At 61.6% G+C, this 279,265-nt stretch overlaps 4 protein-coding genes and 2 long non-coding RNA genes across 18 annotated transcripts; 3 read left to right on the forward strand and 3 right to left on the reverse strand.

Annotated features, from left to right (window-relative positions):
* The first annotated feature begins 21,127 nt into the window (after positions 1–21,127).
* PLCXD1 (phosphatidylinositol specific phospholipase C X domain containing 1) lies at positions 21,128–35,365 on the forward strand. Of its 2 annotated transcripts, none has more exons than XM_059157758.1 (7): positions 21,128–21,427; positions 22,169–22,312; positions 25,738–25,874; positions 29,061–29,189; positions 29,930–30,085; positions 30,496–30,719; positions 33,784–35,365. In XM_059157758.1, the coding sequence occupies exons 1-7, from the start codon at positions 21,184–21,186 to the stop codon at positions 34,091–34,093; spliced, it is 1,344 nt and encodes a 447-aa protein (XP_059013741.1). In that variant the 5' UTR covers positions 21,128–21,183; the 3' UTR covers positions 34,094–35,365. The 2 variants fall into 2 exon arrangements, with proteins under 2 accessions (XP_059013741.1, XP_059013742.1); XM_059157759.1 differs by having other exon boundaries at positions 21,184–21,427; positions 30,496–30,679.
* A 2,162-nt stretch (positions 35,366–37,527) lies between these two features.
* GTPBP6 (GTP binding protein 6 (putative)) lies at positions 37,528–49,497 on the reverse strand. 2 transcript variants are annotated; one of them, XM_059157757.1, is made up of 11 exons: positions 49,125–49,255; positions 46,180–46,406; positions 45,896–46,033; positions 45,231–45,301; positions 44,918–45,048; positions 44,475–44,545; positions 43,217–43,375; positions 41,089–41,297; positions 39,646–39,794; positions 39,014–39,166; positions 37,528–38,703 (listed from the first exon to the last, which is right to left on the reverse strand). In XM_059157757.1, exons 2-11 carry the CDS (start codon positions 46,373–46,375, stop codon positions 38,580–38,582), a joined length of 1,401 nt encoding a protein of 466 aa, XP_059013740.1. In that variant the 5' UTR covers positions 46,376–46,406; positions 49,125–49,255; the 3' UTR covers positions 37,528–38,579. The 2 variants fall into 2 exon arrangements, with proteins under 2 accessions (XP_059013740.1, XP_059013738.1); XM_059157755.1 differs by lacking the exon at positions 46,180–46,406 and having other exon boundaries at positions 49,125–49,497.
* Positions 49,498–52,047: 2,550 nt separating this feature from the next.
* LOC131821561 (cohesin subunit SA-2-like) lies at positions 52,048–101,193 on the forward strand. Of its 8 annotated transcripts, none has more exons than XM_059157746.1 (33): positions 52,051–52,571; positions 53,187–53,253; positions 60,541–60,666; positions 61,394–61,546; positions 62,311–62,410; positions 63,812–63,888; positions 66,964–67,035; positions 70,597–70,801; positions 72,476–72,627; positions 74,821–74,894; positions 75,044–75,167; positions 76,088–76,186; positions 78,353–78,432; positions 81,085–81,192; positions 82,044–82,155; positions 82,873–82,987; positions 85,153–85,256; positions 86,387–86,479; positions 86,644–86,694; positions 87,301–87,507; positions 88,354–88,430; positions 88,867–88,954; positions 90,606–90,686; positions 91,372–91,464; positions 92,502–92,664; positions 93,247–93,395; positions 94,907–95,008; positions 97,031–97,182; positions 97,652–97,789; positions 98,149–98,327; positions 98,398–98,503; positions 99,145–99,235; positions 99,978–101,193. In XM_059157746.1, exons 1-33 carry the CDS (start codon positions 52,102–52,104, stop codon positions 99,990–99,992), a joined length of 4,023 nt encoding a protein of 1,340 aa, XP_059013729.1. In that variant the 5' UTR covers positions 52,051–52,101; the 3' UTR covers positions 99,993–101,193. The 8 variants fall into 8 exon arrangements, 7 of the variants coding, with proteins under 7 accessions (XP_059013733.1, XP_059013732.1, XP_059013729.1 ...); XM_059157744.1 differs by having other exon boundaries at positions 52,052–52,571; positions 86,605–86,694; XM_059157745.1 differs by having other exon boundaries at positions 52,052–52,571; positions 62,314–62,410; positions 86,605–86,694.
* On the reverse strand, positions 87,814–91,160 carry LOC131821566 (uncharacterized). The gene is made up of 2 exons (XR_009349944.1): positions 90,636–91,160; positions 87,814–88,891 (listed from the first exon to the last, which is right to left on the reverse strand). It is a non-coding gene; the product is annotated as an uncharacterized LOC131821566 (long non-coding RNA).
* Positions 101,103–142,919, reverse strand: PPP2R3B (protein phosphatase 2 regulatory subunit B''beta). Of its 4 annotated transcripts, none has more exons than XM_059157751.1 (13): positions 142,576–142,919; positions 128,018–128,203; positions 114,778–114,881; positions 114,392–114,494; positions 113,722–113,796; positions 112,994–113,080; positions 112,030–112,186; positions 110,070–110,118; positions 109,294–109,383; positions 108,900–109,075; positions 105,370–105,488; positions 105,194–105,300; positions 101,103–101,870 (listed from the first exon to the last, which is right to left on the reverse strand). In XM_059157751.1, the coding sequence occupies exons 1-13, from the start codon at positions 142,915–142,917 to the stop codon at positions 101,720–101,722; spliced, it is 1,746 nt and encodes a 581-aa protein (XP_059013734.1). In that variant the 5' UTR covers positions 142,918–142,919; the 3' UTR covers positions 101,103–101,719. The 4 variants fall into 4 exon arrangements, with proteins under 4 accessions (XP_059013734.1, XP_059013735.1, XP_059013736.1 ...); XM_059157752.1 differs by lacking the exon at positions 142,576–142,919 and adding an exon at positions 137,963–138,579; XM_059157753.1 differs by lacking the exon at positions 128,018–128,203.
* Positions 142,920–148,081: 5,162 nt separating this feature from the next.
* Positions 148,082–150,296, forward strand: LOC131821773 (uncharacterized). Its single transcript, XR_009349977.1, has 3 exons — positions 148,082–149,421; positions 149,634–149,736; positions 150,170–150,296. It is a non-coding gene; the product is annotated as an uncharacterized LOC131821773 (long non-coding RNA).
* Positions 150,297–279,265: the final 128,969 nt, after the last annotated feature.

The raw sequence follows: 279,265 nt of genomic DNA on the forward strand, positions 1-279,265 counted from the left end.
ACCAGACTGCTGAAGGGTCAAGAGTGTGGGCAGGCTGTGCACCGACCTCCCGAGGTTCTGGGCATGTGGGGGAGGGAGCACGGGGTTGGAAGCATGGTGACAGTTTCCCTGTTGTCACCATTCGCCGGGGAAATCCAGACCCGGGAAGTTACAGTGATGGAGCCCGGCCGGGTCCTGGACTGTGCTAGAAGCAGAATTCTGAAGCTGATCAGGGTGGCCAAAGGGAGGGACAGGGCTTTCTCCCCGCCCACCCCAGGAAGCCCGCGGGCACCCAGGCAAGGAGCGTCTTCAGTATGATGTGGGGAACAGAGGCAGAAGAAAAAGTATTAAATTTCCTCACCCACTGGCAAGCCCTTGAGGCAGGCACAGTGACATTCCTGTAGGGACTCCACCGCCTGCACCAACAGGCTTTGCTAAGGGCCAGGGGCAATTGGAGCCTGACCAACCCCTTCCCCTAACTAGGATCCCGTAAGCCTACTTAGTACTTTTCTTAAAGATTTTATTTCTTTATTTGACAGACAGAGATCACAAGTAGGCAGAGGGGCAGGCAGAGAGAGAGGGGGAGGCAGGCTCCCCGCTGCTGGGCTCGATCCCAGGACCCTGAGATCACGACCTGAGCCGAAGGCAGAGGCTTTAACCCACTGAGCCGCCCAGGTGCCCCCTGTAGCCGACTTTAACAATTCCTTTGGAAACTTTCTCTCTAAACCCTCCAAGATGCTGACGTAGGGCCCACCGATTCACAGGAAAGGGTCTCACAAAAGGTTTTGTTACCGGTAACGAATAGCCTTTTCCCAGCAGCCGCCGCCCCTGGAGGCCCCGGACACCTTGCTTCCAAAATTCCTCAGAGACTACGCCATTCCTGACCGCTCCCCACCTGCAAGCATGTAACGGACCACTCACAGCCCCGGGGCCACAGCTCGTCCTGCCCACGGGTCCTGTCCCGTGCTTTAATAAGCCACCATTTCGCAACAAAAACGTCTCAAGAATTCCCTCTTGGTCGTCGGCTCCGGACCTCACCCCACGGAAGACTTCATCAGGCAGAACGCCGCGGCGCCCCTCTGTGAGCCGCCGACCGCTCACGGAGCCGCGTGGCGTCTTGCCCGCCGGAGCTCCCCCACCCAAGGGTCAGACGTCCCAGACGGGGTGCGGGAACCTGCAATAGGGCAACGAGCTCGCAGCCAAACCAAAGCCGGAAGGACACGCAGGGCCCAAGTGGACACCTTCAGCCCACCGGGGAGGGTGAGCTGGAAGCTTTGGATTTACCCCATCGGCCCTCCCTCTCCCACCCCAGGGCCTCACTCTCCTGCTTCCGCACCTGTCTCGGGGCGAGTTCCACACAAGGACGGGGGATTTCCATCCACTTCCTCCGCGGGCAACGCGCCCCGTGACTAGTGACAAGTTCCAACAAAGGCCACTCGGGCCCGGTGACCGGCACGGTGGCCGCTGACGCTCTCCCGCCAGCCCAGCCCTGCCGCTTGCGCCAGGGACGGAGCATCCGCTTCCGGAAGCCGACAGGTGTCCTTGCCTCGGAGATGGTTTCTATCGAGCCGTGTTGCAGGACAGCTGGGCCCCGTTCTCACAGGGGCCACCTGGGTGGGCCTGTTATCACCCATCCCAGGATCGTAGGGAAGAACCTGGGCCTTGCCGCTGCCCCGCAGGAACAAGTGTGGGGCATCGGGAGGGGTGAGGACGGACACCTGGCTGTGGCTCCGGTTCATTTTTAAAGTCATTCCAACACGCTGCGCCGTCACAGCAGCTTCCAGAAGAGCCTGTTCTCGCAGGAGGTAAGGGATAGGGCAGCTGGATGGTGGGTGAGGACAGAGGCCCGGGTGCCCCTGGGCGCAGCGGCCACAGCGGCAAGAGAGGCCCTTCCAGGAGGCAGCGCACGACGGTGTGCGTGTGGTGGAGGCAGGCCACGCTCTCTGCACCCACGGAGGTGGCGGACTCTGCCGGGAGCCCCTGGAGCCCTGCTGGGGCCCTGCTGGGGCCCTGCTGGGGCCCCTTGTGCCTTCCGGCATCTCAGCTGGGAGCTGCGCCCTCAAGGGGCTGAGGGGGCCCCAGGGAAGCTCCTGGGCATGGGGCTCACAGAGCCTGCACGGGGTCACCCCAGGAACAGGGCTGGAAAAGGCGTCCCACGGCAGGGAGGGCTTGGCAAAGTGAATCCTGAGTCAGGTTCTGTGAAGGGGTCGGGGCGAGGGCATGGGGAGCAGCGGGAGGAGCGGGCAGCCCCTCCAGCCAGATCCCAGTTCCCCCAGCGGGCGGCCCCCCCCCCCCAGCCCGGTCCCAGCCCCGCAAGGCTCTTCTGGGTGCGGTCTGCTGCGTTATCTCGCTTCTCCCGGGGTGTGCTGGGGGGCGGGGTGCTGAGGGCACGCGCTGCGAGTGTGACTCGCTGAGGACCGGACGGCGCTGGAAGGGGTGTGGAGCTCACGTTTTGGGACCCACAGCCCCACGCGTCCTGCCAACCTCGCCATGCGGTGCGCACGCAGCCCGGAGTTCCCCGCAGAGGTGGGGGATGGGCTCCCGCGCGAGCGGGCGGGTCACGCATGGGGGGCACCCCAGGGGGCCGTGGCCGTGTTTGCGGCCACATGGGACGTGGGACGCCACAGGCGGAAGCCTCGAGCGCTCACGGCCCCGCACCCCCAGGCCCCCCTCCCCCGCGTCTCGGCCCTTGGGAGCGGGGAGCACCAGGCCGGCCTCGGAGACTGTCCTGCTTCACAGGACACGTGTCCCACCAGACAGGGGCCGCGGCCAAGAAGAAATCCAGGGCGGGGAGGCTCCTGTGTGGGGAGAGGAGACGAGGAAGGTCGTGCGTGTGGACTTGTGGGCCCATTCTGGAAGGTTCTGTTGCTTCCAAGGCCGACTTTTCTCCCCGGTTCACCTGCTGGGCACTGGAGGGAGCGGCCGCCCAGGGTGTTCCTTTGGGGGGTCTCAGCCACCCCTCGGTGCACCCGCACGTGGCACCTGACAGAGACACGGTTCTGAAAGTGCTCGTGGCTCTAGAAGATTCCACGCTTGGAAACTGCGCCCAAGACTGGCTCTTTGAGGCCCCGGGGTTCCGTGGGTCCGCTGCGGGCCCAGCCCCAGAATCCAGCCGCTCCCGCAGACGCGCTTGCTACGGAGACTCTGACTCCTTCCCGGGAGTGGACAGGACAAGGTTGCAGCCACGGCCGGCCACCGGCTCTGGAAAGTTCCAGATGTGCTTACGGGGAGCCGAGACCTGGACAAGGGCTCAGCCCTCCGGACACTGGGAATGCTCCCGGACCAGCAAAGGCACGTAGGGGACGGGGAGGGAGGTGTGAGGTCCCCGAGGCCACCCCAGCTCCGGGGACTTGCTCAACAGTCGCAGGACTGGGGGTAGGGTGTGGAGCAGGGTCCAGCGACCACTCGGGCTACGCGAGCAGGCGGTCCAGGTTGGGGGCGTCGGGGGGAGTCCCGGTGCCGGTCCCTGGTGTTCCCTCGCGGAGTCCCGACAGCCTCGCACGCAGACAGGGCGATTCCCCAGCGAGGCGGGGTCAGTGCCCCTCCAGAGAAGCCGTTAGGGACCCCGTGCCTGTCTGGGGAACGGTCACGTGGGCTCCCTGCCTGCCCACCCAATCCAGGCCCCAGAAGGAAAGCAGGCCCACGGGTTCGCGCCAGCAGTGTGGACGCTGAGAGCCCCGGACGGCTGGGACGGCTCAGGGCGGGGGGCCGCAGGACCCGTAGCTGCGGGGTTAGGGTTAGGGTCGCACTGGGAGACGGGGTGGGGGGTGTCAGGGGCGGAGCCAGCGGGGGGGCGGCCGCGGAGCCAGGGGGAGGCGGGGTCGGCGTGGAGACCCGGGGGTGCCCCTGCAGGGAGGCGGACTCAGGCGGCTGCGGGGGGGGGGGGGGGAGGGGGCGGGGCCAGGAGTGGGCGTTTAGGGGCGGGGACTGCGCCGGTAGGCGGGGCCGGCCCGGCAGGGAGACCGGGAGGGGGAGGGGGAGGGGCAGGCGGCGGCTGGGGCGAGTGAGCGGGGGGCGGGGCCGGAGCGAGCGGGGACTGAGCAGGCGGGCGGGGCCACCCTGGTCCAAGAATCGGAGGGAGGCGGGGGAGGCGGGGCAGGGCCACAGTGGGGCGGCCGAGCTGGCTGTAAGCACGGAAGCGGGGTCAGGTCAGGGGGCTGGGTGGGGGCAGGATCGGAGAGGCGGGGTCTGGACAGTGCCCGCTGGAAATGGGGAGGTAGGGTCGCGGCCAGGGTCCTGGGGGGTCTGGGAGACTGATCAGGTCAGGACCAGAGTGATCCTGGTGAGCCTGGGTCAGAGCAGGAGCGGGGACAGTGCACGGAGACGGGGTCTGGGGTGGGGTCAGGTCCCGGGCACTCGGTAGGGGGTGCAGGCGGCGGGGGGGGGGGGGGGGGGGGTGGAGGGGCGGCGGTGAGGGGACGCGGTGGGGAGGCTGGGGGAGGGGTGAGCTGCTGGGGGAGGGTGAGCCCCAGGGAGGCGAGGGCTGGGACGTGGGTAAGGGGTACTGGGAGCTCCAAGTCTGGCTCTTTCTGGCGGGCTGAGTGCTGGCGCACCTGCCGTCTGTTCCCCGACGCGTGTCAGCCGCACTAGTGCGCACGTACACGCGCATCCAGGCTCAGACGCGTGGATACACGTTCGAATGCACGCACACCCCGGATGAGGTCACATGTGCGTACCCGCACCGGTGCCCGGTGCACACATGTACACGTGTGCACGCACATACGCACCTGCTCGCGCACACCCATCCGTCAGACACACACGCGTGTGCTCACCTAGCCGCACACGACACACGTGCACAGGAGGCTGGTAGACCCGTCACAGCTTCTCAGACATGTGCATCCACACTCACTCCCGGAGCAAACGCAGCTCCTCCTTTAGGGTTCCCGTCGGGGCGCCTGGGTGGCTCAGTGGGTTAAGCCGCTGCCTTCGGCTCAGGTCATGGTCTCAGGATCCTGGGATCGAGCCCCGCATCCGGCTCTCTGCTCAGCCGGGAGCCTGCTTCCTCCTCTCTCTCTGCCTGCCTCTCTGCACACTTGTGGTCTCTGTCTGTCAAATAAATAAATAAAATCTTTAAAAAAAAAAAAAAAAAAAAGGGGGGATTCCGGTCAGAAGTCCTCTTCCACAACGATCTTCTCAGGCCCACACATCCCAGGACGGGGTCACAGCACGTCCGCGTCATGACTCATTAGCTTGCCCCGTAGGTGCCCCTCGTCGGCCAGGAGGACACGAGCACGTGAAGCGGGTACCGTGGCCCCACGCGGTCCTGCAGCACCGTAACGAACACTTGTGATGTCAAGGGGCAGCTGCCGTGTTGGGCTGAACTCTGAGTCTCCTTTTTCAGGCTTAGACATCTTCCCAGGTCACATGGGGCTTCCTTCGGGGCTGCCCGTGACAGAAGACGGGACTTCCGTGGCTGTACGGACATAGCCCGGTGTGGAGGCTGAGCTGCTAACGTGGCCTCCGGACGACGGCACCGAAGGCTGGAGGTCTTTGCCTGCATCTCTCCTCTGCCTTCTGCAGCCAGCGGGCACGGGCTCCTCGCAGTCCCCACAGGGGCCCTGCAGCTCCAGGCGTCGCACACACAGTGGACGGTCCGTTCATTCTGCGTCCTCCTGACCATCGTAGTCCTTCCGGGGAAACCCTTCCTGCGGGGGTCCCAGCAGAGGGTCCCCACAACCTCCGGGCCAAGGTGCCAGCCAAGCCAAACTCACAGAGCCAGAGTCCCTAGACTCATAGAATCACCTCAGGCCGTGGCTCTCCACCTACCAGATCCTGTTCCTTCAAGCAGCCTGACGGAGATCCATTCCCGACCACACGATGCATCCACGGGACAACTCCGTGGCGGTCTGTGCGGTCGTGAAGCTGGACCATTATCAGCTCCGTCAATGTCATCGTCCCGGAAGGAAACCCTCACCTCCTTCCTCCAGCCCAGGACCACTCATGTCCCCAGTCTCTCTCCATTTCCCTGATCTGGACACGTCATGCACTGGGAGTCATAGGACCTAGGCCGTGCCCATCTCTTCTCTCACTCAGCGTCCGCTTTCAAGGCCCATCCCGCTTGTGGTCCCCGTCAGCGATACCTGGCGTTTCCCATGGGTCCCCGGTTTATTGTCCCATTATCCCCAGTTTTTATTCTAGCAGCGGGAGAGACGCAGTGTTTCCTGGTGGGTCTGTCAACAGATTCTCACCCCTTTATGCCAAGTGTTTGGCAGGGGCACCTGGCTGGCTCATACGGAACTGTCTTCAGTCCCGGTCGGGATCTCCACGTCCTGGGATCGAGGCCTGCATGAGGCTCCCAGCTCAGCGGGGCGTCTGCTTCTCCCTCTGCCACGCCACCTGCCTGTGCTCTGTCTCTCTCTCAAATAAATAAAATCTTCCAAAAAACGTTTTTGTGACACTCCCCTCACGTTCTGAAATCAGAGGCAGAGGGAACGGGGTTTCCGCACGTGTAGCTCACGTGTGACTGAATCTGTGTATCTGTTACGTAGCTGTACTTGCACTGTAACGGGGAATGAAAGGGAAATACGTTTTAATGAAACAACACGGAATTTAGTATGTCAGCGCTTGGCTTCAACATCACAAAACCTGTAAAAGTAATCAGATGCTTAAATTCAAATTTAAGAAAAGGGATAACATTCTCCTTGGTTCAACCTTTAAATTTAATATTTTTCAAACGAGGCGTTTCTGTCTGAAATTGCATCACTATGGTTACAGCAGTCCTGGTGCGTTTATTTTCAATTCAACGCTGAGCTACTCTGCCACTGAAGGTACGTTTTTCCGAAACGCTGAAACATTCTCGGTAAGATTCGGAATAAAAATGAGAACGATCTTTCTTAGAATCCCATTGTAGGTGTCTTCCTGCAAAATTCAGTCCGTCTTATGGTCATTCAGAGATCATCTGTGTTTATACGTAGATCAAAGTTAGACTGTTTGCTCAGAATTATGTGCTGGTCTCCCCGGCGAAAGGCGAGCAGGACACAGATCCCCGTCCCTCCCTGCGAGACGCCTGGCAGCTCAAGGCACCCCCGTGGAGCAGGCACAGAACACCCAACTTCTGTGTCGGCCAGAAATCTGCAATCCCACGTACGGAGGATGCAGCTGGGGCCGAAGGTCTCCAGACTGGGACTCACAAGTCGTCTCTCGAGGGTGCAGGAGAGGACAGTGGTTTGGAGGGAATCCCTGTGCAGGGCCCGTGAACCACGGGTGCTCCTGAAATTAGTCTGCCTGGGAGCCCATTTCTAGAGCAAACCCCTTATGCAGCCCCTTTTCCTATGGACACTAAACCCGCGAGATCCCATAAATGCACGATGTCTTATTCATCTAGGGCTGCCTTATCAAGGCGCCCCAGACTGAAGGGCGCAGATGGTAGGTGTTCCTCTTCCAGTCTGGAGGCTGGGAGTTGGAGATCCAGGCAGGGCTGAGGCTGGGAGTCGGAGATCCAGGCGGGGTCGAGGCAGGTTCCTCTGGAGACCTCGCTCCTGGGCCTGCAGACCGCATCTTCTCCTTGTGACCTCACGTGGTTGTCCCTCTGCATGGGTCTGTGTCCTCATCTCCTTCCAAGGACAGCAGTCGTGTGGGGTATGGCTACCCAACTGTCTACTGAAACTAAATTATCTCTTGAAAGACCGCATGTCCACATACGATCACTTTCTGGGGTCTGGGGTAAGGATTGGAAGGAGTGGACTTGAGGGGACACAACTCAGGCCCTAAGAAGAAGTTTGCTGCCTTCCGCAGCCTGGAGATGTTTCTGTTAAACGGGGAGCAGGGGCATGCATGGGGCATCATGAAGTGGCCCTAGGTGGGACCCAGGACAGAGGTCTATGCTCCTGTGAGGCCGAGCGAGAGTCCCTGTGTCCCAGCGGGAGCTGGTGAGGGCAGCGCATCCCCGGTGTCTCTGCGAAGTCCTGCGTCTTTACGTGGCAGGAAGGGAGTCTCGGTCCTGAAAGTCAGGACGGGCCAGGCAGCCCGTGGACCTCATGGGGAACGTGCTGGGACTCCATCCTGACCGACGGGCTTATGCAGAGCACAGCGTCTTGGGTTTACACCTGCCGTAAAGGCCAGTCCAGCTGTCCGGCTGGTCCTCGCAGAAGCTGTAAGTCTTGATGCCGTGTCTCCGAACACAGTGTCTGCCAGTTTTTCTGTAAATACGGTCCTGTTGGTGGTCGGCTCTGTTCCCCCCCTCACGCTCTCTTGGATTCAAGTCTGACTGTGACAAAGTCACTAAAGTTTATTTATGATCTTCTCATCAACGTATCCCAAACACCGAAAGCCCAAGTGTGGGACACACACAGGCAGGCATACGTCCTTAGAAGACGTGCGGGAATGTGTGTGGGCAGGAAGCAGAGGTGGAGCTGTCGGCTGGTGCGAGAGTGCGGGGCCGGAGAGACCCCGGGGAGGAAAGGTCCGTCCTTATCTGGATCCTGCTAAGAGTTTCAGCGTGCGCACACATTTCAGAACTTACCCAAACCTACGGTTTCCGTGCGCGTTTCATCGCATGTGAATCACGCCCTCGTGAAGCCAGGAGAACAACTCGCGTTCCGGGCCGTAGCACATCAGTGCACATTCCAGAATTATTTTGATGCGTCTTGTTTTTCAAGGAGCCAGTGTTGGTGTCCCTCGTGTCGTTTGGATCTCGGCGGGGTTGGGCCCGGGAGGCGTCCTTTAGCTTGGCTCTCTCGGTATTGTCAGAATGACGCAAACACACATTTCTCTTGCAGTGAAAGCTGATGACCCGACGGGGCTGGTTGGTGGGGCCGGGAGGGAGGGACGGACACACTAACAATACTGCGTAAGCAGTATGGTGGTTGGAGAGGTCATGGGAACCCTGGATTTTCTGCTCCATGTGTCCGTAAACCTGAAACTGCTCCTAGAAAGGAAGTGTAGTCATTATAAAACAAAAAGGTAAAGTAGAGGAAAAGGGAACGGAAGGATGGAGAACAGGGACGTGGAGACCCACAGGGTTAGGGTTAGTGGAGACCCACAGGGCTTTCGCAAGGCGGGGTTCCCTTCCGACAAAGTGGAGACCCTGCAGGGCTTTCGCAAGGCGGGGTTCCCTTCCGACAAAGTGGAGACCCTGCAGGGCTTTCGCAAGGCGGGGTTCCCTTCCGACAAAGTGGAGACCCTGCAGGGCTTTCGCAAGGCGGGGTTCCCTTCCGACAAAGTGGAGACCCTGCAGGGCTTTCGCAAGGCGGGGTTCCCTTCCGACAAAGTGGAGACCCTGCAGGGCTTTCGCAAGGCGGGGTTCCCTTCCGACAAAGTGGAGACCCTGCAGGGCTTTCGCAAGGCGGGGTTCCCTTCCGACAAAGTGGAGACCCTGCAGGGCTTTCGCAAGGCGGGGTTCCCTTCCGACGGACCCACTCAGACCGAGAGCACGGCAGCATCCTCAGAACGTGGGCGACTCTTGCAAATGTCACATTCTAGGGGGAAAGTAAGTCCCAGAAGATGACATGCAGCATAAAACTGTTTACCAGTTACAAAAAGTAAAAGTTAAACCACACGGCTTTTAGGTGTGGAAGTGAGTTTAATAGTGACTCTCCCCCCGCTTCCCCCACCAAGGACGTGCACCCTTCATCATCCCTGGAAGCTGTGCTCGGATCTTAGCTGGAAAATGGTCTCTGCAGACGTGATTCAGGGAAGGATCTGAGATGAGACCGTCCTGGATCAGAGTGGTCCTAAATCCAGTGACGGGTCCTTCACGAGAGACATGCGGAGCACGTGGCAGAAGAGGAAGAGCCCACGGGGTAATGAAGTCAGATGCGTGGAGCATGTACACACTGAGGGACAGATCCCCGGATCCCCAGGCTAAAGACCTGGGGATGGACGTGCCCCTGAAGCTCCTAGAAGAACCCATCCCTGCGGATACCCTCACATTATGCTTCTGGCCTCCACCATGTGCCGGAGTGAATTTTGAGGGCCCCAGCTTGGGGTAATTCGTAGAGCAGCCATGGGGAACCGACAGGCACATGCACCTAGGGCAGACGAGCCACCCCAGGCAGAAGGCAGGCAACCAACAGTGCTGGCCGGGGAGGGCGAGCAGGTGGTGGGACAGCAGGGCTGGAGGCCAGCGAGCTTTGTAGGGACGATGGTTCGCAGCGCTGATTAAGCTCTGACCGTCACACACGTGCAAGCATGACAGCACAGCCGGACGGAGCCCGAGTCGTGATCCGGGTGAGTGGCCGTCCCACTGTCCCCCTGTGGTCCTCCGCACAGGCAAAGAGCGTTGCCGTGAGCTCTCGGATATCTGAATGCACGATGTTATAAACTCACCTGAAATGGGAACATGCATTCAGCACACACAGGAACGATGAGAGAGGCTGCACACGGTGACCAGCAGTCTGCAGGCGTCTCCAGCGTCAGGACCCAACGGCCCAGGGGACTGGGTGTGATGAGAGGGTGGCTTGGGCCACAGCTGCCCAGGAAGCCTCTGTCCTTGTCCATGGCCAGCTCTCAGGGGGTCCCCCAAGACGGCCATCTGCGGGCTCAGACGGAGGCCAGCGCAAGTCCAGAAGCCTGGTGGTGCTCTGCGTGACGACCAAGCCCTGGATCCCCACAGATCGGTCGGGACGGGCAGCTGAGCTGCCCACTGATGGGGCAAAGGAGGGAGCCGGGGGGCCTGTCAGCATTGTCCAAGGGGACAGGGACCTCACGAGTCTTATGTGAGTCTCAGGAGGACAGCGGCTCACGGCAGGAAGCTGGGGTGAGTTCCCTGAGGATCCAGAACAAAGGACTACACCCCGTGGCTTACCCATCAGAAATGTCTTTATTGTCTGGGGGTTCTGGGGGCCAGAAGTCCCACATCATGGCTTCACAGGGCTTCACCCTCTCCGAAGGCTCTATGGAAGTGTTGGAGAGGAAAGGTTTTTCTTCTACCCTCTTATGTTCTGTCGGTGAGGCCTGTGAATTAAAGTAAAAAATGAGAGATTAAAAGGAAACAAACATCTTGTGTATGCATACGGACATGCAGAGGCCTCCAGAGACGAGAAGTGAGGCTCAAAGATGTCGTTACACTCAGGGGTTTACACCTCCTTCTAACGAAGAAGAGGGTTTGGGTTTCACGAACGGATGAATCGTGGGGACGTGACTAGAGACACAGTGAGGGAACTAATGGCCGATACAGGTTATGTTAGTCAGGTCCGTCTGTGCAGTGTCTTCTCAGTGCTGGTGGTCCCTATGCAGTGATAAGGGTCACTGCCCTTCTCCTGGCACAGGGCAGAAGAGGGGGAACCTTCACAAAGGGAAATTTGGGGTGGCAGCTTTTTGGGTCCTCTTCAAAGGATCAGTTCTAGGCATCTCTCCCGGCTTCTGGCAGTTGTGTGGCTTCTGAAAACTTCACAGCAACCTTCACAAGACGTTGTCCTGGATGCATGGGGGTCTGTGTTCAAATTCCCCTTCCTTATAGGGAAGCCGGTCCTGCTGGATTAGGGCCCAGCCTAATGGGCTCTATGCAGACCCCGTGACCTAGTGAGGTCATAGTCTGAGGTCCTCAGGTCTCCAACTCCAGCATTCTTTCAGCCTAGAATAAAGCCGCTTTCTGGAACGCGGAGGTCGGGGGGTTCAATGGATCACCGTGGTTTCCCAGGAGCGCAGGCTGGGGGACTTTCTGCCCTACGGGGGTTTTTATCGCTTTTCTCCAAAGCCTTCCATTCCCTCACCCTGTCACAGTCCCTGGGCTCTGCGTCTGGATCACAGGTTGTGTCAGAGAGATCCCAGGGGGACACCCCGAGCCCTGCAGACTGGGGTCGGATCCGGGGCTGACGATCTCTGCCCAGGAGCAGGAGTCCGCAGTGGAGGAATGGGGTGTGGGGTCCCGCTCTGCTCCCGCAGTTGTGTGAGCATGGGTGAGTGTGTGCGTGTGACGGAGAGACGGAGAGAGACACGGAGAGGGACAGACGTGGGGGCGGTGGTCCTCGTAGTGCGGAGACGGAGATGCGGCGTGGATGCGATGTGGAGCACACACCCATGGGACGCGGATGGGACACCTGGGGCCCGATGAGGCTGGCTCTGCACTGAGGAGGGCGGAGAGCCCCCAGGGCCTGTGACACGACCTGGACAGGCATCCAGGACAGTGACAACGTTGCTCTGCAGACTCTGGGAAATGTGCACAGACTGTCCCCCTACGTCCTCAAACTGGGATGAACTTTGTTTGTTTTCAAGCTGGTTTATCCATCTGAGAGAGGGAGCGAGTGAGAAAGCGCAGAGGCAGGGAGCAGAGAGCGAGACGCAGACCGTGCTGCGGACGGGGACTCGATCCCAGGACCCCGGGATCATGACCGCAGCCAGAGAGGGAGACGCAGACCGCGCTGCGGACGGGGACTCGATCCCAGGACCCCGGGATCATGACCGCAGCCAGAGAGGGAGACGCAGACCGCGCTGCGGACGGGGACTCGATCCCAGGACCCCGGGATCATGACCGCAGCCAGAGAGGGAGACGCAGACCGCGCTGCGGACGGGGACTCGATCCCAGGACCCCGGGATCATGACTGGAGCCAGAGGCAGATGCTCCCTGACGGAGCCCCCCACGCAACTCCCTTTCATTAATTTTTAAAAATCAATCAGTTAATTTATTTGAGAGAGAGAGGGAAAAACCTGTGATGACGTTTAAAATAATTCGATCTCTAGGACAATACGCCTGAGGCCACTTTGAGGCCCGGCAAAGTGATCTCTGCGCAGAGCCGGGGAGCCCACCAGTGGGCGCAGGGTGCTGACGACCTCAAGGACTGCCTGGAGCGGGAGGCTTCGTACCGTAGACACATGGCGGGCTGAGAGGGTTCCGGTGGGGGAGGGTTCCGGTGGGGGCAGTCATTGTGTCCTTGTGGAGAGGGGACTCGGGGACCCGAGGGGACGGGGACCGACCCCAACGTGCAGGGGAGAGACCGGGGACAGATCCTGGAGAGCAGTGGGGAAGGGGACAAATCCTGGAAAGGGCCTAGGGGACAGACCCTGCGGACAGGGGTTGGGGTGGGGGACACGACTAGTACAACACAGGGACACGACCTTGGAGAAGGGCAGAGTGGGGAGGGGACAGGGGACAACTCCTGAGTGCAAACGAAGCGGAATGCGGGACGGATTCCAGAGTCGGGGGCAGGGCACCGATGCTGGGGATGGCGGATGACACACAGGACACTGTGGACAGACTCGGGGGGGGGGGGGGGACAAACCCTGGACACGGGGGTAGGAGTGAGGCACAACAACGGGACAGACTCCAGAGCTCGGGGGACAAGACACAGAGAGGACAGACCCCCGGCGAACGGGGCAGAGGGCACAGATGGGGGTGCCGACACGGGACCACCCAGAGGACAGAGCCCTGCCGAGGAGGGGAGAGGACAGAGTCCCGAGGGGAGGGGACGGCAGGGGACGACACAGGGACAGACCCCTGGAGGGCAGTGAGGGAGAGGACAGAAGACACACCCCAGGGAAGGGGAGGGCACAGGAGGACTCGGGAGGGACAGGCCCCCCCAGAGCAGTGGGGAGAGGACAGGGCATCAGCGTCCGCGTGGGGAGGTCATGACCGAGGCCACACAGGAAGGAGATTCCTGGATCCCCCGCGGCCCTGCGAGGGCGGCCCCTGCGCTGTGGGGCTGACATCCCAGGACACAGCTTTGGAAGCTGCTACCCGAGGAATTCGGACAAGAGCGGACTCCCTGGAACGGCCGTAGAAGGAGCTGACAGCGTTCCCACGTCGGGCCCCTTGGATCTGCATCCCGTGTTCTGGGTAGAAAACGCGTGCGGGTCAGGAAAAGCCCCCGAAGAGGAAAGATCCCGGGGACCTGGTGCCACAGACGAGTCTTGTGTCCACGGCGATCGTTTTAACCCCGAGACCTGTTACCTGCTCCCTTACCCGCACGCGGGTCTATATCCCAGAGCAGCCGGGGTCCGGGCACTGGGGACAGAGGGTCACGGGGTGAAGGGGATGTCGCGGGGTGGGGTCCTGGGGAGACGTCACGGGATGGGGGTCGCAGGACTAAGGGTGCTGTCCCAGGGCGAGGTCAGAGGGTGGGGGTCACTGGGTGGGGGTCACAGTGCTGGGGGCTGAGGGTCACAGCGCTGAGGGTGATTTTACGGGCAGGGGTCACGGAGCCAAGGGTGATGTCACGGGATGTGGGTGATGTGATGCGGTCATGCTAGGGACTCAGCTGCCTTCAAACTGTGCCTCCGACCTGACAGAGCCCAGGTGCTGAGGGAAGGGGTGTTTGTGGGGGAGGGGTGACCCCACCTGACAGAGCCCAGGTGCTGAGGGAAGGGGTGTCTGTGATGGGGGGTGACCATGCACCCGTTCCGTGCCCCGGAGGTGTGGCGTGTCTCTCAGCTCTGCCTTCGAAAGGACCCCCAGGGGTCCCTCTCCTGTGCCCCTTCAGAGTTCCAAGCCCCTGTGCACGCATCCAAGCCAGGTGGGTTCCCTCCTGCCCAGACGCCAACTCTGTGCGGCCCCGAGCCCGAGGCTCCTGTCCCTGTCTCTGGTCTTTGCGTCCCACTCCTGCGGGGGGTGGCGAGCGAAGCCTGGGGCCCACGGGGGACCACGCTGCATCCTGCGGCACGGTGGGCGGTCGGGGTCCCGCCCGAGAACACTGGGACGCTGGGACACGGCGGCGGGTCCACGATGCAGGCTCAGGTGTGGCGGGATTCCTGGGACCCGTGAGCCGAAGTCCCAGGCGCCTGCCGTCTGCAGGACCGGGTGGACCGGAGGGTCTTCCTCGTCAGTCGCAGACACGCACGTACCGTGTGACGTCACGGATACCGGGAACCTGAGCAACAAGGCAGAGGCTCGCGGGCGAAACGGGACACATACCACGAGAGGCTCCTGAACTCGGGAGACACACTGAGGGCTCTGGAGGCGGGTGGACGCTGGGGGTGGACGCTGGGCGGGTGCGCTGTGCGGAGCGCTGTGGGTGCTGTGAGCCGGATGAATCCCCGCGTGTACCCCTGGAACAAGCGGTACATTATGTGTTAGAACAAACCGACAAGTCACATGAGCCCCTCCGCCGCTTTGTTCAAACGCGTCCTGAACGAGGCAAATTTCAAGGAAAATGAAAGTCAGGATTTCCTGAGGAGCAAACGCAGAGAGAAACGGGTTCACCTCAGAGCGGAGGTCCCAGAGGCCTGCGTGGCAGACAGCAGAAGGGGCCGGTCCCGTGTTCTTTATCCCTTCCGAGACGTGGACAGAGATGAAGGCTTCCCACGTCCATTTCCGAGGGGGACGGGGCCTGGGTGCAGGGACAGCCACAGTGGGGTTTGGACGAAGCCAGATGAAGCGACGTCCACAGTGGGGTTGGGGGCAGGAGCCAGCCCATGTGGACCCGCAGCTGTACCTGGTCAGTGTGTTCGAGGTGACCCTGTGTGAGGAGGACGCCATGTACGGTTGTCCAGAACCTGCCCCCCGGACACCCTGAGCCCGTCCGGTTCTGCCCGTGATTTCCCTGTCACAGGACCCGAGTGGAGTGTCAGTGCGTGGAACATCAACGGGACTCTCCAGGAGTCACGCCTCGGGGCTGGGCTGTAGCAGGGGTGAGGCCCTGAGCCCTGCAGGTTTCGGAGGAACCGGGAGGAGGTGGTGCCCCGTGAGGGGGCAGGCCCCGGGCCCCGGGCACACAGCAGGCGTCTAGCCCAGCAGGTCTGTGCGACAAGGGATGTGCTGTGAGCTCGCCATTGGAGAGGACAGGGGTGCGACCGGGAGTGAGCGTGTGTGCTTTGGGGAGAATGTTCTACAACCAGACAGGGGTGGTGCCCGGCATGGGGACTGTCCCCAAGGCTTGCCTTAAACACCCAACCAACCGCTACACAGAAGGACCCCACAGGAGGATTGTCTAGAAAGGCCACGCAGGGTCCTGGGCTCGGGAAACACCTGTGTCCCTTCCCGTCACGGGTGACATCGGGGACAAGTGGGTCTTCCCCCCAGACACGCTCACTGCCCTGGCGCAGGAGGCCTGCGGCGAGTGTGTGGACCCTGTGCCGGCTCCCAGAGGTGGGCATGAGACAGCAGTAGCTTCTGTCCCGAACAGGGTGTGAAGGTCCGCAAGGAGACCCCCCCATGGGGCGTGACGGGGTCAGCGGGACGAGACCCCCCTTATGGGGCGTCAGAGGGTCAGGGGGTCGAGACCTTGAGACCCTGTTAGGGATGAAGCCTTAGGGCTTCTGGCCTGAGTGCAGCCTGGAGGACTGCTTGGAGGAAGCAGCCAGGAGCAGGGCCTGGTGGACGGAGGTGGGGGGTGCAGGGGAGTCAGCTGTTTCCACAGGCCGCACTTGCTTGTTCCAGACACACCCACCCCTGGAGGCTGCGAGTGTGCCGTGGGTAGAGCCTAACCGGGTGTGGGCAGGTCCCTGAGGACTCTCCGGCCGGTCCAGCTCCAAGAGCCCTGGACTCTCCGGCCTGTCCAGCTCCAAGAGCCCTGGACTCTCCGGCCTGTCCAGCTCCAAGAGCCCTGGACTCTCCGGCCTGTCCAGCTCCAAGCGCCCCGCATCCCTCAGCTCACGGCCCTTCCTCCCGCCGCAGAGCCAGCGAGGCTGGGTGTCCTTGTCCACAGCGTCCCCCTGCTCCTCCTCCCCCCGTGTCCACGTCACAGCCCCTGGGACTGCACGCCCCCACCCCCACCCCGTGAGGCAGGCCAGTCCCTGCTTTAGCTCAGCCTCTGCAGCGACCTCCAAGCCAGCGCACTGAGGGGCCTGCCCTGCACAGGTTCCCGGGGAGCGGTCCCACCTGAGGCAGGACGGGCAGTTGAGGCCGAAGGGAGGGAGGGTCTGGTCCGCAGGCAGCCCAGGTGAGGTCACTGTCAAGGCCCCCTGAGCTCGGGAGCCCAGAGCCCCATTTGATGGGGTCTGTGAGGGGTCCTGGGCTGTGCAGGGGAGCCTGGGGGCCCAGGAGGGGGCTGAGGGCAGGGCACTGGGTCTCCACGGAGGGACGCAGGAGGAGCAGAGTCAGAGGAGGGGGAAGAGAGCAGGAGAGGGCGGAGGGGAGGGGGAGGGAGAAGCGGGAGAGAGAGCAGGGGAGAGGAGAGCAGGGCAGAGACGGGAGGGAGGGCAGGGGAGAGGAGAGCAGGGCAGAGACGGGAGGGAGGGCAGGGGAGAGGAGAGCAGGGCAGAGACGGGAGGGAGGGCAGGGGAGAGGAGAGCAGGGCAGAGACGGGAGGGAGGGCAGGGGAGAGGAGAGCAGGGCAGAGACGGGAGGGAGGGCAGGGGAGAGGAGAGAGGAGGCAGGGAACCCAAGCCAGTGGGCTGCGGCCGCCCAGGGCAATCCCCAGGACCCCTGGCCCCAGGCACAGGCTCCGGGTGGAAGAAGGCACCTCGGGGAGCTGCACCCACACCCTGGGCCGAGCCGGCCCCCTGAGCCCCGGGCCCCAGGGTTAGTCCTGTGCTCCGATGGGCCCCACGGTTAGTCCTGTGAGGATGGTCCCCAGGGTTAGTCCTGTGCTCCGATGGGCCCGTGTCCCCTCCAGTCCCAGCCAGTCTCCGGCAGACTTCCTGAGGCACATTTGCTCAGCAGACGGGCCTGGGGGAGGGGTGCGCAGACAGGAGTAGGGTGCCCTGTACTGGGCTCCCAGTCACCTAGGGTCAGCATCTGAATGGGCCGGTCTGCAGGTGTGCACGTGCCCTGAGTCCCCTGACCGGGGTCGGGACAAGGGCCATTCAGGCCAGATGGCCGGACACTTCAGTACAGGACAGGGTCACTTTGCCGGCCAGTGTGCTCAGAGATCAGAGGCGCCGGCATCCAGGGGTGTTAGGCAATCCGGGCTCTGATGAAAGTCTTGTTTGCTCTGGCCCCGGAGTCCAGACCACAGCCAGAGCACAGCCAGACTCTCAGGATGTCCTCCGTTCCCTATCCTGGCTGCTGACCACCCTGGTGCCTTGTCCCCTGACTGCTGTGTCCCCTGGTCACAGTCAGGGTCTTTCTGTCCCCATGCCCCATCCACTGACCCCAGAGTCACACTTGGAATGCCCTCAGAATGCCCTCCTGTCCTCTGTGAGGGTCTGGTCCCTGCAGCCTGGGGATGTGAAGACCGGTGGACCCTGGGGCAGTGCTGTCCACGTACAGGTCCTGCTCTGCACTTGATGGCCCCTGGTCTGCACTTGGGGGTGTCCTGTTCTGAACTTGGGGGGTCAATGCTCTGAACTTGGGGATCCCTAGTCTGGACTTGGGGTCCCTGGTCTGGACTTGGGGGATCCCTGCTCTGGACTGGGGGTCTCTGCTCTGGACTGGGGGTGTCCTGTTCTTGGGAACTTGGGGGATCAATGTTCTGAACTTGGGGATCCCTGGTCTGGACTTGGGGGATCCCTGCTCTAGATTTGGGGGTGTCCTGTTCTGAACTTGGGAGGTCAATGTTCTGAACTTGGGGATCCCTGGTCTGGACTTGGGGGATCCCTGCTCTAGATTTGGGGGTGTCCTGTTCTGAACTTGGGAGGTCAAAGTTCTGAACTTGGGGATCCCTGGTCTGGACTTGGGGGATCCCTGCTCTGGAATTGGGGGTCTCTGCTCTGGACTGGGGGTCTCTGCTCTGGACTGGGGGTGTCCTGTTCTTGGGAACTTGGGGGATCAATGTTCTGAACTTGGGGATTCCTGGTCTGGACTTGGGGTCCCTGGTCTGGACTTGGGGGATCCCTGCTCTAGATTTGGGGGTCTCTGCTCTGGACTGGGGGTGTCCTGTTCTGAACTTGGGAGGTCAATGCTCTGAACTTGGGGATCCCTGGTCTGGACTTGGGGGTGGTAGGCTGCTGTCCCTGCCTGCACCCCGCACTGCCCACGCACCACCCCCCCCCCCCCCCCCCCCCCCCCCCCCCCCCCCCCGCGCAGCAGGAACTGAGTGTCTGGCAGCTCCTCCTCCTCCTCCCCCCGGGGGCGGTGTTCAGGGCAGCCAATGACAGGCGGAGAGCGTTTTAGGAAGTGCTGGAGTGTCTGCGGCAAGAAGAGGGAGCCTCTGCCGGGAGCTCTGGGGGAGCGACTGCGGTGGCGGTGAGTGCCTCCTGGTTGAGCGCAGGGGTCCGCCGTGGGGACAGCAGGCTGACCGGTGGTCCCAGCCAGGGGCGCCGGTGGGGGGCCAGGGGACAGGGAGTCCGGACGGTCCTGCGCTGAAGCTGTTGCTTCCTCCCGACCCGGCTAGATGGGCAGCAGGACCCGCCACCAGAGTGTCCACTCCAGGCTTGGTGTCCCTGCCCGGCGGGTGGAGGGCGCCGGCTGGGGTCAGAGTGGAACCTGGACACCCCCACCCCGGCTGCGGCCCCAGGGTCCTGAGGGTGGCAGGTGCCCTGGGCACCGACCTAGCTGCCGGGCAGGGGAAGGACTTGTTGGCCCCGGGGGTCACAGCCAGGTCCTAGGTGCTGGGGCAGGACCTCCGGACAGGCAGATGAGAGAGGTCGGGCTGGAGAAGGAGCCTGGGGGAGCCTGGTGAGGAGGAGGAGGCCCAGGGAGTCAGGCGCTTTGTGTTCGTCTGTTTACTCACGGGAGAGCTATTTCCTGAGCCTCACCCTGTCACCTGTCACCGGCACCCGGAGAATGAGCTGGGCTGCCTCCCGGCACACTCCTAGGTGGGAGGCTCTGGTAACTCCCCCGGGGTCCTGGGCTCTGCAGACCCGCTCCCAGCCCCTCCCCCAGGGCTCGCGGAGGTGGTCCGGCTCTAGCTCATCCAGGGGGTGGTCCGGCTCTAGCTCATCGGGGGGGTGGTCCGGCTCTAGCTCATCGGGGTGGGGGGGTCCGGCTCTAGCTCATCCGGGGGGTGGTCCAGCTCTAGCTCATCCGGGGGGTGGTCCGGCTCTAGCTCATCCGGGGGGTGGTCCGGCTCTTGCTCATCCAGGGGGTGGTCCAGCAAGAGCTGGTGGTTGGCTCAGTGAGGACACCATGGGGTGCAGGTGCCTCGAGGACCTCTCCCAGGTGCGGGACGGCGGGACACTTCCTGTCTGCGTGGGAACCGCCTCTGCGCGGGGGACCGTGTGCCTTGTTCTGGAGTTTCTCTGTGGTACTCCTCGCTGGGGACAACCCTCATTTCCAAAGAGCACATTCTGGGGGGCGGGGGGGTGTTCTGTCCCCCTTCTGTCTGTCTGAAGGTCAGGGAGTCATTTTCCTTGGAGGCAAAATGATGAGTCCCTGGGAGATGCCAGGGTTCACCGGAGCCCCCCCTGTCCAGGGCCACGGGATGGGGCTGGGCTCCTGTCACCGCTTCAGGTGGGTTTGAGGAGGCCCCTGGGGCAGCAGCTGGGAGAGGCCAGGCCCCGGCCTCTGTTCTCCTAACAAGGATGCAGGCGCTGTGTGTCCCCATCCAGGCTGGCCACACACCCCAGTGAGGTTCGCCAACACACACTTACAGAATCCTGAGGATGGGGTTACACAATTCCTGATCCGCCTTCATTCCAGACACCTGTGTGGGTGCCGAGCAGGTGGTGGCCTATCCGTGCCTGGATGGCATGTCAAGGAATGGTTCCTGGGGGGGGGGGGGGTGTGTACGGCACAGCCCAGTCCCTGACCGCCTGGATGCCAGCTGCGTGAATGTCAGCCTCCCGCCCCAGTCTGGGGTCCCACACTCACTCCTGCAGGGACACTGTTGACACCAAGTGAGAGCTGAGAGAGTTCTGGGATAGGCCACAAGTGAAGATGGATGGCAGGGGAGCCAGTAGAGTATGTAAAAGACCCTCTTATGGACGAGGTAGAGGACCCGTCTTTGTTGCTGCCGAGGCAGAATGAGGCAGAACCAGCAGTGTTGGCTTTTGCTGTACTAGAGGCACTCTAGACCAGGAAGAAATTTTTCCTACACTCTTAGGTTCTGTGACTGAGACCTGCAAACTAAGATGGTGAAAGACGGGAGTGCCTAGCTGGCTCCGTGGGTGGAGCATGCCTCTCTTGAATTTAGGGTTGAGAGTTCGAGCCCCGTGTTGGGCATAGAGCTTGTCCAAAAAGTAAAATAAAATAAAATACAAAATAAAATGACAAAAGACAGATGGGCAGGAGAAAAGGTTGATTCTGTACATGTACAGAGGCCTTCACGGACAAGACGTAGATTCACGGAGAGAGACTTACGGGCTAACCTGCCATTTCAACAACGGGTGACACGTTCGGGGGGAGGCAACAAGCCAGAGGAAAAGGGGTCGGCATCATAGCGACAGTCAATTATGAGAAGGCACATGTTTGGGGGACACGACGGGGAGGTAAGTGTTCCTTACTGAGGCTTGTCATGCAGACCTTCCCGGAGAGAACATTCCTCCCTTTCCTGGCGCAGGGGCAGAGCAGGGATGGCTTCAGGAAAGAAGTTTATGCCGCGTTCAGGCAGAGAGGAGAAGGGCAGGGAGTTTTTCTTGTCTTGGCTTTTTCACAATCTCCTTCAGCTCAAAGTCGTCCTTATGGCAAAGCGGGTTATTTCTGGGAGGCCAGGTCTGACGCCCCCAACCCCGCTGTACCGGCAGAGCTCCGACAGTGGGAGACTTGGCCAGAGGAAGGGCCACATGCAGACCACAAGGAACTCGTCCCTCGCAGACGGTGGGTCGGGAATGCCCGCGTGGTGGCCAGCACGCTGCGTGGTCCCTGTGGGCCCGGGTCTCATGCCTCACGTGCCCCTGCTCTGAACCCAGCCCGTGACCCAGGGAGAGGACACGAGGGCTGCCACGTGGGAATCTGGTGGTGGGGACACAGCTCAGCCCAGGACAGGCTCCTGCAGGGAAACCAGTACATGTGACCTCAGGGCTTGGGGGCAAGGCTCTGTCCCCAAGGGTGGACCGTCTGTGTGGAGGTGGCAGGTCAGGAGGCCAGGCTATGGTGGATGGGCACATGTGGACCAGGGGCGAGGTCTTGCCCACCGGCCCACGGAGCACTGTGGACACGTCCTTGGGGCTCCCTTTCCTGTGCCGTTGCGAACCCACGCCCACCGACCTGCTGATGGTGCGCGGAGATCATACCCGTGTGTGCTGGGCACCAGCCTGCAGACGCTGGAAGGCAGTGGCGGGGCTGTAGGTTAAGGACCCGTGAGACCCCCTAGCATCCCCTAGCCCAGGGCGTCTCCCTGGTGCCTGCAAGGGAGTGCGCTGGCTTCCTTGCACCAGAGCCCAGCACCCCAGCAGAGGGGTGAGGGCGGGGGAGGTGGTGCTCACCTGGGCCCTCGGACGCCAGCAACCGCAGGATGGAAACTGCGTGGGCTCTGCAGGCTGCTGTGTGAGCCCCTTCCCAGTGCCTGGAGGTGGGTCCCCTCGGTTGACCTCTGCAAAATTTCATTTCCTTCCTCAGGTGGCACGGGGTGGACTCTGATGGGCGGACAGGTGAGCACTTCCGGCAGCTTCCGGAGCCTGCCGTGCACCACAAATGCGGACTGGATGTCGGCGCTGTGCCCGGTACTCTGGGACGTGCCCCTCCACCAGCTGTCCATCCCAGGTGAGGGCCTCCACGTTCCCAGCGGGGAAGCTGCCGCCACGGGATGGGGCTCGGGGGTGGGGAGACCGCAGCGAGCACGTACGCGGATGTACGCAGTATTGGCCGACACTGTGCTCATGCGGTGCACACACTCGCACACGGTACAGGTACAGGGGTGTGCGGGAACTTGCACACACATGCATACAAGACAGGCAGGTGTGCACATACGGTACAGGTAGAGATGTGTGCATGGACCTGCACACGCATGCACACAACACAGACAGCTGTGCACACACACACGGTACAGGTACAGATGTGTGCATGGACCTGCACACGCATGCACACAACACAGGCAGCTGTGCACACACACACGGTACAGGTACAGATGTGTGCATGGACCTGCACACGCATGCACACAACACAGACAGCCGTGCACACACACACGGTACAGGTACAGATGTGTGCATGGACCTGCACACACATGCACACAACACAGGCAGCCGTGCACACACACACAGTACAGGTAGAGATGTGTGCATGGACTCGCACGCGTGCACACGACACAGGCACAGACACATGCACACACGTACACAGACATGCCCTGCGTGTTTTCCTTCTCCTTCTTCTCTAACGCAGCCCAGCAGGCACGTGCGGACCCCGGGGGAGTGCGGCTCCGTCACCGCATAGGGATTCGGGGTAAAGCATCCCTGCCGGTCTGTCCCTCCGCGCAGCGAACCCGCTGGTTTCTCACAGATGCGCCCGCCACTCCCCATCCGCGCGCGCTGAGTGTCTCCTGCATTTGGAGCCTGGAGGGTCCCAAGTGCGTCCGACCCACAAAGAAATCACAGGGAGCACATTGGGGACCGTGTGATCCAATGACCCGGCGCCCCGAGTCAGGCCTGCTGGGTTCCGCCGGGCCCTTGGGGCTCTGGGGGCGGTGGGGGCCATGGCGGCAGCTCTGCCCTGAGGAGCGCGCGGGCCTTGCCAGTCTTCCCTGTTTGCAGAAAAGAAGCGTGGCGGATCCCACCGTGTGTGTCCACGGCCACGGCCACGCGGTAGCAGGAATTCCTCCCCCAAAAGCAGCGGATTTCTCAGCTGGGTGGGTTTCCGCAGTTTTTGATGTTTTTCTATAGTTTCATACGCACCTGTGGTTTTCTTTGGGAATTGTACAACTTCTTCTTTCTTTAAAGGATGTACTAATTTGAGAGAACGTGCCAGTGGGGGGTTGGGGAGAGGCAGAGGGAGAGAATCCCAACAGAGCTCAGAGCCCGTTGTGGGGCTCGATCTCAGGATCCCGAGATCATGATCTGAGCCCAAAAGGAAGGCTGATGCCTAACTGACGGACGCCCAGGTGCACCCCGGACTTTTATGACTTTTTGAGGAACACGCATACGCAGTGTATCTGGTTCGTGGGGATGGGGCAGAAGACAGTCTGCGCATTTCCCAGACGGCGGCCTGTGGTCCCGTCAGCGGGACTCCCACCGTCGCCAGAGTCCCTGGCTTGAAGGACTCACGGATGAGAAAGCCCCGGGGGTCCGGCTGCATCCCCGCACAAACCCAGTTGCAGGCAGTGGCCCGTGCCCCAGAAATTCATGTCCCGCCACGAGTCTTGGAATGGGGCCGTGTGTGCAAATGGGTCTTTGCCAGTATGACGAAGGGAGGGATGTGAGATGAGCTCATCCTGGGTCGGCCGGTCCTGAACGCAGCGACCGGGGTCCTCGTAAGACACAGACGAGGAGACGTAGCCACTGAGAAGCTAACCCTAACCCGGCCTCCCCACCATGCTGGAGGACAGCTGAGGCCCTGCGTGTACTTCCTGGTGACCCGAGTCACTGGGGTCTCCCCTCCCCCTGCTGGGGGGAGGGTTTCCTGGTGGGCGCGTGTTCTGTGGGTCCCAAGTGCTCTGCGTGCAGTTGAGATGGGGAGTGGGGGTAGGGGTCCTGGGGATCAGCAGGGAGTCATTCGGGAGGTGAGAAGTGACCAAGAGGTGCGCCGGTCCTGGGGTTCCATCCCCTGGGCGCCCCTCAGAACATGTGGCCTCTAGAGAAGGTGGGGGCCGAAGAGCTCCCTTAGCAGGCAGATGTAGGGGGGCCACAGCTGTGAGGGGCCGCGGACGGCGCAGTACTGCTGGGGAGGAGTCCTGGACCCGAAGGCACCACCAGTCCGGGTGACTGTGCGATGTCCACGGGCTCCTTGAACGAAGAACCACAACCTGGGTGGTTCCTCTTCACACACGGCTGTGACCTCACAGCTCTGGGGCCCAGAACTGGGCACGTTCTGACCTCTGAGTGCCTGTGGGGCCAGCTCCTTCTGGAGGCTCCTGGGAGACTCCGTTTCTCTGCTGTGTCTGGCTTCACGGGGCCCCTTCCACTACCTCGAAGCCCGCAACGTGCCTTCTGCTACCGTCTTTGGACTCTGACCCCACCTCCCTGTTATGAGGTCCCTCAAGGCAAGATCGGGCCAGCGGGTCATCCAAGATCTCCTGCTCGACCCTCGAACCTGGTCTGCTCATTGCCTTCTGCCGTGTGGGATGACACGTCCCCCTCCAGGGGCTTTGGGGGGAAACGCTTGGAGGATCACGTTCTGCTCACCGTGTGGGCATTTGGACAGACGCGTCTTGGGGATGTGTTTGGGATGTGAGTTAGCCTAGCTTGGGGACATCCCACCGTTTCCAGTCCTGTGTTCCTTGTAACTTTTCCACTGGGGATCGTGTCCATGTGTCCCCACAGAACTCTGTGCTTTCATTGTGCACGAAAATCTGCCAACATCCAGGGATACCGTGGGCAGGACTCAGGACACGGGAATCTGGCCTGATCTGCGCTGCTAGCCGCGTGCCGGCTGGACCCGTGCGTCCCCTGGTCAGGACGCCTCCTTACGGACACTGAAGCTGGTCTGATCACATCCATCTCTGAACACGGGACTGCGATCCGTTGTCGAGTGGGTCTCCAGCAGCGCGTCTGACCGGCTGTGCTGGGTTGATTTCTTTCCAGAGTTCGTTCCTAAATGACACACGTCCATTAGCACCTCGTAGAAAAAGTCCCCCGTTCTTATTCTGCTTTACAGAGGTTTCTGGGAAACCTTAAACTCTTTTTGGTGTGGACGCCTCCGGGAGCCAGGAGCCCATCCCGGGCTCTGTGGGGAGACGGCCCGCTTTGCACAGGGTTGTCCCCATGGTGATGTCTGGGGTGCCCCCACCAGGGAGGTGCCTGGGGGTCCCGGCGCCTGTCCTGTGCGTCCGTTTCCGCACCTCGGTTTCGTATCAGGACCCCTGCCCCTGGATCGAGGCCCCTCGATTCTGGATGACCCCCCACGCACTCTGTAGCCGTCTGGTGGGCGTGCGTCTTTGGCGACGACGACCGGTCACGCCTGACGCTGTGTTCCCCACGTGCCCTCGGAGCACACAGCCCAGGAGGCCGCCGTGCAACGTCCCCTGTGTCTGCTTGCAGGAAGCCACGACACCATGACCTACTGCCTGAACAAGACGTCGCCCATCTCCCAGACCCAGTCCCGGCTGCTGCAGCTGCTGGGCAAGGTCCTGCCCTGCGTCACCCGCCCCGTGGTGCTCCGGTGGTCCACCACCCAGGTACTGGTCAGCATGGGCTGACCCGCGTCCTCCCGGCAGCGAGGTGCCCTGACCCCTGTGAGAGGGGGAGTGCAGTGGAAATCGGACCCCGCACCCACCCTGCAGACAGGCACAGCCCGCAGGACCCCCACAGCCCAGTGGTCAAGACTGGGGGGGGTGTCTGCAGTTTGGGAGCTGGGCGGGGCGGGAGGCAGGCCGTCCCTGCGGAAGCTGGAGGCTGGCATCTTCTGCCTCCAGGTGACCTTGAAGAGCCCTCAGTCCTGGGAAACACCCCCGAGCTGTGCGGGGGGTCCCGGGGTCTCTTTGGAAATTTGCTCGCCTGTGAAAAGGATCACACAGAATGGCCACGACCAGTTTCTGTAGGGAATGCCCGGGGACAGACAGGAGGGGTGTGCGGGGACGGGCAGGGAGGGGTGTGCGGGGACGGGCAGGAGGGGTGTGCGGGGACAGGCAGGAGGGGTGTGCGGGGACGGGCAGGAGGGGTGTGCGGGGACGGGCAGGGAGGGGTGTGCGGGGACGGGCAGGGAGGGGTGTGCGGGGACGGGCAGGAGGGGTGTGCGGGGACGGGCAGGGAGGGGTGTGCGGGGACGGGCAGGAGGGGTGTGGGCAGGAGGGGTGTGCGGGGACAGGCAGAAGGGGTGTGCGGGGACGGGCAGGAGGGGTGTGCAGGGACGGGCAGGAGGGGTGTCCTGTCCTCGGTCAGCCCGTCCTCCTGACTTAGGGTTGGCTCCGCCCTCCCTGTCCAGCCTTTGTCTCCTAGGGGTCTCCTTGTGGGGGAGGGGATCAGAGGAAGGTCAGGGTGACCTGGGGTGTCCTCGTGGTGGGGGGGCGTGCTGGAGATCAGGGTGACCCAGTCTGTCCTCTTGGGGTACAGGCAGCGGGCTTTGGGGCTGACCCCAGCAGAGCCTTAGCCAGCAAGCGGGGGAGGGGTGCCGGCCGGACGGGGGTTAGGGGGCGCCCAGTGGGGACAGCAGAGCGCAGAGCGGGGCGCCCACCCGGAGAGCAGCTCATCCCTCGCTTCCACCTGGGGTGGGGCTCAGGGCTCTGTGCTTTCTGGTTCCAGGCTCTCCTGCTCCAGCCCCCCCCCCCCCCGCCCCCCAGGCTCTGACCTGTGCCACGGCTGGGCTCAGGGAACTTCACTCCCAAGGCAGTGTTAACCCTGCCCGCCTGTGGGTCTGGGTCTGGAATGCGGAGAAACCACATTCCTGATGGGTTATTCCGGTGCCTCCCCCATGCAGGTGACAGGCCTTCGCCCTGTGGGCAGGAGAGCGGGTTCACTGCAACCAGGGAGACCCTCTGGGGCCCAGGTCCCATGGTGCTGGGGGCCATGGCGCCAGGGTCCCTCAGTGCCAGGATCCCTTGGTGCCGGAGTTCCTCGGTCCTGGGGAGCAACTATGGGGTGGGCTATGAGGACATCTACGGTGTGCTGCGGGCCAGACGCTGTTGAAGGGCAGGATCCGTCAGGCCGTCCCATGCAGGACATAACCAGCCACGCTTGCCCACGGGCAGCAGACACGGGGGGGTCCGTAGACCCTGTCATGGTGCGTCCCCACGCTGGGACGTGTGCACCCAGTGGGTGGTTTGGCACAGAACATGCCATGACGATGGAGCGGAGTATCCTCGGGAAGACAGGAGGGGGGAGGGGGCATGACTTAGCTTCTGGGGCACAGACACGGAGGGACAAACAGGCAGGAGGGCTGCCCGGTGCTCCTGGGGCCTCTGTCCCCCCGTGGCTGCCCTCTGTCCCCCGTGGCTGCCCTCTGTCCCCCCGTGGCTGCCCTCTGTCCCCCGTGGCTGCCCTCTGTCCCCCCGTGGCTGCCCTCTGTCCCCCGTGGCTGCCCTCTGTCCCCCCGTGGCTGCCCTCTGTCCCCCGTGGCTGCCCTCTGTCCCCCCGTGGCTGCCCTCTGTCCCCCGTGGCTGCCCTCTGTCCCCCCGTGGCTGCCCTCTGTCCCCCGTGGCTGCCCTCTGTCCCCCCGTGGCTGCCCTCTGTCCCCCGTGGCTGCCCTCTGTCCCCCCGTGGCTGCCCTCTGTCCCCCGTGGCTGCCCTCTGTCCCCCCGTGGCTGCCCTCTGTCCCCCGTGGCTGCCCTCTGTCCCCCCGTGGCTGCCCTCTGTGCCCCGTGGCTGGCTGGTTGTGTCCCCCGACACATTGGGGGACACGTTGCTGTCCTCTCCAGAGTTTGCTGTTTCCCAACCATTACGACAAGGAGCCCCGAGTTACTGTCTCAAACTACAGCTCGAGTGCGTGAAGGGATACTTTGGGGAGACAACGGTCTGTCCTCAGTTCGCTGCAGCCAGCACGTCCCCTGAGAAGGCAGTGGATTACAGTCCTGGGCACAGCGGCTGGGAGACCCGGGGGTCACCGAGGGAGGACTGGCCCGTCCCCTGGGAGTCGCCGGCACGGCTGAATTCCCCTGCCCAGACTCTGGGCCTCCTGAGAACTCGGGGTCGCTGAGCAAGGCCCCACCCCAAGCGTCCCCCCAGGGTGCTTGCGCATGGAGGTGGCCCGCGGCTGCGGCGTGGGGTCCCACCTGGCTGGGTCCGACGTGCACACGGTCCTCTGTGTGGTCTCCCCAACCTCAGTTTCCCGATCTGTCAGCCGGGGGGACTAGCAGGAGGAATGCAAGTTCCCCGCAAGGCCACTCAGGGCGTAAATGTTATTTCCGTGGAAATTCGTGCCTTTTCCCATATGACGTTGCCAGGAAGGGAACAGCCTTTTCTTCCCTTGACCGTGTGCGGATTCCTTCTTGCCTCTCCTGGTGCTGTTGGTGGGGTGTGGGACCGTGGCCACTGTAGCGGATCCCCCCCGCCACGGTGCAGCCTGAGCCGCACCCCACCCTGAGCGACCAGATGGGGCTCACGGAACCAGCCCAGCGCTACTGAGGCCCGGAGAGGCTTCCTTCCTGACGACAGCCTGGGGAGGGAGGGAAGCAGGACCCTGCGGGACGTCTGGAAGCCAGCCTCCCTTCGTGGCTGTCGCTGGCCAGTGTCTCCAGGAAAGCGTGTTCCCGAAGGCAGGGCCCCGTGGCTTCCCAAGCCCCGGCAAGCACCAACACCTACTGACGGGATATCCTACGGCGTGGCTCGGGCCGGGCTGCTCCAACACGACTCTGAGCTCTCCATGCAGGCCGTGGGCCGAGGCAGGAACCACGCAGTCCCTGGCGGTGACCACGGCTGTTCGCCTGCAGGTGCTGGGTGTCACGGAGCAGCTGGACGCGGGCGTGCGGTACCTGGACCTGCGGATCGCACACATGCGGGACGGCTCGGAGAAGAACCTGCACTTTGTGCACATGGTGTACACAACGTCGCTGGTGGAGGTGCGGGGGTGCACCGGGTGTGCATGAGGACACTGGTAGACGTATGGGGGCTCGGTGGGGCGTACATGAGGCCGCTGGTGGAGGTATGCGGGCTCGGCGGGGACAGCTTCCGCCACGGAGCACACCCGTGACCCCGGCACACGGGAGAAAGCCGGCCTCCGGGACTCGTGGCCGGGCGCCTTTCTGAGCTTGTGCCCAGGCTCCTGGGTCCTCTAGTGCGTCTGGGAGTTTGCCAAAGTGGGGCCCCGTGTCCACCCACGTTTGGTTCGCGGTGTCTTCTACCTCCTCCAGCCGCAACCACATCTAAGTAGGACGTCTTGCCGTCGGGTGTCACCCCTGCTTGGGGCAGCCCGTCCCCCCCGCGCGGCAAGCCCCCCAGTGTGAGTGCGGTCAGGGGACACCGTCGGGAACCATGTTCCACGGGCCACTGGCTGGCCTCGGCAGGTCCCCAGCACTTGCAGACGTCACACCTCGGTGCCCCCCGAGTGAGCACACAGACACCAGTCACACACATGCACACGCGTGCACAAGCACACCCACGCGTGTACTTCTGCCCCAGAGCAGCGGGGCGGTGGCCCGGCTGTCGGCCGCACGTCTGCGTTCGTGCGGTACCCAGCCCCCTCGTCCACTGAGCTCTGTCCAGAGAAGCCCCTCTGGCCCACGGGAGCGTCCTCCAGGGTCCTCCAGCGCCCCGGCCCCTCTCGGTAGGGTGCGAACCAGCCGCTCTGTCCCCTGCGCAGGACACGCTCACGGAGATCTCCGAGTGGCTGGAGAGCCATCCCCGGGAGGTGGTCATCCTGGCCTGCAGGGACTTCGAGGGCATGACGGACGGCCTGCACGAGTACCTGGTCGCCTGCATCAGGAACATCTTTGGGGACATGCTGTGTCCGCGAGGGGTGAGGAGGGCCCCTGGGGCCGGGGTTGGGCCGGGATTGGAAGGGTGGGCTTATCCGCTGGTTCTGCTGTGCGTGGTCGGGGAGAAGTCTGCTGCGGCCTGAGGCTCCGGTCCTCGGGATGCCCTGAGAGGAGGACCCGCTCGTCCCGTGCAGAGTGCAGCTTGCCAGAGGCCCCTGCGCTGCCCGGGCACAGGAGGGCCACTTCCTTTGCACCTCAGGTACACTCAGCTCCGTGGATGCCCCAGCACCACTGTCTCAGACGCCCCGGTCCCCCAGCACCACTGGCTCTCTGACACCCCGGTTCCCAAAAACCACTGTCTCTCTGATGTCCCGGTCCCCCAGCGCCAGTCTCTCTGATGACTGGGTCCCCCACCATCAGCGTCTCTCAGCGCCATCCCCCTCCCCTCTAGGAGATGCCGACACTGAACCAGATGTGGTCACGCGGCCAGCAGGTCATTCTGTCCTACGAGGAGGACAGCGTTGTGAACCGGCACGCAGAGCTGTGGCCTGGGATCCCCTACTGGTGGGGCGACCAGGTGAAACCCCAGGAGCTCATCCGCTACCTGGAGCGCATGAAGAGCTGTGGCCGCCCGGGTGAGCACGTCCTGTCCACTCACGGGACCCCAGCCTGCAGGCAGGTCCCACACTGGCTTGCTTCTGGCTCTCAGCAAAGAAGTTTGGACGTCGTCTCTCTTGTGTGTGTGTGCATAACACGGATGCACGCGTGTGGGTGTGTGCACGCGTGTATAACTGTGTGCATGCACACGGAGGCGGATAATGGATAACACGGTACTCGTGCCTGTGACCGTGTGCACGCATGTGTGCGTGCACTTGTGTGTGCGCGTGGACACAGATGTGTGCGTAACGTGAATACGCCAAAGTGAGTGTGTGCACGTGTGCATGCGTACAGAGATGCAGACCCACATATCTGGGTCCGTGTGCATGTGTGCACCTGTGTGGGTGTGTGCAAAAGTGTGTGTGGGCGTGTGCATGTGTGTGGGCATCTGCAAATGTGCACGTACGCACACAGACCAGACATGAGCACAACATGCACACACAGGCATGTGGGCACACGACGTGTGTGTGCACATGGATGCACACGGATGCAGACACACACATAATACGGATGCACTGTGTGGGTGTGCACACCCGTCCGCACGCGTATGTGTGCAGATGGCGATGCGTGCACATGAATACACGTGTGGGTGTGCGCAGACGAGTGTGTGCACGTGGGAGTGGACAAGTGCACACACACAGATGTGCACACACTTCCTTGTGACGTGTGTGCACACGTGTGGTGTCCATGTCGAGGTGCGTGTCGTGTCCACAGGCTGCCGAGGGCTCCGCCGTGCTGCTGTGGCTCCAGCGTCCCGCAGCGCCGTGGGACCGACACGCACCGCGTGCGGCGTGCTGTGCTCACACACGGACGTGCTGTGCACGGTTGAGTGCGAAAGAGCCGGGACAGAGTGGCTGGCAGCTGCTGACCATCCGTGCAGCGAGCGCTTGCTGGGGGTACGGGCGTGGGCCGTGGACCCTTCCGCCGCCCTGCGTAGCGGGGATGTGGTTGCTTTATCTGAGGACGAGGCATGAGGAACGCCCACGACCCGCAGTGGCACGTCCGCCCTCTCTGCCTCCCCCTGCCTGAGCTGTCTGTCCGTCTCTGCGACTGCACCCCGTCCCCTATCTTTGCGCGGTTTCCCATCTCACTTGGGTCTGGTGCTTCCTTTGTACAATGGCTGCGTGGAGTCCCCTTCCCAGAGGGGACAGGGTTCTCCGCGGGGACCACCCCTGGGCGGCCAGCATGGCACGCCGCCCGTGCTGCTGGCGGAGGACCCCAGGCACCCACCCCTTGCACACTCCGTCCACCGTGCCCCATTGGGCGGCGGGTCCGAGGGCGCCTCTGGCTCAGACCGGGCCGGTGCAGGGCTCGTGTGCTCGTGTGAACTCCTTCTTGTGGCAATGCCCACAGGGCCATGTGTTTCCACTGGGCCCCGTGGTCTGAGGGCTTCGTGTGTCTGCTTCTGCCCAACACGCTGCAGCACGGCCCCGCTCCCTGCTGTGGCGGAGGCCCCTGGCCTGGGCGGCAGCCACTAGCTTGAAGAGAGGGACCTTTTCCTGATGGTGGAGACCACGGCTTTACTCTTTCCTAGCCGTGGTCAAGGGTGTGTGGCTGTGCCAGGGGAGACTCTGAGTGTCCCGGCCGTGTTGTTCCGTGTCCTGTTGCGCAGTAGTGGCCGGTGACGCAGTGCGGTTGTGGGTCCCGGTCGGCACAGCAGGGAGTGGGTCCCTGAGTCAACTCCATCGACGGCCGTGTTAGGAGCCGACAGAGCCACCAGTGCAGACAGACTCGCTGGGGCGACACGTGTGCCACGCCGTGCTGCGTGCTTCTGGCTCCGTGCGCCTCTCCACGGAAGGCCGCTCGTGTTACGCCCACACGTGGCACGGACCGCTGGCTTCCTGCTGTGCTCCGTGGCCCATTGTTATGGAGCAGACGCCGGCATGCGGTGCCCCTTTGACGCATGCCGTGGAGAAGGTTTGTGTGGTTCCAACGCCACAGGGGTGCGACTGGGGGCACCGTTATAGCCCCAAACCTGGCTGAGCCTCGGCTCCCACTGGGTACGAGTCCCACGGTGCTTAAAAAGCTCTGGGTGGATGAGCCCGGCATTCCTGGTACACGCATGGGTGTGCGGACGGTCCCTCCGCAGGCAGAACACGGATTCCGCACGGAGAGGACATGTGGTGCCGTGTGGACGGACCACGGAAGCACGGTGGTCAGGGAGGGAAGCCACGGCCACATCGGGGGTGCGTGGGCACAGAGAACTGGGCCTCCTTTGGGGGATGAGAATGCTCTGGAACGTGACGGCGGCGGCTGCACAGCCACGTGAACGTGCCACACGCTGCCGGATCATTCTGCTTCCAGCACCGAACGCGGCACCTTGTGACGTTCCCCTCCACGTTGAAGGAAAGTAGCTGGTGGGGGGCAGTGCGGGGGCGTCACACGACCACTGCTGAGAACCACAGTTGTCTTTGCCTCGGGGACGCGGAGCTGAGCTGCGGGGTCCTCCCCACGCCGACGTGAGAGGGAAGGTGTACAGGGCCTCTGCCGCGGCCCTCCGAGGACCTCCCACGCTCCTGCCACTCACGTGGTTCCGAGCCCATATGGGGCTCCAGCTCTCACGTGGCTCCAACTGTTCCCACGGCTTGAGGGCTCACGTGGCTTCGAGGGCTCTGAGATGTTACTCCATCCACCACACTGAGGTTGTCGGGACAAGGACGCCTTTGGGGACATTATTCGGTCCACCACGTGGGGGTCGGGACGTGGACGTCTCTGGGAGGTGCTTCCACCCACCACGTGGGGGTCGGGACGTGGACGTCTCTGGGAGGTGCTTCCACCCACCACGTGGGGGTCGGGACGTGGACGTCTCTGGGAGGTGCTTCCACCCACCACGTGGGGGTCGGGACGTGGACGTCTCTGGGAGGTGCTTCCACCCACCACGTGGGGGTCGGGACGTGGATGTCTCTGGGAGGTGCTTCCGCGCACTCTTGGGGGACAGGAGCACCGCACTGACACGGACACGTGTGTCCTTCTGCCGCTGGAACTCTCCAGCTCTGCTGAGGACCCGTGGCAGGGAACGGGCGCCGGCGGGGCGTGAGGCGGGCGTCCGCAGCCCCGCGAACCCCTCTCCTTTCTGTTTCAGGCGGGCTGTTCGTGGCGGGCATCAACCTGACGGAGAACCTGGCGTACGTCCTGGGGCACCCGACCGAGTCCCTCAGGAAGATGACGCTCCCCAGCCTGCCGTGCCTCCGTGCGTGGGTCCGGGAGCAGAGCCCGGGGCCGGGCGCTCAGTGCACCAACATCATCGCGGGCGACTTCATCGGGGCGGACGCGTTCGTGGGCGACGTCATAAGACTCAACGAGAAGCTGCTTCGATGCTGACCCCTTCCGCAGCTCCCGCGGACGGTGGGCGGGCAGCGTGGACCCGGGGCAGGCTCCCTGCCTCCCCCTGACGTCCGGGCGTCCCCGGGGGTGGCCCCGGGCTTCCCAGGTCTTTGGCGTTCCCTGGGCGGATTCAAGGAACCTGGTCACGGCTCACGGTGCCGTGTGCTCGCAATGGAGAGGACGGACGGAACCCGGGGTCTGCTCGAGGTGCAGCCCAGGCAGGGCCGTGGCCGCCGTGGGGCGTCCCTTCTCCTGGGGCCTCGAGGGCAGCAGGAGGACGTCCTCATGGCTTCCAGCAGCCGCGTGAGACCTCGTCACACCGTGTCTGTTGGGTAGGACTGAGTGCGCCGGAATCTCAGTGAGAAAACCACGGATACGGGGAAAAGCTCCTTCTCATTCTCGTGGCATCACGGCCTGTGTGTCTCCCCGAGGGCCGTGGGCCCTGGGGGCTGGTTTCACGTCGGCTCCCCTGATGGTCATGGAGGCCCGTGAGGGGCCGTCAGAGGGCGAGGGCTGCCGTGCACACACTCCCTGCCCCTTCCCAGACGGGGATGCGGGTGTGACCGGCAGGTGTGCCCAGGCCGGTGGCTGCCGTGGCGTCCTCGTCTTCGCAACCAGCCCCTGGAGCGGCCAGTCTGTGCTGCTCCGACCTCCTGCCGGCAGCCCCAGGCCCCTCGCGCTGCCCAGTGCGTCAGCCCCGCTGGGAGGCTGCCCTCCACCGTCTCCGAAGTTGAGCTTCCTGATCCCGTCTCTGGTTTGGGCGCCTGTCACCGTTCCGTGTCCCATAGCCACGCTGGGCATTTGTCACCGTTCCGTGTCCCAGAGCCACGCTGGGCATTTGTCACCGTTCCGTGTCCCAGAGCCACGCTGGGCATTTGTCACCGTTCCGTGTCCCAGAGCCACGCTGGGCATTTGTCACCGTTCCGTGTCCCAGAGCCACGCTGGGCATTTGTCACCGTTCCGTGTCCCAGAGCCACGCTGGGCATTTGTCACCGTTCCGTCTCCCCATCCCATGTTTTCTCAAGGTCCGTCTGTTCCCACCGCTCACGGAGACCAGGACGTTCCCTGGATTGTCTCATTCCTCTGTCCCGAGGCTCTGCGTTTGGGGGCCTTGTGGACGGCGGTGGGACAGCCCCTGCCCAGGCTGGCGGGTCCCCGCAGACGAACGGCGGACGTGGGAGAATGTGTCTTCCCCCAGAGAGAAGCGCCCCGTCCTCCATGGCTCACGCGTCGCTCCGATGGGGGAGCGCCCGGAGCTCACAGGCTGGACCGACTCGCTCGCTCCTTGGACGCAGGACAGGCTTCGCGTGCGTGAAATCCCAATAAAGCGAGTCAGAGGAGTCCTCTGCTTCCCCGTGCCCGTGCCGTTTCCGCGGCCGTCTGTGGAGCCTGCGACCCGCGATCCCTACAGAAGGGGTCTGCGCGCCTTCATTCAAACCCACGTTATTGGCTAAAACGCCGGCCACTGCTAGAGCGGTCAGGCAGCCCTCCCTGCGGGCTCCAGGACCCGCAACGAGCTCCGTCACAACGACGGGGTCGGCGGCATTGCCGGATCCCCAGAGGGGGACGTGTGGACGGGAGCTGAGTGGACGCGGCTGGGAACACGGTGCCGCAGCCCTGGCCCACCTTGCTCGCCAGACGCTCCGGCTCTGGGCACCGCCGTGGGGCGAGGCGGGCCTGATTTCCCTCCGTCCAGCGTCCCGGGACGGGGCCTGTCGCCGAGAGCCCACTGGTTCTCAGGCTGGACAGCCTGCCCCGTGCACTCTCCGGTCGTCCTTCCCAGGGCCTTGTGCCGGCGCCCGGGCTTCCCCAGCGACTCCAGGCAGCACTCGCCCTTCCCTTGGGACAGGGAGTACGTGGCTGACCTCCGAGAGGTACAGCCCCGGGGTTCGGGTGAGACCCATGCTCTCCCTCCACGGGCGGTCAGGCTGGTGCTAGGGGCTGTTTCCCGGGACTCAGGGCTCGAGCGTCATGACCCCAAAGGTTACAGAAGCCCGTCCTTCGCACGTGAGGTTTAGGCCGAGTCAAATTCTCAGCCAAATGGTGAATCCCAGTCGACGTGTCTTACTTCTCTTCCCTACGAACAGGGAGTTCCTGGAGTGTCGCGTTCTGGAACATTCCTCCTATGACGAAAGAGCCCAAGGCGTTCTGTCTTCTTAGGATTCCGTCTTCAACAAGACGCTTTAATCCGGGTCTGAATGTGTTCTCTTGAGGATCAAATCAGGCCTTTCCTGGGTCTGGCTCTATGTTTGGTGACGGAAGCCGCGATTTCCAGGCCGTGCCGGCAATCCAGAAGACTCTCGGGGAGCCCTGCAGGTTGCCCCCGACTCCACGGGCCGGACAGAACTCCGTGCTCTGGAGATCCCCCAACGGGGTCTCGCACCGTCTCTCTGTTCTCCCCCCAAACCTGTGGCCCTCCCTCCCAGACCCCAGAAGCCCCCAGACCCTCCCTTCCAGTCTCTCGGAGCCCCGACTCCCTCCCAGACTCCAGCAGACCCCCACACCCCCAGGCCCCGGAAGCCCCCTGACCCTTCCTTCCAGTCTCTCGGAGCCCTGACTCCCTCCCTTCCAGACCCTACAGCCCCCAACCCTCCCAAGCCCCTGGAAGCCCCCGACGCTCCCTCCCAGGCCCGTGAAGCCCCCTGACTCTCCTTCCCGGTGCCTCCCAGGCTCCCACCCCCTGGAGCCGCGGCCCCCCATGGCGCCCCCTTCACTAAGCATCCACAGTGGGCGTCATGACTCTGCGGTCTCTAGGCCTTGGGGTGGGGACACCAGGTGGGGGCGGGTATGCCAGGAGAGTGAGGGACAGAGGCCTGACCCCACGGGCACCCCTTCCTTCTGTCTCCTGCATAAGGAGGAATTGGGATGGAGCGGCCGGAGCCCAGGGGGGCCTGGAGGCACGTGGGTGCCCCCGACATAGTACCGGGCAGAATGCATGGCCGCGGGCGTTCGGGGTCGAGCGGGCACATTCCTAGGGGCACGTGGACTGGGCTGCGCCTTGGGAGCTGGGGTGGCCCGTGCCGGAGCTTCAGAGACCCCGTAGCACCCAACCCCCCAGGGGCTGAGCCGAGTAAACCAGAAAGCCGGGCGGGTCTCGATGGTCCACTGTCCTAGGGCAGCAGCTGTCCTGATGCCGCAAGCACACCTGGGCTGTCCTGCAGCCTGCCCCGGCCACGGGGCCAGTGAGGACCGTGCGCTGGCGTGCCTCTCCGTCCACCACCCTGCCCAGTGCTGGGGGACCTCGTGCTCCCCTAATCTGCCTCACCGGCCCCGACGATGGCCGTGCAGGACCCTCACACCACCCTGTCCGTGGACCGCACCACGGGACCTCATCTCAGCCGCACACTCAGCCCTCGGGGCCCCCCTGGGAAGACCGCGAGAGGCTGCCCCAGCCCACAGCCGGCACGCGGGGCACTGTCGTCCGGTCCTGCCTGCCCGTGCCGCAGGACCCCGCACGTGCGAGCGTCCCGGAGCCGCTGGACAGACGACCACACGTGCGGACTTCAGAGCACACCCATGTATTCTCCTAACGGTCCCGCAAGCCAGCACGTGGACCTGGGTCTCCCGGGGCCCACGTCAGGGGCTGGGGCCTGCGGGTGGGAACCCGGCTTCCACGGTCCTCGTGCTCCCTGCTGTCCCCGACTGCCAGCGTCCCCTCCGGCCTCCACGCCAGCACTGCGGCGATCCGCTTTCCCAACCGTTTTCTCATTTCACGCTGCCATGAGAAGAACGCTCCCCCGTCCGCAAGAAAGCCTCCCCCGCCCCACAGACCCGCAGGCAGGCTACAGGTGTTTTTTCCTTAATCCCGGAGTTCCGAAATCTGGAATCACTCCCACAGCACCGCTGTAAGGGTGAACACGCATCGAAGGGGGAAAGCAAGCATGACACCGTCCGGGGTAGCAACAGGGTGGCCACTCACGTCACCGTCCCCTCCGGAGAACAGGGAACAGCGCCGGGCTCAGGGCCCCCCTGCAATGTCCACGCAACGTCTCTAACAGCAGAGGGACCGGCATCCTGTCCTGTGTCCCGGGCGCTTTGGTGAAGGCAGCCCCAGGCCCTGACGGCCGTGGGAAAGCTGTGGTCCCTCCAGCCTTGCCCCGTCCCAGCCGGCTGCCGGCGAGCGCGGAGCACCCCCGTTTCGTGCTGATTCAAGGACGCGCCGTGTTTTCCCACGGCCTGTGCCGAGAGGCTTCCGTGCCTCCGGGAGACCGTCCGGACATCCAGGGCGCTCCGTGGGGAGCAGGAGGCCTGGCTGCTGAGTCTACGACACGCGGCGGACGGGGAAGCCGCCACCGGCCCCCTCTCGGCCGGCACGGGCGGGACGTCCTCCTGCAGGGTGGCCCCCGCTGGAAGCAGCAGGGAGCCCGTGTCCTGCGGCCAGAACCCTGCGGGAGGCACGTCCGCTCTCACGAGGCACGTGCGGTCCGCCAGCAGCGGAGCTGCTCAGTGGACCAGCAAGCTGACCTTCGACATCCGGCCGCCGGCCCTTCCTCCCGAAGCGGCCACGGAAGGGGCGGCAGGAGGCCCAGAGACGGCGGCGGACACGACGTCCATTCACTCGGGGAAGAGCTTCCTGAACTTGCCATAGGCGGACTTGCTGATGACGACGGTGACGTCGGCCACTCCGGCCTCGGGAATCACGTCCACGGCCTGCACGGTGGCCTCCTGATGCAGCCAGCTGCGGGCGTGCGTGAGGGCAGAGGGCGCGTGAGCGGAAGGGACTCCACCGAGAGAGTTCCGTCCCCGGGCCGCCCACAGCCTTGCCGCCCCCGCCCGTGGCCTGCCCGTGGCCTGCCCGTGGCCTGCGCACCGACAGCTGGCTGGCCCCGCATGTGGGCTGAGGAACCCAGCTTCGCAGTGGGCAACCTCAGAAACCACACGACTCCTCTGCGTGCTGGTGCTGGGCCCGTTCCGCCGCCTTTCCCGCACCTGCACCCCCTGCACAGCCACGGCCACGGCCCCTCCCCTGCCAGGCCAGCCCCACGCACCTCAGCTGTGCGCCCGCCAGCCGAACCCGCAGGGTGAGGACCTGTCTCCCCGTGGCTCTCAGGACGGCGTCCTCCAGCCGCGCCTTCAGCTCTGGGAGCCCGTGCCCCCACAGGGCGGACACGGCCACAGCCTGGGGTTCCACCGGGCTATACCTGGACGGGGACAGCCCAGATGCGGCTCAGCCTCAGAGAGACGGAGCAAGGGTCCCCCAGGGACGCCGGCCCCCCGAGCTCCCCCCGGGACCACGTCCGTGTGCATCAGGATGTCGGACGGGAACAGCACGGAAACCACGATAAGGGTGCCGGGAAATACGGGGTCCATGGGGTGAGAGGACTCAGAACAGAAGACCCCAAAATTTCCGGTCTGCCGGCCTGTGGCTGCTTGCGTGTGAAAGCCCTCACGGCAGGTGGGCGAAGGGTGCTCTGACCCCCTTGTCTTCCTGAGAGCAGGAGGGACGCGCCCCGGGAGGACGAACGCAGCCTGATCTCGTCAGTCATGGTGCGGCCACCGTCACACCAGTGCCCCGCCAGCACCCACCAGGCACGAGACTCCAGGGTCGTGGGGTCTTGGGCAGGAAGGGGTCATGGGGCCATGGAGCCTTGAGGCCGTGGGCAGGCAGGGGTGCACTCACCCGGGCACCAGGTCCGTCTTGTTATGAACTTCCAGCATGGAGTCCAGCAGGGGCGCGGGCAGGCGCAGGCCGCGCAGGCTGGACAGGACACTGGCTTTCTGCAGCTCCGTCTCAGGGTGGGTCACGTCCCTCACGTGGACGATCAGATCCTGAGAAGCAGACGAGCCATGCGGTGGGGACGGGCTGGCGGGACGGGGCACCGCACGCCCAGGCGGGAGCTCCCGGACACCACCGCTGGGCCGTGGTGCGGGGTCCCGCCCCGGACAGGCCGCTCGCCTGCACCCAGCCCAGGGCCCTGGGCGTTTGAGGCGCCTCAAACCGCACAGGGTCCCGCTCTACGGCTGCACGCTCACTGGGCAACTTCCAGACTCGCGCTTCCTTTGAACCTGGAAGAACCCTTTTTGCCTGACTTTAAACGGTGCACAGGCAGGGATCCGACTCGTTACTGGGAAAACGCACAGTGGGAAAGAGGAGGAATTGCTTGTAATTCTGCCCCGGGAAACCGAGGGACCGACCGCTTACGTTCTGCAGCGTTTGCTCCCAGGACTTCGGGGCACGTGAAATTAAGAAAAAGATAAGCGTTTTATCCCAGAAACGTTTGGTTCTGGAAAAGGCAAACAGGAAGGCAGGGACCCCCGCCGCCCATTCCCGGGAGCACAGGCCACGGACAAGGGGGACCCCGGCGTGCTCCTGTCTTTCCGGAGTCACGCATCTCTTCCTTCTGTCCTGGGACGCCAGGCTGGACACGTGGCACGTCCGTCTATCACCAATCCTGGCTCCTCTGAACCCTGCCCGCGTTCAGCACGTGTGGGCATTTTGGGGGACGCCCTCCAGTTGGTGTTTGGTTGTTTCCTCGTGCAGACACTAGGTTGGGGTTTTGGCGGACGCCCCAACAGCACGTGCCGTTGCATCCCATCACCCCGAAGCTGCCCACGAAGGCGGACCCGAGGGCCAAGGGGCCGGAGTCCCAGGTCTCCCTGCAGAGGGGCTCCACCTCCGTCCGGAATCCGTCTCGGAAGAGGTCCCTAGGAAGGCCTCGCTGTCAAGGGGGCGTGAGGCGCCAGTTTCCGGCCGGGGAGGGACGGTAGTCCCCGGGGCTGTCACATGTGAGACCTGGGCTCTGAGCTGTGCTGTGTGTGAGGGTGACCCAGGCCCTCGCGCCGCAACACGTATGACGGAATCTGGTCCCCACGTTGTGTCATGACTGAGAGGATCCGGACCCCAGGGCTGCGCTGTGACCGATGGGACCTGATCCCTGCCTCGTGTTGTGTGTGTCGGGCCCCGGGCCCCAGGGCCGTGTCCTGTTTGAGGGGACCCAGACCCCCTGTTGTGTCATGTTGGAGGGGACCCAGTCCCCGGGGTTGTGTCGTGTATGAGAGGACCTGGCCTCAGGTAACGCCGGTGTTTCAGGGAACCTGGCCCCTGGGATCGTCCCACACTCACTGAATGAGCCACGTCCTCCAGGGTGGCAGAGAAGGACTCGATGAGGCTGTGGGGCAGCTGGGAGAGGAAGCCGATGGTGTCCATGTAGATGACGGCCATGCGGGAGGGCAGCCAGCCGGCGTGAGCCGTGACGTCCAGTGTCGCAAACAGCTGATCCCGGGGCTGGACAGCGTCGTCGCCGGTCAGGGCCTTAATCAGCGTGGTTTTTCCTGGAAGGTGGGCCACAGGGGACACAGGCATGTCAGGCCCCCCCCACGGGCCCCACAGTCCACTGCTGTACCTCGGGCGGCTCCAAGTCGGACCCACATGCCCCTGGCCGAGGGGTGGCCACGGTGGGTGAGGTCTCTGAGGGCCTAGGTCTCATCTCTGCAGGACCCCTGGGTTGCCTCGTGGTTGAGAGGACGCTGCTTCCCGTCGTGCACGGGGGTCGGGGGTCCAGGGCCTGGGGCACGAGAGGCTACCTAGGGGATGGCACTGGGGTAGCCAGGGTGGGGATGTGTGAATGGGAGGGGGTGGGCGGGCACCCGGGCAGACGAGGGCATGCTGCAGACACGGGCGTCCTCTAGGTCCGTGCGCGATACAGGACTCGTGTTCACACAGACGAGGCAGGGGCCCCGTGTGCCGGAGACGCAGGGCTATGGGCATACGGAAGAGTGACGGCAGACCGAGGCGGGTGCAGGAGGAATGTGTGCGGTGTGAGAGCGCGGGAGTCTGTGTAGACAGGGTATGGTGAGGGGGCGGGTACACTGTGTGTGCGGGTAGGTGTCTGTGTAGATGGTACAGGTGTGTGTGCGCTGTGAGAGCGTGGGTGTCTGTGTAGACAGGGTGATGGTGAGGCGGCGGGTACACTGTGTGTGGGGGTGTGTGTCTGTGTAGACGGGGTGATGGTACGGGTGTGTGTGCGGTGTGAGAGCACGGGTGTCTGTGTACACGGGGTGATGTGGGGGGGCGGGTACACTGTGTGTGGGGGTGTGTGTCAGTGTCACGGGGTGACGGTACGGGAGTGTGTGCCGTGTGTCAGGGGCGGGTGTCTGTGTGACGGGGGATGGTGCCGATGGAGAGTGACGGTGTAGACCGTCGGGAGCTGCGCGTGTCTGACGGCCCCCAGGGGGTGCTCCCCTACAACCTTACCAACAGGAGAACCCGCGTCCAAACCCAGACCCTGCTCGGGGCCCACTGGTCCCAGACTAGCCCTCGGACACGGCCGGCGGCCGCTGGGGGGCCTGACCTGAAGGTGAAGCAGCAGGGGACCCGCCTGCCGCGGGGTGACCGGGCACTGTGGACGGACAGCAGGTGCCTGGTTATGGATGCCTCCTCTTGTCCCACGCGCCGGCCGAGCCTCAGGGACCCCACAGACCCCTGTGTAATGCCCGCCCCCCAGGACCGCAGAGAAGTCGCCTGCGTCCCGCACAGCAGTGAGCTGTGGTGCAGAGAGAGTCTCCGAAGCCTAGGTATCTCCCCGGTGTCCCGGCCCAGGTGTTGTGGGATGTTCCCTCTCTCCTCGGACGGGACCACCCGCTCCTTGAGGACGGGGCGGTGGCGTCACGGTGGTCTTCCGGCCACACACAGGGACCGGACCTTAGGGCAGCTCACGCTTGCGGGGCAAGTCTGGAGGGTGAGGAAGTGAGCCTCCGTGCTTGCCCTGTGTGGGAGGGTCCCCGTGAGCCCAGGGCCTCAGCACCAAGGAAACCCGAGGGCCGGCATCCTGTCTGCGGCCGCGCACAGCCCACACGTGAGCGGAACCTTGAGACGTGCCGTGGCGTCTCAGCGGTCGCAAGCCGGACGGTTCTCCTTCCTCTACGGGCAGGTCTACCGGGAATGAGCTTCAAAGCATCTCGGTTTCTTTCCTATCACTGAGTTTACAACGCCCCAGTAAGGGACAGGAGCCCTGACCACCGTCCGGCGCTCGAGAACCACACCCGTGACCTGACGGGGTGTGGGCCGTGGGCGCTGTGACCCCCCTGAGGACGGCAGCCCCGCTCTCCACCTGTGCTCCTGGGTCGGCCCTCTGAGGGCCACGGTCTTGGTGCATTTGCGACAGATTCTCCCCAAACACACGGGCCCAGCCAAGGGTACAGGGTGTGAGGGCAGCGCGGACCCTGCTTCTCGCGCCCGCAGGGGCTCTCACCGCAGTTGGTGTACCCCACCACGGCGATCACCGGGAACTCCTGCCGCCTCCGCCGCGTCCCCAGGAGCCGCCGTTTCTGCCTGAGTCTCTCCAGGGCCTTCCGGATCTTCATTTCCTTTTCCTTCAAGAGGCGCTGCTGCACCTGCACGAACAATTCTCCTGGAGACGCCCGAGAGCACGCGTCAGCCAGCGGAGGAGGCAGCGAAGACGCCTGAGCCAACAGCGCCACGGGGCTCCCTGAGCGGGATACGGACCGGGATCTTCTCACAGGGATCCCCCATCCTGCTCTACCTCGAGGCCACTGCCCCAACGCCTTCCCACCGGCAAGACGGCTTCATGCAGCAGAAGGTGGTCTTGCCGTGGCCTCCTGCCCCCTCACATCCGCCGCGGGCGGAAGGGCAGCCTTGCAAAGACAGCCCCATGAAAGCCACAGCCGACTTGAGACGTGCCCGTAGAGACACATCCACATCCTGACCCCCAGGACCTGTGAACGGGACCCTGTTTTAGAGTAGGGTCTGAGCACATACAACCAGTCGAGGATCTGAGATGGGCTCATCCTAGATGAGGGGCCCTAAATCAAAACATAAAGGTCCCCATGAAAGCTGGAAGGAGACAGAGAAGAGAAGCTACGTGAGGACGGAGTCCGAGGTGGGAGGGACGCGGTAAGCAGCCCAGGGACGCCTGGAGCCCCAGAAGCGGGAAGAGGCAGGAAGGACCAACTCCTAGAGCCTCGGGAGAGCACAGCCCTGCCCCGCCTGGATCTCAGCATCCCTGTCCTGCCTGGATCTCAGCATCCCTGTCCTGCCTGGATCTCAGCATCCTTGTTCTGCGTGGATCTCAGCATCCCTGTCCTGCCTGGATCTCGGCATCCCTGTCCTGCCTGGATCTCAGCATCCTAGTCCTGCCTGGATCTCGGTATCCCTGTCCTGCCTGGATCTCAGCATCCCTGTCCCGCCTGGATCTCGGCATCCCTGTCCCGTCTGGGTCTGAGTACCCGCTACACCCGGATCTCAGACTCTGCTCTCCGAAGCGAGGAAGATAGATTCTGAGGTTTTTAAGCCCCTGGTTCGTGGTCCTTTGTTCCAGCTGCCAGCAGAGACGGCCGGCATGTCTCAGTTTGCCCGAAGATGACACACAAGAGGCCCACAGGCCGCCCCTGCCCCACTGGATCCTCAGCAACGTTGTCCTCTTCACTAGGCGTGGCTGCTGGGACACCCCCCCCACCCCCAGCACCCTGTGACAAGACCCCACACGTTACCTGACCCCATGATAGAGCGCGAGCCCCATCCTTGCGCATCTGGGCGGGCAGTGCTGCTTTTCAGGCGGGACCTGCGTGGGAAGGGGCATCTCAGCAGACAGGAACGGAAACACATGCCCACCCAGGGCGAGCACGGCCGGTGCCAACACGGAGAAGTGAGGACGAGAAGTCTGGGTGCAGAGAACAGGGCGAGGTGGTCCTCCCCCTGCCCATCCCGTCACACCGTGGACGGAGGGCCCCACAGTGAGGTGATGGGCCGACCAGGGGGACGTGCCCTGGCCGACGTGCTGCTTGGGCACGGCAGCTGCCCAGCCGGCTGTCCGGGAGGGCGTGGCCGGCCCCGCACCCTGTCCTTGCCACGCTCCAGGGGGCGGTCGGGTCCCACACACAGCCGCCGGAAGAGGGTCTGGGGTACGCTGCGCCAGCCCGCGGAGGCCAGGGACCTGAGAAGGGGCAGCTCAGCCAGGGCCACCTGCAGACGCGCCTCCTTGGTCCGGGCGTTGCAGCGGAAAATGTGAAGCACCACCGTGAACCGGTCGAACACCGGCACGCCCCAGCGGGCCTCCAGCTCCTTCTGCAAAGGGGGGGAGGGAGGGAAGGCGTCCGTGGCGGCTCCTCGGGCGAAGGGGGCGGATGGGACGCTGGGTGCGGTCCGCCACCCTCCGCCGTCCTGCCCCAGGGGGACGCGGACCCAACACCCCAACGCGCTGACCCAACACGCGCCGGCCTGGGAAACACAGAGGGCCTCCCGCATACCTTGGTCGGCGTGGCCAGCCTCTCCACGTTCAGAAAGACCGCCGTGATTTCGGGCGACCCTCTGACTCTCTCTGGGGAGGAGAGAAGGCCCCGTCGGATGTCTGTGTGCCGTGCAGTCCTTCGTGGGACTGACCCGAGCTTTGGCCGGCCGGGTCCGCCAGACAGCCTCTAGTCTCTGGGCGTAGGTCAGCAAAGTCGGGTGTGCGGGACAGGGGTCAAGGGGAGGACGGGGCTCCATCTGCAGGGCTGTGGGTCTTGCAGACACACGGCCGGTGCACAAGCCCACGGGGACTGAACGGGTCTAAGACCTCGGGGTGACGGACGTGGCCGGTGCACAGCCCTCTGGGCCTATGTGCGGAGCGTGCTGATCTGTGCCGTGAGCTGGACGTCAGCGGGGGCTGCAGATCCTCGGGCGTCCGTGGAAACAGAGTTCACACCCAGCACGCTGTGTGGAGGGGCAGATAGACCAGGGGGCTTCGGGGCCGCTGTCCCCCTACTCTGAATGGCCCCAGTGGCACCACTGGGCACGGAGCAAGCCGTGAGAGAGGCACGCTGGGCTTCTCGGTGTCTGATCCAAGTTCCCAAGAGGACGCCTCTATAGGGCCCCGGTGAGAGCCCATCTGTCGCTCTGTTTCTCTCAGGAAGGCAGGAGCGCAGGGACCCACCTGTCAGGTGCTCCAGAGTCCCTTTGCCGAAGATGAGCTTTCCATCGGGTGTTTTGGTGGGCACCACCATCCTTTCCACCACCGACCAGCCGTCCAGGGTGTGGACCAGTGCTTCTGCTTCCGCCACCTGCCACTCAGCTTTCAGGAGACACAGGGCCAGAGTGAGGGACACGTCCCCATGGGCCCCGGGCCCCGTCCAGCCCTGCCTGGCCTGCCCCGGCCCATGTCCCTTGGCTGGGATGGCTTCGTGCAGCGTGCACAGAGGTGAGAAAGGACCCCCGTACCCATGTGTTCCACGACACAGCGATGCTGTTCCAGCCACAGACGGCGAGAAGCGGAGGATGAGGCCAGGGGAATGCAAGGACGGGTCCTCCTAACGCGGCAGCCGGGGACGTGGCAGCAAACGGGAGGCCTCCATGCTCTTCCGTGCCCCAGCACACAGCGTATCTTGCATGGAGCGCCCAAGGGCCCACGGAACATGTTGCATTCCCCATGGGGTGGGCTGTGAGCCCTGTGGGCAAGGAGTGGGTGTCCCCGAACCCCCTGCCAATGCTATACAGGAAAGATAGCAAGCAGCGCCCAGGACGGACAGGATGACGTATGGGGCCTTGGTGCCAGCCTGTGCAGGAGGGGGCCTGGGGAGAGTTCAGTGAGCATCTCAGATACGGGGTTAGGGTCCCAAGGAGGGGCTGGTCCCAGGAGCTGAGGGCATGGGGGACTGGGGCCTCAAGCCCGAGGCTCGTCCTGACAGCATTCCCAAGCAGGGAGGCAGTACAGGGCACCCCTGAGACGCCGCGTTCTCCCGACCGCCCCCAAGGCCACCCTGTGCCCCTCCCCACAGCACAATGTCCCAGAGGAGCAGTCCCTTCCGGACATGCACCCCGTGCTCATTGTACCCCCTCCAGTGACCGGGTGCTGAGGGCTCTGGGCCAATTTTAGGCCCCCGAATTGTTTGCAGAGCTCAGGCACAGGGAGGAAACTGAGCCCGGGGTGGGGGGTCCATGATGAAGCTGGGGGGATCCAAAGTCCTGCAGAAAAGCTGCACACTCTGCTTGGTGGGAGACGGGGTGCCCCAACCTCTGAGCTGAGGGGATGCACAGTCTCCTAAGCTCTGACTCCTGACGGGCATCGCGGGTCCTCTGCACCTCCTCCCCTCCGGTGCTCCAACCAAGGGCACGGGGCCACTCCCAGCGTCCCTTCTTATATGTCACACGCAGCCCATCAGCAAGCCCCCAGGCAGTTTCTTTCGCCACCTCCCTGGTGGGGCCCTGTCCCCTTGCTGCATCGCAGATCGGCTTCCAACAACCCTCTGCTGGGGTCGTGAGACTTCCAGGGATGCCCGCGGCCAGCATCTGGGCATGTGGTCTACTCGCCACGTGGAACTGCCCAAGCCCAGGACTGGGTGCCTGGTGGGAGTGAGCGGCCAGAGCAGTGTGTGCAGGCCAGAGTTCTGACGCAGGGCCTCAGGCACGACGGGGACTACGGACCGCGTCCCCTGCCCACACGGCCCTGGGAACGAGTTCTGCAATGCAGAAGCTGGGCAGGAATCCTGTGAGTCTGCCGCTCCCCCTGCTTGTGGGTTCTCTATTTCTGATTAATAAATAAGCCCACTTTGGAAAAAACCCACTACGATCCGGACCGCGGGCTCTAGCGGATTAAGCAGGAAGCACGCCAGACAGGCGGGCAGCGTAAGCAGAGAGACGGAAAGCCCAAGAAAGAACGGCACGCAAAGGCGAGCGGTCAGAATCGCTCCGACACAAGGAAGCATTCCTGTGACCGGCCTGTGAGCGGGCCGGGCTAGGCCGAGGCACGACCCCCCACCCCCGCCGCGGGCAGATGTGACGACTGTGACAGGTGCAACATGTGCCCTGGGAACGGCACCGAGAGCAGAAGAGTCAGGATGCGGCGGCGCGGCGGGGGGCGGTTTCACCCACCCGGAGCACCGGCCCTGGAACCCCGCCCCTGAGTCTCCACCCCTCCCGCCGCAGTCCCGCCTCTAATCCCGGGCCCCGCCCCCAGGACCCCTCCTCGAGCCACACCCTCGGAGCTCAGCCCCTCCTAGTCCCCGCCCCGACCAGCAGCACTCGAAGCCCCGCCCCCCGAAAGGCCCGCCTCTCAGCATCCCCGGCACCTTCCCAAGCGCCAGAACGCGAAGCCCCGCCCTGGCACGGCCCCCTGAGGACTCCGACCCGCCCCAAGGTCCCTCGACTACCCTCGGAGCGCCCCGCCAAGTCTCCGCCCCGAGCACCAGCACTCGAGGCCCCGCCCCCTCCGAATCTCCGCCCTCGGAAGCCCCACCTCTCAGTGTCTCCGGCCCCTTCCCCAGCGCCAGCACCCGGAGCCACGCCCCCTCCGAGTCTCCACCCCGAAAGCCCCGCTTCTCAGTGTCTCCGGCCCCTTCCCCAGCGCCAGCACTCGAAGCTCCGCCCCCTCCGAGTCTCCGCCCTCGGAAGCCCCGCCTCTCAGTGTCTCCGGCCCCTTTCCCAGCGCCAGCACTCGGAGCCCCGCCCCCTCCGAATCTCCACCCCGAAAGCTCCGCCTCTCAGTGTCTCCGGCTCCTTCCCCAGCGCCAGCACCCGGAGCCCCGCCCCCTCCGAGTCTCCACCCCGAAAGCCCCGCCTCTCAGTGTCTCCGGCCCCTTCCCCAGCGCCAGCACCCGGAGCCCCGCCCCCTCCGAGTCTCCACCCCGAAAGCTCCGCCTCTCAGTGTCTCCGGCTCCTTCCCCAGCGCCAGGACCCGGAGCCACGCCCCCTCCGAGTCTCCACCCCGAAAGCCCCGCCTCTCAGTGTCTCCGGCCCCTTCCCCAGCGCCAGCACCCGGAGCCCCGCCCCCTCCGAGTCTCCACCCCGAAAGCCCCGCCTCTCAGTGTCTCCGGCCCCTTCCCCAGCGCCAGCACTCGGAGCCCCGCCCCCTCCGAGTCTCCACCCCGAAAGCCCCGCCTCTTAGTGTCTCCGGCCCCTTCCCCAGCGCCAGCACCCGGAGCCACGCCCCCTCCGAGTCTCCACCCCGAAAGCCCCGCCTCTCAGTGTCTCCGGCTCCTTCCCCAGCGCCAGCACCCGGAGCCCCGCCCCTCCGAGTCTCCGCCCCCGGAAGTCCCGCCTCTCAGTGTCCCCGGCCCCTTCCCCAGCGCCAGCACTCGGAGCCCCGCCCCCTCCGATTCTCCGCCCCCGGAAACCCCGCCTTTCAGTGTCCCCGGCCCCGACCCCGGCCGCGGTACCGCCCGGGTCACCTCCGGTCCGCTGCTGCTTCCGCGGTCCCCGCTTGACCTCAGGGTGAATCAGACACACGCGCTGGGTCCCCGCCGGCAGCAAAGGGTCCCTCCTCAGTAGCTCCTCCTCCTCCTCTTCCTCCTCCGCATCCTCCAGTCCCTCCTCCTCTCCCGCTCGGCTGCTCGGGCCATCAGCCCGTGGGCCCCGTCCTCCACCTCCCGGGCCCTGGAGTCCCCCGGGGCCGAAGGCGGCGAGCGCGCGATGCGGGAACGCGGGCAGCGGCGGCGCAGCTCTCGGGGCCCCGCGGCCGCGAACCACGCGGGAGACCCAGGCCCCCGGGCGGACGGAGGCCCGCAGGGCCCACATTCCGCCTTTGGCCGCACGCAAAGAGGCGGGACCTCGGGGGGGTGGTGCCTCCGTGCGAGCTCCCCATTGGCCGCCGGGCGTCACGTGCCCGATGGGCGCACGCGGGCGCTGGGGGGCGGGACGCGGCCGGCCCCGACGAGCTTCGCTTCTGCGGGTCCTGCTCTCCGGAGACCCGGGACCAGGTAGCGCGGCCAGCGGGGCCGGGCGCCGGTATTGGGCCGGGGCGGCCGCTTCCCGCCACGCGTCCCCCTCTGCGGCCGAGTCTGGTCCTGGAAGTCCACTACCGTCCCCGGGGGTCAGAGCCCTCCCTGCGTGGGGGTCAGAGGCCTGCGTGGGCTTCCGAGGGCTGCCTCGGGGGTCAGAGCCCTGCGTGGGGGTCCGAGTGCTGCCCCGGGGGTCAGAGCCCTGCGTGGGGGTCCGAGTGCTGCCCGGGGGGTCAGAGCCCTTCATGGGGTCCAAGTGCTGCCCTGGGGGTCAGAACACTGTCGTGGGGGGTCCGAGTGCTGCCCCACGGGTCCCCTGCTGTGGGGCTGAGTGCTGCCCCGGGGATCAGAGCCCTGCGTGAGGGTCCGAGTGCTGCCCCGGGGGTCAGAGCCCTGCGTGGGGGTCCGAGTGCTGCCCGGGGGGTCAGAGCCCTTCATGGGGTCCAAGTGCTGCCCTGGGGGTCAGAACACTGTCGTGGGGGGTCCGAGTGCTGCCCCACAGGTCCCCTGCTGTGGGGCTGAGTGCTGCCCCGGGGGTCAGAGCCCTTCATGGGGTCCGAGTGCTGCCCCGGGGATCAGAGCCCTGCGTGAGGGTCCGAGTGCTGCCTCGGGGGTCAGAGCCCTGCATGGGGGTCCGAGTGCTGCCTCGGGGGTCAGAGCCCTGCTTGGGGGTCCAAGTGCTGCCTCGGGGGTCAGAACACTGTCGTGGGGGGTCCGAGTGCTGCCCTGGGGGTCAGAGCACTTCATGGGGTCCGAGTGCTGCCCCGGGGATCAAAGCCCTGTGTGGGGATCCGAGTGCTGCCTCGGGAGTCAAAGCCCTGCGTGGGGGTCCAAGTGCTGCCTCGGGGGTCAGAACACTGTCGTGGGGGGTCCGAGTGCTGCCCCGCGGGTCCCCTGCCGTGGGTCTGAGTGCTGCCCCAGAGGTCAGAGCCCTGCGTGGGGGCCGAATGCTGCCCCCGGGGTCAGAGCCCTGCGTGGGGGTCAAAGTGCTGCCCCAGGGATCAGAGCCTGCGTGGGGGTGCAAGTGCTGCCCCGGGAGTTGGGTCATGCTTGGGGGTCCTCGTGCTGGCCCGTGGGTCCTCTGCCGTTGGGTCCAAGTGCTGTCCCGGAGGTCAGAGCTCTGTGGGGGGAGTCCAAGTGCTAACCTGGGGGTTAGAACCCTGTCGTGGGGGTCCGAGTGCTGCGCGAGGGTCCCCTGCCGTGGGTGGTCCGACTGTTGCCCGGGGGTCAAAGCTCTGTGTGGAGGTCCGAGTGCTGCCGTGGGGGTCTGAGTGCTGCCCTGGGCGTCCCCTGCCGTAGGGGTCAGAGTGCTGCCCTGGGGGTCCTGAACCATGTCAGGGGGGTCCCCTGCATGGGGGGTTCCAAGTGCTGCCCCAGCGGTCCCAAACTTTACTTTGGGGTTCCCCTGCGTTGGCTGCAAGTGGTGTGCCAGGCTTCCCTGCTGTGGGGGTCCGAGGGCTGTCCTGGGGGGTCCCAAACCTTACCTTGGGTGTCCAAGTGCTCCCCCAGGGGTCGCGAACCCTGTGTGCTTCCGAGGGCTGCCCTGGGGTCCCATGCTGTGGGGTTCTGACTGCTGCCCCTGGGGCACAAGGTTGCCCTAATGGGTGCTCCTGGGGTCCCAAACTTTACCTTGGGGGTCTGAGTGCTGTCCCAGGGGTCTCAAATCCTGCGTGGGGGTCCGAGTGCTGCCCCGGGATCCTGAACCCTGAGTGGAGGTCTGAGGGCTGCCCCAGGGGTCTCGAACTTTACCTGAGGGGTTAAGTGCAGATCCCTCCAGGGGATCCTGCAGGTGCAGCCCTGGGGATCCCAGCCACTTCCTTGGGGGGCGTTGGAGCTGTTCTGAGGGGTCCTGAAGTCTGCAGTAGGGTATGGAGCCTGGCCGGGGAGTGGGGGGGGGGTTCCTGAACACGACTTGGAGGTTCCGAATTCCGCCGGGGGGGGGAGGGGGCGTCGTGAAGTCTGTGCTGGTTGTCCACGTGTGGCACAGGGGTTCGGGTTCTGGGGTTTGAATCAGCCATGGGGGGCCCGAACTCTGCCTTGGAGATTCTCGTCTGGCCCCAGGGGTTCCAAAGTCTGGGATAATAGCTCGGAGTGTGGGCCAGGGGCTCCAGACCCTGCCTTGTGGGGGAGGAGCAAGCGGAGCCCCAGGAGTCCTGAACCGTGCCGTAGGAGTCCTGCCCCATCCCTGGGGATCTGGGAGCCCGCCTTGGGGGTCGTAGGCAGGACTACGGAGTCTGGAAGTTTGCCTGGCAGGACGGAGTCGCTCAGTGCTTGAGGGGCACGGTCTCCGAGCGAGCCTTGGGCGTGGGATGCTGACTTTGGGCATTCCCGGTGCTGCCTGCTCAGGACTCAGGGTCGCTCGGGAAGCCCCGGGCCGGCGCTGGTTCCTGGATGCCGTCTCCTGGGCCTTGGGTTCAAAGTTGCCCTGATGAGTGCACAAGTGTGTGGCTCGTGGGCTGTGAGTGTGGGTCTTTGTTCCGTGCCCCCCACCCCTCCTCCGTCACACGGCTGGAGACCGCCAGGCCAGGGGATGTGCATGAGGGAGTCCACGGGGTCTTCTGTCCCCGGAGCCTGTCTTTGGAGGCTGGGGGGGTGGCGCCCCGTGCAGGAGGAGGCCGCAGGACCTCACTGGGCCGCCCGCCCGCGTGGTCCTTCTGCGCCACCTGGCGTCGGATGTGGGCAGGTCCACTCCCGCAAGCCCCCGTCCTCCGGAGCAGGAGCTGCCCAGCTCACATTCGCAGGGCTGTGTGGGGCTCTCGCGGCACCCGGCCCTCCCCGCGCTCCTCCGTCGGCCGGGATCCCCGCACGCACCGCACGCCCCCCGCCGAGCCTGCCTTCCCAGCGATTTCTGGGGGTGGGTGAGGGAGGGACGCGGCCAGGATTAGCGCCGACAATGAGGTAACGCATCTTTTTCACGGCTTCCCTGGGGTCGGTGTGTCTCATGGCTGCGGATGGGGTGCGGGGCTTCTTCCCGGCGAGCTGGGCGTCCCCTCCCCTTCCTGCCGAAGCAGAGCGCTCCCGGGACCGTCCCCGCGTCTCCTGTGTATTCTGCCCAGCGCAGAAACGGTGCCGGGTGGGGAGGGGTGCGGGGGCTGAGGAGCCCTGCGTGGAGGACGGCGGGCACGGCCCCTCGTGTTTTCGCTGGGCTTGGGACGTCTTCCCTCGTCGGCCCGGTTAAGTGTCCGTGGTCGGTAAGACACGTCACGGGCGGCGTGGGAGGCGTTTCCCGCCGGGGGACACCCCGAGCCTCGCACACTGACTTAGAGTCGGGGAGCGCCCGGGGTGGAGGGCAGACCCCCCCTTCGCAGAATCTCGTGCCTTCCCTGAGCCGAGCCACTCCCCGTCCCCGGGCATTGTCTGGGGCGCGTGGCTGCCTTCCTACCCGTGGCGTGGTGCCCGTCGTGCCTGGCGTCCCCGGGTGTGGAAGCGTGTGGATCGAAGAGCGATGGGGCGTCGGGGGCGGCTCGGAGACCCCCAGCTTCCCGCCGCGATCTGACTTGTCTTGTGTCTCAGCGGAAGGTCTGGCCGAGCGGAGGCGAAAGCCGTGTCGGGCGGCGGCGGCGGCCGCGACCGCGTGTCGGTAAGTGTCCTGCTTGGGGAGGTCCCGCACGGGTGGGGACTCGGGCCCGAGGTGTGGGGTCTCTCCAAGGGAGAAGCAGGCCTGTCCTCTTGTGGGCGAGAAGGTGGGGACAAGACCACGGAAGGAGGTGGGGGTCCCTGACCGTCGCACCGTCCGGCAGTCCCCGGGAAGACCCAGCTGTACGTTTGTCCAGTGTTCTCGTTGTCCGTAGTCTCTCCACCCGCCTGACCTCAGAGGGACGGGGAGGAACAGCAGCCCCGACGTCATCTGGGGGTCCACGGGCTCTGGGTATGGGCGGCGACTCCGCGTGGCCGCGGAATTTGTGACACGCTGCGCGTCCGTGCTATAGTCCGTGGGGGGGTGGGGACCGGGGCGGAGCCCACAGCCCCCTGGCCCCGAGGTCGGCGGCCATGGGGGTGGTGAGCGTCCGGGGCACTGCGGGGCGGGGCCTGCATCTTTGCCCAGAGCTGTGTCCCCAGGGCGAGGCGCGACGGATGCCCCTTGGCTGCTCCCAGGCATGGATCTCACTTCTCGGGCTGCTCTCAGTCCCGTTTCCCTTGATCTGCTGTGTCCCCCTCCACGGGGACGTTGAGCCCCGCGGACACTGTGCGATTGTCCCTGTGGTCGGGGAGATGACCGCGGACGCCGTCCCCGCAATCCCGCAGGCCTTGGTGATTCTGCCTCCCTCGTGGCGTGTCCTCACGGCCCCCACCGCCGATCTGCGCGGTCCCTGGACGTGACGCCATGTGCCGTTCCTGGCTTTCTGTACCGTGCCTGCTACACCACGGCGTCTCTGTTCATCTCCTTTCCGGGCCGGGATCTGTTCCCTCGGCGTAGCTACGTGTTTCACCTTCAGCCGTGGTAGCGTCTCCGTCGATCCCTCCTGTATTACGGAGCCGCTGTCCCACCTGGGGTCGACCCGGCTTGTCCGTCTGCCGTGGATGGCACCTTTGGGTAGTTTGTAGCGTCCGGTGTCCCTGACGGAGCAGCCAGGAACACCCGTGTCCAGAGCTCTGTGCGGAAACTTGCCTTGTTCCTCGTGGGCCGGCGCAGTTGCGGGTGCATGCGGACGTACGTTGCAGGAGACCACCACGCTGCAGGACACCGCCACGCTGCGGGAGACCGCCACGCTGGGGGAGACTGTCTCGCTGCAGGACACCTCCACGCTGCGGGACACCTCCACGCTGCAGGAGATCGCCACGCTGCGGGAGACCGCCACGCTGCAGGACACCGCCACGCTGCGGGAGACCGCCACGCTGCAGGACACCGCCACGCTGGGGGAGACTGTCTCGCTGCAGGACACCTCCACGCTGCGGGACACCGCCACGCTGCGGGACACCTCCACGCTGCAGGAGACCGCCACGCTGCGGGAGACCGCCACGCTGCGGGAGACCGCCACGCTGCAGGACACTGCCACGCTGGGGGAGACTGTCTCGCTGCGGGACACCACCACGCTGCAGGACACCGCCACGCTGGGGGAGACTGTCTCGCTGCAGGACACCTCCACGCTGCGGGACACCGCCACGCTGCGGGACACCTCCACGCTGCAGGAGACCGCCATGCTGCGGGAGACCGCCACGCTGCAGGACACCGCCACGCTGGGGGAGACTGTCTCGCTGCAGGACACCTCCACGCTGCGGGACACCGCCACGCTGCGGGACACCACCACGCTGCAGGAGACCGCCATACTGCCTTCCCCAGCGGTCAGCGCCCACATCGTGGGGGCCCGTACCAGAACTGCACCTGCCCCCGGCCGCCGTCAGCATGTTGGATCTTTGCTGATCTCACGGTGCTGGTTTCCGCCCGCATCTCCCTCAGGCCGGTGACCTGAGCCCCTTCCCGGGGCGGACGGTCCCAGCGCGCAGGTGTTCTGGGCAGGAGTCCTTCCTCTTTCGTGGGTCATTTTTGTTGGCTTCGTTGTTTTCTCGTCGCGTTTCCAGAGCCCTTTGTAGAACATCGGTAAAAGTCGTGGAACAGAGGACGTCCTCGGCGAGCATTTTCTACCAGACAGCGGCATGTCTGCTCATTCTGGTTTTCTTAAAAAGGTTCACTTATTTATTCGGGACCGAGAGAGCGCGCGAGAACAAGCAGGGGGACGGGCAGAGGGAGAAGCAGGCTCCCCGAGCGGACGGCCTGGCGCCGGGCTCGATCCCAGGACTCTGGCCTCGTGACCCGAGCCAAAGGCAGATGCTTCACCCGCCGAGCCAGCGAGGGCCCCTTCATTCTGTTAATAGTGTCTTTTATTTGTCGTTTTGGTTTTTGTTATTACTATTTTTTATTTCTTTAAAGATTTTCTTTATTTACAGAGAGAGACACAGCGGGAAAAGGAACAGAAGCAGGGGGAGTGGGAGGGGGAAGCAGGCTCCTGCTGAGCAGAGAGCCCGACGCGGGGCTCGATCCCAGGACCCTGGGACCGTGACCCGAGCCGAAGGCAGAGGCTTAACCCACTGAGCCCCCAGGCGCCCCGGGTTCGCTACTGTTTTTGAGCACATTATAGTCTATCCCTCAGGTTTGTTTTTATTTTATTTCGTTTTTTTCAAACTTTATTTATTTGACAGAGACACAGCAAGAGAGGGAGCACAAGCAGGCGGAGCGGGACACGGACAGGCAGGCCTCCCGCCTTTCAGGGAGCCCGACGCGGGACTCCAGCCCAGGACCCCGAGATCTCGACCCGAGCTGCGGGCAGACGCTTAACTCGACGGAGCCGCCCAGGCACCCCTGTTTGCACGTTTACGAAACGGCAGCTGGACCGTGTTTATGTGCTGCTGCTTCTGGGCTCTGTCCCGTTCCCCTGGTCTGTGGGACCGTGCTTTTGCCAGTAGAATGCAATCTCCGGGCCTGCAGCTTTGGACGCAGGTCTGGGGTTCGATTGTGTGGACGCTGCAGCCTCGGGGTCTTTGTACACGGCGTGGCCTGTCCCCGTTCATTCCTGCCCGTGCAAATGTTACAGCCAGCTTGCGCGTTCTAGAAAAGCGGTGCCGGGGAGGCCCTTGGGGTCTTGCCGACTCTGTAGGGGATGTGGGGCTGTGTTCCCGTCTCACCGCTCGGGCGTCTTCCTGTCCATGAACACGGGACGTTCCTGTCCATGAACACGGGACGCCTCCCAGGGACCTGTGTCGTCCTGAATTCTTCCCGCCGCGTGTCGTGCTTTTTGTCGCGTGCGTCTTCCACGGTCTGGGTCTAGCCAGTCCCTGCGTAGTTCACTGGGCGTGACGCCCCCGTCCGTGGGGACGCCTTTCCAGACCCTCACGACGCTGTGTGGACACGCCGCGGATTGCGGCGCGTTGACGTGGCCCCTGCCCCTTCACCTGTATCGCCCCCCCCCCCCCCGTCGTGGGTGTGTGTGTGTGTGTGCACGCGCGCGTGCGCGGCTAGACTTGTTCGGGTTCTACATCAAAACTACAGCATCTGCCAAGTAGTGTGGCTCTTTGCAGTCCCGTGTGGACGGTTTTCTCTTTCCGCCTTGCTCCGTCGGCCTGGCTCGTGTCCCTGCCTCCGGGGCCGCGTACCGTCGACGTGCACACGCCAACGTGCTTGCCTTGTCCGTCCTTGGAGAAGCCGCTTGCCGCCGCGCAGCCTGCAGCACGGGCTTCTCGTCGACGGCTTAGTCGCACGGACGGCTCTTCCTCTGCGCTGCTGCTTGCGTGTGCGAACCACGACAGGCCGTTGAATTCCGTCCGTCTTTCTGAACCCGTTGAGTTGGTCCGTGACATTTTCCCTTCGTGCTGTGGATGTGGTGCCTTCGCGGACCCGTTTTGTGTGCGGACGCGACTTTCCAGGCCAGAAGGACGTCCCGCTTGGCGTGGCGTGCCCTCGGCCCACGTGCCGCCGAGCGCCGTTGCCGGGTTCTGTTGCCGGTGTTGGCGCCCGTGTCCGTGAGGCATGTTGTCCGGAGGGTCCTGGCACGGTCTCTCTCTCTGGCTCTGGACCAGGGCATCGCTGGCTTCCTGGGATGAGTGGGAAGCGGTCCCTCCGCCCCAGTGTGTGGAAGAGTTGAGAAGCGTTGGGGTGAGTTCCCTGAAAGTGGGGTCGACACAATGGTCGGATTAAAATGGCAGAATTCCTCTGAGCGCCCGACGTTCAGGGCCTCTCCTGTCAGGGGCTTTGACTCCAGATCCAGTCTCCCCCGAGTTCCGGGCGTGTGCAGATGTCCGACTTGGGTCCGACTTCCTGTCGCCGGGGTTCGTGTTTCTGGAGAGGGATCGTTTCGGCCCGGCCGTCCCGTGTCTCCGTCTGCCGTTGGCCGCGGACTGTCTTCTAACGCTGCTTCTGGGGCATCCGGAGCAATGCCCCACTGTCCGTTCCCGGGTCCGTAGTCAGCGTCTTCCCTCTTGTGCGTGGTCCAGCGGAGCTCAAGCTTTCTGATTCTGTTACGTTTCAGAAGAGCCATCGGGGTTTCGTTGCTCGTCTCGGCTTCCTCTCCTCTGTCGTGTTCCTCTCAGTCCTGTTTCCTTCCGACGGCCGTGCCTCTGCCAGCTTTGGGTTCAGTCTGTCCTTCCTCTTGGTCCTCGAGGTGTGAGCTTGCTCTGGGGTCTGTCTTGGCTTCAGGTCAGCACTTACAGCTGCGCGTGTCCCAGGAGCACTGCTTCACTTGTACCCGTGTCGTGTTTCCTTTCTTATTTGTTCGTCGGTATTTGTTAATTGTCCGTGGGGCTTTTCTTTTCTGATCCGATAGTTCTTGTTGAAAAACATTGTACGTATTTATTGACTTATTTGAGGTGGGAGAGAGAGAAGGAGCAGGGGACGGGCCGAGGATGAAACAGACTCCCAGGAAGCAGCAGCCCAACGTGGGGCTCGACCCCACGACTCCGGGACCGTGACCTGAGCCGAAGGAGACTTAAGGGACTGAGCCGCCCAGGCGCCCGAGATCCAGTCATTCTTTCACGGGATGTGTTTGAACTTTCGCCGTTTTAGGACTTTTCCAGTGTTTGGTCTGTTGCCGATTGGGGACTTCCCAGCACCGCGGTCAGACGGGATCCCGTGAAATCTGTGCAGACGTGAGGGCTCGCGTGTCGTCCGTGCTGGGGAGCGTCCTGCGTGCTCAGGAGGGGAAGGCGGGTGCCGTGGCGGGCGGAGGCTTCCGTCACCGCGTCCTCGTGGGTTTGTCACGTCCTTTCTGTCCTCACGCGCCTCCTGTCTGGCTCCTCTGTCCCGTACGGAGCGTGGGGTATGGAAGTGCCGGCTGCCCTAGCCTGGCCCGCCGTCTCCCTTGCGTTCCGTGAACACGGTATAGCTCAGTGGTTCTGAACGTCTTGTTTGATTTTGTTTTTTTTTAGTTTTCAGTACGCAGACGCTGCCCGTTTTTTGTTGGATTGATAACTTTTTCATTTGTGAGGAGCCCTTGTGGTCGGTGCGGTTTAGGTGTTTCCTACTGTCCGTGTCCGGTTTCTCATCGCGTGTTTATAGAGATAGGATTGACTTGGTTACGCGGACCGGGTATTCGGTGGCCTGGCTTGTTCATTCACTAGAGTTTGAGGACATAGTTTGGTACGTCTTGTGGGATTTCCTGTGTAGCCGATGGCGTGGTTCTCCAACTGAGCTAACCTTATGCGCCCGTTCCCCCGGTGGTGACTTTCCTGTTCTTGTCCTGTTTGTCCCACAGAGCAGCGTCTCCAGAATGCTGCGGGATCGTAGTAGTCAGGCCTGCCCCGTTCTGGGCCCGTGCGAACGCAGGTGTGGGAGAAACACCCGCCCTGGGTACGGAAGGAGACTCTTGCCGGCGCGTCCTACCGCCTCGGGAGGTGCGGGCGCCCCACGGAGCGCGCGACGCCTGCGACCCCTGCTTGTCTCCTCAGCCCCCGAGAACGGGCTAAACTCTGAGACGGCGAAAGGCGCGTTCTGCAGCATCGTGTCGGCCAGGAAAGGGGGGCCGTGTAGATCCTGGCAGGTGAAGGAAAGACAAAACCAGTGCGTGCTGCGTCCCGGGGACGACAGGGACCAAGAGCCCAACTTGAGGCTTTCGTACTCGCAGTTGTCACGGACTCACGAAAGAGTCTGCGAGAACAGGACACGGCGAGCGCTTCCCTTTCAGGCCGACGCCTCCCGTCCGCGTCAGGCTGCGCGTGCGTTCTCTTGCTGTCTCTGTGAACGTGTACCTTTGCGATCCTGTCCTCCCGAAGACGCGGGAGAGCGCGTTCCTGAGGCAAGGTCTTTCCTGGCACACGTGTCCGTGTGCGGCTCCTCCGTGCGGGACCCGGTGGGTGTTGCCGTGGCGTTCTCGGTGGCCGTGAGCCAGCCTGGGCTAGCGAATTCTCGGTGATGAACATAGTGTCATGGAGGCCCACGGTGCAGGGGTGCGGTGCTGCGTGGGCACGGGTCCTGCACACCCGCCATGGCCCTCGAGGACGCACAGTGTCCGCACACCCTGGGTGGGTCACACTTGAGTGGACGGGAGGGAGCCTTGGGTCTGGGGGGTCGTGGCCCTGGTTCTCTCACGGCGTCCGTTGCTGGTCCTCCTGACGTGGCCGCGGCCCGCTAGGGAAGGTCGCGCTGTTCCTGGGCCAAGCGCTCTCGAGGGACCCTCAGGCTCCACCGTCTGTGTGTGTGGTCCCAGGTTCTGCCAGCCCCGGGTCTCACTGTCTCAGTGATCCTGGGTCCCGCCATCTTTGCACATGACTGCGGGTTCTCCCGTGGCCCCTTGTTCGGCTGTGTATACCTTTGACCCCTGGTTTGGGGCTACACTCCTTGTTCCCTGCGAGGCTGTGCTGGTTTCTGTCCTGCTTCTGATGAGCCCCAGGCACCGCCCGCCGCTAAGGACAGGGAGACCTGGTCACCTGTCCCGGGGGACTGACTTCCCCCAACCTTGCCGGTCACCGGCTTGAGCTCCCCATCTCCGTTCTGGGCTCTGATCGGTGGGGGCGGGTGATGGATCCCGCATAGCCCTGAGACACAGCCCTTGGGATGGGCTTCACAGCAGCTTTCTGTCCCCTGGACACTGGTGGTGCGTGGCCGTGGCTGCAGCACGTGGACTGGGTGTGTCAGGGTGGGGCGGGGACATGGTCAGGCACACGGACGGGGTCGCAGGTGCAGGGGAGGCCGGTGCGGCGTAGGAGCGCTGGGCTGAGGACCCGGCGGGCATCAGAAGGTCCTGCTGGGGTCTCTGTCCTGCGGCAGCAGTGCGTGTCGTGGGGTCCGTCCTCCACGCCTCGGGCCCTGGTGGTGACCGGCATTCGGAGCGGTCGCTTGCTGGCCGTGCTGCCTTCGTCCCGCGCTGCCGGGGTCCCGTCGTTCGTTCGGCCTCCGGCGGCCAGCGCTTCCGGCTCGTCACATCCCACTGTCTGATTGCAGGTGCAGGAAGGACCCTCGGGGGGCCGGGAGGCCGGTGGGAGCGGACCCCGGCGACGAGGGCGGCGTCCGTGCAGGAGGCTGCGGAACCAGGCTGGCCAGTTCGTCTCCGTGGTGACCGTCTTCGAGGTGATGGCCAGCAGGAGGCGCTCCACCCTGGTCCTGACCCCTGCTGGGAGGGCCGCTCGGGCTGGGGGACCGAGACGGGCTCCTCCACATCAGGCCAGGCATGGGCCAGCTCGCACGTGGGTCCTGGAGGCTTTCCTCCCTACACGGCCTGCCCGTCCAACCCCAAGTCCACTGGGACCCCACGGGACCACCAGGGCCCTCCCCTCCCCGTCCTGAGACGCCGTGTCCCATCCTGGTCCCGAGACACCGTGTCCCCGCCCCGTCCCGAGACACCGCATCATCTCTGTCCTGACACGCGGCGTCCCCTCGCCATGCACAGACACGGCACCCGCCTCCTTGCGTCGGGCTCCGTGTCCCCCCCTGCGCCATGGCGTTGAAGCCTCCCGCCTGGGAGGGAAGGTCTGTCCCCTGCTCTTCCTTCCGGGGGTGCCCCTTCCAGGGGGGAAGCCCAGCTCCCCGCCCATTGTCTCGGGTGACCAGGAACATCTTCTGGCTGTAGCAGGGGGAGCCCTGTGGAGCCCAGATCTGTGGGGTACGGAGGCCATGAAGACGTGGTGGGGAGGGGCACACACCCGTGTGCCGTGGGGTCTCTCCTGTGTGGCCCCCGTTCCCGTCAACCATGTTGGACTGGACAGTGCCCCATGTACCGGCCCAGGGCCACGTCCTGGCCCATCTCTCGGGCTTCCGGGGCGGGGTGCAGCCCCATCACAGCCTCCTTTGATTTTAGGCACAGGGAACGCCCTCGGGGGGCCAGGATGCCAGCGGACCCAGCACCCGCCGGCGAGGGCGGCCGCCGCGGAAGCACCGCAGGAAGAAAGTGGCCATTGCCACGGAGGTGACCCTCTTTGAGATGGTCGCCCTGGGGAAGAACTCCGTGCAGGTAGTGCCCGCGGAGGGGGGCTGTGGCAGGGCAGGCATGGTGGGCGGCAGACAAGAGGCCCTCCTGTTGCGGCTTCTCCACGGCCACACGGAGGCCAGAGGCCAGGTGTCCCGGCAGAGTCACGGCTGTACTCACCGCGGCCTTGTGCTGCCTCACCGTCCAGCTGTCACGTACGCCCATTGCTGGTGCGTGCCCGTCATGTGTGTGATCAGACATGCGTGTACGCATCCACGAGTGCTCTCTGCTGCCCGTTCACAGCTGACCGCACACACGTGCTCACCGCTGCCCATCCCACACACCTGATGACATACACACACACACACACACACACACACCGCTGCCTGTCACTCACATCTAATCACACGTACTTACCGCTGCCCGTCACGTACCTGATCGCACACACGTGCATTACTTCCCGTCACACACATTTAATCACACACGTGGTCACCACTGCCCGTCCCACACCTGATGGAACGCACACCGCTGCCCGGCCCACGCGCCTGCTCGCACACGCACGTACACAAACGAGTGCACACTGATGCCCCCAGACGTACCTCATCTCACACATAGACACGGGCTCGCGCAATTCACCTCACACATGCACACGGACGAGGGCTCACCACCGCCCGTCACACGCACCTGGTCACACGCACGCTTGCACACAAGGGCTCCCCGCGGGGTCCGACGCATGATCTCGCGTGTCCTCACGCTGGCCGGCCCACACCCCCCATCACACGGGTGCTCACCTCTGGCTTTTGCCCCAGCAGACGGCTGTCGAGGAGTGGGTGCGGTCCTACAAGGAGGACCGGGAGCTGGCCTTGCTGGACCTCATCAGCTTCTTTGTCCAGTGCTGTGGCTGTGAAGGTGAGCCGGGCTCCTGGACGCTCGCGGGCGCCACCCCACGAGGCCCGCTGGGCCTGCCCGTCCTGTCCACGCAGGGTTGTAAGAGAGACTGGGCGGCCGGGCTTTTCCAGAGGCTTTTTTAGGGAGGAGACTTGCCTCTGCGAGCGCTGTGACCTCAGAGCAAAGGCTGACTGCCCGAGCAGAGGTCCGTCCACGTCCTGACCCCAGGACCTCAGGATGTGACCTCGTAGAGGAGGACCTTTGTAGGCGTGAGCAGTGAGGTGGTCTTCGGGTGGCCCTAGTCCTGTGAGACTCGGTCCTCGTAAGAGCAGGGACACGGGGGCCTGAGGGGTTCAGTCTCTTAAGCCTCTGAAGCTCGTGTTCGGCTCAGGTCATGATCTCTGGGTTCCGGGATCACGCCGCAAGTCAGGTCCGCGCTCCGCGGGCGTCTGCCCGACACTCCTGCTGCCTTTCCTCCTGCTGCTCCTGCTCCTGCTCGCTGTGTCTCTAAAATAACTACATAAAATCTCAGAGGAAAAGAGGAGGGACAGACACAGAGGAGAAGCCACGTGAGGACGGAGGCACAGATGGGGGGGACGTGGCCACCAGCCTAGGGACGCCCGGAGCCCCAGGGCCGGGAAGAGGCAGGAAGGTCCCTGCCCGGGAGGCTCAGCTGTCTCCCAGTTGGGGGTCGGTGTGCGTGGGCTTTGCCAGAGGGCCACACTGTGGTCCGTGGCAGTTCCGTGCCTCCTGCCTGGCGCCCATGGAACGGCTGAGCGCTCCCCCAGCCATGTGCAGGGGGGGACGAAACTCTCAGAGCGTGAGGATCCCTCGGGGGAGAGCGTGAGGATTATAGCGGGGAAGCGCCAACCCCCGTGGCCACACGCGTGGACGTGGGCCTCACAGTGCTCGGGGAGACATGCAGATGCCTGGGGCCACATGGGCTGTGCACGAAATGTCCAGAACGGCATGTCCGCGGGCAGGCGGGGCCTCCGTGCTTCCTGGGGCCGCGGAAATGAGAGGGGACCACCCACGTGGGGGGGGTGGAGGCTGTGGCGACCGGCGACCACGGCATGTGTGTGCACCACGGAGGTCCGTACCGTGAGGGAGTCGGCGTACTGTGTCGTTGTCCGTCCGCCGTCGGCACCAGCAAACAGCCAGGGCCTCCCCTCCCTCCGGACCCTGACGCAGCATCTGTGGGGACAGGACCTGCCTCCGGAGAAGGTCCAGTGGTGTCCGGCCGGGCGCCCCGAGGGTGCGTCACGGAAGCCCCGTGGCGACAGACACGCAGGGCACGGTGCCTGCGGACCCCAGCCGCCAAGGCTGCGTTCAGCGGCTTTGCCGTCCTCTCTGGGGAACGAGGCGGCGAGCCCTGGGACGAAGCGGGTTGGCTTGAAGCGCGTTTCCTTCTTCCTCTCACAGGGATGGTGACGGCCGAGTTGTACCAGAGCAACGAAGGCAAGAACGTGGTGCACAAAATGACAGAGAAGTTTGACCAGGTGGGACGGGCTCCGTGCACTCCGGGAGCCTGGGGCCTGAGGTCGGTGCCCTGGACCCGCCAGGCCCGTGGGTCTGCCGTCAGGCGGGGGGCGGGGGTGGCACGAGCTGAGACGTCTCCATCTCCCGGCCAGAAGCTGTCCTCCTGTGCTTGCCCGCGAGGAGAGGCTGCCCGGGGCTTCGCAGGCAGGACCACGTTTCTTTATAAAGAAACCCGTGAACCTGAATCAAAGGTGGGACTCTCTGTCCTGCCCGGAAAAATGTGGCTATAAAACGGTACTCAGGTGGCCGCCGTGGAAGGGAAGACACAGGGCGAGGCTGGCGGGTGCCCAGACACGGCCTGTGCCCATCCTGAACTCCTCCCCGCGGTGGGAGGACCGTGGTCCTGAACTTGGTGCTCACCGTGTTCCTGTGCTCGGGCTCTGGTGCACGCAGGGTCCTGCTCAGGCCAGTCGCACTCGGCTGGCTTCCAGCTCCGGGCCCGGGAGCCACCGTGCTCGGGGCGGCGTCTGTGCGGCTCTTCTGTCCCGGGCACACACGATTTCAGGAACACTTTGTATACACGTGATTCCCGTCAAGTAAAGGTCCGTGTCGTGGCCGTGGAGTGTTCCATCGCATGTGTGTGCGTGCCTCACGTCCCCATTCTGCTTCAGACAGCGTTCCGGTGGGTTTCGGGCTCGGTCTGTGTGTGGCCGTGGACGTGTGTGTCTGTGGGTCCAACTGCACGTGGCCCCGTGTTTGCGTGTGACAAAGGGTCCGAGTGTGTGCTCGTTCTGCTTCGTGCGGTGACGCCGATGAGTTCTCGCGGCCTCTCCACATGTGTGTTAGGTTGTGGGTCCGCACCCCCGTCCGTGTCCGATGCCGCGTCCCGTTTTGCTAGTCTCCTCATCGTGCGCACGGTTCAGGGCCCCGGGCTGCCAGGGAGCTCACGCCTCGTTGCATGGAAAGGCGGTTTTCTCTGGTTTCTGACGCTGTTTCCGTTGTGGTAAAGGACCCCCAGCTTACAATTTGCTGTCTCAACCCTCTCGAGCGCACAGCTCAGGGGCACCGAGTGCATTCACGCTGTTGTGCAACGGTCTCCACCATCCGGCTCCAGAACGTTCCATCTGCGCAGCACGAAGCTCTGTCCTCATCAGACACTGTCCCCATCTGCGTCCCCCAGCCCCAGGCCCACCGTCTACTGTTTGTCTGTGTGGATGGGGCTCCCTACGGACCCCGTGTACGTGGAGTCGGGCAGGGCTGGTCCTTCTGGGTCCGGCTGATGTCCTCCAGGCCCAGCCACGTCCCCGGGTGCAGCACGTCCTTCCTCTTCAAGGCTGTGACCTCGGCCACGGTGCGTGTGGCTCGTACGTTGCTGACGGACTCACGTGAACAGACGTGATACCTACCAAACTTCTCACAGCCTCAAATACTTAATAAGTGTCTCCAGAAAGTCTTGGGAATCAAGTCCGTGAACGGTGACTTTTTCCTTTAACTTTGTTTGTAACAACGTCCAAGCTAAGGAAAGGGGGGACACAGAAACCGCTCCCGTGTTCAGCCACTAGTGCTCTCCCGGCTTCACTCTGCCCATCCGTGCCTGCACGTGTGCCTCTGTGCTGTGCCTGCACACGCGTGTGCGCGGTCCATGTGAGCGAGCCAATGCACGTGTGCGCTGTCTTTCTCTTAGGCCCCATGCATGCGCATGGGCCTCTGCCGTGCATGCGTGTGTATGTGGTCCATGTGAGCGGGTGATTACACATGTGTGCGCTCTTTCTCTTATCCCCCGTGGACACGCGTGTGCCTCGGTGCTGTGCTTGCACACGTGTGTATAGGGTACGCACGAGTGAGCGATTGCATGTGTATGCACTCCCTTCCCCTTTCCACACGCATGCACGTGTGCCTCTGTGCTGTGCTTGCACACGTCTGTGCACGGCACGTGAGCGAGAGCATGCGTGCACACGTGTGCTGTCTGCAATTACCCCCCCATGCACGCACTCCTGTCTCTGCCTCGCACGCACACGTGTGTATACTCTGCACCTGAGTGAGCGAGGACCTTGTGCCTGTGCACGTGGGCGTGTGTGTGCAGGTCCGTGCTTGTGCACACGTGTGTCTGCCCCTCTGTGCGTGTCCACGGTCACTTGTGAGGGGCCGCAGACTGACCCGGGCCCTGGCTGTGTCTGGAGCGTGACAGTGAGCACGCCCGTGTGACCGTGGTGCTGTCCTTTCTCTGCACTCCGAGCTGCCGGAGGACAGCGTCCGTGTGGGGTCAGCACATATTACCATGCCTGTCTCCGCAATGTCCGTCCCATTCTGTTTCTGTCCCATGCAGGGTCCAGCTAAGGACGCCACGGGCCACTTAGCGGTCTGTCCCAGAGCTCTCTGGAAGCCCGCGCGTTCGGCATGTGGGAGAGCCCAGGCCCGTAGTAGAGGAGGACGCCTCTCCTTGCTTCTGGCCTCAGTGTCCCTGAACGTAGCTCCTTCCTGGGGAGCACTCAGCACGGCTGACTCCGTTGGGCCTCTTTCCTCAGAGAGCCCCCAATGCCAGATCGGGGTCCCATTCAGTCTCCCCCACCTCAGGAGCAGCACTGGGGGCTTTGCTGACCCCCGGACACGTAGAGAAATGCTACAGCGTGCAGGGCCCACCGCGGGAGGGGTGACACGCACGGCCATGGCGCTGGCCATAGGGAGCCATGGCCGCGGAGCGTGAGAGGCTCCGACGCTCCCGAGTCCTCTGTGCGGACTGGGGTGTCTGTGCCATGGCGTCTCCCCGTTCTGGCCTCTAGAGATGACACAGTGCATGCTCAAGTGTCATTTGAGTCCACGAAGGGGCCGAGGGCCACAGAGAGTCTGTCCGCGCCCACACGAGGGCATGGACGTAGGGGTGTCCGTGGGCTGTTTCTGTAGGGGTAGACCCTTCGTGCTGTTGACTGCTCAGAACCACCCCCCCCACCGGCACCCCCCACGGGCCTCGGCCTCTGGGATCCGCCAGGGGAGGTGGACCGGCTCCGGTGCCCCGTGCCACACAGCCCGTCCTGCTGGGACCCGCCGCGGGTCTGGGGACGAGGGACTTCACCGGCACATCTCGTCTGTCCCTGCAGGAGACCGGGCTGTATTACAAGAAGTTTCTGGCGTACCCCTGGATCCTGACCATCATGTGGCCCGAGAAACTGGTAACACACATTCCGGAGTTTACGCATGGGGTAGTTCTGTGTGGTTTCCCAGCCCGCCAGAGGCCGGCGAAGCCCCGGGTTAGTTCCTGGGCCATTCTCAGCATGGGGTGGGCGTCTTGATCACCACCAAGGGGCTGCGGCCACATGCCCGGCTCCCACGAGAGCCACACTGAGCTGGCCCTGGGGACAGGGTTCTGCCGGCACCGGGTGGGCAGACCTCACCGTGTCCAGCCTGCAGTGAGGCAGGGTTCGACCAGACCTGACCCCGTTCTGTCCACACTGAGTGCGGTAGAGCTTCACTGAGTGCGGTAGAGCTTCCCGGTCTTGTCTGCAGCAGGATAGGACTTGAGCACTCAGTCCACGCTGGGGGCACTTGGGTCCCACGGCGTGCTGCTTCAGATGAGAGCACCGGGCTCTGCACTGCGGGACCTGTAGGCCTGACCTGTCCTGCAGAAGTGAGTTCATCCAGTGAGTTCTGTCTACACTGGGACATTTAGACCGGAGCAAGTTCTGTCTACACTGGCACGTTTAGACCTGACAGTGTTCCTTCTATCCTGTGTTACGGGAACTGAATTTTCTGTCTGCACTGGCACATGTAGGCGTGATCATGTTTTGTCTATACTGTACCATAGAGTCCTAATGTGTTCTGTCTACACTGACACATGTAGACCAGAGTGTTTTGTCTACACTGGGACATTTAGACCAGAGCATGTTCTGTCTACACTGACACATGTAGACCAGAGTGTTTTGTCTACACTGGCACATTTAGACAAGTTCCTATTCTGTCTACACTGTGTCATGGAGATCTGTGTTGCATCTCCATTGGGACATTTAGACCGGATTATGTTTCATCTACACTGGCTTGTTTAGACCTGACTGTGTTTTGTCTACACTGGCACATTTAGACAAGATCCTATTCTGTCTTCACTGTGTCATAGAGACCTGTGTTCTGTCTACACTGGCATATTTAGACAAGATCCTATTCTGTCTACACTGTGTCATGGAGATCTGTGTTGCGTTTCCATTGGGACATTTAGACCGGATTATGTTTCATCTACACCGGCTTGTTTAGACCTGGTTGTGTTCTGTCTTCACTGTGTCATGGAGACCTGTGTTCCGTCTATAGTCGCACATCAGACCTGACCGTGTTCTGTCTGCACGGGTGGGATCTTGTCCCACCTACACTGGCACATTTAGACCCAACCGTGCTCTCCGTAGTCTCTGCTGTAGTGTGCGTGTTGTCGTCATGGGCACTGTTGATATGACCCAACCAGTCAGGGCTTCTGTGACCGTCGGTGTCGGGGTGGAGAAGGGTGTTGTGGGGCACCGTGTGGCTGGCCTGTGACCCAGAAAGTGCAGGTGTCCTGTGGGCTGGAGATCCACCTGGTGCCCTCCCATCACTCATTCTCACCATCCTGGCGTGCAGACGAGGTACAGTGGATGCGAGCACTTCACAACGAGGGCACGGGAGGTTTTCTCACAACTGCACGGACTGAGCAGTGAGGACTGACCTTGCAGAACCCGTTAGTGACCCGGTATAGCCTCGGAACGCGGCGGGTGGGTGGTTCGGGACATGTTGGTAACTGCTTAGTGACCCGGTCTAGCCTCGGAATGGGGGGTTTCGGGACATGTTTGTAACTGGTTAGTGACCCGGTCTAGCCTCGGAATGGGGGGTTGCGGGACATGTTTGTAACTGGTTAGTGACCCGGTCTAGCCTCGGAATGGGGGGTTTCGGGACATGTTTGTAACTGGTTAGTGACCCGGTCTAGCCTCGGAATGGGGGGTTTCGGGACATGTTTGTAACTGGTTAGTGACCTGGTCTAGCCTCGGAATGGGGGGTTTCAGGACATGTTTGTAACCCGGTTAGAGCTCTGGCCTCACCTCTCAGGGACTGACTGAAGGTGCAGAACTGGCGTCAGGCGTGAGGCGGGGGTGAGCTGGCTTGTTGGAGCAACTGCCCTCCCCCCCAAGTCTGATCGCCAGTCCCTGGCAGGGCACCCCTCCCCTTCACATGGCAGCAAATGGGGAGGGGTCAGCCAGTTGGGGGAGCATGGTGGGAGCCAGTGGCGGGGACTAGTGCAGAGGGAGTGATGTGTAGGAGGGAAAGTGTATGGGGCATGGGGCACACGGGTCCCAGCACGGAGGAGGAGGGTTGTGCCCACAGTGCACTGGGGAAGGTGAGGTGCGGAGTGTGGGGGCCCCGGCATGGGGGATGGCCCAGTTGGTAGGGCGCGGTGTGTGGGACACGGTTGTGCACCATCTCGCGGGTCCCTGCTTGCATGGGGGAGTGTGAGCTTGCATGGGGGAGTGTGAGCGAGGCAGGGAGCTGTGAACGCAGCCCCACACCCTGCGGAGTTGCGGATGTGGGCCATGGGGAGGGCACAGGGCCGCACGTGGGGGTAGAGCGTGACAGGTGTGCAGCGTGCGAAGAGCGCAGAGCTGGGGCATGTCCGGCCCTCGGTTACCCTCTGGGCATCCCCAGGCTGGGCACTTGGCATCATCCCCCTGCTGGGTTCTGGCCTCCAGCCTCAGCCTCCCTGCAGGGCTCACCGTCCCCGAGGGGTCTCCCGCAGGCTGTGCAGGTGACTCAGACTGTCCGTATGCATGACAGACGCCAGGCTGAAGAGGGTTCCCCTGAGGAACCCCTTCCTGTGCAGGCGCAGAGCAGCGGGAGCCGGACTGTCTGCTGACTGGCCTGCTGGGCCCCCGAGGGACAGAGGCCGCGAGACTGACGGGCGGCGGGGGTGCGGCGAGCGCATCCGCAAGCCCGCAGGGTCTCCTCCCTTCCCGACTCCCCGGCTCGTCCCGGAGTTTCCCGGGAGCTCAGGGAGCGGCGAGGCTGCCAGGAGCACCCGTCGGCACCTCCGCGTCGCAGGGAGTGTTTCAGGCCCTGGAGTGAGCCGGGACCGGGCAGAACCGGGGCGAGGGTCCGACCCGTGCCTGCCCGCTGTCCTCTGGGCTGCCCTGAGCGCCCGGAGACCCGGCTCCTGCCCACACGAGGGTGTCCGCCCAGGGGGTCCTCCGGAGCAGACAGGGGGACCCTGCTGGGTGTGCTATGTGACCCCAGGTTCCGGTGTCAGGGCGATGGGTCGCCGGGTCGGTGCGCAAGTCTGAGCCCAGCCGGCTGCAGGGTCCAGAGAGCAGGGGTCACTGTGCTGACTGCGGATATGGGCGCCCCCAGTGCGGGAATGGGGGTGGGGGACCCCGGGGTCGGACTGGACATGTGACCCTCACCCCCCGCCACCCTGGGGCTGGAGCTCGGAGACATGGAGTCAGCCTGGGTCAGAGTGGACGTGTGACCCCTCCCCCAGGAGCAGGGTCTGGGAGATTGGGGGTCACTCTGGGTCAGAGTGGATGTGTAACCCCCCAGGAGCAGGGTCTGGGAGATTGGGGGTTACCCTGAGAGTGGACGTGTCACTTCCTGTAAGTGCAGGGTCAGCGTGTGCTCATGTGACCCAGGGTCCCCTGTCTGGGAGCAGAGCTCCATATAGTGATGGTGGGATGGGCCTAGACCGGGCCCGGCATCTCACCCCTTTTCCCGTGTTCTTGTCTTGAACACAGCAAAGCGACTTTTACCCCATCGTGGGGCCGGGGCCCTTCTGGAAGAGGTTTCGGGTGAACTTCTGCGAGTTCACGGAGCTGCTGGTGCACCAGACGCACTCCTCGGTGCTGTGTGATGGTCACCTCATGGACACGGTGATCGGCATGCTCAGTGGCCTCACAAACTCGGCCGTGTACAGCCTGCGGCACACCAGCTCCCTGGCCGGTGAGACGCTGCATGGGGCCCCTGCCCGGGCTTTTGCTGACTTGCAGGGCAGGCTGGGGCCGTGGGGGCAGGGACCAGAGGACATGGGGGTAGGGGACATGGGGCCAGGACCCACAGGGGCAGGGGCCAGGAGACACAGGAAAAGGGCTGTGGGGCTAGGGCAAGGGCCCTAGGGCCACAGACATGGGGGCAGGGGAGATGAGACACAGAGGCAGAGGCCGTGGGACCAGGGGCACGGACTGTGGGGGAAGGACCATGGGACACAGAGCCGGGAGCCACGGGACACGAACACAGGGGCAGGGGCCTCAGCCTGGGCTTCTGCTGTCCCAGGGCCAGTGTCCACACCCGGGCCTGCCCTGTGCTGGCTTGCAGGGGGCAGAGGCTGCTGGCCGGGTGGTCAGCAGGAGCTGGAGGGGATGGAGAAGCCATGGAGGGACGTTTGCTTCACAGAGGGACTGGGTGGCGAGGGGCACAGAGCTGTCCCTGTACATGTTCCACAGCAGAGGCCGAGGCGAGGCTGACGTTGGAGAGAGGGTGGGCTCTTCAGTCCCAGGGCCGGCCCCTCAGGTGCGTCCTGTACCTCTGTCCCCACGAGAGACCCCAGGCCAGCCCACACGCTCATGTCTTGTCCGTCTGTCCCCATGAGAACCCCCAGGGCTGGCCCTCCTGGGCATGTCCTGTTTCTCCTGGACCAGGAGTGTTAGGTTTTCTAAGTGAGTAATTCTACAAATCGGGTTATTGGTTGGGTGTCAGTGCCTGGTGTATCTTTTCCACGAACACGTGCGGAGCGGTTAGTGCCAGCTTCTCCCCCAATGGACGCTGAGCGGTCGGTGCTGACTGGGGGACTTGCTCGGAGGCCCGAGGTTAGAAGTCCTGTGCGTTTTGCCTCCTTACGGGAGGTGCAGCGGCCGTGGACGCAGCCGTCTGCGGAGTGATCCTCACACAGAAACGTTTGTAAGGGCGTGTCAGGGTCTCTGCACGGACCCGTTGGGAACCCCGAAGAAATCCGGAGTTTGTGACAGGAGACTGTGGAGGGATGTGTCCCCCGGGGACTCCGGTCCCGTGCCAGACAGGTCCCTGAAGATTTAGGGCTCTTCCCGTGTGTGTGTCAGGGTGTCTCAGCCTCCCAGTGGCTCCGTGGGTCTCGTTCCCATGTCTGGGTCTTCAGGGGACACAGGGTGCATGGTGCCACGTGCCCTGGAACAGGGGCGGGGGGGCGTCCTGCACATGAACTCCGACCTTGGACTGCTGGTCCTGAGACGTCACGTGTCCCGGTTGCGGCAAGGTTCCTTGGGCGTTTGCAGCCTGCCGAGCTGGGGTTGTTCAGCTGAAGCCCGGTTCCGCTGTGGTCCTGGCCCTGTGTCCCTCTGAGGTCATTTCCCACCTGGTGGAATTCTGCCCGCTCGGGGCACAGACATGACCTTGCCGCTGGAAAGGTCGTGGGGTGTGTCCACGCCCTGGGCACGCTGAGATGTGTTCTGGGGTCCACATGCACAGTCATCATGTGGGGGTAACCGTACGCAATCTTGTGACCCAGCAAGGGGCAGGACGCAGCAGCCTTCCCAGCTCCCCGACCTCCCAGCTACCCCCAGACCCCCTCTGAGTGCTGCAGAAGGGTCCCTCCTGTGGGAGGTGGAGCCCAGCCCCAGGGTCACAGCCCCACTCTGCTGGCAGCCATGAAGCTGCTGACGGCGCTGGCCAGCGTGAACCAGGGCATCTGCACGGGCAGGCGCACGGCCCAGCGGCTGTACGAGATCGAGAGCATCACCAAGCTCAAGGGGAGGCACAAGTACTACATGGAGCTGCTGGACCAGCGCAGGCACCAGGTGCGGGAGCGTGGGGGGGGATGCAGGGGTGCGGAGGGGGCTGTGTGCAGGGGTGGGGAGGGAGGGAGGGAGGAGGGGGACCCGAGTACTACATGGAGCTGCTGGACCCGCGTAGGCACCGGGTGCGGGAGCGTGGGGGGATGCGCAGGTGGGGCCGGTGGAGGTGTACAGGGGCAGGAAGCATCCAAGCCTGGCCCGCCCACCTTGCTCCCAGGCCCCGCCCCTTGCTCCCCAGCCCCGCCCCTTGCTCCTCTGCCCCGCCCCCTTGCTCCCCGGCCCCGCCTTCTTGCTGTGGATCGGGGGCCCTCCCCAGCCCAGGCTGCCGCACAGCGTGTGCGTGTCTAGTCGGTCCGGGGTGCGGGGGGGCGGCTGTGGCCACGACCTCGCGTGGTCCCCAGGACTGGGGAGTCTTCGGGGTCAGGGTCTGCGCACCACTCGCCAGCACGCGGGGGCGCAGAAAGCAAGGTGCGGTGGTTCCGCATCGCATCGGGGCTCCAGGTCCCCCTGGCCTTCCTGTGGGGGCGGCCCCGGGGACCCCTGGACACTCTCAGGCGGACTCCACGCCTCTGGCTCCGCTATGTTTCTGTTCTGCTGTCCCTGAGGTTTCAGCGCACACAGACTGCGTTTACTGTGTCCTCTGTGTGCCCCGCCCGCCCTCTGACCCCCACCTCGCCCTCTGCGTCCCTCCTCCGCGACCTCTGTGCTCCTCTTCCGTGTCCCCTGGGTCCCTCCTCTGCGCCTCCTGTGTCCCTCGGCCCTCTGATCTCTCTCCCTTCTGTACTCTCCCCCCTGCACCTGCTGGGTGCCCGTGTCCCTCTGCCGTGTCCCTGTGCCCCTCCTCCGCGTCCTCTGGTCCCCTGCCTGCACCACGGCGCACAGGGGGTCCCCTTCTGGGGACATCTACGTGCATGGGGCTCCGAAACCCGTCCGCGAGGACCGTGGCTCCTGCCCTGCTGGGTGCCCCTGCACAGGTGCAGCCCGCCGACCCTGCCCTGTGCCCCACCGACGCCTCGCCTGCACGCCTTCACCCCCGCCCCCGCCCTCACTCACCCACTCACTCCTGCCCTCACCGGCCCCCCCATCACCCCTGCCCCACCGTCCCCAACCCCCGTCCCCTCCTGCGGCTCACCTGCACATGTGCCCCCTGCCCCCATCCCAACACCCCTTCCCCCGTCCCCTGCTCCATACATCCTTTGTCCCCAACCCCACCGCTCGGCCCGTCCCCCCGCCCCCACCCTGTGCCCCGTCTCACCCACCTCTCACCCTGTCCCCCTGTTCTCGCTCTCCCGTTGTCTTGTCACCCCTGTGGTTCCGCCCCCACCCCTCATCCGTTCCCTCTTCACGCTCAGCCCGTCCCCCCGTCCCCCTGCACCCCCAGCCCTCAGCCCGTGGCGTCTTCACTCCTGCCCCCAACCCCTGACCTTCACCGGCCCCCTCCCCACGCCAGCCTCTCACCCCGGCACCCCGGCACCCCGGCACCCCCCTCACGCCACTGCTCACCCCGTCACCCTTCACCCCTGCATCTCGCCCCACCCTCACCCTGTCAGCCCATCCCCCGTCGCGACCCTCCCCCGTAACCCCTTCACCCCTCCCCCATCACCCGTCACCCTGTCCCCCAGACCCCGGTCCCGTCACCCCACCCCTCCCCCCTTCAAGCCCCTCACCCTGCACCCTTCATCCCCCGCGCTGACCCCAGACCCGTCACGCCCAGCCCCCATTCCATGGCTCCGTCCCACTTCACCCCTGCTCCCCACCCTTGTCTCCTTCCCCTTCGCGTGTTTGCCCGCAGCCGGCACCCCTGTACCCCCGCCCCTGGCCTCCTAACCTCCCCGACCTTTCAACCCACCTCCCCCCTTTAGCCCCCGAGCCTTCGCCTCTGCCTCACCCCTTCCCCGATGTCCCGCACCCACACCCTCTCTCCCGCCAGCCTCACCGCATCATCCCTGCCCTGTAGGCCCGTGCAGCGGCACGGCGGGCTCCGACCCGGGCAGGCGGGGCGGCCGCGGTGCTGTGCGCGCACGTGTGTGTGTGCAGGACTCAGATGCCTGACAAGGGGCGATCCGCCCGGAGGCCGTGTGCGGGCTTCCCGCGCGCCGGCTTCCCGCGTGCCGGCTTCCCACGCACCCGCCGCAGCTGCCCGGAGGCCGCAGACGCCCGCTCCTGGCCCACACGTCTGCGCTTCTGATCCTGCAGTTCCAGAACAAGCCCGTGGCCATCGACAACATCATCTGTGCGCTCTTCAAAAGGACGTTTGTGCCCCGCTACCGGTAAGGGTGGGCCTCGGTGCCATGCGTGGACCCGCGGGTCCCGTCACCCAGGCCGTGCCTCGGCCTCGCTCGGCATCACACAGACGCGTGACCCCACCGTGCGGGTGATGGTACGTGGCCGTCGGTGACGCGGTCGCTTCGCTTCTCAGTGACATCAGCTCGGACATCCGTGTGATCTGCATGGGGGAGCTGGGTTGCTGGGTCAGGCTGTACCCAGACCTGTTCCTGGACAACAACTACTTGAAGTACATCGGCTGGATGCTGTACGACAAGGTGCGCGGGCCCCGCCGCTCCGCCCCTAACCCTAAGCCCCGGGTCCGTTCTGAGCGTGCGTCGTGTTCTCACTCCCACGACGGAGAGGAGCGGCGTCCACACCGGACGACGTCTCTCAGAAGATGAGACGTTGCTAGCTGCGTGGGTACAAGTGGCACGTTTCTCTGCTTAAAACCAAAGTCTTGCACGGGTGCCGGGCTGGGTCGGTCAGGGGAAGGTGGGACTATTGGTCTTGGGGTCCGGAGGTTGAGCCCATGCTGGGCATGGAGCCTTGGGGGGAAAATCCAATACAGATGCTCAAAGCGCTTTCAGCTGTGGGCGCGGAGTTAGCTCGTGGGGCCACACAGACAGCCCAGACCGGGCAGCACAGATAGCACCTGTTCCTTCCTCTCAGTCCTGGGGGCTGGGAGTCGGTATCCAGGCAAGGCTGATGTTGGGGGTCTGAGACCCAGGCAGGGCTGAGGCTGGGAGTGTGAGACCCAGGCGGGACCAAGGCAGCTTCCCCCCGTGGCCTCTCTCCCTGGCTCGTGGACCTGTCCTCTCCCCGCGTCCTCACGGGGTCGTCCCTCTGTGCGTGTCTGCGTCCTGCTCCCCTCTCCTCGTGAGGACCCCAGTCCTGTGGGTTCGCCCCCGCCCCCGCGAACTCGCTTTCCAGCCGAATCCCTTCTTTGAGGGCCCCACCTCGACGTACGGCCCCGTGCTGAGGTCCTGGGGTGAGGGTTTCAACGTGGGACTGGGGGCCGCCCCGTGCAGACCCCAGCAGGCGTGTTTCTGCACTGGTGGGGCCGCAGACCCCTGTGTCCCGCCTGGAATGCTGTGGGCCGGGGGCCGGTCTGCAGTGTCATGGAAGTGGCCTTCCCGTCCGAGCACGTGCGGGGAGGCTGCCCTGCGCCGTGACCGGCGCCCGTTCTCTGCCACAGGACGCGAGCGTGCGGATGAAGTGCATCCTGGCCCTGAAGGCGCTCTACGAGAAGAGGGAGTCGGCCATGAAGCTGGGCCTTTTCTTCTACAAGTTCAAGGTGCGTGAGTGTCTCTTCTCCGCGGCTGCTTCCTCTGCCGGCCGCCGCCCGGTCTCCCCGTCCCCGAGCCTCTCGGTGGACGTGTGGACGTCCGGCAGCCGTTTGCTGGCCCAGAGTGCCAGCGCGTCTCAGCCCGACGCTCGGGAGCTGCAGGTTCTCTGGGGTCCGAGCCCGGGGCCGAGCACTCACGCTTCACAGCACACTGGGTGACGTGGCCCCGGCAGCTGGGTTCTCTGCGTGCGGGGCTGAGGCTGGAGCACGGGCACACCCCGAGCGGACTGGTTGGGGTGCTGCCCTCTAACCTGTTGGTGCAGGAATGGGAGGGCTCGGCGCCCACCATTCTGGCAGGGGAGCACGTCTTTGCTCGGTCCGGGGTCCCCTCGCAGAGGTTCAAACCTGCTCCCGGACTGCGGGTCGGTAGTCAGGTTCCTGGGATGACGTGCGGGTGCGGCCCGCTTTGTTCCTGAGTTTGGGGACCCCGCCGTCACCCGGGACGCTGTTCTGAGATACCACCGCCCATTGTGCAGGATGGCCAACTGTCGGTCGGTCGAGGACCCCACCCCAGGACCCATGGCTGGACGGGAGGGGGGTCTCGGAGGTGGCCAGGGAACGTGGAGGGCCAGCCCGCGTGGCGGGGGCCGCCCCGTGGGGCATCTCATCCCTGGGGGTGTCGGGGGAACCAAGTGTTTCTTGACCGTGTCAGGGTCCCCAGCGGAGTCTGACCGGAAGCCAGCAAGGCAGACCAAACAGGGCCACGCATGCCCGTGTATACAGACGTCTCCCCTGCCCTCGGAGCACGTCCAGGACGCGGAGGCCCCCGGAAGAGGGATCTGACGCCTGAGGAAGAGAGGGAGCCAGGGAAAGATGGGCGCCCAGTCCTCTCCGCTGTGTGGTGGGACCTCAGGACGCGCCTTGCCTCTGGGTGCAGGGAGGCCCCTGCCCACGAGGGGGTGAGGGCTGCTGCGGGCGACCGCCCCGTGCCGCCTGTCCCACACCGCCCACCGTTGCCCACGGCCGTGCAGCTTGAAAACCGTGCCGTGCGAGGGGCGGACCTGGGACAGCACGTCCTGAGCCCCGAAGGGCACGGTTGTGTCCGAGTGGCAGAAGCTCCTGGTCCTGGTTCCGTGAGCCCTGTGGGGCAGTGTGTGGCCATGTTTGGAGATGGGGTCTCCGGTCCGGCCGTATCACGTCTGCCGGCTCTAGGGACAACCGCGTGCCCTGCCCCGTGGTCCTCACTTTGGGGACAACCATGTGCCCTGCCCCGTGGTCCTCACTTCCACGTGGTGGTTCCCCGTGTCTGTGGGAAACGTAGAATCAACAGGTGGAGAGCACTGAGTGGAGGCCAAAAGCCCAGCAACAGATGCCCCAGTGCCCACGGGGAACGGAGGGCCTCCTGGGGGTGGTGGCGCGTCCCCACGGAGCAGGACAGCGTGGTGCCAACCCCATGCGTCAGCCGGTTGGGACCCACCGCCATGTGTGGGGTGGAGGTCATGCCGCATTGTCTGCTGCGCCTCATAGGAAAGGAGCGACATGTCGTCTCGTTGCCTGGATGGGGACACGTTCTATGGAGCTGCCACCCCGGGCAGGGCTGGGATGTGGACGGCCGTCTTTGGGCGACTCTGCTTGGCCTGCGGAACTGGTGGAGGCGACCAGGCAGCGCTTCCCTTAAGCCTGGAGGCCCTGGGCTTCTGGCTTCAGCGTCTGTGTGTGCATTCCCCGTCCCGGTCCGTCTGTACTGGCGGGGACAGCTGGGGACACTGGGAACATCCGGGGACACTTGTCCGCACCGGTTGGAGGCGGGGGCTGGAGTCTCAGGGCACCGAAGGCACAGCTGCACGCCTGCACGAGGTCACAACCCAGCCCCGACGGCTCCGTGCTGCCGCAGGGAGAGGACATCTGCCCCCCCACCCATGAGCCAGCCCCAAGTCCGGGGGGCCGCGGGGCCGGCTGTGCTGGGGGTCGGGAGAGGGTGCTGCTGGTGCCGTCTGCGTGGGCCTGGTGGCCCTGGCCTCTGGGGCGATCGGTGGCGGGCCGTGTGCTGGCGGCTGACTCGGGCTGTCAGGTGCCTCTGAAGGGGCAGTCCGCCCTGTGGGTGGGGGTCGTGGTGCCCTGGGTCCCACGGACGGCACTGCAACGAAGCCCGTTCGTCTTGGGGTCTCTCCACAGAAACGGATCCTGTCGATGACGCAGGACAGGCAGCCGGAAATCACATCCGAGTGCATGCAGCTGCTGAGGCTCATATCCGAGTGAGTCGCCGTGCCTGCGCCGCGCACCCGCTGGCCGGAGGTCCCCGCGCCCCTTCTGTGCCCCTGCCGGCTGGAGGTTCCCGCACCCCGCCGGTGGGACGTCATCACGCCCATGCCGCGCCCCCCCCCCCCCCGACCCCCACTGGCTGTGCAGGGCCCGGAGCTACCAGGCTTGCTGGACGCGGAGGGTGGGGCCGTGGGGTCAGGCCGGCGGAGCGCCGTGTGGCTAAGGAGCCCTTGCCGTGCCTTTGCTCTTGTGTTCGGGTGTGTTGCGCTCTGGCTCGGTTAGAGACCGCTGCCTCCAGCGTCTTTGTTGGCCGTCCGTGGGGAGGGCCCGCTGGGTCACCTGTAAGGTCAGACCGGGCCTGGCTGGGCCCTCAGCAGTTGGGGTTCTGTCTGAGAGTCCCGGCTTCTCCCGTCGGCTCCTGGGCCTGGGTCGGGGCTCTGGGGGTGCCGAGGGGCTGATGTTCGGAGGTGGTGACCAGTGGCTGGGCCGGCAGAATGTTCTGGAAACTCGTGGGTCCTGGCAGCTCTTACGCTGGGACGATGGGCTCTCGTTCCCTCGGACGTCCCCCAACTGCACGACGCATCTCCTTGCTCAGTGAGTCACGTGTCATATGTTGATGTCAGCTGTGTCGGGCACGGGGCACGGGGACACGACCTTTTGCTTGGCCCCCATGCATAGATGCCCGGGCGAGTGCTGTGGGGACATCTTGAGCCCCGAAGGCTGGGGCCTGCCCGCGGTGCCATCGGTCTGCTCTGTGCTGAGGACAGAGGGGAACCAGGTGGACGTCGGCCCCTCATGCAGCGCTGCCTCCCACCGCAGCCCAGAGGGACACTGTCCCAGCTGGAGACCGGGCACCGGGCTTCCTCATGCTGCGCTGTGGTCCCACGAGTGCCCGGCTCTGCCGGCACCTGGCCAGACGCCCACATCCAGGAGTGGCAGGCAGGTGGCAGTTGGCGTAGCGTGAGATAGACCTGTACGGAGAGCAGCGTGGACCCCGGGGCGGTGGCCTCTGTCTCCTGTCCCGTGCAGCCTGGGTGGCCCAGGGTGGCGGCGTGGCCTGTCCTTGGTCTTCCCACGGCTGCTGTGTCCGTCAGGGTCCTCCAGGGAGACGGACCCGACAGGAGATGCGGGGACATGTGCATGTGGAGGGAGGCTCCTCGGGGGCGTTGGCTCAGGATCCCGGAGCTGGGACGTCCCCGGACGTGTGTGTGTGAGCTGGGGATGGAGCCCGTGGTGTGGCTCGTAGACGGCCAAGCGGATGGGCCTGGACCGTGGCAGGTGGCCCCGGGGTGTGTAGAGCGGGCGCTTTGGCTTAAGCTGTCCGCGTGGGAGGGGTTCCCTCCCAGCGCTGAGGGTGTGCGCGGGGCCGGCTGTCGGCAGCCACCTGGTTTTGTGAGGAAGTGGCAGCGGCGGGAGCATCGTGTCGACCTGATTGTTCGTGGTGGGGCAGGGGGCACCGTACGCCTGATTCCAGAAAGCCTGTGAGGAGTTCCCTGCAGAGATCTGCACGGGGGCGAAGCGGCTTGTCCTGCCCAGTGAGGTGGGCCGTGTCTCACCTGTCGAAGGCGTGTAGCCCACAAAGGGGAGGAAGTGTGTGTTTGCTGGGCCTTACCCCCAGCCGGGATACCCATCTTTTGTCGCCCTTGACCATCCTGCTCCCAGGCCTTCTGACGACACTTCTGCCAGCGCCTTGGGGGCCTTGTCGAGCCAAGTGCCCGGTCTTGGGGCCACACCTTGGCCTGAGTCCGTGGGCGGGCGGCCGATGACTGGGCTCGGTCGTGGGAGGAGCCTCTGGGGCAGAACCGCGTGGCTTTGGGACTTGAGCTTTGGATGGGGCTGATGTGGACCCAGCGAATGTGCTCCTTAGGTACAGTGTGCAAAGGTGAGGGTGAGCGCTCTGTCCCAGTCCCTCGTCTGGGGCTCCCGTGTCCTTGGGCCCCCCCCCACTCAGCCCAGACAGCGAGGCACACAGACGGCCTGCCCCGTTTCTGCTGGGTCTGGGAATGCCCACGGAGCCGCGTTGGCCGTCAGTCCGCTCTGCTGGGGTCAGGCGTGGGTTGAGTGGATGTGTTTGGATACAGGGTCACGCCGGTGGTGTCCCCCACCGACGTCCCCCAGCTGCTCCGCCCATGGGTGCCCGTGGACGTCTGCTGCTCCTCCATGTGGACCTCTGCGTGCACAGCTGCTCGGAGGGCGGAGGGTTGAGCTGATAGGTGGCCCAGGTGCACACGCAGGAGAGGACTCAGAATTTCCCCTAGTTTGGGGCTCATGGGCGGCTGGAGGGGAAGGAACCAACCCTAACCCTAGAGGCCGTGTAGGAGGCGGGACTCTCCAGGAATCCTGCTCACGTGGCAGTCTCATGTGGCCTCAGCTCACATCTGGGGACATGGGCTGCCCCAGGTGAGCTCAGGCTGATTGGGATTCCAGAGGGGCCACCTCTCGCGGAAGCTGAGGTCGGTGCCATTGGCCCAACAAAGAACCTCCGTTTGCTCTCGGGGACAGGTGTGTGTGGCAGAGCCCCGGGGGCACAGGTCTGTGTGGCAGAGCCCCGAGAGCAGAGCTCCGTGTGGTAAATCAAGCTCCGTGTGCCCAGCGTGTGTGGCAAAGCCCTGTGCAGGCCCTGGGCTCACGAGCGTCTCCCGCAGGCACTACGTGGGCGTGTTCTCCGCCATGGAGTACGTCTTCCTCTTCCAGTTTGTGTACGCGGCCTACAGGCCCATGGCCACCGCCGCGGGCGAACTCATCTGTAAGAGGTAAGGCAGGTGCCTGGCCACCCTGGGGCCCCTGATGGTGTCTCCAGGGCCGTGATGTCACCGTGATGTTGGAGGTGGGGTCCCCGTCCCGTGTCCCGTGTCCCACCAGCGGCAGATCTGCAGATGGGGATGGTAGGAGGAGGCCCCAGGACCCCAGAGAACAGCAGAGCCTGTGACCGGGGCTTAGACAGGACGGCAGGTGTGGGGCCCCAGGGGAGACAGTGGGGTGCACACGAGCGCGAGACGGAAGGACGCGGTGACCCAGAGTGTGGCACATGTGTGGGAGCGGACCAGCTTGATCCGTGTTGCACGCACATGCACACACGGATTGGTTTGAGGAGGTGGTAGTGGCCCCTGCCCCTGAGGTGCCCTGAAGGTCCCTTGAGGGTCTGAAGCCCCCTGAGGCCCCCTGCGCCCCTCTGAGGTCCTGTGAACCCCCCGAGGCCCCCCGAAGCATGCTCCATACCCCTGAGGGGCCTCTTGGGCCATCTGGCCGTCCTGCCCTCACGGGTGGGTCTGCGTTCAGGTGAAGGTCCCCCGCCTCTGGTCCTCTGGGGTTTGAGGTGCAGTGACGGGGTGGGGGGCGTCTGGTTGTGGTTCCCTCCCCAGTGGTGGCCCGAGCTGACAGTCCGCTCGGACAGACCGAAGTCAGCTCGAGAACTTTCCTCCGTGGTCTGCGTCCTGTCCCTGTGGCTCCCTGCTCTTCCCGCTCCCCGGGTCGTTGTGGACGGTGTGTGCAGAGGAGTGCACTGGAGTGCAGTTGGCCCGGCCCCGCGAGACCTGGGGCCCAGCCAGGCGCACGGGGTCACCCTCCACGTCAGCACCGGGGTCACTTTCTCTGATCTCCGTAGGCTCCTGGCCCCTCCACCCCACGAAGGTTTCTTTGCTCAAGAGCCCCCGGACGAGTTCGATAGAAATCTCCAGAACATGAAGGCGCTCATCGACTTCTACCTGCAGGGCGAGGTGAGGGCCTGGCCGCGTGGGGTCGGGGGGCAGGATGCCTGAGCCACGTGCGGGGCCCACACTCGTGTCCCGTGCCTGCGCCCCGCGTTCCGTGCCGCGTCCTGTGTCGCACACCCGCATCCTGTGTTGGGCCGGCAAGGGGCTTGGCTCCCGTGTGGACGACCCTGGCTCTGGGCACGTGGGAGTCACGTCCCTAGGTCGGTGTCCGCATGTGTCTTCACGGGACCACACGTGGGAGGTTGGAAGGAAGCCGTTCCTGCCGGTGTCATTACTTGACCTTCTCGCCCCGTGTTGTCGTCGTGTGACCTGCCTGCCCTGCGTCAGCCCCGTGTCCTCCCTGTCCGTGTCCGCAGGTGCCTCCCTGTCCCGTGTGGTCATCACTGGGCGTGCTCCCCGCCCCGTCGTCATCCCGTGCCCTCCCTGCCGTGTCCTCCGTCCTGGGTCCCCGTTCCGTGTCCTCCCCTCCCCGTGTCCTCCGGTGTCCTCCGTCCTGGGTCCCCGTTCCGTGTGCTCCCTGCCGTGTCCTCCGTCCTGGGTCCCCGTTCCGTGTGCTCCCTCCCCGTGGCATCACCCTCACCACACCCTCCTGACCCTGAGTGGCCGTCCTCACTGTGTTCTCCTTGGCCTGTGTGCTCATCACGTGACCTCCGTGCCCGTGTCATCGCGTGTCCTGCTTCCACATTCTATGACCTCACGTGTCGGGCACGTCCCTATCAGTTCCACAGACACGTCCCGTACCTGGTGGACGGCCTGTGGGAGGCAGCGCCCGCCCTGGTCCGGAACTGGGAGTGCATGACGGCCCTGCTGCTGGAGCCCCGCGGCGGGCGCCAAGGTGAGCGTGGCCACAAGCCTGCTCGGAGTCGTGGACCAGGGCCGTGTCCCGCCGGCCTCCCTGCCGTGCCCGCCAGGCCCACCGTCCCCCACCCGCCTCCCCGCACCGTGTCTCACTGTCCCCCTACGTCCTGCTGTCCCCCACCCCCCACGTCCTGCCGTATGCGTGTCCTACTGTCCCCACCCTCTCGTAGCACTGTCCCTGTGTGCTGGTGTCCCGCGTTCCGCTGTCCCCATGCTCACATACTGCCCCCACCTCCCGCTGTCGTGTGTCCCACGGTCCGTATCCCCATGTGCCGCCGTCCCTGTGTCCCACGTCCCACTGTCCCTCTCCTCCGTGTCCCACGGTCTCCGCGTCCCACTGTCCCCGACCCACATATCCCACGATCTCTGTCCCCGTGTCCCCCGTGTCCCACTGTCCCTGTGCCCCGCCCCCAGGTCCCACCATCGCCATCTCCCACTGTCCCGTGCTCCGTGTCCTTCCGTCCCCATGTCCCACGGTCCCCTCGTGGCCCCCATGCCTGTCCCAGTTCCTCCTCTCCCTACCTCGTGTCGCACAATCCCTGTCCCGTCACCCCCGCCACCCCGCGGGGGCCCTCCCGTGCTGTCTGTGGCTCCCGCTAGCAGCACGTGGTGCAGCGGGCCTGGAACGCCTCCTGTGCTGTGTTTGCTCCTTGAGTGCTTGGCTGGGGGGAGGGGCATGTGCCACGCTTTCCTGGGGTGACAGGTCCTTGGGTCTACAGCACGTGGTTCACGGTCCCTGGCCGGGGGTCTGTAGGACGTGGTTCACGGTCCCTGGCCGGGGGTCTGTAGGACGTGGTTCACGGTCCCTGGCCGGGGGTCTGTAGGACAAGAGCCGTGCACGGGCTGCTCTCCTGGAAGAGCCACGGAAGCTCCAAGCCTAGCCCCAGAGTCAGGGTGCGGCGTGGGCAGAGTGCCTGGTGAACGAGCCCCCCAGCAGCTGGGACCCCCTTCCCCCATGCCTCTGAGACCCTGGCCCCCCGACGGCACCTGCAAGGAGCTGCCCCCGCCTCCGACTGTCCTCCACGCCCCAGCCACAGTCCCGCCACGCCGAGATGCCCCCGGCCCCGGCCCCACGCTGCAGACACGATCCCAGCGCCCACTGGTTCCTCTGGTCACAGCAGGAGTCCCAGTGCCACACCTCAGGCGTCGAGGCCCATCACGTTCCTGGGCGGGACCAGCAGCTTCAGCCATGCTCCCTGGGGTCCCTGAAGGGGCGTCTTCCTTTATCGTGAGGATGCCTCCTCTCCTCGGACCCAAACGTCTGGGGCCCAGCCGTGGTCTCTGTTGTGTGAGGCTTGGCTGTACCTGGGCTCAGAAGGGCACCACGTTTAGGATGTGAGACACAGGACAGGAGGACCCCCATGGGAAGGTCCAGAGTCGTTGCGGCAAATTCCCTCCAATCTGGTGGCTGAAACCAGAATCCATCCTCTGCCAGCTCTGGAGATGAGATCCAGGCGGGGCGGGGATGCTGGGGTCCAGGCGAGGCAGGACACGGCCACTGGGGTCCAGGCGGGGCAGGGCCGTGCTCCCCCCTGAGGCGCCAGGAGAGCGTCCTTCCTGCCTCCTCCAGCTTCTGGGCTCCAGGCATCCCTGGGCTGGAGGCCGCGTCCCTCCCACCTCTGCCTCCGTCCTCACGGGGATTCTCCTCTGTGTGGGTCTCCTGTTCTTTCTCTTACAAGGACACCAGGCATTGAATTTAGGGCCACCCTGTTTTCCCGTAAGTTGCATCCCATTCTGAGATTCTGGTGGCTGTGATGAGGAGTTACAGTTTCCGCACAACAGCCGATGCACAGACTGTCCCCTCGACGGGATGGCTTCAGACCTGAGTCCCAGGATATTGGGACAGTGGCCGGGGAGCCCCAGGGAGGACTGCCCTGAGCCCCACATGCAGGTGAACGGGCCAACGGTGGTTTGCTTTGTGGGCAGTTGGAGCGAAGGGCGGGCCCTGGTTGCTGTCTTCTGCGGGTCCCGGAGTCTGTGACCTCTGCCGGGGCTCTGCTGTGCCTAGGAGCCTGGCCGCGCTCCCCACGTGCTCTGAGCCCCTGCTGGGCTCACCGAGGCCTGTCCGAGCGGCACGTCTCCCCAGAGTGTTCTGCGTCTGGGGAGGTCAGAGGGGGCTGAGCGAGCGCTGTCTCCCCGCAGCCCTGACAAGCCAGCAGGAAAGAGTGCTCATTGAGATCCTCGTGGCCGCTGTGAGACAAGCTGCGGAGGGGCGCCCACCTGCCGGCCGGCGCCTGGGCAAGAAAGTCAGTGCCACCCCCTGCCCCCTGCCTTGGTGCTCTCCGTCCCCTGTGCTGAGCGCTCTGCTGTGGCTGTCCTGCCAAGGCTCTGTGGGCGCCCGCTCCCGCCTCCATCTCGCAGTGCCCCCCGCCCGCGTGGCCCCGAGAGCCGCTTGCTGCTGCTTCCGCCTTGTGCTTGTCACCCTGACTGCTCACTTGGCCCCTGGCCGTGCGGGCGGGACTCCTAGCCACCCAGGTAGGTGTCGCTGGCCACGCCTCGCAGCTGCGGTGCACCCCTCCTGCTGGCTACCGAGCCCTGTGCCCGCTGGGTCCTGTGTCTGCCGTCTGCCTCCCCGGGGAGAGCATGCCACAGCTGTCCTTACGCCGTGTTCTCTCTGGATGTCGCTGCTTGTCGGCCAGCCTTTGATTTGCCTCCGTGTAAGCCTCTGCTGCTGCTGGGACAAAAGATCACACCCCAGGGCACTTAAACACCACAGGAGTTATACATGGAGCCCCCGCTCTGGAGACCAGAGTCTGAGATCCAGGCGGAGCAGGACTTCTGAGATCCAGGCAGGGCAGGGATGCTGAGATCCAGGCAGGGCAGGACCTCTGAGGTCCCAGCGGGACAGGACCTCTGAGTTCTAGGTAGGACAGGGATGCTGAGATCCAGGCAGGGCAGGACCTCTGAGATCTCAGCGGGGCAGGACCTCTGAGATCAAGGCGAAAAGGGCTGTGTTCCCGCCTGAGGCTGCAGGGGAAGGTTCTCCCTGCCTTTTCCAGGTGCTGAGGCTCCAGGTGGCCCTGGGCTCTGGTTGAGTCCCTCCTACTTCTGCGTCTGTCCTCCCTTGGCTGTCACATTCTCCTCTGTGCACACGTCCAGCTGTGTGTGTTAATCTCCGTTTTATGACACGTGCCCCTAGATAAGGGTCCCACCCTGAGGTGTGACCTTGGGGGAGGCCGCTGAGTTCTTGACTGCGTCTCTGCGTGGGCAGCACTTCCTTGGAAACAAAAACCCGAGTAGTCGTCCAGAGCTTTATCCTGGATTTGGGGGGAGCTCTGCCTGGGTATGACCTGGCCACGTGGGAGCAGGTCCCAGGGCCGCCGTGGGACTCACGTGGGTCCGTCGTGGGCTCAGGCCACGCATGCTCTGCCTGCAGGCCACCCGGGAGGTGGACGGGACCCGCCGCTGGCGTGAGCACGCCAACATGAGCCGACACTTGGCCAAGGTGCTGCCCCGGCTGCTCTCCAAGGTGCCGAGCGGGAAGGGCCGAGGCTGAGAGCCCGGGGAGGCTGGGGGAGCTCCAGGGCAGGCCAGGAGGCTGCAGAGGCGAGGGGAGGCCCGGGGGGCTCCGCTTCACGCCTGCTCTCTGGGCAGTTTGCAGCGGACAAAGAGAAGGTGACCCCCCTCCTGCAGATCCCACAGTATTGCAACCTGGACGTGTACGACACGGACGGCCTGGGCTCGGTACGTCGCAGGACTCCGCTCCTGCTCCCTGAACTCCACGTGCGGGGCCGCACCCCTCCTCCTCAGGGCCCCCGTCCCACCCCTTGTCGGGGTCCCGGCGTGGGGGCCACGCGCCATCTCCCTGGAGTTTCAGGCGTCGGGCTGCTGTCCTGCTCTCCGCCCTGCGGGTCTGGGCCATCACGCGCTCTTGCGACAGGGTCTAGACCCCCGTGCTTGCAGGTCTCTGACCTCTTCCTCCTGTCGCCGTGCCCCCTCCCTGCACGGCAGCTGCTCCGCTCGCCCGGATGGATCTTCTCCCAAACCCCGGGGCCTTTCACGCCACCCTGACCTTTCCCCTGACCCGTACGATCCCTGCCCCCCACTGACCCCTGATCACCGTTTCCCGGACCCTTTATCGTCTCTCAACCCTGTGACTCCTGGCGGTTCCCGCGACGACCTCCGACCTTTCTTCCTCATGCTCGTGACCTTTTCTCTCAACCCCCGACCCACCTGACCTCCTGCCCATCTCCTGACCTTTCCTTCTCGAGGTCACAACCCCCGACCTCTTCTCACCACCCCGCATCGTGCCCCCCGACCGGGTCTTTTGTCCCCTCGGCCCCCCTGCAGTACCTGGACGCGGCGCTGCTGGAGCTGGACTGCCTGGTGCAGCGGCACTCGGACGTGGCGGTGCTGGAGGCCTGCGCCCGCGCCTACGGCACGTACTGCGATGAGGGGCGCTCCGCGCACGGCCAGGCCGCCCCCGCCTGCAGCCGGCTGGTGGACATGCTGGTGGACGCGCTCACCCCGCTGCTGGACGTGTTCATCCAACACGAGGTGCAGGCCGGGGGTCGGTCACAGGGGTGGACGCGGGCGTGGGGTTCTCTGTGGGAGCCCCAGCTGGTCTCGCTGGCCCTGTGACGGGAGGGGGAACATGCGCGGGCGGGTGGCTAAGGATTCCACTGCTCTCCGCGGGAGCCCCATAAGCCCCCGGAAGACCAGCCTGCCAGAGGCGCTGCCCGGTCTGCACTTGACGGGCAGATGGTGTCTGTGAAGAGCCGTGTCGTAAACACGTTTGGCCTGGTGGGCCCTCCTGTACTTGGCCGGTGGTCCGAGAGCAACAGACACAGCGCGTCCCTGGGCCACGTTCCAGTAAAACTTTATTGACACAGACGGGCTGAGGGCCGTGTGGCCTGTGGGCCTGGCGTCCGGCCCTGACTGAGGCACCTTGCTTGTGACGCTCTGCTTGTTTCCACAGGCAGGACTCCAGGTTGCTCTTGAACCTGGGCCTGCCGCGATTGTGGGGTGCCGCAGGTCAGCGACGCACCTGTGTCTGTTCTCTCCGCTGTCAAGGGAGAAGCGTATTCCCTGTGGCAGGTTCTTGGCAGGGATGTGAGGCAAGTGTGTGGAGGTGGGAGGTCGCAGATCCCGACGTCCTTGTTCTGCAGCCTACGCGTCTTTGGGGGTGTCCTCTGGTCCCCTTCGTTTCCTGCAGAGCTGGACTCAGAATGGCCCGGGGCACTGTTTCCCTTTGGAGATCTCAAAGAGCTGCCCACCGGAAAGTTGGGGACAGAGCAGGCAGGAACACGGGCCTGGCTCGAAGCTGGTCCGGTGCCCTGGGGAAGCCCCCCTGGAACCTGCGTGTCCCGCCACCACCCCCTCTGCTCTCTCCCCACTGTGTAGAAGCAGGGCCTGTTCCTTGGACACGGTGAGATGGGGCGGATCTGCTCCACGCTGCGGAGACTGGCTGCCTTCTACAGGTGAGGGGGGCAGCGCGCCTGTTCCCTCGGGGGAACAACCCCTTGGGTTCGTTCCCTTGGGAATGACCCCCAAGCCATGTGCCTGCTGCCTTACTCAGACGAATGTCCCCGTGTCCCAGGTGAGGTGGGGAGGACTCAGACCTTTGTGCGGGTGTCCTGTGGGTGTGCCTGGTGGCTCTGGGCCACCTGGGAGCCCATCCTGCCCATCGGGGGCTCTGAGCTGCGTCCCCAGGAGTGGGGAAGGCCTCACCAGGCGGGTGCTGGACATCATCCTGAGGGAGCCCAGCTGGGCCACCTGGGCTTGGTGGCCCCTCAGTCAGCCGGGAGGTGATCCCTCAGCTCTGAGACCTACTGACCAGTGTTCGCGGCTCACCTGGGGAACGGCGGAGCTCCTGGTGGGGCTGAGCTGTAAATCCTCGTGTGCGTTTCTGGCCAGTGCACACGACCTGAGCAGCTGGAATCTGTATGAGAAGATGGACAGCCTGCTGACGTTCCGCCGGCACCAGGGCAGCCTGCCCACTGAGGTGAGGGCGGAGGGAGTCGGGTGAGTCCTTGTCGGGGGGCAGGGGTGGGTTCTGGGGAGGGAAGGGTCTTGTGGGAAGGAATGCATGGGGGGGAGGGTCTTAAGGAGAGAGAAGGGTCCTAAGGGGAGGGAAGCAAGGGGGGGACAGCAGGTTCCAGGAGGAGAGAAGGGTCCTGAGGGGAGGCAAGAATCAGGGGTCCTGAGGAGGGGGAAGCATGGGGGGGGGATAAGTTCTGATGGGAGAAAAGTATCTAATGGGAGGGAAGCGGGGGGGGGGCTGAGGAAAAGGAAGGGTTCTGAGGGGAGGGAGGCATGGTGTGCGACAGACTGGAGGGAGAGAAGGTCCTGAGGGAAAGGAAGCATGGGGGAGGGGATGGTTCTGAGAGGGTAAGGTCCTAAGGGGAGGGAGGCATGACGGGGAGGGTCCTGAGGAGAGAGAAGGGTCCTGAGTGGAGGGAAGCTTAGTCGGGGGTAGGTCCTGCAGGGGAGGGAAGCATGAGGGGGGCAGGTTCCGGGAGGAGAGAAGGGTCCTGAGGAGAGGGAAGCATGGGGGGGATAAGTTCTGATGAGATAAAAGTATCTAAAGGGGAGGGAAGCATGGGGGGGTTCCTGACGAAAAGGAAGGGTTCTGAGGGGAGGGAGGCATGGTGTGGGACAGACCTGAGGGGAGAGAAGGTCGTGAGGGAAAGGAAGCATGGGGGAGGGAATGGTTCTGAGGAGAGTGAAGAGTCCTGAGGGGAGGGGAGCATAGGGGAGTGTCCTAAGGGAAGAGAAGTGTTCTGAGGGGAGGGAAGCGTAGGGGGAGTGTCCTGAGGGTAGAGAAGGGTTTCAAGGGGAGGGAAGTATAGCCAGGGTGTGTCCTGAGAGGAGAGAAGCATGGGGTGGTTCACTGAGGGGAGATACGTCCTGAGGGAAGTATGGGGGGCTCGTGAATAGACAGAAGAGTCATGAGGGGTGGGAGGCATGGGTGGGTCCTGAGGTAAAGGAAGGGTTCTGAGGGGAAGGAAGCATGGTGGGGGACAGGCCTGAGGGGAGAGAAGGTCCTGAGGAAAGGGAAGCATGGGGGGGACGATGGTCCTGAGGAGACGGAGGGGTCCTGAGTGGAGAGGAGCATGGGGGGGGGGATGAGTTCTGATGGGAGAGAAGGGTCCTGAGGGGAGGGAAGAATGGAGGTGGAGGGTCCTGAAGGGAGGGCAGCATGGGCGAGGGTCCTAGGGAAGAGACCTGTCATGAGGGGAGCGAAGCATGGGGAGGGGAGGGTCCTGAGGAGAGGGAAGGGAAGCATGGGGGCTGGCGTGGAGGGTCCTTAGTGGGGAGAAGGATCCTGAGGAGAGGAATGGTCCTGAGGGGAGAGAAAGGTTCCAGGGGGGTGTGGGGCAGATTCTTGGTGGAGAAGGATCTTGGAGAGAGAGGGTTCTTGGGGGGGGCGTAGGGTCCTGAGTGGGGGGCAGATCCTGGGGGGAACGGGACCTGGGGAGTGTCCTGATGGAGGGGGAGAGGATCCTGAAGGGAAAGAAGGGTCCCGCTCAGGGAAAAGGCCCCGAGTGGGGGAGGGGCAGGTACTGGGTCTCAGGGTTCTCTGCTAAGGAGTGTCCCCTGGGTGGGTGTCCCATCCACATCCCCGCCTCCATGACAGGCCCTGCGCCCCACAGGTTGTGCACTGTGCCCTGCAGTGCACCTACTATGCGCTCCTGTGGCAGATCGTCGCCGCCACCGACCGGCTGCCGCCCCAGGTGGGTGAGGGGTGCGGGGGAGGTCAGGCGCGTGGTCCGCAGTCGTCTGTGAGGAGGGAAGGATGGAGCGGGGTGGAGCCAGCTCTGCCGCCGTGACAGGCGTCGGTCATCCGGGGGTCCGCCTGGGCTCCTGGACTCCGACGTGAGAGCTGACTTGGGGCTGGGCTGGCACCGCCACCCGGCCTGCCCGCCCGCCCGCCGTGGGGAGCGCGGCTCAGATGATCTGAGGACCCGCTCCTGTGCGCGCCGGGGGAGACCCTTGTCCTTCCTCGGCTGCTGGCCCGTCCCTTCGTTGGGAGCCAGCCACACTTTGGGGTTATATTTACGGTTTCTCGGAAACCCGCAGGCCTGAGTTCCTTGGGAGGAAGTTTGGAGCCGTGTGGGGAGAATGTGGTGTGGGGGGTGACGGAGATGCGGAGAGGGGGGCGCGGGGGATGGGGAGGGGCCACGGGGTCAAGATGGGGGAGGGCAGGGAGACGGGAAAAGGGGACCTGAGGCTGAAGACGAGGGACGGAGGGGATGACGAGGGGGATGGGGAGGCGGGGGGGGGGGGGACGGGGAGGCGGACGCGAGGGCGAGGACGGCGGTTGATCGGCGCGGGGACGTACCTGACGCCGGCAGGTCCGTGGCGCTGGCGCTGGGGCTCCGCTGACGGGGCACCTGCTCGCCCGCTGTCCGCTGGCAGGAGGCGCTCCTGGACTTGAGGAAGAGGCTGCTGAGGTTCTGCCTGGTGTGCCGCGTGTACCTGAACCACCAGAGCAAGGTGCTGAGCGAGAAGGTGCGTGCGTCCCTCCGAAGCTCGCCGGTGCGGCCGGGGCTGGCGGAGCAGGAGGGGGCGTCAGCCAGGCCCGGGGCGTGGGCTGGGGCGCGTCAGGGCAGTTAGGCTTTTCTGCGACGCTGGTTCCGGCTCTCCGTGTGTGTCTCGTATGAGGACGTTTGTTCTTGAACGATGAGGGGAGGGCTTGAGGGAGGCCATCGTCGCGTCGTGTGAGCACCTTACGTCTGTGAACCTGTCGGCTCGCCCGGGTTTGCGGGAGCCCAGAGCCCGCGCACGGCCCCGGGACACGGGAGCCCGCGCGCACGGCCCGTTCGTACCAGCGCACCCGTCTGCTGGTCGCTCCCGCGATCCGGGCCGCGTGCCGCGGTGGTGGACATGCGGGTGTCCGCTCCCGACCGCCGTGTCAGAGGTTGCCGCACACGGAACCTTCAGGGCCGTCTCCGGTCTGCGGGGAAACTGTTCTCAGCGCTTCTGGACGCTGGACGCAGGCGCCCGCTTCCTGCCTTCCGCGCCAGGGCTCCTGCGTTCTTCCCGCGCGCGTGTGAATTTTCCGAATTCCCGAATTTCCTCTCCCGCTACCTTACGTAACACCCCGTCCTCGTCGGACTCGCGGCCGACTGAGGAGGTTGAGTGTGCGGCTCCTTTCCCGGGCCTGAGCTCTGCCCCGAGACCCTCCCCGCTGCCGGTCACAATCCCGTGTCCGCGGTTTCCCGCCAGGATGGCTCTGGTCCCGGCCGCGGCCTGTGCCGCGGTGCCGCCCGGGTGTCGGGGACGTTTGCGTTCAGCGTGTGTGTCGTGTGCTGCTGTGAGGCGTTGTCCGTGGTGGTGTCGCCCGCGTGTCGACTGTCTCTGGGGTTCCGCTCGCGGCCTGGGGTTCCGTGGCGCATGTCTTTGGGGGCCCCTCCCTGCCCCGCGGCTCTCATCCAGCCGTGACTTGGCCTGGGCGGCTGCGGGCGCTAGTCAGGGCCCGTCCCTGGGAGGGTGGTTGCCTGTCCCTGCCGGTGCCCCATCACGCCGCAGCCCCTCGCCCCCTTCAGGCCTTCATCCTGCTGTGTGACCTGCTCCTCATCCTCAGCCACCAGGGCCCTGAGGAGGACACGGGCCTGGGGCTGCTGTTCTTCGTCCCCGACCACGTCCTGCAGTGCAAGCTCCTCACCTTCGTCAAGGAGCACGTGTTCCTGGAGGAGGCCGGAGCTGCAGGTCAGCCTCCCGGGAACTTGGGGCAGGGACGGAGGAGACCTGGAGTGGGTCCAGGTGGGGCGGCCGGGGGCAGGAGGTGGTCGGGGCGGTAAGGGTAGGGCACGGCCTTGGGCCGGGGGGCGGGGGGCTGCGGTAGAACGGTAGGGGGGACCGCGGGGGGACCTCGGGGGTTGGGGACAGTTGGAACAGCCCGGGGGGTAGGAGGGCCTGTGCAGACTCAGGGTGGGAGATGGACGAGCCTCGTCGGGGGCTCGAGCGCGCCGGGGCCTGGAGCCGCATTTCCCGGGCACGTGTGTTCTTGGTTCGTGCTGCCACGAAGAGTGGGGGAGCCCTGGCCAGGTGGTCAAGACCTGGGAACACGGGGACCCCGTGACACTACGTGCTTCCTCTGTGGCCCTGGGCCTGCGCTCTGGGGGTCTGCACGTCCGGTGGTGGTTCTGAGCCACTGCCGTCCCGGCAGCGGTACACGGAGACAACGCTGGCACCCCTAAGCCCCCCGGGACCGTGTCCCCGCCCGCCCCACGGCTGCGCGAGGGCCGGGCGGGCACAGGAAGACACGGCAGAGGCCGGCTGTCTCGGCAGGGCCCGGCAGAGTTTACAAAGAGGAGGACGCGGACGAGCTGCACGAGCTGTTCCACCGGAGAAACATGCTGGCCGTGTTCTGTAAGCTCGTCGTCTGCAACGTGCTGGAGATGAGCGCGGCCGCCGACATCTACCAGTTCTACCTGAAGGTCTCTGCCCGGCTCTCCCGCCCCGCGGCCCGAGCTCACCCTCCCCCGCCCACTGCTCTCCTGTGTAAGACACGGAATTGGGGTAGAAAGATTCCAAAACAGAGGACAGGAGTGGAACGTGCCCGGACTTACGGACTCACTGCCGTTCACCCGTCCCCCCGTTTCCTCCGACCGCTCCCGTGGGTGAGCCCACCTGTGTGCGTGCGTGGGCGGCTTTCCTGGGAGCGTCTCCTCAGCCTTTTTCTATCCCTCACGCCTCTCCCCAGACCTGACTCCCGGAAAGTATCTTCCTTTGGGACCTCACTTCTTGTCTTTTCAAACTCTGCGGTCTTGTCCGGTGAACCGTCGCTGCTCTCATTCCGTTCTTTCGTGGCCACCGAGATGGGACGTGAGCCGCGTGAGGGCCGCGACTTGATCCTTGATGGGCCCCGAGTGATGATCCTCAGGGCCTGGCCTTGAAGGAGGCCCAGAAGTTTCCATGAGCGAATGGATGGCTGAAGGGATGACTGCATGGACGGATGGGTGGATGAACGGATGTGTCGATGGACAGACAGACAGATGGATGTGTGGACGGATGGAAGGTTGGGTAGATGGATGGTTGGATGGACGGATGGACGGTTGGGTAGATGGATGGTTGGATGGACTGATGGACGGTTGGGTGGATGAGTGGACGGGTAGATGGATGGGTCGGTGGATGGATGCGTGGCCCAGGTGGATGCATGGACGGATGAGCGAACAGGTGGGTGGTGGGTGGGGGATGGATGGATTCAGTCATTGTCACATTCGTAGAAATTGTCGTTTCAAGATCTTCTTTTGGCGTCTTGTAATGAGATGGAGACATGGGCTCTTTGTTATTTGTGGGAAAACGTTCCTTTGATGACTTTTTCATTCTGAGTTTTATTTACGCGGCGATGGTTCTCTTTTCCCTGTTTGAAGCTCACGTGGTCCTGAGCTCTGTGCCGTGGGCCGTCAGGACAGTCTGGCCTGGGTCTTCCCTTGCCTCCGGTGTGTTGGGCGGAGCTCTCCTCTCCCGAGACTTAACCTCTTAACGTGCTGAGCCTCCCTGTGTCCCGGGGGCCGTGTCGGCGGCTGACTGTCGTCGCACGTTTGGATTTGGGCTGCTTCCACGCTGGCCCGGGCAGGTCGGCGTGGCTCTGAGAGGCTCGGCTCCCTGGCTCCCGGCCCGTGGCTCCCCAGGGCGCCCTGCCCTCCCTGTGGAAGGAGTGCTCCTGAGGGACAGGACCAGCCAGCGCTGGGGGCACAGCCGGGCCCTGGTCTGGGAAGCCTGATGGCCCCAGCTTCCCCGGGTCCATGGGATGTGCCCTCCCTGCCGGCCCCGGCCCCGGCTGGTGCTGAGTGCTCGGAGGATCCACGTGTGTGAACTTCCCGGGACACAGACACGGGGACTGAGCTGTATGGCTGTCCATAGTCTGCAACTTGGGAAGGCGGCATAGGAAGGGGTTGGTGCGTCCGTTGGCTCCATGGTGACGGTCCTTTCCTCCCGCTCACAGCACTACCATCACTTCGGGGACATCATCAAGGAGACCATGACCCGGACGAGGCAGAACGACAGACTTCGCAACGCGCTGTCCCTGCTCCTGTGTCTGCAGCAGGTGAGTGGACTCTCCCAGAAGGGCCCACGGCGTCCTGGGACCGGTCCCCACGGCTCCGGGCCGCAGTGCGTCGCCCAGCCCTGGGGGGCATGCCCGCTTGGGGACACGCCAGGCACGGGTCTTGCTGGGCCTCACTGCCCACTCCTCGGGAGCCCTGCACTCCCGCTCGCGGTGGCGGGCCGGTCAGACCCTGACGCCTCCCGAGGCTGGAGGCTACGGCCCCACAGCTGCCTCCTAGTGGGCTCAGGTTCTGGGGAGACCTTTAGAGGGTCACAGATGGCCCCCCTGCCGGGTCCTCATGTAACCACAGGTGAAACACAAGAACCTCTCTCTGGACGTGTATGAGGACGAGACCTCACCGTTGGGGGCCCTGCCATGCTGGCCTTTTCGGCCCCCACCACCCCAGCAGCCCCCAGGAGGCCCGGCGTACACCTATGGACTTTGGGGGCAGAGCCCACGGACGTTCAGTCCTGCACAGCTGGCTTCTGTGCTCTGCCCACCGCCCGGTGACGGCACTGTTGGGATGGGTTCCCTGCTGGCCTGGAACTGGATGTGGTCAGGGGTGTGTTGTGGGGACACACGGCAGCTCGTGGTATGTGTCCAAGGCTGCTTAGGTGGACGGGGTGTCCCTCCGTCCTCTTGTGCACGGAGCGGCCGGGCTCCAGCATCAGGCTGGACTGTCCCCTGGAGGCCTTCAGGTGTCTTCTTGCACAGTGAGCTAGGTCTCCTGATGGTGACTCGGGTTGTCCCCGACTCTCAGGGTGGGCGTCCCCGTCCCCCACCCACTGACCCTCAGGGCGGTGTCCACCCCGCACCATCCATTGATCTGAGGGTAGGCGTCTGTCTTCTCCACGTCAGTCTGTCACAAAACCGTGTAAGTGCGTGTCCCGTGTCGGACTCTGGTCCTTCCATCCCCGTGGCAGCTGGTTCACCGAGATCCGTGGAACCACGACTGGACACGTGGCTTGTTCCGTGCTCTGCTCTGCTGCCAGACGAGTGTGTCTGCCTGTGTTGGGGGTTTCCATCCACGTGTGGGGAGTTCTCGCCGAGGCCGTGTGGAGTTCCGTGGCAGCAGCAACTCGGGACTCAATGGCTTCTGTCCCTTCTCTGCCCGATCCTGGCTTTGTGCACGGAGTCTGGGGCTGCCCACGGGCTTGAGCTCTTTGCAAGGCCTGCTTTTGGTCCTCAGTGCTGGTCACGGCTCCCTCCACGGCTGACCGTTGCCAGTGTCCGTGGTGCCATGGGCGCCGTGGACTCATTTCTCTCTGGGGAGCTGAGCCTCCGTGGGTGTGTCAGGAAGGGCCGGGATCGGGCATCTCCGCTGCCACTGTGGGTTCCTGGTCCTTGGGCCATTCTGCCTGTGGTGCGGTGGGCAGGCCTCTCCGCAGACACTTGCCAGACCCTCTCTGTCCCGCGGTTTTCCTGGAACACGGCTTCTTGGTCCTGATTCCACAGGCCATGCACACTCTTGGCCCCCACACTGAGGTCTGCCTTTAGGTTGGACTGTTTCCTGCTATTTTCTGTTCCTTTGGAAACGGCCTCCTTCCTCCTGGCCCAAGAACGGGTCTGCGTGTACGACGCGGAGGTGACCCCGATTCCCCAGAGCGCAAGGCACGTCAGGGGCACCTTCCTGTCATATCAGGCCCCCTTGGGTCCCATTCAGTGTGTGCTTTCCCTGTAAATCAGGAGCGCCGTCCCCCTCGTGGTTTTTCTGTTGCATCTGACACACAGGAGCTGTGGCTGACCAGGTGGGACGTTTGCAGGCTCCTGGCTCGTGGGCGCGTCCTGGTCTGTGCCACCTGCTCCCTGCTCCCCGGCATCCCGGCCTCAAGGTGGCTGTCCAAGGACCCCTGCCCTGTCCCCCGTGGATGTCATCGGCCGGTGGCCCTGTGCTCCGGGAACTTGTCCCTTCTCTGTGCTGTTTTACCTCTGGGGGGTGGTGGGAGGTAGAGGGAGACTGAACCTCGGTCCATGGGACATGCCCCTGGTGGCCCTGACCCCACGGCCCCTGTGCTCCTACAGCTATTCCAGAAGCACGTGGACACGTATGGCATGGGCTACGACCCCATCGAGTTCATCTGCGGCCCCTTCTACTCCATCCGGCTGTTGGCACGCCGCTTTGCGCTCACCCTCGGCTTTGACCGTGCCCGTGACGCAGCCCACCTGATCCACAGGTACCTGCTGGTACGGGGTGCTGTGACAACACCCTACGCACCCCAGCCCTGACCTCACCTGACACTGTGCTCCCCAGTCTGACCCCATCCCCCATCTGACCCCACCTGACTCTGTGCTCCCTGCTGTGACCCCGTTCCCCAGGCTGACCCCACCTAATGTTGTGCTCCCTGCTATGACCCTGTCCCCGGTCTGACCCCACCTGACTCTGTGCTCCCTGCTGTGACCCTGTCCCCGGTCTGACCCCACCTGATGTGCTCCCTGCTGTGACCCCGTCCCCGATGATCTGACCCCACCTGACTCTGTGCTCCTCAGTTTTGCCCCCATCCTTCAGCTTAGTCCCACCTGGCGCCCTGAGCCTCACCTGACCGCACCTTTCCACTTCCCGTGTGAGCCCCACTTGACACCCCAGCCGCTCCCTGTCTGCCTCTGCCCGTCGCCCCAGCTCCCCACTGCACACCCTGTCCCCAGGCGTGGGCTGGCGTTTGCCTTTTCCGAGTCCCCCGTGCCTGAAGAGGAGGAGGCCCGGCAGAGGTTCCCCAACCTCAGCTTCCTGCTGGTTCTGGCCGAGTTCTCCTGCAAGATCCCCCCTGCAGAGCGACAAGCCGCGTGAGTGCCCCAGTACCCCCGGATGTGGGACCCCTGGGCGGTGGGCGGGGGGATGGGCTCTGGGGCTGGAAACACAGACTGTGGCTCGGTGGGGCGGGGGACGCGGAAACCAGAAGGCTCTCTGCTGCGTGAGGGCTGCTGTCTGGGCCCTTGCACTGACCAGGGCCGCCGTCTGGGGTCCTAGGGGGTGCTGGGCTCTGGGCTGCAGCACTGACTGTGGCCACCAGGTGGCGCTCCTCTAGCACGGTTCCTTGGGTCTCAGCCCTCAGCCTGAACATGGGGGCCAGCGGCCATGGGTTCCTGGGGATCTGGGCTGGGTCTCCTCTGACTCCCCCTGCCTTGTACTCCCTTGCCCGCAGACTCACCCACTTCCAGGACTCCATCCCCGAGGGCCTGCCAGTGTTTGGGGAAGGGGACATGAACCCCATGCTTGTCTATCGCAAGTCCCTGATAAGGACAGACTACGTGGCCCAGGGGGAGGACGAGCCCGCCGCCAACCCGTTTGACGCCATCTGCAAAGACAGCAAGCGGCCCCAAGGTGGGGAGGGTGTCGGGGGTCGGGAGGGGTGGCCCTTGGGCCCCGTGGCTGACCGCTCCCGGCACCGCAGAGTTGCCCGTGGGGACGTGCTCCACCTGGACACCAGACACCCTGGCCAGCTGCAGTGCGGGGGACAGAGAGCCGAGAAATTCCTCCAAGGGCCAGAAGTCCAAGAGGTGAGGCCCTCGAACTCCAGGCTGGGTGCAGGGGTCTGCCGTCGGCGGGCAGCCCGTGAGGCCTCTGCCTGCCTGGTTTCCGGGTCAGCCTTACGAGTTTCTCCAGAGCAGAGCCTTGGGATGGCCGTGACGGGATGCTGGTCTGATGGGGTCCCACGTGGTTCTGAGGCTGGGACGTGGTCCTGCGTGCGTCTGAGGTGGTGACCCGCTCGGGTCCGAGGCAGGGACGGGGCTGGTCTGAAGGGGGGGCGGTCCGCATGGGTCTGAGGCAATGGCGTGAGTGCACGCGGGTCAGAGGCGGGCAGAGGGTTGTGTCTGGCACACGTGCAGAGACTGCTGTCCTGTAAGGTCGTGCTCTAGGGTGGAGCCAGGGACTCGTCTCGTCTCCCCCCACCAACTGCCCAGCACAGTCCACGACTGCCCACGACTGTCCATGGCACAGGCTGGGATGCGGCCGTGTTGGAGGTGGTACTGGTTGCCATGACTTAGGGCTGTTCCCCGTCCACGTCTCTCCGCGTCTTGTGTGTTCTGGGGCCGTGCGCACTTGTTCCCTCCAGGGCTTGGGCTCGCACGGCCTCCTGCCATGGCCTGGGGCCCTCTCTCGGCCTCCCTGGCAAGCAGCCACCCTTGGTCTCCGGCAGGGACGTCTTCGATGTCGACTTCCTGTCATCGGAGGACTCTGAGAACTCGTCCAACGAAGACGTGGACGTGGAGGGCATCTCCGTCCACGAGGTTGGTGCGGGCTAGGGCTGTGGGTGGTGGCCACGTGGGGGTGCTGGCCCGGGCCCGCCGTTCGTGCCATGGCCCACGCTTCTCAGGGTGGTGTAGGGGCAGGACATCCCATCTGATGGATTTCCCGGGTGACACTGGCCTCTGTGCCCAGTGGGGGTGGAGGCAGGTCCGTCCGCACGTCCAGGGGGTGGGGGGATTGCTCAGCCAGTGTGTGGCCTGTGGACCCTCTGAGACTACTGGGTCGCGACAAGGCTGGGCCCTGAGCTGTCCCAGGTGCCCGGCTGCGTCTGCACAAGGCTCCTGCAGTGAGCTGGGGCCCTGAGGCTGGGTGTGGTGCCCATCCCCTGGTCTGCTTGGCCGAGGACACTGGGTTTTAGGGTGCCCTGGGGTCCTTGGCATCTGACTCCTGCCTGTTGGCCTCCAAGTCGGGCCTCCAGGATCTGCGGGTCTAGCGTGGCCCTCAGAGCGTCACTCTGGCACGGCAGCCTCGTGTGGACAGCCCTGTCCCCGCCATGGACACCTGGGGCCAGGGTCCATGAGCCAGCCTGGGGTCCCAGGCAGCAGAAGGCCGTGTTCCCCGCCCACCCGCGTCCTGGCCAAGCTCTGGTGCCCTCCGTCCACTGCCCAGCCCACTCAGTGTTCCCACCCCATGCTGAGTGACCAGCCTGGCCACAGTGTGCACCACTGTCCACCTCTCCGTCCGCGTGTCTGTGGTTCTCAGCGTCGTCCTCTCCGTCCCCAGGGCGCGTCGGACTGAAGAGCCCTGTGGGACTCCGTCAGCAGTTTCAAGTTCCTCCTCGGTCGTTGACTTCTGGTCCTGGGCTTGGGGAGCCCGTGACGTCCAGGTGTGGGGCTGACCCAGGCCCCCAGGGCTCCAGACAGCAGTGACCCCTGCCTCCCGCACCTGCTCACTCCGGCCGCGTGTGAGGAGGGTCACATGACTGTACGCCCCCCCCCCCCGGGGTGCCCCCCCCCCCCCCAACCCACCAGGTGCCTACCTGCCTGCGGCTTCTCTGACAACCACTGTGCTTGGCTGGAAGGTCCCGGAATCTGACTCCCCTGCTGTGGACCATGGTGCCGGCCCCCTTGGCGGGCGTGCTCCTGCATGGCGTGGGTCTGGCCGGGCCGACAGCTCTTCCTTCCCCGGCTCAGGACCCCGCGGCTGGGTAATTCCCGGCGTCAGGTGCCGAGAGCCCGTGGCCGGTGGTCAGCTCCACTCCGGCGCTGCGGACAAACTGGCTGCGTCTGGGCGGGCTGGGGTGGGACGCGCGTTGGCCGCCGATCCCCGACATGCAGGGGGGCCCCGTACCTCCGATCCCGTGTCGGTGCCAAACCAGAGCTCTCTGGGCCATGGTGTGGAGGGGGACGCCCCGAGTGGACACGGAGAGAGGCCGGGCTGCGGGGAGGACTCCTGCCGGTCATGCACAGGCAAGAACGGGCCCAGGAGCTCGGGCCTGGGGGACCCTGTATAGACCTGTTCTGTGTAGATCCCGGCCTGGGGAGCTCAGGCCTGTGCAGGCCTGGGCCTGGCGCGTTGCCGTCCAGGAGGGACACCCGTGCCTCTGGCTGTCCCCTCCCCGGGACCGGGGCAGCTGCTGTGGGGAAGCAGAGCCCTTGATGGTGGCCTCGAGAACACGGGTTGCCCGTGGGCAGGGCTCTGCAGGAGGGCCACCCTGCCAGACGCTCCGGGCCCCACGGCCCGTGACCCTCGGCTGGACTTGCCGCGCCCCAGAGCCGTGCGCACGGCATGGTCTCCCGTGGTGTTGCTGCCGTCTGTCCCCAGTAGTGTCCCTGCCTGGCATCTGTGCCATTTGTGATCTCTGTGTGCGTGTCTGTGTCGTGGGCCGGGCGAGCCAAGCCCCTCACAGAAAATCCTTAAATTCTTTATTCGAAAATACAGACGTGAGCTCGTAAAACGTTTTTAAACTGCTACACACACCAAATAAAAGTTAACTTTACACGTTTTGTACATTGACATGAAAATGTAAGTACGACGAGACGTGCTGCGTCCCGTACCCCGTGTGCAGGGCTGCGGTGGGGCGGCGCCCGGAGACACGCCTGTGGACGAACGGAAGGTCCCGGGGCCCCTGGAATGTTCCTGACCAACGCGTGAGAACGGCGCAGGACCGTCCGACACCCGGTGCACGGGTCGGTGCACGGCTCACGCCCCCGGGGCTGTCCCTCTGCAGCAGCAGCTCCCCTCCGAGGAGACGGTCGGCCGAGCCGGTGAGTCTCCAGACACCGGCACTCGGGACCTACTCGGCACGTCTCTCCCCGCCGGGCCCAGCCAGGGGCTTCCGGACGGACGGCAGCTTCTGCCCGGCATGCAGGGAAACGCGCTCAGTGACCACCGGACCGGCTCCGTGTTGGATAAATAAAAGCTCTTCATCCCATACAAATCACTCCATTTTCTATAAAAGCTCAACGATCAAACGGTTCTGTTCTTTACACGATGGCGGCTCTGCGTCCACATCTGGGCCCAGGTCAGGAGGGCGGCAGGTCGTCGTCCTCACACGCGTACTCGTACAGGTCGACCGTGCCCAGGGTGGACGGTGCCTCGAAGAAGGGTCTCTGGGCCAGCGGAGACCTCAGGGAGCCCAGCTTCTGGTCCACGGGGCTGGGCTCAGCTTCGTACCTGCAAGGAGCGCAGAGTGAGCACAGAGGGGTCGTCCTGGCCAGGGCAGATGCTGCCGGCAGCCTCCAGACGGCTGGGAGCTTACGGCGTGGGAGCCCCAGGCCCGGAGCGGTCCCTGGTGGGTTCCTTCCTCCTGAAGCGAGGAGGGACAGCGTGCCTGCACTCGGAGGCCAGTATTCCCTGGACACCAGCACGAGACGCGGAGCCACGAGGTACGAGGCCACAAGTCAAGTGTGTGGACGGGACTGCAGACTGAGCGGGCTTTCTCGGGGGTGCAGGAGGCTGGTCCTCCGGAGCCTTGTATCCATAGGTGCTGGAGCCAAGGGCAGCGGACAGGAGGCAGTGTGTGTTCTGGGCCGACGTCAGACCTTGGGGTCGGCGACGACCCGTCTGCGTGCAGGACTGGGGACCACAGGAGGACACGCGCTTGCTTGCGCCCCGCACTATAGCGGATGTTCTGCAAGCAAGGCGGCGAACACGACCGCGTCCTCACCAGCAACACACCCGTCTACACAGAGTGCCAGGGAGCCGAAGCGAACGCCCCCGCGGCTGACAGGTGCGTGGCACACACGTGCGCACCGCGGACTCCTACGCCGTGACAGTGCGCACTTCCCACGAACGACCACGCCCTCAGGGTTAAACCTTCTCGTACCCCGTGTCAAGAAGCACTTAGGTGACCCAGGACAGAAAGGCCCAGGCACAGAGCCCGAGACCCGAGCACAGAGACATGCTTGTGGCTGAGGACACCTTTGAGACTGGCCATCTCCACGCCACGCGGGATTTTGGAAAATCGAACCTTCCCTGCCGTTTTGTACAAATGGACAAGCTTATCCTGAAATGAGCCGTATCGGCCGAGGAACCGACGGCAGGACCCGGAGAAGGAACGCCAGCGGGATCCGACCAGGGGTTGCCGAGTCTCGGCGGAGCCCCAGACGCAGCCCCAGTTGGGGTGGCTAGTGAGCTAGTGAAGAGCACAGACAGGTCCGAAAACCCCCCTGGCCAGCCCCCCAGGAGGGCCGGGGAGTCCGTTCAACCTCCACCCGAGACCCCGCCCTGGGCACGCGGGCCTCTCCCGGAGAGCCACAGGTGGCTTCCGTGGCTCCTGCGGAAACGCAAGCAGACCTGGTACGTTCGGGAGACCGCGCACTCGCACGCCTCACCGTAAACACGCACGCCGGCCCCGTGGGTGCTTCCGCCCCAGACAGAGCCCCAGCAACAGGGGAGGAACCTGGACCCTCCGCTCAGGCCCCAAGGCAAGTCAGGACAGACCACAGGCCGGGACGTGGACCGGGAAGCCCTGAATCGTGGGCCAGGTCGCCGTGGGTCCAGGCAAAGCAGCAGTGTGACCCGGACATCAGAGGCACAGTCCGAGGCAGCAGCGGACGGGGTCCTGCAACCTCCTCTGCGTGAGCAGCGTCTCAACAAACAGGGCCACAAGTGCGGAGGGAAAGCCAAGCAACCACGGATCAGACAGGACTCGCACCCGGAGCCCGGAAGCCTCGGTGAAGCGCGGGCGGTCCATCGCGCAGAAGCACAAAGACCCACCACACCCCCGGGGGACCGATGGCGGCAAGGACCCAAACGCACAATGGGCACGAGGGGTCACGCCCAGGGCGGCTGACCCATCAACCACCACACACAGACCGCGAGGACACAGACCAGCGAGGACCATCCCCAAGACGGCTAGTGGGATGTCACTGCGTGTGCTCTGCAGAAGGTCTACAAGTGTCCCCTTGTGATCTGTGGCCTCGGGCACGGGGCCCAGAGATGGGAGATCCCACGTCCACACGAGACCACGGTGCGAGTGGCTCATGGCGGCTCCCATCTGTCCAGAACCAGACGAGAAACCACCAAACATCTGTGGCCTGGCAGGGGGGTCACCCAGAGTCGGGACGCCGCTCAGCCAGGACTCGAGTCCCCCACACGCCCACCAACCGCTGCGGCTCGCCGACAGGTTACGCGGGCACAGCCTGTATGAGGGGACGGCGGGTCCCGCTTCCGCAGTGTCCATGAAAACCACAACTGCCAGGCGAAGCTCAGCCCAGCCCCTGCCCTGAACCTGAGTGGGGAGGGCCCAGGGTCACTCCAAGTGTCCCCTGCCGTTTTGAGATCCTCTTGGAGCTGGTGGTCAGGACCCCTGAGCAGGCAGCCCTGGGCCACCAAACCCAGAGCTTCTGCGTGGAGGTCCCGTTCCTGAGGGCGGACGGGACGCCCTACCATGGGCTGCAGTCCTAGCCCGGGCCTGTGTACCACGTGTGCAAACACACCTGACCCTGCGTGTCCCCCACGCTGGCGCCAGAGAACACACGTGTGACCAGCGCCCGTCAGGAGTGTGCGGGACACCCGAGTCCCCACCGCGGAACCCAGGCCTGTGCACGCACCTGAAGGCCCAGGCCCGGAGTGGGGCGAGGTCCGGGACGCGCCGCAGGCCTGGGAGCAGGAAGCCCCGCCGCCCCCATATGCACTCCGTCACCGGGGAGGGGACGGTGGCAGCAAAGGGGCCTCGAGGCCCGGCTTCCTGCATTGGCCTCCTGAGCAAAGACGGAGGACGAGGTTCCCAGCCGCGGCGACTCGTGGCGGGGGGGCAGGGGGGTCTGTGGGGTCCTCGTCCAAGCCGGGCTCTCCAGGACCCAGCCCTGGGCTGCGAGCATCCCCCACAGCTAGCGGGAGGAACGGGCCGGCCGTGAGACGTCCCAGGATCCCGGCGACCCAAGGTTTGGGACAGAGGGGAACCGGCCATGATGCGGGCAGGGAGCCCGGGGGAGCACGTGGGCAGGAGGGCTGTTAGCGGGGGGATGGGGCCGGGCCAGGCTCTGGGCCGTAGGCCTCACGCAGCCCGACGGCACGGCCTGCCGGGGGCCCTGCTGGCTGGACTCTTGGGCCCCACTCTTGGGGGCAGAGGAGCAGCAGCACCTCCAAATCCATGTCCGGGGGAGCCCCGAGACAGGCCAGGGCCGGGTCCCCCTGCTCTCACAGCCAGGGTTCTGGGGTTTCTGCAGGCTCGGGGCCTGGCTCGGCAGCCCCTGGGACCCCGGGAAGGGGCCTCTCAGAGCCCCTCAGGGACCAGGCTCACGCACAGGTGGCGGCCGGGCGTGTGTGGGTTTCCTGCAGGACTTGGGGCACCAGCAGCACCTTCTCCCCACTCAGAGCCACCCACACTGGTCTCGTGAACGTCTCTGCCGCCCGAACGAAGCGGGCAGGCAGCCCCCATGAGCCGCCGTCTCCGGCCTGAGCCCGCTGGGAGTCAAGTGGACGCGGAAGGGAGGCGCCCACTGCCCACCTGCAGGCCTCCTGGCCGTCCCCGTGTCCCGTGCCACACTCACCCGTCCTCCCATGGCTCCCCTGCAGCCTCCTCGGCCACCAGGATGTCGTACTCCTCGGCCGCGTACTTCTCCCAGTCGGACAGCTCAGGGCCTTCGCTGTCGCTCTCCTGCACAAAACACGTGTGTGAGGCGGTGCAGGCGCGGCCGGCACCCCACGTGCTCCTCGCCACACTCACCCTGAGCAGGGAGACCTGTTCCTTCTGCTCGTGGTCGAGGTACTTCTCGATGTTGAAGAAGGTGTCAAAGAACACGTTGGCGAGTTTACACCTCTTCAGGTCGCGGAGGGTGATCTTCCCTGCAGGACACGAGCCGGTTCAGACGATTAGTCCCAGACGGACGCGCGCTAGTCGGCGTCTGACGCGGCTCGGAGAACGTTTTCTGCCCAACTGGGCCTAAGGGGGCCGCACGAGGTGGCTGCTGTGTGGGCGGGAGGCTCCGTCGGGGAGCGGTGCGGACCAGAAGCCGCGGGGGGGGGGGGGGGGGGGGGTGTGTCGGTCCCGTGTGCCCGGGGATGGGTCAGAAGACAGACAAGGACGCGGAGTGCAGGAACAGTCTCTGACCACCAGGGGGCACCAGGCACACATCATTGAGCGGGCAGGAGGCCAGGGGGAGAGCCCCGGCTAGGGGTGATGGCCCAGAACGACTCTCCGCGACCATAAATCCCCCGACCAACATCCCACAACATGGAAACACTAATCCAGGTATGGCAGTTTGGGAAAAGTCTCCCTCCGTCCCTTTGACCTCTGAAGTGTCCTGGAGTCCCTCCTTGTGCCACAGTTGGCCTCTCCCTGGACACAGGCTTCTCAGCTGAGGGGTGCCGAGAGGATCCCAGGTAGGATCCCAGGAGGGGGAGGAGAAGGGGAAAGGTGCCCATGGCACCGCCCCACACCAGGAACTTGGGATTGAGGTCCCTGAGGTGGGAATCCAAGAAGCATAGGCAGGGAGACGTGGGGTCGGGGACATCTGCCTTCCTGACCCTGGCAGGACCGGTGTGCTCGCCCAACAGGACAGGGCCCTCAGCACAGGTGAGAGTCGAGGCAGGACACATGGAGCCTGAAGGAGACAGGGGAAGGTAGACAGCCGGGACACACTGTGCTGTCTCCACACCCAACAGTGACCACCGCCGGTAAACAGGGGTGCTCAGGTCACACTTGACACCAGCTCACCCAGTCCTGAGTGGGGTCTTGTGACAACATGGTTGGTACCAAACCTCCCCATCACCCCCACCACCAACTCAGGGATGTTCATTCCCTGAGTGAGTGTCCCTTCACAAGGGTGTCTCTCACAAGGGGTACCACACCTCACATGGGGACATCTCCTTATATGAGGGAATCCCCTCCCTCAAGGAAAATGTGCCCTCACACAGAGGCATCCCATCTTATAGGAAGAACGTCCCATCACATGGGGGGGGGGGTGTCCATTACATGAGGGCGTACCACAGGGGGACATCTCACACGGGGGGATCCCCTCACACGAATACGAGCACATCTCACATGGGGTGCCCCTCACATCTCACAGAGAGGACTTACCCTCACACAAGTAGGGACACAATACCATGGGAATGTCTCCTTGGGTACCACCTTATACAAGGGGACATCTCATACGGGGGGATGACATCACAGCCACTGGGAGAAATCACCTCACACGATGTGTCCCCTCACACAGAAGGACATTCCTTCATGTTGGGAGGGCATCACATCACATCTCACAGGGGCGGGGGACAGAGATCACCTCACATTATGTGTCCCCTTACACAGAGGGACATCTCACACCATGTGTCCCCCTCACACAGGGACATCCCCTCACAAAGGAGCATCACATCTCATGCGGAGGGGAGATCGCCTTATATTATGTGTCCTCTCACACAGGGGGACATCTCACATGAGGTGTCACCCTCACACAGGAATATCCTCTCCCATTGTGTCTCCTCACACAGGGGAACATCTCCTCACACAGGGCATTACATTTCATGGGGGAAGGGAAATCACCTCACATAATGTGTCCCCCTCACACGAGTCCATTTCATACAGGGGACATCTCACAAGGGGGAGGGCATCGCATCTCATGTGTCCCCCTCATAGAGGAGGATATCCCCTCGCATGGGGTAACATCATATCACATCTCATGGTGGGGGAAGAAGATCACCTCACATTATGTGCCCTCTCACACAGGGGGACATCTCACACAACCTGTCTCCTCACATAGGACATCTCACACAAGGTATCACATTTCATGGGAGAGGAGAAATCACTTCACATGATGTGTCCCTTCACAAAGGGGAGGTCTCACAAAGGGAACCACCTCACGCAATGTGTCCCCTCACACAGGAGGACATCCCCTCAAATGGGGGGAGCATCACATCTCATGGGGGCAAGGGGAGATCACCTCACAGTACATGTCCCCTCACACAGGGGGACATCACATTTCATGGGGGGGAATATCATCTCACATTACATTTCTCCACACAAGAGGACTTCTCACATGGGGGGAGGCAGCATCACATCTCACAGGAGGAAAATCACATCACACGATGTGTCGCCTCACAAGAGGAACATCTCATATGAGGGGGCATCATAGCTCACGGGGGAAAATCACCTCACAAGACATGTCCCCTCACACAGGGACATCCCCTCACAGAAGAGCATCACATCTCATTGGGGGGTGGGGGTGGGTGGAGATCACCTCACATTATGTGTCCCCTCACACAGGGACATTCTCTCACATTTTCTCTCCTCACACATGGCATTACATTTCATGGGGGAAGGGCAATCACCTCAAAGGATGTATCCCCCTTACACGAGGACATCTCACACAGGGGGACACCTCACAAGGGGGAGGGCATCGCATCTCACAGGGAAAATCACCTCATGATGTGTCCCCTCATACAGGAGGACATCCCCTCACATGGGGTGACATCGCATCATCACATCTCATGGCGGGGAAGGGACATCACCTCACATTACGTGCCCCCTCAGATGGGGACATCTCACATGACATGTTACCTCACACACATCTCCTCACACAAGGTGTCTCCTCACACAGAAGGACATCTCCTCACATAAGGCATCACATTTCATGGGGGAGGAGAAATCACCTCACATGATGTGCCCCTCACAAAGGGGGCATCACAGCTCACGGGGGGAACCACCTCACGCAATGTGTCTCCCTCACACAGGAGGACATCCCCTCCAATGGGGGGGGAGCATCCCATCTCATGGGGGTGAGGGGAGATCATCTCACATTACATGTCACCTCACACAAGAGGACATGTCACATGGGCGGAGGCAGCATCTCATCTCACATGGGGGAACCACCTCACACAATGTGTCCCCTCACAAAGGGGAACATCTCACATGGGGGGCATCATTGCTCACAGGGGGAAAAATCACCTCACATGATGTGTCCCCTCACACAGGAGGCTATCCCTTCACATGGGGGGGTGGGCATCACATTTCACAGGGGCGGGGGGTAGAGATCACCTCACAGTACGTGTCCCCTCATACAGGGACACATCTCATATGATGTGTCCCCCTCACATGGCCCATCCCATCACGGGGGTACATCTCCTCCCACGACGCATCCCTCACGTGAGGAGACATCGCAGCTCACAGTGAGTAATCACCTCAGCCATGTCCCCTCACGTGGCTACGTTCCCTCATGAGGGGTCATCCCCTCACATGGGGCGTTCCATCTCCAGGAACATTACCTTCGCTCTGCGGCTTCACCAGGTCCAGCATCTGGCAGAGGCAGTCCTCGAAGGGCAGGGCCTCGATGGCCATGCTGTCCAGCCTGCGGCACTGCTCCTCATAGAAGTACTCCAGCTCAAACATGGACAGCGCGCCGTCCCCATCCAGGTCCATGCAGCGGAACCAGTACTCGATGCTGCGGTCACAGGCGGTCAGCGCCAGCTGGGGACTGAACCCACTGGGCCTCACTGCACCCAGGGAGGACGCCCTCCAGGCCTGCCCTGCCCGGTGGGGACCCTGCCTGGGACCGGCCTTGCCTGGGTGGACCCCTGGTGGCGCCCATGCTCAGGCACAGCCGCTAGCCCTCGGCCTCCGGGAGGGGCAGAGGTTCCGGGGCAGCCATCGAATACGTACCTGGTTGGAGTTTTTTTGTCTTCTTCAGAGATCAAAAACCAAACAAAGTCAGCGTAGCTTATTTTTCCTTCTTTCTGGACTTTTCTGCCCCTGGGTTCAGGGTCGAGACCAACAGACAGAACGTACGTCGGGAGGCGCAGCGCAAGGTGAGAGGCCCCGCCCACCTCCCTGCGTCTGGCCGTCCCACGCTGGGCTCCTGACAGGGGAAGGCCTGGGACTGCAGACGGGGCAGGGGTGGCTTCTGTGGCCTCCATCGCAGCTGCCTCATGGCCTCCGATGCCCCTACTCCAGGGCCCCCTCAGATGCCCAGGGCCTGACATGACCCACCAACGTGGGGCCGGTCCTCCCCCACCCCTTACTGATGACCTCATGCAAGAATGGTGTCGGCCTCCCGTTCTTATGACCTCACGTGACAAAGAGGTATGTCCCCTTATAGACGCTCTGGAGTAGGAGAACTCTGTGTGTCCCCCAATGACATCACATGACAAAGCTGCGTCTCCCCTCACGAGCTTGTGTGACAATGGCACGTGCCTCCCTTCATAATAACCTCCTGTGACAAAGATGTCCTCCCCTGTGAACTCACGTGACAGCAGCACGTGTCCTCCCTTATTTACGACCTTATATGACAAGGTCCCAGTCACGTGCGTCCTCGCGACCCGCCATGACCACGGCCCTTGCCCTCGGAAAGCAGCTCATGCTAAGGAACGAGCGAGACAGAACCGGACTCCGGCACCGAACCCCGGCCGCAGCCACCGGACGACGCCCTCACGACGTACCTCGTCACGGCCCCCGAGAATATCCTCTCGATCATCCTGCTGGATATGGCTGCAGAGACAGAGTCGGGCCGTGAGCCGCCCGCACACACCCGCGGCCGCGGCCCGGCAGCCGGTGCTCGGGAGTCGCAGGGCGGGGCGGGTCGGATTTGAGACGCCGGGCCCCAGCCCTGGGGGGTGGCACCCGGGGAACCTCCTGTCCCGCGGGTGTCCCCCCCAGGGCGCTGCCCACAGCTTTCCCGTCCCGAGGATGGAGCCCAGTCAGAGCCGCAGAGTGACAGCTGCCCCGGGGGCGCCGAGACCGGGTCAGAGTGTGACAAGCGAGTTTCGCTCTCAGACGCTCTCGCTGTGCGGTCACGGCCACTGTCTGTCACTGACGTTGGCTGACACACGAGACGTGAGACCTCCGCGTCGGTCCGGACGCTGGGGCAGCCGTCCCAGAGCACCCCGACGGGGCGGCTCGAGCAACACAGGCTTATCCGCCCCCAGTCCCGGGGGGGGCAGGAGTCCGAGACCCAGGCGGGGCCGAGGTGGGCTCTCCCTAGGCCTCGCTCCGGGCCATGCAGACCCCGGGTGCTCCCCACGTCCTCACACGGTCGTCCCTCTGTGTGTCTGTGTTACAAACCCTTTTCTTGTGAGAGCCCCGTCCTGGGAGATCAGGGCCACCTACTGACCTTGTGTAACTGTGACCACCTCTGTAAAGACCCCACCTGCACTTCCGGGCCGTTGGGGAGTCCCGCAGAACGCGCCTCCCGCGAGGCCATTCTGGAGGGACACAGCTCGGCGCCTCCCCAGCCCGGCACCCCAGGACGGAGGAACGGAGACCGCCTCTTCCCCGTCTCCCAACGCATCCTACGCCTCGTGGATGTCGCCCGATACACCATGACTGGGCGTCACAACAGGCTGAATGGAGCCTCCCCAGAAAACCACGGCCAGATTCCGACTCCTGGGATGTGGCCACGAGGCCGTGAAGGGAAACAGGTCTTTGCAGACGGGACCCAGAGAAAGCCCTGAGATGAGCCCATCCCGGATCAGGGAGGCCCTAAACGCAGCGTCTCTTGTAAGAGGAGACACAGACACGGAGGACAAGCCCCGGGAACACGGAGGCAGTGACGGGAGGGACGCGGCTACAGGCCCAGGGACGCCTGGAGCCCCAGGAGCTGGAAGGACCCTGCCCTGGGACACGGCCCTGCCCCGCGCGGAGGGGCACCCTGGGGGAGGGTGCGTCCCTGCTGTGGGCGGGCCCGGGCTGTGGTCACCTCTCACAAGCCCTTCCGCAAACTCCCGTACAAACTCTCGTACAGCCCTCCCGGGACACGGTCCGTGACGTCCTCGACGACGGAGGCTCTGAGGATACGCCGCTGTCCCTTCAGGCCCGTCGGAGCAGCCACACAGACCGGGACCGCTCGCCCGGATGCGCACGTGCCAACACTGACCACACGGCTCCTCCACGGAGACCTGCCTCTGTGGGCTGCACGGGACGGGGTCAGCTCTGACCTTGTCTGCCTGCCTTCCTGTCACAGGGTCGCACCCGAGCCTCAGCCTGGTGGCCGCTAGCGCCATAGGCAACCCCGCAGGCTCCAGCGCTCGAACGGCTGGAGTCTCCTTACGCAGGAGGGTCAGCACCCCGCGTGTGCGCTTCCGTGTCCCGTGTGTATCGTGACCCACGTCTGTCCCCACCCTGTGTGTCCTGCACGTACCACGTGTGTCCCTGTCCCTCCCATGTATCGTGCGTGCGCAGCCTGCGTCTCCTGTACGTATGTCCTTCAGGACAGTGCACTCCCGGAGACCGGGGTACGTACGTCCTGCAGGAACAGTGCACTCCTGCAGACCGGGGCAGGCCGTTTCACACATCGGGCCGCGGGCCCAGGGAGCTGGCCACGGCCGGTGGTACTGGACGGGGCGGGGTGCCGAGCGGCCAGCTGCGGTCGGTCCCCTTGTCCCCCACAGGCCGCGCACTCACCGTGATCATTGTGCCGGGCCAGGTCCTGGGAATCGATGAGAAGGTCGTGGTCCGTGTCCAGCTCCCAGAACTTGCAGTAAATGACATAGAAGTGCTCGTAGGAGAAGTACTCTGTGAGCTGGTTGATGTCCGCTTCCTCTTCCAAGAGCGCCACATTCTGCCAAACCAACCAGCACAGCGTTTGTCCCGGCAGCCGGGTCTCCCGCGGGGGGGATCTCCCAGGGGTCCCCGGAGAGCCCAGAACCAGTCAGGCCGGGCCCGGGGCTGGGAGCTCAGCATCCAGGTCGGGAACGCGCTGCCGTCGGGACTGTGCTCGAGACTCAGCCCGCGTCCTGCTGGCGACACGCGGCAGCCCCGCGGGCACCGAGCCTCTCACAGCCTCGGGCCTCCTTACGTGGGCGGACGGCCGCCCTCCTCGCGATGGCCCACGTGTGCCCCGAACCCCAGTGAAGAGGACACCGTGCTCCCCGGGGTCGAGGGGTCATTTGTCCTGCAGCATGGGGGACGGTCACTGGGTCGAGACGGAGCGGGGAGCGTGCAGACCGGGACACGAATGGGCGACGGACGGAGGACGAACAGACGGTGGTGCAAGACGGAAGGACGGACACCGGGAGGAGCAGGACCGGATGGAGCAGGACTGGAGACGGAGAGCAAGGTGGCGGCAGGACAGCACGGACGGCGGACAGACACGGGGAAAGCAAGCAGGGAGAAGGCACGGCAGAGAGAAGACGGAGAACGAACAGGAAAGAGCGGAAGACAGGACGGATGGACGCAAGACAGATGGACGCAGGACGGATGAGACGGACACAGGACGCAGGACGCAGGACGGATGGACGAATGGACGGATGGACAGGTAGAGGGTGGGTGGACGGTCCACGGCGGAGGGCGGCGGAGGGACCCGCGGACAGAAGACAGATGGACGGGGACGGACGGAGGCCCAAGAGCCCGCCGGGCGGCCGCCCACCTGCAGGAAGGTGCTCCTGCGGAGCTCGGCGCACGTGATCCTCCCCGACCAGGACCTGTTGACGGAGTAGAAGATCCTCTGTGTCACCTGCAGGAGGAAAGGCCGTCAGCAGAGCCGGGGCACGGCCAGGCCGCGGCTCCCATTCGGCGCGCGCCGGACGCTTGGGCTGTGCACGCAAGCGCCTCTGAACCTCGGGGCCTGCAGCGCGGTCACCCACGTTCCCGAGAGCCCAGATGGGCTCCCAGACTGAGCAGGAGCTGCCCTCAGGGAGGGAGAGCACACGGCTCTCCGGGACGTCCCCCACCCCCACCCTGGCTGGCGACGGACGTCCGGACACACGGGAGGCGCTGAAGGAGCTTGTGTCAGCGCGGGCCACCTGCCCCTCAAGACCCCGTGCCCAGCCCCAGGCCACCTGCCCCTCAAGACCCCGTGCCCAGCCCCGGGCCACCTGCCCCTCAAGACCCCGTGCCCAGCCCCGGGCCACCTGCCCCTCAAGACCCGTGCCCAGCCCCGGGCCACCTGCCCCTCAAGACCCTGTGCCCAGCCCCGGGCCACCTGCCCCTCAAGACCCTGTGCCGAGCCCCGCCCTGCAAGCACGACCAATATCTCATTCGTGGGTGAGAACATCGGGGTCCAGATGGGTCACAGCCCGAGGCCCAGGCCGCGCGTTCCCGTGGGTGCCCGGGTAGAACGGGGCCTGTGGCCACCGGCCGCGCCCGTGTACTCACGGTGGTGATGTAGCGAGAGTGGAACTCGGACGCCTCCTTCAGGAAGGCCAAGCCAGGGTGCGTGTTCACGACGTCCTGCACACGGAACACAAGACGGTACGCAGGGACTCGCACGGTGCCTGCCAAGCACGGGCCCCCGCGTCCGTCACCAGCCCCTGCCGCCTCCCCAGGGACGGGGCTGCTGCGCTCGGGTCCCTCCGGCCCCACGGCGGCTCACAGGGTGGAACCCAGAGGAGCGAGGCTGTGAACCCCCGCACGGCCCCGGTCCGCGACAGCGAGCCCCGTGATCTCCGACCGCTGACCATGACTCAACGCGTGTGAAGACACAAGGGCTCGCACCGAGGTCCCCAGGAAGGTTTTAGATGCCCTCGGTTTATGTGCTACGGTCCCGTGGCCTTTAGGTCTCATGCTGGAATAACCCTAGCACTCAGAACAGACGATCCGAGGACAAAACAACTCGTGTCTCTGTGGCCTCGTGCTCTGAGCTGCCCGTGGTCCCTCTGCTCACACCCCGACACCGCGTGGCCCACGTGGCTCCATCACACGCACGAGGCTCTGGTCCCTGGGCCACCTCTGTGGGAAGCAGGACTAGGGAAGGGAGCCCGACCCCTGGCTCCCGTGTGGAGCCGACACGGGGGCGGCTGGAGGAGCGGGGCAGACGCAGACGCACCTGTAAGAAAGGCACGAAGTCCTCCTGCACCAGGTAGTTCGCGCCGGGACTCATGAGCAGGTGCACGAACTTGGCGGCGTCGTCGTGACAGCTCTGGAGGACCCTGCGAGGACGGAGGACGTCCCACTGGCGCCCACGCACCAGACCCGCGAGGCCACCCCCAGCACGGTGACGGGGCGGGCACGGGCCCTGGACGGAGCGTGGTCACGCGCTGGCCCGGAGGGGACAGGACACCGTGCCACGTGCCTAGGGCTCCGCTCCGTCCTCTCGCTGTCTAGGCCACAGCAGTGCGAGCCCGTGCTGCGGCAGCTGCCCCGGGACACGCAGGGCTGGGGACACGCCTCCCCTCCTGGCACCCGCCCCCAGCGCACAGGCCCGAGACTCACTTTCTCCACATGGCGACGAACTTGTGGACAGAGACGGCGCCCGTGCGCTCTCCCCCGGCACAGCAGAACAGCGGCCCCTTCCAGTAGAGCGGGCAGCCACAGGCCTGCGGCAGAGGGGCACAGCGGGCCGGCCGTCAGCGCCTCCCGGACCCCCACGGCCCCTATCACGGCCGCACACTCCCACGGGGATTTCGTGGCCGCCCTCCCTGCAGACGGCCGGACCTCCAAACCCAGCAGCTCCGCGCAGAGGAGCTCAGCGTTCCCTCCGGATGCGAGACGCCCGTCCCGTCCCATGCACCAGGGAGAGCAAGAAGCCCTTGTGCCGCTGTCACTTCAGGTGACAGGAACGCAGCTCAGGGACGAAACAGCCCACGCCATGCCCGGCACCCAGTCCGGCAGCCGGCGGCCAGTGGGTCCCCGGAGCGGGCGAGTCCAGCAGCGGCTCACGGTCCCCGCGGGGAGGGAACCGACGGCATCGAGCGAGGGCGTGGGACGCGACACGGAAAATCCCAGCCACCGGAACGTCCACACGCCGGCACAGGGCGGGGCGTCAGCACGTGTGCCGAGGCCCTTCCTCCAACGCGGGACAGAACGAACGCCGGCCGGGCCCACGTGGACGGAAAAGAACGCAGATGCTCCGACGGTCAATCAGCGGACTCGGAAGTCAGCTCTTTAAAGACCTAAAAATCCCAGCAGCCGTCCGCAGCCGTGGCCAGGAGCGAGACGGAGAACAGGAGTGACCAACGGGAGCCGGCCTCGCGGCCCCACACGCGTGAGGGATGCGGGAAGTGGACGCTCCGCTCCTTCGTGCCCACACGTGCTGCAGCGCCGTGACCGGCTTAACCGCACCCGAAGGGACACCACCGAAGACGCGCACCGAGCCGTACGCCTGCGGGAAGCTGAATCTGGAAAACCACCGGGCTCTCTGCTCGGTGATGAGCCGCTTCCCCTGCTCTCTCCACCTGCCTCTCTACCTGCTTGTGACCTCGGTCAAATAAATACATAAAATCTTTAAAAAAGAAAGAAAAATAAATGTCTAGCAGCTCCATGACGTAAACTACAAGGAAACCCGTCAAATCCAACCGGCACCGTGGCATCTGCACTGAGCCATCCGCACGGCACGGCCGGGAGACGTTGAAGACCGGGCTGAGCCCCAACGCCGGCTCCCGTATGAGCTGCAAATCCCAGCGACGGCTGGAATCCCAGCCCCGCAGCGACACGCGGCACGGCGTCGGGGCACATACCGAGGCTCACTCAGAAGCCCCCACGGGGAGCGAGGGTGTTAAAAGCCCACTGCAGAGTGACGTCCGCGAAATCTTGGCACGCGTGAGCAAGGAGGGAAGACGGACCACCGCAGGGAACCGTGAGGACGGAGCCTGAGCCCGTGGAGCGACTCGGGACAAAGACAGTACTGCCGTTCCGGGGGAACACACGCGCTCTCGGCGAGGGTGGTAGGGGCTTCTTCCACCGGCCACGACAGTCAACGCATGACGCTTCCCGGCCCTGAACAGACCCGAGCCCGGGACAGATGCTCTTCTGCAGGAGGATGGGGCAGACGCCGCTCCTGACCTCACGGCAGCAGACGTCCCTCCCGCAAGACACAGAACCTTCGGTCGCGAAGGGAGAGCCTCCTGCGGGGAGCTGCAGTGAGCACAGGAGGATGCGCTCCGACCCTGACCCGGGCCCAGCGCAAGGAGCACCCACGGGCGCGGTGTTGAAGACCGACAGTCGAGGAGGAAAACGCACACAGCCCCGGAGAGCTAGAGACGGGCACAGAGCGCACAGACGCCCGTTGGCTGAGAAACGTGGTCAGCGTCCGCGCTCATGACGGACGTGCAAACACATGTGCACGGACAGACAGGAACCGCCCGCAGGAACGAATCTGAGCCCGCGTGTCGGCCTGGACGTGACACGGAGCTTCCGCAAACAGCCGGGGGACGGAGCCACCGGGCAGGGTCGACGGAGGAAGAGGAAGTGGTATGGCTGGCGTGGATATCCGCCGGGCAGGGTGGACGGAGAGCGGCCACCAGTCCCTCAGGCCACACGCCGTCCTCCGGGAGGAACCGCAGACCCCACGCTCGCTCACACAGGACGCAGCTGAGAAGGTGCGCAGCGGCCTTCCTCAGGATGTCCCCGAGGCAAGCGCCCGGGTGTGCACGCGCACAGCGCTGAACGGACCCACGGGCAGATCCACACCCTCGGACGGGGGCCGTTTGGGGCCATATCGCGGAAGAAGCTGCGGCCACCACAACCACGCACGAGTTTTGGGCAGAACCGACAGAGCAGCGTCCCACGCCGGTGTGGAAGGCTTTCACGGACGCCGCGCTGCGCGGGACGACTCCCGTGCCCACGGTGTGAGAGGCGAACCTGGACACCAACAGAGCACGGGCTGCTGACCGGGAGCCGTGACCGGGAGTGGGCCGAAGAGAACCCCTGGCGTGCCGGGAACACGGGCGCCACGCTCTGGGCGGTGTTCCCGTGCGTGTGTGGACATTCGCAGCGGGCAGGACCGGCAGTGATGGCACCGTGGCCCCTCCTGGCTCCACACATCGGTCCCCGAAGGGGTCCGCACACGTGAGGCTGTCGGCACCGCCCTGTAAGGATGCGCCGGCGGGCCCGGGTCTCAACCATCCGACAGCTCGAAGGCTTTGGCCGTGCCCTACACTGCCGTTCAGGACAAGCTGTTCACCTCCTGAAGCGAACGGGAACCGTGACCCCTTCCACACAAGACACAAAAAAGAAGAGTTTGTAAGAAAGGACAAATCGTCACCGCAGGGAGGAAGCGCACCCTGGTGAGACTTGGCTTTCTATCGGTTTTTCGGAAAGATCTGCTCTTTGCAGAGTGCACGCTGGTGCCTAAACCGTGCGTCTGTCCCCACCGTGAGGAGGGGCGTGTGACCGCCGATCTCCGCATACCCTGACCCTGCACAGCAAGCAAGCCCGTCTCCGCGCCCGTGGCTCCCGCGCCCGGAATGCGGCGTGAGGGCCATCGGGTCGCCCGTGGCCTCTCGCGCCGGGGTCCTCGTACTCAGCATCCGCTACGCCGTCGTGTGCGACGTAACAAACACCAACACTGGTCTCCGCTCCGCGTCCCAGCACAGCGAGTCTCAGACCCTCCTACTTTCCTAGGGACAGGGGTGCTGGGATCCCCAGTTCGGACACTGGGTCTTTCCCTGCGGTTCCAGACCCAGAGCTCCTGACTCCCGCGGGCTGTGCGGCCCGACACGTCCTTCTGCCGTCCTAACAAGGTGGCCCTGGGCAGCAGGAAGACCAAAGTGCCGAGACGCTGGGGACGTCCAGACCCGTGCCCTGCTCTGTGGAGGAACGCACATGGACACCAGGATCGTGACGCGTCGGGGCGACACGGGGAGGCCTACGTGGAAGTAAAGACGAGGGCAGCAGAGTTTCCGGGTGCAGGAGGCGTCTGAGCACGGGAGGGGGGGCACCCGGCTCCAGCAGGACCGCAGCTCTGATGCCCAGGACTCTCCCAGCAGTCACCCCGTGTGCCTCTTCTCTGCCCTGCAGCTCTATCCGCCCCAAGGAGGGGCGTGCGAACCCCCAGGATCTGCGGCACTCGCTCAGTGCCGCGGTGACAATCTGGGACAGGGGACAGGCGTCAGAAATGCAGCGGCCCGGGGGGCTGCGTCCCCGCCTTCTTGGGTCTCTGCCGTCCCCACGAGGCAGTACAAGAACGGAACGGAGCTCAGGTGACAGTCAGGGGTGTCGGGGACCGGTCTGCCTGTGGGAGCGTCACCGACGGGATGCAGGCCCCACGCCAGGGGGACACAGGACAGAAAGCCTGCAGTGTGACACACTCGGACCCCACGACACAAACCGGGGAGCAAACTGGTCCCCCGGGGAGCTCAGCACTGCTCGCTCCAACCCTGACAAGAGCGGAAACACAAAGCGGACAACACTGTCAGACCAGCTGCGTCCGGGCTCGGTCTGCACGCGGACAGGACCCTCCCCCCGAGGCTGTCCTGGCCCCGACTCACGTCCAAGCACAGTTTCCGGGACAGACGTGGAGTATTTCCCTGCCGACAGCAGAAATCGACCAGAAATCAGTAAGAAAAAGACATCCACGGAAGCTGCAAGTTTCGGAACAGGAAACAGAATCCTAAACACCCCAGCAGGCAAAGGAGAAATGACCCGCGCAGCTGCGAGTTTGCTGACGCTGAATGAACCAGAAAACGCACGGCCCGCCCGTGCGCGGGAAGGTTGCGGATGACAGGCCTCGTCGGCAGAAGACCACGGTGGGCCAGAGCGGCCTCGTGCCAGAACCGGACGGAACACGACGATTCCGAGGGAGGCTGAAGGCACGCCGTCATCCGGAGAAAGCCAGAAGCCAACATCACGGAGCATCACCAGGAAAACCATCGCGGACACAAGCAGCCGGTCCTTGGAAAAGGCCAGAGAAATGGAGCCCTTCGTGGTCGAGCCGGTGAAGAGCCCGGAGAGAAGACGCACGGGGGACCCACGGGCCGGAGGGGCCTCCCTACAGCTGCGGAGAGCGGGACTCGGGCGCCCCATGTCTCCCCGACAGGCTCAGCACCTCGGGGGCCTGGGCGGACACGTGGGAGACACACGCCGTCACGACCCCGTGAGGAACTGCGAGCAGACCCCGCCCGTACGTGACGCACCGAATGGGGGAGGGCGTGTGCTGCGGTGAGTGCTGGGAAGTGTGTCAAGCTGCGATGCACAGACCTGCTCCCTTGCGGCTGGTAACACATTGTACGTGTGTAAAAAAAAGTTTTAAAAATTTAGAAAACAATGAGATGCCAAGAAGGGAAATCAGTTAGGACTGGAACGTACCCTTCCCGGAAAGACACCTCCGCAACCGCAGACGGCTTCCCTGCGGAATTCTACAGAACGTCCAAGTCAGAGTCAAACCTGATTCCAAAGAGGACGCTCCGGAACACGGACCGCGGAGGGGCGCTTCTGGAGCCGACCTGAGAGCCGCCCGGACGGCCACGGAGACGAGAATCCTCAGAAGACACGACGGCGAACCCCGGTCTTTGGCGAGTGGCGACGTAAACCCCCAACCAGACCTCGGTGGTCCGCATCCGGAAGCCCGTGATGGAGGGAACGGGACATTTGTGAGAACGGGCTGCACGTTCGTGGTCGTCGAAGATGAAAGCGCCGTCGGCACACAGAGGAGGGCCGGGACCTCCGTCCGCGTGGGGGGCGTCTGCAGGAGGCCGGTGCCCGCACCCTGCTTTGCGGATGGAGACGCACAGCCCAGGCCGGGCCCGGCGGGAGGACGTGTCCACCGTCTCCGTGCTCAGATCTGACCGAGCACTCGTGGCTACGGCATCTGCAATGGTGTGCGACCCAACAGGATGTCAATGACCCCGTTTGTGAGACGCTGGAGTGAGCAATCGGACGTGTCGTCCAAGACGCAGGGTCACAGGGGAACGCGAGACAAGACGCTCCTGACTGTCCGCGGTGAGGACAATGGGAAACGGGTGTGACGGGGAGGTCCGCCCTGCTCCCACCGAAGGGTGCCGAGCTCGGCAGGCGCAGGTCCCCGATGACCCCGTGGAGGTCGAGCCCCAGGGCTGGGGTATGCGCAGGTGCACCCCTGGGACTCTATTACGGCCCAGGATCGAGCTGGATGAATGGGACCAGGGCCCTGATACGAGGGACCCGGGAGCCCTCAGCCCTGGCCTCCGAGTGAGGACAGCGCACACAGACGCCGTCTGTGGACGGGGAAGAGTCCTGACCCACGCGCCCTGACCGCAGACGTCCGGCCTGCAGAAGCGTCGGAAAGAACGTCCGCCGTCGTGGCGTGTGCGTGACAGAACCGCCCAGCCCGTGCCGCTTTCTCACCGCAGCCTGGACAGAGACTCGTGGCTGCTGGGAAACAGCATCAGAGCCGTGGGGCCTGAGGCCCGCGTGTGCGGCTGGCGGGAGCGTGAAACGCTGCGGGGCTGTGGAAGCCACGTGTACAGGTCCTCCGAGAACCACAGAACTGTCTTGTCACCCGGCACAGCCACTCCCGGGTCGGCAAGTGTGCGCACACACACGCGTGCACACGACCCCACGCGTGCTCACACGCACCCGGAGAATCACCGTACCCAGGGACCCTCCCGGACCCTGACACGGCACGTTCACGGGGTGTTCGTGGAGGTCGCGGACTGCAGACCCCACCCGGCGCCCATCCACGGGGGAACAGGCACAACAGGGTCCGCCCACACACATGGGTACTACTTGGCCGTGAAGACAGCAGAGTGCGGAGACCTGCTGCCTGCACGAGGGACCCAGGACGCGACCAGTGCAGAACAGAGCAATGCAAGCGCACAGGAAGCAGATGGCGCGCCAGTACCTGGGGGAGGGTATCGGGTCTCTTGAGGGGATGAGAATGTTCTGGAAGCGGAGCTTGGTAATACCTGTGAAGCCGCCCGTGTCTTCCGTGTGTCTGAATTCTACTTCCATGGGGTTAAGAGGCTGACGGCATGTCATGCACGTTTAGCCGCCATAAAGAAGTGTCCACTGTCTGATTCTGTTCATGACGACTCCGGAGGACCCGCCCCCCCACAATGACCGAGGTCTGGCAGCAGCCTGAGGACACGTGGGGTGGCCTGGGAGGGGGCCGTCGGGGCAGGTCGGAAAGGCGTGTGGTGTGGACTGTGTGCACAGTTTCCGGGAACACATACGGCTCAGCTCAGGTCCCACACGGGAACACGGGCTGTGGGTCGCAGACCCGTTGCACCTCAAGGAAGCTCCAGAATGGGAAGAAACACGGACCGTGCGAAACACAGACGTGAAAATCTGTTCTACAAAAGCACGAGGGCCGTGAAGCCGCGGTGACTTGCATGCACACACGTGGGGGGACGCCTCAGTGTGACGTGAGGAAACCGCGCGCTGGGGAGGTCACGTGAGAACGGCTGCCCTCGAGCTCCGCGGGCCGGAGACGCGACCGACAGCCACGCCCGAGAGCAGCTCCACGGTGTCGTTCAAAATGAGCCGCCAGCACTTCCAGTCCCCGCGCTGGCCCCGAGACCGGCAGACGTGCGCATGAGTCTTGCACACGCACACACACCACGGCAGCTCTCCTCAAAACGCGACGGATGCAACAAAGCGCTCACCTGCTGGGAAACACGTGAGTCACGGAGCGTGCTCACACAGGCCCCCGTCCGGTACTCGGTGACGCCGCGGGGGAGGAACAGCACAATGACTCGGTGCGAAAGACCAGAAACCAAAGACGCTGCACGGCACGGTTCCCATCATGGGACCTTCCCGCAGAGGCCAAACCGCAGCCCCAGACCACGTGTGTGTGTGACACGGCCAGGAAGGCGGGGCTGGGACCCCGCGAGGACCGTCGCGCAGCAGCGACAGGGCTCCCTGCCCTGACGAGGGGCGCGTGGGGACGCATGGGCCAGAATGTACCACGTTGGACTCGGAACCCCGGGAATCCTGCTGTGCGTAAACTCTAGGTCCACAGCCAGACCTGGAGGGGAGGGTCACTGGCAGCCAGGAGGAAACGAAAGGATGGGAAAAACGAGAAGACGGGAACCCACGACGGCGGAATCGAGACGAGAACATAGGGCCGTAACCCACGGCGCCGACCTCCGGGCTCGTCGGAGAAACCACGTAAATCGATCCCCGCCGTGAGCACACGAGACAGGAAGCAGAAGTGAACAACCCCGAAATGAGGGTCGCACCCAGATCTGGTACAGGTTCTAAAACCGATACAAGAAGAGGAAAAACGTTCAAGTAATAAGTGTGTAAGTTACTCCAACAACCGTTTTAGAACATGAACTGATGACAATTTACTAAAGAAATCAAAGCCCCAAACGAGCCAACATCGCGGGAGGTAAACGCGGAAGGAGTCCAACGTTCTGCGCGGAGAACCAGGCACCGCGGCCAGGGGAACAGCCACGCAGGAACTGTGCAGCCGTCGCTCTGAACCACCGTCGCTGGAATTCCACCAGTGACGTGTCAGCAAATCAGCAGAAATGGGAACCACACAGGGCCTAGGACGCCCCTTCTCGCGCACCTGACCGCCCGATGGCAGGCACGGGACCACGTTCGCTGTTTGGCGGACAACGCGTCAGTCCCGCCACCATCCGTACGCTGACCCCGAGTGTTGAGACGGCACCGCCCTTACGGAGGGGAACCTGGGCACACGACACAGCATCCTACGTGCACGTGTCCTATCACCCACGAACCCTGCTTACACAACGGCCCCGAGGCACAGGGACGGGACGTGAAGTGACGCGCACGTCCGATGTTTGGTGCACTGTCCCCAGGAGGGTACCGCAGACCCTCCCTGTGTCCCCACGATGGACCGACGGCCCTTCCCTGTGTCCACGCATCCCCAGAGGGGCCCACAGCCCCTCTCTGCGTCCGTCCGCTGGTCCCCACGACAGGCCCGCGGCCCCTCTGTGGGGGAGGGTGAATGCAGACTACGGCTCCCCCACAGCTCAGTGCTCTGCCTCTGCAGGAAGACGGGCACTAACCACAAAGCCCTGGCTGTGCGAAGCACAGGGAATCCTGCCAGTCCCTGCGCTAACACGTTCGTGTTTACACTCCGGCGGCACAGACGCGTGAGGGAGTGCAGGACTCACTGCTGCTCCTTGAGTCCATCTGCTATGAGCAGGAAGCGTAAAAAAGCCCATCGGTTCTTTGAAAGTCTGTGAAGGATCCGGCACCGTGCGTGTTTCTGGGTCAGGCAGACGGCACGGCGTGTGGCTGTGTGTGCCCGGCTCCCACCAGTCACGCCACCGCAAGAAAGTAAGCTGGCTCTGCAAGCGCTCTCTGGGCTGCATAACGTGCCGGGTCACCCTGGGTCTCCTCGACGCTTCAGTGAGAATGTGAAAATCTGCTTCTTACCACCAAAACCAGCTTCTTCCCCAGCCAATGGGCCAAGCGGTTTCAGCTCTGAGCAAGCCCACGGTCTCGGTCGGACGTTCGCACAGGTAACAGATGCGGCAGCCGGAGGTCGGGCCGTTTTGCTGGCCGAATTCTGGAAGAAACATGACAGGGCGCGGGCGGGATCTGTGGGAACACGGCCGCAGAGGAATGCCAACCGCGGGAACCCTGCTGTTGGCGCAGGGCAAGGAGCTGTGCGTGTGGAGCCACAGGAAGTCAGCGAGAGCCAATGGTCGACACAGAAGAGGCTGTGAGGGAAACTCAGACGCGTCCCAGAGGACATGATGCCACAAACAAGCTTCACGGAAGAGAACTCTCTGAGACATTTCACAACGTTGAAAGCACAAAGGGTTCGAGGTTGGAAGTGAGCCAGACTCAGGAGCAGGACAAGAGCCAGGCACAGAAGAGGGGCTCACGCTACCGTACACCAGGGACACAGGGACGAGCCCCACTCCAGCATCATTTGCTAAGGTTTTACTAAGAAGTACAACACCGGCTTTTAGAATTTCTGGCATTTTAACTGACAGTGCAGCCAATTTTGGTTTCCCCATGCATTTATAAGAAACCACAGGAAAGTTTCTAATGTCTTGACAAACACTTGTGACTTCCCCCGGATAACACAGACCTGCATGGCTTTGGCTTGCGTGGTCAGTAGCGTTTACAGTCCATGCTATGGTACAAAGCGAAGACCGCCTGGACAGACACGGCATGAGCACCACGATACCATGTTCGCTGAGAACACACCCACGTGTAGGGCGGCGTGCTACGTTCTCCCTCAGCAAAGCATGAAATTGGTTATGTATGTACATTTCCATATTATGTGTGCATTTTGTAACCTACTTTATGTCCATACGTTTGCTCGTACTGAAAAACAAAACAGTAAAACACTAAACCAAAACCGTGACCATCATTCCTTTTGGACAGAGGAAAAGAACATGGGGAAACAGGCACAGACTGTGTACTTCTCTGAATATATCTGATTTTGGGGTTTGGCCTTGGAACCATGCATGTTTTCACACATTTATAAAACAACACTTAAAAAAAACGTGACGAGCCCAATTCACAAAGGAAGAGAACATTTCTGAACTCATGCGCTAAGACAAATATTACTGTAACATCAAAAGCAGACAAAGGAATCACAAAACTGCAATCAGTGCTTTTTATGAATATGAATGGAGCAAAGATCATCAACGAAATCCGGGCAAACAGAATCCAGGAACACAGAAAAACGACTGTTCCCCTGGGCCACATGGGACGTGCTCCAGGAATGCAAGGTTGGTTTAATGCTGGCACGACCGGCTCGCAGAATACACTGTATCCGTAGAATGAAACACCAAAGCCATCCGCGCAGGTGCAGAAAAGGCTGAGACCAATTCAACATCCTTTACAAATAAACACTCAGCACACGAGTGATGGAAAGAAACGTCCTCAGCCTGATAAGGATGCTGTGAAAACCTCACAGGTATATCACGTTTCGTGGTGGAGGAGCGGATACTCTCCCCACAAGGGAGGCAGTGACTCAGGATACCCCACGCTCCCACTTCTCTCCAGCGCCGCGCGGGGGGTCTCCCAGAGCAGGCAGGCGTGGGGCGGAAACAGCAGACACACACCCCGGGAAGGAAGAAGCGCACTGATTCCTGCTTGTCGGTTCCTACTCTATGGAATGTTAACGGATGCACCAAGCGACATTACAACACATACGTGAGTTCGTGAGGACACGGGACACGAGAGGAACACACAATAGTCAACTGCATTTTTACACACTTGCAACGAACAACCTGAACATCAAGTTTCAGAAACAATCCCACTGGTAAACCACCCGAAAGAATAAAAAGCTCTAACACATTCAACAAAAGGCGTGCAAAGCACACTTACAACCCCAGAGCGCTTCTGAAAGGCAAAGTGCAATTACAGGGAGAGAAGCTTCTGGATGTGGATCAGAAGACCGAACATGGAGATGGCAGCGGTGTGCGAACTGATGTACCGACCAACATGACCCTTACCAGCGGAGCTGCTGGCCTCTCTGGAGAAACCAACGAGCTGACCCTAGAAATCACACGGCCTGACAAGGAGCCCCAGGGAGCCCCGGCCATCCCGAACAAGAACAAAGTCGGAGGAGCGACACTTCCCTGTCCGAAAACTTACTACCGAGCAACAGTGATGAAGACAGTACTGTCTTGGCTGAAAAACGGAAACACAGGTCTACGCGACAGAGTGAGAACCCAGCGATAAACCCTCATTTCACGATCAACTCATTTCCCGTGAGGGAGACCCGTCCATGTCCACCGCAGACATGGTGCCGGACGCCTTGGTCTGCACTCGGAGAAGACAGAGTTGTGCCCCAACGTCGCTGCTGACAAAGACCAACTTGAAACAAACCCGAGACATACGCGTGAGAGGTGGAACTAGACGACCCGCAGGAACAGAAAGACTACATCTTTGTGACCTTAGGTCTGGTGAGGTTTCTCCAGTAGGACAGCAAAAGCACAAGAAACAAAGGCAGAAGTAGATAAAATGAAGCGTGTCACAACGAAATCCTAAATGCCACCCAAGCGTGTACAATGACCCAAGCGCTGGAAGTAAGTGCGCACCAGCATCTGGTCACAGACTGGTGTCGACGACACGCAATGCCTTCTTAGAATTCAACAACGGCACGACAACCCACTGAGACACGGGCAAAGGATGCGCAGACACTCGGGCAGAGACGTACAACGGCCAACGAGCACGTGGAGGGTCGCGCACGATCGTCCGTCGGCAAGGAAACCACACATCAACCGCAGAAGGAGACACCGGTGCCCGTGCACCAGGGTCAGCGTCTCTCATCCGAGAAGGGGACACGGCGCCACCTCTCTCACTGCCGGTGGGCACGGACACGGTGCGGGTGTTTGGAGACGGCTCGTGGTCCCACAAGCAGCTGCACAGCATTCCGCATGGACCTGCACGACCGGTCCTGGCTGCGCACCCAAGAGAAAGGTCACGTGTGCACAAGACACCCCTGGGTGCGTGTTGACAGCAGCCGGAACAACAGAAACACCCACGAACGGTCGACTGGGTAAATACCGAACGTCAGCGTGAGGAAGGACACGCAGATGCGTGCCACCCTGGGAGCACGTTCTGCAAAGGCACTTCATGCGGGGAGTCCCAGCCGGGAAACCGTGTGTACGCGATGTCCACTACGGGCCGACGCACAGAGACGGGAAGCTGGGTCGCAGCTTCCTACGGACCAGGACGCAGGGAGGCAGGCAACCGTCTCGGAGGGAAGACTGTGTCCTATAGCAAAGCCCGGGGACGACCGCACAGCTCTGTGAGGACGCGAACACCACTGAGCGCTGTGCTCTAGAAGGCCGGCTCCCGCAGTGCGTGACCTCTCGAAGGCCGGCTCCTGCAGTGCGTGACCTCTGTCTCAGGGGCCGCGGGACAGACGGAAAGGCAGACCCCAGACATGGGAAGCAAAAGGAACAAGAAACTGTGTAGCAGCTGGAGGAGAACGTTCTCGCACCGTGCACGCACCAGGCGACCCGGCGACTGCAGAGGACGTCGTTCCCGTACTGCGTATGCACCAGGCGACCCAGAGGCCACAGAGAATGTTCTCATGCTGAACACACACACAGCGCTGGCTTCCAGATCACCGAGACGAGCACGGGCACGGGAGACACGGGCACGGGAGAGGGATAGGGAAAGAGAAAGCAGGAGGCACGCTGGCCCCACAGGACAGGAACAAGGGACACGCACAGACCCTGGGGAACGCTGCACGCTGAGCTGACAACCGCCTTCTCCTGCAGGGCGACCACCATGGGCCCTGTGACTGGGGAGGGCGAGATCCCCCCGTTCCTGCAAGCGCACTGCGGTGGAGTGCGCACCGAGGGGCGGGTCCCGAACATAGCACTCGTCGGGGGGACGCATGAGTGGCTGGGGAGGAGACCCCGGCAGAACGACACACAGACACTGCACGGGCCACGTCCCACGTGCACGCACCCGCACAGCCAGCCCAGGGACGCATCCACACAGACACCCAGGGACACGCTGTCCGGACAAGACCGCAGCGGGACACAGCATGGCGGCGGAGCTGGGAGTCACACGCCGCACAGAGCACACAGGGACTGGGCCGCGTGTGCACACACTCCAGAGAAACGGCACCTCGCCCGGGGCAGGCACGGAGCCACGTGGGTGCACGGGAAGGCCTGCGTTCAGCCTCTGGAGACGCTCCCTGGAAAACGCAGGCATTAACACTCGCTGACCCGGACCGTGACCCGGGATGTGCGTCTGTTAGGATGGAGGACCCACGTTCCCAGAGAATCCTACCAGAGCTTCAGAATGGAAGCAAGTAGGAACCAGAGCACCAAGCTGCACACTCGTGGGGGCCCACCTTGGCCACTCGGCCCATGTCCTCCATTGTGGCTCTCTCGTGGGGAAACTGCGCGAAGGTCCGTTCGATCTTGGTGATGACGGCATCGATGTTCACCGTGTCCTTGGGACGGCCTCTGGGAAAGTAGAACGTGGGAATGTTTTGGCTCGTGGCGGGTGGCAGGGGCTCTTCCTTCTTCGTCTGAACCTAGGGTGGAAAACAGCACCGGCATGAGAACCTGTAAGCCTCCATGTCTTCACACTCACGCGCCGTTAGCAGGGTGACCTGGGGGAAAGTAATCGCACCGAGCACATCTGACCCGAATCTGGACACACGACTGCCGACGATGCTCGCAGGAGGTCACACAACCCACAAGTGGGCGCCACACCCACCGTGGGCCCCATGCCGCCGAGCCTCCTCCAGTCCTGCCTTGGGTGTGGCCCCTCAGGACAGGGACTGGGGACGCCCAGATGGACAGACGGGCTGGCACACATGCTTGTGGAGAACCTGCCCGGAGTCCTCCCGGGGGTCAGGACCAGACGGATGGCCACTAACGGGCACGTGAGTGCGTGCAGGAACGGCCTAGCTCACATGTGCAGCGTACACAGGAGTCACCTGTTTCCACGGGACCCGTCGTGGAGCGGGACACGCCCCCCACGCCAACCTGCGGGCGCCTCGCAGAGAGAACCGGGCCCACGGCCATGTACTCGTCTCAGACAACAGCACACAAGCCACAGCTTATGGTTCCCCTGCTCCCCGGTCGTGGCCCAGCACACAGTCCGGTCCCCTGCTCCCCGGTCATGGCCCAGCACACAGTCCGGTCCCCTGCTCCCCGGTCGTGGCCCAGCACACAGTCCGGTCCCCTGCTCCCTGGTCGTGGCCCAGCACACAGTCTGGTCCCCGTGCTCCCCGGTCACAGTCCACGACGGCCCCCGTGCTCACAGGTCACTGCGCAGCACACAGACCCTGTGCTCCCCGATCACTCCTCAGAGACTGTCTTCCGTTTTCCTCAGTCACTCACGAGGGTCGGTCCCCGCTGTCCTCGGTCCCACGTCAGGACGGACCTGGACCTCCTCAGTCACACGTCAGGACAGTCCTGTGTCGTCTTCACTGACACGTCAGGCCCGTCATCCGCTCACTCCCTCACTCCTCAGGGCTCAGAACCCGCCCCCCACCCCGACGTGTCCCCTGTGCAGCCACCGTGGGAGCCGACAGAGTCAGACACGCCCGTGTCCAGCTTCCAGGGCCGCCGACCTCCGACCTGCATATGGAGAGTTAGTGGACGCAGCAGTGCACGGAGAGATGCAACCCAGGGGGAGCTCAGTGCCGGGGGGTGAGGCAGGGGAGGACGGAAGGGGAGAGGCCGGACGGGGCAGGGGAGGAGGGAACGGGACAGAGGGAGGAGGGAGGGAGGAGGCGGGCGGGCCTCACGAGAGGAGAGAGGAGGGGAGGAGGGAGCGAGCAAGCTGGGAGGGGCCACGAACGCAGGCTCCATGGAGCAGGGAGCCTGGGGGCCGCAGGTGAGCGTCTGTGCTGTGCAAACCCAGGTCCTCCGCGGCCCCGTCTCCCCATCCCCCATCGGCGGGAAGCCTTCCGTCCGCGGTCGCCACCCTCCCCTTCCAAGACCCTGGCGTGGGAGGAAGGTTCCTGCTCAGACGGCGGGAGAACCACGGCACCCCTGCACCCGGGGAGGGGCAGGTGTCACCGGCTGTGGCACACACCCGTCACTGCCTGCCTCAGGGCCTTTGCACGCACGACCCCGGACGCCACCACAGTCCCTCACGCGCTTCACCAAAGACCCACTCGGATCCCACCGGCCACAAAACCCACCCACCCTCATGACGACGCTCCTCCTCGGAGGGGTCACGGGCGGTGAAGAGGTCACCCTGAGCAGAGAAGAGCCCGCCCCCATCCGTTCCCCCCGCAGCACGGAGCACCGACACTCCCAGCAGAACCCTGCGCACCTGCCCTTCCTGCGTCCGACCTGCGGCCTCTCCTGCAGTGTCCGCAGGGCTCCCCAGGCTCCGGTCTGTCGGTGCCCCCAACGGGAGGGAGCAAGGCTGCCCCCAGGTCTGCACAGAGCAGACCCCCAGCAGTAGGGGCTGCCCGAGCGCACGTCCACGGCGGGTTTCCCATGGGCAGCACGACCTTCCCTTTGTTCCGGGCAGCTGCCGGCCTCGACAACACCGGCCACACGACACGGCGTTGGCTGTGTCACCCGAGTCCTTCCAGACCCGGAGCCTGCCTGTCTCCTGGGACGGTAGGGACCCGAGAGCCGAGCCGCCCGTGAGCACGGGTCTGCCCTCGCCACAGCGCGAGGCCGGACGCCACCGCGGCGTAGGAACCTCAGGAGTCTAGCCCGGCCGCTGAGGTTCTGGTGAGCTCCTTCTTCGTGCAGGGTCCGATCCCAGGTGCCCAGACCGGCCCTTCTGCGCAGAGTCCCTCCGAGCCTCCCACAGAGGAGCTGACAGACATTTAAGAGCATCCATGGCCCGCCCCACCAGGAAAGGAAGACACCCTCGGACCCCAGACACCCCGAAGGGAACCCGGTGAAGCCAGTGGCGTCGTGCGGCTGAAACGACCCCCTCTTCACGGCCCGGCCGAGGAGCTCAGGGGTCTACACACAAAATCCAGCATCCTGGAACGGGGCTGTCCCCCGAGCAGAGGTCCCACAGAGCTGCGCCTCCCATGAGAAGAATGAGCCAGAAATAAATGCCCACCGACGCCTGACCCCGAGGAATGAAAACGATGGGCTTCACATGGGTTACTGCATCTGGCAGCGGGGGCCACGGGGGCCACGGGCAGAACGTGCCCTAAGAACTCAGGGCCACGGCAGACTGTCCCTCGGCACCACACCACGTTCACAGCATCCCCGAGCGGGGAAGCTCCAGGGGCTCTGTCCGGCTCCGGATCTGACCCTTTTCTGCAAGGCGCCATGTCCTCAAATCCTGTATTTTGTCTCTGAGGATACAAAGTGGCTCTGTTCCCTGTTCAAGGGGGCGGCAAGACAGGGACTCGCTCTCTGGGTTCTGTCCTGGGCTCCCGACTCCTGACAACGCCCCAGAAGAGCCGCGTCACGACGCTGCAGGACCTGAGCCAGAACGACCCTTGGCCGCGGCCGCAGCAACACCCCCACCTCTGATGATTCACGAGCGACACCCATCGCTCGCCCAACAGTGATGCGCATCGGACGCTACCCTGGACCGCTGCTGGAGCTCGGACCCTAAACCCCTAACCCTGAGCGAGGACGAGACTGTTTTCTGCCTCCCGAGCCTCCCAGACACGGTCTGTTCTTCTCCGACAGCCGTGCCGTTCAGGAAAGTCTGCTGTCGCTTGCCCTGGCTTGCGGCTGATTTCTGTGAGAAGCCGAGGTCCCTGCTGGCTGGCCCCGTGGGACCCTCCCCTGGGTGCTTGCACGTAGCCGGCCTGTATCAGTCTGGATAACCCCAAAACCCTCTAGCCAAACCGTCCTGGTGCACCAGACTGGTGCGGCCTGAAAGGAGGAATATCTGCTCCGGGAAACCACCATGTCAGGACCCACGACACTGCCCCAAGTCCCACGGAAGAGGAGCAACTCCCAGTCCACAGTCCCACGTCCACACGCAAACAAGGTGCCAGGAGGGACAGAGCGGGACTGAACCCACCAAGGCTTGAGGTGCCGGCGTGACCAGACTCAGGACCCACGCGCTCCCCCTGGCTCAGATCACAGAGGCAGGAAGCTTGAAGATAGAAGGGTGAGTCCATGGAACACAGACCCCGTAGCACGGCAAGAAGAGGTTTCCAGACCACACATGTGGGGGATGGTGGGGTGGACGGAGCACAGCTGAGCACAGGTGTGGGGAAGTGGAGGAACAAAAGGCCGAGGTCAGGAGGCCACCCGGGGGAGGTGTGGGGGGCGTGCGGGGGCGCACCCTGCGTCCTGGGCTCCCGGAGCTCCCCACACAGCACCGGTAAAGGGAATCCTGCACAGATACAGGGGAATGAAACCGCCGGACACCAGACACCGCCAGCACATCCTCCAAAACAGCCGGGATGAAACACAGCCCAATGGGGTCCTCTTCAGCGCAGCAAGGAATCAGCGGGCACGTTCTGGAGAGGCGACACCGCACCAGCCAGGGCGGCCCCGGGGCAGGGCTGTGTAATCTGCGGGGAGGTCAGCCGCTGGGAGGTGGTCCCTGCGACCAGAACAAACACAAAACACACTGAGAAGGGAGCTGTCGGCAGACCCTGGATCGCGGACTCGCAGGTCTTGATCCTTCAAACCCCTGCACACGGGTTGGCGGACTCGTGGGGTCTCTGTTCGTGCACACGGGTTTGCGGACACGTGGGGTGTCTGTCTGTACGCGTGGCTTGGCGGATACGCAGTGTCTCTGTTCAAGCGCGTGGGTTCCCGGACACGCAGTGTCCATCCTCATGTACGAGTTTGCAGACACGCAGAGTGTCTGTGCTCATGCACAAGTTCGCGGACACGCCGTCTCTGCACACACAGGTTCACGGAGACGCAGGGGATGTGATGCTGGAGCAAAGCTCACCCACGTGCAAGTTCTGAGTGAGCAGAGAGAAAGCTCCGCCAGGGCAGTAGTGTGCTGGGGCGTGGGCGGGGGTACAAGGAGCACTTCCGCTGACACCGGGAACCAGCATGGAGCTTGGCTTCTGTTCAACAGCGCTGTGGACAGCAGAGCACGAAGCCGGGACGAACCGCGGCGTCTCCGGGAGTTCGACGGTGAAGACTGTGACAAAGGTGAGCAGGTGACACATCCAGTGTGAATGTCGAGAAGGGTGCTCGGCAATCGTGCGAGAGCAGGAGACACACTACCTAACTCCGCGCACAGGCACTGCTACGGTGCACGTAGGTTAAATGCTCCGGTCACAGAGCAGACGCCCACGGGAAAAAGAAGACCGTAGGTCTCTGTGGGACACGCATGTAGCACACACCGAAAAGTTTTTAAACTGTGGACATACGGGCCCGCAGTGGCCCTCTCCAGGGTCGTGTGTGGCTGCAGGGTGGTCTACACGGCCCAGTGACGACGTGCAGATCCGCACCGTGCATGACACGGAAGCCCCAGGAACTGGACGGCCCAGGGAGCCCCGGCACCCAGACCTGGGCCGGAGCCTGCAGGCTTAGCCCCCAGGGCAGAAACGCTGCTGGGGACAGACTGACATGCCGCAAGGAAGGAGGCTGAACACCCCCCCAGGCGCGGATGACAAGTGTACCACACAATGAGACACAAAACAGCCTGGTGTGGACACGGAAGATTTACGGGTTTAATCTCCCGGACATAAATAGCCCGTGGCCCCAGCACAGCTGCAGGACGCGCATTCCTGTCCGGCACACGGGGCGCCGCTGGGAGCCGGCCACCTCCCGGTCCGCAGAGCAGAACTCAGCAGATTCCGCAGGAAACGCAGGGGCTGTTCCCTGACCTCCAGGAGATGCGGCCGATATCCGTTATGAACGCGAAAGCAACAAAGACACGCGCGAGTGTGTGGGAATTCCCCGCGGGGCTCGCGGCTCAGAGTCGAGGCTGGACACCCCGCTTCCCGGGCACCGCGCCTTCAGTCCTCCTGGACGCACGGCGAGTGCACGCCTTGGGCGGCATGCAGCCCAGAGCTCCCTGATAAAGATGACACCTCCCCACGGAGAGCTATTTCTGGAGAGAGCACGGACTCCTCATAAGGCCACAAAGCAAGAGGACGCCACCGGCCGCCCAGCACACGCACAGTGGGGCCATCCTGTCCACATGGGGCTGGACACAAGGTCCTGCCGAAGCCACTGCTGCCTCCCGGGGTGGGTGCCCGCAGAAGCAATCCAGGCTGGGTCTCTGCTGGCGTGCCTCCTCTGAGCACTGGGCTCGGGGGTCACAGTCACAGTCACAGGTCCCAGCCCTTATCTGGGACGTCGAAAGTGACCCTCACCCAGAGCACCGGCACAAGACACACAGTAAAAGCCAGGAGTCAGGACAAAAGCAGGCCAGGCAGAGGCGCCCCGGGCATGGGTGGCTCAGCTCACAGGACCCCAGGGCTGGCCCTGACCTGAGACACAGATGCGTGGTGCTGCCTGGAACAGGACTGGGGAGCCCGGTAGGGAATTCCCAGGGAGCCTGCACGTACTTATGGCCAGGAGAGGAGGACCCCGCAGGCCACGGGACTGAGTCTGCACGCACTGAGACGCTGTGGCCAGGAGAGGAGGGCCCTGCAGGCCGCGAACTCTGCTTCCACGGACCACTTCCCGCCACATGGCAGAGGCTCACTACTGAGACCCGCAGAGGACATACTGGACGCCCACAGGAGTCCCGGGGTCAGAGTTTAACACAGAGGAGACGAAATGTCAAAATGACCGCTGCCCAGGTCCACCTCCATGCAGGCTCGTGCAGACGCCCTTTCCACATCAGAAGGTTCTGGGTGTCCACGTGTCAGGTGCGCAGGGGGCCGGACGGCAAACTCCGAGGACACGGAGCCAGGCGCAGCTGGCCAGGCAGTGCGTTAGGACGAGGCCTGTGTCCAATGCCCACCAGCTCCCAGGACATCCGTTCAGCTGCGTGCCCACAGGCAGAATGGGCGCAGACGGTCTGGTCTCCACAAAGCCTAGAAGACAGGGCTGGAAACGTGGAGGACGCCGTGCCACCACTGCATGCTGGCCAGCAAGGACCATGAAGGACACCGTGTCCACAGCCTCACAGACATGGGGTGGGGTCACAGCAACCTCCTGGGACCCTGAGAGTGAGCGTCGAGGGTGCGACCCCTCCCTCGCCCTGTGATCCCCTTTAGACTAAGGCCCTGCTCGGTGTCCGGCACGGCCTGAGGTCTCCAGAAGAGGTCAGCTCATGGCCCAGCAGAGTCACCTGGAGATGGCGTCACTGCGGTCCATACACGACCATTCTGAGGGCCTGTCCGTCGACGCAGAGGACCCCGCAGAGAGGCTGGACAGGATGGGCGGTCCAGGACCAGGGCCGTGACACAGCACAGGACAGGGGGCCCGGGGCACCCTCGAGTGTACCACACTGGAGTGAGGGGAGAGAGATTCGGCACCAGGGGAGTGGGGAGGCTAGGGTCCCCGCTGAGACGGGGGCAGGCAGCAGAGCAGCCGTGCTGGGCCAGGTGGGGTCGCCGACTCAGGGACAGCGCAGCCGAGCTTCCGGGAGTCCCTCTGCCACTCGGCGTGTGTGCAAGGCCCGGGAGTCCCCAGGAGGGCAGGCAGGCGGCAGGCGGCAGTGTCCGTGCAGTAAGCAGCACAGGGAGCCCGTGGCCCGCGGACCCGCAGCCGTCCACCCCTCCTCTGAGCCTGAGTACAGGGGACACGCGCGGCTAGGCGGGGAGCCACCCGCGAGGCACATTCTACACCATCCGCCCCTCCAACCCCCGAGGGTCTCCACCCCACCCTTCCCCAACGTCATGTCCCCTCCCCCTGCCCCATCCCCCTCCTCATCTGCCCACCCCTCCCCCATCCCCGTGTGCCCTGTGGCTCCAACCCTCCCCCTCCCCACACCCCATTCCCCATCTCTCCCCGATGTCATGTCGCGTGCCCACCCCCACGGCCCCATCGCTCCCGACTCTCATTTCCCCCTTCCCCGTCCTCCGGCTGCGCATGAGTCCCTGCATCTCCCTCACCCCCACCCCCACCCCCACCGGGCCTCCACCGTCTCTCTCCGTCTCCCCCAGGCTTGCCTTCCCTTCCCCCACCCTCCACCCGCTCCCACACCCCCATCCCCCACCTTCCCCAACCCCATGTCCTCCACCCCTCCCCCAGCCTCCCGTCCCCTCCAGTCACCATACAGGACCCCCCATCTCCCTCCTAGTCATCAGGGTCCCACCACGCTCATGGCCCCAGGCCACCACCGACCTGTGCTCACCTGCCCAGGGCCCTGTCCAGATCCACACTTAGATGCCCTGGGCTGAATAAGACGGAGCAACCCCTCCTCCCGCAACGCTCCCCTACGAGGAGCCCCATCTGATCCACCCCCCACACCTTAGAGAACACTCAGTGACCCCAGACACACGCTCACATGACCCCAGACACACGCTCACGCCCGCAGAACACCGCTGAAGTACATCTCCTGTAACATGAAACACTTTCCCCGCCGAAGGAATTCATAGAATTTCTCTCCCCAACAGCGGTGCTGGCGAAACGGGGTCATCCTAAAACAATCAGACTCTCCAGAACCGGTTCTGCCAGGAGACAGGCCCACTGAGGGCAAGTCACCATGACTTTCGGAGCATCTGCCAATCCCACCAACACCCTACGGAACCACCTAAGAGAAACCACCCAACATCCACCTTCCTGCCGGGTGAGAGGACTTCAGCCGTGGCTGATTCCAGTTCCACCGTCTCACAGACCCCAAACACACGTGCCTCAGAAAAAAGGAACAAACGTCTGCACAAACCACCTGAGCACAGAATGTCCAAAGCTGGAAGACACAGCCAGACACACACTCAGAAGGTGTGTGAACACTAACGTGGGATCCAAAAGAAACTCCAGGTACAGAATCAGCAAAAGCAGGTCTTTTTCTCACCCCCAAAACAGCCCTGTTTGATTCTGTGTGATTTTTCTGTCCTTACGCAGTACCAGGGTGCTAACTCCTCACTACCACGGACAACGCAAGCGTTTCATGTGGCAAGTGTCAGTGACCCAGATGCAAGGCACGTAGGGAGCCAGCCAGTGAGTGCAGGTCCCACCTCCAGCCCTGCGGTCCTGGCCCCCGCGTCCAGCACCCCCATCCGATCCCCTGTCCTGTCTCCCCTGTCCCCATCCAGTCCCCGGTCTTGTCTCCCCCGTCTACATCACTCCCCCATTCTGTCCCCCATCCAGTCTCCCATGCCCCCATCCTGTCCCCGGCCCTGTCTCCCCCGGCACCGGGGCACCAGGCACCCAGGCACCACACGGCGGCAGGCAGAGCGTGAGAGGTCACACGGAAACTTCAAGTTACAGAATGACTGGGGAGCTCACGGGAAGTCTCAGGCCTTTTCAATTACGAGTCCCCTTAAACCCCTGACAAGATACACAGAGACATAAAGCCAGGTTTGATGTCCCCGAATCATGAGAATCACAGCAAAGTTCACACACAAGCCAGTCCGTTACTAAAAGCCACCCAGGCGTCCCCGGTCGCGGCTGCGGTCTGAGCGTCCCTCCACACAGCACGTCTCAGACCACGACCGCGAGGGCAGGGAACCCGGCCGCATCCACGGGCGTGGGGAAAGCTTCCTGCTCCACACGAGGGCACAAGCCCCCAGTGTTTGTGACTAAGGCTGAACCACCAGCAGATGCTAAACCCGGTCTGCTCCGTGCTGGGGAGAGCCGCCGCATCGCCGGCCGCCACACTCCAGCTTCCTGACTGCGTGCGGTTCTGCCACTGGAACCCCAGGAAGGGAAGCTGCGGCTTCCTTCTACGGAAGGCTTTCCCTAACACTCCACACGGGACACCTGGCTCTCCAGAGCCACGACACAGCTGTTCTGGGGGGCACATGGGGGGGACCCTGGGAGTACCAGCAGCCCCCAGTCTGTTCCAGGAGGGATGCACACGGAGGGGGGACCCTGGGAGCACCAGCAGCCCCCCCATCCATCACCCCATCGGGGGGGTGAGGTGTACAGGGGACCCCAGAAGTACCAGGAGCCCCCCAGTCTGTTCCAGGAGGGACGTCTATGGGGGGACCCCGGGAGTACCAGCAGCCCCCCATCCATTCGGGGGGGTGATGTGCATAGGGGGACCCTGGAAATACCAGCAGCCTCTCATCCATCCCAGGGGGGTGACACATACAGGGGGACCCGGGAAGTACCAGCAGCCCTCCACCCGTTCAGGAGGGTGATACACACGGTGGGGGGGACCCTGGGAGTACCACCAGGCCCCCATCCATTCGGGAGGTGACGCGCAGGGGGGGTGACCTGGGAGTACCAGCAGCCCCCGCCCCAGTCCAGGCCTCAGCAGGGAGCTCAGGTGAGCACCACACAAGACGCACACAGCACACCTGCCCCACCTGGACCTGCTGGAAGGCCTTGAGCCTCTTCTTAAAGCGAGACGGCAGCACAAAGTCACAGCCGCGGGCCAGGGAGGCCAGCTCCTGCCTCAGGTCAGGGTCCTGGCGCAGGGACAGGTCCCGGAGCCGCATGTCGCCTCGCATGGGCCGCCGGGGGCCAGGCCAGGCACTGCGCTCGCGCTCTGACTCTCGGGGCTGGGCTGAGCTGGGGCCGGCAGGCTCGGGGTGGCGGCTGTGCCCGGCAGGACAGTCTGGGTGGCCGGGCTCAGCGCGCTCCATGCGTGGCCGGCCAGGCGCTCTGGGGGCCGGCCCTGGGCCGCTTGCATTCCACAGGCTGAGGAGGGCACATGGCTGCAGGGTGGGGGAGGCGGCCGCTCCTCCCCGCCGGCCCCTGGCTGTGCAGGAGGGAGCTGCTCCGGCCGGAGCTGTTCTGGCTGAGCTGCCGATGGGAGTCCCGGACACAGCTCCCCGCTCAGTGACCCCGTCTTGTGGCTCAGTCCAGAGGGACAAGCGCGTAAACAGGTCTGCAAGGAGACATCTGGGGACAGCGCCTCTAGTTCTGCCGGTGGGGGACAGAGGCGTGCTCCAGAGAACTGAAGTGATCCGAGCAACTGCCTGCTAGTTAGTTAGCAGAGGCGGGGAGGGACGAGAGGAGGCGCTCTGCACAGAAGGGAAGTCTGTCCAGGACACAAGAGAACCTGTCACGGAGCTCTCGCCAGATCCCTGCTGGTCCCCACGAGCCCAGATGCAGCCAAAGCAGCTGCTTCCTCCCTGAAACCGTGCCAAAAACAAAGGGGTCTGCGAGCACCAGCCGCCCTCCCGGCACAGAAGAGACACAATGAAGCACACAGAGTCCTCAAATGCTTTCTTGTCACAAGAGGGAGTGGGGGAGTATTCGGGGTTTCAGAGTTTTCCTGCCATTCTGCACAAGGTAGAGAACAGGGCATATAACTTAGATGGGGTAAGGCAGCTTACACAGAACGTAAGCAACAAGGTAACGTCACTGGTCAGGTGCGTGAGATACAATGTAACGTCAGCTGTGTACCTGGGAGAGTAACTAACCACAGAAAGTAACAACACAGGATACAACGTAGACAACGCAGGATGTCACAGAGGACAGGTAAGGAAGGCCGAGGAGCAGAGCACCAGGCTCTGCAGATGCCGTGCGTTAAGTGCCCTACGGGTCACGCAGACCGGACTGTAGTGACCGGTCCTGCAGAGCACTCGGGGCGGCTCCACGCAGTGGGCTCGGGGCTTGAATGAGGATGAGCTAACCCTCCCACGCCTCCCCCCCCCTTCCCACCGCAAAGGAAAGACGTCCTGAGCAAGCAGACCCCACCTGTGCCCATCTTGGGTGTGGCTGGCACAAAGCCTAGGCACAAAAGTCCTGCCTTGTGAGCCCAAGATGCTTTCAGGACGCTTATCCCAGAAGCGACATAGACATTACCATACACCGCAGCAAAGCAGAGCAGAACCCCATTGGCCAGACATCACCCCAACATGAAGCCACCACTCGCACGACTCAGGGCCGTGAAGACAGTAGGCAAAGAGGGATCCATCCCCATCCACCAGCCCAAGAAAAGACTTGTAGATGCACCCGTCACTGGAGCGTGAAGTTTTGCTCTCGGTAGTAAGGGCACCAGAACAGCCGAGCAAGGACAGCCCAGAGAGCGGATGCCCGCACAGCCCCGAGGGAAGACACCCACACAGCCTGCGGCGAGCACACCCGCACAGCCCACGCTGTATGCACCCGCACAGCCCGGAGCATCACATCCTCGTGCCGTGGCCCTGAGTACCCCTACCTCGTGACATAGCTCTGTGCACCCTACCTCCTCATGACGGAGCCCCTGTACACCCCTACATCTTCATGGAGCCCCTCCGCACCCCTACCTCTTGTGAAACATCTACCTTGAAAGCACGTGCCCGCGGATTATATATAAAGACTTTTTACAACTCAATCATAAAAACATAACCTAACTGTAAAAACAGGGAAAACGTTTGAACACACGCATCACGGTGGCCAAAGACAAGCTGAAAGAAAATAAAAAGCCTGTTTGACCAGAAGTGCCCTCAGCATTTGACGAACATCGGACTTCACAGCCAGCGCTGCGTTTCCCGGTGCTGACAGTAGGTGAGGGCATGCCATCTCCTACAGCACTGGCAGCGCTGCGTGAAGTCCCCAGTTAACACGCAGCTCCTCTCGCAGCGAGGAGCAGAAGGTGCTCCAACACACGGTGGCCACTAAGAGATCACTGGTGTTGTTACGTTCTCATGTACGTGCACAGCCAGTCGCCTTCCTCTCAGAGGCGCTGCGAGGGTCGGTCGACGTGGCAGAAGGTTACAGGGGTATGGACCACTGTGACGGAAGGAGGAAGGGGGACCGGGAGAGTGTGAACTAGCCGCTGGACGAGGTGACTGGGATACTGACCCCTGGGGCGCAGGTAGGAAGGGGGCTCCGGAGGCCATGCCCTGCATTTGAAAGTCTGGTCCCCGGGCCGCCTGGGACCCTGCTTCCCCAGGCGTCATCTCTGGGGTCACAATCTTTGCAGGGACAGGGCATGCCCACCAAATCTGATCCCCTCGGAGAACTTCCTTAGAAGCACGTTTAGGGTTTTCGGTGGTTGGGATTACGGGCGACAGTGCCCTGGAGGCCCTGCGGTCCAGCCTTCAGCCTGGCCTCACGGAGATGGAAGATGTTCCAAGGGCCCGTTGCATGTAACACATTTGACACAAGCTTCATGTCATGCGTGTGTGGAGATCACCCCCGGGGCGGGGCATGTAACTGGGCAACCGGACCCCTGGTGTGTGGGGAGTCCCTGTGCCTCCTCGTTCCCTTAGCTGGAAATCACACAGAGCAGGGTGGAAAGGAGAGGCTCGCGGCTCGCGGCAGCCCTTCCGCGTGTGAGCACCGAGAAAAGATGCCGGGCCCCAAGGGAAGAGAAGGGGTGGACGGAGGGGCAGACCATCGCAGGCAGAGGCCACACCGAAGGACAAGGTGGGGCTGGCCGTCCCGACACTGAGACCGTGACCTGAGCTGAAACCCGCAGCTGGAGGCTTCACCCATGGGGCCTCCCGGCTGCCCCTCGACGGTGAGAATCGTGATCCCGCTCCAGCCGCACCGCGCACACCTCCAGCAGCCGACCTCCGGCCTCCGACCGCCGGCAGGCACAGCGTCCTCGGCTCGGAGCCCTGCGTCCTGCCCAGTCCCACAAGCACACACCGACCCGGCTCCTCAGCGGGCTTTCTGTGGTCAGACCGCTGCGGCCAGCGCACGAGACTGGACAGCTGATGTCCACTGCAGACCTCCCTTCCTGGCCCGCGGCCTTCTCCCCACTAAAGTCAGTGCGTTCCCCAAGTCGCACACTCCCTTCCTGCACAATCTCCCTCCCACTTGGGAGGACAACCTGTCTGTGCTGTGGTCACTGGAGGAACTTCATTCCATGCGGGCACGCCACGGGCCCGCTCTCCGAAATGCGTCGTTTTCAAGGCATCCCCGTCGCCCTCGTCGAACTGTGCTGACCTGCCATCTGCCGTCCCAAGAGGTTTCACGCAAGGTCACGGGGTCACAAGATGCAAGAATTCACCTGCGCGAGGGGCTGGGCCTCAGCGTGGACACCTGTACGCCATGCAGGCGGCTGCTCAGCGCGGGAGACCTCGGCCGTCCCGGGGAGAGCAGATGCCACTGCGGGGAAGGACAGCACCGTCCCACAGAAGTCACCGGTCCGCGTGCTGGTCCCTCACAGACCCTGCAGCCTCGGTGACACGGGAGATTCCGGCCCTACTCCCCCAGCACTAAGATTCTGCGACAGTGGGAAAGGGAGTGAGCCAGAGCCCAGGGCTGGGCCGCGGGCCCTGCAGGGTACAGGAGCCGGCCCGTGGGGTTCCCGACAGGGGCCAGGCCAGACGTGACCGCTGCGCCTACTTCCCACACCCCGTGGAGGCTTGCTTTCTGGGACATGTCGTCGGGACCGCTGTCACGGGCCAGAAAACCACGGGTCAGGGAGCAGAGCCAAGCGAGCTGGTCCTCGGAGCGACAGCCGGCGGTCTGCCCGTGACGGCTGGTCCACGGCAGTGGGAAGCGATCAGGTAAGTGATCGCACCACAGGGGTCGCTGGCGGAGGAGAGCTGCAGCGGAAACACGCACCCCAAGACAATCACGTTCCGCCGAAGGCCAACGCTGCCAGCGCCGGGGTTCGCCCAGGAACGCGGGATGCACAGGTGCCACACGTCCCATCACACTAAGCCAACGTGTGGCGACTCTGAGGGCACGCAGCAGCCCGAGCTGGAGGCCAAACTCTTTTTCCGGCACCGGCCACGTGACTGTGACTACCGCAGACCAGGTAAGGAGAAAACCAACAAGTGGGGTACGGCCTGGGCCCCTTACTCAGCCGGGAAGGAAGCGTGCAGAAGCCGCGCTGAAACCAAACGGGGAGACTGCCGCGGAGCCCGCAATCCCGACGACCGGCCTCCGCTCTGGCCGTGACAAAACGCTCCCGCACACACGCCCGTTTGGGGGAACCCGGCCAACGGGCCTGTTCGCACGTGACGCGCTCCCGCGGCAGCGAGCCCCGGGTCGGATCGCGGACGAGGTCGCAACAAGACGGGGAACTTACGATTCGCGGCCCTGCAGATCGACGAGTGGGTCGCACGGGAGGACCGGTCCGGGGACTCGCGGCGGCTCCCAGCGGCAGCGCCGGGGACGCGGGGGCCGGGCCGGGCGCCCCCAGGCTGTCGAAGAGCGCGGGCTTGCAGGCGGGGGCTGCGGCGGCCAGCGGGGGCCCGGGGGGCCCGGGCGGCCCGGGGTCCGCAGCGCCGGCGTCGGTCCTCGCGGGCATCGTGACCCTCCGCAGGCAGTCCCGGAGCATGGCCTGCGTGCCCGCCTCGCTGAGCCAGCACAGGAACAGCTCGTCCACCTTCATCTTGAGGACCGGCTGCAGCACTTTGCCCGGCGGCATCTCCACGGCGGGGCCCTGCGGCCCGAGGAGCCCTCGTCCCGCACGCCGGCCTGACGCCCGCAGCCCAGGTCTGGCCCGACTGGACGTCCGCCGAGCTGACGAGGGCCGCCGGCGGGGTCACGGCCCGGGGGTCCTACGGTCCCGGGGAGGCGAGGTTCGCAGCCCACATCTTGGGGAGGCTGTGGGGGGCGGTGTCTCGGGACGGGAGTCCAGGTTTCGGAGGTCGCGGGCCTGCGGCCTGGAGCCCCGAGTCCTGGAGTCCAGAGTGGGGGGGCGCCCTAGAGCCCGGGGTCCGGGGGTCCCAGCGTCTAGGGGAGCGGGGTCGCAAACCGCGGTCTGGGTCTCTAGGGGGCGGGGGTCCGGGAGGGTCTCTGCAGTCCGGGGTCCGGGGGTCCCAGTGTCAGGGGGGCGGGGTTGCAAACCCGCGGTCTCGGTCTCTAGGGGGCGGGGTCCGGGAGGGTCTCTAGAGCCCGAGGTCCGGGGGTCCCAGCGTCTAGGGGGGCGGGGTCGCAAACCGCAGTCTGGGTCTCTAGGGGGCGGGGTCCAGGCCTGCAGCCCGGAGTCCTGGGGTCCCGGGGAGGCGGGGAGCGCGGCTCGGGACTGGAGCCCCCGTTCCCCTGGGGTCGCAGGCCGCGAGCCCGTAGCCCGGGGTCGCGGGGTCCCCGGAGCAGGCGACGGCCCGGCCCGGCGAGGGGCGAGGGCGAGGGGCGAGGGCGCGGACGCGGGCGGGGCCTCACTGCGGGCGGCGGCGGCGCGGAGCCCCGGGCCCGGCGGGGGCGGACGGACAGCGGCGCCCCGGGGCCCGCGCCGCTCCGGGCAGCTTCAAAACGGGCGCGCCGGCCGCCGTCCCAGACGCGGTCGCCGACGTCGTGCGTCACCGCGGCGCGTGACGTCATCACGGCGGCCACGAGCGCCGCCCGCCGCCGCGCACGCCTCCCCGGCTTCGGACGCCGCGGCCTGAGGGGGGCGGGGCTGTGGTGCGACGAGGAGGGGCGTCGCGGGCTCGCGGAGCGCGGCTGGGGGAGCACGTTTCTGGGAGCGCGGTCGGGCGGCGACCCCCCCCCCCCCCCCGGGTCGTCCCGCTCTGGCGCTCCGGGGCGCGGCCGCGCTCGAGAGCCGCCCGGACGGCCGCGGCGGCGGAAGCATGCGCAGTGCGTGCCGCCGAGAGCGCGCCGTGGGGCCGGCGCCGCGCGCGGAACGGGGAAGGGCACGGACATGCGCATTGCGTGCCCCGCGGGAGCGAGCGAGCCCGAGGCCGGGCGGTGCGTGGGTGCCGGGCATGCGCGGTGCGTGCCGGCTGGGAGGGAGCCCGAGACCGGCCCTGGATGGGTGCCGGGCATGCGCGGTGCGTGCCCGCTGGGGGCGCGGCGGAGGCTGGGCCGTGGATAGGAGGCGGGCGGGCGCAGCGCGTGCACGCGGAGCACGAGGGCGAGTGTGCGCGCGGCGGGGGTCGGGAGCGAGCGCGGGGCTCGCGGGCCGTTGTCCCACGCACAGCGCAACTGGGGGTGGGCGCGGGTCGCGTGGCCGTGGACGTCGTGGACCGGGCGGGCTCCGTGCGGGGGCCGCGTGCGCCTCGCTCCCAACCGGTCTTCGGCGTGAGCGCGCCGCGCGGGCCGTCGCGACCCCGTGTGTCGTGCTGGCGGGAGGGTCGTCGCCTCCCGCCCGCTCCCCCGACCTTGCCTTGGCCCGGGTCCCGTTGTCCGCGTAACGCGAGCGGCCCTGGGCCACGCACGAGGCGCGCGCTCTGTGTCTGCGGCTGCGGGGTCGCACGGGGGCTGCGGGGCTGCAGGGTCCCATGGGGGGCTGCGGGGTCCGATGGGGCTGGGGGGCTGCGGGGTCCCATGGGGGCTGCGGGTTTGATGGGGCTGGGGGGCTGCGGGGTCCCATGGCGGGTGGGGGGTGCGGGGCGTCCGTTGGGTCTTTTCTAAGACGTGCTCTCCTCCCGCACGAGATCTGCTAACAGCAAAGTGCGCACGTCGGCTGCCCGTCCAGCGAGCGATGCAGGACGCCGGTGCGAGCCGGTCCACGCGGCGGAACCGCAGCCGGACTCCGCGAGAGCGCGTGTCGCCGTGTGCGCGGCCCCGAGAGCGCGCGGTGACTCTGTGCGGCCCCGACAACGCGTGTCACTTTGTGTGCGGCCTGGTCGGCTCGGTGTGGCCTCCGGACCGCGTTCCCCGCTCGGGACAGCGCCGGGACGCAGGGACTCTGGACCTGGTCCCGCTGACCGCGCACCCGTGCGGGAGGGTCGGGGCCGCTTCTGCGGAGAAGGGAGCGCGCAGGCGGAGCGCGCTCCGGGCTGTCGCACGCAGGCATCTCGTGCGGGAACAGACCGGCCTCTAACCTGGTCTTTGCTCCAGCGGCCGCGCACGGCTCCTTCTGTCCCTTCACGGCCGGGGTTTCGCCAAGGAAGGGGGGTTTTGATCCCGAGCACAAGACGGCTTTATGCGTCCCGGGGCCCATGCTGAGGCCCGAGCTGTGCGGCCGCCAAGCGGACAGAGAGAAGGTCCGGCTCAGGAGCACAGTGCACCTTCAGTGTGCGCCGGCCCCGCGAAGATCGTGTCCTGCCAGGACAGAGACGCGCTCTGCGACCCTGGGGCGCCCCGGAGCCAGCCCTGAGCCCGGCTCGCCCCGAAACAGGAGCACGGTCTCAAGCTGGTGACACGAAGGGTGCTTTCCGGGGTCTGCCTGACTAATAGCGGGGTGGCAGGAGGACACCACCACCCCCCCCCCCCCGCAGGACAGAAAGACGGGGTGGGGAAGGTGGTAGTGGACAGGAAGATTCTGGAGAACTTCGTGTGGCTTGGGAGCCAGGAGAAGCTGAGTCGGCTTCCCTGCTGCCTTATCCTGAGAGCTTGGAGAGGAAGGCGCTGAGGCGGTTGGAGGGAGGGCGGCCCCTTCCTTTGCCGGCCTGAGCCCAGTCCCCTCTGTGGGACGCAGTCCACCCAGACCCTCACAGTCGATCCGCACACCGTCCGCTTCTGCGCCGGCAGGGACTGGCTGATCGGAAAGGCAGGCTTTCCCCAAACTGCATCACGGAACAACAAAATAACGTGTCTGTCTGCAGAGCCCGCGGTGCTGGATAGAAACCCCCCAATTGGGGACGGAAGAAGTCCTAAATACGGTGCCTGTGACATTAGGTCTCATGGGTCCCAGACGGACCCAAGGCTGCATACAGACCCTCCGTGGAAGTCAGAGTGATTGAGTTTATATCTGCCAAGGAAGTTCATCCAAAACAAGATGCTCAATTCTTTTTAAAAATCTCCGTTTCTATCATGAGGACAAACTCCTGGGTGCCTGGGTGGTCATTTTGTGGAGTAAACTCTTGATTTCGGCTCAGGTCACGACATCAGGGTCACGAGATTGAACCCTGAGTGGGGCTGGTGCTCAGTGGGGCGTCTGCTTGAGGTTGTCTCTCCGTCTCTCTCTGCTCTTGCGCTCGTGCCCTCCCTCTCTAAAATAAGTGAATCTTCAAAAACAAACAAACAAAAAGGAACCCCAGAATACCCATAAATGTCTCTGTGTTTGGTCTCAAGGGATGTCCTTCCAAGAACCTGATCAGGAGCTTAACCACCTTCCCTGTGTCAGGTCTGCCGGGAAAGGCGGAGTCTAGATGGTATTTATGAAGTCGGTCTGTCTGTCTCTTCTCTTCCTGTTTTATTTCTTCCCTTTGCTGCTGACGGACTTGCTTTCCAGTATGTGGTTTTGCCTGCGGCTCGAGGGGCACATGCTTTCCTACAATTTTGAACCGGAGGAACTGGGTCTTTCCCTGTGTTCCTTGAGCGCTCTGCAGCAGTGGGGTGGCTGCGTGAACCGGGGGCATTCGACGACTGGGATGGTTTGTATGGCTTTATCGTCACGGGATTGGCTCTTTCTTGGGAAACAGTCACTCTGCTCCCCCTTCCCTCCAAGACTCCGACAGCCCCCGACCCAGCGCCACTGCCTGCGCTTGACTGAAAGCAGAGTGGTTTTCTACGACGCGTTTCCAGGGACGGATCCGTGGGTGAAAGACGAAGGGTCTTTTTCAGCCAAGACGGTATCATGGTCATTGCCTGGGTACTATATTGTCACTGACACTGGGACAAAAGAGTGGACAAAACATCCATTAAAAGTTTCCAATCTAAGCAGTGGTGTTTAAATGCCTTGCGGTCCTGGAAATCAGGAAAGAAAATGTATTGTGTTAGCACCCATCTTAATAAGCTTTCCAAGAATAAAAATGTTGATCAAAACAACAAAAAACAAGTGGATAGTGACCCTACGAAACTAAAGAGAATGGAAAAGCTGTAAATGCTTTAAAAAAAATCGTATGTTCAGAATTGCCCTCTTCTCCAAAGGAAAGAGTTTTGCAGAGTTTATGCACATATATGTGTTTTTTGTTTTTTGTTATTTTTGTTTTTGTTTTTGTTTTCCCCCAAACGTCTTCGTATTTTCCTGATTCAAGATCCCAGTTTTAAGCAGTGACATGGGCTCAGGACCTCCCAGGCGGGGAAGCTGTGTGTCTGCCCCGTCCTGCAAAGGAGAGGTCCGCTGAACGATGAGTTTCTGTGCGGCTAGTGCTGGGATGCTCGACGCGTTTCCCTTCTTGCTATCAACTCGCCTGGCTCCATCAGTGCTTTCTCTTTTAATTTATTTACGATGTATTTATTATGCTAGAATGCGGCATAATTAAGCTGCGGCCTACTGGGTCCTCTGAGTGTGTGCGACAAGCCCGAGGACAGAGAGAAATAAAAGATGATTCACGATCTCAAAGATTTCTTCATCTAATGGGGCGGGAGTGGGGATTTATACAATTAGATGATTCAATGCACAATTACACCGCAGAATGCGGAAGTGAGGAGAGAAAGAAATTACAGAGGAGCTATGGCTGAGGCAGGGACTGTCCGCCTCACAGAGGTGGCACTCACCGCTCACCACACGCAAGTGGACGTGTTCAGGACACTTGAGCCCGGACAGCGGAACGACCGGAAGGAACACACAAGACAAGGAGCTAGAAAGGGCTTGGGAGGGGCTTCTGCACCAGCAAACACGTTCTGGCTCCCTCGTGCACAAAAAATTGATTCGAGAGGCTGGACAAACAGAGATCCCTGATACCTTGTGGCGAAACAGTTGCTACAATGTGGCTTGCCATAACGGGGCAGGTGGGAAGGGTGTGTGGTCCCCCCCCCCCCGGCCCCCGGCCCCGATCCCCCTGGGAAGGGATGGGAACACAGGGCTGCAGGCTGCTGCTTTCTCTCTGAATTTCATCAACAGCCACACGGAAGGCAGCAGTTGGGAAAAGCATGGGCCAGCTTGCAATCAGAGTTGTAGAGAGGATACGGACAGCCCCCAAAACTGCAGGTTTGAAAAAGGCCTCGGGCTTTCACCCAATCAGAAGTGTCTGCATTACAAAACTGACTTGGGGCAGGGGGGAGACAACCCCAGAGAGACTGAAGGTGCACAGACGGGCCCCCAGGAAGAGCCCTGATCTCTGTGACCGAGTTTAGGGGGCAGGGCCAGCCGGGATCGGCCAGCTTCCTGACGTGGTGTAGATACTCTAACTGAAGAGTTTCAGGGTGGCTGTTACACACGAGCAGCTGACTGACACAGACAACTGAAGCCGGCCATGGAAAGGATCAAACACGTCTGAGGCATCTGAGATGCTCAGCTCTGGCAGGAAAGAGGAAGATGAGTTACAGGTGTAGGAACCCAGACACAGTCGGCCGGCTGCTAGGGCTTGATACGGTGTGTGTCCGTCATCTCGCTCTTCTGTAACGAGGGGCCACAAAGTCGGAGGCTTAGAAGAACACAGGTGTGTTCTCCCGCGTTCTGGAGGGCCCAAGGCCAAGGTCAGTCTTACGGGGCTGAAGTCAAGGCTCCACAGGCGCGGTTCCTCCTGGACACTACGAGGGGACCTGTGCCTGGTCTTCCAGGTGCGGGTACCCACCCTGGGTCAGGACGCTTGCTCCACCTCCAAGGATCAGCCTTCCCACCGCTGCTTTCATGTCACATGGACTTCTCCTCTCCTGTCCTCGCGTCTCCCTCTGCCTCCCTTGGGATGACACCGAGGTCACACAGCTATCCAGGATGATCTCCATCTCAAGACCCACTTCATTCATTAACATCTGTGAAGTCCCTTTTACCATCCGTGTTCCTTTGCTAAGGATTGCTAAGGCATTCTGTCACAGCCTAAGGCTGCTGTGACAACACAGCCCCAAGTAGGTGACTTGAGCAGTGGACATGTATTCTCTGGCTGGGAGTGTGAGATCCAGGCGGGGCTGAGGCTGGAGGTCTGAGATCCAGGTGCTACCAAGGCTGCTTCCTCCTTTGGCCTCTGTCGTTGGCGTGTAGATGCTGTGCTCTCCCCGTGTCCTCACGCGGTCGTCCCTCTGTGTGTCTGTGTGCTCGCCTCCCCTTACAAAAACTCGAGTCCTACTGCATTGGGGTCCGTCCAATGACTTCTTCATTTTAACTTCATCACCCCTTTAAGGACTCCATCTCTGAATAGAGTCCCATTCTGGGGTCCTGCAGGTGAGGGTCTTAACATGTATTTGTGGAGGGGGGGACACAGGTCAGCCCATAATGGGGGAAAAGAATGGGTTTGGCGGGGGTCTTGGCATGTGACATTAGCAATCCGTATCGCTGGTGATGTTGACTGTCTAAACAGCAGCAGGAAATTCAAAAGCAGAGAGAAGGCTTTGGGTCAATTTGCTTCCTTTTAATGATTTCTGTCTCATTATTAGGATTCTCTGCTGAGACATCATTTTCCGGCTCGGCTTCAAATCTTCGAGCTTGTTTATATACCCGTTTAAAGGCTGGCAAGGGAGTCCGATGTCCGGGTACAGGGTGCGTGATTCCTCTTATGGGGTGTCCAGAATGCAAAACTCCATGGAAACGGAAAGGAGATTCCTGGTGTCCAGGTGCCGGGGAGGGGGCTGCACAGGGCCAGCTCATGGGGACGTGGTCTCCTTTAGAGGGAAGGAGAATGTGCTAAAACCAGATGCAGGTGGCGCCTGTGCACCTTTGGGAGGACGGTATAAGTAGTTATTTCTAGAGGCACCTGGGTGGCTCAGTGGGTCGAGTGTCCGCCTTCAGCCCAGGTCATGATCCCAGGGTCCTGGGGTCGAACTCCGCGTCGGGCTCGCTGCTCAACAAAGGTCTTGCTTCTCCGTCTCCCTCTCCCCGTGCTTGTTCTCTCTCCTTCTGTCAAATAAACAAAATGGTTTTTTTAAGTCGTTATTTTTATATTGTGTGAATTTCACCCCAATTTTTTTTAAAGGAAGCGCACAGGTAGAGTGAGATGTGAGGAGCGGCGAGGCGAGATGTGATGAGCCGGAAAGGCTGTTGGCAGGGAGAGGGATAAGGCCTCCTCGAGGGACGGCGTGTGGTCTGGGAGAGCGACCTCCTGGGGCCTCGAGCAGCGGGGCTCGAGGACCGTTGTCTGCTCCTGCGTTCTCCGGGGCTCTGCCAAGATTCCAGGCTTCTGGGCAACTCTCATGGCTGGCGTCGCTTGATGGTCTGCTCATCATTCCTCTTATAATTCTTACAGCCGTCTGGGTGTGTGAGTCTGATTCATTGGCCTTGTGTGTAGGATGGAGCCACCCGCGGTTTGGGGACGTGGGCAGGTGGGGGGTTTGCATCAAGATCGTGAGGGAAAACCAGGCGGACGTGGTCAAAAGCCTCTGAAAAGTGACACCCTGTTCTTATGTAGAGAACTCTTCCCTGCGTTCTAGGTGTGGACGAATGTTCAGGAGCTAACCCCAAAGGTACGTCCACATCCTGACCTCCAGCCCTGGAAAGGGGACCTTGACTGGAAGTAGGTTTTGCAGATGTGCTGAAGGGAAGGATCTGAGATGAGCTCGTCCTGGATCAGCGTGGTCCTGAATCCAGTGACAGGGGTCCTCGTAAGAGACGGAAGCGGAGACACGGACAGAGAAGCCACAGGAGGACGGAAGCAGAGCTGGGAGGGAGGTGACCACAAGCCCAGAGATGTCTGGAGCCGCAGAAGCTGGACGACGCAGGAAGGACCGTCCTCTGGAGACTTAGGCGGGAGCACAGCCCTGCCCCACCGGATCTCAGCATCCCTGTCCCGCCTGGACCTCAGACTCCCGTCTCCAGAGCTGGGGAAGGATGCATTCCTCTGTGTTTTTGTGCCTGGTGTGTGAGAATTTGTTACAGATGCCCCAGGAAGTAACAGCCTGGGTGCTCGTTAAAATGGGAAGATTCTCCTGAAATAAGGCTCGAAATGTGCTTTCATCCAGCGAGTAGAAGCAGCCCTCGAGGAGGCTCTGAGGAACTCTGTGTGATGAGTACCGCCTGTCTGTTTTGTGTATTTTAAACATTGGGGGAAAGTCAAAGCAGATGAATCTTTCTCCTGAAGAAAGCCGTGTGTTTTTACAGTAGTCGTGGTAGATCTATGGTCTGTAAATTTCTACTTTTCCATGACTGGAAAAGTATTTTTTCCATGGGCTAGTGAAAGAACATTTGTTCTGGGGCAGAAGTGGAGACACAGACAGGCTGCAGCCCCTCCGTAAGGCTCAAATGTTTAAGATGCTGATTGCGACACGCACGGGCGAGGAGCTTCTGCAAACCCCGTGTGCCTCAGGGTTGTCCTGCTGTGTTATCTGGGACCCCGGGGTCCACAAGGGACCTGTGAGCTCCCTGAGGGGAGCTCTCCTCTGGTCTCTCAGCACAAGGCCTCCTGCAGATGCTTTGCCTTCTCTTTAACTCACCAAGACTGCGTCCTGATTCATCAGCGGAAAGCCAGAGACCTGGGCAAATACCTCTTTGTCCCGTGCGCCGGTTGCCAGCACTTGTTTGGAGAAATAAAAGTTAAGTCGAAAAATGCCCCTTTTCCATTTTCATCTCTGATCGAATTCTCTCCTGACCCCCCGGTTCCCCACGGCTGTGTTTCAGGGTCTGATGATAAGGAAAAGAATTTTGTATTTGGATAATAAAATTTCCTTACTTGCCTTCAGCAACCTTCAACTCAATTTCCTGTCCCTGGAGACAGTGTATATTATAGAATAGAATCAAATTCCTTATTCGTAGGGAAAAAGTTCCAATTTAATCTGAATATTCAGCGCTTTGCACTGGTCAGGGTGATGGATGGCGTATGGAAATGATTCTGGTTCAGGTAATCAAGTGGCAGAATGCACTCCGGTATTGAAAGGAATAATGAAGTCTGTTCAATATTCTATACAGCGCGGGAAGGCTCGTCGCACGGTGGAGACCTTGCGTTCTCTTATTACCTTACCAATAGCAGCTCCGTCGCCAAAATAAGTAATAAATAAAAAAATAAGGGGCGGCCACAAATGAAGAATTAATGTCCGTGAGAGCATGTAAAATGTAACAGCTGTGCGGGGCGCAGGCGGCGGCCCAGGCCAGTCTCTACCGACAGATACGGGTCGTGGAGGGAAGCGGGTCCCGCTGCAAAAAATAAGGGGAAGCTTCCGGATCGTCCCAGAGACGCGTTTCCTGATGAGGACCCAGGGAAGGGGGGAGATGAATCCTTTAGGGGTGAGGGAAGAGTCCGAAGCACCTCCTTGTCCATAAATCCCGCCGCATGTTGGAAATCTGGGTCCCCTGGGGAGATGGTGCCTCGGGGAGGCCTGGGCAGGACTCGGGGGCTGGGGCGTGACACGGTGTCGGGGTCCAGAGTCAGAAGCAGAACATGACGAGATCGGGGCCTGGCGTGGGCCGAGCCGGGGTCCGGGCTGCCGTGCTCGTGTAAGCGTCTGGGAGATGCTGGCGAGGAGCACAGAGAGCCACGGTGTCCGTGTAGCCTCCCCGGACTGCGACTGTGGGCGTCGTTAGAGACGGTGACCGTCACCATGCTCGTTCCTCGTTAGATGAGATGTGTTGTCCCGCGGCCGTGGGCGCTGGGCGCGAAGCCCGTTTCCTCCCTGCTCGACAAGCCGGTGGTGTCTGAGGAGCAAAGCAAGGGCGCGGGTGAGCTCCGGGGCAGAGACGAGCCAGCTTTCTGGGCGGTGTTTCTGGAAGGAAGAGCTTTTGCCCATGAAAGTTCCGTCCACGCGTGTGAGCTCTCCAGAGTCCCACGTCCACACACATGCACACGGGGCCAGCTCCTTCCTGGTGTGCACTCTGGCTGACAGACCGCTGGACGCCCTCACACAGCTGGGACCATCAGGGCAGAGATGACCTACAGGCCAGGGGGACCTCTGTGACCTCACCACCCCTGGTCTGCTTACAGACGTCACCTCGCAGTGATCTGGGCGTAGGCCTGGTCCTGGGTGACCTCTGCAACCTCGCCATCTCCCGGGTGACCTCTGCGACCTCGCCATCTCCCGGGTGACCTCTGCGACCTCGCCATCTCCCGGGTGACCTCTGCGACCTCGCCATCTCCCGGGTGACCTCTGCGACCTCACCACCCTCATCAGCTCGTGAACGTGCCCTCACAGTGACCTGGGCACGGCTAGGTCCTAGGTGACATCTGTGACCTCACCATCTCCCGGGTGACCTCCAAGACTTTATCACCCTCGTCTGCTCACAGACATGACCTCACGAAGAGCCACACATGGATCACGTCCTCAGGTGACCCCTGTGACCTCCCCACCCCTGGGTGACCTCTGTCACTCCACCACCCCTGGTCTGCTCGTAGATGTGACCTCTTGGTGACCTGGACAGGGATGTGGCCCTAGGTGACCTCTGCGACCTCACCACTGTCATCTCACACATGGGACCCCACGGTCACCTGGACGCGGACCCGGTCGTCCGGCGATCCTTGTGACCTCAAGCTGCGTGCGTTTTTTCTTCCCGCCACTGCTCTGCTGGCCCTTCACCTGGGCAGGGATAGGAGCCCAGGTCGCCCAGTAGCTCCTGTCGGCCACACTGTCCTCCGGGGCTCGACGGAAGGGGCAGTCATGAAGGGCGCGGGGCTATGGTGGCTTTGCTGGGCCCCCAACTCCTGCCGGCCTCTCTCCTGGGGCTCCAGGTCACCTCCCGATGGGCCAGCCTCAGTGTGCCAGGTCTGTCCCTTCCGTGGCTCCCCGAGCGACTCACAACCCTTTGGCAAATCTCTTCCTGTGCCGTGCCGCTCAGAATGCCGTGTTATTGCACGGAACTCTTCAGGTGTCAATTTTTTATTTAATTTTTTTTTACTTAGGGGCACCTGCATGGCTCGGTCTGTTAAGTGTCTGCCTTCGGGTCAGCTCATGGTCCCAGGGTCCTGGGTGGAGCCCCGCGTCGGGCTCCCTGCTCAGCGGCGAGTCTGTGTCTCCCTCTACCCCAACCCCTGCTTGGGCTCCCTGTCTCACTTGGTCTTTCTCTCAAATAAATAAATAAAATCTTTCAAACATTTTTAAATTGAGGTAAAATGAACGTAACCTAAAATTAACTATTTTAAAGGGAACAATCCAGTGGCATTTAAAACATTCGCAGTATTGTCCAGTCATCCCCTCTCTCTGGTTCCAAAACACTCCCATCGCCACAAAAGAAGACCCCGCCCCCGTGAGCGGTCACTTCCTGTCCCCTCCCCCGGCCCCTGGAAACCAGGAGTCTGTTTCCTCTCTATGGATTTGCCTGTCCTGGATGTTTTCTATAAACAGAGTCACATGCCACTGGTCCTCGTGTGTCTGCTTCTCTTATGGACCACCGTGTCCTCCAGGTCTGTCTGTGGGATAGCAGGTGTCAGACCGCTGTTCCTTTTCAGGGCTGAGTCCTATTCCCCTGTGTGGATGGACCCGATTTATCTGCTTATCTGCGTGTGCACACTTGGGCTGATTCTGCTTTGTGCCTGTTACGGATCATGCTGCTCCAAAGTGCTTCCTGTTTAAGGGAAGAGTTCGTCGGCTGTGTCAGGACCCCCGACCTGGTGGCCAGAGCTCTGTGTCACCCATTCTGGGCTTCAGTCTCGTCCTTGGTGACATCATCAAAGCCCTCACCCTACAGGTTCTGTTGAACGTTTGGTGACCTGGCATGGAAAAGCTCTTAGAACCATTGTTCAACCTCAGAATAGGATACGGTTTTATTTGGGAATAGGGTCTTTGCAGATGTGACCAAGGGCGGGATCTGAGGCAGAGAGAGAGGCACACCCAGAGGAGAAGTCACATGAAGACAAAGCAGAGGTGGGAGGGACGTGGTCACCAGCCCAGGGACACCTGGAGCCCAAAGCTGGAAGACGCAGGAAGGACCCGCCTTTGGAGCTTCAGGAGGGAGCACAGCCCTGCCCCAACTGGAACTCAGCATCCCTGCCCCGCCTGGATCTCGGTGGCCCTGCCCTGCCGGGATCTCAGTCTCTGGTCTCCAGGGCTGGGGGCGGATGCATTCCTGGGGTCATTTGTCGTGGTCACCTCAGGAGGCTCACACAGCACACAGCGCCCATCTCCACTGTGGCCATGGAGCCTAGAGATCTACAGTGAGCCCTCGCTTGCTGTCACCAAGACCCCTTCCAGCCCCCTTGGAAGATGAGAGACACTCCCTCTGTGACCCCTGCAGGGTCATCTGCTCCAGCCTTTAAGTCAGTGTCTTTAAGTAATGAGGTTAAAAAAAAATCTTATTTGATTCCATTGCATGGAGCAAATAAATAAATAAATAAATAATTGAGGAGCAAACACAAAATTGATGTTGGGTAGCCCGCATGGGTGGATCTCGGGCAGGCCCCCGTCTGGGGATGGCTGACGCCCATGCAAGCATCTTTATTCTAATTTAGTGAACACATTGTATCCCTTTCCCTGTTCCGTTAGACTCTGCTCGGAAGCAAGTTTGTGCCGAGAGCCGGATGGATGACCTCCACGCCCGGCAGCTCGGAATGGTCCCTCTGTCCGGCTCTTACAGAAACAACCCCAAAGCAAGCCCAGGCCTCCGGCGCTATCAGACCCGTCATTAGGGAACATCGAAAGCCTCAAAATGACCGAGAACGGAGGCTGGCGGGTTCAGGGAGTCACGTTGACTCCAGACGGTCTGCGAAGGAAGAGAAGCCGACCACGGGAAAATGCGTTTGCGCAGACGGAGGGGAGAGAGACACAGCGCGCGTCCTGTCCAAACAGCCTCCGGGGAAAGCCAGGAGGTCAGACGCCAAAGGAGCATCGTTTCTGAGAAGGTGGTAGACGTCGTAAGTGATTTAAGAAATACTTTCTCTGTCTCCCGAATTTCCCATAGTGACACGCGGGTGAGCTAAAAATCAACGTGTGTTAAAATTGTTTTGGAAAACGTTAGGCTATAAATAACTTTAGGAAAGACCCGGAGAGAAGCCAACCTCATGCTCTTCCCAGCAATGTGCCCGTTAGGAGAGAGCACGCAGATTTCTCTTTCGGGGGGAAACGCTTGTTTTCTGGTTCTATCGTTTAACTCAAACGTCAGACGCAGGACTCTCTGCTCTGGTATACATTTTGCCCCTGGACGTCTTCAGTGTGGCAGAAACCCTTGGGATCTCGGATGTGATGCTGTCTTCTGTCTCCGCCGGCATAAATGCAGGTCTGTCAGCACCCAGGGCGGCCGACGCCGGTTTTTCCTGCTGAAGACCTACATTTGACTCCCAGCACGGAAGGCACATTTTTCTTAATGACATGGGGCTCTATTTCGGAGAGTCAAAGCTCGTGATTTAGATCATTTATTATTTTTTTTAAAGGGTTGTAAAAGACATAGGCGCTCTGTGTGGAGAGAACTTGGGGAATGCAGCCCCAGTGTAAAGAGAACAAAAATCTCCCGTTTTCCAGCCTGGCACCCCACCCCTCAGAGGAGACAGTGAGCGTGGGCATTTCTTTTCCAGATGTGCATAATCACGATGAAGGACGGATGAGTGCACACGGACGGGGAGAAATGGGGCGCTCCGCTCTAGGGAGGAAGGGGGCTATGCGGTGGCCCTGAAGCCGACAAGGACTGCCTTTCACACGACTAGGAGGCTCCTCTCAGTTGGGTGCTCCGAGTGGTCTGGAGATATAAGGAATTGGCCCCGAAAATGGGAATGAGGGTCCCATGCACAGAAAGCAACCAGGGGGGCGGGTCCTGAGGCAGGAGTGAGCTCTGCATGTCCAGGCGGAACCAAGGCTCTGGATTGGAGCCTATGGGCTGAGATACCGTGCTGCTGGGTGAGCCGTGTAGTCATGGGGCAGGGAGCCACGGGGAGATGCGTGGGATGCCGTCCAAGCTGCTGTGAACAGAGAACAACCAAGAGTCCGCCGTTGCTCAAGGGCTGAACATGGCGTCGGGCTGTGACCCAGCAATGCTGGGGGTAGGTTTGCAGGACTGAAATGTGATGTGCGTACTGGTCACTGGTGGGGTCACTTGGCTGTGTGTGTGTGTGAGAGAGAGAATGAGAGAATTGCTAAAAGTTCTACTACTGAGGCAGGAATCGCGGCACGGTAAACAGGCATGATGCGTTCAATGGGTCTCCCCAAGAGACATGTCCGTATCCTGACTTCCAGAACATGGAGTGGGAGGGACACAGTCACGGGCCCAGGGACGCCTGGAGCCCCAGGAGCTGGAAGAGGAATAAAGGACCCGCCCCTGCAGCCTCAGGAGGGAGCACAGGCCTGTCCTGCCTGGATGTCAGGGGTCCTGCCCCGCCTGGACCTCAGACGTCTGATCTCGGAGCTCAGAGAGGATGGACTCCCGTGGTTTTAGGCCCCCAGCCTGTGGCCAGCTGTCACACGGCCACGCAACACTCATGCACTGGAAGGACTTTGGGAAGGAAACACGGCACAGAGGCCTGACCGCCGTGTGCAAGAGGTATAGGGCGATGGTCGTAAGGAGCCCTGTAGGGCGTCTTGGGACACACTGGTCAGACTGCGCCACCCCAAACACCACAGTCCTTTGCCGCTGCTGATCCCCAGGCTCGAGAGGACGTCTCCACTCCGCGGGCCCCAGCCACCTGCTGTGTCCCCCTCCGCAGCCGCGGTGGAAAGAATGCCCTTGCGGAGGACAGCTGAGGTAAGTCTTGTTTTGGCAGCACATAACTCGGGTTATTTTAAGGGCTCTTGTTCATGCCCTGGAGGTTATGTACCAGCAGATTTCAGGAAATCACAGCCACGCACGGCATTAAAGCCGCATTACCGTCTGGCTGCAGAATCCAAAGTATGTCATTAACTCCCCGCCCTCGGCGTCGAAGCACCGGCAGGCGCTTCCAGGACAGAAACGCACCATTTCGTGAGCCTTTCTTGGCGTCCCGGGGACGCGGCGCTCTCCTGCGTCCGAGCAGACACTGGACTAGGTCTGCACTGTGTGCGGAGCCGGGCCTACGGCCCAGATTGGACGAGGTGGTGTTTGGAGGGGACGTCAGGAGGGGACGCGCTCCATCTCCCGGCATGCTCTCCTGGGACGCGACGGACGACCGCCCAGAGTAGGCGGCCCCTCTGAGGTTCACGGGCAGCAAACGCCTTCCCTAGGGGCCAGAGAACATTCCACAACCACCAGCGATGAGCCTGGCTCAGGGAGCATCTGGGCCCCACCACCGTGAACGTGACTGTCGAGCTGTCGTGGTCTAACGGCCGAGCGTGTGGCCGAGTCGGACCTGGGTTACATGAAAGCAGTGGGTGGTTAACCTCAGGATCCACTCGGACCCAGTTTAGACCCAGACTTGCGCGTGTTCTCCAAGACAATGCAAGTCCTTTCTCTGAGGACACATGGGGCAGCGAGCCCTTGGCTCTTTGAGCAGTGGTTCACATATTGAGCTCGACTTCCCTTCTAGACAGAGGCACAGAAGAGATGTACATAGGTAGGTAGATACGTAGCTGTATCCATATGTACATGGATGGACGGACGGACGGACGGACGGGTACGTAGACAGATGATAGGTGGACGGATGAGTGGATGGATACATAACAAATACATTGAAAGTACATGTTTCCTTTCCAATAAACACAAGTACCCCACTAATGACATACTACAGTGTGGTCCATTATATAGAATTTCGTTCCTTTTGTTTGCATGACGTTTATGACCCGGGAAATGTCCAGATGGTTTGAAGTTTCCCATATGGATGTCAACCCCACACCTGCACCCTGAAGTGAATTCTTCACAGCTTCCTGCCGCTGAACCTCCCCAGGGAGGCTGTGTGTGTGTGTGTGGGGGGGGTCCTTCGGGCAGGTGCTGTCCCTCCTATGGGGGTTGGGCTGTGTCTGCCCCGTTGGCACTTTCTTGAGCCTGGAGGGACACGGGTTCAGAAGCCGTCCCCAACTCTGTAGCCTCGCCCTTGAAATTGTAGATTTTATTTTGTTTTCCAGTTTTCACTTATTTATTGAAGAGGGAGAGACAGAGAGAGAGACTGTGTGCATGGGTGGTGTGGACGGACAGAGGGAAGGAGAAGCAGACTCCCTGCCGAGCGCGGAGCCTGATATGAGGCAGGGGCTCTCGACGCAATGTGGGGCTCATTGTGGGGCTCGATGCGAGGACGTTAGGATCACGGCTTGAGCCAAAGGCAGACCCTTCACCCACCGAGCCACTCAGGTGCTCCTTGGATCTGTAGATTTTGGGTGCTCGCCGTACGGCATCTCTCTGTGTTGCTGGGGTGGGGAAGCTTGTCGCAGGAAGGTCCCGTGGCAGGGGCCAGGCGTCCTCAGCAGACGAGCCTCCCTGTAGGCGCCACCTGTGCATCCCCAGGACCTGTCCCCATGCTGGGGGCTACCTAAGGCCCCCGGGAAGCCAGCTCTCCGTCTTGGAGATGCTGCTCACATGCTGTTTTCGAAGCTGACCCCCTTCTGTCCAATGCAGAGGGGTCCCTGCGCTCACAGGTCCCGTGGGCTGTAGATGGCCCCAGTCTTGTAGGCCGTGAGTATATGGGGAGGCCTGTGCCTCCCAGCTCGGGGCGGCGGGTCCAGGCACACGTGTTTGGAGAGGTGTGCTGCTGTGTGGGAGATGCCACAACCGAGTCATAACCAGATGCCACGGCAGCTCAGAGCTCCTTGCCTGGGGGCCATAGGTGTGCAAATGCGTGAGCACAGCACAGGCAAGAACACAAAGTCTGAGTGGAAGCCAGCAGAGCTGTGAGGAGGCCCTCGACAGAGGCTGAGAGCCAAGGGGACCATTGAGCTGCACTTCTAGCCCTGAGCAAAGACCGTGATGAGGAAACAGTCCGAGAACCACAGTGACAAGCAGCAGAAAGACCACCGTTTCGGTTTTGTTGCTGCTTTGAAAAGGAGAACATCACCGTGAGCCCTCAGGAGGGACAGGCGGATGGGTTTTTTTTCTCAGATTTTTATTTATGTATTTGAGACATGGAGATCACAAGTAGGCAGAGAGGCAAGCAGAGAGAGAGGAGGAAGCAGGCTCCCCGCTGAGCAGAGAGCCTGATGTAGGGCTCGATCCCAGGACCCTGAGATCGTGACCTGAGCTGAAGGCAGAGGCTTAACCTACTGAGCCATCTAGGTGCCCAGGTGGGTTCTGATCCAGTGTTTCCAGTGTCTGTGTAAGAAGCGGACATTTGGACATGGACATGGACACGGAGGAAGCCACATGAAAACAGAGACAGAATGAGGGGGATGTGTCCAGAAGCCAAGGGACTCCAGGAATCACGGGCAGCACCATAAGCTGGGACAGTACCAGATTTTCCCTCAGAGACCCCAGGAGGACCCAACTCTGCCTGCCTAGATCTCAGACGTCTGGTCGCCAGAATGGGAGAGGACGGATTCCTGTTGGGTTAGGGTCCTCCTCTCCATTGGGCTCACTGGTTACAGTGGACCCAGGACATGCGTACAGAGCTGTGGAGGGTAGGGACGCTTCAGAGGCAGCTGTGGGTACAACAAGAGAAGGAGCAGGCAGGTCCCTAATGGGCAGTGACACCCCAAATATTAGGAGTGTTCTAAGGAACTCCTGGGAAATCCACCATAACCAGGGAGGGTGCAGGCCCTTGGTCTTTCCCATGCACCTGGCACGTGAGTCTCACTTTTCTGACAATTGTTTGCATGGTCTTGCTGCTTTCCTCCAACTTCAGAGAAAGGGTTAAAGATGGGAGACAGATCTTTCCCTGACCCTTTCACTTTGCCAGGGGGGTTCTAAAGCCATGGTCTCAGTCTGCTCAGGGCTGCTCTCACAGAATACCACGGACGGGGCGCCTAAAATGACAGATATTTACTTTTCTTGATCGGGAGCCTACCGTCTGAGTCCAGGTGTGGGACATTTGGGGGACATCCTGGCTTGAGGATGGCCTTCTGTGGTGGAGAACAAGAGAAAGGCGTGGTATGTGTGTAGGACTCTCATACGGATGCTAATCTCAGCACGAGGACAGGACTCTCGTGACTTCATCTCAACCTAACCACCTCCTGAAAGGCCCCCCTCCAAGTACTGTCCCACTGGGGGTCAGGGCTGCCACGGGTGAATGTGGGGCAGGGGCGCACGCATTTGATCCATGGATAGCCAGGCTGGGGAACGTTTTCAAGAGATCTAAATAATAAGAAAAGTAGTATATATATGTGTAGTTATGTTCTCCGATAGCCTCACTTTCTTGGACTGGATCCCTGTTTCCCTCTGACACTCTTCTCCATGAACATTTCTGTCTCGCCAAATGAAACACGGTTAACATTCTGTACAACCGAAATGTCAGCGATCCGGTGTCTCAGCTGTCTAAAGCCTGGAAACGTGGTTTTCATGAGAGGTACTATAGCTGGGTATAGAATTCCAGGCTGAGAGTTTTCTTCCTTCCAGAACTTAAAAGATGTCCCTCCACTACCTTCTTACGCGTGTTGTTTCGATGGACAATCCGCCTTCCACATCACCTTGTTTCTAGGTAGGCACCAAGTCTCTCCCCCTCCCTTGGCTCCTTTTACGATTTTTCTCTTTGCACTGGTTTTGAGCAGTTTGACTACAATGTACCCCAAGGTTGTTTTCTTCATATTTCTTGTGCCTGGACTTTGTTACGATTCTTGGATTTGGGGTTTAACATTTTCTTCAAATTTGGGAAGTCTTCAGCCAGAATATTTCCCAAATGTTTTTCCTCTCTCCCTCTTCCCCAACTGCACCTCTTTCCCAGCCTGCTCTGTTCATTTACACCATTTTTACACTTTCTGTGTTTCCTCTGAGATAGTTTTTACTGCTACCTCTTCAAGCTCATTAATCTCACCCGCTGTTAATCCCATATGGTGTGTTTCCTCTCACACATAGTTATTTACATCTGTGAAAGATTGAATTCATTATTTTTATAGGCTCCCCATCTCTAATGTTGGAACAGGTTGCATACAGTTATAACTTTTTTAATGTCTCTGCAGACTCGACCCTAAGTCACAGCTTGGTGTTGTTTTCAGTGACTAGATTTGTCTTCTTGTAGAGGTCATATTTTCTGGTTGGATAATTTTTCACGGGATACTAGATATTATGGATTTTATTTTGGATGCTGCTGGATATTTTCTGGCATTCCTGTAAGTATTCTAGAGGTCTGCTATGAAGTACACGTGAAAATGGTTTGATCCCTTTGAGTCTTGCTTTTAAGATGTGCTAGGAGGAACCAAAATGGTGTTTTGTCTACAGCTAGTGATTTTCCAACACTGAGACAAAGGCTTGCTGGCTATCTTACCCGCCCTGTGCCCTGTGGGTTACGTTTTCTGGTCTGGCTCAGGGAACATGCAAGGTGCGCAGCCCAGGGTGAGCACCCAGCCCCATTCCTCCAGATCCTGGATCCTTTGAGGTGATTTTTACCTCATGCTTGGCTAGATCGGCGCCCTGTTGTGCTCATCAAGTTTAAATAAAGACAAAAGGGGACCCTCCGTGCATATCTGGATTCTCTCTGCGCAGCCATCTCCTCCCAGGATCTCACCTTCTTGGTATCCCCTAGTCTCAGCACTGGATCTTCAACTTAGGGGGTCTGCAGGGCTCCACCGGGGTCTCTCGTGTCTGGAAAGTCTCTCCAGGGAGTGACCTTGAGCAGTCAGGAACCCATCTCCCTGCTTCCTGTCCCTTGGGGATCACTGCTCTATTGGCTGATGACCGATGTCTTGAAAACCATGATTTCATATGTTTTGTGCATTTCTGGGCTTGTTTCATGTGGTTGAGTGAATCTGGTCCCTGTTACTCCATTGTGGTTGGAAGCAGAATTCTTGGGGAAAGATTTATAGGTAAAGATGTTGAAGTTATGACAACAAAGAAGGTGTTGCTGACTCTCTAGAGTTAATGCGCCCTTTGGAGCACCACCCCAACCCCTGTTGGAATGCACCCCCTGAGGAAGGGGGACCTAGTTTTGCCCACTGCTGAGACCCAGCCCCAAGGACGGTGCCTGGCGCAGGGTAGGTTTCTATTAAATACGTGTTTGATCAGGAAATGAATCAATGAGGTGCTGTGTTCTGCAGAGAATGCTAATGGGTGGTCTGATGTGGATTTTCTCCTGGATGTGGGAGAGCCCCCTCCCCATTTTAGAATTCCGCGGGAAGGCAGCATGCATGGAAGCTACAGGGGTGGGGCAGGGCGATTGTCGTTACTGGTTATTGTCTGTGGGTGGTGGGAGGGGCACTGGCTGACAAGGTGACCCTCGGGTTAGGGTTAGGGTTAGGGTTACGCACCTCATTGGGATGAACGTGGGTTCCTGCAGGCGGGGCTCCCTGAAGTTGGGGTGCGTGCGGTAGAGCATAGATCCGAGGCTGGTCGCGATGGCCAGCAGGCAGCAGAGGGATGCTGTCTGGTTGTATGTCCCAAGCTCCCACTCACCTTGCCTGAGAGCAGCCCCACGCATGGCAGGCAGAGACCTGGCAGGGGACCATGGGGCACTGGCCATCAGGCGTCATGGCTGCCGTAACGTCTGGTGTTTTGGGCCCACCCGAGTGCTCCGCACAGTGCCGGCGTTCCTGTGGGCACAGGTGCCTTGGGCCACACTAACCACATAGAAGATCAGCATCCCACGAGTTGGGGTGTTATAACGGGCACAGACTGCACAGGCTGCCTTGCAGGCTGCCAGCTCAGGGATCGAATCCCGGTTGTTAAAACTGCTTGTTATCGGGGTGCCTGGGTGGCTTTGTGGGTTAAGCCTCTGCCTTCCGCTCAAGTCATGATCTCAGGGTCCTGGGATCGAGTCCCGATCGGGTTCTCTACTCTGCAGGGAGTCTGCTTCCTCCACTCTCTCTGCCTGCCTCTCTGCCTGCTTGTGATCTCTGCCTGTCAAATAAATAAATAAAATCTTAAAAAAAAAAAAAAAAACAAACGAACCAAACTGCTTGTTATCGCCTGTGTATTGGGAGTAGAAATGGTCCTAAATCACAGGGGTGCGGTTTCCCCGCAGAGAGGACACTTTTTTTGGACGCTGCAGGATCCCAGCATCCGGCACCCGCATGGCTCCGCATCCTTTCTCGCTTTGCCCTCGTGGAGAGTCCACGGTGGTGAAGTTAAGGGATCCCCGAGAGGAACCGGAGTGGTCCCAGCCCTGCACGTCTACACGAGGCAATACGGACACGCAGGCGGCCGGTGCAGAATGCTGACTGCTCCCCGAAGAAAAATGACCCCAGATCCACGCCAGCTGTTTCATTACATCTCAGAACGACGTGGACTTATGTAATAAATAGAAGAATTTTTTAATCAAGTCATGAGGCAGGATGTATAAACTTTATTATTGATTACACGTTGGTAAAAGCTTTCTCAATAAAGCACACTTGCTCCCCTCTGTCAGGTTTCTATTAGGGCAATTTAATCTGTGTAACTCTTACTTTATATTGTTCTTTCTGTTTTATTACTTCATATTACAGTCCATCTTGGTAGCCACAAATTAAATAGCATAATTGTTTTTTTTTTTTTCTTCTTCTTCTTCTTGGGACAAAAATGTGCTTTTTGTTTCCAGGAGGTAATAATTTCAGACAAAACTTGACCGTTTTAATGCGAAAAAGTTGTACCAAAAAATAATAAAAAATTAAAAACCCTGCATGTGCGTGGACATCCCCCTTTTGATCTGAAACATTGTGGCAGTGTCTGCGATCGATTTTTTTCTTGAAGCAGTGGAAAGAGCCGGGCTGTAAACATCTTACATGGAATGTACCTCCTTTCCTTGGGGAGCATTTCGGTTTTCCTGTTGCCACGTTATGCTTTCCTGTGATGGAGCAGGAGGGCCGCTGTCGATTCAGGGGCGTCGACCTGTCATCTGTGGGGGGACAGGTGCGGTGGGGACGCACTCAGGCGCTGTCTCCTCAGGGTCATCGCTGACGCACGTTGCATCGGTGTAGACGTTTCCGTGTTTCTTCCCGGCGACCGCTTCTGCCTACGTGGTCTCCTTTGTTCTCTCGAGGGTCTCGGGAGAAGAGCCTGCCTGCCGTCCAGGTCTTTCTACGATAAAGGCAAGGAATGGAGGAACTGGGAGGGGCTGAGGCAGGACCCCAGGGAGGGGGAGGGCGCTTGGTTGGGGGGGTCTGCTTCACCCCCTCCGTGTCCTTCCCAGGCCACACCCCCCATCCCGGGGCGCTCAGCTCCTGAAACACCAGCCGCTGGTGTCACGGCCAAGACATACCATGGTGGTCATTCCACAGACCCTCTGAGAGCCCCGCATGCCTGGACCCCATTCTCACAGGAAGGTATGCGGGGACACGGTGACTGTCCTGAAGGTCCCTGTGTCTCCTGTCTCTTGTGGGTGTCTTCTCTGCTAGTCCTGGGGCTGAAGGAGGCTCCCATGTGTCAGAGCCAAGGCCCTCAGGTTCCTCAACCTCTCCTTGTCCTAAGGTCGTACCGCACTGGGGGAAGCCAGCAGCTTGGAGTCCACTGGGAGCCAGACTCTAGCCAGCATCCCTGTCATCCTTGGGGGGCCGCTGGTGGCACGTCTCCCCTCCTGCGTGTTTCCTGGGTTTTCCAAGACTGCAGACCTGGAGGATCCCAGCATTCTACAGAGCCAAGGTGCACCTCAAGCACCTGGATGGACTCCGTTCCTAGCTCTGGGAACGTGCCACGGGGCTGGAGTTTATACCCAGAAATGTGCTGCCCACACTGGGCTACAGCACGTTCCAGCAAAGACGTATAAACCCAATGGGAAAGAAGCGTGAAACGGTGGCGTGACTGTTCCGGGCCGGATTATGTCACGGCACGAGCAGCGCCAGTGTCAGTGTCAAGAGTATGACCACAGGCGTCAGACATGACAGACCCAACCCGCTGCTCTTTCAGGAGTCCCGTAAGGGCACCGCCACTTCCTCCACACAAACCCTACGAGGGAGCTCTGTGTAGGTCCGTCCTGGAGTCGTAGGGATGGTCATGAGACCCCGAGGAAGCGGAGGACGGCACGTGGAATGCGGAGACAGCCAGTGAGCTCTCTAGATGAGACAAATGCGCCTTTCAATAGGTTCCAGAAGATTCCAGAAGGATCTTTTTTCCAAGATGTAGAGAACCAGAGAAGGAAGGTAAGAGCTGAAATCCCTGTGGCTTTATTTGGTCTTTCGCCTTCATCGCAAATGCTTGTAGACGCAGGGAAAGGGTATGTCCAGGAAAGGCTGTCCCCCTGATGGTGTCTGGGAAGCCCTGCTGGGTTTTCAGAAAGTCCTCCAGCCGCTCGTGCGCACGGGCAGCGCTGGCTCTGCAGTGCATGGACGATGGGGCTGGGGAATATGTGTGTGGCACGCCGGTTCTCAACCTTCAGCCCATACCGCAATCGCGCAGGGTCCAGCCGGCCCAGAACCCGACGGCCGATCCTCGTTACAGCCTCGCGACACGTCGTCGCACAGTCGTCCACCTACAGAAGAGTGTTGGCGGCTTGCCGGTGAAAACCCTGGAGAAACGTGCTCCAAGCCTCCACTGGGATCCGTCGACGTGGCACAATCACGGCGCTTGGAACGACAACGGAGGATTCTTCACGGTACCCCAAACCGCAGTCCTGGGCTCACACTGGGGCTCACACTGGGGTTTGGGCCCGTGGCTTCATACAGGAGGAACGTCCTAGCTTAGTGGGAGCCCAGGACGGGACCCTGAGAGGCATCTTGCCTTTGTGCATCTGGAGAACCTTTCTCGAAGTCTTGCTACAGGTAGGTTGACCAGAAAACCCATGAAACGGTAGGGAAGACCCTCTGGGTTGTGGATTGGGTGGGTGGGGGGCTCTGGAACCTGTGCAGGGGGAGGTACGGTTGTTTTAGGGATTCGGGCTCTGAAGAGGGTGGTGGGAAGACAGGCCAGGATGGACACGCAGGGCCTCCCCGACAGTCTTCACCATGAGCCACCGGTGGTGCTCCTGGGGGGACCTACCTGTGAGCTTTGTCTTCCCGTCACTTGTCTGGGATCTCTTAAGTCTTCACAAAGAGCACGGAATGCAGTGAACATTTATGGCTACTGAACTTAGGGTAAGACTCCCTAAAACTATGGTAAAACATGCCTGACACAAACTTGACCCTTGTAAGGGGATGGGGGCAGCCGGCGGGAGTCAGTGCCCCCTCGTGGGCCCCGGGAAATGGCAGTCGTGCGGACTCAAGGCAACCTTCCCTTGCCAACCTCGGGATCAGTGACGACCCCCGCCCCTGACTTTTGGGCTCTGGCCCTGAGCTCCGAGCCCCACGGAAGCCCAGACTCGCCCCACGGCTCCGGCGCTCCCCACGACCCAGACAGACACGTCCTGTTGCTCGTCCTGGTCGCTGAGTCCCCCCATGACTCTGCACACCTCGCCCCTGCATCTCACCCGTCCAGGCATCCAGACCTGCAAGCTGGGATGCCGCCTCGACCAGGTGCCCCTCCGCTGGACTGTGCTGCCACAGGCATTCTTTGCCCTGGGTTGTGGCCCCCAGGGTGGGGGTGGTGGGGTTGGGGGTGGGGAGCAGCTGCCATGGGGGAACAGCTGGCGCACGACCTTGTGGGCGGCCAGGGTGGCCTCGCCGCCTCCTCCCTGTCAGCAGGGCTGTGGATCTCTCTGCGGGTCGCTGTGGCTGCCCGGCGTGACACTTCCTGCCTGGTCCTCCCCTCCCCCGTGGTGGCCCTTCTGTCCTGCGGGGGCGGCTGGACATTCTCTCTCCCACTTTGGACCTGCTTGAGGAAGGGGATTCCAATGGGGAGGGCCCTCACTGAGGGGGCTCTGGGTCAAAGTTTCGAAAGCCGGGTGTGGGGTGTGCTCTGAGACGATTCTCCCAGCCGTGGACTGTTGGGGTCACGCACACACACCTCTCTGTCCTCTTACTTGTGTATTCAGTGCTTACGTGTGCCCCCAGGCCTCCACCACCTGTCTGTCTCTGTCCATCTGTCTTCTGTTTACATACCCTCGAGCTATCCTACCCACCACGCATGTACCCATCTATCAATAATGTCCGGTATCCAGCCATCCTGTATTTATCTACAATCTGTCCGTCCATCCATGCACTTATGTCTCTATCCATCCATTTACTTACCAACTACGTACCCACCCACCCATTATCTATGTATTCATCCATGATAAATATGTATCCATCCATCTATCATCTACGTATCCATTCTCGATATCTACATATCCATCCATGATAACTATGTATCCATCCATATCTATGTATCCATCCATGATATCTATGTATCCATTCACGATATCTACATATCCATCCATGATAACTATGTATCCATCCATCATATCTACGTATCCATCCATGATATCTATGTATCCATCCATCCACCATCTATATATCCACTATGGTATCTACATATCTCTCCACGGTATCTATGTATCCATCCATCCATCGTCTACATATCCATCCACGATACCTATGTATCCATCCATCCATTGTCTACATATCCATCCATATCTCCATGCCCATCCATCCACCATCTATATATCCACCCATGGTATCTACATATCCCTCCACGATATCTATGTATCCATCCATCCATCGTCTATGTATCCATCCACGATATCTACGTGCCCATCTATCCATCCATCCATCCACTCACCTGCATCACCATCCACTTACAAACCAACTATCCACCCATGCATCAACTGATCATATATCAATGTACCTCTCCATCATCTGTCATATCTATATCCATCCATCCATCCATCCATCCATCCATTTCTTGACCAACTATGTACCCATCCATGTATCCATCCATCTGTCATCTATCTATCTCTCCAGCATATCTGTGTATCTATCTATCCAACCGTCCATCTGTGCATCCATCCATCTATTCCCATGTTATCTATCCACTGATCTACCTATCATCCGTCCCTCCGTCCATCTGTCCATCCACCCACTGGGTGACGGAGAAGACAGCACACACTGTCACACGAAGATGGACTGTGTGTTTGTTTGCACACGTGTTTGGTAGGTTCAACAGAGGTGTGCACGGCGTGAGCCGGGGGCTCTGTGCACCATGGGAGGACGCAATTGCGGCAGGTGCAGAGCCTACAAGACCACAGGCGCATAAGGGAAGGTGCTGACGTGAGCAGCCGTGGGAGAGAATCCAGGGGGTGGGCACAGACCAGGCAGCCTCGCAGAGCAGTGGGAGGCCTGGGCTTCCTCTGTGTGAGACGGGGGTGGGACCTCAGGCATCTGCTTCTCTCATGAGCACCATGTCCTCAGCTCCATCCACGGGGCGGCCGGGGTCAGAGCTCCTTTCCTGTTCCTGGCTGAGTCATACTCCCCCACATGCACGTGACAGCTGGAGCCTTTCCGTCTGTCCATCCAGGGCCGCTTGTGGTCCTTTGGCCGCATGCCCTCGGGCTGGGGGAGGACTGCAAGACCCTGCTGGTTGTGTGTGTGTCTGGCTCCCGGGTGAGAGTGGACGGTGGTGGGGAGCGTGGGAACGGAGCGCCGGGGCCAGAGGCAAGGCAGCTCACTCACGCGTGGGGACCAGGGCTCAGAGCACGGCTGCCCTCGGGGTGCGTTCTGGACACAGAGCCCCTGGACTTTCCCGGTGGGCTGGAGGTGGGCCTGAGGAGGAGAAGGACCCCGGGGCCAGCCTGACTTGTGGGCCGGGGCCCTTCCCTTTCATCATCTGGGAAGGAGCCAGGAATTTGCTCATTGCCCTGAGTGTGGAGTGGGCTGGTTGGAAGGAAGTCCGGTGAGCTGCTGTGAGCCCTGGGCTTGGGTCTCGGGGGTGCTGGCCCTGCTGAAATAAACCGCAGCCACAATGGCTGGGGACAGCGGTGGCTTCGGCATCTGGCCGAGGCCGCCCCCGGCCCCTGCTCGAAATTCCACAGGTCTGGCTTTCCTGAGGTCCTGCTGGGAGGCTTTCTGAGAGCCGCTAGTGGGTCGCTGGGACCAGGAGCAGAGGGGGAGGCACAGGTGGCCGCCTGGGCAAAGCCAGCTGCTCACACACTTCCCAGGGGCCAACGGGGGGGACGGGCTAGCGGCTGGCCTGGCATGCCGGCACAGATCCTGCCGTGCCAGGGGGACAGAGTCAGAGCCTTTTAAAGGCACGCGGAGCCGGCCTCATGGGGGAGGCCCCTGGGCTCCCCCCTCCAGAAATGCCATCCCGGCCAATGCCCCACCCACACCACGCCCTCCCGACCTGCCCGCACCTGCCCCTCTCGACCTCAGCCTCAGGGAATGTGGCACCCACCGAATTAGAAACGGACCCGGCCCACCCTCAGGAGGGTCACGCGGTCCAGCGAACCCGGGGCTGGCCGGTGGGCCCAGAGCAGGACACCCCGCGCCTTGGGCGTGGGTCTGTCCTGGGCCCATCTGCGGAAAGCGGATCTGAGCATCTAAGACCTGGGGGCCTCGCCTGGGCCTCTCAGCTGTTGCTGAGGCCGTGTTTGTGCGGTTGCTGGGAGACGCGGCTATAAATAGGGCAGGGTCAGCTAGGGCCTCGGGCGGGCCGCCAAGGACCGGCTGTTGTAAACACTGACATCTCAGGGTGCTGCTGGTTCCTGGGGGAAACGGCCCTCGGGCACCCTGTCACCTGCCGCTCTCAGAGCCCACAGCCCCGCCGATGACCCCAGGGTCAGGCACCAGTCTCTGCACCCCCCATCCCGGCTCTGTCTGCAGGATTGGCCCACGGGCCGCCCAGACCCTGGGTTTTCCCTGTGGCTGCACCTCAGCACACGTGTGTTTTCTGGACGGTCCCACGCTCTGTGCGGCAGCCTGGCGTCCTTCGAGAGGGGCTGATGCTGAAGTTTTCAGAGCGTGAATTCTGGCGGTGGGGGGGCGTGTCTTAGCCGGAGGCGGACACGCGGGGGACATGGAAGCATTCGGACAGAGCGCGAGAAGGGCAGAGGGATTTCTGCAAGGCCGGGTGCTCGGGGCACATGAGCAGACGGTGGCAGTGCGTGTGGAAAGGGGCAAACCACGCTGGAAATGTGCTCCTTGCACAGGGGCCCAGCCACCGTCCCGAAGCAGCGTGGCGGGGATCCCGCGTGGGGCCCGGGAAGTGTGCAGGCGTCCCCAACAGTAGATATGGGGGGGCCCGGGACCTGGAAGGGGGGAGCAACCAGGCTCCAGCCCCATCCATGCCCAGGGTCTGGGCCGAGAATCACGGAGACCCCACAACACAGAACTCAGTCCCTCTGGCCCCAAAGAACCCTCCCTTGGAGCAGAGCAGGTGTGTGGGTGCTCGGCCCCAGGAGGTCAGGCTGGCCATTCAAGCTGCCCTGGCCTGCAGGGGTTCAGGTCTACTCTTGTTCCCACAAAGCCACCCTTCCGAGGAGCAGCGGCCCTCATGTCCCCCCCCCGCGTCCCTGGGCACCTGGAGCCCCTGCCGGGAGCCTCAGCGGTTCTGCTCCAGGGGACCCAGTGTGGCACATGGTGCCAGGTCATTGAGGGACAGAGAGAAGGGACCCCCGGGCACAGCACTGTGATGCCACTGACCGTGGAGACCCCGCTGCCAGGCAGTCCTCCTGCTTCCTCCTTTTAGCAGAGGCCGTGGCGTGGTGGGATGCTGCGGAGACACCCAGTGAGGCCTGAAACCGAGCTCGGGGTTGGGACTGGGCCGTGGGGAGGAGACTTCAGCCTGGATGGCTGGACCTTGGCCTCTCGCGAGCACCCAGGCCACGTCACTTCACCCCATGTTGGTGCGTGTGTCATGGACCTGCCAGCCCTAAACGGGCCCGAGTTGGTCTTTAATGTTTCCTAAACGAGGGAGACTAGTGTGACGGTGTCTCGCGTGCTTCAGTGGGATGGGGGCGGCCCTGGCCACAGCCCTTGGGGCTCGGCCACCTCCCGGGAAGCTTCCAGACAGCCCAGACGTCCTGGGTTTTCCTACAGAGGCTGACGGCGAACCCGCAGGAGCACAGACCTGCCTGGGCTCAGTCAGCGTCAAACACAGTGTGTGAGATGCCCGAGGATTTCACACCAATGACCCCGAAGTGGGGGCTTAAAACCATGGGAATTCGGCGCCTGAGTGGCTCAGAGGGTTAAGGCTCTGCCTTCAGCTCAGCTTATGATCCCAGGGTCCTGGGTTCTGGGATCGAGCCCCGTTCCCCCCCCCCCACCCCGCATGCCTCTCTGCCTAGTTGTGATCTATCTGTCAAGTAAATAAATAAAATCTCAAAAAAAACCCCACGGTAATTCAACCTCCCCCAGCTCTGGACACTAGAGGTCAGAGGTCCAGGCGGGGGCAGGGCTGCTGAGGTCCAGGCGGGGCAGGACTGAGCTCCGGGGAGGCTCCTTCCTGCCTCTCCCAGCTTCTGGGGCTCCAGGCGTCCCTGAGCCCAGGGCCACGGCCCTCCCTAGGGCCACGTCTCTGCCTCCATCCTCCCGTGGCTTCTCCTCTGTGTCTGCGTCTCCTCTTCTGTGTCTTACAAGGTCACCTGCCATTGGATTTAGGGCCACCCCGATCCAGGATGAGCTCAGGTCCTTAGTCTCATCTGCAGAGACGCTGCCAGCTAAGGTTTCCTTCAGGGATTAGGACGTGGACATTTGGTGCCGTCACTGAGCCTGCGGCATCCACCTTTGGGTCCTGGTGCCTCTCAGCTCTGTGTCTTAGGATTCCTGGGAAAACACAACCCTGTTAGCTGTAAACCCCGAGGACAGCACGGTGGTCCCGAGGAGGGCGGGGGAGTCCGTCCCGTGGGACTGCAGTAACAGCGTAGGGTAGGCTGGGCGGCTCGTTCACCACACGCAGCTGCTTGTCACGGCTCTGGAGGCCAAAGTCCAAGGTCCAGGCACCTGCAAATCTGGGCTCACGGATGGCGTCCTGGTTCATGGACCGCTGGCCGTCTTCTCGCCGGTGGGACAGGCACGGGGCTCTGAGGGGTCTCCTTCACGAGGACTCGAATCCCATAATGGGCTCTACCTTCACGACCGGGGGACCCCCCAAAGGCCCAGCCTCCATCACACGCAGTGCATCTCCCCCGATCTTCACAATCCTTCTCCATAAAACGGGAGTCCCAGCGTTCACACTCCGTCCCCAAGGACCCCAGACCAGCTCATGGCAGTTTCCGCTCCGGACGCGCTCCCCCTGCCTTGGGGAAGAGGTTCCGGCAGGATCATCCAAACGGCCCCGCTGTTCACGTCGGACACAAGCATGCACCTTGACTGCCGTGTGCACCGAAGCCCGTCCAGCCTGACGGCAGCCGCGGATCACGTCCCCCCACCGCCCCCACGCTCGTGAACGTTCCCTCCCCACGTCCGGGGATGTTTGCCGCTTCCTGCACCCAGGAGGTGTGGGAAACACACTATGACTTTGCCCGGTTGTAAACGCGTGTTTAAGGGAGTGGGGTGTGGGGCCGCGGACGGCGCCGCAGATCCCGGGCCGTGAGCTGGTTCCAGAAGGACGTGGGCTCTGCGTGCAGGCTGCTGACCTGCCAGGGGGGTGGTCTTCCCGCAGACGAAGGAGGTGTGGGGTGAGGTCTGCTGGTCCGAGCACATCAGTGTGGGTCTTGCAACCCACCAGCGTGGAGGGAGCATGGAACCCAGATGGGCTTGCCACGCAGCGGAACCAAGGCCACCGTCGCCTTCACAGAGATGCGGCACGTGCCACGGACCACCTAGGATGGGTTTTCTCCAGCCCAACGTGGCCGGGGCCGGGGTGTGGGGCTCTCTTGACTTCAGGACACGGAGCCCTGATGCTTCCCATAAATAGGGCCGTTCCTTGTCTCAGACTTGACACTTCTACGACTTCTGCCCTAAAAGTCTACGAACTGCTTCCAGAAGGTGAATGCAACGGGGCATGGAAATAGAGTCGGCAAAAACTGTCGTTTTTAGTCTAGAAGGAGTCTGGGATGATGGCACGGTGTCCCGGGCCCCAGGAGCTTACGGGATCCTTCCAGAACCGCCGTGTCTCTGTGATCGGTCGGCTGTTGTCCCGGGGTTTGTCGAAACATCGATAACACAGAAATGACAAGGGCAAAATTGGGGTCTTTGCACCATCGATGCTGACTCCCTCACTATGCTGAGGGGGTCGGGACTGCGGAGCCCTCGTGTGCGTGAGCAGCTTGGCCGCCCAATGACCCCGGTGGTCAAGGACGGGGCCGACCCGGTGACCTCATCTTATGCACTAGCTCTGGGAAGACCTAACTTCCAGATAAAGCCACACTCCCAGGTGCAGGGGCGAGAACTTTGACACAGCTCATGTCGGGGACACAGGGTTACCGAGGACAACACTTTTCTTTCCCAGATAAACGGGTGACAGTGCAGCCCGAGGCCGCTGACCCCCTGGCATGGCCTGGAGTGTGGTTCATGGGCTCCACGGGTCCCTGCCTTCATTCTAGGGTGGGGTCGTGCGCTGCGTTTCCCCGACTTCATCGGTTTTGTCGGTCGGTCGGTTGGTTGGTTTGGGGAAGGATTTTTGTTGTACCTGTTTCGAAGCGCGGCAAGACGGTTCCGCTAAACAGACACTTGCTTTCCAGGACGACTTCACTTTCTCGGGGGTGGCTCATAACGGCTTTGAGGTTTCCGGCCGGCGCTGTTTAGTTAGCGGATGCCGGGAAGGAATCATCCAGAGCAGTGAATGGACACGTGGTTTCTCCTGCTGCGTTTCTAGCAGGGGTCCTCATCTCAGTATAAATCGCCCAGCAATTTTAGGGATGGGGTTTTAAAAAGCATTGAAGTTTATGGAATGTCCCTCACCGCATTAAAGAAAATCCCCGTGTTAGAAGACACCCGCCCACTCTGTTCACGGCGGCCGTTCCCCAACACCATTAGAAGGAAGCCCGCAGCCCGTTGGCCGCTACCCTTGACCTGATGAGCCGCGGGTCTTTCATTAAGATTAGATACGGATGAAAGAAGTCACCAATTTTCTCTAATTATGCTGCGACTCAGAATCCAAACACCCCAGGTAGCACGGATTCCTGCAGATCTGAGGCCAGAACCGCGATTCCGCGTTGGGCACAGCGTTCGGCTGAAACTAATTATAAAACGATGTCCGCGAATGGCCGGGTCCTTCCGTGGGGCTGGTTAACTAGACGTTGCGGTTCGTCCTCTGTTTCTGTATTGTGGTGAGATGCACAGAACACGAAACTTTCTGCTTTAATGGCTTTTAAGTGCTGCGCTCAGTGGCGTTAAGCACATACACACCGCTGTGCAAACATCACCACCATGTCCGGAACTTTCCGCCTCCCAAGGTCCCCATCTGCGTCCCCCAGCCCCAGGCCCACCATCTACTGTCTGTCTGTGTGGATGGGGCTCCGCTAGGGACCCCGAGTACGTGGAATCAGGCAGGGCTGGTCCTTCTGGGTCTGGCTGATGTCCTCAAGGAGCACCCGTGTCCCAGCAGGAGCAGAACGTCCTTCCTCTTCAAGGCTGTGTCTTCGGCCACGGTGCGTGTGGACCATGTTCTGTTTATCCATCCGTCCGTCCATCCGTCCATCCATCCATCCATGGACACTGAGGCTGTTTCTACCGCTTAGTAAGTATCAGTACCCGGCCTAAGAACGTGGGTGTCGAACATCTGTAGCAGTTCCTGCTTTCGATGAATTCCGGACCACATTGGGGGGATTACGGGCTAAGTCAAGGTTTCCTTTTTCCTCCTCTTGCTGTTTCCGTGGAGCTGACCCATGTCACGTTCCCACCAACGGCCTCTGCACGTCCTTCCAACGTTTGGCTTCCGGAAGCGTCCGTCCTAAGGCGTGTGAGCGGGTATCTCATGGTCTCCTGACCTGCGACGTGTGCCTCTCCTACGTGCTTTCCTTCTCTTCTCTTAGGAGCGTCCTCCGGCAGCAAAGGTCCCTACCCTCCAACACGGCTCTATGTCTTGTCATCTGCCTCCAGCTCTGTGTGTCTCCACCCTGTGGCTGCGTGGACGGGCGCTGCCATTGTTGATCAGAGTCCGGGAGTTTGGGAGAGAGAGGAGGGGAGACGGGGAGCGAGGCCATCATGGTCGAGGGGGACGGCCCCCAGATAGTGCTTCACAGGCAGGAGGACGTCTATATGAGCCCACAAGTACCCCAAGGGCCCAGGTGACTTCTCGGTGGGACAGTTCCTAGGAGACCCCACATTGTTGATCTGGGGTTGAAGTGTCCACGGAATACTGAGCGCTCTGTCTGCGTGGAGATGAAGCTGACCCCCATGCACACTGGGGTAAACCCTGATTCCTGGACACCTTCACAGATGTCCATCCCAGAGGTGGCCCTGTGGCTGGTTTGGGGAAACAAGCTGTTCATCCCACACAGCTGAGTTCAAACCCACTTCCTCCTACATGTGAGCATCTCACGACTGGCCGGGGGACCCACGAAAGGCTTCGAGTGCCCATCCAGCAGACAGCAGGAGGCTCCCCATGGACACCACAGCTGGAGGGGCCACCAGATGCCCTGATACCCCACGGACCTGGACACACAGCCAGCCTGCCCTGGACGGAATTCGGCAAACATGCTAAATCCTGGTAGTGGCCACATTCCTGACGGCCAGAGCCCGTGGTCTTTCTTTAGTGGCCCGGGAGGTCCAGGCCGACGGGGAGATCTCGCTTCTGGGCAAATATTGCTGAAGGCCGGTGGCCTGGCCTGCTCCCACATCACCGGGCCATCTTTAAGAAAAGAGCCTGCTTCTTCGGGGCCACGGCAACCTTCTTCCGATTCCGCTCACATCCCCAGGCACTAATCCCTCCGCACCGGCCACCCCCACGTCCAGGACGCTGCGGGCTTCTGGAAATGTGTTTCTGCGGCTGCCGGGTGGGACCCTGCCCACACAGATGAGATGCACGGCTGGACCCTCACCCGGGACTCACCTGTGTGGACATCCGGTGGCCGTGGGGGTAGGAGGCTCGGAGTCCTGTGCCTCAGCACCTGCTGCGTGAGGAGCCGAATAATGGGGTCCTTGTGTGCAGCGAGGGTCCCCCAGGCAGCCCGTCTCAGCCATCCAGGTGGAAATTCCAGCCCCGGGCCGAGGGGCCGATGGCCTTTCTTCCCATAGAGGCTGTGCCCACATGTGTCCCCTCCTGGGGACCCAGATCCTGGCTTCAGGCGTCTACACAGTCTTCGCTCTGGGTGGAGAGGAGGCTGGGAGAATGTGGCATGACCCCCCCCCCCCCCACCATGCTGTCCTCGGACGTACCCTCTCAGTGGACCCCAGCCGCCCGTCTGCTTTCTGCCCCCACGGATGTGCCTGTTCCGGACATCCCGCACGGACGGGCTCACACACCGTGTGACCGTGTGTGTCCGGCTTCTGTCGCCGAGCATCTCATCCCCGAGGTCCGTGCACGTGGGAGGTACGTGCCGTGCTCACCGTCCGATGGACGCTGGCTCTGGTCAGCGGGGCTCCCGGGAGCATCTGGGTACACGTGTCTGTGTCGGAACACCTGCTTCCGGTTCCTTGGGGCTGTCATTGCCAGGTCCTACGGCGAGTGCGTGTTTGGTGCGCTGGGAACCCGCTTCCCTACCCACTGGCCTCCGCGTGTGGCCAGGTCTGGGGGGCTGTCACCCGCGTGGGCACCCCGCCGGTCCGCTCACAGCACCCTGCGTAAAACCACGTACTGGGCTCTGCGTCGGGCCTTGTCCCCCGTCCCTGCAAGGCTCTCGGGCATGGGTGTGTGGTCCCCTCGTGCTCAGATGGTCAGGCCCTCCAGGGCCCACCCTGTCCTCTCCTGGGGCGTCCTACACTTGTTTTCCTGCAGAGGTTTCTCGCTGTTGGGCTGCCTGGGGTCGCGGGGCGCTGGGCAGCTTTCTGGGCACTTTCTGGGTGTGTCTGGGATGCCCAGACGACGGCAGGCTCCCCTGTCTGAGCTCCGTCCGGCACGACAGAGTCGACCTGCAGGACAGTCCTGGAGCTGGAGACCGACGTGGGTCCGGGAACGCTCACGGGGACGTTCAGAGGAGCGGCCGGAGGCACGGGCCAGCATTTGGATGTTTGCGTCCTGGAGTGAGGCGGCCGGGGAAGGGGTCCGAGTCGTCCCCACCTTGGGGCTGGTGTAGACGGAGACCTGAGACCCTCTGTGCCCCGAAGACCCGGGCACCCGCGGGCAGCTGGGCAGGGGAGGCAGCTGAGCATGGCTGGTGAGCTGCGGGTGTCTTCTGCATGAACCGGGGGGAACGCCCCCTCACCCCGGGACACGGCGCTCAGGTGGGTCCACGTCTTGGGGAAGGGGAATGCGGGACATGGAGACCCAGGCCCCGGGGCTGCGCTGGGCATGGACAGGACTGCAGGCCCCAGAGGCTCTAGACAAAACGCCAGCGGTCTCTGTCCTTCCTTCCTGCCTCTGTGTGCCTCTGTCTGTGCGGTCTGTGCGTCCGGCACGGACGAGTGGATGTCTGTACCTGTCTGTGTCTGTACGTGTCGTTAGCCGATGCCTCTCTGTATCGTCTTTCACCCGTGCACACACGTCTGCAAGCACAGCTGCCGTATGTGAACATCGAGGCGTACGTGCTGGGGACATCTCACCTACACGCTGGCTCCCGAACCCCCTGAAAATGGCCTGCACGGCTCGGACCGTCCCCGCGTGCGTCCCCTGGGAACAGCCGCGCTCCATCTGGCAAGATGCAGCCTTCCCTGAACGCCAGCACGCAAACCACGTCCCGGTTTTGCCGAGTTCTCCCCCAACGTACGGCACGCCTGGGTTTCCTCCCCAGACGGGTTCACGTGGACGAGGGGTGAACGGTGTAACATTCCCTCACCGGAGACGAGGCCGCCGCCGGCGGCCCGAGGGGGCCCGTTGCCCGTACGGCCACACGATGGCAGTGTGAGTCCCGGAAACGCTCCTCTGGGCCTCGGAAACCCATTTCCTGCACCTCTGGGGGCTTTCGTGTCATTTGCTGCGAGCTTTCCCCACCGGCCGGTGCTCCACGAGGCCGTGGTGTGTTCTGATTTCCAAACTCATTGCACTTCAGTCCTGACCCCCGTGCCTGCCCCGTCCTCCTGCGGGACGTCCACTTCACGGGCTGACCGCCTGCTTGGGAGCTGACGCTGGAAAGTCCGCGGGGTTTTCCCAACAAAACCCCCACGTCACGGAGGACATGACGGTTGTTGGGAATCCCCCTGATCCGACAAATGCCGACGGGCAGACCAACGGCCACGTGTCAGCGTCCAGGATTCCCCATGAGTCCCCGCCCTCTGCCCCGGCCAAGATCCCAGGGAAGAAAACGTCCAGGCCCCAGGCTCCCCGGCGTCAGGGCCGTCCCGGGCAGACTTCCCGGGCAGACTGCTTGCTGCTTGCAGACTCGCGCAGGGCGGCCTGCTCTGTCCTCGTGCCCCCAGCCCTGTCACAGATTCCAGTCTGTGGACGTCCACACGCACATGGCCTTGCCCGGGTTCCGGCACCCGTTTCTGGGACGTTCTGCGTCAGCTTCTCCCTGTAAACACCACCTCTGAGCAAGCTTCCTCGAGAAACTGCCTTGTCAGTGTTCCTGTTTCCTCGAAAACTCTAAATAATTTTTTGGGGGGCGGGGGGCAGAGGCGGTGTAAGTGCCCCGAGAGTCCCAGCGAAGCCTCCTTGTAATTGTCCTCGTGAAGTCGCATTTGTGGGCACCCAAGGGTGTCTTGATGCTACCGCCGCGATTTCCTGACGTCGGGACAGATTGCGTTCTTCTAATTCCTAAAGGGGTTGGCTCGGAAGGTTCCAGAAGTCCCGCTGCCCCTTCGAGCGTCCGCGCTGCCTGGTGGGTGAGGGACTTTAGAGATCCGGCCCCCGCCTTCTAGCGGCTCCTGGCCCGCAGGCCATCTGCGCTCCAGCCCGAGAGCGGACGGTGGGGCAGCTTCTCGCTTCTCCGCGGTTCTGCAAAGATGCCCGGTGGGGCAGCTGTGACGCGGGTCTGGGGGAGATGGGGGTCTTGGTCAGGTAGGCAGGAAGGAGGCGTGGGTCCTGGACACTTGCTGGGGGGACGTGGTGGGTCCTGGATGGGGGGTGGTGTTGGGGGACGTAGGGGTCCTGGCCCTGTGGACAGGGAGGGTGTGGGTCCTGGACGCAGGTGGGGTGGTGGAGTGTGAGTCATGGGTCCGGGACTCAGGGGCAAGGAGGAGACGTGGAAGACTTGAAGCAATGTCGGTAGCAGGTCTGTCTTAGTGAACGTGGCTGTCCAGGGTGACCGTGGAGACAATCCTGCTGGGGACAGAGACACGCCGGTCCAGGAACGGGAAGGAGGGGTTACTACGGAAGTTTGGTTTCTGACAGGTGGGCCTTGCGCGGTAGCAAGGTGCGTGTAAAGCAGAGGGATGGGGTGACCTCTCTCTGGCGTTCAGATCCTACAAACCTGTGAGTAGGTGGTCAGTGGGCCCGGCTTGGTCTTCACCAGACTTAAAACAACTTACGGTTAAATTCCTGTCAGCACCACTCGGCAAGGTGCCCTCCCAACGTGTCTTCTCCCGGGGACAGACGGCCGGACCTACAGGAAGGAGCACAGACAGGGACCAGCTGGGCGTCATCGGTCCACGTCCAGACACAAGTTGTTCACCCACCCGAGTGTCCATGGGAGGATGGATTGGTAAAAGGCATGTGGTCCACGCACATGGTGGACTGGGACGCAGCCTGGAAGAGCGGACGTTCGGCCCCTGCTAGGACGCGGTGGACCTTGAGGACATGGTGCTGGTAACGTGAGCCAGACCCAGAAGGACAAACCCTGCCTGATTCCCCATACACGGGGTCCCTGGAGGAGTCCCACCACAGACACAGAGAGTAGATGGTGGGGTCAGGGGCTGGGGCTGGGGCCGGGGCCGGGGCCGGGGCGATAGTGTTTCATGGGGACAGAGCTTCCGTTTGGGAAGATGGAGGTTCTGGAGATGATGGTGCAGATGCTGGCCCAACCGTGAGAATGTGCTCGGTGCTGTCAAGCTGTGCACGTAAAACGGTGAAGATGGTGATTTTTACATGAAGTCTCTTTTACCATAAGCTACAGAGATCTTTGAAAAATCAGATTTGCTTATTTGCTGGTAGCTCTTGGCACTTCCCTTACAAGAGGCACCAAGGCAGTTTGTGCTGTAACTTCAGGTGCGTGTGAACCCACCTGCCCAGGCAACGTGTCCCCCGTCTGTTCGGCTGCTGTCCTACAACTCCCGTTCGGCCTGACGCAGGGCGGGACGGTTGCTGCAGCTCGAGATCCCCACACCACGCGTGTGAGTCTTCTCTCGGGCTCGGGGGAGTGGCTCTCGGGGTTTCCCAGGTGGGTCGGTGGCAGCGGGGTGTGGTGGGAAGGGGCTGTGGGGGCTGCAGGGGAGATTCAAACGTGTCGGTCCACCCAGTCATTTTAGCAGGATGACCTCTTTCTCTCAGTTTCGGGTCACGCTGATCTCTCCAACTGAGTGTGCAAGGCGGGGCACCGTACAGCCAGGCTTTCTTTTTGTGTGTAAGTTCGGGATTAAATCTACCTTTTCCGATAAAATATACGTGACATGAAATTATGATTTATAGCCGTTTTTACGTGCACAGCTCAGGGGCACAGAGCACATTCACCCGGTGTGCAAACATCCCCGCCGTCCATCAAAAGAACTTTCCATCTCCCCAAACTGAAGCTCTGTCCCCATCAAACACTAACTCCCTGTCCCCAACCCCAGTCCCTGGCCCCACCGCCTACTCTCTGTCTCTATGGATGCGACTCCTCTAGGGACCCCACATATATGGAATCACACAGGATGTGTGCTTCTATGTCTGGCTGATGTTACTGAGCACCATGTCCTCAAGGTCCTTCTACATCTTGGCAGTTGCAGAACATCCTTCCTTTTCAGGGCTGAGTCATATTCCAATGTGTGCATGGACCACATGCTCTTTATCCCTCTGTCCTTCTAGCCATCCGTCCACTCAACCATCCACCCATCCATCCACCCATCATCCACCCAACCATCCATCCATCCATCCAACGATCCATCCATCATCCATCCAACCATCCATCCATCCATCCACACATCCACCCGTCCATCCATCATCCATCCATCATCCATCCATCATCCATCCATCCATCCATCCAACGATCCATCCATCCATCCATCCAACCATCCATCATCCATCCATCATCTATCCATCCATCCATTCATCCAATCATCCATCCAACCATCCATCCATCCATCCACACATCCACCCGTCCATCCATCCATCCATCATCCATCCATCATCCATCCGTCCATCCATCCATCCATCATCCATCCACACATCCACCCACCTGTCTATCCATCCACCATGGACACGTGGGTTGCTTCCACCCCTTGACTACTAGGAACAATGCTGCTGTGCAAACTTCTGTACATGTTTCTGTGGGAACAAGTTTTCATTCTTCTGGGTCTACACCTGGAGTAGAAATGTGGGATCACACGGTGCTCCGTTTTAATCCCGTGAAAGGCAATCCTCATCTTGCCTGGGGGCCACCGGGGCCGACGGCTCAGACCTGTCATGGCACCGCAGGGTCTGACTGTGGCGGAGCAGCAGGTCCCCTCGGCCCAATCTCACGAAATGTCCTCCTTCTCCATCGTTTGTATTTTACATTTCAGCCACTTGAAAAGTGAAATGAGTTAGGGAGGGAGAGGACCATTCCCTCTCGGCGTTGTTGTTTTCCGACCAGTTCTGAAACCAAATCCTGTGGGAGCGCCTGTTCAGCGGGATGAGGAGGAGGTTCAACCTGGTGACGGTGATGCCAGCATCACCTGTGCAGGCACCAGCCCTGCCTTCATCTCCTCCACCAGTAGCTACCATCACCACCCCTGTCCCCTGCAACACCATCACCAGCACCCCAGCCACCATCACTGCCACTGTCCCCTCCATGGTCCCCTCCAGAGTCCCCTCCAGCACTGTCACCGGCACTGTGTTCACCCCTTCACCAGTGTCCCCTCACGGGAGCCACAGCAGCCTCGGCAGGGGCAGGCACACGCGTTAGGAGGAGGCTGGCTCACTTGCCGATGGCCCACAGGAAGCCCGGCGTGGGAGGCCACAAAAGGCGGACGGACACTGGTTCTGGGTCCGTCTTCCCATCAGGAGGACGGCCCTGCTCTCTGCCCTGTCTTGTTTTGAAAACGCTGCATTTTCTGGTGTCTGTCTCCTGTCCCGTGTCCCGTGTCCCCACTTGCCTTGGGAAGCATAAACCACTTTCGACGAGGTGTTTCCTCAGCTCTGCACACGGAGGCTTCACGGAGGTGTGTCCAAGCTCATCCTGTTCTGGACCATGTCTGTGTGGTGTCTCGTCTGCACGCCCCAGCTGTGCCTCCTGCGCCGGTGGGTGGGGGCCTCCTGTCTGTGGCCTTGGGGCATTGCTGGCAGCACTGGGGGTCTCACACCGCACGCCCCTACCTGCCCTAGGTTCCAGGTGCTCCTGGTCTTACCCTGAACCAACTGTCCCCCACGCTCCCTCCCCAGCTCGCTCCCCAACCTCTGCAGCGGGCCGTCCCCAAGGGCCTTCTCCGTTACATGGTATGCACCGTGCTGGGGGCCTTCTTTGTACCCCGTGGTCCTGCTCCAGGTCCTCAGAACCCCCAGTCACCCGGCGTTGGGAGCTCTGTCTCTGCCCCGATGACACCGACCTCAAGACATGCTGCCGTCTCCAGCTCGCTTCTCCCCGAGGGGGTGATTCCGTTCAGTAAGTGGAGAGGCTGCTCGCGACCCCCCCCCCCCCACAGTCCTCCTTCTCCGGCTGTCCCCGAAGTGGGTCTGGACATGCACGTCCAGGCTGGGGCTGCATTTTCCACAGCCTGTGTGGCCTGGCGGGGCCCAGCGTCTACACCCCAGCCCGTGCCTTTGAATGGATGTGAAGTGTGCACCTTCTGTCTCACCTGCTTACGAGGTGGTGAGGGGCCCTAAGCCTGTTCCTGCCCCTTCCCTGTGGGGATGGACGGAAGCAGAGGCCTGTCCAGCTGCTTTCGGTCCCTGGCTTCTCGCTCAGCTAGAGGAAGGTGGTCTGAGCAGCCCCCCACCCCCGCGGTCTCCCGAGCCCTCACCTGCTCTGACCCTTCTACTGCCAGGCTCACCAGCGGGGAAACGGCTCCCTGCCCCGGGGCCAGAGTGCTCAGAGTTGCCGATAAAGGTCAGGTTTGATCTGCTCGTCTTCTGGAAGAAGCCGGACAGCAGGCCCTTGAAGCTGGCGGACGGGATTCGGTGCTTGGGCCTCTCCTGGGCGGTTGAGTTTCTGCTTCCTTCCGTCTTTGGATCCTCCCCAGCCGCGTTGCTTTTGGTCTGGGAAGAATCGCGCGTTTGCATTCTGAGCAAGGGGCATGCGGGAGAGAACTCGGACGGACGATTCTGGAAATCTTTGATGGAGCTTCTGAGCGTAGCCTGGAGGACGGAAGGAAGCGCTTTCTCGGGGCCCGAGGGCATGTTTCCGGAGCACGGGCCGGGAGGTCGGGACCCCGGCCGCGGGGGCGTCTGACCGGGCTCGTGTGATATTCATTGTCTTGAACGCAGAAGCAGACACCGGCCCAGAAGGAGGGTGTTTCCGGGAACGAGTCTTCTTTTTTAAGGTATTAGAGAAACGTTTGTTTGGCGGAGCTGTTCCATCCAGTGGTTTCAGATCTTAGAGGGTGATGAGTGACCAGAAGTCTGGCCGACCCCACGTGGGGAACTAAGCCCTCACTGTGGTCCACTTCCTCTGGGTCTTCGCATGGTGGCGGTGGGAACAAGAGGAGCCCTTATTATTGGGGCCATAAGACAGGGACCATCTGAGGGCACTTCACAGCGTAGGAAGCGCTTTCACAAGTCTTTTGTATTTTGAGGGTTTCTAAAAAGATGGATCTTTGTCAAGGAAGCGCTGGCAGCTTTTTGTTGATTGGGGTAAAACTACACTACGGGAAATCCATCATCTGGGGTCCGCAAACCGGAGCATCAGACACGTTCATGAGGTCACACACAGCACCTGTATCTCGCTCTGGAACGTTCTGATCCCCCAACAGAGACCCCGTCCTCATAACCCATGCTCTGTCCCTTCCCCCAGACCCTGGGGGCCGCTCCTCCATTCTCTGTCTGTGGATCTGCCTGTGCTGGATGTTTTCCATCAGTGCGATCGCACACGACGTGTCTTTGTGGGTCTGGCGTCTCTCACGAGCATCGTGTCCTTAGGGTCCCTCCGTGGGGCAGCCCGTGTCTCAACCGCATTCTTGTGCACGCCGAGTCACACTCCAGCCACGGATGGACCCACTGGCTTTATCTTCCCAGCCGGGGGCATTCGGTGGGTGTGAGCACAGAAGCCATGAACACACGTGTGCATGTGTGACAGTCCCTGTGTTCAATCTTTGGGGGCATACGGGATGGACACGGCTGCATCGTTGCGTAAAGGTGAGCAGCCGTGTGGGCTCTGACGTCCTATCGGCGACCGTCTGCGGTCTGTTAGGGTATCGCCCGTTGGGCTGCCTAGTGGGGCAAGACTTTGCTCTGAGAGCACAAAGCCCCTGTAGTAGGAGCACGGCCGTCCCCCGGACTCACGGCCAACGGGAACCTGAGTGGGGTCTTAGTGGGAAACAGGGTCTGTGCAGATGTGATACACGATCTGATCCTGGATCGGGGTGGCCCTAAATGCCACGATAGGGGTTCTTGTAAGAGAGCGAAGAGGAGACGCAGACACAGAGGAGAAGCCACGTGAGGACGGTGGCAGACACGGGAGGGACGCGGCCACCAGCCCAGGGACGCCCCGGAAGGAGGAAGAGGCAGGAAGGACCCTCCTGTGGAGCCTCTGCGGGGAGTGTGTCCCTGCCCCGCCGGGATCTCAGCAGCCCTGCCCCGTCCGGGTCTCAGACTCTGCTCTCCAGCGGGACCTTGTCCTGGAGCCACAGGAGGGACTGAGTCCCTGGGACACCTTGATGTTCACCGGGCCGGGTCCTTGGCGACCTTCTGCTACTCCCCGGATGGACAACCTTAATTCCTTTGATAGCAAACAAGCATACGGGCCAAAAAGGGTCTCATCCGTGCCCAGCCCGTGCCCAGGAGCTCGCCAGAGCCGCAGGAGCCGACCTGGCCCGGCTCCTGTCCTCCGAGAGTCCTTCCCGGTTGGGACGTGGGCATATCCGTGCACATCCGGCCGGCATTCCTCGTGGGAACAAGCTCATTCCCCGAGCCCCTTAATTCCCAGGCTCAGACCCCGCGGGGCTCCGTGCCCGGGTGCCTCCGAGCGGGGCCCTGCACATCTGTGTGCAAATGAGCGTTACCTGCGGTGCTCCCCTTTGATGTGGGGCCTGACACTCTGAGACGGTGAGGAAGAAAATAACTTTAAAAATTTTAAGAAACCTTAATTGAAGTTAACATAAAAGAAGATGCGGGGTGCTAATTGGTCTGTGTGAGGCATAATGTGGGCCCTGGAGACCCTGTCCCTTACCCCCTGCCAAAGTGTCAAGACTCACATCTTTAATTCAACACGCTTTGTATTAATCACCTCTGGATAAGGTAAGCTTTGATTGGGAGCCCTTTATGATGAAATGACTGTGCCTCGCCTGCCTTAAGATAAATAAATTAGGGCTGAATTAGGCAGGGAAACTCTCGGTCCAACTGTGCGCGGGAAGGAGCGTCTGTGCGTCGAATGCCTGATGGGGACGCGGGTTTCCCTGGGAGTCCTGGAGGGGGCGGGGGGGGGGACGGGAACCGCCTCCAGACGCCGTCCCCCACCACGGCGTTGGTCTCCGGCTGTTTGCTGGACACCCGGGATGTTGCCGGCTGCCCAGGCTTTGCATCCTGCCCAAGGTGGGGGGCAATCCCGGTGCTCTGAGAGGGGCACTTGCCTGCGGTCGGGGAGGGTCGCCCGGCAGCTGTCTGGTCCGTCGTGGCCCGGTCGGGGCGAGAAATCAGGCTGCGGGAGGGCCGAGGTCTAGAACATGCGGCTGGGGGGGGTGTCCTGAGAGAGGGGACACGTGGGGGTGGGGTCTAGGTCTGGGGAGCCCCCCCGCCCCGGTGAGGGGCAACATTCACGGGGAGAAAGGGCTCCGAGCTACGGGGAGGAGAGGGAACGACACGCAGGGGCGACCGAAGCGGGGTCAGAAGCGAGACACGGACGTCCCCGGCACGGGAGCGAAAGGATCCGGAACACGCCGGTCTCCGCCGCCGGCTGCACCCGGTGAGGGACCGTCCCACGTGCGGCGGCTGCGGCGACCAGTTCCCCCCACGCGGCGGCCTGAAGGCAACAGAAGCTCGTTCTCTCCCACGTCTGGGGCCAGAAGTCTGAAATCCAGTGTCTGGTGACGTCCGGGGGAAGAGAAATCAGAGACGCAGAGGAGAAGCCACGTGAGGACAGAGGCAGGGTCGGGGGGGGGGGGGGGGACACGGCCACCAGCCCAGGGACACCTGGAGCCCCAGAAGCTGGCAGAGGCAGCGGCAGCCTCTGGAGGGAGCACGGCTCTGCCCCCCTCCCCGGACCTCAGCATCTTTGTCCCGCCTGGACCTCAGGATCTCACTGTCCTGCACGAATAGACCAGACGCTGACATTCTGATCCGGGTCTTAGACGCTCATCACACAGGCATATCCCGTGGGCTCGCATCCACGTGGGAACTCAGGAGGAGACTCAGCCCAGGAAGCCGGGACCCGCTTTTCTCGACCAACCCGAGTCGCATCTGCACCGCGGGTCGCCGCGACCCGAGCTTTCAGATTCGACTTTCTGGAGGGGCTCGCCTTGCCGGGACCCAGTTTAGGAATCCGTCTTGGTTGTTGCCCACGTTGAAGAACGTTCCCGGCAACGTCCAGGTGCCCGTCTCCGCGCTTCCGTGACGTGGGAGTAAAAATAATCCAGTCCGAGCAGGGGCCACCAAAGCCCCTTCGTAGAAATGCGATGGTCCCTTGACTGATTTGAGAAGGAGCTGATTACGTTGAATACGTCTCAGAGGAAAGGTTGACGGACGTCACAGCTACGGCACCTGGGCGGCGTCAGAGGCTCCTGGTCTGTCGGCCCCGCTTTGCTGGCCCCGCGACGCACACGCTGCCTCTCGGCCCCACTGGTAGGCACGCCCACCTCTGCGCCCACGTGCCGGGCACAGGACCGCGTCCGTCACACCTGGATACTGTGCGCAAGGTGCCCACACGAGAGTGTATCGTTCTGAAAGACACAGGTCCAGCTTTGCACGCTGGGTCTGCCATCTTCCCTGGGGCGTAGTTTGACCCAGTAGGTGCCGCGTCCGCATCCCAACACGGTCGTCTGAGGCAGGACGCGGACTCTTCCATGGGCTTCTCCGGGACCACCTTCCCTAGAGCCAAAATCACCCCCGCTGGGGGGGTCACCGGCTGCTGACCTGGGGTGGGGAACGTGACCTTCAGGGTGTGGGGACGTGCCTGGGATGGAGTTGCTCTGGTGTTCCCGACGGGAGCCAGACGCAGGAGGCACGTGTCGTTTCACTTACGTGACGTGCAGAAAAAACCGGTCTCCAGCGCTGGTGCGGGGCCGTCACGGTTTCCGGGGATGGCGTCAGCCATCGCCCAGCTGCGGTGACTTGCAGGACACACTTCTATTGTCTCGATGTCCTTGACGCTGGGGACAGGCTGAAGTCCTGGAGTCAGGACTTCCACATGGGAATTTTGGGGACACGACTCTGCCCACGGCACGGACACGGGAGCCGCACACCTTGTGTCCAGACGCAAGGGTTAAAACGGGAGCGGCAGGTCCTTGGGGGCCTTTGCAAAAGGAATCACAGCCTCCATTTCAGCACAAGGTGCCCGGAGCCCGGGCCCGGCTGGCGGGCAGGAGGCCTGGGATTGGAGTTGGCCGGACACGGCATGGCCTTGGCGAGCCTGGGCGCGGGCGTGGACGTCAGCTGCTGCTGCAGGCCTTTGAGGTCGTGGCGATGTGCAGAGGGCGGGTGGTCAGCGTGGCCTGCAGAGACCACGTGGGAGATCGTGTGAGTGACAGCTTCCAGGAGCCGTCCCCACCCTGGACAGGCTCCCTGGACCAGGCTCTGCGCTTAGAAGGACGGGCCGGGCATCCGGCACGCTGCCTCCCGCCTGGGCCGGGGTCGCAGAGCTATGCGGAGCACGGGTCGGGGTCTGGCTGTGCGGACGGCTCCCGCCCGGCCTGTCTGCGCAGCTCCTGCGGCCCCGGGTGGCCACCGGCGTGAGGCCCGTTAGCACACGACCCCGGCGTAGTCCCGTAATTACTGCTCATTAGTATTCGCCGGCGAGGGCCTGTCTGGTCTGGGCTCCGGGTGCGTGAGCGAGGCTGCCGCCGTTGGATACGGGGCGATCGGACGTCCGTGCCCGGCGCTAATGAGGGCTGCACGTCAGGATCGATTCCTGGTGCGGGACGGGTCCTCTCGCGCGCCCGCAGCTGGCGTCCCTGAAGCCGAGGCAGACGTGCCTGGGGAAGCCTGGGGCCGGCACCCGCTGTGGGGGGCTCCGGACGGACACCCGGGGAGCCCGTGGTCCTGCTCGTGCCGTTGGTGCTCCGCACCCGAGGGCTGGTGCTGCGTTCCTCAGTCTGTGCCCCTAAAGGAGAACGTTTGCCTCACGTCGGAGCCCGTCGTGCACGTGTCTGCGGGATGGTGCGGAGCGGGCCGCGGGGGTGGCCGGGGGACAAGGGAGGAACTTGAAGGACAAGAGAGGGACAGGAGCGCCCGCCGCCCCCACGCCCACCCAATGCCCCAGGTCCCTTGAGACAGGGCAGAGCACAGCCGTCCAGGGGAGAAAACGGTCGTCCCCGGGCACAGCCATTTGATAAAACATGAGGTCACTTTTCCAGCGCAGAGGACGGCAGGTTCCCCCGAAACGTGTTTAGGCCCAGAAGACTCTCGGGGGGAAACTCAGAGCTTTCTGCAGCGTGAGCCTCTCCGTCTGGCGGCGTGTTGACCTTCCTCATCGCGGTGGGGACGACGGGCAAGCCAGAGCGGAACCCACGGAAGGAAAACCCGGGATCTGCAGGCAGCGGAACGGTGCCGCGCGTTAACATTTCCAGTTGGAAAAGGCGCTTTTCCCAGCATTTTCCTTCTGCGCTGGGCGTGCCCGGGGAGGGCTTCCGGGGAAGCCGACGGAGAGGAAGTGTCAGGGCCCCCGAGTGACCCGGTTGGGCTGATGGGTGCCAACTGTGGGGTCGTTGCGTTGTGGGGAACACGACACGGCATGGAAAACCCGCTTGCATTTCCTCTCCTTCCCCCCGTTGTCTTGACCTTGGTTTCCCATCTGGGGGTTTTGAGAGACGCCCACGCATCCGATCGTTCCGTCTGTCGGTAGTGCCACGGACGCCTGTGACGGTTGAGTGTGTTTCGTCGTGGTTACTTCTACGTGGTACGGACGCAAAGATCACGGTTTCCGACCCGGCAAGGAGCAGTGCACGTGGACGGGTGCAGCGGCGGGGGGAGCTGAGCCGAGATCCCAGCAGAGCTCCGCTGGGCAGGCGTGACCGTGCGAAATGCCTGGGTCCCCGTGGTACGTGGCACGGGGATCCTGCCCGCTCTCCGCCTGCACGACCCGCCACGCTCCCGTGGTCTCCTGCGTGGGGTCTCTCCTGACCGGCGCTGCCAGGACCCCCTGCCACGGAAGTCTTCGCTGGGCTCTGGACCGTGGGCTGCCGCTACGGGGCTGCCGGTGTCCACCCGCCATGCCCTGAGGGCCCCTCGGAGGCCGTGCTTTCCACCCACGGGTCCCAGTGTCCGCCGGTCGGGAAACCCGTGTGCAGGATGAGAGCCGATGGGGCACCGAGGAGGGTCAGCAGCGATCAGAGGGGGGCGAGGACGCTGTCCCCACGGGTGTGACGTCCTAGCTCCTCCGACGGGATAGTTTTGGATGTCAAACCCATGTCTGCTCCGGTTCGGGAGCCCCAGCGCACCCCAGGGTGGGCTTCTGAGCGCTGTGTCCTCTCCGCCACCGCGCAGGTCCCGACGGGAGGGTTTCCGACAGCCGGGAGGTTCCCGCCGGGACCTTCTCGGTCTGTCTCCCCAGGGGTCGTCCCCACGGCTCTGGTTCCTGTCAGAGGTCGAATCGGGGTCCGTGGTAAGTGTTTGTGGCACGTGTACGTGATGCTTGTTTATACAGGGAGGTACCCTGTGGCACTTAATGGATTTTGTAAAGACGTAGTGAAATCTGAGTTCACCCCAGTCTCTTATCGGCCACACCGGGCGCCCCCACTGCATGCACCTGGGTCTCGTATCGGTCGCACCGGGACACCGTGGTCATCTCCTACACCCTGGTGTTCATCTCCTACACTGTTCCCAGCGATGGCAGAGGTCGGGGACTGCAGCGGGACGACGTTTTCCCACTCTGGCACCCCGGAGTGAGGCAGGGGACAGCCGTCTGTGGCACCCTGAGGCTCTCACCTGCCGATCCAGACCCCGCGTCCTGCACGGGGTACTCTCTGTCCGGTCCGCGGGGACTTGGTGGGGTCACGCCCCAGGGCATTCTGGGAGAAACCTTCACATCTCGGTGGCGGGAGCCGCCTTCTGTCCCCGGGACAGACCTGCGTCCCAGAGTGGATCTGCCGGACGCAGGAAGTCCGACACCGCGGGGTCCGTGGGCTCAGCCACGGCCAACACCCACGCGCCGCGGGAGGAGGAGGTGAGGCAGACGCTGCCGATTCTTGTCCCCAGAAGCTCCCACTGCGAGGAAGACACGGAGCCTAGAGCAGGGAACTGAGGTCTGTTTTCCTCTGTCCAGACAACGTTTTCCAAGGAGTTGTAGGAAAGACAGCGGCAGTGCTGAGCTGGGGGTCGTGGTGTGTCCCCGGCCCGCAGGCGGGCTCCGGTGTGTGTCCAGGTGTGGCTGCAGGGGAGCCCGCAGAGGGGCGTGCAGCGCTGTGCACAGGGGAGCCCGCAGGTGAGCCCGGGCACCCTCCTGTGGCGCCCAGCTCGGTGCCACACGCCCGGTGTGGTGGAGGCTCCGCAGGAGGACTCGCGGCTGCGCGTGGGCCGGCGGCTGCCCGCAGCGTGTGGACAAACGCTGGTCAGGAAGCGAAGGCGAGAAACAAGATCGCGGGGGTAAGTCCCGCCGCCCCCGCCGGCCCCGCGCGCCCCCGCCGGCCCCGCGCGCCCCCGCCGGCCCCGCGCGCCCTGATTAATTGACAGCGCGCGGGAGCCGCGCTCGGAACCAGCCAGTTTCTGGAAGAAGTTTACAGCTGTCTTGTCAGGCGTCCTGCGTCTTCGTTCCTCTCTCTTTCTTTCTTTCCTCGCGGAGCAGCCCCCCCGCGCACGCCCCGTCCTCCCGCTGACGCGGCTGCTTCAGAAGATCCCGGCGCACAAGCCGGTGCATGACACCCGCGCGCTCCCGGCGCACAGGCTGCGCGTTTGATTCCTGGCGCGGTCCGTGGGCGCGGCTGACAGCTCTCAGATGGAAGCCCCGGCGCGCGGGCCTTCAAGGGGCGGGCGCGCCGGGCCCATCCATCGCGGGCGTCCCGGGAGCCGCGGCCGCCTTTGTAGCGCCCCGCCGCGCCGCGGCCCCCTCGCTGGGCCCGGCCGGCGCGCTGACAGGCAGCCGGCGCTTCAGCCTAATCACAAATAAAAGCCCGGTCCCTGTGGGTTACACATCTTCTGTGTTTTGACATTGACCTTAATACATAATTTAACCACAAAGCCGGAGCGTGTGCAACACGATAAGAAAAGACCACAGGACGGGCAAATAAAGTGATGTTCAATCAGAAATCACATTTGTTCCCGATGGCGGAGACGTGGGCTCGGAGCAAGGGCGGGCGCAGCGGGGAGGGGAGGAGGGCATGGGGGGGGGGCACAGGGGGCCGGGGCGGGGGTGCCGGCCTCGCTGCCCAGCCGTGTTCCCGGGCGCAGAGGGGAGGGGGTGCTGTCAGGTCGACGTCAGTCCCGCGTCTGGGAGGCTCCTGCAGTCGATGGCCGTCGGCTCCCGAGACGCGGGTGCGTGTGCGGACGGGGCGGCGCCGGCACCTGCGGGTTTGCAGGGACGTGCTGAGCCCTGGGGAGCGAGGGAGCCGATGTGGACAGCGGAGCGGCCGGGTCCCCTCATGTCCGGAAAGAGGGTGCAGATGGCTCCAGGGGTCGGCTGTGAGAGACGCGGTGCCGCGGCAGGTGCGTCCCTGGAGGCCGGGAGCCCGGTGGCTGTTCCTCACACCGCGACGGGCTGGGTCTGCTTTCCAAGCCGCCCTGCGGTGCACACTGAGTCCCGGCCGGACACCGTGCTCCGATTGTGGCGCGTGTTCCGCACAGGAGCTAAAAGCGGGCTCCTCTGGGAGGCACGGGTGTTGAGAGGGACCACAGGGACGTAGGGACCCCACCCCTGCCTCCAGCCAAAGACACGCGGGGCCGGCTCGGGGCACCACACGTTGTGGGGCACCAACGGTCTCGGCAGGGCCGCAGGACGCACAGAAAAGACCCCGCATCTCTCTGGGAGCCCAGCGCGCACGCGGAGACACAAAGAGATGCAAAGCACAACACACGCGAGCAAAACACACCCCCACGTGCACTCGCACACGCTTACGTGCAGACTCACCAGGACACACGGACACCCGCCTCCACACACATGTGCACCCGTCCCCATGCCCGTGCACGCAGCACTCCCGAAGTGGACACACACCCGCGCACAGACGGGCAGATGCACGATGCACTCTGCACAGACGTACTGCCTGCAGGGTGCACACACGGACACCTCCGCCAGGAAGCCACACGCCCCGCACAAACTATTGCTAACCTCACACATGCACACACACCCACAGCCCGCACCGCTTCCCCACACGCCCCAGTGCACACGTCACACACCGTCAAGCGTGGACACACACACACACTCCCCAGTACCCTGGCCCGTCCCCTGCTCGCCGGAGACCCAGGTGACAGAAGAAGTGAGGACGCCGGCCGCGTGCTGGCCCCGGACCCTCCGTTGTTGCCACGAAACCCCGCCCCGGGCACGGGAAGAAATTCTCCACGTTTCCCGGCTCGGACAGTACCTTCCTCGTCCGACCCTGGTCTGGACGCAGACAGTAATCCAAGAGGCTTGGGTCCAGCCGCAGCCCACAGCCTCGCCGTGGCCGCCCAGGAGCCGCTGTCAGTCACGATTCAGGCTCCCGAGGAGGGACCGGCTACCTGAGAAGTACGAGGGTCCTGAGCCTCAGACAGCCGCGGAAGGGCTGGGCATGGACTTCCGTCTGCCCGCAGCCGCGTGACGCGTGCGAACCACACAGGTCTCCAGGAACAAGTGATCCTTTCTGCCAACGAGGAGGTGAACACCTGCAGGGCGCTTTCCCGCGGGTCCTCCCTCTGCAGCTTGGGATTGTGATCCTTGGGTTTCTCCACGGAAAGAGGTCGTTTTGCTGTTCGATCCTCGTGCTTCACCGCAGAGGACGGCGGGAGGTTTACGGCATCTCGTTGTTTTTGTACAATTCGCTGTAAAACGGCCCGTGAGGGAAAACGTACTCATTAATTTTGAGTAACGAGAATAAAAAAATATACAAAGTAAGAATTCGGAGCCGGAGGAAATTGTAACAGAAACACTCCGGCGCACTGGGTGACGTCTTGCCCTGGTCTGTATTTTCTGAACGACGTGGTTGTCCCCGACCCCTTAGGGAGGGCCATCAACGTTCCCTGGGCCTCCCAACCGGGTCTCGTGGGGCCAGAGACTTGGAGCCGCTCTGCTGCTGGAAACACCTCTAGACAGGGACCCACGGGTGCACAGCCTGGGACACACGCCACAGGACGTTTGCACAGGACGTTTGCACAGGAACGCAGGCCTGCGCTCCTCCCTCTGGAACCTACCAGGACCACCGTGCGTTTGCGGATGTGCTGGGTTGCGGGAGCGTTGGCGGCGCAGACTCGCATTCTCCGAGCCAGGGCTTGAGCCTGCGTGCTGCGCGCTCAGTCCCTGACGGGACCCCCCAGGAGTGGCCGTTCGTCCCTCCCACCCGCAAGCCCGTCCCCAGGTACGTTATCTCAGATCTACAGATAGGACGAGGCGTCACCCGACCGCCGGGCAGGAGGAAGGAGCTGTTGAGACCCACGTGAGTGTTCTGTGGAGTCCCGAATCTGCTCCTTGTCACGGGGTGTGTCTGCCCCTGTGACTCGTCAAGGTTCCCCTGAGGAAGCTCCTGGCAGCTGAAAACGTGGCCCTGGGGCCTGGGAGAGGCCACGAGCAGAGGCCCGAGTGTCGCTGCCCGTCTGTCCACGTGCATGGAGTGAGCGTGAAGGTGGAGAAGCCTGCGGCCACGGGAGCCAAGGGTCAGAGTCGAGAACCGAGAAGACCCGCAGCAGTGAGACACGGTTGGAGGGACATGAGTCTGGGAAGGGACGGGGGAGTTTGCACCCCTGGTGGAAGCCTGAAGAATGAGCCTCAGAGGACGGAACAGACCCCGGGGCTGGGGGGCGACGGGACGTTGCGGAGTCACCGCGGACCTGGAGACATTGTGGCCGCCATCGTGAATTCCTCCACCGGTCCCAGCGGGCGTCATTCTGCCGAGATTCCCCGTGCACGGCAGCCAGTCCCGTTCCCTGGAGCGTGTGGACGCGGGGACGGCAGCGGGGAAGACGCCTCCACGCCACGGCATGCCGAAGACACAGGTGGCCCTGGGTCCCGCCAACACTTGCCAGGAGGGAGCGATGCCCAGGTACCCAGGGTCTCAGTCCCAGCAGGACCGGTCTGCGCCCAGTGTTACGTGCCCATGGGGGGGACACGGGGAATCAAGGTCTGCGGAAGCGGAAGGTTCCCCCGGGAGGCAGAGGAGGACGCTGCCGGAGCTCCGGGGACGATGTCGACCGTGGCCAACGGGCCAGCCTGTGGGCAGGAGAACAAGATTCGTGACAAGAGGCCGGCCGTGGGACAGGAACACGAAATTCCTCCCAGCCACGAGGTGGGCTCAGGGTGGCCATCGTCTGAGAGAGGGTGGACAGTCAGACGGGCAGAGACAAGGCCGCTCTGCCTGACCCCAGCGAGCCCGTGTGGGAGACCCGTGCCCTGGCCGCCTTCGTCCTTGGCCGAGCAGAAATGAGAGTCTGAGCGCTGGTGGCCGTTGCTTTCAAGGGCCTCAGAAGCTGTCCTCGGGACACGGAGGACGGGCTGAGGACGGACACACAGGCTGACCCCGTCTTCTGGGACCACCACAAAGTCCCACCTCCAGGAGGGCAGGATGCGGGTTTGGGTCGAACTCGCAGTACCTAAACGCTATGGAGGAACATGAAGACAGTTTGTGGGTTGGCGTGGGGAGACGCAGAGCCCCCGTGCGGCCGATTCCCCTTAATTTACAACCCGGGGAGGGGTCCTATGGGTGCCCACATCGAGGCCGTCGCCTTCCGTGATTCTGTCTCTGGACCTTTCGGATCCTGCCGGATGCACGCCGTCCGCCTGGACCTGCACCGACCCTGCAGCAGGGGACCCCATCCTGTACTCAGCAGGGCCTTTGGCGTTTGCAGTTATTGGAAAAACCAACACTTGCCCCTCGGCTCCGTGGCTTGCTCGGTGCCCCCGGAAACGGTTCTGGTTCCGTTGTTGCGAAGGGCCCCACGGTCTCGAGCTGTCGTCGCGAGTCCCTTCTCTGCACGCGGCACAGCCCCGGGGCCAGCTCGGCGCAGAGCAGGGAGACGAGGGGCCGACACCTGCTCCTCGGGACTTGGCCTGCGGGTGAGGTGGGCAGCGGCCTGCACTGTTTGCGGCTTCGGTCCTGCCTCTCTCTCTCTCTCTCTCTCTCTCTCTTTCTCTCCTTCTTTCTAGAACACACAATCCACCGTTTTCAAGGGAACGACTCAGGAGGCTTCAGGACGTTCCCTGTGTTGCGTAACCCCCAGCCCTGTCTGGTTCCAGAACATCCCCTTCCCCGCCAAAGGAGACCCCGTCGCCATGGCCAGTCCCTCCCCAGACCCCTTCCCAGTCTCTGGCGGCCACAAATCCACTTTCTGTCTGTGGATTTGCCCGACCCGACGTCTCCGGTCTGTGGGCTCCCACACGACGTGGAATTTCGTGTCTGGCTTCTCTCACCAACCATCGTGTTTCCAGGGTCTGTCCACGGGGCCGCGGGTGTCAGAGCTCCGTTCCTTTTCGGGGCTGAATCCTATTCCCCTGCACGATGGACCGTGTTCTGTTTTCCCGTTCGTCCGCTGGGGGACACTGGGCTGCTCGCGCCGCCCGGCTGCCGTCAACGGTGCCCCAGTGAATGTGCGTGGGCACGTTTCCGGGGGACGATCTTTACGTGTCTTGTTTCTTTAAACGGCTGCAAATGCCTTTTGGGGAATCGGGAGACTTGAGTGGAATCTTGCTAACGTTGTGGGAATCGGGGCCCCCACATGTCCCCCCCGTGGTGCTGGCCGGTCCTAAGTGGCGGCAGCTCTGGCCAGAGACGACGGAGTCTCAGTAGCTCGTCCCCGAGCAGCCACAGAGTGTCTGACTCTCCTCTGCATTCACAGAGGCCATGCTTGCTCCTTGCCCCAGGAGGAGGGAGAGACCACCTGGAAATGCCAACATTACTGAAGCCACGTTGCTTTCTGTTTGCTGAACGTGGGCCTACGGGCTCCGCTCCGGGACCTCCGAGCAAGGGGCCTGCAGGTTCCTTCAGCCGCAGAGCCGCTCCCGTCCAGGCCAAGGGGGGACAAAGCAAGGCCTTTCATTTGGGACAAAGCAAGGCCTCTCCTCTGCATTTATTCTGGGAGGCTTAAAATTTAACCCCGGGCCACTGTTCCTATTTTATAGAGGGGCTGTGGCGAAGCACCCAACACTGGGGGCTGCAGTACTGGGACTCCGTCCTCCCCGAGCTCCGGAGACCTGAAGTCTGAGACCCAGGCAGGGCAGGACCACTGAGATCCAGGCGGGGAAGGGCCGTGCTCCCTCCCGAGGCTGCAGGGGAGGCTCCTTCCTCCTCCTCCAGCTTCTGGGGCTCCCGGCGTCCCTGGGCTGGTGGCCGCGTCCCTCCCACCTCGGCTTCCGTCCTCACGTGGCTTCTCCTGTGTCTCTGTCTCTTCTCTTCTGTCTGAGGACACCTGTCTCTGGATTTAGGGCCACCCTGTTGATCCAGGAGGATCTCATCTGGGGGTTCTTAATTACATGTGGAAAGACCCTATTTGCAAATCGAGTCCCACTGCCGGGCCCCAAGTGGGCGTGAACACACAACCCCCTAAAGGAACAGCAGAGGGAGGGGAACCGCCCGGGCCCAGGACTAAAGCCAATAAAATGCCATTAAAGAGGAGAAAGGCCAGACCATCTCTTCTCCGTTTTGCAACCCGCATTCCTTTCTACGGTGGCAAGACTCAAATTCCTGGCGCGGCCGAGGAGGCTTTTGAAGAGTCCGTGCGGTTTCCGGGACCTCAGATGGCTCTCGGGGAACAGTCGGATGAGCTCAGGGTAAACCGATGAGAAACAGATGAGTCGCCGTTCGGATGAAAGGGCGCGTGGCCGAGAGACGGGAGGGGGTGGCGTGGCAGCACGCACTGGGGTGCGGCGAGGCCCGGAGCTCAGGGGCGTAAACACATGCGTCTTCTCATGTGTTGACCGTGTTTCTCCCTGAAACATGCCGTGGCGGGAACATTTCAGTTCAACTCCCTAGTAACGCGCAAGGACCCGACACAGTGTTGCTGCCTGCGGTCACCCCGCCGTACCTTCGTTCGCCAGAACTTGCTCAGGTTCTAGCAGAAAGTCCGCGCCTTGAACCGATGGCTCCGCGTCTCCTGACCGCCAGCCCCTGGAAACCAGCCTCTGTCTCTGCGTCCGTGAGTCTGAGTACTTTAGGTTGTACATACAAGTGTGAGCATGCAGAATGTGTGTCCGTCTGAAGTAGGACACAAGGTCCATCCATGCTCTCGCACATGGCGGGTCTGTGCGGGTCTTCAAGGCTGAGCGATTGTCCCTCTATTACAAACCCTTCCCCTTTCTCCAAGCTTCTGGTGACCAGATGCCCACGTACCAGGGTAGGTACGGCTGACCTCATTCACAGCGCTGAGGCCCACATGTCCTTTCTGGAATGCACAGGAGCTGTGCTGGGGTATGCGGTCTGTCCAATGTGGGGTGTCTGCGCTGCCGTTCACCTCTACCTCTCTTCTGGCATCCCCAGACCCGTGGCTTCCACAGGCTGGGCCCCACCTGGACGGGCAGTGAGATTGGACCCAGCCGGCCAGTCTGTTACAGCTCCCACATCGAGGTTCCCTCCAGGGGCCTGGGACCCTAAATCTGTTTTCACATGGTCCTGCCTGCATTGGGAAGCCCAGGTTTTCCTCCTCTTCCGCTAACCCCTGCACCCCGAGTCCATCAGCTGCTGACTTGCAGTCACCTCGAGCTCATCTGGGCCCCTAGCAGGAGGTGCCTGTGCTGTCATGCCTGGGGCTGGGTCTTGGCCTGGGTCCTCTCTCTCAGAGCACCAGTTCCTACACGAATGATGACCTGACCTCCATCCACCAGCATCTGTTCCCTTCTTCGTCCTCCTCATCTTCCTCATCCAGGTGGAGGAAATCATTTAGGCGTATTTCTTCCTATGGTCTTCGGACAGTCTACCCAGCTTAATCAAAGGAGAACATTAAATTATTGATTCGGCTGCTTATTGAAAAAAAAAAGTTGATTATTTACCATGTCGCATGCACAGGATGCTGGGGACCCTAGCTCATGGGAAAGTGTGACCTCTGCTCTCCGATAAGAGTGGGTGGGGAAGATGACACTCAGCAGGCTGTGACCTAGAGCCATGCTAAAATCTGGGGAGTTACTGTGGGAGCTCCGTATCCACCCACCAACGAATCCACACATCTACCCATCCATCACCCATCCACCCATTCCTCCATCAACCATCCATCCTCCATGCATCCACCATCCATCCGTCCATCCATCTGACCATCCGTCCACCATCCACTCATCTTCCATGCATCTGTCATTCAACTAACAATCCATCCATCCATCCATCCATCCACCAGCCCTCCATCATCGACCCATCCATCCTGCCAACTATCCACCCACCCACACATCCAACCAACCATCCATCCATCCATCCATCCATCCATCTGTCCATCTGTCCACCATCCACCCATCTTCCATACATCCATCATCCATCTAACAATCCATCCGTCCATCTACCCATTCACCCATCATCCATCCATCCATCCACCAGCCCTCCATCATCGACCCATCCATCCATCCACCCATCCATCCGTCCATCCATCCGTCCATCCATTTGTCCATCCATCCATCCGTCTTTCCATCCATCCAGCATCTACCCAGTTACTGAGTTAATAAACCATGGCACCTGCCTTCAGGTTACCGAGTCTCACCTTCAAGCTCTACCTACAAGTACCTCTGTCTCAAATTCTTGAAGAATGTTTCTTCCCTTCCTGAAAGGATACATTTTGGTATTTACTGTAGGAGAAATCTTCCTTAACAATGGCAGAACCATGAGTTCTAGACTGAGTGGGTCCCACTAATGGACCCTCACCTGTTTCCAATTCCCCTACTGAAAAGACAAGAAAGGCCTCTGGGCAGGCCTTAAAGTCTTGCCTTCTATGAAGGCACCAACTTGCTTCCAGCTTCTTCTTCATTTTTCTGAACACTCATGTGGCTGAGTGACATCATCAGGATCTCCATCCCTCCTCTGCCAGGCCAGGATTCCAAAATCACTTTAGTTTCCCAGATTTCTTCTTCTTGTTCCTGTGTTCACAGCTCACTATGTCATGCTGACCTCCTTCCTTTATGACCTCCTGGCTCTGTTTTGTACCTCCACTTCCCCTTGCCCCCCTCTAGTCAGGGACTCTCCTGTCTTCTTCTAGCTTGCCAGGATCAGGATGGCTTCTCAGCTGGAGTCTCTGCCTCTTGTTTCTACTAGTTCTTGCCTTGGGTTTTCTGAGGCTGCTGCAATGAGGTTCTGCAAACTAGTGGGTGGGACATCAGAAATGCATCTTCTCATCATTCTGGAGGAGGCCAGATGTCTGACACCCAGGTGTCATCACAGTTGGTTTCCATGGAGTGCCACAAGGGACAATCTGTTTCAGTCCCCTCCCTGCTTCTTGTGGTTTTCAGGCAACTCCTGGTGACCCTTGGCTTGTATGTACACCACTCCGATGCCCACCTGTGTGGTCACAGGGTCTGCCTCTTTTCCCAAATATCCCCTTCCTACAAGAACACCAGTCACATGGGATTAGGGGTGCTCCCTGAGGCACAATGACCTCGTCTCCACTTATTACGTCCATCATGACTTATTTTCAATGATGGGCACCTTCTGAGGTGCTGGAAATGAAGACACTCACACGTGAGAATTTCGTGGTGGGAGGGGGGACACGAGGGAGACCATAACGCCTGGATTCTACCAAAAGTCCTCGTGCATTTGTGGTTGAAAATGCCTTATGTGTGGCTGAGAGTGGCACTAAAAATCGCGCCCATGTTGTGTCGTGGAGCACGCGCATCTCATGCTGAATAGAAACTGCTCAGACGGAAGGCACATGGCAATAAAATGGTGCCACCAAAAAAAGCACAACTTGCTTCTGGGACAACAACTCACATTTAAGAAGCAGAGAAGCAGCTGCAAAGGTCTCGTTTTGGGCTACAGGCAAGACGGAGATGGGCCCTGGGATCCCAGCAAGAACCCAACAAAACCTCTGTGTCCTTATTTTACTCGGGGCCCGTTACACTGGTTTCCATGGGCATGGGCCATGGGAAAAACTCTTGGTTTCTCCGGAACACTCGGGCCGCTTGTCTGTTTCAGAGAATTAAACTTCAAAGTTGAAGTAGAGCATCTTAAAGACCATGAGAATGCAGAGGTATGTTTTATGGAGCCACCCGGGGCATGGAAATATAAATGATCAAAGCGTTTGCATGGGCATGTTTTCCCACTTACACAGAGCAGAGCCCAGTGCGCTGTGATCTTAATTGTGGTCAAAGGTGACTCTCCCCGAGCGGGTGGTCCTCTTGCTGCCCTGCTGGGGGGGCGAGGTGGGGTCAACAGCTCTAATGGGTGCCTCTGGCCATCTGGGGGCGTCTCGAGTCCCTGCGCAGGGTGACTTTGACATCAGAAATTTAAACTCCTCTTTATTCAACAAAGCCATGAGCTTTGGGTGGTGTTTGTGGTCAGAGTGTGGTGGGGAGGAGGGTGTTGGTCCAATCATGGGGCTGGAGGCCACACCACAAATGTGAGGTGAGCCTCTTGGGGTTGAAACCAAGGTGTCCGCAGGGCTGCACTCCATCTGGAGGCTTGGGACAGAAGACGGCCGTCCTTCCCAGCATCCTGAGGTTGCCTGTGCTCCTCCACTGACGGTGCCTCCTCTGCCTTCTCTGCAGATTGTCCTATCTCTGGCCTCACCTCACGTCCCTCCTCCTCAGGGTGAGACCCCTGCCTCCCTCTCACAGGCAGCCGTGATGGAGCGATCCCACCTGGATAATCAGGACGTCTGATCCCATCTGCAAAAGCCCTTTACTATATGAGGTGGCACATTCATGGGTTCTGGGGATCAGGACGTGGACATTTCGGGGGCCCCTATTCAGCCTGGCACATTATCCAAGATCACAGCCACAGGTTCTAGAGACTGACATGTAGACATTCCTCTGTCTCCCAAATGAGGATCAGGACACGGACATCTTTGCGGACATTACTCTGTTTCCCACATGGGGATTAGGATGTGAGTGCCTTTGGGAACACTTTGCTGTCTCCCACTTCGGGATTAGGATGTGAACATCTTTCGGGACATTCTTTCTGTCTCCCACAGCACTAATCAGATCTTTTGCTGCTTCTGACATTTTTGTTAGACTCAGGCTCCTTCGAGTCCAATTTGTACCAAAGGGCATTGCCAACATTTTCGTTAGGCACGTGTGGAACCAATTAGGAGGACTGCAGGGTCAGACTCTTGCCCGAGCGCCTTTCATGACTTCTGCACGGTATGAAGTCACAAACTGAACAAGAGGAGGTAGAAGACACCATTCTGAAATGGGTGGTTATTAGGTCCAATGCATCAGCCATTCAATCAACAAACAGGATGAGAGCGTCAGCCACATGTCCACGTTGTGCAGGGCTAGAAATCCTCAAAGTACCAAGGCGTCCCTCAACCCAGTTGTGGTCTGAGAGGGAATGGAATGGCAATCTCATGTGGGAAAGCAGCACCGGTGGGATGTCTCTGGGGCCGAGTTCTGTGGGACCCTATGCCCTCTGTGACGCTCTGCCTGTCGCTCCCCTTCGGAGCAGCAGGGATGGTCTCCACATCTTCAGGATGATCTGGAGACCTAGTCTTCACAGCACCGATGCCCGAGGGACAGAAGACTGTGATTTGTGGATGTCCTGGGAGGAACGAGAAGGCCACGCGCTCACACGGGATTCACATGCTCATGGCAAGTGTCGTCGGTGGTTGACATTTTCAATGAATTGACATTGACTACGTGTCAACACATGCTTACCATGCACCTGCCCCAGGTTTGGCATCCTGGTTCCTGGGTCTCTCTTTGGTCCTTTGATGGTCACATGTCACAGTTAAGGGACGAAAGTGCCATCTGCAAGTCTGGAGGGAGTGTGAACTGTCCCAAGTGTTTATGTCCACACGATGGTGAACAAAATCAACATCATGAATGGGAAAGCCAGCGTGGCGTGGGGTGTTCTCCTGTGTCTTCTAGATTCATAGGACGTTCATCCGTGGAGCCTTTGGGGGTCTAGTCCCGCTGGGAGGGCTGAGCATCCTTTGTGCTGCCCGAGCATCACGGAGATGTTTTGTGTAGTGTTGCGTGGCGGGGACATCACAAGCTCAGATGAATCTTTGGCCCAGTGTCCCTGTGCCCTGCTCACATCAGGACAGGTGTGAGGAGACTCCCATGGCTGGACAACCTCTTGGAGGTTTTCGGGTCAGTCACGAGCCCTGTGGGGTTGTGAGAACCACCGGGACCTCTCCCCTCCAGTTCTGAGGAAGACTGAGGTGGTGGGAGAGGGCTGTCTACTCATGTGCGTCCAGTGAGATGCACATATGACGGTGGTCATGTTCATCGGAAAGTCCCACCCTATTCTCTTACCGGAAGATTTTTAGCACCTTAATGTGGTCAAGGGCGGCCAAGCACATGGACTAAGGTACACATGGCTCCCATTTCAGCATTCCCGTTGGCTGAGTGTTGGCATCCTATGAGTCTGGAAGAGCATGGGGCTTTGATGGACCGTCCATGGAACTGGAAGGGGCAGGATTGAAAAGGAGGCCTGCGTGAAGAAGCACCAGGAGAAGCTGGCATGTCACATCGGCCCCGTCTGTCCACAGCATGAGACCACAGGAGGCGCGAAATGGTGGACAGAGCCATTGCTAGGCTTGGAGCCATCCAGCTTGGTTGAGTGGATTAACCAAGACAGCATAATCATACTCCTTCTCTGAGCTGTGTAGACAAAACAACACTGATTTTATGCAAGGCGGAGACTTTCAGTTGGCTGAAAACCTTAGGGCAAATGTTATCTCACTGACGAGGAACTTCTTTCTGCCCCAGGGATGCTGGCTCCCGGAGTCTAATGCTTACATTTTAATAATTTTGGGGAGGAAGCATAAAATCGTTCTCGGGTAGGGCACTATTCAGTGAGTCCTGACTTGGGGAATGGGGCTTTCAGACTCTGTTGTGAGGCGGCACGGGCATCCTTCCGAACTACTTGGGGTACACAGGTCTAGAGGGGCCTCAGGAAATCTGCACCACTCCCCACCCCCGGCTCGGCACCTTACTCCTTCCAAGGAAACTGCATTTGGACGAAGGGTTTCTCTGTCTAGAAATGCCCGGAACCATCCAGTTCAAGAATGAGAACTGAGGTTTGGTTAGTCCGTTCATTGAAGAAGGAAAACTAATACTTACCAGGGGCAAGGTGTTCCCTGAAATCCAACATTTGCCAAGGGGCTCCTCATACCTGAAATGTTTGGAGGAAATGGACCGGCCCCCTGCTCAGGTCTCTTGGGGAAACTCTTAATCGCCCATCCCCCTCTGGGTAAATGGATTCTTGACCACCGCCGTGGAAGACCACGGAGATCCTGCTGAAATCTGTCTTGGAGCTTCTGTTCCATTTAACGGCGTATTTGGGTAACAGACCAGTAGACAGACAGAAATGAGACAGAAATCGTGATTCCAGCAGTCACAACGAAGGAGGCACAGCCGGGAATCACAGAGATGACAACGCGCCATCTTTGCTCTGCGAAGAGCTGACATTTGGGCCCCCAGATGAGGAGGACGAGACCACCCACATGTCATTTGGAGGTTTGTTACTGAATGTGGGTTCTTGGGGTCTTGGAAAGTTCTTTTAAATGCTCTGCTCTCACACCGTAAACAGCACGCAGTCCACTCGTGAGCCCATCCCGTTGATCCAATGCTGTGGCAGAATGAGTGAAACCTGGCCCCGATTTCGGGGCCGGGGGATCTGAGTTGGGGCTGTTGTCAGATCCCAAGTATGGTCATCACTCCACAATGCCCCCTGCCCGTCCGGCTGCCTCTCGGACAGTCCTTTAGGATAGGATGCAGCATTGGGGAAATTCTTCTTGGCAGCTGACCCGAGGGCCTTGTGCTTCAGCCAGAGCTCGAATTTGTTGCTTCTGCTCTGGTTTGTTTTTCGGCTGGAAGGCATCTGAGCTCGCCCCTAATTGTTCCCTGCTGTGGCTCCCATATGCCTCGCTCTGCCTGCGATCACAGCTCTCAGGGTTCCTCCTGGAGCAGGATTTCCTTCTGGGACCCCATGGCCTGAGTCAGGCCTCCCAATGGGGCACACTCCGTTTTGGGGCAAAGACCCAGGAGAAAAAGTGACTCTTTTTGTGTTTGAAGCATTTAGTAGAGAGGTTCAGCCAGCAGAGGACTCTGTGGGTATAGATATAAACGCAGAACCATTCTAAACGCGTCTCAGGCCGAGAGCAAACACTCTTGGAGAGAAACAGGTTCTCAGATCCTTGGAGGGTTGGAAATAAGTCCTTCGAGGTTTTTCGGGGCTGATCTGCCTCCCAGGGGACGCTCGGCACTACAGGGGGACATCTATGGTTTTGTTCCCGCCAGAGGGTTGCTTTTCTCTTCCGGGAGGTGCAGACCAGAGAGGCCGCCCAACGTCGCATAACACACAGCGCCCCAGCACGAAGAATCATTCTGCCCGAAGTGCCAGTTGGGCCGAGGTTAAGAAACCCCCATCTGGAGGAATCTAGAACATTCTGCGGACTGTGAAACGGGGGTTCCTGAATGCGAGGTGGCGGGCCAGTGACTGAGGTGGTGGCCCTCCCTGCCTTAGCGTAGTCTGCCCCCAGGTGTGGTCACCACAGCATGACCATCGGTGCGTGAAGGCATTCGGGGTGCCAGATGTGGTTGGGAAGGAGAACGCCCGTGTCCCTTTCTCCAAGCCCGGCCCCTGCTGGTGCATGGGACCCGCTCCCCACGGAACAAGGCACTGGAGCTGAGGGTTGCTCAGCCTGCATGAAGCTAACGGCCGAGATACACTCTCCAGAAGGTGTCCTGTCTCTGGGTGGCTGACAGACCAAGGCAGGGTGACATCAGCTGGTGGACGGTCAATGCTTGTGCTGGTGTTTTGGTCATGTCTGGTCTGCAGGCTTTGTTGTCATGAACCGAAACAGGGAACAGCGTCCCACCTCCAAGTGGGGTCTCCAGCCCCTTCTCGGCTCATGCGGCTTCCCGGGGTGAAGGCTGGAGGTGGAGACACAGCATCCCGGAAGGGAAAGAGTGGTTTGGTCACGATGTGCTGTATTTGAGGAAAGAAACGGGGTCTTTGGGAATGTCGCGAGCTCCCTTCGTTGCCAAGATGCCCGGTCGAACACAGCCGGGCGTCCGGAGGATTCCAATAAAAACACCATCAGAGGGTCATTTGGAAATAGTGCATTGGGGAGGGGGCTTGTGATGCATAGATTTTTCTGGGCTTTTGCCCCCTGGGCCCTTTTGCCGCATTTCTTTTTTTGGCTTTACTGCAAGGGAACTCAGTGCAATGCTTGGTGGATCCTGGGTGAGAAAGCATGAGGCTTGCACAGGGAGGCACACACTTGGTTTGATTCGGAAAAGAAACAAAGGTGATTTTAGCTGATACATTGTAGCAACATGAGGGTGTGGCATCCAGTGCACGGGAACTCTGTGGTTTGCATAACTGAGCCTCTCCAGGGAGTCTCCATGTGGCAACCCCGGTCCCCAGAGGTTCCTCAGCTGGGTGGGCGCCCCGGTTTCTACTGGAGACCGTGACAGGTGCCCTGCTCCGAATACACGGCGGCTTCCAGCACAGATGTGAGAAAGACGGGGGTGGCCGTTTCACCATCCGGAGGTTAGGAACAGCAAAGTGCATGATGGCTTGAAGTCAGGATTCCTTGCTTTTGCTGGCAGAACCTGCACAGAGTGAGGTTTTTGTTACCGCGCCCTGGCTCTGAGTGGCTGCCCAGAAAAGCCCGATTGTGTGGCTGGCAGTCCTGCCCCGGGGATAGCGGGTGCGTGTGGACCCAGGCCTTCTCCCAGCCGGGTCCTGGGATCCGCTCCGACAGGTCTCCAGCCGGTCCCTGACGGCAGTTTATTTTCCCTGCCTGGAACCCCCATGTGACGCACGCCCCCCGCGCACGGTTCCAGGCAGCGGCCCAGACACTCGGGGAAATCCGCTCGCGGTGTTTGATTACACTTCTGCCCATCAGGACACTGCGTAAACACAGGTGACAGCCCAAATAAGCACCGGTTAATTTAATTTGAGCCTGGCCAGCGGGGTGGTCACGCTGAACTGCGGAGGGCGGTGGGAACCGGCGTGTCTGCGGGGTGGTTTTGCTCCCATCCTAGAGCGCTGTTTCCACCGCGCTTTCCCGGGCAACATGGTTTCTCTACCGCGCGGAGCCAGGCTTCTCAACGGCCCTGAGCGCTTGTGAGGGACCCTTGTGTTTGGAAGGCTTTCATCCCTTCGCGTCTGTACCTCTGCCTGTGTCTGACTAGTGACACACAACTAGGGCAGCTTAACGCTTGCGATCTGACCGGTTTACCGAATGCGGCTGCTGGTAACCAGCACGGGGAGCCCAGGGCCTCGGTGCGTCTCCACGGGAGCCACTGTGTTCGGGGACTCTTTGCAGTGGTGATGGGAACCAGGAGGGTCTTGCCTGCAGACCCTGGAGCCGGCGGTGTGGGTGGGTGCCTTGCTGGAACCCGGGTGACATGCCTTCGGGGTCCTGCAGGCAGCTGTCGGAGAGGGCTCTTTCGGGAAGGCGCGTGCGGGCCACCAGCATTTGGGGGGCTGTGTGGGAACCCCAGAAGGAGGTGCGGCTCAAGGCCGTGCCGGCGGCCAGGCAGCGCGCACCACCCTGTTGTCTGGGGAAGGCGTCCCGCCGGCTCCAGTGCACCGAGTCCAGCAGGGCTGGGACAGCGGACTTGGAGGAGCGTCCCACGTTGGGGAGCGAGGCCGGGAAGGGGTGAGGCCGAGGCCCGAGCGTCAGTGGCGCGTGCGCGCACGCGGCACCAAAACGCGGGCCCTGGCGCGCGCGTCGCGAGGGGCCGGCCACGTCTGCCTTGGCGTTGGGAGCCGTCTGGGAGCTGTAACTCCAGGACGCGCTAACATTATAGACTTATTTGGGATTTAAGGCTTAGTTAAATATGCCCCTCAAAAAAGTTTTCTCACTTTTTTGATACGCGACTTTTGTTATCAGGGTGTTAATAAGGCGGGACGCGGCGGCGCGCGGAAGGAGCTGTTGGCGCGTCCATGACACGGGGCTGCATTTCCCTGCTCATTAGTATTCTTGGATGTCTCTAATTTACATCTAAATGTACTGACTAATTTTGATCCAATCATGTCAGAAGTGATAGGTACTGTGTGGGACGAGATGACAGCCCCACCAGCAGAAATTGCCAGAGTGAGGGATCCCCCAGGGCGATGATTTAATGCCCGAGTCAGCCAGGGCTGTCAGATTCGGCGGCCAAATTATGACACATTATGCCGGCAATGGACCCACACGGCCGCGGAGCGGGGGGAGCTCCGTTATTAAACCCGCGCCCCCGCCCGCCCCACGGCGCTGCTCCCCGCCCCGCCGCCGGCGCGCATCCCGCGCGCCCCCGGAGAACTGCTAATCACCCTTCCGAGGCCCCTTCCGCCGAGCGGGCTGCGGGCCGTGGGGGGGGCAGCCGGGCGCCGCAGGGCGGCCCTCCGCGTCTGCGCCCCGGGCCCCCAGAAGGACATTTGCATTCTTCCCTCAAACTTTGTGCAGCCTGTGTGCTGCAAGGGTGAGCGTCCTTCCCAGGGGTGTGAGTGTGGGTGTCAGTGCGTGACCGCGAGCGCGTGTGTATATGAGCGTGCGCGAGCGTGTCTCTGCGCGTGCACGTGTCTGTGTGCATGGGAGCGCCCGTCCCTCCGCGTGCACGTGTCTGTGTGTAAGCGTGTGCAGTGCCTGCGTGTGCATGTGTCTGCATGTACGTTTATGCACGTGCCTATGTATGTCTGTGTGTCCATGGTACTCGTGCGTGTGTGTGCGTGTGACTCTCCGTGTGCACGTGTATGTGTGTATGTGAGTTCTCGTGCCCGTGGTGTGTGTGTGTGCCTATGTGTACGACGATGTGTGCGTGTGTGTGTGTATCTGTGTGCCTATGTCCGTTCTGTGCAAGTATGTTGTGCACGTGTGTGTGACCACGTGTCCATGTGTCTGCATACGCCTGTATGTCTGTATGGGCATGTCTGTATGCATGTGTGCGTAAGTGACTGTGTGTGCACGTCTCGGTGTTTACAAGAGTGTGCGCATGTGCCTGTGCGTGGACAAGCGTGTCTGCATCTGCTTGTGTGTGTCCATAACTGTGCATACCTGTGGTGTGTCTGTGCATAACCAGGTGTACTGTGTGTGTCCATAACTGTGTGTTTGTGTGTGTGTACATAACCATGTGCGTATGTCTGTGTGTCTGTAAGCCGGCACACACATGTGTCTGTGTGTAGAGCCGTGTGTGTGCACGTGTCGTGTGTATATGTAACCGCCTGTGTGCATGCGCATAACCATACATGTGTGTGTCAGCGGCCCGCCTCCAGGACCCCTCTCCTGAACGGAACAAAGACCCTCTCTGCACCCAGGCCCAGCCTGGCCCCCACGTCCACCCCGCTCTTAGCTTAAGGGGATTTTCCTGTCACAGGGGAGGCTGCATGACAGGAAACCTTTATTTTTGTACCTGCTCTTTCTATTCCTCTCACGGAGGTGGAGGTGCCACAGGGGGCGGCCCCCGGGGGGCTTATTGCCCTGGACACTGCTGCCCTCGCTGTGGTCTCCGCCGTGCGTCTCCCGGTCCCGCCGCCCACTCGGGAGACGATCCGGCCGCCCGCGTCCCCTCTTCAAACCCGGATTAACCACTGTGGGGTGAAGTGACTCCCTGCTTTCCCTTGTGGTGGCTTCTCGTGGCCTCACGTGGAGCTCTGGGTGGTCACCTCTTGCGCCCGTGTGGTTTTCTGTTATTTGTGCTGGCTTACGTGCCGGGTAGCTTCCTTAGGAAACACCCGCACATGCGGCTTCGCAAGCGGGTTGGTGTGGGGATGGATGATAGTGACAATAGTGTCGGAGACGAGGTGAGGCATGAACATTTCTGGGGGGCGGGGAGCGGGGAAGCAGAGCGGTGGCTCCGGAAATGGTGGCAGCACCGGATTCCGCATTTCAGAGTGTCCGCTGCACCGGAAGGAATTCACAGCCGTCCCTCTGTCCTCATGCACACCTGTCCCTCTGTCCTCAAGAGCAGGATGTCAAGAAAAGCACACCTTCCCGGCCAGGCAGGGGGGAGCCCGGATCCCCTGTGCTCTGAGGACAAGGCTCTCGGCTTCCCGGCACGGGGGAAGGGGGAGACAGGTGACGGGCATTTGATGCAGCTGCTGGGCTGACCTTACCCCGCAGGACACATGGCACTGACTCGGGAGGTCAAGGGGACCACAGAGCAGTGTTTTCTCCCAACGTGAGGCTTCCCATATGCACGGAAGTACCTGCTCGATATGGCACCGGCCCATCCCGTTTGGTGCGTGTTCTGCACATATGTGTGTCTGCTCTCAGGGACCCGTGGAGGCCGGTGCACGGGGCAGGATCCCTTTTCCAACTTCCTGGGCCTCTCTGCCCGGGAATCTCGAGTTGGGGGCCTTTTTTTGGTTCCTTTTGGCCACTTGCATAACCCAGACTGAAGCAGTGACTGGCCACGGGTATCAAAAGGCAGTTGTCATGACATTTCTAAGGCGTTCGCTTAGGATCTGGATGTTTGGAGGCAACACAAGGAATTGGCTGGTCCCTCGAAGGACGCCGTCCAGAATTGGGTACGATGTGTCCTCTTCTTTGTGTCCGTTTTGTGTTTATTTGGGACAGGTTGGAGCTTCTGAGAAGATGCCATCACGGTTCCCTCTGTGTGGGAAGGATGTCTGGCAGCGTCGAGAAGCCAGATGGGGGCAGGAAGCTACTCAGGGGCTCCTTGTCCAGGTCTCCTGAGACCCGGAGTCCCTGCTCCAGCCCCCACACCACCGTCTGGAGCTGCATGTCCCCAAGCAGACCCCATTTCTTCTGCGATACCCAGCATCTCCCTTTGCAAACCCAGGGGCCTGGATCACGGATCCCAACAATTATTTCCGGCCCTGGCGTTTTGCAACTAAATCTGCGCAGTCACGGGACATCTCCTGGGTCCTGGGGCGAGCGTGGGCAAACCTAGCCCCATCACCTGCTTTGGTACGGCCCATCCAGGAGCTAAGAATGCTTTTAGAAAATCATGCAGCGTTGGTTTTATTTTCCACCTTTAAAAGGCTGGGCCACATGAGCAGATGAATACTGTGTAACAGAAGAAAGTGATATGAAATTCAAGTGTCCACGTCAACTCCTGTGAGGACACAGCAAGCCCTTCCGTATCCGCATGAGCCGTGCCGGCCTTTGCACGGCAATGACTGAGCTAACACACTGCGACAGACACTGTGTGCTCTCCCTGCTGTGCGTGAAACTGTTTCCCCCAAAGTGCGCATGTTGAAGCCGTGCCCCACCCCCAGTGTGATGGGATTTGAGCTAAGGGAGGGATTAAGCTCAAAGGGGTCATTAGGGCGGAGCCCTGGTCCTTCATAAGAAGAGACAGCAGAGATGTGTCTCTGTCAGGTGAAGACGTGGCGGGAAGGTGGCCGTCTGCAAGCCAGGCAGAGAGTCCTCAGTCCTCTGCTGCGCCTGGATCTGACCTCCGGCGTCCAGAACCATGAGCCGAAAGTGTTTGGGGCCCACGCGCCCTGCTCTGTGGTGCTTAGTTGTGGCAGACGGAGGAAACTCCTATACCCACAAAGTCCTAAGTCCATGTCTGGTCTTGTGAAGCAGGAGTGAGCCCAGCCCCGTGCACATGCAGCCCGACGGTTCCGACTCCACCTGGCTGACGTATGGCTCTACCTCGGGGGATGACGTGCGCAGAAGCCCGGGCACACAGCCCGGGGCCGGCTGGGTTCGTGTCTTCAAGCGGCCGCCGAGAAGGGTGTGGCCGGCGGCCCTGGGACTCAGAGATGCTTCCCGGAGATGGTTCCCGGGCAGCGCTTGGTCCCAAGGGTGTGTGTGCCCTGGGGTGCACGTCCGTCTGCCGTCTGCTCCCTGGCTGGGCTCCAGGAAGGTGGCTGTGACCACTCAGGGGACGCCTGGTGTGGACTGTGGGTTCTCAGGGTCCCACAGGATCCTGCAGAGAACAGGAGGGACTAGCTAGGCTTGCGATGGCGGAGATGTCCTATGGGTACCCAGCTGGACACAGAATGGCCACGTGGGCCACGGGGGCTACAGGACAGCCTCCTTCATTCTGACTGACCCCAGGGAGGGGAGGGGGCTGCAGTCACGAATGTCTGCCTTGGAATCATCGCTGCTGGCCACACGGTCCCTACTGGGCCAGAGATGCTGCTTGACAGAGAAGGGGATCCCACTCCTATGGGGTTGCGGCCGTCATACCAAGACTCGGGATGTCATGGGGCCGTACAAGCTCTGAGGGTATCTCATTCTCCTACTTCCAGAGCAGTCCCTACGACAGCATCAGGCGGAGACCTGGGGGCACTTGTGACGGGCAGCAGGGCAGTCTGGGGGACGCGGGTATCTCCAGAGGCCTGGCCCTGCCTGAATCTGGGGCCTTGAGAGTGTGCACCCCAGGCTGCCTGTAGGGGCAGATGCCATGCACCCTGCTGCTGTGAACCGTGGGGCCACAGTCTGCAAAAGGCACAGGCGTCCGCCAGGGTGCTTACTGCGTGGTCTCAGACTCTGTGTCTGTGTCTCCTCTTCTGTGCCTCGTGAGGACCCTGTCATGGATTTAGGGCCGCCGTGAACCCCGGATGATGTCATCTCACAATCGCCACCTGATTCCGTCTTTTTCAACGTCCCGTTTCCCATCACGGTTTCTGGGAGCAGCATGTGGACAGATCCTTTCCGGGGACACATCATTCGTCTCGGAAAATGTCAGGTTCCCCACCTCAGGGAACAGCCACAGAGGGGTGTCTTCTGGCACGGGAACCTGGGTTCCTACGGAGCTCAGCCCCACCACCGTTCTGAGTGACTGTGTCCCTCGCAACGGTCAACACAACCACGTCAGCGGCAGGAGCAGGACTCAAGGACTCGGGTCCGTGCACCTGTTCAATGGCCTCCCAACACACACCTGGGGTCCCACCTGTGCTCGGCTCAAAGACACACACCTGGGGTCCCACTTCATGCCGCCGACAAGACACCCGTTCCCTCTCCCTGACGACGCCACGTGAGTGAGGCTTTGCCCACCACAGGTATGACGAAGTTCGGCAGCCGGGGCACGGAGGGTGCAGTCCCGGACACTGCCTGTGTATCCATCCTTGAAGGGGTCCTGTCCTCACGCTGCAAGCACCGCCGCTGGAGGACCAGCAGGAGGGTTATTCCTGTTCCGGGGTTTTCTCCACCAACATGACTTAGAAGCGTGGCCTCCCCGGGAGGGCGTCCTGGCTGGTGGTCCCTGCCGCGATAGGACTTTTCACTCAGGATCAGACTCACACCTATAAACCCTCTTGCTACATGGGATTAGGATTTTAGAGCCTCGCATCCAAGGCTGCTGTGATTCTCCTGGAAGCGTGGACTCCGGCCTTGCTCACGGGGCGAGGCTGCGTTCTGGGCTCTGCGAGGTTCCTTTTTCCAGGAGCCTCCGATCTGCCTCCCAGAGCCTCAGTCGGCACCACCTTGCCTCGGGGCCACGGGCGGGGGTGGGGTGGCTTTGTCGAGTGGTAAGAGGACCCTCGTCTTCTCCCGGTGGGGGCTGCCGGTGAGCCCGCGCTGCATTGAAGCCCCCGATTTTTAAAAGCAAATTAATCGGGGACCGTGGATTCCCAGCTCGGGAAGAGGAAACAGGGGATCCGTTGAGGATCCAGCATCCTTGGAGCACGGTTTCTCCCTTTAAAATTCACATCCCCATGATTTTAAAAGCAACGTGCGTTGACCTGTATGCGGAGGCAGGAGTGTGACGGACGGTCGCGGTCGTGCTGAGACCCGGAGAAACAGGTGAGGACCGTGGGGCAAGGGAGGAGCGGGGCCGGACGCACGCACGGACGCTCGGGCTGACGGGGCACCCGTGCGGGCCGCGTTCTCCGGCAGCACCGGCGGAGAAGAGGTTTGGGAGTTGGGGGGCAGCGAACGCATTCGGGGTCAACGTGCAGAAGGGCAAGGCTGAGAACGGGGAGACGTCGAGGCTCGTGCCGGCGCTGGAGGGAGGGAGCTCTGGATCGGGGCACCCGTCCCCGCTGTCCTGAGTCGGGCTGGCAAAGCCCACAAGGCCCCCACCTGGCTCCGTCCTCGGGAGCGTGTGATTCTAGGTGGGGCCGCGCTCTGCAGCGAGGCTGACCCCAGAATCGCTTGAGGGAGCCTGCGGACGGCCCCCCGAGCCACTGCGTGGGGAGGCCTCCGTGTCGGGGTCTGAGTGCGGCAGCTCGACGTCTGGCACATACGGCGAATGTGCGCACATCACGGGAACGCACCGAAAATCCACACGGCGCTTTCTCCAGGCGTCTTCCACTCCGCACGTGTGGTGGCCCACGGGTGTGGCCCACGGGTCTACCTGGAGCTTTCTACCTGCTTCCCCCGCCGTACACCACGTATACGCCCTTGGTGACGGGGGTCGGTGCATGCACACGGCGCCTACTACATGTGTCGGCCACAGCCCACCAGCCGTCGGTATGTCTCAGAGACGCACCACACGGTCGCAGTCAGCGGCCCAGCCGCCAGGTGCGGAAGGACACAGGAGCAGCTCAGGGCTCCCGGGGACGGTCACCGGCCCCTCCCCGTGCCAGACAGTGAGCCCCGGGAACTCCCAGCCCCTGGTCTTCTCCACGGCAGCACCTCCTATGCCCACAGAGGGCCGAGGACAGGCTGGACACACCACAGACACTCACCGAACTGAACTGGGAATAAGTATGGATGTATTTACTGTAGAGGACGGGGCAGGGTCAGAGCGAGAGGGAGGGAGACCATTGCAAGCAGACGCCCCGCAGAGCACGGACGCGGACCCTGGGCTCCGTCGCACGACCTTGGGATCCTGGCCGGACCCAAAATCAAGTCAGACGCTTCAGTGACTGAGCGTCCTAGACATCACTGACTGATCAATTTTTATTGGTTTTTGCCAAAGGGTCCACGTGGAGCGGCTCGGTGCTTGGCTTCCTGGTGGGGTTGGCGTGAGGTTTCGGGGCAGGCGTGTATGCATTTCTTCTCTCTTCGTAAGGATTTCCGGGTGACACGGCCGCCGGCTTGACGCGATTGCCCAGCGGGGTCCCCGGGGTCCGTCTGTGTCCTCTGTCTTCCAAGGATCAGCTTCTGTCCTCATGCTCTTTCCCCGTGGCCTTACAACGGGTCTCCTTGAACACCCGCACGGTAGATACGGAACGAATCAAATTTTCCATTTCTCGTGTCAGTCTGCATGGGTCGTCCACTTCACAGACATGCTGCGGTTTCTGCGCTTGCGGTTATTTTAGATATTTATCGCGACGTCCCCCTGCATGGTCAAAGCTCCGGGTGCTGCTGATTTCTGTCTTCTCTGTCTCTCTCCGTGATTGTTATGGGTCCTGCTCAAGCTTTATCCATGTCCTTGGTCTTCTTATCCAACCAACGTCGGGTCTGTGGCCGCTGCTGCATTCTTGTTTCCGATTTTGTCCGTGTTTCTGCGGCTTCTCGTTCCCCGCCCTCTGCCTTCTTTCCATTTAAGTGTTTTCGTTTTCTCCTAACTTGTCCGGGCGAGTCTCACACAGTCGTTGTCAGCATTCCTTCCTTTCTGAAACACAAATTTGGGGCCGGGGACTCTGCCGTGGACGCCGCGATGGCGCCAGAGCGTGGGCGGTGAGGCGTCGCGTGGGCACAAACATCGCGTCCGCATCGTCTTCCGAAGACCGCGGGGGTCTGTCCTGACGCATCGAGGCCTCGGGACCGTGACACTGAGTTCCCGAACATTGGGGAAACTGTCTAAACAGCATTGAAAAAATTGGTTTCCCGTTGAATGGTGCTGTGGGCAGAGATCGCACTCGGTGTGGTTTCGGTCTTTTGATCTGTAACGAGCCTCGTGGGATGACCCAGGATGGGCTTGTTTTGGGGAAACGGGTCTCCTTGAAACACCAACAATGTCTTTTTTTGCACCAACAGAGAAAGAATTCTGCCATATTTTTAACACAAATGTGTTCCTCGTCCTCAAGCTTGTCCGTCCGCACCGGGTTGACCAGCACCGTTCCCGTCCGTCAGGCAGCGCCGAGGGTGACAATCTCCCGCAACGTGACGGATTGTATGATTCTCCTTTCCCTCCTGCCGGCTTTGGCTTTACGTATTTTGGGGATTTCTCATCCTGACCACCAAGGTTTCTCCCGGTTGGGTTTTCCTGGCAGCTTGAGGTTCGTGTCCGTCCGGAACGTCCACCTTAACGTGCAGGAAGGAACGTTCCCGACCGTCCACTGAGCGTGACGTGACGTCGGTGCGACTCGCTCCCCGTCTTTTCCCTTCGTGCGTGTCCGAGACAAGCATCACGGGTCTCCTCTGAGCTGCGAGTCTGTGTCCTAGTCGGAAGGTCGATGTCTTGAACTTTACAGACCTGGTGGGACATCCCCGTATCCGAACAACGTAACCCTGATACGGTCTGCGGGTCTGTTATGAGGACGATGGATCCGTCTGCCTTGAACACGGTTCTGCCTCGCTTGTCTCTCTGCGCGCCTGCGGTCATTCTCCCCTGCCCACGGGGTTTCCCTCTTGTCTGGATTTCCCCTTTTTCTTTAACCGTATCTCCCCTCGATCGGCTTGCGACCCTCCACTATTTTTCGGTACGAATTTTTAATCTATTCTATTTTTACACAAATCTCCTGTCTACCATCTGCGGTTTCTCATCTGGAGCCTTGGTCAAGGTCACTCGGATCGTTGGCGAAATTCAGTCCTCTTGTGGTTTTAGGGCCAAGATCCCACGGGCACCCTGGCTGTTGGCCCTTGAGGGACGCCCAGAGTCCTGCCTCGAGGACGTCTCCCCACGGGGCAGGCGGGTTCCTGAGCCGCAGGAGCTTCTCTGCTCTACCCGGGTGGCGCGTACGCAAGGTCATCTCGTCCGCGAGCCGCTGTCCCACACCTTGCCATGTGAAGAAACCTGGGGGACTTGGGGGGCTGCTGCGTCAGCATCTGCCTCTTGGGTCTCTCTCAGATCATGGTCTCTGGGTCATGAGATCGAGCCTCATATCAGGCTCTGAGCTGAGCGTGGAGCCCACTGAAGAATCTCCCTCTCTCTAGAAAACGTAACCTAGGACATCGCACACAGCCACCAGTTGTACCCTCGTGCTCGGAGAGGAGACAGATGAGAGAGCACCAGGCAGGGGGGCTCTAGGAGCCCTCTTCAGAATTGGGCCCACCACGGGTGCCCACGGTGTGGTCCACACAGACTTAGAGATCAGGATGCCTCTGTGATCCGAAGCCACCAAATCTGCTTATACGTGGTTCCCTTTGCTTCGTATAGTACTTGTTTGTCTGTCTGGTGAACTCCTACGCATCCCTCAAGACCCAGTGCTGAAAACCCATCTTGCACAAAGCTTTGCTCACCCTCCAAGCCTGGCACGTCCAGGTGTTGTACCACACGGAAATCCCGTCCATGCAGACCTGCCCTCAGGCAGCTTCCGTCTCTGCGTTTCCAGCCTCGGAGCTGAGAGAGGGCACCCGGCCGGTGCTCAACATCCATTTACCCCATGAATGAACCCCCGGACGGGGCAAAACAGCAAGCTGGGGGCTTACACGGATCCTGGCAGATTTAAAACATGCACGTCAGCTAAGTTTAAAAAAATAAGGAATTAAGAAATTACAGTGCTTTAGGACAGTTTTAAGTAGTTTGCTTCTTAAAATTGACTTTAAATATTTAGTCTGGATTTCGTTGTAACTCATTTTGAGGTCAAATATGCAGAGTTAAAAGACACAGAAACCCATTAAAAAAAAAAAAATCTTCCCCAGGCCCCTGTGTTCTCTCCATCTCGACGGACGTCCTCCTGGAGGCCCCGTGGCCCCCTTTCCAGACGGGGCTCCGGCCACTGACGTCCGTGTCGTGAGTTCCTGCCGACATGGGGCCTCCCCAGCCTGGGTTGCTGGCACACATGCGATGCACGCACCACAGATACACACAAGTGCACACACGTGTGTACCCGCGGATCCACACCACGGCTTTCCCTTGTGCTTTTTCCGGGGACAGAGCAGGTGATGGGGTCCCCAGTGCCATGGCTGGGGACAGGGCTCTGCCTTGCTCTCTCAGCCCGTGCCCTCGAGGCACCCGTGGGGACGCGCTCTCCAGATCCGCAGTCCCGCGTAGAAGCAGCGTCTCCTTTCCATGCCGGCCTCTCGGGCTTGCCCGTGCCTGCGGCATGCAGAAGCTGTGGCTTTGCAGGGCTCCCAGCCACACCAGACTGCGTGTGCACAGAGCTCAGGCAAACCGGAGAATCCAGCAGCGCACGGTTTACACTGCAAATAACTCTAGGAACATCCGACACTCCCACCGCGGCCGCAGCATTGACCGGACTCCAATCACCAAATGTGCACTTTGAAGGCGACTGGGAAACACCCCGTGGCTGAACGTCGTGCGTGCGGGGGAGACACAGAGCTATGGGCAAACCCAGTCCCAGAAGCAAGGCATCGGCCTCCCCTCCAGGTATAGCTGCTCCCATCGGTGCCCTGCACCTGCTCTCGTGGAATCTGCCCAGCCCCGGGGTCCTGCTGTCCACAGGCAAAGCTCTCAGTCTTGGTGAGGCCAGTGGGTCACTCTTGACAACCTCTGTAACCTTGTGGTACTGCCCTCCAGCCGCCGCTTGGAGCCACGTGCATGGCCCCTTGACCGCTCCAAGCTCTCCGTGTTCCGGCCACTCGTTTCCTACCCCAGGACCTTCGCACCGGCTGTTCCTGCCACTTTGAGCAACTTCCCCAATGCACCGAGTTGGCGCGTCCCCTGGCATCCTTCAGGTCCGTGTTCCAAAGCCACCTTGTCAGACGCGCCTCCTGATCCTCCCCGGACAACCCGACTCCCACTGCGGCTGCCCTCCCTGCTCTTTCGGAAAACTCCCCCAAATTTGACTCCCAAATCTCAGATTCGCTTCGCGTGCGGAGCAATTTTATTTAGCATCTGAGGAACGTTTGCTGAGTGAATGAGTGAAGGAATCTCTCTCCAGCTTCCGCCTTGCAAATAGCATCTCCCGCCTTGCACGTGGCAGAACCCTTGTCTGGTCATGGCTTGTGGGTCCACTGTGGAAGGAGACAGAATCCGGTTTGGCTCAGTGACATTGATTTCATCCTGGTAAGAGGGGGACCACCACTGACGTGGATGCATTAACGTCACAGTCGGTTCCGACGCGTTTTGCTACCCGCTGGGCGTCTCGTCAGGGTGAAGGAGCAGGGTGTCTGGTACCTGAAGCAGCCCCGAGTCCGGCACCATGTCCGGTCCTGGCTGGACCCCATATTCCACGGGGTTGCTACTCGATGCAAGTAAGACCGAGGCGAGAGCTGCACGTACCCCCACGATGTCTCCCTTGCACGTCCCGAGGGCCGCCCGAGCCCTGCACAGCAGCCCCCAAAGAGCACAGTTCCACCGGCTCCCTGTCCTTCCGGATTTCCTGTCCTCTGTCACCCGGCGCCCTGCATCCGAACTCTGAATCACAGATGTGTCAGCCAGGACGTGGGCGCCGCCTGGGGATGTGGGCCAGACGGAGGGTGCCCATTCTCACGGCGGGAACGTCTGGGTTGCCGAACTGATGGATTTAAAGTGTTTACCTACTGGTCGTTCCAATAGCGGGTGCTCCTGGGCGCTCCGGGCAACACAGAAGGTTACCGAGTAGCGTCAGCAACGTGCGTCAGGATCTGACTCCCTGCAGGTCCTCGGGGGAAGCTCAAGTGCTCAGGGACGTGTACGAGTCCGCGGCCGCGCATGTCCCAAGGGCCACAGACCGGGTGCTGGAAAAACAGACATTTGTTCCTCCCAAGCATGGGGGCTGGGGTCCGAGACCCAGGCAGGGCTGAGGCTGGGGGTCTGAGGTCCAGGCAGGGCTGAGGCTCGTTCCTCCCGTGGCCTCTGTCCTTGGGCCGTGGACCTGTCCTCTGCCCGTGTCCCCATGTGGTCATCTCTGCCCATGTCTGTGTTCTCATCCGGTCTCCTTGTACAGGACCCAGTCTTGCGGGATCGGGGCCCACCGCGCTCCTGGCCTCACTGTACTTCTGTCCTGACGGTAATGACCTCGGGTCCCGGTAAGGCCCCATGTGAGGTCCTGGGCCTAAGGGTTTCCACCTGTGAACCTGGGGGGGGCGGTGGGGACAGCTCCGTCCACCGGTGCACACAGACCTCTCCGCTCGTGTCGCAGAGGTGCGGTGAGCCTGCGGCAGCGCGTGAGGCACAGGCCCCGGGTGTTCCGCGAGGGGAGGCTGGCGCGTCTCGAACCCACACGGTGAGGACGTCGCCCTCCACCCCGCCGGCCCTGGAGCTGAGAGCCACGTTCAGGGACAGGCACGTGGGGCTGGCGCCCGGCTCCCTTCCTCCGCGGCGGCCGGCGAGGGGGCGGCGTCGCTTCCCGGGGTCCCGTGCTCTGCGTCTTGGACGCCGTTATGAACTTTAACTGCGAGGCCCTCGCACGCGATGGCTTCAATTTAGTCTCCATCAAAATTAGCTAAAATCCGTGGGTTGATTTATTGCATTAGCAACGGTCCCGCGAAAGGGAACGTCATTCCCCCTGCAAATGCCACGGCCGCCGGAACAGGAAGCCAATTAGGGGCCCGGGGATGATATATGAGCGTTTTACCCAGCAGTTGACTTAATACCCCCATTCAACAAGACTCTTTGCATCAATCATCTCGCTCTCCGGCACTCCCTAAGGCCCTTTAATTGGTGCTTAAATGAGCCCCGTGTTTCAGCCCAAATTCAATCTTGGACCGGGAGGGAGAGACCCTTTCCAGGGCACAGCTGTCCAGCCGCCAAGACCTGTCAGATGCGATCACGTAACTGTCCACTTTTCTCACGGTCTCATTGGAGCGCCGGGTGATGGACAGAAACACCGCAGACGCGTGTGCGCGGGCGTGTGTGTGAGCGTGTGTGTGAGCGTGTGTGTGTCTCTGCGCGGGGAGAGCCCGGCGTGAGCGTGCGCACGGCAGCACAGAGAGCAGCCGGGCCGCTGGGCATCCCGGAACTCCCCCTTCCGGTCCAGCTCCAGGTGCCTCGCACTGCACGAGTGGCGACCCGCGTCGGTGAGCCGCGTCCACCTGCTTGACGGGACCCGGGAGCGGACGTCCGCGGGGGCTTGTCCCGTCCCGCTGTGCCCGACCGGCTTGGGTCGGGGAGACACCTCCTGGGTGAACCGGGACCGACGTGTCACAGGATGGACAGAGGCAGCTGGCCTCGTGGGGCTCTCTGGGACCGTGGCTGGGACGGCCGTCTCCGAGTCCCGCCGGGTCCCCCAGAGCCAACTCAGAGTCCCTTATCCCGGAAAGCCTCGGGACTAGCCTGTCCTCCGACTTGCTCGTTACTGCAGCACTGACCTGCGTCCGGACGCTCCCCCCTTCCCCGGGGCCTAGGTCTGCGTGGAGCCCGGTCGAGACTTGAGAGATGAAGCGGGGGCGGGCCCAGGAACACGCCGGCGTCTGAGCAGAACCCCGTACGACAGTCCGGAGGCCGGCGGAAACCTCCGGGGGTGGTCCAGGCCTCGCTCCTCGGCCAGAAACTCAAGACGGGTGACACAGCCCTGGACCGCACACGTTTTGCTGTGAAATCAAACAGAAAGCAAAGGCCCCCTCCTCGGTCCCAGGCCTGGAAACGCAGCTCCAGGAAGAATCTGTGAAGAAGCAGGCCTGGGTGCTGAGGGCAAGGGCCGTGGGACTTTGCTGTGGGCTGAGGACCTCATGAGGAAGCTGGAGGCTTCGCTGGCCGACCCCCCCCTCCCCGCAGGAAGACGGACCCCTGAGACCCGCTGTCCTGAGTTTCCTGGACCGGCCGGAGGCTGACAGGTCACGGGCCAACAGTCCTGACCCGTGCAGGGAGACCCTGAGCCCAGGGCCGGCTGTGCCATCTGGGCGGGGACAGCCTCTCTGACACGTGCTGCCCTGCTCAGGTGCTGCTCTGTGCTGATTAATAGCTTCATTTCGGCAGGTGATCTTGGGGAGATGCACTGTGGACTTGCCAGGAAACGGGGGCAGGATACAGGCTCCCAGCCTGGGACACAGGGTCGGGCGCCCAGTGCTCTGCCGTGGTCCCGACTTCTCAACACGCGTCTCTGGCCCCAGCCCCCACGCCAGCCTCTGCGGGCAGGGCACCCTGTCCCACGTTCAAGCTCCCAGACCCCGCAGCCCCGAGGACACCCCACAAACACGTCCCAAGGGCGAGGAAGTCCGTTAGGTTGGCACCGGCGGTCGCCCGTCATCTTTGATTTTTCTTGGAAGGAGGTGGGTTCTGTGAGCTCTGCTGAAGGAGCCAGTTTATCGGGGGAGAGAGTAAGTCACACCCAGGCCGGCCAAGGCGGAGCTCACGGGGAGCTCCGAGCGTCCATGGGATCGAAGGAAAGGGAAGACGGAGGGAAACAGAACGCCGGCAGGATCGTGCGCCGAAAGCCGGAGCTGAGCCGATGGGCGGGACCCAGGGCGATAAGCCTCCTGGCGTCGCCACGGCAGCCCGTTTCGTGCCGGAGCACGGCGGAGAATGTCAGGAAAATCCGTGTGCAAAATCGGTCTGACTGTGGGGAAGGCTGGTGTCACGTGTCCCCTGCAGCAGCGCGTCCCCGGAGAACCGTGTGCTGAAGGACTACACCGAGAGCTGCTTCTGGCCCTTCGTGCTTGAAACCAGCATCTGTGACGGAAACCAGGCTGCCGCTCAGTGTCCCTGTCGGGTTCGCGGCCGTAGCCCGTACATGTGCAACGTTCACACGTCTGGATGTGCTCTTCCCGGGCCCGTTCACGGCCCTCGTAGGAACCTGTCGTGGTTCCGGGTGACGAACGCGCAGATAATTGGGCGGCACATTCCAGAGTTCGTGGAGCACCATCCGATCGACGGGTACCGCCGCGAACTGGACGCAAATCAGATTCAAAGCAGCTCAAACCCCGAGCAGTTTTGCCGCTCTAAACCCCAACCTTTCTATTTTTCGTTCTTACTGTTTTTGCTTTGCCCAACGTGAGGAGTATTGAGGGGAGTCGTTCTGGGCCTGAAGGTGTGTGAGGCGTTGGCTGCACCCGTATCCAGTGGTTCTAACGTGTCGCCTGGGGACGAGACATGACGCCCACCTCTCCAAAGTCTCTCCAGGTCCCCCAGCACTCACCAGACGTCCAACCTGGGGTCCCGCCCGAGGTCCTTCCAGATGGACACGTGGGAGGAATGCCAGGAGATGCCGTCGGGACTCTGCACACCCCGGGGACCCAAGGGACAGGGGCAGGATCGCTTGGATGTTGGTGACCCTCAGATGGTGTGTTTCCCCCAAATCTGGGGTTTGCTTAGAGAGAACACAGCCCCTGGGTGGGCTTCGGCCACCAAGGAACCCCTTCTCCTCTGGCAAATGCTCTTGGGTCCCGCCTGTACGTGGGGACCCAGGGCTCCTAGGGGGTGGCAGAGGGAGCAGCGACCTATTACTTGCCCGAGAATAGAAAGGACACTGTGAGACCAGTGGCCAGACCCTGAACACAGGCTGCGCCGTGACAGAGCCAGACAGCAGGACCACACTGCGTGGGACCCCACACGTAGGGGACTCGTGCAGAACTGGTAGGTCCCTCGGGACAGGGCATGGCTTCTTGGTCGCTCGGAGCCGGGCGAGGGCTTGGGGACGGCTCTCCTTTCCCCGCTGAGGGTGTTCTACAGCCAGATGGAGGTACTGGCTCCACCCGGTATGAGAGGACCCGGGACGGAGAGGGGTCAGCGCCCTCCGGATGGTCAGCACGTTCGCAGTGTCCATTGTCCCCGCCTTGGCCCCGCCTCGGATCTCCTGAAGCCTTTCCCTGGAGCTGCTTTAGGTCGTTGTGAGAGAGGGAGAGGTCAGGAGGGATTGCGCCCACAAGCCAGCGTTCACCATTGCAGTGACTGCGGCGCGCCGTGCAGCGGTGGAATGTTCTGGAAGCAGGTCGCAGGGGCAGGCGCACAGTGTGTGACCGTGTGGATGGCACAAATCACCCGCTTGAGGGGCTGAGCCGTGCCATTTGCCGCAGCGCCGCGAACTGGGGAGAGTCTTGGTGCGCACGCGCGCGGCCCAGGGAGGGGCTGTTTCCACTCGCGGCCGAGGGCATGCGGGCTGGGTGCCTGGCCGGGCCGGGTGCGGATGGACCGAGGAGCCTGCGGGCCCCGCGGGAGCCAGAACGGGTTCAGGTGCTGGTGTCCAGGTGGGTTGTGCCTCCAGCTGGCCTTGGGTGTTGGTGACGAGTGGCTGCGCTCGGGTCAGGGCTGGACGCGTGGCCTCCGTGGACAAGGGCTTCATCCAAACGCGAGAACTCGGGAGGACAGAAAAGATTGTTTCTGCGAATAGTGCAGCCCGGTGCGGTGCGCAGACTGCTCGAGTCAGACCAGGCGCCGAGCTGCGGGGAACAGACTGGGCCCCCCTAGCCACGTCCACCAAGTCCCTCACGCCCTGTAGGGTCACAGAGGCTCTGGTTTGGGGAACCAGCCTGCGGACATCGTTCCTAGACCAGGGTGGGCCCCCGTCGGAGTTGGCAGCATGTCCACCTCACCGAAGGCAGTGGGGAAGAGGAACGAGCTCTCTCTTGTCCACGAAGCCGTGCTATTGGGCACACGGTGCGCTTGGAAACATTTCATCCACTGAACCATGGAAACTGTGTACTCGGCAGCCTCTGGAGTGTGCAGTGGACAACCCGAGCAACTGTGCATGGCAGCCGTTTTCAGCGGTAGTTTACTGTCCTTTTAGGGCAGAGGCACCACTTGGAACGCACGTTGGACACGTAGGTCCCTACTTTCTACTATGAGCTTAAAACGGTGCAAGCCTGGAGTTTTCCTGGTTAGTATTTCTGAGACGCTGGCAGCCAGCGTTCCCAATCCCAAAGCCTTTCATTTCATGTAGGGCACAACCATGTGTGCACTTGTATCAGACTTCGGATCAAGACAGGCTCCGAGTTTTTACAATTGGCCAAATACATGAACTGTTCCCGGCCCTCCGCCACCCCGCGCTCCCGGACGCGGCTGCTCGGAATGGGACAGACGCGTTTGGTTCTCTCCATATTTGAACCGTGGGTTTCCTGGAAGTGAGGGGTGGTCAGCTTGGAGGCATCCGAGTGGAACAGCGCTCCGTTTCCCCAGCGGTGGCCCGGGAGGTGTACGTACCTGGTCAGCGGGAACATCGCTGCTGCCCACGGTGAGCGCGCCATTACCGCCTGCCCTGGGGCCCAGGCGTGCGCGCACCCTTGCCCCGCAGGATGTCGACCCTTCGGAGGCCGGACGTCGACTCTCTTACTTGTCCACGTCGGACGTAAGCGCGGGAGGCCTATTTCTACTCAACCACGTAGAAAGGAAAATGTCCCGGGGGTGTTCCGTGCAAAGATTCATCCATCTCCAGAGTGGCGTGGAGCTCCCCGGGGCTGCGTCTCGCAGTCCTGCCAGCGAAGCCGATCCAGAAGCAAGAAGAGCGTCCACTGCGCTCCAGGTCCAGCCCCCGAGGTCGCGGGGGCTCCGAGCCCCCAGAAGCCACGTCACCCCCACACCTGGCCTCACGCGCTGCCTACGAGCGTTCGTGTAAATGCCCCCGCGTGGTGCACCTGCTGGGGCACCCGTCCCGCGCGGCCGCTGGAGAGCGGACTCCTACGACACCCGGGTCGTCTTGTCCCCCAAATGAATCAGTAAACGAAAAGAACTTAAAATTATATTCAATTACCGTTTTTTTTTTTTTTTCTTTTTAAAGGAAGCCACGCCATACCCTTGACAGCGAAATAAATGGATTTTATTAAGGCGGCGATTACAGGCCGTGATTATTTAGTATTCCTGTTTTATTATGTCGTCGGGGTCTGCGGGGACTTGGGCGTCTCCGCTCCTCATCTGCAACATTGATTCCTGCGTTACGCGGCTACATTGAATAATTAATACAGTCCCCGTGATGGATGGCTCGCGCGGCCCGGATATTAGGTTATCAATCACGACCCACTTGTTGTAATGTAATCATATTGAAAACGCGTCAGAAGCTGTTTATCCCGGGATGACGAGGCGCGCGCGGCGCTCTGGCAGGTGCGTGCGCTCCGGCCGCCGCGGGAGAGCCGGGAGAGACGCGCGCTCGGGGGGCGGACGCGTGCGCCTGGTCGCGGCCGCTGCGGCGACTCCCGGCCTAGCGAGCAACGCAGGCTTCTTCCTCGAGGTGCGCGGGAGTCTCCGCTGAAGACGGCGCAGGGGTCGGGCGCTGGGAAGGCTCTGCTGGCTCCTCGGGACAGCCGGTCCCTGGGGTCTGGGAAGGCCTCCGTGGAGCTTGTGTGGGTGTCCAGGCTGGGGCTGGCTGTCCCGAGCAGCTCGCTGGGGCGGCTGGGGGGTCGCCGGCACCACCGTGCGGATTCCCTTCACCTTGTCCCCCGCTAACTTCCAGGACGTGCTGGTAGGTTAGGGAGCAAACTGGACATCTGGCCGCGGGCCCTCGGTACCTGCTCCTGGGGTCTGCGGGTGTGTGCGCAGCTTTAGAATCGCTCCGCTTTCGGCATGTCTTCCAAGGAGGCCGGGAGCAGCCCCTGCGCGTAGAGCCCATGTGGGATTCCGCGGGTGGAGGATCAGGTCCCCAAGACAGCAGCAGAGTGGTCACCGACGGGAAGGTGAGCCCCACGACCTTCTCCAGGCTCTGGTGGGTCTCGGTCCTCTTGCGTCTGGAGGCGGACATGACTGCTGACTTCTGGGTTCCCTTCTCCAGCTGGGGAGGGAACCGTGGTTTCTCGGTGTCTTCTTGGAGGGACACTGATCCCATTCTGGGCTCCAGCTGCACGGTCTCGTCTAACCCTAAGGGCCGCTGCCCCTTTGAATGGCTCAAGTGTGAACTGCCGGGTCCCTCTGGACACCAGTTTCCCTTCCCCTATAAACACGGGACAGTCCTGTAAATGCGCTTTCTCTCCCTTATGATTTCCTTAATCAGGTTTCTTCTTCCCAGCACGCTTTGTAGTAAAAACACAGCAAAGCCAGCACAGCAAACAGAGCATACGGAACGAGTGTGCGTCCGCTGGTCGGGGGCGTGGATGAGGGCTCTGGCCAACGCGGGGCTGTTACGCGTTCAGCTCTGGGCCAGTCCAAAGCTGTACGTGGACTTTGGAGTTTGCGTGTGGGGGGTTCAGTGCCCCAGTGCCCCGTCCCTCAGTGCCCCAGTGCTCCGTCCTCCCCCAAAGGACCTCACGTCAGTCCCTAGTTCCACCGGCAGAGCCCCCGTTCCCACACGAGGCCACACTCTCCAGTTCCAGGCGGGCAAGTCTTTGGCCGCGGTCCCCGCGATGGGAGGTCCCCACACCCCCTCGGACACCCCCACACCCCCCCACGGAGCATATCTGGTCTTTCTGGGGACGAAACCCGCGGTGAGGGTTTTCAGCAAGACGCGGCACTGAGCTTTGCCCGGCCCTGCTCGCCTGTTTCTCCTGACCCCGCACAGCCGAGCTTTGAGGACACCGGGGAGGCCCTCGGCAGCCCCAAGATCTGACTTCCAGTCTGGGCTGACCCCCATCGGGGCCCCTTGTCTTCCGTGACCCTCTGAGAGCAAACCCAGTGGGACTTTCTGCTTTGCTTCCCTGACGTGGTTCTGAGTGGTCCTGGACCCCGTGGGACCCTGACCCCCAAAACCCCTCGGTCCACGTTGCCCTTTTGTACCTCTTGGGCGAGACTCTCCGTCCCCCCCCCCCTTACCAGGGCATCTCTCTGGCCCACAGAGGCTGTTTGACCTTCTCAACCGGGGCAGCCCCAACCTCCTTCCTGCTCGAGTGTGGACTACACCAGCCCCGAGGACGCTGCACTGCTCGTCCCTCTGTCCCCAGCCTGCCTGGTCCGTCAGCTTGGTTTACAGCAGGAACAGCCAGGTGCCTCCTGCCCTGGGATGCGGCCCCAGATTGCTTGTCTGCAGGACGGCAGGAGGGTGGTCGGGCCACACTTGGGTCCTCCTGGGTGGTGGCCCTGGGTTCCAGCTGCCCTCGGAAACCAGTGTATGACGGTGTTCCTGCTGACGCGGAAACTAGGCTCTGCGGTGCACAGGGCGTTCCGGAATGGGCGGCCTGAATGCAGCCTGACCCCTCAGAGTCTCCTGTGACCTCCACCTGCAGGGACCGTCTTGGAGCCTGGACACGGGGAGAAGGCAGATGTGGGTCCAAGATGGGCCACCACGGCCGTCGGGTTCTTGCACATGGACCAACGTTGCTCTCAGTTGGGGAGAGCCATCAGCCCGTTGCGCAGGTGTCTCCGTCTTCCTGGACTCCCGTGCACTGTGCCGTGCTCGGAGCTTGGCACTGAGAGCACACATGGACACGGTGGACTCAGAGACCGAGGGGGGCTCTGCCAGGGTCACTGTAGCTCTAGATTGAAGTGCCCTCCAGCTGACCCCCAGGTCCTTGGGGACTCACGGACGTTTGACACGCTGCTAACCTCTGCTACCTGTGTGGACGCTCCGTGGCACTCCTCGTGCGTCTCCCAGCGCACAGGCTTCCGTGCACTCGGCCGGCCTCCGTCTGCGCGTCTTGCTCTGGCTGAACCTGCACTCTTCACGCACCCACCGCACGGTCCCTTCCAGGAGAGGCTCGGCTCCGAGTCCTTCTCAGGGCTGCGCTTCCTATCCAGGAGCCGGCATCCGTGGAAATCTGTCCTCCGTCGGCAGACTGTGCACGAGGCCGCTGGAGAGACCCCTACCTTCCCAGTCCGTTGTCCTACCCTGCCGCGGAGGGCGAAGGCACACGCGGGCTCCCCCTCACTCGGGCCGGACGGCACCCACCAGGCAGTTGTGTTTCGTGTGTGTTAAAGCGCCCGAATAAGGGGTACCTCAGTCGGCTGCCCCACAGGGCCTGGAAGGATCAGGAACAGGCTCGAGGTAGAAAGAGCACATGCGTGCACCCAGGCCCACGCACACACTTGCGTGCACACGCACACACACACGCACAAACAGCTAGACCCACGTGCATACGCAAGGACACGGGACACAGACACGCATACACACGTGTGTGCACCAACAGTTGCACACGGGTGGTGCCGCGGGGCGCGGAGCGTGTGCGAGACGCCGGTTGGCACGAAGCCGTCGGAGCCCGCGAGGTCAGTCGTTACCAGCCTCCGCTCCTTAGCTGTGGAATCCATCACTCACGTCACGGCAGCCCCGGGCCGGCGTGTGACGCGGTCGGTGTAATCCTGAGCGGCTGGTCGACGGCATCGTTCACAAGGGACTGTGGGTCCGCGGGATGCAGCAGGCGACCCCTGGCCCCCGCGGAGCACGGAGCCTGCCTCCAGGCAAAACGAGGCCGGACGGACGGCAGACCCGCTCACGTGCAATCATTGTGCGCAACAGCCGGATGGTGTTTGAGGAAGGGAAGGCGGCAGAAACCGGGAAAAAGGAGCTGGACGGGAAGAAGCAGGAGGGCACCCGAACAACGAGGGGCCAGCGTTCGCGTGCATGGGGCTTTGGGAAGGACGCGGAACATCCCAGCATTGCCCCTGCAGGGCCACCCACACCCCCGGGTTTGTGTTTACTTAGCCGACTCCCCGCGTTTCTGGTCATTTCCGGGCGGGAACCCGGGTACCTCCTGCCCCCTCCCCGTCCTGCCGCAGCCGCCCGGGGCCACCCTACAGCCGGGCACGGACCCGTGACTGTCGCCGGTGAGCAGGAGGAGAGGGGAGGGTCTGCACACCTGTCAAGCAGGCAGACGACGTTCCCCGAGGCACTAATTGGTCTGGAAGCGAGAGCAGATGCCCTGGACCCCGGGACCCCGGATGCCCTGGGACTGGAACGCGGGGTTGGGTCTGCCCGGCATTAGGAATGGAGCGCGGAACCCTGTTTTCTTTCCAGCTGCTGGGATGCTCCTGGCGGGGGGGGGTGTCCCCCTCTCGAGAGGGGCCGCTGGCTCCGGAGGGCGGGTCCCCCTGGGCTTCCGGTCATAAATAACACTCGCCGCTGGCTTGTCATGATTTAGAATCAACCTTGACTCCGGAGAAGAAACGTGTCTGGTGAGGGATCCGTAAGTTGGGCGGAGGGGTTGAGGTGCTGCGGTCGGGCTCGGGGTGGACTTACGGGGTGACGAGGGTGGGGTGAGCCGCCCACCCTGCAAGGCTTCTGGGGTGTGTCCAGCCCTCCTTGAGGCTGCACGGACCTGGGGTCGGGGACTTGGGGCCCCGCGGAGAAGCACCCACTTGCATCCCTCCTGAGTCTGGGACCCTGCCCGCCCCCCGCGGGGTGAGCCCATCACAGATGGAGTCTGTGCTGTTTAACGTGTGCTTTGGTTCCGGGAGCAGACGAGGGACGGTTAGCCGGCCGCGGGTCTAGGGCTGGGTCCTCACCGAACCCACGGCTCTGTCTTCCTGGAAGAGCACAGGTGGGTGACTCGCCTGTCACCTCACGTCACCGGGAGCGGCCACCGTTCTGCTTATGCCCCTGCCTCTGTCTGGTGCGGAGAAGACAAACAGGGCTCCACGGCCCCACAAGGCCCCGTGCACGCGAAGACCCCGTCCCACGGGGCGGCCAGCAGCCTCCAGGAGCTATGGGGACCCTGTGGGCCATCTTGTTCATTGCCCTGAGCCCAGGGGACAGGGTGAGCAGCTAGGCCGGTGGCACCTTGGCTGGGGAGGTCAGGTCTGCTCCGGTGAGGCTTCTGGGTTCCGGCCGGGCCCACGGGCAGGAGGAGGCAGGGGGTTCCCGGGAGGAAGACGTGGGCGTCCATAGGGGCTGGAGGCGGGGACTATAGGATCCTGGGTTCGGATCTCAGCCCTGGCACTTATGGGGGACACGTGACCTGACATGCCTGCCTCAGTTTCCCCTCCTGTATCTTCCTCCCGGTGACGCGGGAAATGGCACAGGTTAGTGTTGAGCTACAGTAAACGTGGGTTGGGTTAACAGGCAGTGGGTTATTGATGAACTAGAGTAATGATGATGTGTTAACGATGAACAAGCTTATTGATCAACTAAGTTCCATGTCCGCTGAGATCCAGGCGGGGCAGGGCCGGGCTCCCTCCCGAGGCTCCAGGGGAGGCTCCTTCCTGCCTCTTCCAGCTTCTGGGGCTCCAGGCGTCCCCGGACCTGTGGCCGTGTCCCGCCTGTCTACCTGTGTCCTCACGTGGGTTCTCCTCAGTGTCTGTGTCCCCCCTTCTGTCTCTTACAAGGACCTGTGGTTGGATTCAGGACCTCCCTGACCCAGAACGAGCTCATCTCAGATCCTCCCCTTCAACGCATCTGCAAAGACCCAGTTCCCAGCGAGGACACATGGACATGTTTGCGAGACACGTGTCTTCTGGGGGCAGCACTTGTCCCACGGAGGTTCCTCTCAGCAGCCTGGCGTCCGTGCTTCCATTTCCCCTGAAGCCCCAAGGCAGATGCGAGCTCCTGTCCTGACCTGCCCCACTGGGACCTGGGGGCTTCGTGACCGGGATGGGGGCCGCTGCTCAGAGCGTTCACGGCCCGCTTCCAGCGGGGACCCCTCACCATGTTTCTGGTCCCCCTTCCTCTCCCACAGACGCCCCCACAGGGGCCACAACTGCCCAGTCCAGCTCCCTGCCCATCCCTGCGGATTAATCCGAATCACCAGTCTGAAGGGGAGCCATGGCGTCCCGCACGTCTCCAGACACGTGGCTGTGGCCTGAGTGATGCTTTGTCCCCCAGAACAGCCACGGCCAGTCCCCTGCTGGGCACCGACTTCCTCTGTGTCTCCAGGGATGGGGGGGCTCTGGGGTGTCCTACGTCAGGCATCACACAGCCTCTGTCCCTCTGCCTTGACATCTGCACCCAGTGCCAGCTCCCCAAGGTTCCTCCGCGACCTCGCGGGCCTGTGGACCACGCGCCTTGACCCACTGGCCCGTCAAGTGCGTGGATTCGCCCCCCTAGCTGCAGCCTCGCTGGCCCTCTCCAACTTTTCTCCTCACTTTGTAAAACTCCCCCTGTTTTAAAATCAAAGAGCACTGTCCTTTAGCGGGTGCATTCATGCTTTGGAAGAACCAGGTGTGGAGTCCGGGCCGAGGTCCCCTGGTCGCCTGGTACGGGTTTCCCAAGGTGGGTCCCTTCTGCGTCCGGTTTCCCCACCGGCCCCTCTCGCGGGGCTGTTTGTGGGTCTGATGTGCCTCCAACCCTCCGTACTCGACGCTGTTTCCGATTGTTTTCCTGCTGATTTTTCATGGCCGCGTTTGCCCGTCTTTGCTGAAGCTTCGTCCCTGCTCCCAAGGGGAGTCGCCGTGGGGCTGAACGCACCCTTCCCTGCCGGCTGCCCTGGAGGCAGATCGGGCACCCGGGACGGTCTCCCCGGACTCATTATTCAATGGCGTGGAATCACGGGCCGCTCTCTGATTACGGAAGGGCCTTCATGCCCCCTAATAGCCCATTGATTATGACGGATGGCCCCTTTCCTGGGCGTTACGGGTGGGGAACCATGCTTCGTGATGGTCTCCTGGTCGCTGGTCATCTTCAGCTTTGAGCTCGGGCCCTGACTGGACGATGGGTTCCTGCCATCTCAGGAGGAGCGATGGTGAACTTGTGGGAAAAAATTTAAAAAAGGTACGAGATCTGAACGTCCCGTGGGGACTCCCCACATCCCCATCGCGAGACGGCGATGAGTTTCTCCTCCTGGTGGACTTCCTGTGGCCGGCTGGACGGATGGAGGAGCTTTCGTGAATCTGCAGAGCTACCACTCGGTTTTCAAGAAGAAGCATCTCGTGCCCTGGGGGAGGACACGGGATGGCCCTCGAGGGCATGAACCAAGAGTCCCACGTACAGGGAGAATCCACGGAAAACGAACGCTGCGGGTGGAAACAGGAATCGGATGTGTGGTTAGCGTGGCAGGGGAGGGGGCTGTGGGCGGAGAACCGGGGAGAACTCTCGTCTTCCTGCGGTCCACGCAGCGGCCAGCTCCTCGGCCGTGGAGGCCCCTGGACTCCGGGAATCGGCGGAGGGGTGGGCCCGTGACACGGTCAGCGGAGTCTGGTCTCGTAGTGTGGAGGCTGTAGTCACCATTCCTGGCAATGACCCACGTGAGGGGCTGCAGGGAACATGTCTGGGAGCTGGCAAGCAGGCCGCACGTATTCCTGGGTGACCGTGGAGGGGGCGGCAGGTCCTCGATCTGCAGGAATGCTGATGCCATTAGGGCAGGCGGCACCGGCTACTTTGCAGCTCTGCAGGGGTGAGCCGGACGGGAATCAGCCCACAGTGATGCAAATGACCCCGCACAGAGAGATGCAGATGACCTCGCGCCCCAGGACTGCTGCTTTGGACCCCTCTTCCTCTCGGGGGTTCTGAGGACTGGGAACAAGGCTTGTGTGTGTGTGTGTGTGTGTGTGTGTGTGTGTGTATGCACATGTCCATGTGTGTACATTTGCACTGTCTGCATGTGTGCCGTGTGTGCACGTGTCCATGTGCGTATATGTGCCGTGTGTGTGCGCACGTGTGTATCATTTATGTGACGTGCATATCCAGGTCAGATTCTGATTCTGCTTCCACATTTCCGGTTCCCCTGTTCATCAATGAGCTCAATGAACCTCTGACGTAGGGTTACTTTATTTCTGCCCCATGGCTCTTTATTACAAGCATCACATTTTGGCAGGGATCCGACAATGGGTCTGTCTGGGCTGCGGTCGGCCTGAGGCTCTGGCAGAACACTAGGGTCTGGACACACACGCAGGCCTGGTCTCAGCGGACGTGGGGAGGGACTCGGGCTGGCTGGGTCCGGCCATCCTGGAGGGAGCCGTGACCCAGGGCAGTGGGAGCTTGCCAGGTGGGTGATGTTGAGGAGCAGGACTTGGAGAAAGGTAAGAAGTTTCTACACAAGTTTCTTCCTTGTCTTCCTCCACTGTGTTGTTTTGACATCCAAGATGAAGGGCTTTGGGAAACCCCATCACGGTTACGGTTGTCAGTCTTTTTCCATCCATGAGTATTAGGTGAGCTACTCATCACTGAGGAATCCTGTGTGTAACCATAAGCAGACCTTGTCTCCTCCTGTTACTCTATCATCGGTTAATTTGCAGGCCCCCAGCACTTCACCCAATTCGGAAGATGAAAAGTTTTCCTCCCAACAATGCCCCCCCCTTCCTCCACCATAAACACCTGTTCTAAAGGGTTTGGCTTGTGGCTTTACACAGTGGCCTGTGTTTGCAGAATACAGACTGTTTTCTCTGTGTGGTTTTATAAATTCACACCCATTGCCTCGTGCCCAAACGCCTCTGTTCTTTCTTTTTGCTCTGGGTGTTATTTTTGCACGCTTGTCCATGTTGCCACATGTCCGTGTGGCTCACGGTTTGCAAGTGCTGCCTAGCATCCTTGGTGAGCTCATTCCCACCACTAGATCGCAGCACACCTCCCCCAGGTGGACTCCTAGCTTGCGTGCAGGCCGCTCACCATTGATCACGCCCAGGTGGCCATCCTCACATCTGTCCCTTTCTGACAAGGACCGTATTTCAGCTCACAAAATCTCTGCAGTGTGCTTGCGTGGAGGCTGCGGCCGTGGGCACGTGTGACAGGCAGAGGATGAGTCTGCCCCCCATCACCCTGCACCACTCCGTAGACCCAGCTCCCTAACTTCTGTCGACCCACACGGAGTAAAATACCCTCAGATTCCGCGCGTTTCTCTGGTTGCTAGAGAGTTAGGAACCTGTACGTACGTCTCGTTTCTATCCCCATCGTGGGGATTTCCTTCGTGGGGCTTTCTCTTCCTTGTGGATTTACATGTCCTAGAAACATGCATTAGTGGTTTTTTTATTATGCATTTCTCTTTAGTTATCTTTCATTTCTTATTTAAAATTTTTAAAAATTCATTTCAATTTAGTTAACATATACTATCTACATACACTATGAATCTCAGGGGTTTCAAACTTTGCCAGCATCATGCCTGAGGCCGTCCCGTCTCTGCTAATGTGGATGGCGGCGACCTTGGATGAACACAATCCTCTCCTCTGGCGGAAACTGGGTTCTTGGGGGGTGATGAGACCTTTGTACTATTTTTGTATATGGAGTCCAAGGAACACAGACAGTATTTATAGGTGTACGGTGTGTCTGTGATGCTAAACTTTGTGTGTGTGTGGGGGGACGATTGGGGAAAAATGTTGAAAGTCCCAAGGGAAGGAAAGATGGAGAAGACCTTTGGCCAATGATACGCGGTGGGGAAGCAGAGTCTAGGCACCCTCTGGGACCGGCTGTGGAGTCCCTCGACCTGCGTGAGGAGGGGAGAGGCCCCGGTCTATAGGGTCCTCTCTGGGGCAGGGTACGAGATGCCCAGGTCGGGGCCGCCAGGCCAGTGGACTTCTGCTCGCACTGCCTCCCAGGGCTCCTGGTCTTAAACGCCTGAGAGTCCCTTCATCCGGGGACAGTTTTCTTGCTCAAATAGGACAAGGCGGTCAGGGAACCCTACGGAGGATCAATCATTGACATCTCCGTTCCCATGGGGACGGTTTGCCGTCAGCTGACGGGGGTCCCCGCCTGTCCCAGCGCCGTCCCAAAGGGGGTCCTCTGTGTCCATGCTGGAGACTCTGGCCTCAGTTAAAGCTGGCGTCTGTCCAACCTGGGGTGGGAAGGAGCAGCCACCAGTGGGCGTTCGGAACTGGGTGGGACTTGGTCTTTGAGAGAAGTCTAGGCTTCCGGATGGCACAGCCGAGTCCACAGTGAACACATCCCGCATTCCTTGCGGCCAGGATGCGGCCCTGGGCAGATGGTGTTGCATCTGCAGGGCCGTTGGAGGAGACAGGACCGGATGATGCCAGAGGGGCGTCCGTGAGTGTCTGTCCGACCGTACCCGGTGTTTGCGATTTCTCCCGGACCCCAGTGGCGCCGGGCAGTGAGCTCTGATGCCTCGGGGCCGGGACGCCTGTCCACAGAGGGTGTGTCATTCACGCGTCGTTCCAAGTGCTGCGCCCGCCCGGAAGCAGACAGGACGCTGCCTCCTCGTCGTGGGTGCTTGTGGGCAAGTGCCCAAGACGCAGACGGTCGCATCCATTACACAGACGGTCGCACCCGCACTGGGAAACATATGTAACCTGTGTATGTAAATACAGATACGTTTGATGCGTTAATACTTGGCAATTATGTATGGAAGTATAGATACATTTAATACAGCAATTTATTTATTTATTCTCTAAAAGATTATTTATTTGAAAGAGAGAGAATGAGAGAGAGAGACAGAGAGAGAGAGAGCATGAGAAGGGGAGTGTCGGAAGGAGAAGCAGACCTGCTGCCGTGCGGGGACCCCGAGGTGGGACTCGATCCTGGGACTCCAGGATCATGACCTGAGCCGAAGGCAGTCCCTTAACCAACGGAGCTGCCCAGGTGCCCCTAGTATGTCAATTTATACGTGGCAATTATGTAATAATATGATGATATATTAAGTCTGTATTAATACTAGGTAAATAATAATTAATAATAATTATGTATAAATAATTATAATTTATATATAACATCTACATAGAACACATATATAATAGAATATATAATCTAATATATATTATATATGATTATATATAACAACTAATTTAATTTACATGTTATACAATTACAAATGTATACAAATATCCATACAATTATATACAACTTAGTGTATCAGCTCTCTATGTGTTACATATTATATGCAACAGCTGTACGTACTAGACACGCATATGTAACTCTACAGTGATAGGAAACAACACGTACATATACACAATTGTATATAATAACAACAATCACATGTAAAAACTATACAACTTCAGTTGTGTTTCCATATAATTCCATTACACAGAGCAACAATGGAATTATGTAAAAGTTGTATAAAATTTCCGATGAACACAGTTAATCATGTAATTATAATGAGCAATTAAACAGAAGTTAATAAAAATTACGGGACACGTCAGAAATGAACGTATAAGCAATATTTATTAGCGTATATAATAAGTTTGTCTATAGAAAGAAAATCAGTAATGGATAAATAAACAAATATATTTTCTTCTTCCCCCGAAGGCAGGGTCCAGATGTCTGCACACCGGGCCGTCTTTATTCTTGGTGTTATTCTCGCCGATTGGCCCCGGGTGCAGGGAGACGGCCGGCGGTCATCCGCTGGTGACGTTGTGCCGTGGACAGGACGTCCTGGGGTCACCCACGGGGCACCCCAACGCTCTCACGTCCAGGCTCGCTGCCCGTGGGGGTCGAGCGCGTCGGAGTGGGGCTGTTTCTGCTAACGCACAGATGATCCTTTTCTCCCGACAGCTGAGATGAATTAAGGAATACAAATAAAGTTCAAATAGTGACATATCATGTCAAGTTTAACCATGACTGTCTGTCCATGAAGCCGTCAGCCCCCGGCCCCATTCCCAGCCCCCGCGGCCCACACTCTGGCTTTCCATCTCTGTAGATTTTCCTGTTCTGCCCGTGTCCTCTCCGTGGGGTCCCACGTGATGTGGTCTCGGGCGCCTGCCTCTGTCCCGGATCTGGCCGCGGGGCCCCCGGTGTGCAGGCCTGGGTTCTTCCCACGGCTGAGGAATATTCCCCTGCATGGACACACTACGTTCTGTCCTTCTGTCCACGGACACTTGGGTTTAGTGACTGTGGATCGCGCTGCTGGGAGCGTCCGTGTCCACGCTCACACTCGATGGGAAAAGTCCTTCCGTTGCCTTAAACGATGGCTTCGACAATAGCAAGAAATCAGGATGCCATCCTGAGGGCCGCGCTCCAATTCTGCGTAGGTTTGGAGAGCTCTGAGTGTCTCGAGGACATCGGCATGTTGGCTGTAGGCACGCAGTATGTCCCCTAAATGGTGCCACGTGGAGTCAGCACGGCTTTGAGCCGGAGGCCACGGAGCAGAGACAGAGGCAGAAGGACGCCCCCCGGGAGGGAGAGACCCTTAGCCGACGCACGGCTGACGTGCTTGCAAAATGAGCTCGGCTGAGAATCCCTCTCCGGGGGAAGGTTTCATGGCCGCAAACAGGGCAGAAAGCTGGTGCCCCAGACAGAGCTGCGCGAGCCCACCCCTTAGTCGACGGGCTCCCCCCGTGTTTCCCTCCCTGCCCGTGGCCAGTCCCGGAAGCCGGAAACGCGCCCTCCGCCTTCCCGTCTCTGCAAAAGTTCTTTGTCTCCGTGACTCCCACCCAAGTGTCCACCACGGTTCTGCGACGCTGGTCACCGAGCTCTGCCCGTGGGTGCGGAAAGCCCGCTGGTCCCTGCGGTCTGATGTCCTCCTGGTCATCCTTGCGTGGGCCGCTCGGCCTCACTCCGGGGGGCAGGAGGAAGGCTTTCCCGCAAGTGTCGCTTGCTGGGTCCGTGCTTTTTGCTCCACACTCAGGAATGCATCCCACGGTCAGAGTTACGTGAGGTCACAGAAAGCCCTGTGCTCTCCTGTCTATGGCGAGCAGTCCGGGTGTGGGTGTGGGGACCCGAGTCTCTGCTTCCTCATACCCTATTGAGCACCCCAGTCCGCCTTTCCCTGCCGTGTGCACAGAAGCTTGCCACCAGATCACCGCAAGGGTGAGGAAGAGTCAGACGTGGGAACTCGAACCCAAACCAGCTCCTTCACACTCAGCGCCGGGCCGGCGTCCACCCCCAGGACGATCTCATCCCGCGTGCAGCGTGCGAGTGGCCGCCCGCCTCCAAACCGTCCACACGGTCCCTGAGCCTCGTTCGCTGCAACACAAGGTGCAAACCTCCGGACCTTCCCACTCCCGGATTGCGGCTGCCCCATGTCCTGCTCCCGCGGTTACTGGCCCGAGCATCACAGGCTTCCAGGTCTCCTGAGAACGTGGGGTGCATTTCTTAATGCAGAAGGTGTGCTGGGAAACCGGAGTGGGAAGGGGGGAAAAACAGGCTTTTTAATGATAATACCTGAAAAGTGTTTTTCTCCAGAACCATACATCATTGTCAAGAGAGAAGATTAAACTTATTGTTTCTTTTTGAACCGGGAACTCAAGGTGAGTAGAAATGTCTTGAAATGCAAAACAGCCCCGCAGACAAACTACGAGGGGGATGTGAGCAGACAAGGCGTTTTCTTCCTGGGGTTTTTTTTTCCCCCTCTTTTTCCATTTTTTTTTTTTTTTTTTTTTTTTTTTTTTTAAAGATTTTATTTATTTATTTGACAGAGAGAGATCACAAGTAGGCAGAGAGGCAGGCAGAGAGAGGAGGAAGCAGGCTCCCTGCCGAGCAGAGAGCCCGATGCGGGACTCGATCCCAGGACCCTGAGATCATGACCTGAGCCGAAGGCAGCGGCTTAACCCACTGAGCCACCCAGGCGCCATTTGGGGACAAAACTTCACCAACGACAAGACTCGAATAACTCTGCTTGGAGACGTCCGTCGGCGGCGGTGTGGGCTTTATTTCCGGGCTGGCGACCAGAGTTACTTTGCTCTGTAGCTCGGGGAGCTGTGATGTGGTGGGGGAGGGGCAGTAAACAGAATCATTTATTTAGGTTAAAGAAAGAAATCCGGGGAGCCCTGTCTCCCGCCGCGGGCTCGTCTCCGTCTCCGGCAGGGGCGAGTGTCTGGTTGCCAACGCCGGCGACAAATTGAGGCGGTTGTGTGGCTGGATCTGAACACGGACGTCGGGGCCAAACGCCTCGGTTATGATACATAACGGGGTCCTGGGTCTGTCCGTGAGTGTGCACAGAGACGGGCACCGTTCCCGGGTGTACATGTTTGCACACTCGTGTGCTCAAAGGCTCATGCACTGAGCACGTGTTTTCTGTCCACGTGTGAATCGGAGCACATCTCTCTGGGGACGGCGTGGGGGGGTGACTCCCAGATGGGTTGACCTGGGCGGTTTTCCATGGGAATTTCACTTTTGGGGGGCATAGGCGCTTGGGGGGCGTGGACACCTTTGCTGGCCCATGACACGCATTCCGTGGCCTGACTGGCCCTTGTGAGCTCTCCCCCCGTGTGACACAGAGCTCACATGCGCGGGCTGCTTTGGGGACCTGGAGCCCACGGGGTCACGCAGGATGGGTGCTGGCTGTGTTGTGCGTGTCGGGTTTTCCTGCGGCCCTCTGGGGGTGCGATGAGCCCCTCCTTTCCGTGTGCACCCGGGGGTCCCAGTCTGTGGCGCCTCTCCGTCCCTCGTTCCCTGGGGAGGGGGCTTGTCGTGTAAGACGGGTCACATGACCTTGGCTCCAGGCCACTCCAAGTTGGAGAGATGAGCAGCGAGACTGAGAGAGGCTGGGACAGGGTCCTGGCTGCCTGTGGACGTCCCTCCCGCAGGCGGCAGCTGGTGGGGGGAGGAGATACACTCTGTCATCATGGAGGGCACAATCACTCTCCAAAGCAGAAAGGAGTACATTGTTACAGCTTCGATAGGAAGTACGTTGTTACAGTTTCGACAGGAAGCACATTGTTACAGCTTCGACAGGAAGTACATTGTTACAGTTTTGATAGGAAGTACATTGTTACAGTTTCAACTGGAAGCACATTGTTACAGTTTCGACAGGAAGCACATCGTTACAGTTTCAGAGACCCAGTAATTGGTCATCTGTGTGGGGGCACCCAGGGGGACCAGAAAGGGATGCTGGTGATGAGGGTGTGGACGTCGGAGCTGGTGACCGCGGTTGTGGCTCCTCGGGGACACCCCAGCGCCTGCAGAAGACCCCGGATCTCTCGATCAGCCTCCATCCTTCTCCGCTCTGCGTGCACAGCTCGGGGAGGACAGGGGGCATCGGCCCACGAGTCAAACCTACGGTTTATTGTTATTAAAACAACGCAGCCCGTGTAAGGAGCGTGTCTCCACATTACACGCGCCGTCCCAACCCCAGATTTTCGGCAGCCGCTCCGTATCTCCACACACAGGTGCATTCGCGTCTATGCATCCGGGCTCTGATTTGGGGGAATTTCAGTCATTCCCCGCACACCCCAGAGTATGCAATTTTGACCTTCTGGTGAAATTTCTGGATCAGATCGGCGGACTTGTCCACGGCCCCGTGCGCAGTGTCATGGGGCTTTGCAGAGATTCGGCTTTAGACTGAGTTTCCGACGTATACCAGCACGGCCCGGCATGGCGGGGGAGGCAGCTCTGTCTGGCGTTAGAATTTATGTTCAACGAAGTAAATATGACCCTTCAGATTTAACAGTTTTAAGAAGACTCTGTTCCTTTAATTTTTAAAAATTTTAACGTGATTTTGTACATACAATTCAGGGATTCCTTGGGAGCACAGAGCACCCGGTGCGCATTCCTTTACATGCCCTCCTTCAAGCATATGTAACTTTTGGTGGCGAGGATTTATTTTTCTCGTATTTGGTTTCCCGTATTTTCTCCTGCACGTGGATGAAGGGGGTCATTGTTCCAGTGTGTGTTTGGGGCGCGGGAGAGTCCGTGCTTAGGACCATGAGCTTTGGAGTCTTTCAATCCCAAACCACAGCTCCCTCGCTCTGTGACGCTGGACAGTTTAATTAGTTCCTTTCATTCTGTTTCCCAATATGTATGACATCAACAGGGTTTGGGGAAATTGAAACTAGATATTTGATAGAAAGTGTGCAGCATAGACGTGTTAATGCACACAAAGCATTCAATAAGCGCCTGTCATTCTTATTGATTACTGAGAACTTTTTACATATGAAGGACACAAGCCCTATATCATTAATAGAGTTTGTAAATACTTTTCAGTTTCCTTTGAGCTATTTAATATGGTTTCTAGTTTTTAGACATAAAGCATTTTCAATTTGCATGTAGCCTGATCAATCCTTTTATCCATACAATTTCTCCTTCTGTTTATATTTCTGGAAAGTCCTTGTCAACGGACAATTCTATATTTTCTGATTTAATTTTTTACTTTATACTTTAATATGCTTGGGATTCATTGCGGTTTTGATCCGAGATGGGGTCCTGATTCATTTTTCCCCAATAACTCCCCAACACTAGATGCCAAATATTCTTTTCTTCCCTCGGTTTCTCTGTTGGTTTTTAATAATGTATTTATGCACTGGAGAGTGTTCATACAGACTTAGTTCTATTTTTTTTAAGGCCTTTTTGTTTCTCCCATCTGCTAATTCTTATTTTCGTCCCATATTGTCTTAATTATGATACCCTTAAAATAAAATATGTTTTGCTCTTTGAATGGATAACTCTTTCAACATTGATCTGAGTTTACAAAAAAAAAAAAAAGACTTCTTCGTTTTCCTACAAATTTATTTTCCAGAAGAGCTTCAGATTCATTTTGCCAAAGCTAAAACAAATGTGTCTGGACTTAATTGGAACCACATTGACCTGAGACGCTAATTATTAGAGAATCGATGTCTTCATAGTATTTTGAGTCTGTTTTCAGGAAAACGGTACGTCTGTCCGTGTACTCCTGCTGCCTTTCGTTGGTCTGTCAATACCGCTTGGCTTTTCTCCCATCAGACGGGTCATATGGGCTCCACACTTGGGTTCTCGATTGCGTTTATATACATTTTGTATTTGTGGCGCTGTCGCGCATGAAGTCGTGTTCTCTGATATTTCCTGACGAGCCGTGGTTGCTCCAGAGAAGGCGATTGGCTTTGGGAATATTTATTTTGTGTCAAAAGCTCCTGCCCGATTTGCTTATGGTTCTCAACAGTTTTATGATTCATTCTCTTGGGTTGTATTGGACATCCACCATGACCATCTGGAAACGATGTGTGTTCTTCTTCCCATACATTCCCAGAGCACGTTCCCGTCTCCCGAGGAAGAGTGAAGATGGCCTCTGTCGGGACGGTGCTTGGCGTCAAATCCAACCATCAAATCCAACCAACGCCGTGGACGATCCTCACAGGGTGAAATGGAGAAACTCCACGGAGAGACGCCGCGTCTATTTGTAACAGAAAACATAGCAGGGAGAGCAGCACCGGCCGATGACTCTCTGAGTCTGAGCAGGGGTCCGAGTGGGTTCGTGGGGACTCCCGCTCCGGCGCCATGAAACTGGCCAGAGGGTGCCTTCACCGTGCCACGGCTGAGGGAGGTGGCCCCCAGGTCCTGCCCATGGTCGAGCCCCAGCTTGGGAGCTCACTTTTGCAAAGCGGGGAATATCACAAGGACAGGTGACGCCCCGTTACGTTTGCTGGGAATGTCCCCCTGCAAAGAAGGGCGCGGAGCGTTCTGGGATGTGTCATGTAGGGATGTGTCTACACTGCACGGCTGGTCACAGGAGTCCACCTGCAGCATCTCCAGGACGACGGTGACGGCATCTCTGGTGGTCCTGGAATCAATCCACCTGCAGCATCGCCAGAATGACGGTGACCGTGTCCCTGGTGGTCACAACAATCCAGCAGCAACATCTCCAGGATGACGGTGACAGCATCTCTGGTGGTCACATGAGTCCAGCCTGATGTGATCATGTCGTGGTGACGTTGGAATCAGAATGGCTGCCTTCCCACGTGGACCCAGCCTGGGCAGTACCTCGGTCCGCGGCCTCTGTAGACCCTCACCTCTAGGAAGACCCAGCAACGCCATGGCTGATGTTTCTTCTGGAGATGTTGCTGGATGTTTACATGGCCGTGGATGCACGTGGGGTGTCTGCTCTTTCCCAGCTGACCACTGTGACTCCCGTTCGGATAAGGCGTCTGAACAAGGACGTGCACAAACGGACGTTGGTTCCCTTTACCGCGGTTGGACTCTCTACTCTCCGTGTTCTGCACTGTTTTTCATTTCTGATGTTCATGTGGGAGGGCAGATGGGACTTTTTACGGGGTCTGGTGAGGCTCCAGCCCCGTCTGTGGCCTTTCTGGATAGAGTATGACCAGGCAGAACACGCAGGCTCATCCCCTGTGTGGGAAATGCTGCGTTGTCCTCTCCCGCGTCGAGGGCAGAGCTCGGACGTGCGCTGGCCCATGGACGCTGGTCACGTTCCCACTCCCCCAACGAGGCCCTGAAAACCTCCAGGAGCGAGGCTGGGTATCAGGAAGCCCCTGATTAACGTGGGAACGGAGAGGGCTGCCGTTCTGGGGACAGACCCGCCGGTGGGCACAGACGGGGTCCAGCGAGGACACAAGTCCTGCGGGTTCCATCCTAGAACAGCGTGGACAGCGTTCCATGCCTGGAGACAGCGCGGGGAGGGCGGGAGCCTGTGCTTTCCAACACGAGAGCCGCGTGTACCCGCATTCCCATGATGCCCACGTGCCCTCGGCAGCTCCCTGGAGCCCGAACGCGGGCAGAACCGATCCAGTCCGCGGGTTTCCTGCGAGTCTGAGGCCGCGCGGACCTGATGCTGGACGGCCTCCAGCCTGAGTCTCGGTTCCTGCTCCTCCCGGCCTCACCCCTCCCGGCCCAGCCGGGCAACCTGTAAAACACACCGAAAACCACTTTTATGTTTTTTCCCCTCTGTGCTGCCTCCTGACTCCGCGGATGGGAGCAACAAAGCAGAGAGAACTCTGGAAACCCGTGGGCCACGGCTCCTCCTCGTTGGGCCTGGACAAGCCTCCGACGTCTTGACGGGCTTGTTTGTCCGTTGAACGGGGCCGAGGAACCCGGAGAACCCAGCTCCCGGCTTCGCTCTGGGGTCTGGAACGGGCGCCGTCCTGCGCTCCCACAGAGCCCGGGCTTTGCAGAGACGGCTTGGGAAATCTGTTTAGCCACTGTCCCCACACGTCCCCAGAGCCCCGCTCAGGTCACCAGGGCCTGCCTAGTCCTGTAGGCAGTGGGGTCTGAGACGCCGGGTGCAGAGCGATCAGCCTGATGGAGACCCAGGGCCCAGCGTGCGACGAACACGGGTGAGACCTTAGCAGAAGCAAGCCCTCCCCTCCGAGCGGGGGTGCCCAGCCCGAGCCGGCCTGCGTGGGAGCGGCGTGCCCGGGATTGGTGAGGACGGACACCGAGCGTCACCCTTGTGTGTGGGAGCTGAGCCCACGGGACCAGGCGACCTCAGTGCTTGTCAACGGTGCTTCAGAAATTTCTGTAAACGGACAGTGTGATCTTGGAGAGTGGACAGGAGGCAGACGGCGGCCCTGGGCGTGAACACCCGGGCTGGAGAGGCGAGGCAGAGGGGAGGGACAGTCAGGTCCTCTCGTGAGCCGCCGGCCTGCTCAGCCTCGAGGCCTGGGAGACAGAATCCGTGCACGTCCGTTGCCCTAACCCCTGTGCAGCGCCCAGCTGTGCATTGGACAGACAGACGGTCCGTCCTCGGACAGGCGTTTTCCTGACGGTGCAGTGGGGGAGGACGCCAGACGAGGCGGAGAAGGCCGGGCGTGGGGGTCTGCTGCCCGAGGTCCCAGGCCATGGGGGATGGCCTGTGGTGGGGGCCACGGCAGCTGGAGCCAGGTCAGGGGTTGGTGCCGTGCTGCAGACAGGGGCCCGGGAGGGTCACTTCAGGTGAGCACACGTCCTGCTTAGAGGCCGCGTCAGCAAAGACAGGCATCACCAGGGCACGTACAGGTGCCTTTGTGGGCTCCGGGAGCAGACAGCACGGCGAGCTGGTATTTCACGTCATTCGTGATCATCGAGACCCTGTCCCCTGCCTGACACACACAGGCAAGGAGAGGAGCAGGGGGACAGGGGAAGAGCTCGCCTGTCACGGTGTGAAACGGACGGCAGGAGGGGAACGTTGAAGGGAAAAGGGACAGATGCTTCGACACGTGCACACGTGCATCCACAGCTGTGCTCACGTCCCGGTCACGTGTGCACACAAGTCGGTGCAGAAGTGTGCACGGATGCACATGGGAGCACAGCTACGGTCACACACGTGTGGTTAACGCGCACACGTGTCTTAATGCACACGCTCTCGGTCGTAGATGCACACAGGAGAAGCAGGGATGTGCACACACGCAGACAAGCACACACATGCGTCCACGTGTACCCATGCGCACGTACTCACAGAGCTAGCACGTGCTGGCCATGCCCAGTGCCCACAGGGAGGCTTCTGCTGGGCACACAGACTCTGTCCATCAGTGTGACCGTCCACCGACTTCCCATACGCTTCTAAGGTCTCCTTTGGGATGCACAGGGGGAGCCCCAGGAAGATTTCAGGGATTTTATCTGCCAAAACCAAAAGAAGGGAAAAACGTGCCATCGCGTCTCCCTGTCGGCGAGCAGGGAGTAGGAGGCGCGGCTCTGGGATCCGAGTCGTAATTTGCAGCCCAGGAAATCAGGAGCCGGGTGAGGCTGGCGGGGCCACCACAGCCCCAGGAAGGGAGCAGGTCCTCGGGGCACGTGTGACTGTGGGGACGTGAGGACCACGTGACCGACAGTCTGTGGATCCTGGTGCACAGACGCGTCCAAGCTGCATCCTGGGGCTGACCCCTGACCTCGGGACCCCTCTGTCCAAGCAGGTGTTCCCGGGATGTGGGATGGGTGTGGGGGGTGTGCGAGCCATCCCAGGTCAGGCAGTGGGTCAGCGTTCACCAGCCGTCCGGCGCTGGGACAGCTCTCCCGCGTGGATGGTTCCGTGGCTGGTTCCACGATGCAGGTGGAAGGAGCCAGTGAGGCACTTCATGTCGTCCCGAACGTGGACAGGAGGCTGCATGCAGGGGACCCAGCGGGAGAGCGGTCGGGTGGGGGTCCCTGGCTGACCACGCAGAGATCTTGGTCTTACTTCCCAGGGGCCGCTGGGGGCTTCAAAATGTGGACAAAAAGGGGAAGCAGGGGCAGCGGCAGGGGGTCCAGCAGCTTCCCGGTTTGGGGAGACCCCCTCGCACGCACCCACGCGTGCACGGAGATGCACTCACCCGCACCCCCGCGGCCACACGCACGTACAGCTGCAAACCTCCGTGCGCGCCGGAGCACAGTAGCTCCTCACCCCGTGGGAATGCGCTCGCACCCAGCACCGTACACGGATGCCGCCTGCATGCAAACACGCACACGGGAACACACACATTGGGGTCCCACGTATTCACCACGCACACGCACACACACACAGATCCGTGTGTAACCCTAACCCCGTGAGGACCCACCTCGGAGGAACCCCGGGAATCTGCGTGTTCCGTGACGTTGGCTTTTCAAACACAGACAGACGTGTTTGCGGGACAGAGTGCGCACCAGGAGGTGGGGCTTGTGGCCTCAGAGGGACGGGAGCCCACGGGGTCCGGGCGGTGGCTGGGACTGGGGGGGCTCGGAGCCGCCGTGAGGACCATGAGTCGGGCTCACGGGACACGCACAACTCGACCTCACCTTTGCCCACGTTTAGCACAAATGTCGTGTCTGGGGCCGCTCCGAGCCCGGTACTGGGCGGCCGTTCACGGACTGCGAGCGATCGTGAAGGGGACGTGAGCGCCCACGGGAGTCGGACGGGTGTCATTCAGGCTGCGTCGGTCAAGGGAGCCCAGCGTTCGCCCTCGACCCCACGAGCCGGTGTCCCCGCCCCCACCCCCGTCATCTTACAGACCCTCCCGTGGAAAGTCTGGGCTCCTCCGAGGGCGAGCTTCCGGAAGAAGGAGCCGTGTGGCCGCCCGGTCCTGAAGGAGGAGGGTGAGATGCGGGAGGACGGCCGCCCATTCAGTTGCGAATGCCGGCAGCCCGGCTCCGGGGACGCGGACGCGGGGACACCGGGACGACAGGACGGGGGGTGATTAAGAGGCCTGCATCCCGGAGATGCGGCAGGAGCCGCAGGGACAGAGGCAGGTGGTTCGAGGACGAACAGCCGGGCTGCCTGTTCGTGTCCACGGGCCGGCTCTGCCGTAGTTCACGACAACCGACAACGGTTGTCTGCCGGCCGGCCGGACTCCCGAGGGCCGGCACCCTTCCCTCCATGCGTCCGCCCCTGCGCGGCGAGGACGTCGGCACGGTGACACACCCAGTGAAAGGTGACACATAATTATGCCGAGGCTCAGGGGACACAACCTGTGACTGAAAGCCGTGGTAGCCCACGCGGGGAGCCGTCCCGGACTCTTGCGTAGGGAGCACGGAGGAAACCCAGCCTTCCCGGCGCTGGTGTCTGCCGAGGGTCCCTGCTGGAGACCGGCCGGCTTGTACGGTGACGATGCAACAAACAGGGCAGGGCCTGCAAACCGTGGCTCAGACGTCCCCTTGGGTGGTCAGCGACGTCTAGCCGAGCATGTCAAGAATTCCCGGACGCGAACCCACAGTGTTTATTATCTCGGTCCCGCTGCCTCTCTCCGGCGCCTTCACGCAGCTCCTGGTTCCCGTCTGAGTCTCACCAGTGTCTCAAATGTCCCCACGCGGGGAGAGGAGACGTCCGAGTCTCTGGGGCGGTCGAGTCCTCGGCCCCGAGAAGTACCTACGTGGCCGTATTTGGGGCTCCCAGGCCGTTTGGACCTTGCGGCGGGAGATGCGACCGCCCCGATGGGCTGTCTTGCTCTGTGGTGTTCAAACCTGTGTGTTTCCTCCTCCCCGTCCTTCCTGAGGCGATGGGGCAGGATTCCTGGGCCACTACTGCTGTTTGTGTGTGTGGAAATCAAGTGGTACGGACACAAAGCACACTTGTTCCCTCACGGATGGTCTCGCTATTGTTTTTCCTTGACACTTTGCCTCTGAGGACGGGCGTCTGGGTGCAGAGGGCTCGTGTCGCACACTCCCGTGTCCAGGATGTGAAACAGCCTCGGAAGCCTGGCCGGGCCCCGGATCCTCTGTCCATCCAGGAGGCTGGAAGTCCAAGACCCCAGCGTGGGTCCCTTGGGGGCCTGGGGTCAGCACAGGACTTTGGGGAACAGACATTAGTCTGCAGTGGAAAGTCTGAGATCCAGGTGTGAGTCCCCTGAAGGTCAGGGGTCAACACAGGACTTTGGGGCACACACACGGGTCTGCAGCGGGACGTCTGAGTGGAGCAGGTGCTGGTGTCTCTGCTCACAAGGTGCCCTCCGCACGTGGGAACATGCACAGCCTCAGAGGTGGGTCTCAGCGGGGCCGCGTCGCATGTGTCCCCAGCCTCCGTGCACACTCGGGCAGGGACCCTGGAGCTGGCCGCTCTCTCAAGGTCTCAGGGTGGACACTGCAGACCTGCAGAGACTGTTTTTCCCTCTGACCAAAGCTGGAGTCTCCTGGCCTCGCCTCCCGCCTGCCCTGGTTCCTCCTGGGCGATGTGGGGCTCACAATGTGCGATCTGGCAAGCACGGGGCTCTGGAGAGGGGAGGAGCCCGCCGAGGAGGTCCAGGGCCCTCCTGCTTCCTCTGCCAAGGGCCCGACCACTGATGCCCTCTGTGTTGCGAGGTTATGGTCCCCGTGGCAAGGACTCAGCTCGGCAGACGCTGCCACACCAGCCCCAGGGGGGTACGTGAATGTGCACACGGGGTGCGTTCCAAGAAAACTTTATTCGCAACAGCGTGCCGGGGGCCGCATTCGGCCCACAGTCGGAATCCTTGCGTAGCGACTGGGGATCCCCAGCCAGGAGCCCCGCGATGACCTGGGAGCTGTGTGGATGTGAGGACCCTCGGCCCCCACCGCCCACCCCAGACCCACTGACCAGCATTGTCCCTGCGGCCTGGTCTCCAGGTGGCTTGGGAACAAGTGCGAGTTTGAGACATGCACATCCTGAGTGACAGTCCCTTGCTGGCAATGTCCAGTGTTTGGGGGCCACGCCGGCTGTGGGTGTCGGAGGCGTTCAAGGTCTGGCTGTCTGGGTGGATATTCGGAAGTTACCCCGAAACGGTCGTTGAGATTTCCTGCACCCCAGGCCTTGAACCGGACCCTGGGGACTCGCGGGGACATCCGTCCTGATCTGGTCCTCTGGGGTCCACAGGCACAGAGCAGACTTTTTTTTTTTTTTTTTATTCCCCAGCTAAGCACCTGACGGAGAGAATCTCATTATCTTAACAGCTGTAAATCCCAATTACTCCGCAGCCAGTAAATCCGCCCTCCAATACGCATGCTGGGAAATAATTAAAAACCCCGAAAGGCTCCAAGCGTATGCGGGACCCCGAATCCAGCCGCTCTGGTCTGTGCCAATGCGGGAGGGCCCAAGCTCTCTGTCGACCTGATGCTCCTGACCCCGGCGTGACCGAAGCCGGGCCGCTCCGACCGGGGCGTCGTGTGCAAGCCGGGAGCTCGGTCCCTAATGAAGGCTGCATGCCTCGTGCGGGCGGCGGGCTCTGAAGAGGGTGCCCGTGGGCGCCGCCGGGCAGCCCCAGCCTTCGGGCCGGGTGTGCAGCCTCGCACGGGTCGGTGCCTTTGATTTCCGCGCCGGAGACTGTGGGGGAGAAGGCGCGTCCTCAGACCTCTGGGGTCACCCGGGTGGGAGGCGGCTCATCTCCCCGCGAGGCCGGCTGAACGCGCTGATGTTTTCTCTTTTTTATGTTACCCGGAGCTCTTCTGTGTGCGGCGAGAGAAATGCAGATGAGCTGGAGCGGAGCCTCGTGGGTCCGAGCTGCCGGCTCAGGCGTGGCCCGACCCGGCCGGCACGAGGGGGGGAGGGGGGCGCGGCGCGCACGGGAACGCGGGTGCCACGTTTCATCCCGCCGGACAGACCGGGACACAAGCTGCTTAATGAGGCAGGATCTGTGCCGGCGGGAACCCTGTGATCGCGGACATCGGCGGCCGTGGGTGAGCCTGGGCTCGCCGTCCCCCCTCGCCCCCAAAATAAACACGTAACGCTGGACGGGCTGCCCCCAAGGCATCCTGAGTCGCAGCTCCAAGGGGGACCCGGTGGCCGCGGCGCCGGGCCCCCGGCTGTGAGCACGGCCCGGTCCTTGAAGCTGCTTCAGGTTCCCTTGCTCTGGGCCGCGCCGTTGCTGCAGAACCGGGTCCAGGCACGTCGGGGAGGCTGGGAAACGTGTGGGCACCGGTCGGCCGCGCGGGAAGTTCGGCTGCCGCGCGTGTCTCGGGCCGCCCCTTCCTGGAGATCAAAGTTCTCCGTTTCGCTCTCATTAAGAAGAGCTAATGCGGGACTCCAGGCCTTCTGGCACGGAGCAGGGTCTCGGAGGGGGCCGCCGACATGTCCCCAAGATTTAAATAATTAAAATGACACCTTGAGCTCCGCGTGGGACCATTAAAGAAAAGGAGAGAGAGAAGGAGACGCATTTCATGTGTCTGAGGCCCGCGTCGGACGCTCCGACAATGCCCGGCCGATCTGACGGAGGCCGTGTGTGCTGGGGCACGCGTCGGGGGCTCTTTGTCATGCTAAGGGACCCCTTTGTTGGCACTGGGTCACTGGGCAGGGCCGGGCCCCCGAGGAAGGAGGCCGGGAGGAAGGCCAGGCTGTGCCGAGGCGCCGGGGGACGACGGTCCGTCGTTTAATGGTGTTTAATCCCCTTAATCCGGGAGGTGCCCCCGGCCCGGGGCTGGTCCCCAAAGCCACTGGCAGCAGAGCAGGGCCTGCGAGAAACGAGCGGCGGCCGTGCTCTCCGGGAGCCTGGCATTGTGCTCGGTTTCTCGGCGGCCTCCGGAGCCGGCGACCCAGCGTCGGGCAACGTGAGAGGGGAGGCAGGTGCAAATCCCGAGGGGGCAGCGGCCGGCCCGGGCCCCGTGCGGCTCTCGGAGCGGCAGGCCCATTCCCTTGCCGACCCCGTGTTCCCCGGGTGCCCGCCGGGCCGGGCGTCTGCGTGCGGGCGACGGGACAGTCCGTGGAGCCCGGACGCAGATGAGTGGTGAAGTGTGGACGCGGCCGTGTCCGGGCGTCCTCGCTCAGTCTCGTGTAACTTCAGAGAGCCGGTGGGTCCTGGCCCCGCACGTGGGTCCCCGGGGACCGATGGCAGGAGTTTGATAATGCAGCGGAAAGCCCGACCTGGAGCACGCCGCGGCTGAGAGCACGCCACGCGTGTGCACGGCGCGGTCGGGGCAACCGGATGGCTTCCCGGTGCGGGGAGGAGCCCTCGGAAGGCTGGGAGCACACGGGGTCCTGGGTGCACACGGGTGCTCCGTAGGGGAAGGAGGTGTTGGGGACAGGACAGGCCAGCGATGTCAGAGGCCGCCGGGAGGGTGGGGGGTGCGGGTGCGCCTCAAGCCTGAGCTCCGGGCCGGCCGCGGGCTCCCGTGCCGAAGGACCATGCGTGTGGAGCCGTGTGGGGCCGTGTGGGGAAGACACGAGCTGCACAGAACCATCACAAGCTCACAGAGGACACGGTGAGGAGGCCGAGGCCGGCGCTGGGGTGTTACCAGGGGTCGGGGTATGAGGACACAAACAGTCAGCACACGGCGCACACACTACACGGGACAACACAGAACATGCACACGCGACACGCATACCGCAGGCCATGCGGGGACCGTGTGCATCCACCAGAGGCTGGTCCCTATGGCGTGAGGCCCCCCGCCCCGCTCCCGGCCGTGCTCCCCGCTTGCTGGGCCTCGGCGGACGCGGGTGCAGGGACCGTGCTCTGGCGTGTGCCCCTGTCCTAGCAGGCGGACGGCAGGAAGCCCCGAGTCAGGTCCACTCGGGCTCACAGCCTCCAAGAAGTCCCGGCGACTTGAGGACGTGCTCACGGCTCGATATGGGCAGGTGGACCCAAGCTCAGTTCACCAACTGGATTTTCATCCCGTGTCGCACGTCTGGACCGTGGGACCCTCTCCTCAGGCGTCCGTGCTGGGAACTGCCTCCCCCCAGCACCTCGGGATCCCCAGGAGGACGGGCTCCTGGCCGGGACATGGTGTGCCGTGGGAGGGTTGCAGGTCTGATCCAGATGTGCTCCCTGGACGCTGGGGCACGGAAGCCTGGTGGGAACATGACAAGGACGTCTTGGTCGTGCATAGCATGAGGGACACATGGGGGCCCACGGGGGACAGGGGAGCCTGCCACGACACGCACGTGTCCATCCAGGCACAGGAGACGTGGCCGTGTGGGAGAATCAGGTCCTCTGACCGCCACCTGCATTCGTGTTGTCCCAAGGCCGCTGTCCATCTGGCCGTGGCCTGCTTCCCAGCACAGGGGCGGCACCGTGATCCCCCAGACCATGGGCACCGGACTTTCCCCTAAGACTCACGGTCTCTTTTCCTGCTCCTCCTGCCCAGTCAGCTGCTGACCATCTTCTGAACGTCACTCGGCCACTCCCTGTCCGAGCTCACGTCTGCTCACAGGCCCGCGCTGCCCACGGCACGCACCTTTCTCTCTCTCTTCCAGGCTGAGTCGACAGCCGCCCTCGCTCGGCTGCTAGCATCCCCCGCCGGCTCCGTGTGGACACAATAATGTCCCCAAAGGCATCCACACCGTGACCCCGCATGGTGGACAGAAGAGCGTCCCCCAGGAACGTCCATGCCGCGGTCCCAAACCCCACCATGTGTCCCCTTGTAGGGACGAAGGAGTTTGCCGGTGGGATTCCGTGAAGGGTTTTCACGCACAGAGATCCTTCTGGGTCGTTCCGCTCGGCCCTAACTGCAGTCACAGGTCCTTATGGACGCAGGCAGCTGGAAAAGCTACAACCGTCCAATCCCCGGGGAATAGAAAAGGCCTAAAACCCTGAGACGCGCGGCACTAAGTCAGGCAGCAAGGACACTGGCTGGGATCCGGGCCGGAAGGGGAAGGACCGGCTCCGCTGGGTACGCGGCTGTCGGCTCACGAGCCCTGGTCTCCGCCCTCGACGCGCTCAGGAATGCCAACCAGAGTAGGGTCAGCGCGGCTCTGGGGCAGCCCCGCGCATCCCGGGAGCAGGCGGGGAACAAGGTGCACGGCTGCTCTGGAGGCCCGGGCACCCAGGCGTGTCGCTGTGCATCGCGATCGATCTCGGCAATCGCGTCCCCAGGACGGTGAGTCTGGGTTTGCAGGGAGTGGGAATGGGCTCCGGGGGGGACGGGCTCAGAGGAGAGCCGTGTGAGCCTATCTGCACCTCCGTGTGGGTTTTGGGGGCTGTGGCTGCTGCGTACACGGAGCTGTGGGTCCCCCCGTGGACCAGAGAGCTTGGTCCCAGTGGTGCAAACCTGCTGACCTCTGCCTGCTTTTCTTGCTTTTCTTTGACATTATTTATTTGAGAGAGAGAGAGAGAGAGAGAGAAGCAGGCTTCCCGCTGAGCAGCGAGCCCGATGCGGGACTCGATCCCTGACCCTGGGACCATGACCTGAGCCGAAGGCAGACGCTTCGCCGGTGGAGCCCCCCGGATGCCCTGAGACCTCTGGCTTCTGTATCTGGAACGACTTCCCGGGCCTGGCTGAAGACCGTCCGTCTGGAACCTGCCTGTGGGACTCCCGGGGGTTGGCTGCTGTAGCCTCACCAGCCACCGGGGTCATTTTGGAGAGGGGGACGGGGAGCAGCCCTGGGGAGACATAGACGTGGGGAGCGGGGCGCGAGGCTCCCGTCTGCTGCTGCCGCCCGCACGGTCAGGGGACAGAAAACCACCTGAATTCAGCACGAACCGCTCAGTACCGGCTTCTGGGGTTGGGACCCCGAGAACTTCCGGCCAGTCAAGGAAACGGTCTGACAAGACAGAGGTCCAGGGCCGGTGCCGTCCGCTGTTTCTGCCGTTGGGTTTTCCCATCGGTGCACGCTCGGCCCCTCCCAGGCCGGGAGCACGCGGGGTGAGTGTGAGGACGCGGACACGGGTCCACGGTGCCGGACGCTCGCGGCCACCTCCTGCCGACGTGCAGCCTGGACGCAAGAAGGCGTCTCGTGCGTCGGAGTGTTTGAGGAAGAAGTAGGGTGGATCTTCCCAGACAAACGAAGACGGTTCGACATTCCAGTTCCTGCCTGAAGCTTCACTGGAACGTGACGGATCCCTCTGGACGTCGCTGGGGCAGGAACGTTCCCCACGGCCGCTGAGGGCAGAACGCAGGCGCCGCGTAAGGCGTTGTCGGAGGCCGCGGGACCCTGGGAAGGAGCCATCGGCGGGCGGCGCTCAAAAGGCACCTGTCGGCTGCGTCGCGAAACCGAAAGGCAAACACGAACTGAGAAAACCATCTCACAAGGCTGACGTCAGGGTCCGACAGAGAGACGGCTGCTCTCAAGTTGGCCGAAAAGAGTGGGAGTTGCTCGTTCGAGAGAACAGGAGGGCAAGCCAGGGGCTGTGCTTCTGGGCGAGGTGGATGGTGGCCCCGAGGGTCACTGATAGACAGGGCAGGTGAGCCGACGCCGCAAATTCTTTGCATGAATGTCTTTGAGATGAGCCCCCGCGTCCACCACGGGAGGCATTGGGCGGGACAGGCGATGGCTTCCCGCGGACCCGGGCCATGTCCTTCCCCGACATGGTGGGAGACGTAGCAGGACACGGCCCTGTGAGGAGACGGACACGACACGCACGGGGTGGTCCTGGCGCAGGCGGACACTGTGCGGACGGCTGCGGCTTGTGGGGTGTTTAGAACCAACAAGGTTTAGAACCAACAGAGGCGGCGCATCTCCCTCGGGTGAGAACAGGTGTGTGGCTGTGCCAGGGGGAGGGACACGTCCTGTCTCCTGTCCGCTGCCTCCTGCTGGAGCGTCCTGCTGGCTGAACACAGCCACCGGCCCACGGGCAGCAGCACCCATCGCCGCCGACAGTGCAGACCAGCCGTGCGGGGGGCTGGGAGTGGCAGGTGCGGAGAGCAAGCTGTGGCTTTCCGGGGCGAGCGAGCTGTGGCTGGCGTATGCCGTCTCCTTGCAGAGGCCAGATCTTCCCCTTGATGCCAGAGCGTGACTCCCGATCGGGGCATTGGGCACCGAAGCCAGGATGGGCTCTCTCTGCCGAGGACTCAGTCACCCATATGTGTCTCTTCCTCTGTAGCCATCGGGTTTGGGCTGCCGAACCTCAAAAGTGGATGAACATCCCACAAAATTATCTTTGGAGGTGCTTCGGGGTTGCCAAAGGGCTCCCTCCCCGAGGGACGGTGGCCTCCGGAAGCAGCATGGCGACCGCTCGGGGTCCGGGACTGTGTGCCCTGGCTGTAGGATTTCTGCAGAAATGCAGGCGGCAACGTCCCAGAACAGGACAAGGAGCCGTGCCCCGTGCCCCTGCACGGCCACGCCTGCGTGTCAAATCCACGTCCCTGCCCCTCGGCTCTGCCGACCGACAAACTACAGGTGAGAAGCAACGGGACGTGGCGTCCCCTCCACCCGACCCCTCCGTCCCCGACGCCCCCCGGCACGGACATCGCCGCGGGACTGCCGTTCGCTCCATTGTTAGCAACGCGAGACTCGGGCTGGACGGGATTAATTTTGCAGCTAAATTGTGCTGAATATCAGAAAAGCATGTCATTAAATTATCCCGGTGTTGCCTCTCCCTGGCATTCCTGGGCCGCCTGAAATTGCGTTTTATTCCAATTATAGATTTTTAACGGAGAAATTGTTTGATAATATAATAATATTTGCCTCTTCCGTTCCTCAGGGGGCCATTATGAATGTTTAATAAGACACCAAAGTTGGAGAGGCATTAGAAGCCTCCCCAAAGAGAGGGGGTCCATAAATTAATCATAGGGATAAATTATGCAATGTTTTGTGTGAAAGGCAGAAAGAAATCAATGGGTGTACGTTCGACGGCCGCCCATCTGTTTTATATTCTGGGTTTTCGAGTTAATTAATGAAGTTACACCCTGTATTAAAAAAACAAACATGTCAGCTTTTTTAAATTTTTATTTTCAGGGCAAGAAAAAAAAAAAAAAAAAAAACATCGCAGGGGCCCCGTGGGACTGGGTCCCGGCGGGAACGTGGCATTGGTTAATCAGAGGCAGAGCCGGTGGCCGTTTCAGGTGTCCCAGGTGCCCGGCGGGGAAAGGCCACCGCACACGTGTTCCGTGGGCTGCACGTGGGGCGTGGTGGACGCATCTGTACCCCCAGGAGCTTCCACAAGGGACAGGCGGGCGGCCCCTCGGTTTCCTCCCCCAGCCCCACGTCCGCCCTGCCCTCGGGAAGCAAGGGACGAGAGCAAACAGCAGCCCCGGAGCCGGCCTCCGTCTCCACCGCACACGGGGAGACACAAGACAGGAGCTGTGTGTTCCGCCGCCCTGTTCCGCTGGGAACATCAGGAACCCTTTGTCACCACACTTCGGGGTGGGTGGGTGATGTGTCCCACCTACGTGTCGCAAGCACCTGCTTCCCTTGTCACGCCGCATCTACCCGTTCCCGGCCTCTGAACTTGGCTGTGATGCCCGGAGGAGTGGCAGCCACTTTGCCACCTCGAGGCAGCAGGGGACGGTGGGAAGCGCCGGGGTTGTTTGGGACGAGGCCACCAGCTCTGGATTTCTCCTGAGCGAGGACCTCGGTTCCGGTCCCTACAGGCGTTGCTGACCGGATGCGTGTGCTTTTATTTCTACAAAACGTGTGTTTCCCTTCAAAGACGGCTGTGGGTGGAAGCGGGCAGAGTGTGGGACACCGAGCTCAGATCTCACAGGGTAAGACCCTGCAGATCGGCACAACGTCCAAAGGGGAAGTGTCCGAACCCCGTGCGTGCTGCTTTCTAGACAGTTTTTAAGCCTGTGCATGTCGGTTCTAAGATGCGTCGTTTTCCCACAAAAACACCCTGGACTGCCCCAGTGCTCTGGGCGCTCGGACGTGGAACCCGGGCTCTGCCGATGCAGAGACCATCAGTCATTCCTTTGGGGGGAAGCCCGGCTGTGGGTGTCTGACGTGCTGCAGGAAACGTGCATGTGGGAGGTCAGGAAACCCGGCTGTGTGTCACCCGTGCCTTGGGGCATCTGCGCTGCCCTCATGGACTTCTGGGCGCTGCTCACGGGTGGGTTTCCCTGCTGCACCCGAGATGTGGTTGGCGTCAGAAGGGTTCCAGAAGGGCTGGAGCCCACGGTGGGTCTGGTCCTGCTGTTGTGTGAAGGGAACAATTTTGTGAGGCTCTCAGACTTGTGTGTGTATCTCTACGAACTATCATCTGTCCATATCCGTTAACATCCACATCTGTGTAAACTGTTAGTTATCAATCATCTCATTGTCCACCCGTCCATCATCTACTTATCCATCCGTCCATCCGTCCATTATCCATCTGTCCCTATGTCTATCCATCCGTCCATCCATCCATCCATCCATCCATCCATCCATCTATAATCTATCAATCATCTACCATCATATCTATCCATGTATCCATCGGCCATACTTCTATCCATCCATCCAACATCTATGTACCTTTTTTTAAAAGATTTAATTTATTTATTTGAGAGAGAGAGATCGTGATAGCACAAGTGGGCAGGAAAGGGAGCAGCAGACTCCCTACTGGGCAGAGAGCTTGACGTGGGACTCCATCCCAGGACCCTGAGATCATGACCCGAGCTAAAGGCAGATTCTTACCTGAGTCACCAGGGTGCCCCTCATTATCTGTGTATCCATCTGCCCATGTATTACCTATTACCTATCTTCTTATCTCTTCATCCATCCACCATATCTATCCATCCATCCATCCATCCATCCAACCATCCATCCATCCAACCATCCATCCATTCTTCCACCCATCATATCGATCTATCATCTATCTTACTATCACCCTATTTATTTATCCATCTATCATATCTCTTCATCCATCATCTATCTATTAATCCATCCATCGATCCATTCACACAACCATGTATCATCTATCATCTGTCTATCCATCCATCCATCCATCCATCATGCATCCATCCATGTGTCTCTACATCCATCCATCTCTCTGTCTCTCCATCGAGATATCAATCTATTATCTGCATATCTATCTTTCTACCTATCAATTATCTACCTACCTACCTACCCACGATGACCTACTATCCATCTATCTTTACCTATTCTGTATCTGTCCACTTACTCAAGATGAGTGATGGAACTGTTGGCATCTCATTGCATGTAGCCTCAAGGACATACCTTAAACGAGGTGTCTTTGGGGGCTGGGAAGGAAATCCTAAACAAACACAGGGACAAAGAACAAATGTGTGACAAACATACACAGGTGGCAGCATCTCCCTGCTCTGTGTCCTCAGACACTTTGATTCAGGTCAGGTCCTGTCTGCGCAGGAGAACGAGGGCCACTGCTCTCCATGTGGAGCCACTGGAGGGTCTCTGAGCCGCACCAGGAACACGTCGTAAACCCGAGTGCCCTCGACATGCGTCCTCCTGAGACACAGACAGGTTACCTGCTGTTGCGTCTATCACCGTGCTAGAGAACTTTCCTGTCCCCAGTATCTGCTGCCTTTCCCCACATGTCCTTCTAGGAAGCCTGCGTTCTGCTCACAGTGCTGGTCCTCACTGAGCTGCAGAATTTTCATGCAGCTCTGCCTGTAGACCCTGAGGGCTTTCCAATGCTTAGAGGGATCTTGCTTCCTGAATAAGGGTGTTGTGGTTGGGGGTGACGGGTGTCATCATGTGTGAGCTCGGAGGTGGTTCTTCTGCCTCGTCTCCACAGGTCTGAGCCCAGGCTGGGCCTGCCAACTGCAAGAAGCACCCTTTTGCAGGAGACGTGGACGTGTCCACAAACAGACATTTATTTCCTTTATGGATGGACCCGTCCTTGTGTGGCAGGAAGACAGACACCGTATTCTAGACTTTTCACTGTACCTGCTCCTTCCCAGTAGCCTCAGGCTCTGAATGAGCTACAGGGCAAGGGGAACCGTGGTGGGGGTGGCACGTGTGTCCTTTGCTGGGTGGTGTGCCTGACACCCTGAGAGCTTTTGCCCTCTGGAGAGCCTGGGAAGCCTTCCCAAGGTACACACGTGGCCGGCAGCAGAACAGGTGGGGGTCAGAACCAACAAAAGAAATAACAGGTCAAAGGCTTGGACGTACGTGGACAGATCTGTGCCCCTGTCCGCTTCCCGGCTTCCTTCAGAGTTGTCCCTCCATGCAGTGACCCGTTCCCCTACGAGACTGCCGGCCACCGTCCCCAATCCCACCAGCCCCGAGTGCGAGAAGGCGGATGCATGAGTGTCTGGCGGTGCACCGACCCGGCGCATGGCCCCTGTCCCCCGCACCGAGGCAGCTGGAAGGTGCTCGGAGGGCATGTCCAGGGGGTGCCCAGCCTCCTGGAATCCTTCCTGCCTGTGTCCCAGGTGGCTTCCCGCAGCTAGACTCTCCGTTCGGAGTGCAGTTCCTCCCGGAGCAAGGCACGGCACCACTGCTCCAATCTGCGTTTGGGGACAGGAGCAGAGTGATCGCAGGGACACGTTCAGGAGGGTGAGTGGGGACACGTGAGCAGCTGTGTCTTCCCGCCCCTTCTCGGTGGTCCCCACCCCTCCCCAGCCTGCACCCTCCTCCTGAATCCCCCTTTTTAGAGGCGTTAATGTGTTTTGAAGGTTTGATTTATATGCTTCCCCTAAATACTTATTGCTCTGTTCACTTCTAAACAATTTATTTTGTTCAATATGTGCAGCTTCGGCTTTCTGTTGTTATTTTAAAGTTGGATGCGGACGACCCCCGTTGGTGCGTCTGGCGGATCCCCAGGAGCCCCGAGGGGCAGGCGTGTCACCGTATCCCTGCGTGATGGGCCCATCTGTCTTCCTGTCAGGGGCTCGCCTCGCTCCTGCGCGCCCCCCCTCCATTATGCAAACGACCCCCGTCGGATGGTGCGCGGGGTAATATCGGAAACCAGGACGCCGCGGCTGTCCCCGGGAGAGGGTTTGGTGACGTCGGCCGGTGCTGCGGGAGGCACACACGGGCCCATTCTTCTTCTCGGGTTTTCCGCGGGGACGTTGTTCCTGGCTCCGAGACCGCGGGTCTGCCGAGCACGGCCGCGTGCCGACGTCGGTCTGGGGGCGGCGGGTGTCCCGGTCTGTGCGCGTCTCCGTCGGGGGCCTGCGTCCGGGCGCGCGTTGACTGAGTGCACTGCGCGGATGCAGACGCCGGAGCCCGCGTCCCACGCACCTGCGCCTCCTCCTCCAAGCTGGTCCCCTGTTTCCTCCAGGCTACGGGGCTCCTTCTTGGAGGAGTCGCAGGGAGTAGGACCCCCAGCCCTGCGTTGCCTGTAGCCCTCGCTGAGTGGATTGGTTCACGCGCCGCACCGGCCAGAGGCACCTGCGGACAATTACAGGGGTGTCCGTCCCTGTGCAGGTGGACCTGACCTCGCGGAGGCGGAGAGCCCAGCGGGCGCCGCAGGCGAGTAGGTCCGCGGTGAGGAGGGGGCCGCAGGCAGCTCGGAGGGCTCTGCTGCTGTGGTGGTGACGGGTCCAGCGCATCTGCCCAGGAGCTCAGCGCCTCTGCTGTCCTTGGTTCAGGGAGGCAAGGCCCAGAGAGGGCAAGTGACCTTGGGAAAGCCACAGAGCCCAGACGTGAGCACCTCCGGGCTGGACCCCGCTCCTCGCATGGGAATCCAAATCCGCGCCACTGAGCCCTGCGCGTGGCCGGTGGACACAGAGAGGGAGCTGGTCCCGGAGGAGGAGGTCTCTGCACTGAGCCCCGGAGGTCTCATCCGAGGGTGCCCAGAGGCCACTGCTGGGTCTGCCCTGACCCGTACCTGACTCTGATTATTGGAGTTGGAGGAAGCAGAGGGAAGGCGTGGCCCAGGGCCTTGTGGGCCGTCCCAGTGTGGATTTGGGACCTGCCAGGTGGGAACCACTGGGGTCCTCCTCATGGTGGTGCGGGCAGGCAGCTCTTCCTGTCCCAGAGTGGACAGGAGGGAAGCGGGTGTGGGGCTGTGGATGCCACACCCTCATTTTCCCCCTGGCATTGGTGGGAAACCCCAGGAGGGGCCAGGGTCACCGCCAGGGTGACTTTCCTTGTGTGGCAAAGGATCGGTGTCAGGGAACCCTCTGCCTGCCCCCTAGGCCACTCCCTGCAGGCTGCGTGTCTGCTCCCCCAATCTCCCTGAGCCGTCCAAGCCCCCCCCCCCCCGCCCTGCAGGGAGCAGCACCGCCTGTCAGCCCTGCGACTCCTGCTTCTGGTAGTTTCCATGAGCCCCGTGAGCTCGCATGAGCGGCCGGCTGGTCCGTCTTCTGTGCCTCTAGGGGAGAGGAAAAGCTCACGGTCTGAGTGTTCATGTCAAGAAGACAGAGGAAGGACAAATCCAAATCACGCCGGGCACACGCGGTCCTTGGTGCGTGGGTGCCCAGGACGCCCTCAGAAGCGCGGCAGCTTCTGGCAAAACAGGCTGATTTCTACAAGAGGAAGAAGGAGTCTCGTGTCCCGGGAATCCTATAGGATTCGTGCTTCCGTGCGAGGCTCCCGCTTCCCGGTGCCTCCAGCCTGCAGGTTCACCCACGTTCTCCCAAACGCTGGGCTGGTGTGTGTACTTGTCGGTCGCACCCAGCCGTGCCCTATACCCACGCCCACATACAGCTCGATAAAGGGTGCCACAAAAAACCAGGCCCTCATCAATCGTGCCCCGACCTCAGAGCTAGTGTAAATTGAAACTACAGGAGAAGGATATTCTTACAGTTTTCCAGCGATCCATTTGGGAACTTAAAGGCGGCCGACCCACATCCTTGGAAAAAATATGCCTCACCCCAACGATGGGTGAAGACACGGAAAGCCAGAGTCAGCCTTGCGTTACAGAGAACGCAGAAGCACGGCCCCATCATGATCCTTGTCTGAAAGCAAAAATTCTGGGCCAATTGGCGTCCCCACGAGATTTCACTGAACACCTAAAAAGGAAGAGAGAGAGAGAAAAAAAAAAACAAACAAACAAACAGTAATTCCATCCACATGCAAATCTCTCATGAAAACCGAGAGTTGCAGACTTTACCATAAGATGGGCACCGGGAAGGTTGTCCGTGCCCCTCGCACAGGTGTGGACCAGCTCTCCTGTCCCAGCCAGTGCCCAGAGAAGCCCCCACAGCAGGTGCCCAGGGACCTGTGCTTGGGAACGCCCGGCAGACACTCGTGCATGTGCCCTGGAGAGAGGGACTGTCGGAGTACAGCACAGCTGATCCGGAAGCAGACTGCTTTCATGCGCCCCTAAGTATTCTCACAGGTTCCCCGGCACCCTGATCGGGAAGCACGCTCGCCTTTCAACACCGTCGCGGAGAACCCGCCTTACATACGCTCCAGTCATCGCGCGCCCATGCATGCGCGCACACATTCCTGTCAGTGCGCGCGCACACATTTGCGTCACCGCGCGCCCATGCAAGCGCACACATTTCCGTCACCATGTGCGCGTACCCACACACGCTTTCCCAGCACCGTGCGCCCATGCCCACGCACGCAGCCCCATCACCGGCCGCGCACACATCTCTGTCACCGTGCACCCATGCACGTGCGCACTCATTCCTGGCATCGCGTACCCATTCCCGGCATCACGCGCCCATGCATGGAACACGCATTCTGGTCTCCTTGTGTGCACACACACAAACGCGTTACCCGCACCGTGTGCGCACATACGGACACGCACATTTGGACACATGCGTTCAACACTGCCCTCTGGGCGTCTCACTTTGCTGAGCTGGGGCGCCGGGGACCAGAGATGGACAAGCCTCCTGTTGCCATGCTCTCGGGTACGCGCTCCCAGGGGAAGAAAGGACCCACTGTTCGCAGCGTCCACGGAGAGTTACAAGTTCATTTTGGAAATGCAATCCCAGGCCTCCCTGGGCACTTAGGGAGCTCGGTGTGTCGGGACACACAGAAGCCCAGCCCAGCGACCAAGCTTCTCACGGGGTAGCCATGATTTATGACGGGGGAGGCCCTGCAGCCGGCGCTGAATTTCTTCCCAGAGCCGCCCACGTGTTTTCTTCGTCCGAATGAGTGAACATTATCCACATCCTATTTTCAACGCGCCTCCTCCTCCTTCTGGACGCGGACGTAAAAAACCCTCAAGTGTTCTCTAACCTGCCGCCGGCAGGGGCTTCATGTTGGCTCCACTGTGCGCCTCTCTGCTAGAACTGTGCCAAGAACCAGTCCCCTGCCCTGGTGCAGCCGTCGACCCTGATGGTCCCGAGTGGCTGGGCACGGGTAGCCAGACGTCAGACACGGTGGGAATACAAAAGACATAAAATAAATCAGGGGCAGGGACCCAGGTGGGGAGGTTTTGTGTTGACGCACACACCCATGGGCGGTCCACCACGTAAAGTGCGTCTAGCCCCGGACCGGAGGAGAGCGCGGCCCTTCGCACTGAATGAAAGCGCACGGCGTTGTGCGTGCTCGCGCACCGAGGTTGGCAAGGTCTCGCTGCTGGGTTGCGCACAGTCCGGGGTGGGTCTCGCGGAGCAGGTGACGCCGGGTGCTGGCTCATAGTGGCTCTGCCACGGTCTTGGAGGAGCCAGGATGCCCATGGCTGAGGGCGTCTGTCCTGAACCCGCTGCCTGTGGCCACCGTGGTCGCTCATATGTGGGAACCCTGGGCGCCCAGGAAGACGGCAGCTTTCATCCTGGGTTGTTGCAGTGGCTGTACTGTGAAGAGATCCCACGGAATCGCAGCGTGCACGTGAGACGCAGGGAGCGCGTGTGGACACGCAGAGGGCGCATGCGGCTAAGCGCACGAGGGGTGGAGGACAGGAAATGTCTCAGTCAGGCGCGGGAGGGACGCAGTGACTCAGCGGGCGCACTGGAACAGGAGCGCAGCGAAAGTCTGTGTGCGACACCCCGGGGGGGACGCAGGTCGTCATACGTGTGTCCCAGTCTGTGCCATGTGCACCAGCAAGAGAAAACCCCCGCGCACGGTGCGGAATTAGTCTATCGCGCTCCCCTGTGGATTTATCCGCCAACAAAGGCAGGGCAGGAGCCTAATAATGCAGGACAAGGGGACGGGCAAGGACAGAGATATATGGGGACAGTCTGGAGTTCCCAGTCAGTGTCCTTGTAACCCTACAACTGCCCTAAGAATATCACATCTGCTCATTTACAGCAAAGACCGGAAGATAATCAGGTGAGTCTGTGTCCTTGACACCGAGCCCATGGCTCAGTGCTCGAAATACAGGATCTGTGGCTGAGGGGTCGCGTCCAGGCGGAAGTGCCCCTCCGAGACCAGGCTGTGGCCGGGTCCACTGCGTGGGTAGAAACGGGCTTTGCTGGTCTATTTATGTTTCTCCTTCAAAACAAAGCCGTGGGTGGAATCAAGCCGGGGTCTGAATGAAATTTAGAAACCGTTCCAGGATGGGGTTAGAGATGCACACAGAGTCTGGAAGGTGAAAACCCTTTCTTGGTGTTTCTAGCAGTGACAGGGAACAAGTGGGTCCCCAGCCTCCCCACTGTCCACCACGTCACATGCAGTCCCTTGAGGTTGTAGACACATTCCTGCTGCCCCGGGACCTTTGCACTGGCTGTTTCTTGTGCTTCCCATGCTTCTCTCCAGAGATGTTCACATGGTTCTTCCTTCCACTCCCCCTGGTCGTTGCTGAGCGGTAGCTTCTTTAGACCGTCATGGTCTAGTTCTTGAAAATAGTCCTCCTCCTACCTGGGCAGCATCGAGCCTGCCCTGTTTCAGCACAACGAAGGGAATCCTCACCGCCAGGAACGCCGTGTGTGTCTCCTACACTGTGTTCACTGCGCCGCTCCCGTTGGAAGGGACGCCCTAGACGGGTAGGGTCGTGTCTGTCTTTTTTAGGGCCACCCTTGAATGCAGGCACCTGGGACGCACTGTAGGAACGCTTGTGCCAAGAATGAGTGATGCCCGCCATGCCGCCTCGCTGAGAGGAATCCCGTGTCTTCCCCGCAGGGCATTACACCGTCCCCATGAAGTACCGGCTTCTCTCCTTGGTCTCCGTTGTTAGGATGTAACGTTGCGGCAAATGTCACCTCCTCCATGAAGACCTCCCTGATGACCGCAGCCTGGCCCCGGCCTCCTGGCCCCTCGTCCGTTGTGCCCCAGGGTCTGCGGAAGCTTTCATTTCCGTCTGTCCTTCTGTCCCGGTGCACGGCATCGGCGTCCAGCTCTTCGGTTGACGGTGCCGTCGTTGGAACTAGGACGTTCCTGAGTTCTTTGTTCAGGGCCAGCAGCTGCCACATAAAAGCATCTGCTTGTGCATTTTCAAGTGTTTAAAAGTATTTTTTGTCCGCGTTTTGGTTTGTGGCGATCGTTGTGGGTTCCCGTAGAGTTGACGACATCTGAAAATGTGTTACAATGTTGCGTTGCTGCATGTGTATCTGATTTCATGGAGATCATGGTACAGTCCCCTGCGGTGAAGACGTTTGAGGTGTTTAAACATGTGTCTTTGTCCCCTCATGCATCTTCTGGGTCTACGGAGGTCATTCCAACGCTCTCACCGGCTAGGGCACGCGGTGGGTAGGAGTGCCGTGCGTTTGGAGCCGTGGTGACATGTTGGACGTCCCCAGGACAGCTCCTAAGTGGGGGACACGTATCTGGCCCGCCCGCACGGACCCTTCACAGCCACGCACGTCCTTTCAAGATCACGGGTCCACCCCCGTCTCTGTACGTTTGCCATTGTGGGGCCGCGGTCTAAGTGTGAGCCTGTCCTCCAGGACCTGGTGGGATCAGCGACGACCCCTCAGCCACGTTCTGTGGAGATGTATGGAAGCTGCCGTATCCGTCACCAGGTTTCCCTGCGGCTCAGGATTATTGCAAACATGATGCACTTTGGAGCAAGACCCGGAGGGGTGCCGTGTGCCTCGTCCACCGTGAACACGCTATGCAAACCCTGTACCGGCTCCTGGGGCCGTGGCCCTGCTCCCTTCCCCAACTCCAGACTGACTGTCCTGTCCCACGGGGGCCACACCACAGTCCTGGGCTCTGTCCCCAGCTGGCCCCTCTGGGGGCCTCCCTAGCCCTCTGGCCCCGGTGCTCCCTGATGCCCCCCTGCCTCGCTCCTCACGTGTCTTGCTTTGCTGGGGCACATTCTGCCCAAGCTGCCTAGCAGGGTTTTGTGTTTTTGTGTGTTTTTGTTTTTTGTTTTTTTTTTTTGGAGAATATGAACTATACAGCGTGAGTCTCGAAGGAGCTGGTGTGGGGGCAAGATGAGCCTGTGGGTGACCCCACACCGATCAGGGAGGTCCCCTGACGCATGACCGTTACGAAGAGGCCGTCCTGCCTCCCAGCCCTGGTTTAAGCTCAAGGTTCGGCCACGTGCGGATACCCCGGGGAGAAGAGAAGCCGCACCCACGACCGACCACACGTGTTTCTTCTGATGGGTCCGTGGGGACCAGCGGTTCAGGTTCCCGTTGATGCCACAGAGAATGGGATTTGAGGTATCTGGTGTGTCTGAGACACATGGGAGGCACCACCGAGTCCCGTCCGAGTTATTCGGGGACAGTTTCTCTGCAGGAAGCTGGGTCCAGGAACACAAAGGCTGTGTGGGAATTCATAGCCGTGGCGTTTCCCGGAGCACAGGGCACAGAAGGTTTGGCACGTGGGGAACCTCCCGTTTCGTAGCCTGGTTTCCCTTCCGCCTCTCGTCACCCTGGGCTCTGCCCTCCGGCCGGCGCTTCCGGCGATGTCTAGTGACGTGGGGTGGCATCTCAGGGTTGTCCTCGGTGCTCCCCTGGTGCTGGGGGTCGTGCCCTGCGGCTCACGGTCCTGCTGATGCCGGGAGCCGGCTCTCCAGAGGGTGAGGCAGGTGTGGCCGTCTCCGTGACGGACCCGTTTGTAACCAGGAAATCAGGCTGCAGAAAAGCGATCGCCGAGGCACGTGGGGAAAACGGAAATGAGCCGACACTTGAGGAAATCCCAGAACTTGAATCGTGGGGTTGCCGTGTGCCCCAGCATTTCCCTGCCGGGCGTGGGTCCCCGAGGACCGGAAAGGGGCTCCAGACAGTGTTTGTGGGCGAGTGTTGACAGCAGCGCGATCCACACCTGCCAAGAGGTGGAAAGGACCCCAACGTCGAGCGACGGACCAACGGACGGATGAACGGGAGGTGTGTGGACGCAGGGAGCAGGGCTCAGGCGCGAACAGGAATGGGGCTCTGACCCCGGCTGCCCCGTGGGTGGAGCTCGAGGACACGATGCTCCCGAGAGAAGCAGACGTGCGAGGCCCCGTCGTGCATGATCCCCTGGATGGGAAACGGGTTAGGGTTAGGGACGGTGAATGGTTCCAGGGTCTGGAGAAGGGACTGGGAGTGGGGGCGGCCCATAGGGACGGGGTCTCCATGGGGGGACGTGAGAACGCAGGCTTTGGAGCCATTTCCCAGGCGTGCACCGGGCTCCTCCGTCCGCTCCAGAATCTATAGGAATGGTGAGGTCTGCGAGCCCAAGCCGCTCACGGAAAACCTGGCCCATGCCGTGACACGGGGTGAACCACAGACACCGATGGGACGGGCACCGCGCAGGCCAGGAGGACCCCGCCTACCTGGGGCCACGTGCAGGGGAGCCCGGCCTGTGCCGCCGCACAGAGACGCGTGTCTCCGTCTGGGTGGGAACGTTTTGCTTCCTCCGCGGCCCGTCCGGGCTGACAGGCGGGGCCGGGGTGGGGGTGGGGTGGCGCGTGTGAGCAACGCTTGATCTGACAGCTTCACGCATCAAAACGCGGCAAATAGAATCCGATCAAAGTCCACGCCGGCTGTCGGCTCCCGAGGTCGGCGAGGACACCGGCGTCTTCATTGGGGAGGTGACAGTTCCCTGTCTCCACAGCTGGGCTCCCGGGACTGCAAACACAGTGGGGACGGCTAGCGGATGGGATCTCCGAGACGCCGCCTTATACGCAACACACAGATCAGACACCGACCAGCTCCGCGGTCACCGAAAGCGCGTCCTTCCGTCCCGCGGCCCACGTGGGTTTTCGAAACCCAGACTTTTGTGCGGAGTCTGTAGGGGAAGCCAGAGCAGCCCCGGCGAATGGTGGGGTATTATCTGTCCGGCACGTCCTGTGACTTACCGGGATGGATAACAGGTCTACCCACATCCTGACTCCACTCCTAGGGCCAGGCCGGCGTCCCGTTGCTAAAGACAGAACGTGCACGGGGACCTAGGACGGGGGAAGGGGTGTGCGACGCAGGAAAAGGCAGCCAGCGGGCCGGCCGACAAGTGGGCTCGGGAATTGCAAACCCGGGCTTCTCTGCGGTCTGGCCCCGCCGGCGGGACCACACACCGTTCCTCCTGACCCCGACACTCCTCAAGCAAGGTCCAGATGTTGCCCTGTGCATGTGGGCGGCCTCGCAGCCTGTCCCGGGACCCCCGTCCACACCTAAGGGACCGTGAGGCACACTTGGGTCCTTCCTAACCGTTCTGAGGTTCTGCAGGAAGTCCCCAAACGCAGCATCCCCTTAGCAAAAAAATAAAAGGAAGCCTGGTGCGTGTGGGCTTTCCTGTTGGTTCAGCCCGACGCGGGGGCTGAGAGACGTTCTGACGGGCACACGTGGGTTTAGGGCTAAACCCGTGAGCCATCCCGAGACCTGTGCGGGGCGGACATGTCCCCGTGGGGCTCCCACAGGGCAGACGTGTCCGGTGCATTTCCCGATGGTCAAGAGGAGAAGCTGGGATTGGGTTCGTGTCCAGCACATACCCGAGCCTCCCGCTTCTGGCCTCGGAAAGGAGAGGCGGGGGCGGGGGGTCTGCTTGCCGGGGAAACCGAGGTCGGGGTGGTGGTCTGGGACCCGCGAGGAGCCTGGTCGACGGAGTCCCGGGGTGCGTGGATTTTCACACCGAGGGACGTGTGTAGAAGTGCTTAAAATTGCACGATGTCCAAGGCCTCGATGACGCTTGCGAGCAAACGGGGACTCGGGTGTGTGGTTCCGCTCGGACGCCCTGTGGGACGCGAACTTCGTACACGGGTGTTGGTGCCACGCCGCCCACACGGACAGGCCACGTCTGCGTCCTGTCCCCTGGGCCTCGGGCTTCAGACGTCTCCCACCACGTGCGTCTGCTTTCACCTCCCGTGTTCACTCCCCTGCCCTGATATCCGTCCACTGTGGCCGTCTCTCCCGACAGACCCCGCGCAGGAGACGGCGTGGACGACGTCCGCCGTGGACGACGTCCACCGTGGACGCTTTCCTTTCTGTTCCCGGGACAAGGGTGAGGCCTGGTCCAGGAAGCCGGCCTCTAGTGGCCGCGTCTGCAGGGGCTTCCGTGGGAGAGCCGTTTGCTGACAAGCCCCCCTTGGGCTGGGACTTTGGGGGCCGTGTCCTGATTTTTGTAAGGCAGCCGAGCCCGCCGTGTCTCACGTATCCCAGTGGGCTGCTTTCCACTTCCACTCCCGTGGCCCCAAGAGCCCCGTCTTCCCTGCCAGAGCCGAACCAGAGACGCCAGTCTGGGGCGCGCCCCGGGCCGGTCCAGGTGTGCGGGACCAGGAGGGGGCACGCGGCGTTTGCATACCAATGGGCGTGATTTGCATGCGGCAGCCGGGAAAATCCCAGAGCAGCAGCTGAAGGGAAACTTAATCACGGTCCTCGGGGTTGGAGGACCCCAGCTCAATAGGACCAGCTGTTTCCAGCTCCTCCAAGGGCAGGAATGAAAATTAAATGAAATTACACAAAAAAAGAGAAGAGTGTGGACAGACGCCCGAGCGCGGAGGAGGTAGGATGACCCCATGCAGGGTCCCTGACGGTGGTGGTCGCAGGTGCCACAGGTGAGACCCTCCCAGCACGCCCTGCCGGCCGCTGGTGCCACGGTCTGGCCGGCGAGGGGCGAGCGGGGCTGCGTCCCGGGGGGGGGGCAGGTCTGTGACGCAGCCTGCGTGGCCGTCACACCCGCCTGGGTTCTCGTCGCTGCCAAGGTTACGATGCAGAGAAAACACCGAGTACGAGGGTCCAAAGGAGCTGAGAAAAGTGGAAAGACACCTGGGACCCAGCCCCTGCCCTGCCCACCTGAGCTCGTCACGGCGCGTGCACACGTGTGTTTGCACAAACGGGACTCCTGCGCGTGGCACGCGTCAGGGGACGGAAATCTGGAGGGACTGACCCGGCGGTTTCAATCCTGAGAGATGCACGTGCTGCTGCAAAACATATACACGATCAATTCTAAAATGTGTTTCTATCCCTCCTCCGCACTCACACCGCCACACTTCACCGGCGGGTGACGGGGAGGGTGGGTCCTCGAGGGACACGGGAGCGTCGTGCGAATCCCGACACCTGTCCGTGGGCAACAGTGTAAAGTACGCGATACAATGTGTACACATTGTATCTTTTGTCTTTGTAGCTGAGTCATGGGTACGGGTCGGATGTAGGAATAGTGATGTTATTTGAATCTTAGTAAATACACTTCCCTACGTAAAACAGTATAGAATAAATGATATAATATGTACATATGTTGTATATTTTGTATAACTGTTACATAGGAGTCCAATATATTAATAATAACTTTATTTGATTCATATTAAATACAGTTATCTATATAAAATCATATAGAATAAATGATGCAATATGACATTTATATATCTTATATATTTTTCATATTTATAATTGAGTTGTGCATGTTTCATATTTATAACCAAGTTTTAACTAACTACATACGAGTGGATTATACACATAGTAACTTTATTTCAGTCATATTAAATGTAGTTCTCTATATAAAGCGATGTATAATAAATTTAAATATCTATATATTTTTTGTATACTTTTAAATTTAAAAGTTTAATATGCTATGAATAAAATACATAATGATTAGCTTGATTTAAATTGTATTAAATGTACCTATGTAAAACAGTAAATTTAATGTATACTATATTATAAACTATAATATATTTTATGTATATTTTTATTTTTATATTTTATAGGCAAGGTATGTATAATATGGGTCAAACATATAAATAGAAACTTTAAGTCATGTTAATACACTTATTTTTATAAAGCAATAAATGTTATATTCAATACATTATAAAATAAAATATTTATACTATATAAAACACAATATAAAGCATATAATATACATTTATACATTTATGATTTACATTTTTACATATGGCACCTAAAACATTAAATATACAAGTAATAACTATGTGAATCACATTAAATTTGCTATTTCTGTGAAACAATAAATAAATAATAATTTATAAAATATACTCGTATACTTTGTATGTATTTATGTTTCATATACAAGTTGCCTAAAACACGAGCTTATTTATTTAACTATTTATTTAGCTACGTAAATGTATTTACTTATACCAACTCCATAAATGTATTTATTAACTACATAAACAGTTACTTTGTTTAAATCATATTCAATACACTTGCCCGCAGGAAACACGCAGGACGCAGCGGCCGGACGGGTGCGTCCCGTGGTGCGGTGCCGGCCGCTCCGTGTGCCGGTCCCGTGGGAGGTCAGGTCCCCACGCCGGGCGGATGAGACGCGTCCCTCACGTTCCTGGTTTCAGACGCGCCGACGGCACCCACGGTCGCCCCCACTTGCAACTCTGGACTCGCCCGTGATCTCGGACGCGGTCGTCCGAGCGGCGAGCCCACCGTCTGTTTCGTGGGCGTGGACGTGGGGCCTGAGGACGTGGCCAGAGCGTCCGTCCAGGAGATGCCAGGGGCCGTGAGCCGCAGGGTCGCACCGCCGGCTGTGGCAATCCGGGTGTCGCGGGGGGAGGACAGCTGGGTCCCCCCCCCCCCCGAACGGGTGTGTTGCTCCCATTGGCGGCCAGCAAGGAGCCCGATGGCGGCGCTCTGACCCACGGGCACCCCAGCCGCCACGGAGAGCTGGCTGGTGTCCACGGAGGGTCTGTGTCTGAGCCCGTGGCTTCACGTGCAGTTGGAACACAGTGGCCGGCAGTGCCCTTTCTGGGACGGGGACCACATGCCGTTCTCTTCTGAAGAGGCGCAGCATCTGGAAATCCACGGGCAGGGGACTAAGTCCTGGGACGAACGTATCCTTCCCGCACACTGGTGTTCCGGGCGAGAAGAGGGACGGAAGCCGTGTCGGGGGGAGGCACGCGTGGTTACACTGTCTGTCGGCGAGGCTCGCTGCGGATTCAAGGACGCGTTCTCTCTCGGTGGCTTTAGTGGCTGGTCCGTTGGCGGCACCGTTCTTCTCTTGGAGGCTCAGCGTGGCCCACGGGGGCGGGGACGATGCTCCAACCCGTCTCCCCTGTCCTCGACACAGGCCCACGTGTCTCTCTTGCATACAACACGCGGTGCTCAGCACGTCGGTCACTCTCCCTCCTGGATGCCCGTCAAAGCAGGTGAGTTGGTCCAGAATTTGGGTTCCGAGTTCCCCAGCCATGCCCAAGAGGAGAAATGGTTCCGGTCATGGATGTCTCAGCTGCCGCGTAGGACACGGTCAACGGGGTTGAGTCCACTGTATCTCGCATTGTCACAACATCTTTATTTTTATTTTTGCTTACTTTGGTAGCATCTTTAAAAATAAAGGGTCATTTCATGCTTTGAAAAGAGACGGTCAAACTGCTTTGCCCAATGACAGGAGAGAGTTAAGCCACGGCAGGACAGCGTCCTGGGACAGTGTTGAGGCGGGAAGAAGATGGGCGGCGTGGTTCTTCACCGTTCGGGGGGTCCAGGGACTCTGCGGTGAGCCGCCCAAGCTTTTGGACAACTGACAACGTTCACGAGTGTGGAGATGTGCATCAGAAGGAGTGGCCCGTCGGGACCCGAGTCATGGAACCATCCCCGCTGGCCAAGAGGACATGGTCATTAGGAGCAGAGAGAAGAACCCTTCGCATGGGGGTGGGGGGTGGGGATCTTGGGTCTTGGTGTTGGGTGTTGGGTCTTCATCCATGGCATGGGCTTGGAGAACCGCCATCCACAGTCCCATCGTTGGGTTCATTCTTGTTGAGGAGGCTGGTCTGACCTCTCGGAGGGCGTCCTCCACGCCTGCATGGGCAGCACGTACACATCGGCACATTCTTGCCCTTGATCCGAGGATCCTCGGGGCCCCGGCGTGAGGAAGGTCTGAACACAAACACCGGACACCATGGATAGACGTGCAAGACCAAACTGTCTGCACCCGAGTTCCCAACCCACGCTCCCAACCCGACCGTAGCCGGCTCTCTGGACACATGACTACCCGGACGGCCAGAATCTCTCTGGCCTCGTCTGTGCGTGGACGACAAGACAACACGGCGGCCGGGCAAGAACCGCGTCAGGATCCTCCGCGCCCCGCCTCGGGGCCAACGGGTTGGAACTGCAGGGAAGGGAAGCAATTTAAAGGTCTTTGACGGAGCAAACCGTGGGTGGCGCAGAGCACTGGCTTCTCTGCACCGAGTGGCTAAATTATAATTATATCCCACTCTGCGTTCCCCAAAGAAGCACATGCTTGTAACCGGACCCTGCCTTGGTGAGCGGCTCTTATAAATCTTCTCCCAAGGTCGAGACTCGTCGGCGGTGGGAGAGGGGAGCCCGCTGGAGTCGTGGGCGGAAGGCAAGGGGCGCGGGGTCCGCTGTGTGGCCGGCTCCGTATTTACGACGCGTCGGTTCTGGAGACGCAGCGTCTGTGCTGGGTCCGGCGGCACGAACCCTTGGCCTGCGTTAGGTCTGTCCCTTTGCCTCTCGGGACCGTATCTCCCGGCGAAGGAAAAACTACACGAATGCCTTAAAACTAATACACTCGGTGCCAAGAACCCGGACAGGGGGGCGGCCAGGAAGGGCGGCACTAATGAGGCGGCTGATTTGTGGCGTCCCTCATTCCCAACGGCTCTGGCGGGAGGAGCATAAAGAAGAGAAAAACAGAAACGCCGAAAGGAAAGGTCCGGCCGCGGTGGCCGGGCGGGGCTGGCGGAAAGGAGTGCGGAGCTCGGGCGGGCCGCGTGGCAAACCCGCGGCGTCCACGTCCCCGGGGGCGGCCCCGGTCGGGCCTCAGCGCCCTGCTGTCTGGGTCGGGAACCCTCCGGAAGGGCCGGGCTTCCTGAGGACACGTAGTCCTGCCGAGTGTGTTTTGCAAACCAGCCTCGCGGAGGGCGGCTCTTAGCCCAGCCAAGCCTCCATGATGCTTTCCTCGGGCAACCGCTGGGAACATTCCTGTCCTAATTCTGCGGTGGCGCCGGCTTTCCAGCCAAAGTCCGTCGGGTTCAGCTCCACAGGGTGGCATTACGATGCCCCTTTGTCCCAGAGGCGGGCCTGGGGGCCGGGGTCTGCCCCTGGTTCCCAGGAAGTCATGGAGGCTCCTTTCGGGCTCGGTCCCTATAGTTATAAGGCAGGACCTGCTGGGTGGGAGGCTCAGAGGGGAAGATGAGGCAGACGGAGAGCCCAACGCCTCTAACGGGTTAAAGAATTTTTCTTAAACCAGTTGGCTTGGGTGAAGAAGTGGAGGGCTACCTTTGAAACAGAGATCACGTTGCTCACACCCGCACACCTGCAAAGGGCAGCCTGCTTGGCCGCCATCCTGAGCTGGTACCATGAGGGGCCAGGACGGTCGATCCCACGGGGACCGGAAAGCCAGGAACGCAGAATGAATCTGCAGCCCTACACGCAGCGGCCGTGAGCACGTTCCTGGGAGTCGGTGAACCGGTACAGCTCACGGACTTTGGGTGCCGCATGTGGCCCCAGGACGGTGCGTCTTTGTAGATCCCATCGGCCGTGTAGGAACAAACACCAGACATAGCAAATGGCTGGCAGCGCTGAGCGGGTTGGTCAGAGGTCGGTAAAAGGCATTATTGTCCCGTCTCGAATAGAACGTAGGAGAACCACAAATTAAGAGGGAGAAGAAAATTCTTCACGGTCGTGTTAGGGGAGGGGAGGCATTTCAGAGTAAGTCGAGACGTTTCCACCCCCGTTTCGCTGACGTATGACACAGAATGTTCTAGCAGGTTTGTGTCGGCGGAATAACACGTGAAAACAGTGACGCGTGAGCCCGTGCTGCAGGCCGGTGTTGGAAAGAGAAGATAGTCGGATGGAAAAAGAGTTATTTTCAACGAAGGGAGAGCAAAGAGAATGAGGCACACACAAAGGAGGGTCAGAAGAAGGCACTGGGAACTCCTCTTGGGAACTGGAGGCTCGGGATAATTAGGTCACAGATTCTCAACGTTGTATGGACGACACCCATCTCACGGGGTTCACGTGAGATTCGGGGTGAACATAGGGACGGATGTAACAACGACTTATGATGAGGAGGACCCGCGTCTTCTCAGTCCCTGGGATGTCCTCTCTGATCAGGAGGACCAGTGTCTTCACAGTTCCTGGAGCGTCGTCTGTGATGAGAAGGACCAGCATCTTCTCAGTCCCCGGGGTGTCCTCTCTGATGAGGAGGACCAGCATCTTCTTGGTCCCCACCACATCCTCTGTGATGAGCAGGACCAGCGTCTTCTCGGTCCCAGAGGCATCCTCTCTGATGAAGACCAGCATCTTCTCAGTCCCCACCATATCTTCTTATCTTCTCTGATGAGGAGGACTAGAATCTTCTTGGTCCCTAGGCTGTCCTCTCTGATCAGGAGGACTGGCGTCTTCACAGTTCCTAGACTGTCCTCTTTGATGAGGAGGACCAACGTCTTCTCCATCTCCACTACATCCTCTGTGATGAGGAGGACCAGCATCTTCTCAGTCCCCACCGCGTCCTCTCTGATCAGGAGGACCAGCATCTTCACGGTTCCTGGAATCTCCTCTGTGATGAGGAGGCCGGTAAGTCCCGCTCCTCACCGGGGCTGTCTGGTACAGGGACCGGCTCACAATGTGCAAACATAATCTGAGAAAAGTGGGCAACGATGAAGGGCCGTCCCACCAGGTGGCCCGACTCACTGACTCTTCTCGGGGGCGGCCGACGTTGGTCCCCGGGAGTCCCCGCCTGGGTGTCCCTAACGTGTGTGTCCCGGGAAGGCTGCTGTGTCCCGCGTCCTGTGGGGGAGGCCGTGTGCTCACGTGTATGGCTGACAGAAGGAGCTGGAAGGTGGCCAGGCGTGGGGCTGGACGGGGCCTGATGCAAACGCTGGAGGCCGCCCCTCACGGCCAACGCCGTCTGTGACGGGAGAGCCGTCCCTGGGCTGCGTGCGGCTGTCCGGGAAAGGCACCGTGAGGACCAGGGGCTGCCTTTCCTGGCCAGTCCACGTGGGTTGGGTCCACTGGCCGAGGAAGCCACAGGCCCGGGAGCCAGAGACCCCCAGGTGGGAGGGAGCGGAACGAGCGGCTCTGACACCCACACGCTGGTGCAGCAGAACGTGCTGGCATTGGGGATTTACAGTGAATTCTCCCACAAGACACGTGGCAGTGTCCCACAGAGGCCATGGCAAAGGGCCACTCTCCGGGTGGTACAAAGAAGCGGGTACTGACTCCCCACTGGACACCCCGTCCTGGGGATCGGGGCGTGGACACCCCTCCGTCCGTCTGCCACGGCGGCCATGTCTGAGAGTATCACCACGTGCCCTACCGCCGGCCCCGTCGTCCGTCTGCCGTGGGCGACACAGCGCAGACCTTACGGGGACCGCATCTGGCACGGTCTGCACGCCGTGGGATCATCAGGGTCCCCGTGTTCGTGGGCTGCTGCGTGCGGCACGACGGATGGAAGGCGGCCGTCACGCTGGGGAGCAGCCACGATCGCTGTCGGCTGTGGTGGAGGATGACCACGTGGTTCCAGGCGGCGAGGACGCAGGGCTGGAGACGGCGTGAGGCCCTCTCCATGCACCCTGATGGGGTCGGGGTGAAGGCAGGTTTCCCGGGGTTGGGAGTGTCCACGCTGCTTCCCGGGGCGGCAAGAGCCAGCGGTGCCTCAGCTCTGCGGACGGGCGTGAAGGGCGGCTGGGCCGATGGTGCTGGAGCCCCTTGCTCGCACGACGTGCACGCCCCGTGGGGCTACTTGGAAATGGCGTCCTGTGTCCAGTCGTAATCAAGTTAGGATGACTTCACTGGACTGGCCCTAAAGCCAATGACGCGTGTTCTCGTAAGAGACAGAACTGGAGACGCAGACGCAGAGGAGAAGCCACGTGAGGACGGAGGCTGAGATGGAGGGACGCGGCCACCAGCCCAGGGACGCCGGGAGCCCCGGAAGCAGGAAGAGGAGGAAGGAGCCTCTCCTAGAGCCTCAGGAGGGAGCCTGGCCGTGTCCCGCCTGGATCTCAGTGGTCCTGCCCCCCCGGATCTCCGACTTCCAGTCTCCACAAAAGGAGCACGATGAGTTCCTGGGACTCGAGTCACCGGGCCTGTGGTCACGACTCTGGCCGCCCAGCACGGGAACGTCCTGCACAGCTGGGTGGCTGGTCGCAGGTGAGGTGAGGCCTTGGCCGGCCGGCGCCGGGGCATCGAGGTGGGAGCTGGAGACCAGAGCATGGCCCTACAGAAGAATTCATGGAGAGCCTCTGCCCTGAGGGATTTGATGGCACCAAGAAGGACCCTTAGGTCCTGGATGTCTCTCTTGAGGAAAACGTGGGCCGCGTTCTCGATTGGGCTCGTTTCCTGGAAGGAGGAGCTCGGTGATGGGAACCGGTGTACAAGGCCGTGGAGGACGCTCGGGCTGACACGCTGGGACACGACGGCCTCCTGCAGTTCCTGGTGACCGGAACAGGCGCGTGGCAGGACGATCCCTTACCCCTGCCTCGGGGGGCAGCTGAGCCCAGCCGTGGGGACCCTCTGGTGCAGGGCTGGGTGCGGAGAGCTGCCCATGCTGGGGTTGGTGTCCTCAGATCCGTCCCTCCACTGACCCCAAGCCCAGTCTCGTGCCGCGTCAGTGTGTCTCCGTGGACCGTGCCCGGGCGTCTGGCTTCCCCGGTGGTAGAACCTGCATCCACCCATCTGGCTGGGACACCCTCAGGTCACGTCCATGCACCAGGCGGTGGCAGTATATCCTAATTGGAGGCAACACATTACGGAAAATAAACAGGTTTTCCCCCCCTTGGAGTGGAATGCCAGTAGTGTGTGTGTGTGTGTGTGTGTGTGTGTGTGTGTGTGTGTGTGTATGAAGCCGGACAGCAAGGTGGGCGTCAGGGTCCAGGCTGAGACGCGACCCGACCCAGGAGCCTGCGGGACGTGAGCTGCTTGGCCTGGGAGCCGCCGCGCTTAGCCACCCTCTGCCCACAGTGACCCTGAGGACTCGTCCGCTTGGACGCCGCAACACAGCACGGGGAAGGTCTCGTCCCCCCCAGGGCACAGCTTTCCGGGGGCAGATCCAGCCCCCCCAACCCCAAGAGTTCAGGGTCTTTTGCAGCTGGATCCGTCCCGTCCCCGGGGCTGAGAGCCGCAGCCCAGAGCCTTCTGCTGGGGGTTTTCTTGGCCGTGAGGGGAGAACCCAGGGCCGTCTGAGAACAGGAACCGCCTGGTACCAGACCGTGTCTCTGCTGTTTGGACGGACGGACACTCCCAGACACGCTCTGGGACTGGGCGGTTGTGACCCCACGACCTCACCCCGAGCTCCGTCCAGTGAACTAGAGGCTGGTGGACCCCTAAACCGGGGGCTGCCGCTCGGCCCCGGGGAGAAGGAGCACGTCCATCCGCCAGTGCTGCCGTGGGGTCTGGACGGGGATCCGTGTCCTGGGACCTCGGAGGCTGGACCTGGGAAGAGCTGTCAGGAGTGACTGGCCACGGAGGGAAAGCCTGCAGGTGCCCAGGACGGCGTCCCTGGACGTGGGGGGCTGCCGCGAGCACCCCGAGCCTGCGGCGGAGCTGACCCTGGTGACTCTCGTGCCCTCTGCCTCTCCGCAATGCACAGGGACTGCACCAGGCGGGAGGGATCCCGGCGGGGCCGGAGGTCTGCGCTGGTTTTAGGACAGTACCATGGTGGCCGCTTCCTTTCCGGGAGTCGGGGCTGGTGCGGGGTCGTGGGGACCTAATGC

Source organism: Mustela lutreola, chromosome X (genome assembly GCF_030435805.1).
Source record: "Mustela lutreola isolate mMusLut2 chromosome X, mMusLut2.pri, whole genome shotgun sequence".
Taxonomy (NCBI): Eukaryota; Metazoa; Chordata; class Mammalia; order Carnivora; family Mustelidae; genus Mustela; species Mustela lutreola.

Excerpts from the sequence above, each read along its gene's own strand:
- PLCXD1 (XM_059157758.1), top strand. The coding sequence starts at position 21,184 with ATGGCTTCAGGAAAGAAGTTTATGCCGCGTTCAGGCAGAGAGGAGAAG. Across the intron at positions 22,313-25,737 it reads CCACCAGCTGTCCATCCCAG|GAAGCCACGACACCATGACC; the intron begins GTGAGGGCCTCC and ends GTCTGCTTGCAG. Across the intron at positions 30,720-33,783 it reads CACGGGACCCCAGCCTGCAG|GCGGGCTGTTCGTGGCGGGC; the intron begins GCAGGTCCCACA and ends TTTCTGTTTCAG.
- GTPBP6 (XM_059157755.1), bottom strand. The coding sequence starts at position 49,470 with ATGTGGGCCCTGCGGGCCTCCGTCCGCCCGGGGGCCTGGGTCTCCCGC. Across the intron at positions 45,302-45,895 it reads GACTCTGGAGCACCTGACAG|AGAGAGTCAGAGGGTCGCCC; the intron begins GTGGGTCCCTGC and ends TCTCCTCCCCAG. Across the intron at positions 38,704-39,013 it reads CTGGCGGGCGCACAGCTGAG|CTGGCTGCATCAGGAGGCCA; the intron begins GTGCGTGGGGCT and ends GCACGCCCGCAG.
- LOC131821561 (XM_059157744.1), top strand. The coding sequence starts at position 52,102 with ATGAGTGCACAAGTGTGTGGCTCGTGGGCTGTGAGTGTGGGTCTTTGT. Across the intron at positions 81,193-82,043 it reads GGCGAACTCATCTGTAAGAG|GCTCCTGGCCCCTCCACCCC; the intron begins GTAAGGCAGGTG and ends TGATCTCCGTAG. Across the intron at positions 88,431-88,866 it reads AGACTGGCTGCCTTCTACAG|TGCACACGACCTGAGCAGCT; the intron begins GTGAGGGGGGCA and ends GTTTCTGGCCAG.
- PPP2R3B (XM_059157751.1), bottom strand. The coding sequence starts at position 142,917 with ATGCCGCCGGGCAAAGTGCTGCAGCCGGTCCTCAAGATGAAGGTGGAC. Across the intron at positions 114,495-114,777 it reads TTCGTCGCCATGTGGAGAAA|GGTCCTCCAGAGCTGTCACG; the intron begins GTGAGTCTCGGG and ends CCGTCCTCGCAG. Across the intron at positions 110,119-112,029 it reads GGCCCGGCACAATGATCACG|CCATATCCAGCAGGATGATC; the intron begins GTGAGTGCGCGG and ends CTGTCTCTGCAG.